The sequence below is a fragment of the Passer montanus genome, unplaced genomic scaffold (genome assembly GCF_014805655.1).
Source record: "Passer montanus isolate IOZ18808 unplaced genomic scaffold, ASM1480565v1 scaffold8, whole genome shotgun sequence".
In the NCBI taxonomy this organism is placed as follows: Eukaryota; Metazoa; Chordata; class Aves; order Passeriformes; family Passeridae; genus Passer; species Passer montanus.
Window position 1 is genome coordinate 11,480,319 of NW_024373256.1, and position 288,358 is coordinate 11,768,676.

A 288,358-nucleotide genomic window follows, 5' to 3' on the forward strand; every position below is an offset into this window, starting at 1 on the left:
AATACATCAAGGAGGATCAAGCAGAGTTGCAGCAGTCAAACCCCACACCAGACACGCAGGCAGGTCCCTGCTATGAAGCCAAGAAAGAGACAAAGAAAAATGAGTTGTCAAGGAGATGATTCTACTGAAGAGACTCCTCCTGGAGCTGGACATCTGGGTGCTTCACATGCCAAGTTTAAATCATCAGTCAGCTGGCTGTGGGGGTTGAGGGGTGCAAAAGGAGTAAATGTTCATTGCCAGAGCTGGGAAGGGGGTGCTGCAGCACAGATTCCAGGCTGCAGCTGCTGCCTCCCCACCTCCAAAGTCTGCTCATCCTGAAGGGATGGGGCCAGAGCAGCTCCCCAGCACCTCACTTGCTCCAAAAGGCTTTCCAGCTGCTTTTTGCAGATCCAAGTTTCACTTTAAGGCTATAACTTTTGAGTGTTTCCCCACCATGACAGCAGGTCTTATTTTCTATTTGAATTGCACAGACCTGAAGCAAAGCTCATTTGTATGGATTACAGGAAAACAAATACAAACTCACACCCTGAGACAGGCAGGCCTCCTAAAGGAGAGCTCCAGCCCAGTTACTTAACCCTATATCCTTCCATTTTCCAAATTATTCTTTCAGAGCATTTTCAGTGCTCTTTAAGGACAGCATATTTCTAGACAATTAAGACAGCCAGCTGTATGTAGAGACTTTGGCAAAGAAACTGTCTTATCAGCCTGCCTTTTTCACCTAAAATATAAATTTTGAGCACCTGGTTACATGTAAAATTGTATGCAAGAAGCTTCTGATCATCACATGGATATCAGCAATGCATGAATTTCTGGAGTCTGGACTGGAGTCCCAGCTTTACACTCTCAAGGCTGGCATTTGAAGGAAGAATAAAACACAGAAAAAGTATAACATTAAAATATTAAGCATGGTTTACGAGGTTCATGGTTTATAAGAATCTGCAAATCTATGCAAGAGTTTAAATATCCTGATAACTGCAAATGGGGAAGAGAAAAAAATCTATAGGAGGGGAAAAATATAATGGTTAGCACTTGAGTTTTAAGTCGAATTTACAGTTCTTTCTAGGATGGCAGAGTATGGATGTCATTTATCTTCAGTTTCAGCAATAAGCCTGAATTTGCTCTGTTTTCAAGCTTTGTTCATCACAGGCACCATGCTCAGGGCTTGTGTTTTTCTTTAGTTTACTGATGGTCTTATTATATCCTTATTCAACAGAAAAACACTGTATTGCCCTGGTATTAAAATTGTCTCCTGCAAAAGGGGAGATGTTCTGAAGTGAGATATAATTTACAATTTCAGAATACTGGAATAACTTTGGGTAAAAATCTGCAGCATTCATGAGTTTTATACCTGAAGTCAGAGAGGCTTACAATCAGCAAAAGAGGAAAGTCCCAGTTAAGCTCTTCACTTCCATCAGGGAAGACTGACAAGCACAGAACAGGGAGAGCACTGCTGGACCTGAAATATGCATTGAAGATGAATTAATGAGAGGGGCTTGGAATGACTGGGCTTGTCTACCTCAATTTCATGTTCCTCTCAAACCCAGCAGTATCAGTTTCCCACCAGGTCTACCTGTTGATCATGACTTAGGTCAAGATTTCTGAATGTTTCTATCTGAGAGGAAGGATGTCTACAAAAATGACATTGGAGTCAAATACATATTGTCTAACTCAATGTCCATCTGACTAATGGAGGAACAAATATGAAGATTTTAAGGTGACCCTTGAAGCCAAGAAATTCATGGGAGCTCCTTAATACTACTACAATATTTAGCATAGTCCCTAGCCAACATTTCCAGTGAAAACAAGGGGATGCTCCCTTTGTTCCACTCCAAGATCAGCAGTTCCTCAGTCCCTGTTATTGAACCACCTTTAGACAGAGTCTGAAGTCTATTAATTTTGTCTGCCAAAACAGAGCCAGTTCCCATTGTGAGGACAGGACACTGAAACCATTGGCTTCTGCCCATAAAGTTATCAGCTGTGTTTCCACAGACTTTGTTTCATGCGTTTTCATAACCTTTAAGTTTCATTTTTGTCTGAACTCAGACCTGTCAGGGTTTTGGTCAGCTCTGTAACCCTTGTAGTTATCAGCACTTCATCCCACTGACAAAAATCTCCTGGAACTTTCAAAAACATATCAGGGAAAAAAAATACCAAAATTGCAGCCCACTGAAAAAATAATTTCTATACCTTTACGAAAAGAGAAAAACACCAGACTCTGATAAAAAAGGTTCAAGGACATAAATCAGACTTAACCCTCACTTGCACCTTCTATTAAGGCTTAAACCTGAAACTATGTGCTATTAGCTTGGGTTTTGGTTTAAAAATGAGCTAGCAATGGCACTAGTAACCAAGCAACAGTAATTGCTTCTCTGAGATTAAACCACAACATGACATTAAAGCTCTGCTACTGAACTTCCCTACAAAGGTGCAAAATTTTTGCAGGCAGAAGTTAATTATGTAGAAGGGCAATTTCAATTTAAGTTGCAAGAGTCTCTGAGCTGTACGGAGGCAGGAAACAATGAGGTCAAGAGTTCAGCCTACCTGAGTTTTAAATCTAGAGCAGGATTATTGTAGCTTCCAATTTATAATTGATGCATCCAGCCTCTCAAAATAATTTCAACTAAATCAAAATAAATGACCTTTAAATAACTGCTATCCAATAATATGATTGGACTCCACAGATTTTACCATGGCTGCAGCTGTTAGAATTCCACTTCTAAAGTGGCAATACTACCATGAATAAGAACTAGAGGGCATTGTATAGCTTATAACCAAACTAGAAAGTTCAAGCTTCTTTTTATGAACATTCAAACCTATTTCCAGATAGCCAGCATGGCTCTTTGTGTTTACAGATATGAAATGACTCATTTGGACTAATTATCTCTACTTGAGAGTACCATCACTTTACAAATTATCTCTATCTTTTCTATCAACACATATGGATCCTTTTATTTATTCTTAAATCTAAACTAATTAAAAATTAAGAGTCAAGCAGCTTTCTTATTTGAGTGTTACACAACTCATGTGATTTTCAGGTGTGAAATATTTAAAGCCATATCTAGGTTCTAGGACAATTTTCTGAGGGTAGCTGGAAAAAGGAGAGTGACATTTTGCAATCCACAATATCTTTTAGTTTGATATAGGGGAATGGGACAGAGCAAATATTATTTAGAACATCGGTTGAGTGTAGAGGAATTGAAAAGAGGAAGGTGAAAGGAAACACTGAAGGCAAACTAGAATCCTGGAATAGGTAACAGCTTATGAACTTGGACCTACTTTGCCATGGTTTTCCTGCATGTGCTCTGATAAGACTATCAGGTCTTTTTATGCTTCTGTTCTCCATCTGAAAAATGAGAATATCACTTCTCATTTCTCCCCCTTAGAGGTCAGGGTGAAGATAAACCTTACAGAAAATGCCATGGCCATGAAATCTAAAGCTCCTGAGACAGGATGAACAGAAAGACAGAAAGGCAAAGCTCAGGAGATCCTGAAGGACAGACATGTCTCAGAAATGAGGGAGTGGCTGATGGTTTCAACACTGCAATACAAACTGACACCACTTTGGCACTTGCAAATCAGTGACACATGCTTGGTGTGGGGTTCTGCTGACTGAGGTTGTGGTGGATGGAGTCCACACCTCTGCCATATCTGAGGTCCTGTTGCTTTCCACTGAGAACACCACAAGTTTCCCCCCTGGTGGCAAATATTCCAGATATTTCTCATAGCTGAGAGTGCAGGAGTGGCTCCTGCAGCACATTGAACCATGCCAAGAGTCTGTTGCTTAAACAGTTTCCTCACACCAGAAGGCACAGAGGCATTTTTGTCACTTGCACAGCAGTTGCCATTAGGAAGTCAATGTTTGCCAACATATCAACCCAGTAGGCTGCAATTGTTCCATATGCTTAGAATATGGAATTTCTGTGGTAACCGTCAAATATCCAAGTGCTAATAGTGACTGTTCTCCAAATATTGTTATTTTAGCTCTTTTCTCAGAGCCAAGGAGGAAATGGACTTCTCATCCAACTCCTTGTCACCCCCCACTGGTTTTCAATAAAAGTTTATTTTTTTTTAACAGGGTTAATGATACAGCAATTCTGTCTTTTCCTGTTGTCACAGTTCCTTTTCAAGTCCACTTTCAACAAGACAATAATCACTTCCTTCTGGAGTACGGGGGAAGAAATCAATATGTGTTTTTTCTGATACTCAAGTGATAGGATGTGATGAGCAGATGAGACCTAAAATGCTTGGCTTTGTCAGGAGAGAGCACATTATGTCAAAAGCAAAGCAAATATCAAAATTTCTCAGCTGAATACAGAAGATTATAATGTTTAGCCTTAAAGAGATGAAACATCTGGAACAGTATCCACTTCATAGCTCCAGATCCCACATACTAAGCTCTGACACTAATATCAGTATTCCAGTATCAAAGCTAATTTGAAGATCACTGTTCTGAGAGAGTTCAACTTAGAAAGAAACCTAACAGCAACAAAATTATGTTGTTGAAGGCAGCACAGCCTTGCAGAGAAGACTGAAGGAAGTCAGTCTCTCAGAGGTGTGTGTTTGCTCACAGATATTTGCTTTTCAAGAGGCTGGAACAGCAGTGAAATCAAAAGGAGCTCAGATGAGTTCCTCACCATTACTCTGCACAGATGTGAACTGCTCCCTCACTGGCAGCCCTGTGGTCAGAAGCTGAACTCACAACATTTTCTTTTCTACAAAATGACCAGAACCTTCTTACTGATATTAAAGCACCACATTTTAATTATGTTTTCTTGTGTGTTTCCCTTATTATCTGTGTATCAGGTTTGTTGAGTTTTGTATTTGCCCTCCTCCTTCCCAGAGGTAAACTGTTCAACTTAAATTTTGAGCACAGATTGCAAAAACATTCCCACTGGACTTACAGACAAGTAATGCTCTTAATTAGAGACAAGAAAACTGATTCAAACTAAATACAAAGCAGCCCAGACTTCAAAACAAAGTTGGAAGGGAATTTCTTTGTTATCAAAGAAAATAATTTTCTGCCCAGACTCTCATTTTTGTTTGTCCTCTCTGACCTCCCAGTTAGTTTTGGAATGCTTTCTCTGTCTGACACACTGTAGACAGAACACCCAACTACTTTGTTCACTAATATCTTTAAAAGGTAATAATTGTGATATAAAGTTAGATGTTTCCTGGGTCACTGGTTAGCACTCACTGTCAAGAGCATTCTGGACATTTAAATTCCTCTGAAGTTATGTTTACTCCATTCATTCTTGCTATTTATCTGAATGTCCAATCTTGTGCTGACTCATGCTCCTGGCCCTATCACAAAGGATTTAAGTGATAAAAATGGGTAAAACAACTCCCTTCTATGAAGGTGTTTGTTTTTAGTATCACATCAAATGCTGAAAAAGCTCCTGACACTGACTCTCCCTGAAGCTTGAGGTCTGCAAGAGAAGATGTAGGATTTAAATACAGGGACTAGTATGTAAAACCATGTAAAACATGCCAGGGCTTTTAGTAATGGAGTGACTGAATGAAGCTATGTTAATAACATACAGAAACCAAAGAAATAAAACATTTTGGATTTGTCTTTCCCTTTCTGGCCAGGTAAAATAATATTAAATGGCTTGGGATGGGGGGCAGACGAAGCTGGAAGAGTGCATCACAACAGAACAGCACAATGGATGCCAAAACCTTGCACACAGTTTCCACCCTCTGCTTGCTGTTTGACCTTGAGACTCTCCCTGCCTCCTTCCCCTGGCAGAAAGACTTTCTTTTTTAAGCCACTTCAAGATCTGCATAGGAAAATTGTTATTATGTCATTCCCATTCATTGAAATATAAGCAAAATCAAAATAACCATCAATGTCGGATTATAGTTTTATAGCATGACAACACAAATAATGTTTGCGCTCTCTGTAACACAAACCCATAAATCCTCAGTGGATTAACCTTTCAGAAACCCTTGCCAACTGTTCCTGCCACTACAGCACAATTCAAAATCTCAAGCTGCCAAAGAGCTCTGTTGCTGTTTTCAGAATGCTGCAATCAATCATGTTAAGGAAGGGAAGATGAGAGAGCAGATTAAGCAGAGACAGAAATGTTAACTTTAGAAGTAAGCTTCTAACTTTAGATTTTACTGGAAAGAACCAAACATAACTCAGAAAACTGAGAAGCTCCCTCAATTTCCCCTGCTTGGGTGGAGGATCATTTCAGCTTCATTGGACTCTTTAGCGCATCACACAAATGTATCTGTCCTACAGCACCACTTGTGCTTTGAAGGACAACCAGCTTGAAACCCAAATGCCACAGATGACAACAGCCCCTGCAAAAGCTTCAGCTCCTGGAAAGAGCAGGAGTATAAATTCCTTGGGAAGAGCTCACAGTCAGAAATGCTGTGATTGGTGCTTGTTGATGTTACATCTGAATCTCGCTCTGTGTTTAAATTAGTGAGCCAGCAATGTAAGTGTGCCCCAAGGAGCTCAGTGTGAGCTGCACAACCTGCCTGCAGCAGTGCTCCACCTAGGCCTCTCATGCCAGAGGGAACTTCCTGCAGGAATTTCCTGCAATCTTGTGGTGTTTCATTTTTATAAATCTACTAATTTTCCTCTGTGTTTCATGGCTCTATAGAGCAAGAAGCATTACAGCCCAAATCTCTGTGTGTGCACGTGTATGCTTTGTATTATTTATGCTATGACAAAATCTGTGCAATGGATGCACACACACACCAGTACTGGAGTTTAGATTTCTAATTTTCATATAGAGAAAATCTACATATACCTGTTAATCTACGCACACAGGCTCGTTAGACAGTGCTCTGTGAACATCAATATAAGTTAATTACTCTTAGGCAATGATATTCCTATAACTGAAGGTATTTTATTTTTCAGATATAAATACAGTATTTTCTTGTTTAAAGCACACATGGGCTCTCATCAATTTTTTATTTTCCTTTTCTCCCTAGGGCAGAATGCATGAATGTCACTGTCATAAAAATTAATGGAAAGGAAAAAGAAAACAAACCAAACCTGATTCCAGCCTGGTCAGACTAATGATGTGCGTGATGTTAAATGAAATCAGAGGAGTGAGCATGCAAAGGTGACCAGCACTAAAATGAAATCCCAGCTCAAACCCCTGGTATAAGGCTTTCACCAGAGATTCACTGCAGAGCCACTCCCAGAGTGGGCTGAGGGGTGGCACCAGAGCTGAGGCTCATGGCAATACAGCCTGAGAGCCACTGATATAAGCTCTTCTGACAACTTTCAATATCTGACTTCTAGGCTGTGTGCAAGGGGGAAATGACATATGTTTGCTTGTCTCATGGAGGGATCACACAGCTAATTTCATTAAAGCTCACCAAAGGTTTCAAAATGAGGAGCCAACACTATATAAAAAATAACAGACCATAGAGGCAGGGAAGTATGATGAAAAGAAGAAAGAATAAAAGACTGAAAGCACCTTCTGAATTTCTAGATATGCTCAGATCACTTGTTCTAATTATAAATGAGCATCCTATAACACCCATTGTGCGAAAAAAAACCCCAAAAAACCCCAACAAAACCACACCATGACAATTACAATCTTAAATTAGCGATGTGAAAACTACAATTCATAATAAACTTTTCACCTCAAGGCATCCAAAGTTTGCAGTCTCTTATTTGCTCCATTTCAATACCAAGAAAATGTCATGGGCTTAAAGGAAGTCACAGGTTCTGTAGGTCCTGCTTTAGCAACCCATTTACACACAGAGCTGATCCCAGTGAACTCGTTCCTGCTGGGATCTCCAGGCACTGAGCCACGGGTGGTGCCTAAACCTGGAGGGCTCAGTCAGTCTGCTCAAGTGTTTCAGCAGGAGCTTGTGCCTGTGCATTCCCAGGTCCCACAGTCCCCTCCCGTACCAGATCTAAGGCATGTTATTCATTGCTGTTACCCTGTGTCACTGCAGAATATACAAGAAATAAACTCAGCTTGCTGTAACCCATAAACAGCCAGCTAACCCTCAAGGTTTATATAAATCATGTGTATCTGCTTTAAAATTCTCCTAAGGTCAACGAAATAGCAGAGATACTATCTAGCAATGTTTTCAATGTCCTAATGACAATCCTTGCATCTGTGGATGCAAGAGTTCTCACAAATTTGTTTCCTTGTATTACCAATACAGGTTTTAGCCTCTGCCTGTGTTTCCCATTTGCTCTGAGAGGATCTGGAGAAGGATGGAGCTGGGGAATGGCTCTGCCTGGTTGTCAGGATGCAAACAGCAGGTTCAAATGCTGCCACAGCAGCACGTAGCACACAGCGAGGAGCAGGGCAGGGGTGACCTGATGCATTAGTAGTCAAGAGGAGTAACCTTTGCATTCCAGTACCCAGCACTTATTGTTGCTGCCAGGCACCTCTGCACTGATTTACAGGCACTCAGCTTTGATGGGAGTGGAGGAATTTGTTTCTCTCTGAGTCAGACTGAGAGTAAGCGTGAGCTTACAAACATTGATCCAAAACACACTCACAAAAAGCACAGGAGAAGGACAAAGTACCAATTCAAGCTACACCCCTTGCTAGGAAATAGTTTTTAAGGCTAAAAAGAAAACAAACCTCCACATTTTTATCAAAAACCATGGTTGCTCACATGGAATTGGAGCTGTGATGCAAACAGTGGGAATTTAATGTTAAACATGGAAACCATCATCATAATTTGTACTTCTGGAATTAAAAAAAAAAGTATGCTTTATTCTTTGATGCTTATGCAGCACACAAAGATTTGCTAACTCAAAAGAAAAAAAAAAGGTATTTCTTAGGTGAAAAACAAAACAGGAGCTAAATCTGCTCACAGCCAAATGGCTGCTCTAGGACTGCAGTGGTTTGGACTGAAGGGCCCAGAGAATCACCTGCAGAAATTCATTGGGAGGCTTGAGGAGGAAATTAGTTTAGGGAAACAACCTTGTATTTGGCAAAAGCAAATAATCTGCAGCTGATTTGAAATATCAAACCTCCCTGCTGGCAGATGGAACAGGAGTGGGGGCTTCAGGGGGAGCACAGAGCTGCCACAGGAAATGGTGAATTCAGGTCATACTCATGGATTACTGTAATCATAAGTTTCAAACAGTCTTTCAGAAGCTTCAGGTGTCATTTCACTGTTTCAGTGGTTCAAGAGGCAGGTAAGGAAGACTCAGGGACAGACTCTGTATCACCCACTCCTCAGTGGTTCTCTCTACTCTTTAAATGCTTATAAGCTAATTTCCACATTTAATTTTTAATTGGTCATATTAAATTACTTTTGAGACTGTCTTTTATGAAGACAGAAGTATGCTATCACTTCTATAAAACTAAACCTGTTATAACAACCCTAAATATATTTATTTAGCAGCTCTGCAGTTGCAGAATCCCTCCATCCAAGATCTTCCTCCCAAAAACCTCTCTTGATTTCCACCACTTACTGCTCACAGAGTAATTTCTGATTACTGGTTCCTTACCTGCCTTATTTTGCAGCCTTACTTACTCCTATGCAATCCTAATATCTGTAAGCATGAACATGAGTTAGAGTCACGTGGATTTACGTGGATGCACGTATGACAAAGCAGGGAAATCTGGAGCTCTTTGAAGGAGACTGTGACCCACCTGTGGAGTTACACAGCCGTGGATCCCCAGGGCGCACACAGGAAGGGCCCTGAGTGCTGCACAGCCAGCTCTGTAAAGTGCTGCAATCCTTTTGGCACACCACAAACACCAGCATGTCTCTCCAGGTATAGCTCCTTTTTATCTCTTTAATTCGGGGCACATTCGTGAGGATTTATTTTCACTGCATGCACTGTTTCATTTGAAAGCTACCCAGGGTAATTTGAGACAGATGCCAAATACAAATTTGGTAAGTAAAACTGGAGCAAAAATTAAAAAAAACCAAACAAAACAAACCCAAAATATCAAAAATCCAAACCCTGAAAGAAAACATCTTGTTGGACAAATAAGCATAAACTATAATAAAGAACAGAATTACTGGATAAATTAATGAATATGACTACTTGGTGGAGAAGTCAACACAGTTTGTGCTATGACCCTCAAAGCTACTGCTGCTCAAAGCTCCTTGCTAAGAGTTCTTTGAAGAAACCAACAAGCACAGGGATAAAGGAGTCTGAGCTGGTATAGTCTATTTGTATTTCCAAAGGATATCTGACAAGGTCCCTCATCAAAGCCTTTTAAAGAAGCTGTGCTGTCATGGGATGTGAGGGCATGCTCTGTCACAGATAAAGGGGTGGTTGAAGGATAGGGGCCAACAGCAGGGCAGATTCCCCCGTGCAGGAGATTACTGGGGGATCCCAGGTGCCCAGACCAAGCCTGCCCAATATGGAGCTTGCAAAGGGCACCAGCAGCGAGCAATTACCTGACAAAGTCTTCCCAGGATGCCAGCTTTTTCCAGGTAAAACTATTTTTCCCAGGGAACTTGAAAGCCACCTGTGGAGAGGTGCAGGAGGCTCTTATGATACTGAAAGGCAAATCAGTTCCTATACTGATACACATAGCACAATGCATATAAGAAAAATTGCTCAGGTTTGAATGCACAGAAATACATTCTGAACTGCTCATCACTGAGAAAGACACCTCAAATTGTGAGAAGCTGGTTTGGTGAAAGTGGCAGCCCACTTCTCAGTCACATCCCAAAAAGAATTTGGTGAAATCAGACAGAGAATGTACTAAATGTTTTCAAAAGTACAGCTTCCACACAGAAAACTGTCACACAGCCTGACTGCCATGATCTTGCAGAAGAGGTGAAGGAAGGGATATGACAGAAGTCTGTAAAATCATGACTAGCACAGAGAAAGAGCTAACAAAGGAAGCCAACAGCTGCTCCATCTCTATTCTGCTACAGGAGAGAGGGACTGCAATAACAAAAAGGCAAGATATAGAGAAGCAAAAGAAGGTATTACTCCCCAGAATATGAAAATCTTCTGGGATAGTGATTATTTATATGAGTTCAAATATCAGCTAGAGAAAGTACTGGAAGAAAAAGTCACAACAGTTTGTAAAAACAAAGCAAATCATTAAACCAGAAGTAAGCAGGAGAATATTCCAGGATGTCTTTGCCTTGTTTCTGACTTTTCCTCTGGCACTGAGCTGGACTGTTGCTGGATTTCCAGCCTGCCCTCCTACAATCTGTTCTATAAGGCTTCAGTGGGGTATGTTTTACTGAGAACTTTAACACTAGAGAAGAACATAAAGTTTTCTGACAGCATTTGCAGTTGTAGGAGGAATGAATCTGACTCCAAGAGTGATGACAGCAAGATCTGACTCCTTTTTCACCCTTACCCCTCTCCCTGTGCTTTTGCTTGGGGTGCTGGTTTTTAGTGCCATGGCTGCAATGGAGCATCAAGTTCCCTCCTTGCTCACACACTGAAATCAGTGGGGTTCTGTGTTTGGAACAGAAGGCTGAATTGGGTGGTCATTGCTCCTCTGAAAAATGATTTGGATAATTTATTACTTTAAGTAGTAGCACGAGGTACAAAACCTACATAGCTCGGCTCCTTAACTTTTGGAGTTGTGATGTTCTGTAATGTTGAGATCAGAACATAAAATGAACACTTAGCAGTTTAATTCACCATAAAGAAAGAACTTTATTGTCATGAAATGTTCTTGTTGGAAATGTTGTTTCTTCTTCATTTCGCAAAAATAACAATACCCCAAGGGGAATGTAGAGTTGTGAGAATATAAGCTTCAGACTTAAATAAATAATCCAAACCAAAAATAGTTCTTTCCACTGATAGTTCAACTCCACAATGTAAAGGTGTTATTGTTAATACTAATTTTATGACCAAATCTGGATGATAATTCAGTGGCTCTTTAGAGTTCACATAAAACCAGATAATTGACATCCACAGGGTATCTGATTGGTCTTTATCCAGTTCTTTCATTTTTTTGGCTGTGCAGTAATGTCTGTTTTCCTTATCTGAAGGAAGTCTGATCAAGACAAAACAGAAATACAGAACTTAAAAGACTGGATTCATACTTGTCTCAACTATGGTTTGATGCTGACAATTTCCCAGCACATGAATTGGGCCAGTAGTTTTATCAGCATTTATCCTAAGGTTCATCTTGGAGTCAAGTCTCTCTTGTGTGAAGCCATGGGCACCAACAGAATCAATAATATAGTGGAAGGACTCAAAATCAGAGTAAGATCTCAGTATGCTCACATCTGGATCTCTCTGCTCAATTATAATGAAAAATATTTCAGTGGTGTTTTTCTAGAATGTACCTGAAAAAATGCACACGGTGTTATTTAAAACTGATTTTTAAAAATTATTGTTCCTCTTGAATTATCAAATGCCTGAAAAAGTCTGTGCTTTGCTAGTGGTTTTTATATCACAGCAGTGTGTTTTTTGCTACTGACCAGCAAAAAAGTTTTTCTCCATATTAAAGCATTTCTTTTCAACAGACAAAGGAAGATGTTGTCTGCTTCTATTATGAGCAAATTAAGAGTAATGGCAAATGCTCAGCTTCATATGCTTATAGAAATTCATTGTTCTCCTCTTATAACTGAGCCTTTTATTTTATAACAAACAAGGACAGTCATTGGTATTCCAGCACTGTGGTTGCCTACCTTCTTAACTTCCACAGCATTCTTCTTAATTTATGTGAAGCCTTCTGATAATCCTTGAAGGCCAAAATTAATTGCTGTCTGTTTTTCCAAACTCTTTTCGGGTCCAGATTCATAGCACTGTGATAAAGATTCCTTGCCCTTCTTCTTGACTGAAATATATCTATATTAGTCTGCAGGTTGACACTTAAGTAAATCATTTATATGCAAGGCTGAATATGCTAATTGTAGAATAATTTTGAGACTCTCCTCTGCAAGATAATTATTTCAGTGTGTTTGAAAATATTTTAAAACAGAATTTCATATGGAATTTCTATCCACCCTCAAAATCGTTTTTTGAAATAGTATATTTTGACAGTTCTTGCATGGATAAGGATGTTGGGGTTTTAGCAGAAGATAAACAGAATTTAATACATTACATCCCAGATAAACAGAATTCAAAAATACTTCTGTGGAGCAGTTTTTATCTTTTGGGTCATCCTGGTCTTTCCATGAAACAAATGCAGTTCTTCAAAGTCAAGAAGGTGAGAGTGTCATGTCCAAGCAGCATGAACCACCTCCCAGATCGATTTCCCCAGTTAAAAGGAATCCTCAAAGAACAAATCAGCTCAGTAAGAGTGGCTTCTTTTAAAAGATATTTCTTTGCAATTTCCATTCTCTTTATTACAAATAATCCCATGGAAGTCACAACTCTTTAGCAGAGAAATCTGTAGATGCTCTAACAGGCATGGGAGGATCTGTCAAGAAAAGAGGAATCTGAAGAGTAAGAAGTGCTATAAGCAACACAAAATGGGCCTTATTGCTACATTTTTGTGATAGCCAGAGCTTGTAGTTTATGGCATGGGAACAGGAGTGGATCCTAAACCTGTGGATTTAAATCAGAGAAGAAAAAAAAGTACTGTAAGCAGCTAATTAAGAAATCCTTTGTTCCCCCAGATGTTCATCATTATAGAGATGTTGAACAAAGCAACATTTTGGGCTATAAAGAATTAGAATTTAAAACTAAAAAAAAAATTCTGACTTCTGGCTCTAGGCAGATGCTGTTGGTTAACAGTGGTACAGAACTTGTTACTACATGGCCATGGTCTTGACTTGAGTCATCAGTGTTAACAGATGTGCACTATATAGATCTTAAATTTCAAGTTATCTTCACTGCATTGCAACAAAACCAGAGAAAGATGTCCCATTCCCATAAAGCTTCACAAAACTCTCATTTCCTATGAGACAGATTTCATTGTTCTCTTCTGCAGTAGCTTAAATTTTTCCGGGTTTCAGCAAGTGAAATGCTTAGTCATCTGTCATGACCACATTTCATTTTAATGCATTTTTCCATGAGTTTTTTTTCCAAATGGCCATGCTGGTCATATTTGTTGTCCTTCAATAGATTAAAATTAGTTTATGACCAGGAGAAAATATGCTCCCAAGGAAATTTTAGGATGCAAAGTTAATGGAGTGTCCCAAAAGCCTCCAAGTGTCCTGTAGAGTATCCATCAAGCAAACCCCAAAGGTTTTGTGCTGTTTTACTTCCAAAATGATAAACAACTCCCTTGTCTCACACCATTCTGCCTTGGAGTTCTAAAACTTGTGCTGATTACAGGTACATTTTTCATCAGCTTCACATTGTCTTTGCAAAGTTCTTCAATAATTTTTTTCCTCCTGTGCTAAGCAATATGAATATTCATCTTGGTACTCAGAGCAAGGCTGGATATCTTTGAAGCAGCAGTCATTTACGACTGGCAGTGACAGGTATTACAACATTAAAATGGAAACACGATCGGTTTGATCTTTGCCAACTTTGTTCTTTCCTTTGTAGGAGTCAGTGTGGACGTGCATCACTCCACTGTACTCAACATTATCTGTTCTTGCCGCTTCCACAGAACAAAATGTCTGTCCTGTCAGTACAGTAACAATAACTTGATTATGTTCATTGTCACTCATTTAATTAACATCAGGTCTTGTTTTAATCTTGAAATTTTCTCTGTGTGCTATTTTTCTTTATATCAAGGCTTGTTACAAGTAGCAGCCACTCTCTGCAAACAGAGTTTTCTTTATTTTCTGTTCTTTTTCCTCCTGTTTTTGCACTGCAGTAGCACAGAGGAAAACTGATCTGTGGCTTGGTTCCAAGATACTCTCATGTTACAAACAATGACCATGTATGGAGAGCTCAAATCTGTCCCTACGCATAGTGATTTTCTTTGAGAGGCACGGCACAAGACTTTGATTTATTTAAATATTTCCTAAGAATGTACAAGGTTGAAATTTCCAGAAACAATCAGTTTGGCTTAACTGCATTCCCATCAAAGATCCCCATCAAATCCAGCAGTGGGTATATTAGATGTAAACCCAGAATAAACTGCTGAAAACATTATTCACTAATGTTATAAAGGAGTGAATTTCCTCACTATTAAAAATTATATCCAATTTCATTCTTCTCAAGATGAGAAAATTATGACCTATCCATGTTGCATACAAAAACCCCTCAGGCCTAACCACCATACATCTCAAACCTGTTTCTCACAGCCAAGTCTCCCAGCTAATTGAGTAAAACTAAAAAGGGAATCCCTACTTTTCAACTTATACTAAATCTTACAATTCTTTTTTTAAGAATGCATATGACACATGTTACATGGCTTAATTTAAGGAACCCTAAAAGGGAAATATCATACAGAACTATGTGAAAATGCATGTCAAAACACTACCCAGTGTGTTTGATCAGACATTCTCACTAAGAAAAAGGTCAGTTAAAAAAAAAGGAAACGTCCATTTGGAGTACTCCTTTTAGCTTTTTCTGGATTCTGCATGCAAGAAAACTTTTCAAACAAGCAATGAAATTTGCTTAGCAAGTTCACAAACCTTATGGAATACTTCAAACTTATCTCCACTACAAAAAATTAAGCACAGTGAGCACTGGAACAAGTTCTTTTTTTCCTTTTCCTATAGTTAGCCAGGACATGGTTAGAATTAATGTTGCCTTAACTCAAGCTGACTTTGGTTTTCCCTAACTTTGAAAAGTAATGAAGATCACCAAAACCCTGAGGAATCCAATACAAATTATTTTGCTACCATTTTAAGAATTTCATATGCAGGATCGAAAAAAACCCAAAAACCATAAATAAAAATTAAGGAAGTCAGTGTCTAAAGTACTTGATTTTTCAAGGTCCTTAAAAAAATTAATGAAGAAAAGTCAGTGCAATAAAAGGAAGATCAAATGGAAAAATTATTAATTTCCACAGACATTAATATTCAGTGCGTATTTATAGAAAATAAGATAAATCCAAAGTACATTTCTAGTAGGACAATGTCTCAGACTCCCTCTGTTCAACACTGGGAAAATAGCAAAAGAGGCAACAAGAGGGGCCAGAAGAAAAGAGACATTAGTTTGACACATTGCAAAAGCAAAGATCTGAACTGTAGCACTGCTTTCAGATTCAAGGAGAGAGCTCTGGATCTTGTCCTCCACATCAACTGCCCATTACCCTGTGAAATCTAAATATAGGCCCCATGTGACAAATACATTTGACTCTAAAGAGAGTCAGGAGAAAATATCTATCAATCAATAAGTTTTAAATGTGGTGCTTATACAGGTTCCAAAGTAATGAATATACACAGGACAGAGATGCTGTCCTGGAAAAATTCACTTTTTTTTTTTTTTTTTTTTTTTCAGAAAAAGTGCAGCATAAATTTTCTTCTGATATTTCATGTCATTCTACTTATTGATTGCATACCAAGTCTCATGAGCAAGCACAAAATTTTAATCAACTTCTGGACTCAATCCCGCCACCACAGACTTCAATGGAAATTGGATCAATCCCATTATCTACCATATGACTCCACAGGGCTTCCACAGGGAGAACCTCATTTCTAGCTCCAGCCCGCAGGGCCCCCAAGGCTACATTTAAAGCAGTGAGCAATGTGAATACCAACTAGCCTAAAATAGCATTAAATGTGTTTAAATAGGCCAAGATAATTTGGACTGCTACAAAAGCATAATCCACACTGAAAGCCCACCAATATTTCCCACACATTTCTTACAGAAAATAAGCTATAAAGTCCAGATGTGTTAAAAATATATCACATGGCCTCCTCCCGGCCAGGAGCATGTCAATGGCTGAAAAAATTTATTGCTGATTTACTCAGGATGAAATTCAGCCTCTCTTTGTCCCAGGAGTACAGACAGCACAAGCTGGAGAACACCTTGTTCAGTGAGGAGAGGTTCTACCTGTCTTGTTCCGCCGTGGTGCCATGACTGGCATTGCTAATCAGAGCAGGGAACCTGCTGCAGCCCACACAGAGCTTGGTTAGCTCCTCAGCTGGAGCAAACTAGCCAAACACCCCCTCTGGCCCAGCTTTCCAGAGGATTTTGGAACGTGGGAAGCCATGGTGTTGAGATGGGCTCAACATAACAAAAATGGGGCTGGCTTCCAGCTTACAGGTGGGCTGGGCTGGAGGGGACACTTGCTGGAACCTTCTCTCCACAGCCCCAAGGGCCTCTGACAACAACTCCACTGCTGGCAGTGGACAGAAGGGGAGCCCCAGCACATGGGCTCCTAAATTCCCAAATGCTTGGAAAGCAGTGTGGTGCTTGGGAAAAGACTTGGAGCTGCATGCAGGAGAATGCAGTGTTTAGTACACAGTCTGTTTGGTAACTACAGAAACATACAAATGAAATTCTCTCAATAAATCCCCCCCAAAACAGCTGATGCCTGGTCAGTAAACATCAAGCTGAGACACAAGGTACCTTGACTGATCATTATATGACAGTGGAAAAAACCATTATGAACAAATCCAAAATCCAATGTTCTGAGTGGTTTTTCACTTAGTGATGGTACCAAAAGAATAATTTACAAGCCTAAGATCCACTGCCAGCTTTAGACCCTTCTGGAAATTAAGTGCTTTTGACAATTTTATTTCTTGTTCCAGTTTTCTGTACGATTAAGTATCCAGTAAAAGAACTGGAAATTTCAACTTCTGGGACTGTATGAACACCCAGAAGTGAAACGTAGTCCATAGGATGATTTTGGAGCAGGTTGCCTCTGCTGTCCTTGAGAGAAAAAGAGAACAGCTGTTTTGGCAGCTCCCAGCTCCCTGGCAGCCAGACATTCCCTACAGAGCTTCTGCTCAATACCTGGGACAGCCAGAACCGCTGCCACAGGGAAAATGTCCCCACCTCAGTGACACCAGGCAGGCCTTAGGAGCTGGACAGAGAAATCCTGCTGGGCCCAGGTACAGCATCCCAAATCCTGCATGATGGGAAAGGGGCGATGCACAGCAGCTACTGCTCATTACTCCAGATAATGGCTAGAATTAACTGAAACATTTTTGTAATACTCTTCAGGAACCTCATTCAATTTACCAATCCCTAGAAATTAATGGTATGAACTTGCATTAAATCAGTCTGTCATTAGCTTGGCTTTCTTTATGGCAACTCATTATGAGGCACTTCCTGCCAGCCAGAAGCCCAGAGAACGTTGCAGACACAAGTTAAAAAGCACCATGGTACATTAGGTCCCTGCAGAGCTCAGCTGCATCCCACAGCACATGACAGTCCCCAGGGATGAACACAGGGTGACAGGCTGGAGACACCATGGCTGCAGACCCAGCAATAGCCAGGATTTGCCCCACTTTGACTAAATCCCTTGGGGCTTTGGAATGGGGTAATGTGGCCTTGTGCTCACTGTTCTTGCAGCTCTGAGTTCCCAGGGACTAGGGAAGCACCTGAAACAGGCATCATCCACTAGGGGTGTTCTCCCTCAGAATGCAGGTCAGTGGGATGGGAATCCCACTAATTCTCAACACTGTAGAGAGGGGGCACAGACCTGATTAAAGCCCTGCATCTGCTGGCAGCCCCAGTGACTTCAGCAGGGATCCAGCTTGCCCTGGTGGCTGAGCCACTCGCAGCATTTGGGGACTGGGGATCAAGGCCCTGGTTATTTGCAGGGAACACTGCTCCAGAGAAGCAGTCCAGCTCCTGGGGAGAGCTCTGCATGGCTTTGTGAGCATCAGGCAAGACAAGATCACGGAGAACAACTGAGCTTCACTGGGCTTGTGTTCCATAGCTGTATGTGTGTATATCTACACAAACAATATTATTGCTCTAAAGAGGTATTTGCATGACATTATAGAAAAAAGAAAGAGTTAAAAAAAAGGAGATTATTTGTAAGATCCATATAGCAGGAGATGTGGGTTCTTCCTCTGCCTTGTATAAGGAGCACAAAGGGAGTTGAACTGATCCGCCAGCCCTCAGTAACCAGCCTGCAACACAATTCAAATTGCTCAGATTTCCTTTTGAGGCTTGTAATTTTATTATTTATTATACACAGTGAAACTTCACTTACACTAATGTCTTATCTAAAAAAACCACACTTGTTTGAAATGAGGTCATGTCCCTTGACATACATTAAGTGATGTGGAAAGCCCCCATTTATCCTAACGCCCATTTATCCATTTTAATACCATTTGAATAAAGAAAGTTTCCCAATATGTCAGGCTTTTCTTTTTTTTTTAACAAAACTCAAAGTTAATTAAACCAAACTCTACAATATTTATGACTTTTTTGGTAGCTCAATGTGGTTTAGAAAGGTGATGTTAATATTGACATTAATTAACGTCAATCTTAATGTACTATTACATTAATAGGCTGGCATATCATTCAGCCTAAGGCAATGTACTGTGCTGCTCAAGCTATTTATAACAAAGTATTTTAAACAGCTTTGCCCCCCACTAAAAAAAAAAAAAAATAAAAAATCAATTTATACTAAATTCAGCACCAGAATCAGATTCATCACCGTAGGGATTAAGAAAAAACGAAAGACCAATTTAATGACAGGATTTAGTTCATTATTTATCTTCTAGCATGTAAATTATAGATTGCCATGAATTTTTCATCCTTTTGGTGCCCACTACCTAATTCATGCGAAAAACATAAGTCTGTGTTACAAAGAGTGAGCTCCCCAGCTCTGTGTACGAGGAACATCTCCTCTGCCTTTTGACAGACGATAATCTGTCAAAATGAAAAATTAATGGAGGCTCCCTTAATTCATCATCTTCTGCCTCTTTTCTATTAATGGATTTTTTTCCCCCCCCTCTATAACTCCGCTTGCACTGAATAGAGCTGGTGGGTGGGGGGGAGAAGATAAACAGGTCAGCTGACTGCTTCAGCTTCTGCAGGGCACTGTAATTCAGCTGATGGATGGATGACGTGGTATTTATTGAATGCATTGAGGAATCCTGTGGTTTCCAACACAGTCTGGGAGCGTGCTGAGATAAAGCTCATACCAAATGTCTCACCACTCTCATCTTGGTCACAAAGACAATTACTTTGTACAAATGATCATAAAGGAGTGGCGTGAACTAAGTGTGCTGTACTGCACACAGCTCAAGGCATCCATGGAGCAGTCAATAGAAAGAATAATTAGGATTCAGTTTGATTATAAAATGCATGTGGAAACAAATCAATGCCTCTCTCAAATTAGCTTTGATGAAATAGTTTATGTTGTTCAACACTCCACTCCTCCCAGGGTCTTAGAGCACAGAAAAGCATTTGTCCAGTGCACAAATATGCCATTCCAAATACTCTTCCTAATTTCCCCTAATCATTGATATCTAAAATCAGAAAGCTGCACCAAAGGTTTTCTGCTTTTCACAACTCATCTGCTTCTGCATGTCTGATGCTTTGCTATGGTTGTGACAGGATAAAGCCCAGGAAAAGCATGTCTCATCACAGCCAGGGCTCTCTGACAGTCCCGTGACGTGATTGCTAAGGACAGAGGAGCTTTATGGAAATGGATCAGCCTACAAGTGAAATGAATATTTGCTAGGAAGAGCAGAGGGAATTATAATAACAGAAAAGCATTTCCTTTTATAAAGCACATGCAGTGCATACCCATACAGGCTTTGATAGAATCATTTTATGCTATGGAAATCCCTCCTCAAACATCCATTTTGAACACTACTGTAGCATTGTGAGTAACTCCAGAGCCGTTTCACAGAAAATAAAAAACCCCTGTAGCCTGTGTCAAGCTGAGCGGTACTTTCAGAATTAATTTCTGAACTAGTAACCTGCAAAGCCCAGAATTAACAACCTCTCACATATTCATTTTAACCTGCAGCCAAACAGGGCCATTTCCATTGAGAACTCTCTGTTCCTCACAGAGCTGTATAAATATTGCAAACAAATTCATTTATCACAATTGGTGGAATATGATCAGGGCACTGCAGCCTGGCCACGTCCCCCGGTGCTGATGGAGAGATGCCCACAGAATGCAGGAGCAAGCCTTGACCCACATTTTTTAGCTTGCTCAAACCAAAACTGCTTCATTTAGGTAGAGCCAGCTTGAAACTAAGGAGTCTTGGCCTGGCATGACAGAGGCCAACCTGACAATCCCTTTTCTGAATCATCTTACTACAGCTACAACTCCATGTTTTAGGCACTGAATATGATGAAATAATACCTTCTTTCCCTGTGATGGGAAAAAAATGGTACTTTACCAGTTTCTTAAAAAAATTCCATTTGTTTGTAAAATGTCTTGGTTGAATATGGTAACTTTTGGAGACATTTCTCACCTCCCAGAATGAAATCATAAAAACTTTGCAAATATTGAAGGAATTCTAATCTCTCTTAAAAAATAAAGAGACTAATTTATCATTAGCAAATAGCTTTGCAAATTAATTGACTCTACATATTCAAAAATGATTTCAAAGCAAGAATCTTCACAAGAGTGGCAAGACAATGGATCTGGTACAAGAAATTTCCAGGATCAAAACTCATTAAGAGTTGAAAGGTGCTCTGGTAGCCTCCATAGGCTCCACAGGTGAGCATCCACACAATGTGTCATGTTGTAGAAACCACCATTAAAAAACCCAAACCAACAATCACCATTCCACTTTCTTTTCAAGACTCAAAAAACATCCAACAGCTTGGAAGCCTGGAATATTACAACATGCTAAAGAAGCTCTCTCTCACCAAGTGCAAGGAGATGAAATTTTTATTGCTGCTCTCCATGCTGTACTTGGCATGGAAACCAAACACCTTTCTCCAAAAAAAGCTTACCTGCTATTCACCTAAGCTGGTGATTATTTCTTAATAAGGCACTTCTGTACAGGTGAGATTGCACCCATGCAGCACAGCTATTTGCCTTTAAATTCTTGATGATGGAGGATAATGCAGAGGGGAACAAGGGAATCATATTCCTACCTGCCACGGGTCATAAAAGGAGCCCCCAACAACTTCTCTCGTGATCAAGTATTAAATCCTTCAGATACCTAAAAATTATTATGCTGATATGGCTGTTAAGGTCAAGGTTTAAAGTATAATGTGGATCTTAGAAGAAATTCTAGTGATTGATGTAACACATCAGACACTTACCTTGAAAAAGGTATTATTCAGCTGCCTCCACAAGAAGATTAAAAGTGGGGGGAAAAGAAGTTGAAGAACTGGTTAAATGACGAGTGGTTGTTCTCAGTGGTCAATGTAGCAATGAAATTACTGTAAAAAATAGCTGCTGATATTGAAACTTGCCTGCAACATCTTCTGATCTCTCTAATACATGTCCTCCAGGCAGCAGTTCTCTCCTCACCTCAGTAACCTTGTTACACCAGCTGGTTTCAAATATTAGCAATTTTCAAAATCATGTCTGAAAGATGTTTTCTGTAAACTCTGCATGTGAAGTTTCTGAAACTTTCTGACAATGAATCAGTCTCTGTTTTCATTTGCTTGGAGCTCAAGTTACTTGCACACAAATTGTTCCTTTCTCTTTTCTGAAATTGTATCTCATTATTTTTAATGGTTGCAGAGAGCTTGTGACCACCAAGCCTTTAGACAGCATTGAGATAATAACACAGAAAAGTGGGCAGAATTTTGAAGAACACACAGAAGTTATAGGGATGTGGGATGAACCATGCTTTGCTGAAGTCTTAGTTCACTACAGGTAACAGTCTGGGGTTTTTCCACAGCCTGTGTTTAGTAACTTATATCAATTTATATCAAAGCTCCACTGCTTTATCAATAGCCAACTTCTACTTAAACAACAATATTATATATGATACACCTTCAACAATATTATGTACAAACACCTTCATCATCCAGTCCATTACAGAACACTGGCATTGCACAGATGCTTTGCCCTAATTCTAGAGTTACATTTCAGAGCATCAGCACTTCCCTGTGGGGCAGAAAAGAATAGACAAGAGAAAGCCATAGAATCTCCACAGCTGGTGCTGCTCTGGTGTGACCCAGGGCTCAGAATGGCAGTAGGAGAACCTGATCCCCCTCCTCAGCCTCCTCTGTCACATTCATGCTCACAGAAGCTGGGGGCACAACAGAAACATCTGCTCCTTGTTGCTTTGTTTACTCCTAGACACAACCAACTGAAACAAAAACCTAGAACAAAAAAAAGAATAAATAAGGGGGGAAAATCTTCAATTCACATGACTGGAAAAGTTCTGTATCAGTTGCATAAATTTAAGTGAATGAGGCACTGAAAATAAGTCCCTAGACAATGTGCTTCTCAGCAGAAAGTTCACCTTTTCCAGGTACTGGATGGAGTTTGAAAGAATGAACTTGAAATTAAGTGGGAGAGGCTGGGGAAAAGCAAGAGCTTTGGTATCCATAGGAAACTTGCCTCAAGGCTGCATCAGTTTAAGTTTTTGCTGCTCTAACACCACAGCATTACCAGACAAAATGTTCCACATTAATATTTAGGGTCCTTTACACCACTTTTGCTACAAAGTGACATAAATGCTAAAGGCCCTTGAGGTCTGTTCCATCCAGGCTACCTTTGTTCATACCTGGCTGTGCCCTCACTGGAGTTAATCCTGGTTTCCAGCTGTGTCAGTGGGAGCAGGATCAGACCCTCTCCAGAATCAGGATACAACCATGTTGTGGCTACAAGATGTGCTTATGACCAAGATTAGCTCCATTAAAACACAACCTCACAGAAATAAAAATATGAGGCACCTGATTTTAGAATAAATTACCTTCATGAAATTATGGTCTTTTCTTCGCACTGCAATATTCACAGGAAATTAATGAGGTTGTCAGATGAATTCTATGAAGATTTATGTGCTGATTAGGTGACATGTCTTAAAACAAAATAAAATAATAAAGAACCTCTTCCATTAAAAAAATCAGCACATTTAATTTGAATCCAATCTTTTATCAGATTACTTCTGTTTAGTGGCAAATAGTTCCTTTGTTTAAAAACCCTTCACAAAGACAAAGCCTCAGGAAAACATTTTGTAAAAGTATTCTGAAAGTCAAAGTCATTTTGACAGAAATCAAACCAGAAATAATTTCTCCCTGAAGGAATCCTGCTTTATTTTAATGATGTCTGGATTGTTTCCATTTAAATAGAGTAATGGGAATTTTGTTAAAAAATTTGATTCAAACTGTCCGTTTTAACAATGATCTTTCTTGTAAGCTTAGCCAGTAATTTGTCATATACATTTTGTTCAAGTGGAGAAAACAAATATTAAAGGAAAACAATTTGACTAAAAACATCTTTCCTTCATTAAGGAGCTTTATGTTCTAATGTCTGAAAGTGAAAGTCTGCTTTAATGGCTGCTGGGAGCTGGGGATCTCTCTGTCAGACACTTACCAAGGCTTGCTTTCTGGGTAATAGAGGCTATTTATGGGGCTTTTCATGACCTTTCTTCTTGGTACTACCAACAGAGGAATACTGAAGGCATCTCTTTTGCATCCACATATCTGCTTGCTCACGGATTATTGTCTTGATTGTTTTCTTCATTTTGAAGAAAAATGTTGCATATAATTAAAACAAGATAACAGCACAGGGCTGTGTGTTCTATCACACATCTCCCCAGTCCCTGCAGTCATTACACACACTAAGGTACATTACACTGTGGAGACAGATAGATTGGAACTAAACTCCTGGCTTTATCGCCCCGCGCAGCTCGCAGCCTGTCCCACATTCTGGAAGGTACTTCTTCAGTGAGAAAAGTGCTTCCTGGCTTTTAATAGTACAAAACAGCCCTTCTTTCACAAGAAAGAAGAGCCCCACCCTGTAATTGTTTACCCAAATCTCAGAGTCTTCCCAAGTGAAATTGAAAGCCTATTTACTTTGAGTAATCCATTTAATTTTGCTTTGTCAAAGCCAGGCATACTCTGATTCAGAAGTGAGTTCCAGAAATCCCCTCCACATAAACACTTCATCCTGAAAACTCCTTGTCTTAGCTTTAAACAGAGCTACTCTGGGTGCAACAGAAGAATAAAAAAAAATTAAAAAATGCTAATTTTGGGGATTTCTAACACAAGAGCAATAAACCTCTGAAGAGCCCCATCCATCAGCTGTATAGACACACACTGTAGTGCTAGCTTCAGACTCCCAAGGAGTCAAATTCCTGCATCTCAGACCAGCACCAGCCAACTTTTTAACATCATTCTCAGCATTATTTCCTTTTACAAAAAGGATTTGTACAATGCTGTGCAGTGATTTACTAAGTTTGGTTTTGGTTTTCAAGTTTAAGAAGAAATGGATAGAATGTGTTCCACTCCAAATCCACTGGGAGCACACTTTAAGTGGAAAAACTCACACATTGCTATTCTGTCACAATTGCTGTTAATTAATAGTCCTTTGTCTAATGATAATATATTTGGACCCAAGTACTGAATGTCTGAACTGGTCCCTGATGCTCAAGTGCTAGAAATGAGCCAGGGGTTCACCAAGTGTCAGCACCAAGCACTTGGATTTGGAAAAGGTGTTTTTGCATAATAGTGCAACCAAAGTTTGGAAAAACAAGCTTCCAAAGCAGCCCCAGGGAGTACAACCTCCACTAGAGCAAGACCTGGTTATCTAAGCTATCAGAGTTGAGCAGCACTGGGGTAATTGCCACTATGTCCTACTGCCCAGGTTTCCCCTATGGTTCCAATTTGATACAAAAGTTGAGAGCTATATGAGGTTCTGAAAAATAAATAATTCAGAAGGTTATTAAGCTTGTACAGTTCAGTATGCAAAACTTTGGAGGCACTAGGTACCTGGTTCCTTTTCCAACCTGAGAGAGTCTGTTTGTGTATACATCTGTAATGAGAAAATAGTCTTGAATTTCAAGAAATAACTGATCACAGAATTCTATCAAGCGAGAAGGACTCCTCAAGCTGCAGTCTCAGAGACCTGGGTACATAGCACAGACTTCTACCTCTGGCTGTGATGAGATGTCTGGCAACAATAAGCAGACTGTTATCATCACAAGGGATCAAGTGCTCCAAGCAGGGAGGGTTTCACTGTCTCCCTGTGCTCTGGTTCAGTGCTTAACACCATAATTGTCTCTGCATTTGCTTCCTCCAGCTGCCAGGCTAAGTCCTGCACAGTCCCTGCAGTCTGGTGATGCAGCAGGCTCAACACAGACCCTTTCTGGACTGAATCCAGAGAGCTTTTATTTTATTTTCAACATTAGAATAAGCAGATGAGCATGGTTAGGCTTAACACCACTGTGAGTGCTTGTCTGCATATCCCTGCTCTGTCCTCTCCAGAGCCTTCTGCAAGTTAATGCCAAGAGACTTCACCCCAACTCAAGATGCTGCTGCCATTTGCTTGCAGAGTGTTGGTCAGGTGTGTCAGAGGTGTAACAGCTAAATATACATGGTTTGGACATTTCTAAAGCAACTTTTTGTTTTTCTCTCTATATAAATAAAATATCAACTGCTGATTTATGCGGTATGACAGTCCTGGCTCCCAGTTTAAGACCAGAGCACACCCTGGCAATCAGCTGAGCTCAGGACCACCTGGAAGCCTGGCAGGAGCACATCTCAGCCCCCTGGGCAGAGCTGGATAAACCACAGTGCTCACTCCCACCTCTGGAACTGTTGGCTGGAGCCAAGAAGGAACAGCTCTGGCCCTGTGGATATCTGTGAGGCAGACAGGGAGCAGATGTGGATGACTGTGGTCACCTTGAGCTGCCCTTGCAAATTAAACAGATGTTGGATGGACATGGCCCTGCACTCCTGCACAGTCCCCCAGAGCTGGAGCTCCCGGGGTTCCTGGGACTGCCCCAAAGCACAGCCAGCTCAAGGCTCTTTGGACACTTGTCTTAGATGGTCAAGGAGCTGAAGAAGACTGATCTCCGATGTTAGAGCAAATCTCTCTGCCAATTTTTAAACAAAGAGAAGACAAACCTTTCTAATAAAATCATTTAAATATTTTGTTTATCATGAGGAAAAGCTAATCTCTTTTCCTCAGATTTCTGTACTCTTAGATGCAGATGAACTATTTTTCCTGAAAGTTCTCTAAAATATTTAGCCTGAAGCAAATATTTGCATAAAAACTTTTAGTTTGAATAATTAAAACCTGGCAAGTGAAAACGCCAAATGCTGGACTACCTTAAGAGTAAGCAGTGTTACCAACTCCATCTGCAACAGACACTTGCATAACATTTCATGAAACCCTTTAGGGCAGGAAAAATTGCACTTTCTCTGCTGACATAATAATAATTTTGTGTATGAAAGTGCTACAAATCTTCTAAGTTAGAGATGTCACTGGTAAAAAGCAAACAAGGACCAGAAAAGATCATAGCTCTACTTTCCAAACATCATGATATAGCTGCTGCACAAAATCTGTGTGTAAAATGCCTCTGAGAAAAGCAAAAGAGCAGCCTGGTTTTCAGACAGCAATCTGCAAAATAGAGACACACTCTTTTTCTTTTATTAAAAAAAAAGAAACCAATTTTGAATTAAAAGTCTTTAACTTAAAGACTTTTTTTTTTATTTGAGCACTGATTTTATTAAATGTGGATGTGACTTGATTTCTAAGTGAACAATTAAATGTTATATGTATGAGATGGATCAGAATGGTACATATACAGACAGCACTTAATACATCAGTGAATGTTGCCAGAATGTTACCACAGATTGCCTAAGTTTATTAATTAAAGAACTCTGAGCCACTGACTAATAATTTATTAGGTTATATAGGAATAAATAACTTATGGGCAATGTATAAAGGTATTCTTTATACATTACTTGCAACAAAACATTTGATGGATGAAATGAGTCAAAAAAAAAAACCCTCCACAAAACAACCAGACTAAAAAGAAGCTGTACAGGAAGACAGGATAAAGGACAGGGTTTATAGCCCAGGCCTCTCCCCAGAATTACAGGTTCTCTTTAAAGATGGCTTAGATAAATATCTTTCATGAAAAGCTTAAATGTCTTGCTGATCCTGCCTTAGGATAGGGGAGGATTAGCCAACCCTCTTGAGGCTGCCTTTCATCAGAACTGTCTATAATGCTATGTTTGTAAAATGTTAGGGATTATCTTGGCAATAAGACTGTCTCCTGTTAGAACAAGACCTTAAAGAGACGAATTAATGACTCTGACTAATTGGATAATAGAGCAAAGGACGGGTCACGTGCTGTGTGGAGGTCGAGCCCTGGTCCTGTTTGGGCTGAACAAGCTGGCCCAGCCCTGCACTACAGCTGGCTCTTGGCTGCACAGATTGAGAAGTTGTGGCCAGCACTGGTGGTGGGGAAGTTGATCCTCCAAAGGTCATTTCCTAACATGATAAATGCTGCAGTGAGGCTGGCCCTGCCTGGTGCGCCGAGCTCTGTTCGGAGATAACGCCGCGAATTCCTGCACGTGTGGGATGGAAATATCAGCTGGCTGTTTGATGTGCTGTGGCAGTGTGGGAGGTGACCTTTCCCCTGGCTTGCTCTTCTCATCATCTGCTCACTGATAGAGCAGCAGCCGGGTGCAGACTGAGAAGGAGGCAGCTCTTGCAGGGGGTGAGAGCAGCTGCTGCAGGAGCCAGCTGTGCTGGTGGTGCCCGGCCACCCCCTCACTGACCACTGAGCACAGCAGTGCCAGAGCAGCCACAGCAGGAGCTCTGCTTTGTTGTCATTCCCTAGGACAGGTGTGTTTTAAGCAGACCTGACCTGTTGTCAGCAAGAGCAGCAGCCTGGCTGCAGCCCAGGATATTCCCCACCTGACACAGGACAGGGCAGTGCCCCTCTCAGGCTGCCTGGCACCAAGGGTGCAATTAGCACCCAAATGACTGCAGGGCAGACTCTCATGCTGCTCTCAAAGTCTCCGTGCAAAACTCCCTGCTCTCTCTTCAAGTCCCAGCCCAACCAGCCTAAGCAGAGCCTGGCCTTGAGCATCCTCGAACAACTGAATATATTTCTCAGTTATTCACAGACAACACCATGGCTCTTAACTCATCACCTCAAGGTCCTTTCCAGAGCAAGGCAGGCTTTTTTTGCAGATACCCATTAACATTTGACAGACTGAGCCTTATAGCAAATGTTCTGCATGGACCTCAGCAGGTGATCCAGTGTTCCTCCCTCCCACTGCAGGCTCTGCTGGCCTCACAAACACCTAAGTAAGGACCCCAAATCTTTGCTTCTGTGCCATTATTTCTCCTGTTTTCAATAAACCAGGGCCTCAGTGGGGCTTTTTATTTCTTCCAGGCACTTGATTGCATTTAGCCTTTTACCGCTTTAGTGAACTAATTTTCAATCAACTTAAAAATGAATTCCAAATGCAGGGTCCATAATTAAAAAGAAACAGTTAATCCTTTGTGACAATCTGAGTCCAAAATTATGCTTCTAAATTATTTGGACAATCATTTCGGGGGGAAAATAAAATCTCTTTCCCAAGGCTGATTACATCAATGCTCTAAAGAAACATTTCTTCCTTAGGTCTGATTTCCCTGGTGGTTGTGATATAAACCCTGAACTTCTTAAATGTCACTTAATTTATATGATTTTTCTGTTTACCCTTTTAAAATGACAAGTTGTTCTCTAGTATTTATGTCTGTTTGAAAATTAGATATCATGGGCAATCCAGTGCTGCAGTTGCATTTCTGTTAGCTTAAGCTTAGTAAGCACTTACCATAAAAAGAGAAAATAAAAATATGCCTACTCTTACTTTTTCAGTCTTTCCCTTTTTTTGCTGCATCGTCCACCAGTTTTAAACAAACTACTCAACTAACTTTTTATGGTTTGATTCCTAACAGGGTAAGAAATTTAAACTGGTTACTACTTTGCCTTTGGTGAATGATCGAAGGAGTTAAGGGCCTGCTTTTAACTCTCCATTGCTGCCAAGGGTTAATTAATTTCACTCCAGCATGTGGTCCCCACTGAACTCTCCTCCTGTGCCATCACCTTGCGGCGGGCAGTGGCTTGCAAACATTATAATCTTTTCAGAAGACCTTTTGACAGTAATGAAATTAAATTGACCTGTGTTGCATCTGGTCTCTGAATTAAGATGGCAAGATTTGTAGACATCAATTTGGGCTGGAGAAGCATAGCCCAACTCCCCAGATCATGCTGAGTTTAAAACAATCTCTTTTTCCCATAATAATTTTACAGTCTTTCTGAAAGGCCATCCCTCTTAACACAGGAAAGGCAAAACAAGTTTATCATACTAAACAGGCACATATGAATTACCTCTGTGTTTATAACCTGTGCTTGTAGTTATTTTATATCAGTGAAAAAAAAAGTGAGTTAACTTTGAAATTAACCTGTATGGCAAAATACTTTTGGAGAATTGTAGAGAATGCCCACATTGTATTTGAGTCTGGGAAGATATATCAACCAGGAAGAGAATTCATTAAAATAAAATGTAAAAAGATCTTTTCATTCTTGCCTAAGGAGACAAGTCTTATGTTGCTGCACTGTCTGTATGCCTCTAATAACTTCTGAGACTAAAAAAGTTCATTTTCTAAGTTTATAGCACGGGGAAGATCTCTGGGATGTGTTTTCCCAAAAATTTGGTAAAGAAGGCACTAAACTCAGTATCAGAAAGATCATGCATATGGTTCTTTCTCTGGTCAGTGATCATCACAATTGAATCTCAGACTAAAAGAAAATAGGTTCTTCCCCATCTCTCCATGCAATTTAAGTCTCAAACTAACAGAAATTCCCACCAGTGTCAACCACTTAATTCTACCTGATTACCTGCTATATTAATATGATGATTTGCTCATTTGAACCCATTGATCTGTTGATTCAGTTTTAATTGCAACCTTGATTTGATCACTGTGTTGCTCCACTCTTAATTACCTCAGAGATACTACCTAAGATTGGCTCAGTTATATGCTGTTTTAATTTCATAGCTCCTTGCTTATTCTAAGTTTTCAATCCAGAAGTGGGACACCAGGCTGCCACACAGCTCATGAAGGCAAACAAAAACTATTTGCAAGGCACTGGTGATACTTCCAAATGAGCAGACAGGACACCCTCATAGCTCTAGAAGCCATTGGAAGCCCCTTCTATTTCATTTTTAAATAAGGAAGGTAAAAAAACTGTCTGAACCTCCCATCCTTAGGAATGTATTTGAAAATTAGATTTCCACTTTGGGATTCAAAGGTAATCCAAATTTTAGGCAAAGATTTCTGAGTTCCATGAACAGTAATCCCAATATTATTATTCCCTAAGAAATAATACATAAATAAAAAAAATTAACTTGATATAATTTTTTACTCATATCAAATTCTTACATAAACTTCCCTTAAGACAAAATTAAAATTTCTGCTGGAACACAGATAAAAAGGAAATGAAGTTTGATAGAGGACACCTGTTGAATAAAAACCTTAGGGTCACTTTTTTTTTGGTGTAGATGCATATAAAGAGCCAAACCCCCCAAAGGGCCTTACAGGAGTCATAATTAACTTTCATTGTCTCAAAGCCCAGGGCAGAAAGAAATTGAACCAAGTGTAAGGAAAGAAAGGTCAGAGATAAAGCGTTGCAGGAAATGTCACACGCTATGCAGGAATGGCACGCCGACATGTTTGCCAGCTTAGTCAAAAGGCATAAATGCTCATTTTTCACCTGTTGATCACAAGGGCAAGGAGCAGGAGAATAGTGCAGGATAAAGCAAAAGGCCTCTGAGAAATCAAGATGCTATCCAGTGTGCTTTCTCACCTGGCATATCTAAAAACCTTAGCTAGTTCTAAGGTGAAACTTTAGAAGTTTGAGACTTGCCACCTTCCATGAACACCAAGCTACTTTGGGAACCACCAAGGAAGAAACTCTGACAAATTTTAAGGCAAGAGCTTCAGCACAGTTATTTTTTCGTGCAGCTGTGGGAGGTCCAGGCAACATACACCTCATTTTGTACTTCCTTCAGTGAATAATTCAATGCCTCAGTCTGCTGGAAAACCAAAGCAACTGGAGTGTCTGAGGCAGTATGCTGACATGTGTGTCAGTCTGGTGGAAAAATGGAATAAACCAATATTTATTTGCTTCACTGAAATTAACTGTGTGGCTTTGCCTTGGTCATATGACTAGAATTCCCTTAATAACTTTAATGTGATTTTTCACTTCTTTAGAATATCTGGTGATTTCTCCTGTGCACTAAAAGAGTAGTGGAGCCCTGGGACCTGGGCTGCACCAAGGCTCCAGGACCATTACTCAGTTACAGGCAGTGAGGGTGAGATCTCAGCTACCAGCAGCTTATACAGGGACCTTACACAACATTTCTCAGCCTTCCTCTGTGGGAGCTGCTTCTGTCTGTTCCAAGATACTCTGTGCTGCAGGAGGCTGAGCTCTGCTCCCCCTGAGCAAGGCAGCACTGGTCCTGCTGCCTGCTGGATCCTGCAGCACTGAGATGTGCCCTGGGCTGCCCTCAGCTACAGAGCAGCCCCCACGTGTACTGGAGATGCTCAGGCTCTTCAAAAGGCACAAAAACTGCCCCCACATTTCCCCTGCCAGGTCTGTCTCTCGCTCTGTTTGTACCTGCCTGGCATAATGGGGTCTCCAGGCACTGCACTGCTAATAATAACTTCAAAGTACCTTTTTAAAGTTTAAGAGTTGAGCTTGAAAACAACTCCTACACATGACATCTTTTAAAGACAGCAGTCAGTGGACTAGAGAATATTGACAATTGCAGTACTAGGATAAGTAAACAAGTCTCTGTGGATTTGATAGCCCAATAAATATCCATTATTGCTTGTTGCCAGGCTATGTGCCTGAAAATGAAAATGAGGATAGAACAGTTCTTAATGGCTGATAGCAAAAATAATCGAGTCTTATCTAAATCAGACTTTATTGGCCTGGATGAATTATTTTTGGCCTCCTGTAATCAAAGCTGAAAATTCACCTGTCAGGCACAGTATGGTAAAACTCATTAGAGCCTCACCATGTGCTGTTATGAAATTGCTCCATATGGCAGTGCATGATTGTTTATTTACTAGATTCAAATATAGGCAGGTTTCAGAAATATAAAAAAAAATAAAATTATTATTTTCAAATTCCTTCAAGGCAAAAGTGTATATGCTGAAGTTCCAGACTTCTATAATGGAAATATTTCACTTGTAGAAGGAATTTTGCCTCGTGCTGCAGTGAAGCTATTGATCAGGCAATTGGCAATCCTCAAGTGTGAGGACTCATTAAAGCAAAGGTATATGAATCATTTTTTAATGACATCTCTTTGCTTTCAGCAGCTTAGCATGTGTCCTGGTTTCAATGGATGCACTGTAATTTAGGCAAGCTGTCTACAGACTTCAGCCATTACTCTTACCATATGTTTTCTTCAAAAATTACCATGCACTGGGGCCTGCTCGCTGCAGTCGTGGAGCGAGGTGCACTCTCTCTGCTGTATCAGCACGTTAACATTACTTGAAAAAGCAAGAGTAATGTGCTTATAAAAAGAAATTCCCAATTAGCAAGTTTAGTGCATGTGTGTTAACTTGGATTAAATACATTCCAATTATGGGTAGCTCATTATTAAAACTACAGCCAGCTGTTTGCCAGAAATGCGAGATCTGGTAAACAAGTCTTTCCCTATTTCCCTGCAAAAGAGCCCAGGTTGTTTCCCCTTCTCATTGGTTCCCAAACAAGGGCAACACTGCAGTACAAGAACTGCAGCTCTGCCACACCATGTATACATTTCAAAGCAGAAAAATGCCAGGAAGTGTGGTGAGTTGGTTAAAATACAAGGAAAGTCAGATTTTAAAGGCCAGCAGAGCTTGCAGGCTCAGGGACAATTTGGGAAACAGGCTATTAGCAGCTTCCCTTACTAAGAACACTTCGGGGGAAAAAAGTACTGAAACAAGGAGATTTTAATTCTTCTAATTCCATATATTTTGATGGCCTCATGTTCAAGTGGCTCATGTGCATGTCTTGGCTTTATTGTGCTGAACAGCTCCACCTTTCAGGTGTCCCAGTTTCTGGGGCCTTTCAGAGTGGGCTGAGATTACAGAGAAATGTGCACTTGTCTTAAATCTTAAATACTAAATGTTTTAATAAGTGGACACAAAGCCAAACAGAAAAAATGAAAGATACAAGGTGTGTTTTCTGTTACACCCTTAACTTTGTGTCACCCAAAATATATCTACTTAAAAATATAAGCCATATTTTCAGCTTATGCTATGATCCAGTTATTTAACAGAAGTTAATTACTGAAGTAGGACTTAAATGCTTCTGAACTGCAAAATATCCTTGGAAGTTTCAAAATATGACCAGTGTAGAACAAGACGATTTTTCTTCATGGCCTTGTTTTTAGGCATATATTTTTGGGACAATGGTTTTATGCCAAGAGGCCACCAGTAACACTGACTTTTGTGCTGTTGTATTTACAGGAAAACAGGAATACAGCTCTCAGAGAGCCCCAGCAGTCGGCGGGGTGGGAGTGTGGAATCTGTTAAATTTGACTTTTATTCTGGCATCAATCAGATTATAATTGATTGATGACAAAATCCGGGATCTGTTCCCCACTGCTGATACAACAGAGGCAGAAAACCAAGGACCCTCTCTCAGCATGGAGATGGAGGAGCTGGTGGCTGCAGGGAAATATCACAAACAGCAGCAAACAACACTTGCTTTTGATACCTGTGCTCACCCAAAGCCCAGCTAAATCCAAACTTTAGTTTCTAGAAAAAGGATTTGTTTCTCAGCCCTCTGCCTGCACAAACAGCCCAGCCAGGGCTGTGCCAAGCTGAGCCATGCCAGGAAACTGCTGCTGTCTGTTTACAGGCCTTTTAGGTCTGTGATATTTCAATTATATTTGTACAGCGCCAAAATCTAACAAAAGAAAGAGAGTGGATGCAATTAAATAGAGAAAAAATTATAAAATTGCTCATATAGCATATTTCATTCAGATAGTGCTTGAAGCAGACTCAGGGACAGAGGACACACATGGCCAGCTCAGGTGGAGGTCTCAGTTTGGTGCTCAGGTGACCTGAAACCATCATACCAGCCCAGAAGACCCAGAAAATAGCAGGAAGATTCTTCCTCACTATTTAAACACAGAAAAAAAAAATTAAGGTTGTATTCCTGGGTCCTATCCTTACCATGCCATAGCTGCTCTGTGTGGCTTCCTTGTCCCTACCTTTGAACTGAGAGTAGCATTGAAAGAGGAATTTCACACGTCAAAGAAGCACATGGAAAATTATGGACCTCTGTGCTGAAATTTTAGGACACAGATAAACATGGGAATTTTTAAATCTTCCATGACGAGGCAGCAACTTCAGCTGTCCCCAGGTGTAATTTTCGTTTGACAAAAATACTCTTATTTCCAACAGTAGATGGTTTAAACAGCGTGTGGGTAAGAGATGCAGAATCCGTCTTGAATTATGGAATACCAATTCCTTGTGTTACTTGAACAAAACAGGCAGCCAGCAGTTTCCCAAAGCAAAAAAAAACCCCAAACAACAACAACAACAACACAAAAAAAACCACCAAAAAAAAACAAACAAAAAACCCCCAAAACAAAACAAACAAACAACCCAAAAAAACCCTCAATCCAAGCTAGTGCTAACTGAAACAAGAGATACATCTGAAGGACACCTCTATGTCTTCTCTCTGTTATTAAGAAAAAACTCTTTTCAAAGCCAGAAGAAAGAGGATAATTAAGAGCCACAAGGAAATACCACTCATGAAATCATAGCACTTGGGAGCTCATAAAAGAGGAGGAAAATACTTGTATCAAATATGGACCAAAGACAGAGTGCTGGAGGGTTATGGAAATGACAATCCCACTGTAGGCTGTCACACACTTTCACACTGTCATTAGAAAATTCTGTTTAGTAGACAAAGAGTTTAGTGGCTCAAGGGACACTGCTATAAAGGTTTTCAGCATTGTTTGTGCATAATCTACGTATAACATTCAACTTGGGAATGAGATATGATGTAGAAAATTGCTTTTGCAGTCCTTGAAGCCAATAATTTAGCTCTGCAACCTTAATTTATAAGGGAAAAAGGAAGGTAGTTGGAACATGAATTTGGATCACCGTCAGATTTAGGAATGAAAGTAATTAATGCTTCTGTGAAACTCCCCTGATAGTTATTTTTGGATTCAAAATCTTTAAAGAAAAGTTTTAATTTAGGGGCAGAAGCTCATTATATTCTCAAAAGAATCCTGCTGTACTAAATCATTCTGTCTCCAATTCATAGCCCCACGTTCCCTCTGTACATACAGCTCCTTCACTGATAAAGCAGCAAATTATTTCCCACCTCAACTACTGAAACTTTGGCTCTCTGAGTTGCTCCAAATTGAAGCTCCTTGCCCTCACATACCAGGCCCTTACTATTACCATGGAGTGAATGATGGTGACCAAAGTCTTTCTTTCCACTTCAGTTCAATATTCTCTGCTGGCTGCCACACCCCCATATTCTGAATTTCCCAACAGCTTTCCAAGCAACTTCCTTGGGAAGATCCTTCTCTACATCATTCCTCTGCTCCCCAAACCACTGCTGACTGTTGTTTGCCTCTGTGGTACTCCCAAAACATCATGGGGTTGTCAAAAAAACTACTGAGGGGACAACTTCATGTGATTGACAGCTGTGAATTACACCTCTCTGCTTTTCCAGCTCCCCCCTGCATCAATTTGTAATTTCACCTGACATTTTTCACTTGGGGACTGTATGTTGCTCCAGACTGTCAAATGTTCAGGCCATGTTTGGTGATATTATGATACATTAGTAATAAAGGACAATGGAATTGTACTCCTGGGGAAGGAAGAGTCAAGGACTTCAGTGATATTTAGGCTGTGGGTTTGTTTTTTTATTTTATGTTGTTCTTTAATGCCCTCTGTGACTAAGTCCTGGGTGATACCAACCAGGCAGAAATTAATATTTAATCCTACTCCAAATTCCTGAGTCCTTCAGCTCTGTTAGTTCTGTAGGAGTCTTCATTTGCACTTAGAGCTACAGTTCCAGGGATCAGCACAGGTTCTGCTAAAGCCAATGGAAAGGTTCTGCTTGGCTACACGTGGCACTGAAAGAGGGGCTCAGACAACTGAACAGAGCAGCGAGTTTAGGAAAGGTTTCATCTATTTACTTATTCCCCCCTTATTCAAAAATCACCTTTCATCTTTGGTTATTTACATTCTCCAAAGCAAGTACTTATGACAGACAGCTGCAAACAAAACCCAAAGGTTTTGGAGCTGAAAAGCAAGCAGCTGTGCTCTGCCACTTCTATTGGCATGGGGACACATTTTCAGATTCTCAGTCAAGCCTACAAGTGCTGTTCAAGGTTCACACAGGGATAACCACAGTTTGAAAACTTCCAAAAGGCCAGCACAAACACTGGGGCCTTATCCTTGTTTTCAAGCCAAGGGGACTATTTATGTGAACAAATTTAAGCACTGAGCAAGCTTTACAGGTTTGTGCACTGATATTATAATCCTACACATGAGCAGAATTGTTAATTGTCCTAATTCCTTGGCTATTTTAGTAAGAATAATGAAAGGAAAATCATATGCATACTTCAGTATTAGCTTAGTCTTTCTCCTGCTGCCACTGATAGCTCTTTTGACTTAGAAATGGTAGCCAATGTTTGCTGAAAAGGATGGCCACACCATTCTCATTGTTAGCCCCTGAAGAATGTATTACTTCAAACAAATTCTATCTCTATGATTTGGGTTTTGTAAAATGTCTCTCTTGGAGAAGTGCCACGAAACATTTTATTCTGCCTTTTTTTTTTTTTCCAAAGTAAGATTTTCCACCCCTGTTTTAATAGGCTGTTATAGCCTTTAACATGCCATGAAATTAAATGTCTCCATTGGGGATCCATAACTTATCATAACAATAGTATTTCTAGCACTTGTTGGAACTATGAGGAAAGTTGGTGGTATAATAATAAGTGTAGCATTTTAAAGGACTACAGAATTGTCACTGTACATTACTGAGCTCCCATAGTTAACACCCATGAATTAAAAGCATATAAAAGTGATAATAGCTGGGTTTCTAAAGAAATGACTGACACTTGGTGAGATTATCTCTTTGCTGGAATTAACCTGTGATCCACTGGGAACCATAAACCCCACCAAAAATGTGGAAGCATATTAATTTGATAACTGACCCTGCTTGAAGCAGGAGGCTGGAGCAGCTGACCTCCTGAGGTTCCTTCCAACCCAAATTATCCTATGAATCTAATCACTTCTACTAATTTTTGCTAGGTACCTGTAATGATACATATATTAGGTACATAGCAAGAACAGATCGCTTTCTTCTTGCTTGCATAACTTTACAAAATCTCCAGTGTGAAATTAATTAAAAATTGAAGGCCAAATTATGCCAGATATAAATGGCCTTTTAAAAGTAGGGAACTGATATGTGCACCCCTCTCTGGCACTGCAGAGATGCACGTTGTCTAATTTATAGAGGTGCCAAGCATTTACAGTCTCCAAGCAAGTTTCTTTTCTTTCAAGAAAGAAGGGAAATTCTTCACCCAAGCAAATTGCATCTCTCAGGAAAGGAAAACTTCTGTAAGAGTACTCACAGCTCTGTGTGCTTCAGTACCTTGCCCAGAACCAAAACTTGACTCAGTATTCAATCCTTCAAGGCTCCAGCAAATAAATGCTCAACAGAGAATCATTTTGGAAAAAAGCTCCAAGACCATCAAGTCCAACATTTAACCCAGAACAGCCAAGTCCACCACTAATCCATGTTCCAAGTGCCACTGTGTCACTTCTACACATCTTTTAAATCCCTCCAGGGATGGTGACTCCACCAGTTCTCCAGGCTGGCTGTTCCAATGCTTGACAATACTTTCATGAGCCACGTCACATCTTTGCCAGGCTGGTTTATTCAGAATCACATCAAACCCTTCTGAGCTGGGTACACCCCTGTATTGTTTGCTGGTTTGAAAGGTCTGAAAAAACAGGCTGCCACTGACAGTCTTTGAACATCTTTCTAGTTTTCAGCACTATGGACATTTTGGACTGTTTGGTTTTTTATAACAATAGAATTTCTCAACTCCTTTTGAAAGAATTAGGAAGATACCTACACCTCCTCAAGGAAGGTGAGAGACACATTGCATAAAACCATTTTCACAATGACCACAGTTTGGCAAAGACAAAATCTGCTAAGCTATAAATTTAAGTAAGGCACTTGCAGGACTGAGATTACTTAAAAAAGGAAATCAGTGATTATTTAGTTAGATTCTGAGAGGGAACAGAACCATCACATAGAGAACTTTAACCAACCTTTAAGTATTCTAAAAAGAACAGGATTTATTTTGACACAAATATCAAAATAAAAAAAAAATAATTGAGGGTAGCCAAAAGAGAGGTCAAAAATCTTCCTAAAGAGTCTAGGGCAAATCTATTTTTATTAGAGGGAAAACTGAATGCTCATTAATTAGCATTGCCAAAGACCTATCAACAGTACTGGAAAAACATTCATTTTCTTGCTCTAAATGATAAAGCCAGGTGCAAAGGAGTTTTTCCTGTAGTGGTGGAAATTTGGATTAGTGCCAGTGATTTAATCTGAGCCTGTCCACATTGGAACCCTGAATATACAGAGATTGAGAGTGCACCTCAAAAAACGTTAGTTTAGGGTATGGGCACTACTTCCACTGATGACTGCAGAGGCAAGAACAGGAAATCACATAAGAAATATTTGCACAGTCAATTGTCACTGAAATCTTGTTTGATATCACATTAGAGGAACATGAGGAGGGTGAAAAAAATCACCAATTCCCCCTCATGCAGGCACCACTCCAGCATAATGCCCAAAGTTTTAGGCCATCTGAGGATTTGCCCATCACCAGGCACAGCTGATGGCTCCACAAAATGATAGCTAGGACTTGTCAGGATGAAAAATAAGTATGGAGTAATAATGAAATATTAATGTACACCCTGTTTAATTAAATGACAATATCATTTTCTTGTAATCCTTCTCTAACTCTGCTGGAAGAGTACAGTGTTGACATGATAATTTTATAAACTTCCTTGACAGTTCACGTTAAACCATCCTTCATTACCACAGATTGATAATTGGCACTTACAAAGGAAATGAAATGTCTGAAAAATTCATTAAACATGCCAAATATCTGAGGAGACCCAGTGCAATGGCAAAGTTATCTAAATCACTGTGTAAGCAGCTAAAGGGCTACTTTCCTTTATAAATTCTCAAAAAAAATTAGGAAAAAGTTATGACTTCCTATTATATTTTTAATGCAATGGAAGTGAAGCAGTTACTTTGAGACAGATTCAAGTCTTCCTTCCATGAGGTGATTTTGGCAGCAATTTCAATTAAGTCAATAAAGTTGTAGTATTTGGCTTTAGATCTTCTCTCCCCTCCTTTCACCTTCCTCCAGAAAATAGAAAAAGGAGATAAATCCTTATTTCTGCAGCTATTCCCCTAATAATCTGCTACAACAGAGTCTTGTGAGAAAGCCTTATTTGGCTATTTCTAAGTGATCTATTTCCACTGTACTGGTCATTTCATTCCTCACAATCTACGCACACCCATCCAATAAACTGCAGACACCCTTCCCTTTAACGTACTTTGGCATTTAAATTCCCCGTGGCTGCTCTATCAGTGCAGCTCAAACTGCTTGCAAAAGCAAGAACATTGTTTAATTACAGGAAGCTGCTAAATACCTGAGAAAAAGAAGTTCTTGAGGATATGCCAAATATCTTGGCCTATCCCTCAACCCAGGCCAGGCTCAGGAAAAAATAAGAAGAAACTAATAAAGAGTAAAATTTCCTTTGTCAAAATTACTCTTGCTTGGCTTTTCACTGCCTAATGGAGATGGAAAAACACTTATAAAAGTAACACTTTTAGCAAGCTACACAGAATCATAATAATTTTCTGAAGTCATATAACAGGGACAGAAGGTAGAGACAGCTGAGCATCAGAACTGCCAGCTTTATTTGAACACTGCCTGACCATTGGAACCCCTGAGACTGGATCATCTCCTGGCCACAACAATTCACTGAAATTCTGGACAAAAGAGTGGACAAGGTATAAGGCAAAGTTGCCAACTGCCTGATACTTTTGGTCCCATTACAATAATTTATTCTAATGAGAAATCACAGCTACTTAAACAAGCAAAACCACCATCTACCTTTACATGCAAACAAAATGGCAGAACCAGACCTTTTTCAACTTTAATATGACTGAAATTTTCAGTTTCTCTTTCTGTAAAATGATAAAAATAATTAAATAAATTAATTATCTTATCTAAAAAGGAATATTATATGAAGCTCACTTGTTTGTGTTGATTGAAGCTGGATACTTGGTGTATCAAACAAATCAGAGATGCATTTCTGCTGTCACTTCCATGTTCCACATCACAGAAGCTTAATATTCTGGATAAGTTGCAAGACCTTTAGCATAACTGACTTTAAAATGGCATCCTGCCCTCTGAAAGCAAAAAAAGAAAAACATTCTTTACATTTCCTAATGTAGTTAGTTATTTTCCCAAACTGTTTAATTTATCTAATGAAGCAGAGGACAAACCATTACTAATATACATTATAGGATGAAGTTTGATTGAATTTTTTTGAGTCTATATAAATAGACTTCTGAAAGTATAGGTGAAAGGAAGATCAGTATGGTAGATACAGATAACAAAAAAAATCTGCCATGATTGTCTTTCCCTTTAATTAACCATCAGCTCTTCTCATTGACAACAGCAATGTGAGGTACAAAACACCTTCCTCAGGAACTGATCTAACTTCCAGAGATTTTTGAAAGTTCCATAAAAGGCTTTATTAGCCCAGGCCTCAAGGTTTATGAGTCAATAATCACAAGGCTTGGCTTAGAGCTGTAGTGCAAGGATGTGGTTTTGGGGACTGAAAATCCTCAGCAGGACCCTCGTGAGTGGGAGCAGCCACCCCCATGCCCAGCTCTCACAGCACCAGGACAAACTCCTGGGAAAAAGGCAGTGAAAGTGGCAGCTCAACACAACACCCATGTGAGGCAGTGTGAATTTATGTTTTAAGGTGTTCTAGGGTCTTGTAAAACCACAGAATAAATTATTTCCATATTTCAGCTCTGACCTTACCGTAAAACTTTTGCTCTATGAATAATCCCATTTCATTATTGCAAGGTTGCATTTCTGAAGGTTGGTTGTAAATTATACCTATAAATAATTTTGCAAGTTACTGTTTGCAAGTTGATTGTAACTTTTATCTTTAGGAAGGTCTGTCCTTAGACCACCTCAATTCTGGTCCTTCACCTCTGCTATTAAGCTGAAAATCCAAAATATATAGTGATGGCTACTTGAGTTTGTATTCATGCTGTGAATTACCATTTAAATTTGTTCCCTAATGACAACAGAACTTGCCCAAACAATCTGAACCATTAAGCTACTGCTCTGGACATCGTATTTTTACTTCAGCCTTTCTTTTCTCACAGTGCATTCTCTGACCATCAAAAACTCAATGGAAAAGGAAAGTTGGAGGTAGGTCAGATAACTGGATTCTAATTTTTTGTCACCCCATAAAAAGATCTAATCAGCTCCTTTGTGACTTGCCCAAATTCCATGGAAATCAATGTAAAGACTCACATTGATTTGACAGAGTATCTTTGCCAGGTCTTTAACGTTTCTAAAGCAAAATTTAATAGGATGCCTAATTAAAGACTTAATTAATGCCTGGATGATGTTTTCTGAAAAAGAACTGAAATTAATGCTCATGGTATTCACAATTCTCCACACCAGCCTACTGATTCTATGCTGATTAAAATCTCCTGAATGTATTATATATTTAGAATTACAGAAATCAATAATTATAAAAAACCTAAACAGAGCTTATTCATTTAAGAGGAGAAAGAAGAGGATTCTTCTCCTTTCTCTACCTTGTAGGTGCTAAGAGCTTACTGTAACCACTAAAGCCCAGAGAAATTTATGCTTTTATTTACAAAAGGCTGAATGCTATCAAAGATGCAGAGTTCTCTTTTTTTTCTTGTTATTTTTTCCCTACCCTTGTAATGAAGCTGATTTTTTTCTTCTTGTTTTAGCCTGAAACAAAATAGCTGATTCTCAGGTGGAAAAATAATTAGTAACATGGGAAGCTGTATGAATTTTGAGATATTGAGGAAAATGTAGTTTGAACTGTCAGGTTTACTCACTTACCCACAGGAACTACAAAGCAGCAAAGAAATAAAACCCTCTTAGAACTTAAAGCTTTCATCGACCTATTCCCTCTGGCTGACATTTTTTTCCCAAAACTCTCTTTTCCCAGTGGTTCCTATTAGAAACACAAATAGTTTGCTTCTCTGCATAGTGAAAAATGTCATACTTACTTCTTTTAAAAAAGACTATTAAATTATTATTACCTTTTAATATGAGGATAGCACTACTGTGCAACCTGTACAGCCAAATACACTTCACAGGAGCCCTTGCACTGCCTGGATTGTCAGAGGAATGGGAGCTGTCAGTAGCTCAGGTATCACTGTTTGTTAGACAAAAGGGAGCTGCCCTCCCTCTGCTTGGCACCCCAACCAACACAGGTGTGGGGCCTGCCAATAATAACAGCAGAAGTTCTTTGTATGGGTTGGCACAGAGGATCCTTGCAGCCTCTGCCATACTCTACTGTGAAAAATTTATGGGTAGAAATTGATTCTTGGTGTTAAAATTATGAAAGAATAAGGAAGATCAGCACCCAGTGCCTCAGCAGGACACTGAGTCTTTTGTTGTTTTGTGATGTTTTGTACCTTTTGTCCATGGTTTTGTTGTTTTGGATATTTTTTTTGGTACCTCATGAAGTCAAGAGCCCCAAGTGTATCAATGACAGGGGTCAAATGGGGGCAGCTGAAGCTCCATGCCTGGTCTGAGATGTGTGCTGTCATAGGGATCTCAGGAACTTGCTAGGAACACTTGAAAGACTGGAAGGCCACAATGGATGGCTAAAAACTCCTTTGTGAACATAGGAAAGGCAGAAGAAGAGGTGAAGCTGCATTTTAAATAACAGAAATATCCAAACGTATGAAGGTGAGCTGAGACCACGAGAACTCCATTGAGTGCCTTTGGGTCAGGATTAGTGGGGTCACCACCGAGGGGGAGTTTAGGTTTGGTGTCTGTTACTGGCCCCCTAATCAGAATGAATGAATGATGAAACCTTCCTTCAGCTGCTGAAGGAGCCCTTAGACCCACAGAACCTGGTCCTCAGGGATGACTTCAATTGCCCAGGCCCTTGTGAGCTCCAGCCATGGCAGGGATCATCCCTCTCAGTGTCTGCTCCTTTGAACTGATGCCTGCACTCTCACCAGCATTTCTGATTTGAGCCTGGTTTGCCCATCCTGGCAGCAGTGGTGCAGTGCCTCCCCCTGCCAGCAGCCTCTGCTCACAGGGGCGTTTGCACCCCTTTGTTGAGTCCTCAGAGCTCGGTGCCCCAAGCCAGAGCAGGTTGTGCTGCTCTCTGTTATGGGCTGCCTCCTCCTCCTCTCCCCACCTCCAGCTGACCTGCACTGCTCTAAGGCACTGCTTGCACCAGGAGCACAGAGAGCCCGTGTGAGGAGCTGCAGGATGTGCTCACACAAACTACACCAGATTCCTTAGCGACAACCACTAACCTGTAAACTCTGAATTCACTCTTAAAGGGAAGGAAGCTGCTGCAAGCCAGGGCACACGAAAAGCACAGGAGATTCTCCAGACTGAGGTATTTGCTATTTATTTTGTAACAACTCCTCTCTCATGCTCCCCCTCGGAAGATTTTAAGTGCCCCAATTCCTTGTTAAGCCATGCCCAGTAGGAGCACCAATTTCTTTGTGCATTTGCACTAGTGACTTGTAGCTGGGCCCCTCTCCTCCTTCACTCCAGCCTTTTTCCAGGGGATGGAAGTGGCTCCGACTGCAAATTGCACTGCACTGTGAGCCCTCAAGGCTCAGTGCCATACCCAGCCCTGCCAGACTGGGCATGGAGGCTCTGAGCAATGCCAGCCTAAAACAGGGGACAAGCACGGTACTGTCACACAAGTCAGAGCTGTCTTTCTAATTTTCTCTTACAAGTCAGTATTTTCTTGGCACTGTTGCTTGTGCCAATTATATTTATGAATTCCCATTCATATGTGTGCTTTTCATTAAACACTAAGGTCATGGTCCTTCAGGAAGATAAAGTCAATTAAAATACTGTGTATTAGAAAGAAGAATAGGGTGATTCCCCTTGCTAAAATTTCACTTGCTTCAGCCAAAGATATTAAAAGCACATAAAAAAAATGTTAGCTAGAACCTTCCACTGAAAGATACTGTTTGTATAGAACATTAGTAAACAGGGGGATGTCTGCATGAATATGGAAAGTCTTCACTGCCCAGTTGCTGAAAAGTAAAGAAATCAAAAACAACAAGCCCCAGAAAAGTAGAAGCCTACAGGAAGGATGACAAGGAAACTTGTCATGGAGAGATTGCAGATAGTATTCCTACCAGAAAAATGTTGGGAAAGTAATTGCAGAGAGATCCAGGTCTTGGCAGATAGCAGAACAGGTAAGGGAAAGTCATGAGGGAAATTGTCAGCACCATGATAAGCACCAATCCTTTCCATGGCACCATGGAAAGTGGAAAGTGTAAATGACACTCCCCAATTAGTCTATACTAAAAGACACTGTTAGAGGCTATGGAAAGCATCAGGACAAACCAGAAGTGATCCAGAGAGCAAACTCAATACTGGGCATGGCAGAGAAGGGGGAAAAACACATTTAAGAACAACTTATTCAAAAGCTATTAAAACAGCCAATCACTATTATATTGTGTAGAGGAGGAAATATGCCCTGGAGGGAGTGCAAGCCACAAGATTGACTTCTGCAAATTCACAGCTGTGGTGGAGCAATCAGAGAGTCCAATGGCAGCTCTCCCCTCAGAGACGAGACAACCTGGGGCCATATGACCTCAACCTTTGATACGCACAAGGAAAATTTAATGAGAGGCTTGCTATAGAATCTGGTGTCTAGAAGTGACAAATTGCAAGCTTTGCTGACCCCTCGTGAAGGCAGAGTTTCACTCTTTCATCAGAAAAATTGAGCAACTGGGATGAGCTTGGAAACTGAGACATGAAAGGAAAGGAAAACTGACTGTAACCAGAAACAGGTTGATAAAAGCAGCTTAATTCCACCTTCTTGCTAGGTAAAAGTGAGATGGCAATAAAGAACACACAACATATCATAAGAGCATCAACACATGATTGAGATGCCATCATTGGCTGGGAATATCAATTTGCTTCTCCCCAGATCAACACTGCTTGAGAAGAGGTACTCTGGTGATTTAGTCATTGCTAAATTCAGGTAGAACCAGGAGGGCCCCAAGTGTTCACAATCACAAGAAAATAAATTAGATTAAACTCTCCCAAGCTGTCACAGCTTCCAAAAAGGCTTACTTTGGATTTTGGCTACAGGATAAAGCACAGGCACAGCACAAAGCAGAAAGCTTATCTTTAGGAGCTTGCATCTTTGTAATTGCCAGAATGTTAACTGTAGGAGATTGCAGCACTGAAAACAAGTCAGTTAATATTTCCAAGTGCCAGAAATTTTACCCAGATTTCTGACACCATATCTCATACAGTTAATAAGTTTCATGCTGATTATTAAACTGAACAATACAGAATATCATGCTGTTGGCAAAAGTCCCCATTATCATTAATAAGATTAGAAATTTGCCTCTAAAAAGGAAGAAACAGCTCTAAGCAATTGATCTGTGCCTCCAGAAGACTAATAATGTGAAAAAGCAAGTGATTTGTCCCATCAGCCTCTGTTCTAGCTCCTATTCTAGCAGCAAAAGAACACTTCTGACAATTAAAAATCTCTACAGATGGAGCAAATGTTAAGTTTGAGAAGCTTTTTTTGGTAGATCAGAGCATGGTATTTGAAACACTGTCCCTTACAGCCATCATCACTGACAGCTTCAGATCAGAAAGTAATAGAGAGTCAAACCCAATGATTTGGGGGGTTCTGCTGGAGGCAGAGATTTTCTAAATAAGCTGAACAGAGCCAAGCACTGAGCCCCTCTGGAATGTCAAGTTAGGTACCTGAAGGCAGAGACACCCAAAGTCAGTAGTAAAGCTTAAAAAGTGTAGGCATAATTCCCAACACCCACACAATCTCTCTCTCTCTTTCAAAAAAACCCACACTGGCAAATTGAGAATAAATCACTCCTCACAGAAAGTCTTAAATGACAGGATTTGGCTGCAGTGCCTACAATTCTTCACTGAAATGTTACATCATGTCACTTTTTATTGTCCTGTGTGCATGCAAATGTGTACAAGATTAGTGCTGCTGCTGCAGATGAGGAGATGAACAACTGCTCTTCCTAAGCCTGAATCCTTTAAAAAAATCATTGATATAATGAAATCTAATTAAGAACAAGCTTAGTGTCCTTTTTTTTTAATTTTAGGAAAAGGGGAAGAAGCAGTACTCAGACAAATAATGTACAAAAAACCAAACAAAAAAACCCCCAAAAAAATCAACCCAAAAAAAAACACCTAGAAAAATAACCCCTTTTCAGTGTCATCACAGCAATAAAGTTTAAGAAAGGAAAACATACCAACAGCAGACTGTTTTAAAAGATCTCACAGTAAAGTCCAGAAACAAAAACCTAGAGGAAAAGCAGATTTAAAGGTTCTGAGTACACTCTCAAACTGAGACCAACCAAACTGAGGGTTAACAATCAATACTCTTTAGGCGTGTTAAAGCTTCACCTTCTAGCTATAAAAAAATCCAATGGTGGCTCCTATATTTGTATGTGGAATTTTGACAGCAGAGCAGATATATCTTCATCAGCACTTTGTGTCTGCCTGCCCCCTCACTTCAGTTCTTATTGTCATTTTGCAATATATTAATGATCCAAATCATCGAGTGATTCCAGTTAGGCTGCAAGAGGTTCTCTGAAGTAGGCAGCACTCCTTATAATGATAGATTGCAGGAATAATGGCCTCTTTACTGAAAGCAAAACATCAGAAAACTGCCTAAAAATGGCAGAAGAGGAGGGACTGAAGATAGCAAGTGCTTCATTAGCAAAAACGGAATCAACTGTTTCAGAGGGCAGCATGACTTTATCCTCATTTCTGCAAGGCTTGCTTGTGTATTAATGATTATGCAGACATTAAACATCACCCACCTAGGAATGTAAAGTGTTAACAAAAGGTTATTAAGGAAGAGATGGACTTAAATGATCTTAAAACTTAACTCTTAAGAGTTTTTCTGTACACCAGAAAAATATGCAGTGTTTTTCTTTCTTATAACTCCTAAACACAAACATGTAAGTTTAATAACTTAATTTTATGGACTCTGGAGATGAGAAAATTGTACAGGTACTGAAAAGATGAGCATGACCTGGACTGGAGCAACCACCTGTCTGAGGCTGTCAATGGAAAAAGTCCATTGGTTTGGCATACCTTAAACAGTCTGAAACTTGAAGTGTTAAATAAAAATAGCATCATTCACAGGTTGATTAAAACAAACCGTGCTTTTCTCCCTTCCTCTCCCATTCTCCCTCCCTTTTATTTCATTGGACTTGCTGCAGAAAGGACCAAATCTCATCCCTTTCAACTGCCCTGAAAAGCTCTTTAATTGCTTTCTGCTACTGCAATTAGTAAATGCAACACGGTGGCCATTATTATATTTCCAGGTGCTCTACAGATTTTCTGACAATAAACTGGAGTGATGAAAACCATGAATGCAAAAACAATCTGTAAAATTTAATGCTTCCATTCATTAGGCTACCCGAGTAAGAAAAATAGCATTAATATGGATAAGTCCTTCAACTTCCCCCATTAATAGCTGGTCTTAACTCACAGGTGCCTTTTTAATCTCTCCTGAATTCCTCTAGAACCTAATGAATACATGTAATAATAACATCAATTCAGAATTTAATCCTGATTCTAGTCTGTCTTAAATTAGACCTCAGTCATTAAGAGATTACAGGATAGTGAATGATAGTTAATCAATGTGTTTAATTTGGCCCTATTATTTATTTTATACACTTTCTCACATAGTGACTATAAATCTTTCCCCCCCCCAAGCTTGGCCACCAGAAGCAATCCTGAAATATTGAGCGAAAAAAATATTAGATTTGATGATCCTCTTAAGTGCAGGTTAAACTATAATTAATCTCTCTGCATGTGCTCAAACCTTTCAGACCAATGCATATATGCACATATGTAATTCATACACAGCAAACACTTCAGGTAAGATTTATTGTGCTTTATTTTTTTTGTCTCTGTTAACTCTTAGCCCTATCAGTCAAGATTTCCCAGCACTTACCACAGCATTAGCCCTAAGCATCAGGAAATCACATTTCTTGGTGCCAAGGGTTTAAAAAGATTCTAATTCAGCTATTAAACTGGAGGCAGTGTGTGCCAGCCCCACAGCGCATTCACCCATTAATTCTGTCCCCTGGAAAAAATGACTACCTCTTGCACCAGGCTGATAAAATGAGGAAACATGCTGATTATGTCTGTGGCAGCTATTCTTGACCCAACCAACAGTGACAGTCATCAAACCGCAGCACCTAGAGCGCTGCAAGCTGTGTGAGCTAACCCAAGACATCATTAATTCTAAACACCAGAGCTCTCGTCCAGATACTGGAGTTCAGAGAAGCTTAAAAACAAATCCCTTTGGTGGGTGGAAATTCTGTGTGCTGCTCATAATCACTTCACTGACGGCATTTGGAAGTTATTTCTCTAGCTGGACAGGTCAAACACGAGAAGCAAAGTGCCAGTGTCTTTCACTGGATTGCTCAAAATTGGGCCTTGGATTCAATTAATAATGTTAGATGGACAGAGAACAAATGGATTGAGAGACTAGCTGGTCTCTAAGGGTTTTTTTATTGCTTTTAGCATGACAGGATGGAGGGAACAAAGTAGCTGTGAATGGTGCAGACTGGGTGACTTGTCCAGGCAGGACCTGAAAGTATATACGTGCTCAGTACAGGAAAAATATAGGGGGAAAACCAACACAGAGCCCTTGCAATCTAATCTTATCAAGTCTTTGGGAAGACACTAACTATTCAGAGGGGTCTTGGGACCTGAATTTCTTGGCAGTTAATGCATGAGATAGGATCAAGGAGGTGTCCCATAGGATTGCTGTACATTAAGCTTCCATTGTAGCTTAATGAAGGATTTGTTCCCCCAAAGAGGTGATGTACTTCATGCTGGCATGTGCACTGTGTAACATACTCTTGGCTGGAAAATTACAGCTTACAACACTGTCATGAGGCTGCAAAAGACACTCTCTAAAGCTTGGAGGTACAGTTCTAATTTCAGGGGCAGGAAAGAATGAAGGAGAACCAGCCCAAAGCCAGTGGCTTTCTTCTTCATCATGTCAGAGAGGTAAGGATTTGGCTCTATCATTATGATATGGTTGATACCAAAGCCTTACCTTGAGGGAAAGAAATGGTTTAGCACATTTTTATATTCTCTTCTCATGTAGGTTCATTATGATTATTGCCACTGTCAGGTTTAATCATAGATCCAAAGCATTCTTAAGACAGAAGATCTCTGTATAGACCTCCCAGAATCCAAGAGTATTTTGGATACAAAATGTGGGGTTTTTTGTTAAATGCTACCCTAAAATTTCTCATTTGCACCTCTATGCTCATCTGCAAACAAAAAATCCCCAGGCAGACACACATGCATTGAAGATCTCTGTATAGACCTCCTAGAATCCAAGAGTATTTTGGATGCAAAATGTGGCTTTTTTGTTAAGTGCTACCCTAAAATTTCTCATTTGCACCTCTATGCTCATCTGCAAACAAAAAATCCCTAGGCAGACACACGTGCATTTTTCAATGGAAGTGAGTATCCAAATGGTATAGGTTATGGACAAAATACCATGGACAAAATACCACGGAAGTGCACTACTCAGTCTTCCAGTTTGTGTGTCTAAAGACAAATGTGCTCAAAGCCAGTGGCTGAGTCCTGTATAGAGGAAAACCACTAAATGTTCCTGAGTATTTTTACATCTTCATCTTTCCTTTCAGGCATAAAGAAAGTGACCAGAACTTCAGTAGAGCTGAGGATATTTAGTTTGACAGACTGTCCTGAAATACTGTTAATAAATATGAGCTAAACAGCACTAAGCTCCTACAGTAACTTTTCAGAACATTCAGGGCCCACTGGGTACCCCACCAGTTTCATCTCTGACTTTTTATTTCAATAAATACATTCTGAACTCCTTCAAAAATATGGCTGATTGGAATGGGAATGGAATCAACAATTCAGTACAGAAACATCTTAGGCAAACAAAAGATTTGAATTTTTAATAATTCAATTGTTCTCCTTTAACCAAGATATTGGGGTGCTGCTTTCTAGTAGCAAGTATTTTAGTTTTGGATAGTCTTGAAATGCTATTCAGATTTTTGCTGATTTTTTTTAAATGGAAGAACTTGTGTTGCCTTAGCAATATAATTCCATGCTGTGTTATTTTCACAATTTCTGCATTCGTGTTTATTTGCCCACAGCAGCAGAGCTAAGAAATTTTTGCTTGCTCATTCTCCTTTTAAGAAATTTTACTAGTTAATAAATAAGGCTCAGCCTTGTTGTAGGGGTCCTTCCCTCAATAGTTACTATTCTCTTTCTGACTCAAAGACCAGCTGCAATGAAAACAATGCCCTCTCATTCCTCCCAGCACTTAAAAAGGTTTATAGATCTCCAGCCTCCTACAACTCAGCAGAAAACTGCTCGCACTTGACAGTCTTCAGAAATCAGCATTGTTTCCACCCTCACTAAACCTGTCAGGCACACAAGGTCAGGAAATGAGGAGAGCTGATGTCACCTGAATCATTACCTACCTCTGCTCAGCCTCTTGCCACACTCCTCTCTTCCAGAGAAAGCCGCTATACCCAAGAGTAAAGACTTTGAAGTCTTTTAAAACTGTCATAAAATAGTTTCTGGAAACTGTTTGGAGGACTACAAAGAACTCGAGCACTTCAAATCCGTAAACTCATGAATACTTTCTTGCCAGAGTTGTCAAACTGCAACAGTGTTTTGCAGGGGGCTCAGGAATATGAGCACCTCTGCAGTAGCCTCTAATAGGTGTTTTTATTTTCTGGATGTGATTCTACAAGGACAGCAATAATGAATTTTTCAAAACTATCTAGACTGTACCTACTAGTCATGCTAATTAAAAATCACTGTGCAAGTCTGTGAGACAGCTCAGAGAAAGAAGTTTGCTCTCTGAATAACATGGTATGTGCTCCTAAAAACGATGTCCACTGGAAAAGAGGAAGATTAATTCCATCATATGCCTTTGAGACAGAAACATTGTTTCTGTTCTGTTTTAAAGATCGTAGAAGCTGTTCATGACAGAATACAAGCAAAAGGCTTTTTGTGAACCAAGGTACTTTCTCTGGTGCCTGTAGGTACTCGAGATGTCCTCATGGACAGTAATCATAGTTCCAAGACAATGAAGCAGTTCTAATTAAACAGGAACATGCTGCATGCCACCGACTGCCACAACTGTATAAAGTGCACTTACAGGTCATATCTATAAAACCAGACACAAATATATGATATATATATTACCCTGATCCCTAAAGGAGAGCAGCATCGTTATTCACCTGAAATCCTGAGCTTTTCCCCACCAAGTTTTCACATCCACAGGTTGTATCACTGGGACATTGTCTTTCACTCCCCAGCAGATGTGGTGTGGCTGCTGGGTGCCCCTGTGCTGTGCAGGGTTAATGTGACAAAGCAAACATATCTCCCTGGGCCCGAGCTGCAAGTCAGCTGGCCACAAGACACCTCTAAACAGGCACTGTTTGGTTGTGGGATTGTGGTGCCAAGCCCAAACTCAGAGAGATGAGCTTTTTCTCTGCAAGGCATGGTGGGTTGAGTCATCATGCTAATGCCCAGAATATGTACCAAACACCAGCTCTGGTCTGGCATCTCTGAAATCTGCTCAAGTTTCCTTTTAACTTGACTTTGCCAGATCAAATCCATATTGATTAAAATTCTCCCTTGGTTCAACAGCAGTTTTTGAGCTGATTTCACCTGTGGTAGCTTTAGAAGCCCCATGAATTTTCTTTGGTCAGCTACAGTCCTCCCCTCCCCACTCTAAGCAGACCACTTTATAATTCTGCATTCACCCTTTTGTTAATGATAACGGTAAAAAAAGAAATCAATGGCTCAATTAACAATCAGGAATGGAGCTTCCAGGCAACAAGCCCCATGATCAATAACTTATGTTCAGTGAAATTAAAGGTACTTGTTAAGTCAAGTGTTAAAAGCTGCACACACTTAATATGGGAATATCAGTCACGAACAGTTTGGCAGTTTAACTTGAGAAAATCAGTAAGTACAAAGTTCCCATACTATGTTCCACACCAATGAGTAACTAATGAAGCATAAATATTCACACAAATTCATTTATGCAATAAATTCTCTAATCCCCCAATACACAGCAGTAGTGCTGAGTTGACATAAGCTTTCACTTTTGTTATGAGTTGAACTTTTAAATATGAATCCAAAATGAAGTTGGCAAAACCAAATTCACAGCTTGCACAAAGGTAGTTCCCAGTGGTTTGAAGTAACATCAGTGCACAATGGCCTGGCTGCTGTGAATGTCAAAATTTTCTATCAGTACAAAGGGACTGATGCTAAGATTTCTCCCAATAAATTTCTCTGATGCTGCCAAAACATGCTAAAATGAAATAAAATGCATTCATATTATGGGACAGATGAAAGCAAGGATTCACACGGCACATGATAAGTGACATGAAAACGTTTGAGCCCTTTGGAAGAGTTATGAACATGTATTACGATATCGAAATCAAGAAACCTGTGCAGATGTAATCTGATTTATCCTGTTACTAAATTCCTACCACATTTTATAAAATGGTGGTTTAGGGGGAGATTTTCCACAGGCATGAAGGACAGTGAAATGCTCAACTCTCAGTAGAAGCCTGGGTAAATCAGATGTCTCATTCTCATCTATGCAATCTAAAACCTCCCGCTTAACTTTTATACATCTGCTCTCAGTAGAGCTTTTCTTTGACAAGAGAACATTTAGAGCAATGTCAAAACTGACTCCTACATCAAGCTTGTGACAAAATTCATCTCATGGTCAATAGCCTTGTTTTTAGAGCTCCACTGATAACAGATGATTTAGCAGCATACTCCTACTCTGGGAATAGCCAAATTGAAGGCTGCTCTTCCGATTACACTGAACTGCTTCTACTCAAAATGGAGAATATTCAGAGGATAATTTATCCTTGTTCAAAACTTTTAAAAATAAATAAAATAAATGAAGAGAAATCTCTGCATGGTTCATTTTGCATATCAAGGACTCTCTCTTACTGCAATGTGCTCTATACTGCACCCTTTTCCAAAGAGCACAGAAGCCTCATGAGGCTTGAATTCCTGAAGCAGTAATAGACAATATGGGAATGGGGCTGTGATGGGGTGGTGGGGTGATTCTCTTCATTTAATGAGTTGCCCCTTTCTTCAGTGTCTTATGAACATATCCTGGGCACTGCTGACTGCACTTTAATGGGTACCTAATCAATGAAAATCAATCACCTGAAATTGCACAGACAGCGTTTCATCTCCATCAAAAATCATCTTCCTACAGAGCTCCATTAATCTCCTCATCATTGTTTAACTCAAGAAGAAACTTCTGTTTTCAGAGATATCAGCCTTTGATTTTAAATTATAATTAAAGCTGTGCAGTGTTCACTTTGCAGGAAGCAGTAAGGCTACGGTAAGTATTTGGTTTTTCAGGACAATTTTCCCATGCAGAATTAACCAATGCACCTTGACTACATGCAGAGGGATGAGCAACTGATAAATTTGAGTGTGAATAACCCTATTGCTAATAGAAAAACACCTTACTCTTTGATCTTGCTCAAGGAGCACATTTTCTGCCCTCATGTGCAAAACTCCTGCCTTAAGGGAATCAGAAGCCCATCCCCAACTGTTCCCAGGCCAGGCTGGGAGGCATATCCATGGCAGATGGGTGGGAAGCTTCTTTTGTACAAGCTACAGATAAATGTTAGGGTAGGAAGCAGACTCCTGTTTCTCAAAGTACAGGTCTTTCATACCTGCCTCCCAGCAGGTCCTTATAGCCCAGCCTCAGCACCCCATAAACTTTTGGCTCAACCTATTTTACAGGAACACTTTGAGCCCTTACTTAGCCTATTCTATTGCCCTGGTCATTTTAATCCAAACCCCAGGTCTCCAATCCTCACCCTCCTCCCCAGAATCAGGAATGCTACAAAAGACATTTCCCAGTGTGGGTGTGGTGTGTTAACCCATAAACAGGGTGACAGAGGCACAGTGGGCACTGAGAAATGCATCTCTGCAGGCTGGTGTGTTGATGGTGCCTGCTCCAGAATGAAGGGTGAGCCTGGTCTGCTCTAACAGAGAAGATGTTTGGGAAGCAGGTAGCAAAATACCCAGAAACTGGCATATCTAGGTCAGTAGAAAAGACTGGGAGAGCAGCAGGAAACCTGCTGGCAGCCAGGGAATAAAACCTCAGCTGATGGTTGTCACAATCCAGCAGGAATCCTTGCTCTGCCCAGTGGCTGCACTGTGGCCTCTCAGCACAGCTGCCCTTCCTTTTCACTGTGCACAAGTTGTCCTGCACAGCAGGGGAATTGCCCAGAGAAAAAAGCATCCTCCAAAAATTAGGATTCCATAACTAACCTAGTGGAGAGAGGTACTTGCTGCTTTTCCAGTCCAGATTAACACACCCCAGAAATGTGCCTGCAGTGAAGATTTACAGTGGTATGGGCTATCACCCACAGGGCCAGTTCTGACTGCAGCAGCTCTGGAAAGACAGTATATCACACAGAAGAAAAAACAGCCCTGTGACACAAAGCCAGCAGTGGGTTCAGCTGTTGTTTGCACTGGGAGCAGCACTGATGCTGCCTCTCATGCCTCCTATGCTAACAAAGAAATGGGACTGCAGCAGGAGTTATTACCTGCCTGCCCTTTTTTTCAGAAGCATGGGACAATCTGTGAGCTGCATAACTCTCCACTGTAAATATTTAAAACAAAGCTAAGCCATTGAATGAACAAACAAAAACACTGTAAAAGAAGTGAAACCTAATTCACAGTTACTGGATCTAAGAGTTTCCTCTGTCCTCAACTCCTTCACAGCACTTTCCTTTTGAACCTGGAACCAATACAGGGATGTTACATATTAATACATGTAAAGTGAGTTGAAGAGACAAAAAAACCACCCAAAAACCAAGGACCATTGCTGTTTTGGGAAACAAAGGACTGTCTTGAGTGAATCCCGCTTTAATCTTCTTTATATCATCCAACCACAACTTGACTGGAAACAGAATTTATTTCAACCAGGTGGACTATATAGGTCAGGATCACTACAACAGCCTTTTCTAAGCTTAAGATATCTAATCAACACAAGACAGAGTTTATAAACACTTGGGAACAAACAACAACCTGCCTTTGTCAATCCTCTACCAGCATGATCAACAAAATTAAGCTCGACACAGTTTTTGTGTACCAAGCTAAGCACAGAATCTGTTTTTCAGAGCTATACACAATACCTTTGACTGGCTTTGACAGCACTTTTCAGTGCTCAGTGTTTGCTGATGTACAATACCTGCTCCAGAATTGTTCATGTCTGATAAACTCCCTGGGAACAAATCTCTCAAGTGTGCCCTTCCATGGACGCAAGGGAGAGGTTATTTCTTACTCAGGTCATTTTAAGCTCCTCCTAATTGTACTTTTGAAAGATTTATCACAATTTTCACTGCTTATCTTTCAAGTTTTTGGGAAACCAGGGTACCCTTCTCTTCCTATCCCTGTGGCCCTAGTGGGAAATATTACTCAGGTGTTTTATGCATTCAGTTCCATGTTTCTCCCAGGAAATCTGAGGGAAGGATACCAGAGGCAACTTGGGCAGTATCTAACCTTTGCATGGTCTGATTTACTGCCTGCCTTTCAAACAGCAAACAGTAGAAGCAATTTCAGTTTTCAAAAATCACAGCTGCTCTTTGGGTTTGTCAACACAAGATGGCATATACTTTACACACATCTGACAAGCGTGATGGATACTGGAAAGCAAGAAGGTTTTCTGTGTGTTGGTTTCACACTGCCCCCTTACAGAACAGCCTTACTGGAGTTGTATAATTTGTGCTCTGTCAGAAACTGGAAAATCAGATTATCAAAATGATTTTAAAACATAGAGAAGCCCCAGACTCAAACAGGTCCTATTCTGTCAGGGCCTTTTCCCAGCCCTTTACAGGACAGTCCCAGGCTGTTGGCATAACAACCTCCTCCAGGTACCTTGAGAGTGAGCAAACATCACTCCTGGCAAACCTCTAATGTCACAGAAACAAATCAGGATGTCAGTGCAGAAAATTGGGACCCAAGTGCAGGAGCCATAAATCTGTCCCATCCTGATTGAATGAGTTGTGCCCTGAAGGATTGCAGAGTGCTGAATGGCTTTTCCCTGTCAGCTCTCCGACGCAGGCTGAGGGGGAGCAGAGTTATGGAGAGAGGGTAGAGGTGAGCCCTCTTAAGGGCCCAGTGGAGAGAGGAGATGAAAACTCTGAGTGTGGACCAGACTAGCTGAGGAGAGGAATCAAACAATTGGACTGACTGGTATATTATTCAATATGATATACTTCGAGTTGGGGTTTTTTTTTTTAAACACTTAAGGATGTAAATGCATTATGGAAAGGCCTGAAGAAGGAAAAGAGAATAATTTACTTCTCAGCAGAGTTAAGGAGAATTGGTTAAACAGTGAAGTCTCCAGAAAGACAATGAGTCAATGCAGCTGTGAGTTAAAACAACAGCTTCATTTTTTACTATGGAAGAGGTATTGCTTATTTTAAGCTACTGTTCAGTAACTGATGGTTCACAGAATGACAAAACTGCTTAATAACAAAGAGCTTCTAGGATATCTCCTGAAATATTTAGTGAGGAAGGCATGTAGAGTGCAGCTATCTGTTCTGGCGTGGGTAGTCAGAGCTGATCATTTATTTATTTAGAGAGAAGAGTGGGAAAAGCAATTTGGATCCGTAAGAGAGAATGAGACTTAGGCTTAAAAATTCTTGAATCACTTTGGAAAATAAGGCTTAAGTATCTATGTCACATAAGGCAAAGCTACACTTGTTCAGCCCTGGTATTTCTACAGCTGATGGCAGCTGCCTGCCTGAACACTCCCAGTGTCTTCCAGGGCAAAACCAGGCATTTTATTTTAAAACTTTTTCTTAACTGGCTCAACCTAATCCAGTCTGACATTCTGTTATAGTGGCATAGCTAATAGGGATTGTAACAAACAGCAGGGGGTTGTAACATCTTAAACAAATGCATCTGTTCCCAACCTGTATTTGCATGTGATATTATTATGTTGAAAAATTGATCTTGCAGTGTTCGTACAGGTTATGAGTTTCAGGGTTGATATTTTGTGCTTCATGCAGTCTGAATGATGCTGGCTCTTTGGATTCTTCTTTTCCAACAAAATTACAGAAAAGAATCCAGGAGATACTATTTTTACAAGTTTAAGAAAGTTATCCCTCCTGCAATTTGAAGCATTAAGTAGAACATGGAAAGTTAGTATTATTTAAAATATTCCAGAGGGAAATACCTCTGGAAGCATCAAAAACTCAAACTGGTTTTCATTCAGGTAACAGAAATTTTGCCATTGACTTCACTAGGAAAAGGAAGCAGATTCTAGTACGGCAAAAGGGATAACTTTTGGTGTCCAGCTGCTGTGTAATAACTTGCATATGTCTAATGGAGAGCAGAACTGGCTGGGGAAATACCTCTGAAAGATCAGAGATGTTATATAGGATTTATTGTCTCTCCAAAAGTGAAACAATTCTTGGGAGCCATTGAATTTTCACCAGTGCCACTGAAGTTCACAGAAGATTTTTCCTACCAGCTCACCCACTGCATGACTCCTCTCCCAGACATCTTCTGTGGAGAATAAATCCAAGCTGGGCACCCTTTTGGGCTCCCAGGAATTGAATTCCTTCAATTTCAGAGAGCCAAGTGCTGAAATTAGCCATAGGTATCTCTGGTATAGCTTCCTGTGTAGAAAAGCACAGGAAAGTGGGATTTTGATCTCTAAGGAGAGCTGAAGGAGTCTGAGGAGCAGACTAAGCAGTCTAAGGAACCTGACAAGTAACTTCACAAAAAGTAACTTGTATGACACATTAATGCCAGGTCAGGATGACTTGAGTAAACAGCACTGTTTAACACTCCTATGACACTGCACACATCCTCAGGCTGCAATATTCTTGTCAGGTTCCTCTTATCAACACCAATCCCTCTTGAGGGCTGAGCACAAACTGCTGAGCTGCAGCCACCACCAGGGATGTCCTGCTGCAGGAGCAGGATGCACAGGAATGGTTCTTTACCAGCATCCCGGGAAAACCTATTGGGCTGCACAAACCCTTTTCCTGGGTTGAAAAGAATTAATTGTCTTGAATCATTCTGCATTAACAAGGTTGATTTACTCAACACAAGCCAATTACTGGGCATAGAAACAACAGCTCTGCAGTCAGCCCAGTGCCTCCTTTTCTGCTCTTGTTTCAGCAATTCTCATCTCCTCATGTACAATAAGATGAAAATTGGAAAGCAAAAACGTGGGTTTTGAAGGGGCAATGTGCAGAAGCATCTTTGTGCAGTTTCTGTCTTGCTCACGGAAGCCAAAGCCTTGCAAAGTACCTGCCAAAGCTTGAACACTGTGAAGGTGGGGCTGGAAAAAGTTCAACAGAGCTGAACACTAAAACACGTGACATGAAAACATGATCTTCCTTACTGTGGCAGCTTTTCTCTTTTTACCTTCTTCTCCACTTTCCTTCTGCCAAAGATGTAGAAATTTGTTTCAGATATGCATTTCTAGTTATTTTATTCTCAAAAAGACACTGAATGCTATGAATTCTTGTTTACTCTCATAAATTTTAAACTTGATATATATACAATTTTCTTGTTTTGAATGGTGGAACAGAAGAAAAGGTCTGAAGTGATGAGTGTGCACACAAGAGAAAAAGAATGGACAGACAGGAAGATCCCTCAAGGCCAAAGGACTCTTCCACTGAGAGATATTATCTTTGAAAAGCAGGTCTTACACCAAGATATTTTTATGTCACTTTGGCAGCAAAAAGGATTCTCAACACAAAGAATTGGACTCCCGAGAACAAATCCTACAAGAAGAGTGTCAGTAATTGATGAAACAATGTCTGAAGCCTCCTCCAGCTTTGCAGCCAATACAGGGGTTGGATTAAAATGAAATCTGAATGTACTGAGCTAATGGCTTTTCTTCTTCCCTGGTAGCAAAATTCCAGCAAAGGGGCAAAAACAGATGACAGGCACTGAGATACCAGAGAAAAGAAAAGCCTTTTTGTTTTTCCATGTGCAAGTTGAAATCACAGCACAGCATTTTGGTTTGCATTTGTTCTTTGGAAACAGCACTGCAGCATTGCTCAGGAACCTGAGAAAGGCCAACCCCCTTCCAGCCCCACTGCAGCTGCAGCTCTGGCCTTGCCCCCTCCATCCAGAGAAACTAAAATTCTGCAATGCCTTGCCTACAGAATGTATTCAACAGTGTAACACAAAGGGATCTCATAAATTCCCCAGAGACTGTCCCTGAATATGGAGCCTGTAGAAGAGTGGAGAAAGAACACAGGAGAGGCAAAAGAAGAACTTGCAGTACCAGCAAAACAATTAAAACTTAGAAGAATATTTCTAGAATTATTTTCTTTAAAAACATCCAGGAAAAACAACAGATGCACATAACAACCTTTAGAGAACTGCATTTTCTCAGTTTTATTATTGCTTATTCCTTTTAAAGAACAACACACATGTTCTACAAAGATCTTTTTTCCCTCTTCTCTAATCACTAGCAAATCAGAATAAACTGCTTCCCTTCAAGTAAGTTTAATTAACCTATTTTTTTATATATATATATATATAGGGAAAGCTGGATTAAAGGATTCTGCCTTGACTTTTGGAAGCTTCATTCACAGCAAGTACCCAGCAAGTCCAAAGTGCTTTTCTGCCTCAACTAACCTCAATTAGTTACTGCTCAATTCTGATATAAATATATGATGAGAGAGGAACTTGAAGGTTAAGGTACATTCACCCCAACCTGGATACAGCCAAGAATCTGAATGAAATAAAAGCTTCCCTCAGTATGGAGGTTACAACTTACACCAACAAAACTGTAAATGTTTCTCTGATCTTTTTCTGTCATGATCTAATTACTAAAATACAGACTCTGATTCCTGTCTTAGTTACACTGACTCATACCAGCAGTAGCACCACTTGTTTTAAATCAAGACCTGAAGAATGTTCTGTAGTTCTTTTCAGAATCATGGCATTTTTGTGTTGGAAGGTGTGCTGGATATTTTCCTGTGACCTATAATTGGAGCAAGGCACCAATTTTTATGATATTGCAGCTTTAAAAGAGATTCTAAGACCCTCAAACACTGACACTGTTTTATCCGTCATTGCATGGAGCTGTGCCTGAGCTGAGCAGTCCAGCATGGAGCAGGAAAAACCCACTGAGGGTTAGTGGCCATGAAAACACAGCTCTCACTTGTAATTTGGTAATTTTTTTCCTCCCTGTCATAGAGGTCCTACAAGATGAAATGTTTTTTGCATTGGTTTTCTTGGTGGGCACCAATAATATATTCTCTTTTTTTGGAGAAGGTGAAGTCTGTAGGGGCTGTACTCTGAATACCAGCACAAAGAAACGTATTCCCTGAAAAATCAGCTCCAAAAATCTCCACAGAGGAACAGAGAGTTGGTTGTAACTTCAGTTTTTGGCTGATTTCAAAGTACATTTGCTGCCTGTGTGTGGTGCCTCTGCCACCTACTCTTGGTCAGCCTCTTTCAAACATGGGACTAAAACAAATGGCCCAGGATGTGCCAAGCCCCATCCCAGCTGCTGTCTCTTTCATGTCAGATGAAAATTTTCAGGGCTATGGCTGGAGTGACCATCTCAGCTCCATTTTCACTGACTTCATCTCAGAACACTTGACCATCTATCTCAGAACTGTTGTTTTCCTGTGCCTTGTTTCCTTACTTTCTCTTTCTCCTGGAAAAACATGGTTTGTGTGTTTGTGGCCAGGTAGAGGCAGTGAGGGACTCCCATAGGTAGTTTGTTTTGCTTTAATTTTTTTTTTAAATTCTAAAGCAGGGCTTTTGCATTTCAAAACAACCTTTTTTGTTAACTTCTGTAAGATGTAAAGGGAGCATTTCAACCACTTCTACAACTTTCCTCTTCCTAAAATGTCTCTGTGTTTCTTCTTCTACATAAGAGTTGCATCAAAACTTTCCCTGAGCCTCTCCAGAGCACTTTACTCAGAAAAGCAGCTATCAGATAAAAAAGGACTTCTGTTTATTAGTTCAATCTCCTTCATTAGATTCCCTGAATCATGTGTTTTCCCACACAAACAGTGATAAAAAAATCTGCTAAAATCCACTGACAGCTGTGGCTGTGATAGACTTTTCCTTAATCCGATTAGCTGCCGCTTCCCTGTTCGCACCAGTTTCTGTGAGCAGTTACCATATTACACTACAATCTGCTGATTTCATCTGCACTGGCATCAGGCAGCATTCAAAGAAAGTCTGGCCTCATAATAACAGGCTTTGAGAGCCAGGAATCTCCTCTCCACACATACGCACAAGCTGCTGTCTCTCAAATTGTAAAAAACTGACTGATCCAGGAATTCAGCTCTGAAGGAACAGGGCATTCCCACAAACAGCCACCTGAAACTGCTGTCACCCAAACAATTCTCTGCTCAGGCTTGTCTTTTTTTCAGCTCTTTCATTGAGATGCTTAAATTTGCTGAGATACTGAAAGAAAAAACTCATCCTCGCTCAGGCTTGAGGCTCATGGTAAAAAAAAAGAAATGTTTCTTCAGATTGGAAGGGAAAAAAGCAGCTCATGTTTGAACACAGAAATCTTGTCTGCTCAGCCCTTCACTTGTGAGTGCTTGCACTCACACTTCTTGCTCCCAGCAGTCCAAAGGGATACACTGAGTGCTCCTTCCCTGCATGAGTGCACCAGAAAGGAAAGACACGTTTTCCAACTCCTTCCTCACTCACAGCCAGATTCTGGGAGAAAAGGCCATGAACACTTGAGAAGAGGGCTTGAGCAGACCTTGACTCTACAAAGACCAGGGGACATCTGAAGAGATCTAAGTTTAAACAGAACTTATAGATTTAAGGTGGATCTTGAAAGAAAATTCTTGTCTTCTGATCATAATGATTTTGTCCTTCCAGCCTTCGGCTAAAGGTCACAGTGGTAGCTCCCAAAAAATGCTACTTAATTTCCTTTCTCCACCTACCAATTTTGCAAGAATTTTTTTTTTTTTTAAATATTTTTTACTTTATTCCTATTACTTAAAGAGAAGAAAATGGCAGAGCACCAAGTCACAGAGGAATTTTTGGAAGAGGTATGTAAATTATGGCTCATAATACGGTACATAAATGTTGCAAGATGCCAATTTAATGGTTAGGAAATAGGCAGCAGACTCATTCCAGGGAAAACACAATGTAGTAATTGCTCCTGAATGGTGTAAGGAAGATTTTTCACCCTGTACATGTCCTTGGTCTCTGAGGAAGTAGTTTTCTTCTGAATCCAAGGAGCATGGTTCTATCAATGATCCTGACATCAGAGCATTTGCCTTTAAACTGTCTGGGATTTTTAATTCAAAACAGCAAAACAACAAAAAGAAAACCAAAAAGAACCAAACGTGTTTAATCTTCAGAACTATCTACTCATAAGTACCTTTGGCTTTGCTAGTTTGAGCTTTTGAATTTTCCCCAAAATTACCAAAGGGAAAGCTCTACTGAGGGTGTTCCACATTGGCCAATTCCAATGTAAGGAACAATGGGATGCATTTATTGCATTTATTGATTTATGCATTTATTGATTCTGGGCAATGCCTCAGCCCTGAGCAGCTGGGCCCCAGCCTGCCCAGGAGTTCAGGTGTGGCAGTGAAGTGATGAAACTCTTTAAAACTTCACTTACAGGAGAAGAATAAGCACTAGAGCAGGAAGGTACAACTGTACTCAGAGGATCATTTAACATTAACAGTTTCTTCTTTGCCATTTCCCACTTCTTCCAAAGCAGTCCATAGCTCTAAAGAGATTACAACCTCAAAATTCAAGTCTAAGTATTACATGCTATCAAACAGGATGGTTTAACACTGTCAGCATTTCCCTTGTCCTAGTTTTTTGCAGATGGAGAATTTCAGCACCTTTGATAACTACCATTTTAGCTCTGCTAGAAAGGTAAACTCCAGCAAAAATGGCACTACCAAAGTGTTTTCTAGCTTGGTCCTAGCTGGCAGTTTAAGAGCCTAAAAATAAATATATAATGAAGCTTAAATTTCTTATGATTATACAATATTATTACATACTATGCATTATTATAATACTATATATAATATACATTAATATAATGTACATTATTATAAGAAGAGAATAGTAAATAATTATTATAATAATGCCTTATTTTCAGTAGGGAAATGCATATAATGTACCACTATAACTTACCAAAAATGTTTAGACTAATAATTAGATTTAGACTTGACACTGAGACTCAAGTATAGAAAACAAAATTGAAAATTTCAGTTACATGATCTGTTGTTCTTGGAAAAGCAACTCTCTTATGAGCTTGTTTTTTGCTCACGATCTAAACAGAGTCATTGAAACAACACCGAACATGTACTGGAGTTATTGTGAGGGCAAAAAGTAGAAAATTGGATACTTATTCCCCATGGGAACATGGGAAACAAATGAGAAACTCAGAAATAAAAAGATATGATTACAAAAACTAAGCACTAAAATGAAATACTCTGACAATGGAAGGTTTCAAAATCATTTGTTACTTCTTTAATTCCATAAAACAAATTTGTATTTGAGAAATGAGATTCTCTGAATAATCCAAACAAGTCTTTCACTGTAGCAATGATTATTATCCTATTTAAATAAAAGACCTATGTTTCTGTAGTAATTATCATACCATATCCCTAATTAATTATTACTCAAAATATCTGTTAAAATTCTTGCCAACCATTTAGAAACAGGCACAAATTATTCCCTTTGATCAGGCTTGCATTGCTAAAGGCACATTAAAAATACAGAGAGAGTCTGGAAAAGCCTTACAAAATTGTCCATAAAGCCAAAATTATGTTAACTACTGCAGCAGCCCTTACTCTGCATATTCACAATTTGATTGCACATGAAGACAATTACTGGTTTTGGACAAGAGGTCAACCCACACCCTCAACATTAACTTATATACAGTTCAAAAGAAAATAATTGCCCTTTAATTTGAATATATGATGAAAGAAATTAAAGAGAAAAAACACCACAAGATTTGTGAGCTTCAAATCGTGCTACAATTAAATGGGCAATAACAACTGCCCAGATTCCGCAAGGCTGAATTCAACCTCTGGATGTTTAGCACACTGCCAAGTACTTAATGAAGAGAAAATCCTGGCCAGAGAATGCGATGCTCTGCTCCTGGTCCTTTGGAAAACTCCACGGATCTTTAATTCCTGTGAACAGAATCTCATTTTTTAAATGATTCCTGTGAAAGACCCATGACAGCGAAGATAGATGCTTTTCACAATTCAAATTTGTGATGCTGCTAGACTCGGTCTTCAAATCTCTGATGTTTCTTTCACTAAACCTCCTCTGGAGTTCCAATTTCTATGTCAGGATCCTCATTTCTAAAAGAAATACAGGAATGCTTGCTGTGCATGTTTCCACTAAAGCTTTGAAACCCGTTTCAGAAGGTACTAAACCCACAGATGAAACAGGTAATGTATGAGAATTCAATGCCATCAGCCTGTCATCAAATTAATACACTTTTTGCAAAATTATTTTTCTAATTTCCATGCAGATGGTCCCAAGTTATTAAATAATTTCTGATACTCTCTTAAATGAGCAAAAGCAGACTAAATTAAAACATGAAGAATGCTAGGGATGCATTATTATAAGTGAGAAGTGTATCTACCACAGTTAAACTCATTTCAGCCAGAACTTACAGAAAAGGTGGAGACATTGGAGATGTTTTCCTGCCTAAGTCAGTTTGCAGGATGTGCTTGGCACTGTCTAAACCAGCCACAGTTGCCTGTGGTGGCACCTTGGGTGTGGGAGGCATGCTCTGGCATGCAGAACCTCAGTAGCCAGCTGGCCACTCAGGGCTACAGGCTTCTGAACACCAATTTCTTCCTTTTCAATGTATGTTTTGAAAACCAAAGAAAATATACTTTAAATCTTATGTCTTTCTCTTGAAAAAATTGAAACGTCTTTTCCCCTTATTTAGCACATTTAATGAAAAATACCCTCAGATTCTCACACCGGCTAGATAACTCTTTTAGACATCCAAATTGTGAAGAATATTGAGCCAGAATTGTGTCCTTCCTTCACATGTTACATATTAGAATCAAAAGTGCCCCGCTAATGAAAATATAACCGATGGGAAATTCCAGTGAGACGCAATCCAAGCAACAAAATACTTTTTTGAAGTTTATTTGCCTAACTTTTGAAGTCAAGAGAAAGTAATCTTTTTTGTATCTAGTTCAACAAAACAAAGCCAGTACACCTCCAAGGTTCTCTGGAGGTCCTGCTTAATTATTCAGATATTTCAGGCTCTGTACTTGAACTGCACAGAAGAGCTGCAATGGACAGATCCCTCTTTTAAACCTTGAAAGAAGGTATTACCACAAAAGAACAATTTAATCAGCTGCTCAAAAAGTGGTTGAGAGCTTGAACTGGAAAAATAACCAAGTACAAATTTTAGAAGGAATATTTTCCTCTAACAACTGTTGCAGTGCAGTAATGAAGCCATGAGATTTGTTTTGATATAGTTACCCATCTGAATCAGTCTAGAAGCAGGTAGGACTGCCCTAAAAAACCCAAACAAAAACTATCAACAAAAAAGCCACCCCAAGCCCAACACAGATTAAGGTGCTTCTCCCTCCACCCCCCAATATATAATCTGTGATGCTAATGGGAGTTTTGTGCACTTTTAGAAAAGCATAAGAAGTAATTCCCATATGCTGCAGTTGCCAAAGGGAATTTGCTGCATTCACTGATTTTAAATTAGGCCATTGTGTATACACTTCAGAAACAGAGGCAGGCCATAAACACTCCTACATGTTATTACTTGATCATTCATTCTTTAGTTTGTCTCCTTGCTGATATTAAAGTCTGAATGTTGTTCATCAGAGATTGGCTGATAATAAAGAAGTGATTGACAAACTTATTACTTGGCTTTAAAAATAAGTTCTCCCAATTCAACAGATTCTTCTCAAGTCGAGGGAGACGTAACTTGTTCTTTGTAGGAGAAGCTGCAATTGGAAAAAAAATACACACAGAGGAAAATAGGCTTGGTTTGTATTTAAACTGTGCAGATAACTGGATAGATGGTTCTTAGTTGAAAGTATCTGGCATGGCTTAGAGAGAGGAGTAGGAGCTGGGGTTGGGAGTTCTGTTCCTTCCTTCAGCATCAGCCTGAGTGAGCAGGGTCAGTCCATGGCACACTGTCAAGGAGCTGCTGCTCCAGTAGAGTCAAATGTGTGCTGCAGCACAATGGGATGCTCCTTACTTGTTATCCAGGACCCTTAACCCCTGTGCACTCCCATTTAAACCCACCATGACAAAAGCAATGATCTCCCTCTTCCCTCCCAGTCCTCTTGCTTGTCCCCAGTTTTTTGCTGCCAGAGGCCAGGGAGCTGGATGGGCTCCCTCTGCTGAGTGAGCACTGCTGAGGGCAAGAAGGGCTGAGCACGAGGGTGTGCTGGGACCAGCCTTTGGCAGCAGCAGTTCAGGCCCATGTCTGAATAATGTGACTCCATCTGTGCCTTGTGGGCACGTCCCAGATTGTGTGTGAAGCCCTAAGGCTTCTCCTGGTCATGATTTCCTGTCTTTGGGTGAGGACAGGACCCTGACAGCAGATAACTCCCTAGTTACACTACACTTATTTACCACCTTTCTAGCTCTCTGACCATCTATTGCAAGGTCAGAGAAGCAACAGTGCTGTCACAAGGAAGTAAGAGGCAACTGCATGAGCTGCAAGGCCAGCCATGCCTGCCTTGGAGCAGCCCCAGGGCTCCGACTGCAAAGGTGCAAATAATCCTTCAGTGCCAAGGGGGCCTGACTGGAGACTGTTTTTCATTCATTGGGCTCCAAATTAAGGTCAGACCCGCTCATTTTTTACTTTCAATGAACTTTTAGCCTCAGGTACCAAGCAGCAAACACTTCAGATGTCAAGAACATAGACTTCAGCAGCTCCTTCTCTCAAGCACGCTTGCAACAAGGTCACTGAGATTCAGGCAGAGGATGGAGAATTCTGGCTGGCAAAATCCACAGCCAGTGCAGCATGTGCATAGGTGTTTGCAAAAGCACAGTCTTCGTGTCTCCTGACCTTGAGATATTTTCCTAGAATATGCCTCTAAAATTGTAGGCACTTAAAAGCAAAACCAGCTGAAAACAAAACCATAATATTACAAGTTGTGTGATGGCATAAAGCCAGCTCATTTCATGAGCGAAGTTCTATGCTTTCATTCAAAATAACTGAGAAAAAAAAAATAAAAATCTTTCTCAAGTCTCTCCCCCACTTCTCTTTTTTTTTAATTCTGGGCCAAACCCAAATCCCCTGTCAGCTGTGTGCAGCTAACCTTCAATTTCTGTCAGCATGGTTTACCATCAGCCTGAAATCCTCAATCATGAACCTACACACCGTTACCTGAAGCAGCTGCTTTTTTTCTAGTTAACCTTTTAAACTATTGAAGCTCATTTTTTAGTCAGGGTCATCTTTCCTCTGCTTCCCTTTCCCTGATCCCTTTTTCTCCCTCACCCAATTACTCACACATGAGCTTAAAAGCATGTTAAATGGATTTATTTGGCTCACCCTCTTTGACTCGCCAGCCTTTAAATAAGAAGTAAATGTTTTGTTATTTAAGATAAACCATTGCCTTTCTGCATCTATTTGTCTACTTATACAGCTGCATTTTATTTTCAGTTTGGATTATAATTTACAATTTGGAACTTGGTTGCATAGCAAGAACTGAATCCATCTTCCTGTTTGCTCAGGGCTCTGAAGGAATGCCAATGGCTTTTCAATAGTGTCCTGCCACATCCATACACAAAAGCACCTTATATTACCTCAGAGTGCAACAATAGAAAAGCTATTTCTAGGAAAGTCTACAACAATGCCTTGCTGTCCAGGACTCCAAAACCACAGCGACATCCCAGCAGCACACTTCAGATTTTATTAATCTGAAGATGTGCAATGACACAGTGCAGCTTTTTGTAACTACAAGGTGTGGTGTGAACAAGGTTTCTGACAAACAGTGAATTAGCCCTGAAAAAGAGTTTAGTTTTGGCTTGAAAATCAGCACAGATGAGTACTGTTCTTTAATATATAGGTTAAATAAAAAATTACATATTTTGAAAGAAGTAGAACCCTTGTCCTGTCTTATTCAGAAAGGAAAAACAGTAGGCAGTGTTTCACTTGAACCTCTGCCCAACCTCTGACTTGTCTTTAGGTGACTTTTATTACTCACAGTAATAAAAAGACCATTACCTTGAAGTTCAGGTACACAACTGAGATATTTCCAGATAGTTCAATGACATTCAAAATAAGTGGAAAAATATGCATATTGATTTTCCATTTTGACAGCATTAAGATTTATTTACTCTTGATGTTGCAGTGACCTCTAGTTTGTCTTGGTCAATACATACCTCAAGGGTTGATAAACCTTAATATTCACCTCCATGAGAGTCAATATCCACTTTATAATATAAAAGCTATCCCATGGGACAAACATTAATATTGTCGAATAGATTCAGTCCCTCACCTCTTTCTTCTCTTAATGTGAAAAATGACCGAGCTTGGATCGTTGGCAAAATTGAGGGGAAGGAAAAAAAATGGCAATGAATTCTGACAAACTAAAGAATGTGCAAAATGTGTCATTAACCTTTATCTAAAAGGACTCTGGATGAAATAATCATCCAGATTATTATCTTTAGAGAAGAGTCAGGCTGGTTTTTACAGGACAACTTTAAACTTGTTCTTGTACAAATTTACCTACAACTGAAAACTCGAGATACAACTTGCTCATTTGTGACTGACTGTCTTCTGGTGATGCTCTCCCCAAAAGGCACCAATAGATGGAGTGGGATGTTGATGTTCTTCCCAGAATAAAACAACAGCTGGATGGGATGTTGTTTTCCTAGTACCACTGTTAACTTCTGGTTGATCGTGCAGCTCCCAAAAATTCATTTTGACTATCATGAATTATAATTACCAGTGCATGTTTGGGAGTTTCCTACAGAGACAACCACGGTCCAGAATAAAATATAGGAATTTTGTAATCTCTCTTTTAACCCTTCAGGTTGGCTGCTTTACCACTGGGGGCATCTTCAGCCCCACAGGCTGTGCTCATTCCTGTCAAGGAACTTAATCAAGAGAATAAATTTCCACATACTACAGAAGAAGAGTGTAAAGCCAGTCTGGACTCACTGGTAATACCATTAAAATATCAGGGTTTTTTTTCAAAGCTTACTATAGTAAACATCTGGGAATTCTTCTATTCAGGTAGCAGATACTGTGAGATGAAATTTTTTTTAGTTTTTTTACAGAACTGCTGTCTGCCTCTGTGAGTGATGAACTGGCACTAGGCCAGGCTAACACACATCTGTGTGTTCATCTTTTAAGTTGAGGAGAGTTACCAATGCAATTCAACTTTCTGGTCATTAATCCCTACTTTTGAATTTTCTAGTGGGAAAAAAAAATACCCTGAAACAGCTTCTTCAGCCCAGAAAGGATCCACTGCTGGAATGTGGGCAAGGGGGAAATGTGTCCTGGTGTCCAACAGACTTGCAGATGCCAGAAGAGCTCTGAAGATTTTAAGAGAATTTATATTCGGATGGTTGTAACTTATACTGGAAACTGGACCAGTGCCCAGGGCTGGGCTAAGTGTCATGAAAAGCTTTGTATGTCCTCCCACACATTTCACTGTATAATCATAAACTGCTACATTCATGTTGAAAAATGCAAGATTTTTAATAAAACACATGGTGTAGAACCATTTTCAGTTCTGCTCCAACACTAAAAATCTTAGGTAGTATATTTTTATCAAATGTTCTTGCAAATTATTTGGGGTATTTCCAGATCTATTTTTATTATACATTTTAAATCAGCTAATTTATTTCCCAGACAAATTAAAGAACTAATGAACTTTTCAAGAGGTCCATTTTACTTGCAATCTTACTCTTAACTTCCATTAATAATACAGTACATGAAAGTATTCAGTTCATCTTTATGCTGATTATGGCATTTTGTATTCAATGGGTAGCTCTTGGTCAGCAATAATGAAGATATAACAATAGAAGTGAAATAAAATTCAGTGAGTATTTTCAGGTATGCATTCTTCACTTGTAATTAAAGCTCCACTAATCTCTTTTAGAAGGAGCATTACCTGCAATATTGCTAGCACCTCACCTAAGTAGAAGGGCTGTAAATCAGATAGTGAAACAAATCTAATTTTAAAACTACTTGATTCTATGTAAAGCTATTCACTAAACTTTAATATTTACATTGATTCTTTGGAGCAAGAAGGAAAAGAATCAAATCTGATCTACACTTTAACAATAAGTCCCACTGGACACAGCTGAAGCAAAATCTGGCTTGTGAAAAATGCCATGTCAATGCACAACACTTTTTTTTGCCAAAAGCTAGAGTTCTGCTCCACTGCTATGGTCCCTGACTGAAAGCTCTTCCAAACCTATCCTTGTGATTAGGAAACCTCTGTTAATCTCCAATCTAAAATTACTGATAGCCAGTTCAGATTTATTGAGTTTTGTTATCATCATTTGGTGAAAATCCCTCTTTCCTTGAATAGGCCCTGAACTGTTCTGCAGGGTTATTTCCCTCATCGCCTTAAATTCTTTACTCTGCATCACATCAGATTCTCTAGTGCCAGAAGGAGAGGCCATTCATCCCTTCTTTCTTGTAACAGCACCGTGGGCACCACCTCCAGTTTCTTTTACTTGAGGCCACAGCTGCTGAGTCACAGGGAGAATTCCTGCTGGATTCTCCGCCTGGACATCAGTTTTTGTCACCAGACTTCCAAAAGTGAGGGTTAATTTCTGTCCCTGTGCCACTGATCAGACACAGACACGGCAGCATCTGAACTCTAACACGAACTTTCATCTATCTGCTCCTCTCCTCTCAAAGCACAACTTGGAATCATCTGTATATTTTCACTACCCAGTGTTAAAGGTGCTGCTACTTTTCAGTTGAAAACCAGGAGTGTTTTTTTGTTGTTTCAATGGTTTGCCATCGGGCTGGGCTTCTTGTGTGAACAAAGTTACAGAAACTAAAGAATCTTCTCCTAAAGTTGAAAATAATTACCTGCTTTTCCTTGGGGAAACCAGCACATTTGCCTCAAATACAGATTTTGATTTTGCGTTACTTTGGAAATCACCAGGTTATGCCATAACAAAGCTTAGAGTTTTCTGTGAAGTTAGGCTTGTCTCTTAAATATCCAGTACCTCAGGAAGAGGAGATATCTGGTGATTTGGCTCCTTTTTGAGACACAGAAAACTGAAGGTCAAGGGTTTACACTAAAACAGAGTGAAAACATTTCAAAAGTATTACATTTTTCACAGCATAAGATGTCATTTCCTGCCCAGATCCATGTCCATATTCTCTTTTTGGCACAAGAGTACAGAAGTCTGAAGAAACACTTGTAGTTTTTTTGTGATGTGTATTTCTGAACACAAGCTGTGACATTAATCTAATCTATGTCTCTCTGCATTAAACAATCAACAAATTCTTGAAATATTGCATTCCAAAAACTGAGTGCTGGAGGTTAGAACATACCTAAAATGTCCACTGATAATTTGTTTCTGCTTTTTTGCTTGGGTGGGCCAAGTCTAAATATTTACACTATTTGGTATATAAATTGTATTGTATTTGGAATCATTCTGAATTTCTGCAGCCCAGATTTGTTCTAGAAAATCATGATATTCAAAAAGGCTTACAGTCAAACATTAAAACAAACACCAGTATATATAGATACACTATAGATTTTGGTTGTTGAAACTATTTTAAATACTGTTGATACAGTATAGATTTGGTTGTCTGGTACTAGTGGCCAAAATATAAGAAAAATAATTGAGATTTTTTGCCCCCAGATCACTTTAACAAAGAGCCTGGAGGAGTACAGAAACCCAGTAGTCCAGAAATCTGCTGCCTGTGTAACTGGTTCCCCTACAAATCTGCTGCAGTCTGCTTGTTCTTTTCTCTCAGAGCAATCTTTAAGGATCCAATAAATCCAAACACCACTGAGAACAGCTTCCAACCTCATACTGAAGTCAGAACTGCTCCAAGGAGAAGGTTAACAGGAGAAGACAAAAGCTGCACAAAACCTTTGCACTGCCATGCAGCATCCCTGTCAGAATGTAAAAATCAGGAAATGGGACAAAACCCCACCAATAAACACAGCAGACATTCTCACTCGCAGTTATCATTTACACTCAATAATTAACAAGATAGGTATTAACCCAGAGCTTTTAGAGCATTCCCATGTGGCTTTCTGTTGTCATACTATTGCAAAAGGTCCGTACTGTTGTCTCCTTACCACAAAAGTTTCATCCCTTCTTGGTGTTTTCTCATGGGCAGCTCCTCAGAGCACTGACTCCTCCTCACAAAGCAGCCAACTGACTCCAATTCCTTCTCAACCAGCCAACCCACTCTTTCACAGCTCTCTTCTTCTCTGGTCACAGCTGTGGCCTGTTAAAGTCAGGCCTGTTCCTTATCTTTGGTAATTGGCCCAGCTGCAACTCCTTAGGGGTGAGATTACTTCCTGCACTATCTTATATTCTATCCCTTCACAGCTTTCCATGGTGTCTCCTTAGAAAGAAAGGTTTTAATGACTTTCCATCCCAGCTGCTCAGTGTCCAGTGCTTTAGAGCACTGGCACTACAGAAGGACAGAGTTTCAGCTTCCCATCACAATGGTGTGGGGTGTGGCTCTTCCAGCAGCTAAATGCCATGGTGGGATAAAGATGGCAATTATTAAATTCTCATCCAGACTTCCAGACTTTGTGCAGTCCCTTCACGGCTAAAGACTCCAGGCAGGTTTTGGAGGATCCATTTCTCCCCAGCAGAGAGTTGGGGGAGTCTTTTTTACAGCAAATCCCCAACCCCCAGGAAGGAAATGCACAGTGGTCTGTAGGGCATGGTGCTATAGGAAACTCAGTCTGCAGCATAACCCACAAGCAGGACAAGAACTGGATTTTTCTTTTTAAGGAAACAGCCAGAAATCTGCATTTATACCATGGACCCAAATGTACAAAGGCGCCTAAAAGATGCTAAACCATTTTTGATTAGTTTCCTGGAGGTGTGATACAGACCAGATTAAAACACCTACAATTTTCTATAGAGGACTTTCTAAGATATCAAACAAAAAAGCAAAGCAGTTGACATTAAAAAAAAAAAAAAAAAAGGCAAGCAAACAGAAAAGCTCCCAAACATCCTTGGGAATAAACCTGGAAGAAAAATATTTAGAATCATATTCAGTATAGCAGGCTGAGTTCATGCTGGCACCATCTCTGCTGCTGAATTATAAACCTCTCAGAAACCAAGGCTATAATTACAGCTGGGTGACACTTGAACTTTCCATGGCCAAACATTTCACAGGACATAATTTCTGCATGAGATTTCATGGCACATTGTAAAGCCTTGAACTTCTTCCATCATAGTGGAATTTTGTGATCCTCTTTTGCCAAGACATAAATGAATAATTATTGGTAAGTAATGATAAAAATTAATTACTTTCCTTTTTAGGAGCAGAATCAGTAAGAAAGCTGAGGCAAAGGCTGGAGAAGAGTGGCCAGCAGTGTTATCTGCAATGTTTTGTTACAGTGAGTGATAGCTCCTGGTTTAGAGGAGAGGGCATTTCACATCTTCTTTTGCTTTCAATCACATCTTTTCATTAGTGGTGACTGAACCTCAAACCCAGCTGGAGATGGTGCAGGTGAGCACTTATAAGCACGGATGGTTATCTGGAGCTTATCTGAGCAACTTTTATAAGCAATATTGCAATGGGAATTTCACAAGAACAGTTTTTCTGGTTCTTCCTTTTCCTCATTAGGTACTGCAGGAGCTTGCCTGCTGCTGCATGCAGGACCCAGCCTGCTGCCTGCCTGCAGTCAGAATAGCAACAAAACCAGTTCATTTCATCTCGTTTCCCAAATGTCTTAGGGGATGCAAAATTAGCATTGAGGTGACATCACAGTAAATATAGCTATTCTTAATTTCCAGGCAAACATCAGATAAAAAGGCTCACAGACTACAATCAGGTTTCTCTATCTCTACTTTCCCCCCTGCTCCCCTTTCCCTTTTTATGTCATGAAACTAGGAAAAAGCAAATTCAGATCAGGTAGAAACAGCTGCTAGGATTTAGCACAACTGGATTGAAAAATAGAAGAAAATGAAAGCCTGGTTATTTGGGTCAGTGGAAATTGGACAAAGCAAATTAGTGGAAAACAGAATATAGAGAGAACAATTTTGAACTGGCTGGAGGGTAAATACAATGACTGATGCAAGCTTCCATTTCCAGTGTGTTGAATTCCCCTGCACAGCAAACAGCTTTTTCCAGCATCAATGGGGACAACTGGAAAATCAGATGCTCGATTAATGGTGGTTTCCCTTCCCGTGGCTCTGCCCACCCAAAGCAACTCCATCCATTCCTGGGTGCTGCCAGCTGGCCCAGGTTTGTCAGAGAAAGGAAGGGGTGAGGCTCTGCAGGTTCCTCCCAGGGACCAGGCTCCTGCCACTGCCACCCCTGGCTCAGACACAGCAGAGCCCCAGGAGCTGCTCTGACCCATTTTTCATCCCACTTCTAAAGTCAGCACAAAGTGGATCATGCCTCTGACAAACAATGGCAATAAAATTGTTTTCTTAAATACTTTTAAACGGGTTTAGGTCACCTAATAGATTTAGAAATTAAACACCTTGCAGTACTTCCCTTCCTTTTTTATTGGATTTTTTTTTTTCCTTCTGTTTTGTTGTGGGTTGTTTTTTTTTCTAGGAAACACATCAATTAACAGATATTGCCAAAGGCAGACTTTTTGCTCAACAGCTGTTCTTTCACTCTAAAAAAGCAGCAGAATACATTGCAGACAGAAAAAGTCTCCCTCACTATAGGCTGGAGTTAGATAACAGAGACCAAAAAGAAGTTCCAAGAGTGATCAGCCTGATACTCATTTTGTAAAAGTTCTTTTCCCTTTACATTGATTTTTCTCCTCTGAAATGTGAAATGTAGTTCAAAATATCCCATGTGGCATGTCAACTTCATTTACCCACTGCATTTCTAATATGTTTTCTCCATACTCTTCTATCCCATCACAGCAATTGCTGTATGCCACAGCATGCTATCATGTTTTATGCAGAATTTCACAGTGAATTCAATGGTGACTAATGCTTAAAAAGAGCTGCCACAACATGGTCCTACCTTTTATTATAAAAGCACCTACCTGGGGTGTGAGATCTGGCTCTTAAAGAGGAACAGTCTCTTAATTTCTGTCATTCATTGCCACGTGTGGGAGGAGACCCACAACAAAACTCAGCTCCAAGTACCTATCAAAGAGTCACATCCAGATCTGAATTCAGATTTAGGATTTAGAGCAACCTTTAAGTTATTTAGAAGCAAAAGGCTGCATCCAGCCCTATATCCACACCTGCAGAACAGGTACAGATTTCCTGGCAGGCAAAACTCGGTGAGGTTCCCACCACGAACCAAAGTCAGTCCCTGTGACATCTTGGATGACAAATCCCACTTCAGTGGGAGAGGTTGAGTTACTCCCCTGTGTAAAGCAGAAGCTGACACTCAGTTTGCTGCTGTTTTTTTCTGCATTCCACTAAAATCTGAGCAATCATAATTAAACCCTATTGACACTGCCCAGCCAATATCAGACGCTGCAAACCACATAATCCCAGTTTATAAAAATATTAAAGCTATTAAGAGAACAAACATTTTCACATTTGTTAATCGCATCCAGCAAGACTTGCAGCAGGGTTTTGCAGTGCAATAATTATTCAGGAGCTGGGAACTGGCCATATAACCAGCTTTGCAAACACTGCTCTTTAGAAAAGTCCTTTCCAGTGGGATGTAGGTGGCAGTGTCTTTTCTTCATCGACTGTGAGGGAGTACAAACAATTAGCTCAGTTGGGGATGAATCATCCTTAATGCTTCCAAACAGGAATTTGCCAAATTATATACAACACTGATTATGTTTCCTAGTGCAAGGAGATACAGTTTTAATTATATGACAATTTTTCATTCTTATTGCACAAAATTGTTGCTCCAGACAAAGAATGTCAACTGCTGTTGTGGCATTCCCTAATTCTTGCCTCTTATCTCATATTAGCAAAGACCCCTGAACAAAAGGGAGAGTGACTACTTTGACTTTTTAGTGCAGCAGTATTTAATAACAGGTAAAATTTAATGCTAGGTGAATTTAAACAGTCTCAGCAGGTTCACAGCAGTCAACTTCTCCTCAGAGTTGTGGGAACACTGATTTTTTTACCTTTCTACAACAAATTTTAATCTACGAATCAAATGTTGTTCCTGCCTTGTCATCTTTATCTCTGTCCCCCTACTCTGACAAAACAGAAACAAAGCTAAAGCTACATTGTGCTACATTTGTCTACATCTGTTCTGGATGTGTGTGGAAAGGCAGGAACAAAACTTTTGGGCTACTCATACATTTTTACGTCTTCAAGATTTTGGAATCAGCTGCTCTGCATGGAAAATAACAGCTCTCAAAATAGTTCACTTTGTTGGCAGGTAAGTTGCATTATTTGAGTTTGTAAGGTCAGGAAAGGCTGATCTTTTGGACATCAGAGAGGGAAAGTGGTGGCCATTATGAGTAACTGCTTGTAGTAAAAAGCAAAAGGAGGCACTGTCTGTGTTCCAAAATGTGGAAGTAGATTACAGGGTAGAGAGCTGCCACTGGCATCTGAAGGTGCAGCTAAAGGAAGCCACAAAGAAATGGAAATTCAGAAAGAATGATATTCAAGGAAGAAGAAATAATGTGGTCAGAGAGAGAGAGGATTGAAAGAACCAAACATGAACAGGAATGTAGGCAGCAGGAAGATGGGATCCAGTTCTAATTTGGGCTGTGTGCTGTCTGCTGTTGCATTCAAACAAAAAGTGAATTTACTGAAATTTTCCTCTGCAGTTGGATCAGAAACAAGCAATTACTATACCAGACATATTCACCCGTTCTTAAACTTTTCAGATGAGCTCAGATTGACCTTCTAGTGTCAAAAGCCACAAGGCACATATTACTGGCATTCCTGTATAGAGGTGGAAAGACATGTAGGTGACATTCATCATGCCTTGTTAACTGCATTTGTAGGCTCCCCATGTGATATCAATGTCTCAACTCCCACAGAGTTGGATGGGAGCAAGATCAGGTCTGCTATCTGTCACATCAGTAATTGCTACATGCATTAAAAATTAATCATCTAATTTGAAGGAGTGGCTTGTGAACAGAAGCTTTATTGGGTTGAAAGCAACACTTCCAGCAAGAAACATGGTTTATCTACTGCTAAATCCACTCTTCCCATTACTGTTCAAATGACATCTTCTCCCATCTGCAACATATAATCTACAAAGACCCTGATCCAATGATATTCTTTTAGAAATGAAAGTTTAAACTGATGTTTTGCTTGAGATATTACAAAGCTTTCTATTCCCATCAGTAGAAATTCATGCCCTGTCAACATAAAATTGACTGTTAATGTACTCAAATAATTTAGTTGAGGGAAAAGACAACTAATGCAATTATCCCTGAATGGTTTAGATATTAATGTCTCTGGAGCATACTAAGTGCCCCAAAAGCCAAGTGCAGCTTCTTAGAAATAAACCTTTAATCCTCTGCACCCCTCTATATGAAAGAAAATCCACCTGGGAGCTTAAAAAGAGAGAAGCAGCCAAATTTTTATCCACATTACTAGAGAAGAGCTTAGTTTACACAGGCTAGTATTGTCTCTTATTTCTCAAACTCAGCAAGACACTCAGAGGTAACAAAATGCACTGACCTTTTCTAAGACATTTTGCACCTTCATGATTATATCATTCATACATGTAGATTACTAGTCTCTAATTAATATTCCCAAACCAAAATCAACATAATCATGACCTAAAACTTTTTATCCCTTTTCTCTGGAACCTCTTTACACTGCTGTATTAGAAACATAATCTTGAGATCAGAGAAGAAGCTAGAGTGAAAAAGGAGGCAAATTAAGGCTTTTATGTTGCTGAGACCCTTAATAATGCATTTTACATATATGTGTGTCCTGTGCACTTGGGCAGCACCAGCAGCTGTGCACAGATATTTGAAATAAAAGCTTCCAGAGAAAGCACCATACCTCTTAATTTGCAGTAGGCAAAACAAGGTGGAACCAGGCTATGAGCAGGTGGTTTGATTGAATCAGCTGCTAAAACTCACAGCCAGTTCCCAAACTGTCTACTTAACACTGCCTCCAACAAGCCCTGCTGTCCCACAGTGCCGTGCCATCTGTGCCTGCTTAGTGTGCAGCTTTTCCTCCTCCTCTCTCACATGTTTAGATTGTACCCCAAAGCCTGGATTTCCTGGCCCTCCTCCCAGGGTAGCTTCTTGTTACAGTGGCAGCACACAGGAACAGGATAAAGGTATGTCAGCCTTGTATCCAAAATACAATTTCTGCAATGAATATGTTTCTTCAGGCAATTCCCTGCTCTTAGCTGCTCTGCTAGATTTTAGGATTACTGTTTTAAGTTGCAGTATATTAAACTGTCACTTAAAAAAAATCCTAATGAAAAATGAAACAGCTGAAATTGATGAGCAGTAATAAGAGCTCATCACCGTGGAGATTAGAAAAAGTCAGTGCTAGCACTGGGCTGCAGAGAACACTCCAGCAATTCTGTGTGTTTGATTCCCAGTGCTGTACATGAGGGGAGAGGAACTCTGGGATTTGATCAGCTCTTGAATTGAAGCAGCCAAAGGAGTGAGGATTTCTTCACCCGCCTTACACAGTCTGCCCCACAAGTGGTGACCTCAGAGTTTTTATCACCCCAGAAACACAGGCTCACCTCCCCACTCCCTGACATGTCATGCAGGATGGTACTGCTCTGTTTCCCAAGGACAGCCATTCATACATCCCTTATGCTTCTAACTTTAAGAATTTTGGAGACCTAGCAGGGAGAACATCTCCACAGTATGTCCATGCTTCACTGACTCTGGAAAAAATCTGCAGCTTCAGGCAGAGCTTACTCCAAACCACAATTCAGCCCCAAGGCAGAATTCCACAGATTTTTGTCACTGTATGGTTTGAGGTTGTGGCCCACTGGAAAACAAGTGGCTCCACTGATCAAGTCTGGCCTCTGAAATTCCCAGAGCACCTCGGTTAGAAAAAAGGAGAAGTCCATAGGATCCAAAAGTATGAAGGTTCAAATTCTATCATATTTTTCAAGTTTAATTTTTCTTTGTGTGTAATGCTGCTGTGGCTTCTTGAAAAATGCTATAGTTGACCATAGATAATAAGGAAATAGTATCTCTGAATTAATCTTGGGTTCTTCCTACCCTTATAGTTTCCCCACTTTCCCACCAGCAATATTCTCCTGATTACTACACACCCTCTAAAAACTCATTATTCAATAGCAGCAGAAAATTTATCATTTTACAGAACGTACACTAAGGAAGTGCAGACTTCTCAATAAGGCTGAACAAAATATCCAAACAGATGAAGGCTAATCTGTGTATGCAGAAAGCCACTGCAATAACTGTGTAATGATTCACATTCCTGAGTAATGCCACATATTAAATTCAGGCAAGCAGAATTCTGAAATGGTCAAGTGAATGCCTGTGGACAGGTTTCATTAAACAAAAATTAAGCATAAGGAGAAAACCACATGCCTGGAAGACATTTGATTATTCTATAAAACTTGTGAGTAAATTTGTCCACGAATTAAACTTTAGTCTGTTTTAGGAGTGGTAACTTGAAACAGATCACTTATTGAGCAGACTGTGTATCCTTAAAATCAGCAGTGGACACTTATCAAAGTCAGTGAAAACAGACTGGGATTAACCCTGAAGATTCCTGGAGTTCTTTGTATGTGGATTATTACATGGCTGAATAAAATAAAAATGTACTAGGCCATTTTTGTTCTAAATATACTGAGAGTTTTGGTGGTTGTATAAACAAAATAATACAGATTTGTTGCCAAGACAGCTGACAATCTTGAAAAGTAAGAGTTTAGGTCTTCAGCTCATGTGTGGGGCAGAGCAAGCAATCTCTTTTATCCCTACCTGCAAAACCAGGGATAATAATGTTCACATCCTCATGTTTTCTGTCTCTCTTGTCTATTTAGACTGTAAAGTTCCAAGATGAGACCTATTTATTTTGGATGGTAGAATGAAACAGATTAAGATCAAACTGTTAGAATAAATATATTTTAAATGCTTTAAGTTGGAGATGCATTTAGAAAGTTCAGCTGTACTAAATCAAACTTGGGTTTCTAAAATTGTTCTGGACACCTTCTGAGAGCAGCTTTACCTCAGAATTAAGTAATTTCTACTTTTGGTCTTGGTGTGCCAAGTTTATAATCTCTACACATAGGAGCCCTAGGATCCCATGTATTTTTAGCCTCTGGAGAAGATCAAGTAGCATTAAAAAGTTAGAACACTTTTCAAAAACTCAATTTCCACACTGTCAAATCTCATAATCTACCCAAGCCCCCATCAAATACTTTCTCTCGAAATTTTTCTTGTTAAAGGAGCTAAAATTTCTTGAGACCTCAATTTCATTGACTTGGGCAAACTTAAATTTAAAAATAATAAAATAAAAAGTCATAGGATACTAAAAGAGAGTATCATATCCCAAGCTCCAAAAAGGGACATAAATTGAACTTTTAATCACAGTCATTAAAAGTAAAACAAATGCTCTAGCTGAGTTGGGGCCAGACAATAATGCTAAAGGGATGAAGCAAAATGTTAAAATTGTGTGAAATAAAGCAGGGGAAGGTACAGATCTGAAATTTACTTTTAGTATAAGTGTAAAGGAAAGCAGAGAAAAACAAACCATGTAGAGCCAAAAAGCTCACTGTATCACACAGCAAGATATCCTGACTTGGCAGGATATCAAAAATACAAGTAATATTCATTCTGTGCACTGCCTTAACATAATCCATGTTATGGTTAACTTTATCTTGCTAAGGTTGCTACTAAGAGAATGCATTAAAGCCTGATGGCATTTCCATGTAACTTCATACACACTTGGCTTGAACAACGTGGAGTTAAGTTATTCTTTAATGCTCTTTGTGGTGTTTTGGAGAAAAAGAAAATTCTTCTCAACTCCTTGGCTAAACCCAAAAAGACAGGGATTCTGTCTGAGACTTTTGCTGCAGTAAGGACAGCAAATATCCCTGCTTGAGGAGGTCACTGTCTGGTTCATTCCCGAGTTCCATTACAAATCAGTTACATGAAGAATGAGGTATTGAAAGCAGATTTTAAATCTAATTGAGCATAAAAGGTTTGCCAATTTCCAAGACTGAGCTGAATTATATGAAATTCAACACCCACTAAATATTATTTCTCTCAACAGGCTGCAGGAAAGAGTTTTAATGATTTTACTTCTTAGACTGAGCCAGCAGATACCCAGAAAAGATCGGTATAATTGCTATTTCTAATTTAACATATTTTAAATTATTTCAAGTATTAAATGTCTTTCACATTGACAACCAGAGGATACAGGGCAAAGGGAAGTTAAAAAACAAGATGCCCTTTGTGAACATGGGTCCTCATTCTCTGCTACTTTGCTCCTGGTTCTGGGATACTAAAAGGAGAAAAGCTCTGGTCAGTACTCCTGAGGCCAGTAACTAAATACTGGTCACCTGAAGACAAGAATCCAGGGATTCTCAGATTCACCTCTACTATCTAATGGTTGGGAAGCTGGTAAGAATAGTGAATTTTCCATCCAGGGCTATTAAGGTCTTAGAAATTCCCTGTTACTGGGAGCCAGCTCTGTGGTTCACCGAGGGCTGCCCGAGGCAGCACAGGATGCATGAAGTCCTTGTCCATAATCTTTTCTGGGAGCCTGGAGCCAAACAGGCTGAATTCCCTTGGAATACAACTTAAGTCCACCAGGTAATCATGCTCGTCGTACTCTTTGTATGAGGGCAGGTTTTAATTAACTGGAAAGTCTAAGATTCTGATTTTTGAGTCACTTCTGCTTGTAACTTAATGCGTCAGCTTGATGACATTAATACTTAATAAGCAATATGCTTATCATCTTGGGCAGAGTGAAAACGGGCAGTATTCCGAATTTCTGCTGCCTATTGTACGTGGGAAATATATGAGAACTCATCTTTTTGCTTATGGCTCTGGAATTGTATACTCTGCTCAGCACTCGGTATTTCACTTAGCAAAGGACAGCACTTTATAACTATTAAATGCACTGCCTTAGGGATGTGGTAACCCATTGACTTGACAAGTCTTTTAAAAAATGCTATAGTCAAACAGCAAGGCAGGATACATAGGATTTATCTGATAAGCTGAAAAGTCCCTAATGACCCCAAACACTTCAGGCAACACTAAGTAAAAAAGTCATTTTGATGAACCTGCAAATCACATATAAATCAGGAGAGAATTTTTGTGTCCAAATATTTTTAAAGGCATATATTTCCACTATGTCTTCTTTTTCTCCCTCTACAATTCCCTTGACATGAAAATATAAGAAATCATTGTGTTAACTGATCTGAATTAAACATTTCTTCCACTTTGGCTCCCTACCTCCTTTTTTTATGGCTTCAATGGGAAAATGGTAGCCTTCACTCATTTTCCATTTTGATGCCTTTCAACAGGACATGTTTTTCTGAGTTAATTTAAATTTACTAAGGGGTAGACACAAATGATGCTTCCCCACATGACCATGTGGATGCTGTGCTAGTCCTGAGGATAATTTTAGCTATATGGTACATGCAGAAGTGACAGAAATAAGTGACACGCTCTGTTCAGGGTGCCAGTGCCTGCCAGTCTGCTATTCCAACAATATTCTGTAATTAATGTTGAGTGAGCAATAAAGAAAGACCCAAGAGAAAGGCAAATCTGCTTGTTTTCTTTTCATTATGGATGACTATGCAAGAGGAAACCAGGAATATTCTGACAGTGCAGCTAAGATCTGGAAACTGTACATCTGTTTTGATCATTTGGATCCCAGCATTCATAAAGATGAGCAGTTTATTATGCTCAGTGCCATTTGTCAATACATCTTTCCCTGTTTGTCCCTGCTGAGATTATGGCTGCTACAAACTTAACAGCTGGCACTAGCACTGACAGCCCAGGGCCAATTTATGGAACTCAGCTGGTAAAATACTGACCACTTGTGACACAAAAGAATGTCCCTGTCCCAGCCATCCAGCTCTCTGCCCTTCTGGTGCCTGCTTTGCTCCTTTTGGCCAGGCTGCTGCAGGGAATGGCTCCTGCCAGCACTCCCAGCCCCAGCAAACCAGCAACACTCCCAGCCCTCCCACCAGCTTCAGGCTCTTTGCCACTCACTCCCCCCAGTTTTCCTTCTGGCAGATGGGCTCAGCTGAGTTTTGTGCCCTGGCTGCACCATCCTGACACCCAAATGCCTGCTTGGAATGCAGTCAGCTGGATTGTGCTGGGAGCAAACATCCTCCTCCTCCCTGCCTTGAGAACTGCATTTAAAGTTCCAGGCTTTTCCTGCTAAAGAAGCCTGGTTTACAGTTGAAAAAGGAATATTTGTGCTTCAGAATGTCTTTTTTTTCTCTGCTGAGCAAACCTAAAACTATTGGCAGGTTCCCTCCTTTTTTCCCTCCCACTGTCCCCATGGGTGGAGTTTCACAGAGACTTTGCATTAAGGGTGAAACATCATCCATTTTACAGCTGGCACTGCTGTGAGGGTCATGCAACTCATTTGTTACCAAGAGGACTGCTTGCTTTAGAGAGCTTTACAGATCTGTGTGCTGGTGGGATTTTATGGTGGCATACAACATATAGAGACCCAGTTGTGCCTGTCCTGCTCCTTCCACCCTTCCCATATAGAAATTGTGACTTGCTATGCTCCACCTTCAGTGTTCTTGTTTTGTACATCACCATCGTGTGCTCTCAGCTCCCCAAACATCCTTTGCTGGCACACAAGACACACCACATGCCCCTGGCTGGCACAGTTCATATTTTCTGTCCCCCTCATTCCAGCTGGAGCTGAGTCTATTAACAAACCAAATCCCAGCATTTGTCAGAGTCTACGGGTTAGATTTTTGTGATTTAAAGTCTACAGCTTTCTTATTGGCTGAAATCTTGGTCCAAGTGAAGTAAACCAGAACAGTTTCAATTAAAACCTAGGAAACATTTGTGGGCCCCATGCCTGGCATGGTGCTACTTCATCTCTCTTTGTGATGGAATGTTTCTTGTTCTTATCACTGCCAAGCAAATAGGACAAAATTAAGTACACATGAATTCACAAGTCAAGCTCTCAGGCCTTTTCTTGCCAGTGCCTTCTCCTTGGTGCACCTTTGAGTAAACAGGGCACAAGGACACACAGCTCCTCCCATCACAAAAAAATGTTTTATATTTGCATTTCACCTCATTAGATAAAACTTTCTGTAAGGCAATAGAAAATGGCATTGCTTTGTGCAGCATGTTTCTGTTACTTGTCTTACTCCTGGAGAAGGAAGTGTTTCCACAAGGCTGATGGGACCCGAGTCCCTGTTTGCTCCTGGAGGATCCCAGCTCTATAAAGAGTTTTCAGTGGAATTGTGCTCATGGCAGCTTTGGAGCGTTTGGGAAGTCTTCACAAGCTCAACTGTTCAATAAATAATCTGTGGGAACCACAACAGTGTTCAGAAAAGCTTTACAAGTTGGCAACTTGTATGAGGTGCAGCCACTCTGAATAGATTTTAGAAGCTAAAGGTCTTGCTTGGACAGATAAAGTGTCATTTTACTGAAAAATGGTGTAAATTACAGAGATAAGATACAGATTTTTCAAATCCACTAGTTTTTAATGTGGTTAAGTCTATCAAATGCTTCAAAGTGGGAACATGCAAGTAAGGCCTTCTGTGCAGGAGAACACAGCTTGGATCTACAAGGGATATTTTGCAGACCTGCAGAGCAGCCCATGGGCTCTCTGTTTATATGGGTGGTTTCAGTTCTCTAGTTTCCTGAGCCCTGTATCAGCAAAGAGGATTTATTTGCCCCAATGAAGTACATTGCAAACAAGATCTCACTACCCTCAGAGAAGAAAATCAAGAAGTAGAGTTAGGCTAATTTGTCGCACTAATAGTTGGAATTTTCCTTTTAAGTTTCTACAGGAAAAAACCCCAAAAAACATAGCAATATCAGACGAATAATCATTAACCCAGGCTCAAAGTTTCAAACCATGTCCAACAAGCATTTATAACTCACAGTTTGTCTCCTACCAAATACTCCTAAAGCTTATTTTACACATTTATTTTCCTATGTCTGAAATTCTATGAAACTTGTGGGAAGTTACGCCTTATGGAACCTTACAACAGACTTCCAAAACTGAGCAATTGAATCGCAGGGTAAATGTGTATGCAAATCTCAGGCAAAATATGACAGCTTTGCTTTCTAGGCTTCACAGAATGATCAGTCCATCAGTGATAATTAGCTGAGGTTAATTCCACTAGCACTTGGATTGTAAGAGAAAGCAAATCACTAATTGAAAGATGAAACTGGATATGGGCATCAGCAGTGCAGTCTTTCTGAATGTCTGCTGAAGAAGAGAATGAAGTAATGTGCTAATCTATATGAAAACAAAAGACACCTTCATTAGTGTTCATTTCAGGAGTCACTGTGTGACACTGCTGTTGCATATAAATGACTGAATAAAGCTGCTAATACAGCAGGACCAGATTCTGCCCCTTAAACTAATTCTAATCTCAAGCCCAACAGCCTAGAGTTGGTTATTTTACACCTTTCATTATTTATTGCAAGTGATGAAAAGTAAACATCTGACATTTTTTACTCCAACATTTTAAAAACTGCTAAAAAAAATATTCAGAGTTCCCCTCACCATTTCTGCTCATCTGCTGCCTTCATTTGGCTTATGAAGTGCCAGCAGAAGGTTTGGCAATGCAAATTTTTAGTGGCATGCAGCTCCACCACAGGTAGCTACAGAAACAAACAGGTAGAGCTCTTTTCACAGCAGCATTTCTGAAATTATTGAGATAAAAATATAGCAACAGAAGGATCCAGGCCCAGAATCCAAACAGCCCATTCCCTCATTATGGCTGTTATTCACATGAGCAGTCCTGCAGACAGCCAGGAAAGCTCTCCAGTACCCTCAGTACCCAGGGCAGGCTTGGATCTCACTGCCCTGCCTGGAATTAGGTCCATGGGACAAAGGGCCACCAAAGAGAGCCCTCACCAAAAAGGAAAAAGAAATCCACTCTGCTCCTGCCTCCCTCAGCAAACACCTGGCAGAGCTGTGCACGTGAAGCATCACACTGGACATGCAATTTTGCTGCTGGGACGGAGAACAAACCCTTTGTGACAGACGGGAGTTGTGCTGCTTAGTGCAGTACTAGGGGACAGCTACACACACTGAGGATACAGTGACAGAAACAGCACGTGCACCTGCATGGAACAGGAGAGGCGTGCAGCTTAAAGCTTGAAGCATTTCCTCTGAAATAGTCTTGTTCTACCAGAAGGTATTAAAGGCAGAAACATGGTCCACACTGAGCCCTAGAAAAGGAGTTGGTAATTTAGGGAGGCGGGGGGGAAAAAAAAGGGAATTCTGACACATACTTCCAAGGCGCAAGTTACAGGCAGCCTTCAGATTTCTCATGCTGCTCTACACTCCTGATACACCTCCTGAGCTATTTTTTAAATGTATGTACATCTTAAGGTCTAAGATCTAACATGAATAATAACTGAAATGATACATAATTAAACATTTTGCACATCAATGTGTGATATTGATGGTTTAAATATTTCATGACTAATATGTTCAGTTAGGTTTAAGCCAAGCTACTGAGTTATTTCTCCCTCACCTCCACTGCCCTACATCAGAGAGTATTGATATTGCTTTCACCACAAGTTGAAAAGATTTCAAATCTACTTCCTGGAAGGGTAGTTAAATAATTACTGTCATGCTAAAAAAAAGGAACCCTCAGACCATAAAGGAGAAGGAAAAGGCATCTTTTTCTACTAACATGGAGCAGAAATCAGCATCTCTCTCATGCTCAATTTTCAGCAGTATGGATGCTGGTGATGGAGCTCTCCATTTTCAGGACTAGTAGCCCAAGGTAGCAGCCCTCAGAGCCCCTGGACCCATATCCTATATGTCATAAAACATGGTGCCTTCTGTAATGCCAGCATTTATTTGAACCCATTTACTGCACTCGGGTTAGTCATGTCAAGATCAAGGCCTCCAGCCGGAATAAATCACGGGTTCAGCGTGTTCCCTCTCTATTGCTCTGCTGCCTGGTGCTGAGTTACTGGAGAGGGAATTGCTCCTTAGGCTCAGGGAGAGAGATCTTTATTTTTAGTGCTGAGGACGAGAGGATCTGTCCTTGCTGATGACTCATGTCTGAAGGTTGTTACATTTGCAGCCTGTCAGAGGATGTGCTACACATGGAGAGCGAGGGAAAAAGGTCCAGTGGCAGCAAAACTCCTCTTCAGATTGCCTGAATGTTTCAGTTCTATTCAATGGAACTTTCCCCAGCATTTCCTTCTAGCTTTTCCCCCTCTCTTGCTGCATTTTCCATTATCTTTACACTTGCAGTGCACTTTGAGGCATCACTCTGAAATGCCTTTTGAATTATCATGTTTATTATACATAATTTTATCCAAAACCCTTTTCTTTAGCTTCCAAATGGAGGCATTTCCCCTTTTTTTTTTTTCTGGCCTTTTCCCAGTTTTCTCCTATAAAAGTGCCAGCCACAAAACATACAAAAGATTTTCTTACACTGTCCTATAAAGTGCAGCAAGATATACAATATAGATACAAGTTACCCCCATGTGGCAACTCCATAACATAAAAAAAAACTTCTCTCCCTAATTAACTAAATAATTTTATATGTTTAAATGTTGTAAAGGAACTAAAATTTTAAGTTTTGTTTCTTCACATTGTCAATTAAAAAAAGTTATAAGAAAAAAGTGTCCTAAAAGTTTGGTTTTAATTCTTATTACTCTTTATTTTAATTACTATTAATAATGCTTTCTTTAAAGTTTTAAACACAGTTTACCTTTCTCCTATGTAATCCTACATCACACCAAAAAATAAGAATAAATTCTAATAAATACACCAATAATTAACCAACACTAAACCAGCCACACTCATCAGTATTTTAGCCAGAACATCTCAAATTAACAAACCAAAACCAGTACACCCCATTATAGCACAGAAGATGCTGAAGGCCAAACCTCAGCATCCCCTGCACCTCTACAGCCCTTCTCAGACCCTCAGTGTAAGGCAGGCTGTTGGGAAGGTAAAAGTTATACCCTGAGAGAGCTGAGAAAGCAACAAAAGCCACAAAGAATACCAACATCGCAGTTCTGCAGAAGTTTATATTCAAGACTTTGAATTCATAGTCAAACTCATCCCAGGGGTTTTGAAGGCATTTGAAGAAGAGAGGTACCTAATTCCTTTGGGCAATAGGATTGAGGAACAAAGTCCCCATGTCAATACTTTTATGTGACCTGAAACACCCACAGGAACAGGCCACTAAACAAGGAAAACCACATCAGACAGCCATTCTCAGCACTAGTTAGGGAGATAGATGTATTCCAAAGGCATTAACAGGTCTGTGATCTGCTGCCAGAGCTGGTATCATACACACTGCACACTGTGCTGAGTCTGCTGTCCATGGTGACCATAAATATCTGTTGTAATAAGGGAGATACACTCAGTTATACAGCTGGGATAGCAACAGAAGGGCACATTCACTGAAAAAAAAAATCAATTTTAATTAGGAAGACAATTATATTTTCTCCCAAAGGTTACCAGGGTCTCAAGATTTATCTTTAAGGTGATGGAGAAGTAATCTTTTGCCATTCTATATCTCCTGGGTAGCACTCAACTGTGGAACTATTTCAGGTCCAAGGAAAGACCACGAGGTCCCTCAAGGTCTTATAAGGAAAGGCAGTAAAAATCACTGGCACATCATTAGCCTGTCCCTGCAACAGCAGCTTATGATTACATCCTTTGGTTTCTCCTAGCAAAGGTTTGTTCAGCTTATTCCCAAACTCTGCAGCAGTGACTGGGCCTACATTGCTGCCCTCATTCCTATGGGAGCTGAGCTTTGTGCAGGTAGGTGGCTCTAGGTCAGAGACCATTTTCCCTAAAACAGGCACAAACTACACAAGCTCTCAGATGGAGACAGCTGCCTGGCCCCTGGGACTTTCTTTAGGATTTTTATTAAGGAAATTTGTTCTAGTAGGTGAGAAAAGAAATTGTCTAGGTATTTCTGAAGAAGCCAATTGCTGCCAAGCCTTTCCAGTGTAATGAAGAAGTTATCTAGATATTTCTGAAGAAGGAGCCAATTGCTGCCAAGCCTTTCCAGTGTAATGAGGAGAAGTCAGCAGTTGAAATGCACAGGAGATACTTGATAAATATTTCTAGATGTCAGTGCTTGCCTTTTCTCCGCTGCATCTTCCTTGCTTTCTCTACTCTATGTTTCCTCTCTGCTCCTCCATGATCCCTCCTTGGCTTCCTGGACAAAATGTCAACAGCCTTGTGCTTCTTCACATCCTTCCCTCAACACTCACCTCTGCCAGAGTAACCCCCTAGAGCTGCTATGTCAGATTGATGACGTAGCCTGCAAATAGCAGCCAGTCTCAATTTCCCTTCTCTGCCTCCACTACTTGCAAGTAAAATACTCTCTATGTAACAACCAAAGCTAGACCCAAAGGCTCAGGGTCACCTGGTGCAGTCTTATCCTTGACCCTTTGCCAGCTAAGGTTTTGCTCTGTGGCATTGCCAGGACAGATCTTCCTCTATTTTTGTGCGTACACAGTACTCCATAGCCCTGGTGCAAGGTACTTTTGAATTATTATCCCCAGATTCCAGGCAAACTACTGAAAAATCATAGTTGGCTACAGACACTTCAGTCTGCTTTGTTGAACGCCACCATTTGTAATAAAAAAAGATGAGTGCTGGATCCTCCCAAGCAGTACTGGAAAAAGATCTGTCAAACTACTGCCAATGTTCACGTCTTCCTCATCTCTCTACAATGGATTTCTATCACAGACTTCAAACATGCTCTGCTCTGAAAACAGCCCCATTGATGTCAAGATGTCTTCAGCATATAAAACAAGTGCAGGGTACATAGGAGAGAGGCACAGCATGGCTCTGGAGTTTTGCATATTCTTGCAGCAGTGTTCTACTTTTTGAGATGTTGGAATTGCCAGTGAGTGGCCCAAAGCTGCAGGACCTTCCAGGGTGATCAATCTGTAATTTCTACGTGTCTTATTTTCTCTCTGAAATATATCCCATTATATATTGCCATGGTGATACTGCTGTGGTTTTGTTTCACATCCTAGTCAAACCAAAGAGGAATGCTTCAGAAACAATAAAATAGTCCCACGGCTTTTTAACACCACAGCAATTTTAAGCTGTGCAAATGCATACTCTTCTATTCACTCATCTCCCAAAACAGTGAAAACCTTCTTGTCCAGCTGTCACAATTTTGATCCTGAATGTGCAATCTATTAGCAGTTCAGGAGGGCTGAAAACTCCTTGCTGACACTGACACAGCAGTAGTGGCTCAACACCCCAGAATGTGTGATTTGTGTTTATCAAAGCCAAAGGTCCAGCCCTGAGCAGCATCACTGTGAACAGCACCTTGGAGCAGCTTCAAACCTAACACTCTTCAGTAAGTGCAGTGCAGCCATTGGAATAAATGCAGAATATTCCTATATTGATAAAACATATACAAGGAATATGCTTCAGGTAGAATATCTGTCTGAATTTTAATAAGTAACAAAATAAAGCTCAGGACCGAGATTGAAAATGCAGGATTTTTTTTCCTCTCCATCTTGGTGATCTTGGAGTGTCCAAAGTGATGTGAAAGCCATGGAAGTAAATCTGTGGAGGGAACTTAGACTTTAGAGAGACATTTGAAGATTAATTTCAGTTGTAAATAAGAAACTTGCTTATTCTTTTCTGTAGAACACTGGAACAAGCCTTTTAAAATAGTGTTTTATCACTATAAATTCTGGAAAGCTTTCTGATTAAATGCAATTGCATTCAGGGAAGTTTTTATTATGCGATTTCAACAAACAAACTTGAGATTAAAACTCAATTTAATTTCAGGAAGCAATGAGACAGGGGAAATTTAATAGGAACATATTGTTCCAGGCATGCTCTATGCCAGCCTGCAGACCTTGAGCAAAGCCAGCCATCTGAGAGCAGCAGGGGAGAGAATGAGAGAGACAGAGGGAGGTAAGGAATGAGAAGGAGGGGGAGGACAGCACAGAGAAAGAGACAGATAAGAGAGGAAAGTTCCTGTCAGACTTTGCTGTGATGAGAGGGAGAGGAGTTGAACACTGTGGGAGAAAAAGATACGAGGGAGACTCTGAGCTGACTGTGTATAAAATAAAAACAGTACACACAGCACAAGCCCAAGACGCTTTTCAACTTTCACAAAGTCAATGGAAAGACTCCTCTAATTCATCTGGTGGCATTGCTCAAGCTGCCAGTAAATAAAAACCAGTGCCTGTCCCTCCTCTCTGTCTTCACAACAGCAAGGGGCTGTGGAGCACAGAATGCCACTGTGTGCTCCTCCCTAACCAAAGCCACCAGGTGACAGGGAGGGAGCTCCCCTGGAATTCAGCAGTTTTCAGCCAGGTGTGCTCCCCATGCCCTGCTGGCACACCCCACAGAAGCAGTGGGGCAGGACTGAGCACACACAACCAAGAATGTTTTCTAAAGCAGGTTGTAAGATTTCAGGGTCTTTGAACATCACATTCTCCATCAAGAGCTTTTCATCAAGTTTTAGTGAAAAGTAGAAAATAAAAGTACCCCTAAGCCCTTTTAGGGGTGATACCAGCTTGTGAAAAGAGCTCCAGTGCATCAGCTGACAAACTTGTTGCTGTTCTTTTGTTCTTCCTCCCTTCAGCTCCTGTCTCCTGATCACTTTGTTTATTGAACCAGATTGTAAGAACTCTGGTACAAACCCTGTAACATTGCATTTAAAAACATGCCATATGAGTGTTTGGTTTGAACAACACTGCTAATGGGAATGTTGAGCATAAAGACTTCACCCTGATGATTCTCAAAATGCAGCTGAAGTCCCTGGGATGCAGGATGTTCAGTCTGATATACAGACATGGGATGCGAATGAACTTTATCAGCTGAGCACCTGTAAATATCAGCTGGTATAGCAATATATACATTGAATTCCTCAGCATGAGGGGGCTCTGTGCTTTGTGGAGGCAGTCTGTGTCTGTGCAGCCACTGCTGGGCTGGCTTGTGGGACAGTTTGGAGTCAGGATCCCCTCACATCAAATCTTAGCTCTCACAACATCTCCATATGTGAACTTAGGCAAATAATTGTTTCTATTCATACTATAATTTATTATTCCAGTTGTCCAAACCAAACACTTAGCCAGGTTATAGAGCCCTCTCTTGCTCAGAAATTGCTTTGGTAAAAGGCTTGTAAGAAAATCCATTTTGTCCTCAGGATGGTGAAGATCAACAAACTTTTATAACTAAAGTAGCACATTTCTAAATAATATAACTTTTTAAAACTTATGTTGATTCAACTGGAAGGACATTTAAAGCAGTTTTAGATTCTTTTGGAAATCTCTTCTTCAAGCAAGGAAACTTTTAATGCAGAGCTGGTTCTCTATGAACACATTCTCAGTTGCTACGTGGTTATCCCACGATGTACAATGATTTATGAACACAGATAGGATTAACTCTGACCTTGTGAAAAACCAGCAACTTCCCTCTTCCTTTTCTCCTCACCTGAATAACTTACTGGACCCCTTAAACAAATTAAAGAAATAAGTAAGAATGACTAGAAACACTGCTGGACTATTTAAGTAAGCCTCAGAGAACTTCACTGGATAATTTATTCTTGTGAGAAACATAATGATCACCCAACAAGTTTGGTTAGGAAGGTGGTTTATCAGGCCACCTTGATATACTAGGGCAAAAAAATACACAGAACACCTCCTGATGATGGATTGCAAGATATATTAATACAGAAAAGGATTGAGATTTACTTTCAATAGTAGATTAAGGTGCTCCAATGCAGCCGAGACTAGTTCTTTTAAAACAACAGGGACTGAATTTCTTCTAGATAAGGACTTAATTTTTATTGAAAACCTACCACCTTCAAACTGCTCGAAAGTTGAGGCACTATAAAACTGTCAAATAACACCATTATTAAAAGCTTTATTTGACAAATCTTCCACTGCTGGAATAACTTGTGTGTTTGCCTTCTCTCTCACATGAAATAAAATCATTCACTTATGCAAACTGCTGACAGGAACGGAAACAAATGGGGTTCTCAGCACAGGGTGAAACACACTATCCCCTTTCTGCAGCTTAATGGAAACCAGAGTTATTCATAAATCATAAGGCACTCAGACCAGAGAGCTGCTCTGCTGCTGGTTGCAGAGTGCTTGGGGAATGTTTGGGGTGGACTCTGGCAGCTCTGTGTGGTGTTCTGGAGTAGCTGGGATTTTTCAGGAGCAGCATCTGCATGGAGCTGTCCAAGAGGAACAAAAGAGACTGAACAATATCTGACAACCAAATGCAGGATTTATTTTAACCTCATAACGAAAAGGTGTGAGTAGCTCTGCTGGATGGTCTGATAGTTAGCCTTTTATCTGTGACCAGTGACCTTTTGCCAGCACTTGCTATCGATTCATAGATTTTTAAGGCCAATAAGGACCTTTACACTTTTCTAGGCTGACCTCCAAATTAGCATAAACTTGTGTGAGCTTTCTCTTGTGAGCACCACCTTAGAGCAGTCTGGTATGGGCAGGTGGTGGATAAAATACCTAACAATATACCTGCCATGCAGGAGGGATTGAGCTGCAACTGGGTCACAAGCATTTGAGAAGATTTACCAGGTTCAAGCACCTGAAAAATAGTCCCAAATATCAGGAAACTTTGCATGTGGAAATGCCGAGGGAGGTGTCTTTCTGCTATTCTTTTTAAATAAAAAACAACTTCAGATTCCTAGCCAAACTTCCAGGAAAACTGCAGGGTGTGTCTTAGTGGGCAAGTAGGCAAATTCCTTCCTTGGGAGTCCCCCCTGAACACCCCATTTTTCAATACACACTTTGCCAACAGAGTTGCCTTCCCCAGGGATTTATTTCATCACACATCTGACTTCTGTATTGGGGCAGCCTTTGTGTGATATGGAAAATCCTAGTGATTCGTGAGTAGTCCTGGCTAAATTGTGGTGCAGAAATCTGGGGCAGTGAGAAACAAGGCACCCCCTGGGCTCTGGGGAGTCTCCAACCTTCCACAGGCAAAGGCAGAGTGAGAGCAGGGGAAATAAAGACTTTCTCAGAACAGGCTGTATTTTAAATGGGATTTAATAGAGAATTTGAACGAGCAAGGTTAGAGAAACTAAACAAAACAAACTAAACAAAATTAATTTTCTCTGTTGCCACAAAGACTAGGAAAAATTACCAATAAAAGGTAGAGGGGAATCTGAGCTCAATCACACTCAGAGGAGTGAGGCTGGAAGTCCAGCTGAGCCATTGCAAGAGCACCAGAACTCTAACACACCTCCTGTAATGAATTCTGTCAATCAGAGCAGAAAGTCCCACTTGAAGTTAATGTTCCCTGAATATTTTCCCCATCTATTTTAAACTATGAAGCTTGGACCACTCCTTGGAGATCTGGGAAACATTCTAACTATTAAAAACATTATTGGGCACAAGTGATAAAACACTGGCAGTAATAAAGTTACATTTTCAGGACCCCATTTCACAAACCTTTGCCATGTTCTACTTGTACATCACATTACTTCCCTTTTAATATTGTTTATTAGGGATGTAGAAGGGCAGGTTAGGGGATGGACTGTCTGATTTGTAAGACTGACCAAAAAATGGGGAACATGACTAAAGTAAAAACTTAGGAGGTCCATTACTCAACCTAATGAAAATACATATAATAATCTGATTTTTAGAATTAAAACAACATTTGGAAGCACCAGATGAAATCAAGCCCCTGTGTCAGGTATTCGAATGTCTCTCAAACAGTGCACAAGTTACAGGAGAAAATACAGAGGGAAAACTGAGTGTGGAAAGGGAGGAAGGAAAGAAAACTGAGATACAAAGGGTTGAAACAACTCAAAGACAAGGATAATAAACCAAAGAGATCACAGATGTCCTGAGCTCCACCACTATGAGTCATCCTTTTTCACACACCACTGAATAAGTTGATGAAATTAATAGAGTTGTAAAAGATACTGAGTTTGTTGGCATAATATTCTCCAAACATTGCTTAGGAGAGAGTATTTTGCCTCAAATTACTAATAATTTTATCTCTCTTCTGGAACGATTATAACCACATTATTTTTCCTTTGAAGCAGAGCTACCTCTTCTTGTCCTCTCTACTCCTTTGCCACATTTTCACCTCAAGGAGCCCCTCAAATATTACTTGTTTATTGGCTGTATTTCACTTTTCATTGCAAGTCTGAAAGGACTTAATTTTTCTGTAAGTCAGCCCAGCCTTCTCTGAAAAACACCAAGAGTGGTTGTCATCTACCCAGTGAATAATTTGAATTGTGGCATCCTCAGGATCCCCACTCTGATGGGTGATCTTGTGCTCTGCATGGATGCTTCTGAAATGTGTGTGAGAGAAGGGAAAGGGAAAGTAGTAATGAAAAACATATCCAAACATTAAACTCCATTAATTTAACAGACCTTTTCAGCTACTTTAAAGTTTCAGATGAAAATAAACAATGATGATGGAGTAAATGAATGTGAGAGGGATGTGCAATGAAATGTTCTTCATAGAAAGTCTTACTGTGGCAACTCAATATTTTGTTTGTTCATTTCCTGCAGACCCATGAGGCCCAAACTCCTGCGGCACTTCAGGTGCTTGATTTTCTACTCCTTGACTTTAATTGAGCTCACCTAGAAGGTTAATGCTTGCTTTATTTCCAAATGTGCCTACACAGGGCTGAGTCCACAGAAAGCTCCTCTCTCCACCCTGGGAACAGCCAGGGACCTCAGCAGGACCTGAGGCTTTTGCCCCAGGATGGGGGCCAGGACTTTGCCCTCAGCCTGGCAGGCTCCTGTCTCTAAGGAGGCAACAGACACTGAAAATGTCCAGCTCTCTCCTGGAGCAGCACAAGGAATGAGCTGGGAGCCCCAGCAGCTCCCTGGGAGATTTTGCCTGTGGTACTCCATTGCTTATTCCTAGTGCTGTCAAGCTTGCAGAGGATATAGATTTTCTCAGCCTGATAACAGAGATGGAATGGTAATAGGTAGCAGGAGATGAGAAAGCATTAGAAGAGTAGCATTTTCAAGAAGTGCAAACTTAGCACGATTTACTGTGATGTTTCATGATGACTGACTGAAAATTTTCACTTAGATATAATGCCATGTAAAAAGAAAAAGCTTGTAACAGCTACAGCATTTCTGGAATCCCTCTGCCAGGTTTTGTCAGGGGTTGAATACTTCAATTGGAAAAACAGGAAGGAAGATTTACAGGTAATCAGTGTTGCCAAAAATAGTGGACTACAACAGCTGAAATATTGGAGCAGAAATTCCAGACAAATCTTTTTCTCCCAAATAACATTACAATTGGTACCTCTAAAGAAACAGACTGAATATTTTTCAATACGTGGAGAGAGGTATGTGTGAAACAATAAATATTTATCGTAAAAAGCAGAAGGAATGGGTGCTTGTCTGCTGGACAGAAATTCAGCACAGTTTCTGAACATCTTTGAAGATTCACTCAACTTCCACTGCAACCCAATGTGCTCTGTGGGTTCTACCAGAATCTGGCACAACATGTCTGTACAATCAGAAATTAATCTACAATGAGTATTTTAGCACTAATAGCATAAAGGACAGCTTGAGTAACAATTCTGAAGGGGCAGCTTCTCACCTGGGTGGGTCTGGCAAAATGCATATCCCTGGCATGTTAAAAACATCTCCACTTCTGCTACACAACTGAGGGTGCCTCTGTACCCAGCTAAAGGTGACAGCTCCCAGCTATCAAAGGCTGATAGCTGCACACCAAGTGAGAGACCTGGCCTTCGGTGGGAAAGGATTATTCTCTGAACAAGGATCTTGCAAAGGCATCCCTGTCATGCTGCTACTGCGTAACACCCTCTGAAGAGGTGGCAAAGCAGGGCCTGATGTTGCAGAAAAAACCCTTCAGCACACTTCCATCTTTTTGGTCCAGACTACAGCACAGCTAACACTGAACTGTGCTCTCTGAGCCAGTCTTGCTCCAGTAGAGAACATAATCCCAATGCAAATTAATAGCAAGCATAACTAAGGGAAAGACAAAAAAATATATATATTGCTCTGAGATTCTTATTTTCTAGGGTGAAGAAGGTAGAACTTTGTTGTCATCTTATTGGAAAAGCTCCATACCCTCTTGGTGATGTCTCGTGGGCAGCTCCTCACAGCACTGACTCCTCCTTCACAGCACAGCCAACAAACTCCATCTAACGTCTCGACTAGCCAACCTACTCTTATACAATATCCATCCTAATTGGATCTAGCTATGGCCTATTAAAAGCAGGCCTGTTCCTAATTCTTGATAATTAGTGCAGCTGTAACTCCTTAGGGGTGAGATTACCTTCATCACTATCTCTATTCTCCTACATTTCATCCGTCCACAGAACTTGTCAGTCATATTCCAATATCTATTTCTGATTGAAAAAAAGACAATGTCTATTGATGCAAATGACTTACAAATATTTCTTTCTGTCAGCAGATAGACAATGTTGGTATTTCCTTTTCCTTATCTGCTAAGTTAATGAATGCTATTTGTCTGTAATTTATCTCTCAGCAGAAAATGAAACCAGCACTTACATACCCAAGAGCTGAAAACACAAACTTGCACTTCTGTGTAAATGTATTTACACAGACATGTGTTTGTACACCCTGAGCATGACAGACATCTCTAGGAATTCCAAAAGATTCTATATTTCATACATTATTTTTCTTCCCTAGGAAACACCAAAATGGAATCTATTTCCTCTGAATCCCACTCTTTCCCCAGTCAGGATTCCATTCTGTTGTTTCCTGGTTTGCAGCATACAGAGGCTAACACCTGGATGATGGGAATGATTCAGATCATTCCTACACCAGCCCAGAGCTTGTTTGGCTCTCCTGCTCTCAGTGACACGGGCAGCTCCACTAGAGAAAAGCACTTCCAGGTGCCACACTTGAATCCCCATGCCACCTACGCTTACTCCCAGCCGGCTGAACTGATGTGGTTCTGCAACACAGCTTCGAGGGCTTCTCTCACTGCTGCTGCCACTGAAACTGCCATACTTTTAACAGGGATAAGGATTGTGAGGGCATGCCCAGAATTTTACCAGCTTGGTAAAATTTTACTGAAGATTTCCAGCTCTTGTGTCCCCCCACATTGGTTTTGAGAGGGAACATCAAAACTGTGTGCGTTCAGTGCTGCACATGAGGATTTGAACCCCAGAACACTCCTGCCTTTGTGCTTGGACTCCTAAACTGCTACCCAAAGAACAAAGAAAATGAATATAATGGAGATACTCAGCAGGTCAGCAATATCTTTGAAGAGAGGGATTTAACTTAGACATTAATCAGTATATAATTGCTTACGTAGCATGCCCTTCTTCACTATTAATGATTTAACATGATGATTTACCAAGGCACAGAGAGAATGCCTGGATGGAGGGAGAAAAAGCACAGAAATATAGCCTGTGGTATTCCCTGCCAGAGAATGAATCTACCCATGCAGGAGTGTCAAATTGATAATGAAAGATAAAATGTATGGGGAGCCCAAGAGGCTACTTTACATATTGCAGTGAATAATGCTGCTGTTCCCTGTGCCCATTACACTGGATCAGCTCCTTGCAGACACAGACAAAAAAAATATGGTGATCCCACTTCATTCACAGGAATTGTTTTCCACTCAGGATAGCATTTCCAATGAGCAATTCCTTATCTAGACATGTGCTAGTGAAAAAAGAAAAAAAGGCAAGCAAAATCAAATAAAATACATGTTGTAAATAAGATGTGAGTATATCAAGATTTCCTTTTTTAATATTAGCATCAGACCTCTAACTATTGGTCTTCTTAGAAATTGCTGTGTTGATGGTTTGGCTGAAAGACTTGCCATTTAAACATGAAATTTTCATCTGTTGAGACTATTTTAGCCTATAACAATGGTTTTCAAGTGGTTTACTCTTGGGCAGTTGAGGATTATTTGTAAGTAATCCATAAAAGCAAGCCAAGAAACTCAAGCCTACTATCAATAGGTTTAAATTTCCTTAGAGGAGTTTGGATCTTCAGACTAGAAAGTTCTTAAAAAGCATATATCAAAAATACTTGAAAAGAAACTTTGATCTAGGAAAATGTTACACACAAAATGTGTTGTTAAATCTGCTGGTAACTTAACAGTGAGATAGTTTGATGTCTTCTGGGTTTAAGGTGCATGAACTAACAATTAGCATCCCAAAATTCTGTGGAAATACTTAAAAATATTGAATGAAAGCTGTGAGAAGAGAAACATTTTCAAGATTTCTCATTTCCATAATGACAAAATTCAAAATCTCTGAAAATTTACCCTCATTTGATGTTAGAGTTATATAGAGTTATATTAGTTATAGAAAATACAACATCCATTCTTCCCCTTTCTAGTGGGGAACAGAAGCAACAATAGCAATGTTGAATAACATTGTAACTGAGTGAAATGGAATTAATTCTATGTTATATTTGCATAGAATCAAATGTAATTGTATTGGTCAAATTCTGTGCTCCCATAATCCACATCAAAATTAATTTTAGGATCAAGAACACACTTTCTGTGATTCACACCCTCAAAAAAAACCCCAAAACAATGCAAAACAAAAACTGTAAACTACCACCTACCATTCAAAACATTCTTCAGCTTTAGCCCCAAGTATAACCATAGAGACTCCTTATATGAAATTATGATTTTACTGTTTATAAAATATTACTCTCTGCTATCATATTAAAACAGTGGCTTGAAAAAAAGTCACTATTTCCAATCTCCTTTGTTTGCAAATTTGCATTCTGTTTGCATTTATGGATTAAGAACTACAAAATTCTAAAGTAAATGGGGCAAAATTGTTTATAATGAACTAAGCTGTTGTAACATCCTCCTGTAGGATGTAACTGTAGGAATTAATAGATCCAAAAATTGTGAGCACGAGGCAGTAGGTGTTTCACACCATCTCAATTATCCATGGTCCAGTTTCTGATCAGTGGAGTGGTACAAACTGTGTGGGTTATTTTCTTCAAAGCCAATTAGCTTTTAGTTCCTAACTGCAGAATGATTCTAAGTGCCCAGCACTGTGTTTATTGGATGCAGTCTGCAATCCCCACTCAAAGCATTCCAGCTGGGGCTGGCCTTGGTGCAGAAGAGCCTGCACAGCTGCGCTGCCAGGGCTGCAAGGTCCTCAGGAGAGCTGTGGAGGCACAAACATCCCACTGGGAGATTCACCAACACCAGGTGTGAGGAGCTCAAGCTGGCACAGTTACCTGGGCAAAGCTGAGCTGAAGGGATCCCTAATGAACCAGTCTAGTCTGGAACCTGTCACCTCAGCAATCCAGCTGTAAAAAAGGTGGATTTTTAAAAAACCCCAGACAAGATTATATGAAATGAACGGGACCTCCTCTTCCGTGACTGTGTGCAACAGAACACAGCAAATACAAGCAGCTAATATTGGGCTCCACAGGTTGCCTGAGCACTGGTGCTAAATCCCTATTTACAGCCAACCCAACCTGCACAAGACCAGCTCTTTAAACCCCTTGCAAACACAGACACAAAGGTATGGCTCGTGTCTGGGTGCTGTGAGTCTCTCCCAAGAGACTAAAGGAAGCCAGCTGCTAAAGGGAACAGATCAGGGATCTCCCGAGGGTCTGCATGGCACCAGGTCCAGCTTGCACAGTTCCTTTACACAGGGATTTGCACTACACAAAATAGAATTCCTGCCTGTGCAAGCATTGGTGCTGATCCTCACTCTACTTTTACTGATAAATGCAGTGAAATTTCACAGTTCAGCCAAAGTCAACCAAACTGGGCTAATAAATGAGATGCCCATGTGAGCTGGGAGAGGTTGTGGGATTACAGGCTTTGCTGACAAGATGGAGCTGATGAGTTTAGCTTTAGCTAAGAAATTACAGCACTGGAAGTCACCCCCCACCACCTGAGAATGCTTGAGCTACAAGAGCATTTGACAGTTAACTCTGGAAAAGACATGACACACTGAATAAAAGCATCTGGCCAAGACATGGCCCCTGGTGGCCTCTTCCTCTGTTAGACTTTCATCTCAGAGATATGGAGGAAATGGAGAGGGAGAGAAAAATGGATATAAAACTGCTGACACTTCAGAGATGATATTTCTAACTTATGAAATCCTAAAGCTCCTTTCTGCTAATACACTCTGCAGTGGTTAGCATTAGATCCACCTGGGACAATGGACAAAAAAGAATTAACATAGCTGATTCTTATTCCATCCACACAATCTGTTTCCATTTTAAAAGCAATTTTGTAAATTTCTTACACTCCTTTTATTTAATCAATTCTGATGTAGAGTATTAATTTCTAAATTGCATGAATCTTAAGTATTTGAATACCCCTGTGGTCCTAAACCCTCTACATCAGTCCTGTGCATTTATCTTTGTTAGTAAATGACATAGTGCATAAAGAGTACAGTTAAAGAGTAGAAAGATCACAGCTGCTGTCGTATTAATATTTAGAGAGCAGATTTAATAAATACCATATCTCACTCTATGTTATTATCTGCATTAGTGCTATCAGGTTTTAAGGGAATTCATGAGATGGTTTCTTATCCATCAGGTTGTCAGAAGCAGACAAGAGGAAAATCAAATGTTCATTTACTCACATCTGGTGTTCCACAGGGATCCGTGTTTAGACCCCTACTGTGTTTATCTGTATAAATGGTTTCTATCTATCATCTAAATCAGAAGAGTTTATGTGTAGAGCAAACAACATCAGATAAATATCCTTATCCACTAACTTGGTATAAAAGTACAAACCAAATGTACACAGCACATTGTAATTTCTGCTATTTACTGAGGTTATAAAACCCTCTTCCACTTTTATTTTTGCTCGAGGTTCATAACTTGATTTGCAACCAATTATTACTTTCCCCTTTTCCTCATGCCTTTTATTATTACACTGATGCATAGCTTCTCTTTCTCTTGTACCATATCAAGGAGCTGGAAAATCGGTTTTAAAAAGTGTTATAAATAGGTAACGCTGAATATAACATGAAAGAAAAGCAGATGTACCCCTGGAAATGAAATATTCAAACCAAGAGATATATTGCATCTTGCTGCAGGGGACCTGCCAGGGAGGACAGAGGCTGTGGCAGAGGCAGGGGATTGTGCAGTGCTCTTTGCTAATGCTGCCATTATTATTCTCCTCTCTCCACCTGATCTTTTTACGATGCCAGTTTCCTTCCCCAAGGAGGAGCTGGGAGATTTTTTTATGGGAAGAAAAGAGCAGAGAGAGACCATAAGCAAAGGGATCTTTGATATCAAGAGCCATTTTGGCTCACAGGTTTTTTTACGCGAGTTACCTAAATTGTTTTACTTTTATGCAAATCTGGGTAATTAATGCATAAATATTGAGACCATGAACACCTGTGATTTCAGTTCCCATCTTAAACAGCTCCATGGAGCTGCTGCTGCTGCTCTCTTCCCTTCAGGCAGCTATATGAGGTGCATATAAGAGCTGTATTCTCCTGCAAAGACAACTGGGTGAAGGACATTTAGGTATCGTCCTGTTTTAAAATACCTCCCCATTGCACAAGGAGTCTTGCCCAGCATTAATGCAAGACCCAGCTCTGTTAGGAAAGAGTTCTAGGTATCCTCTGTCTTCCAACTCTTTAATCAAGACAAATAATAGTCAAAAAGACACTGTTTTTAAAATAAAAAAAAACAACCAAACCCCTCACCTCCAACCCCACCTCACCTCGCTCTCTCTCTGCCCCCTGATTTCTATACATTAGACTCACTGCACGAGCTGCAATAACACAAGACCCTGGATTTGGCTTTAAGCAGCACAGCAGACACTAACCTGCTCTCTAAATAAGAGTTCCCTGCTGATTGTATCATATCAGTTAAAATAATAAATGCATGATTCATTGTTTTCTGCGGTCCTGGAACACAGTTGTACATTTGTTTTAACATTCAATTATTAACAGGAGTGCTATTTGGAATGTCTCATATGCCTTATGTAAACATAAAATAATTATTAATCTCCCCCAATAAAATACATATACACTAATAAGCAGTCTGTGCCTTCCTTGAATCTTATTTTAAAAAGGATGTAGTTTGAAATAATTAAAAAGCAATACATTTTAGGACTGCTATAGATAAGAGCTCCATATATGCACATATTTTACCTGAATAGTTCTGTGCAAATCCAAGTAACTCCTTAACACTGGAGTTATTCTTGTGTTTCCCAAAAAGATGCATAAAATCATTTGACCAACTATGGGCAAAGACCCTTCAATTCATATGCTGTCAGTAACATTTTGCTACACATACTTTTGATTATTATCCCACTGGAAAGCATTACAAAATGAGCAAACAAAATAGACAACACAATCATTAACATGCAGAGGATGCAGAAAGAGAAAACACTGTTAACACAACTTTCTCTGTGCAAAGAGAATGAAGTAGAAAAAAGTGTTTATCTCAGCACTGGATGGGTAAATGGATTTGAAAAACCACCATATGGATGAGGCTACTACCTGTAGCAAATAGAAAGGTGAAGACTCTGTGAAGGATGATGCAAGGGAAACAGAACTCACATCACAGATCTGTGTTAAAGAGAGAATTTTATCTGCTTGTGCTCTAAGATGGCCTTAAGAATTGGAAATGTATTTTGCACACATGCTTTACAGGGTCTCTTGGCCAAGCTAACATGTCAAACCACAAAGTGATGTGCATTGCCATAGGCTTGCATACACATGACTTTGCTGAGAGAACAAAGACAAATTAATTCAATTATTTCAGGGAAAGATATAAATTGCACAATATTTAAGATAGCCCGGCTTTTATTCTACCATTGCACCAAAGTTTAAGACAGAATTTTAAAAATCAAAATTTGAGCTTCATTTATTTTCAAAATCTACACATTTGAAGCCAAGCAATGTTACCAGCTCCTTTAAAGTAAGCAACAGAGGCTCAGGGATATAAACTGCTTGACCAAGAGCCTTACAGGAAAATTCAGTGCAGAAATTAGTCTCCAAGACATCAAACATACAACTGGACTTGACTGCCCTGTCTTTTTGTCCTCCATAGCCAGAAAGCTCCAGTGAACTTTCCAGGGGAGTGTTATGTATGTTGCAACTGCACTCAGGCACCACAGACAGCAAGAACATGCCAAAAAACATCAAGGCTAAAAGCAAGCTTCTTCTTGATGTGTATCCATACAAGCATACACAGGTTCATTCTAAATACACAGAATGCTCAAAACCAACATTATTCCAATGAAATATGCTGTCAGCTGAGACATTTTCTAATTCAAAGTTATACCACACGTTCCACATATTCTTCCTTTCTGACAGAGCTGAATAAACATGATCCTAAAAAGCCAGTTCTTGTTTTAAAACAATGTACAAATGGCTTAAATGTGCAGCCTCAGAAATTACCAAACTTAAAAAAACCCCCAGTCCTCATATAAGAAACATATAACAAGTACTTTCTGTGCACAAGAATTTTTACTATACATTAAAAATACATTTCCCCCACACTACTTAGCTTCTGAGAGTGGGCATCTCTGCTGTACTGGTATCCCTTCTCACTGGTATTTAGCTGGCCACACCTTCTTCTCTTAATGCTCATACAAACTACAATGAAAATGGGTCTGGATTTTCTCATTTACAATATGCTTTCCTCAAAACTCACAAAAATTTCTGTTTTCCTTTCCAATCAGTGGCACCACCAATTTCAAGGATACTGCAACAACAGTTAAAATAAATATGCATAACTGATGAAAAGGATCTGAGATTTAAAAAAAAAAAAATTAAGGCGAAATTACAGTTAGTGTCAAATTAAATACAAAATGTAGTGATGGTTCTTTAAGAATTGAGAAGGATTTTATCACAGCAAAACACACAAATCTAAAGTGTTATTTAAAAGCAGAGCTTAGTAATGACTGCAGTTACAAATGGTTAGCTTTTATGCTATATATTTGATTGAACCTGTGTTTAGTGAGGCATGGATCATTGCTTTTACACAAGTGGCAAACTTCACTTATATTTGGAGTTGCATCTCATTTTTAGGATTCAGGTGCACTTTACTACTGTTTCTCCATGTTAAGAAAAACTGTGCTAAACTTTGCACCTCACAGCTCACACAAGGGGTGTGGGATGAGCCCTGTGTTCAGGTGTGTCTGGCACAATGTCACTGCACACAGAGCTTTTCAGGCAAACGTTTCCACTGTCAATAACGAAATTGATACCTGCATTTCATTCACTTTATACACTTCCAGGTCTATCTGTTGGCAGTATGCAAAGCACATATTAAAAACTCCATGGCAGTTTGCAGAAATGCCAGACTGCAAGCTTCTTTCTAAGGCAGGTGCTTGGCCAGGCATGAAGCAATGACCAGACAAAGTGGGTACAACTTTGCTGAGGGCACAAACCTCCTCATACTTTCACTGCCTGACTAGACAGAGGCAGGTTTAGATATTTGCCACTTAACCAAGAGAAGGTACAGAATTTTTCTGTGCTGTGAGTCAGGTTACACCAATTTCGAGCCTCGGGAGCTTCCCCCAGTGGTGATTGCTCATCTGGAATACTCAGCAGAAGCAACAGCAAAGCACTTTCATTTCCTCCCCCCGATTCACGTGGGATCTGTCACCAAAAGCAATTCTGACAAGTGCTGGGGAGGAGCTGCAGGAGTCAGAGCCAGCAACTCTCACACGGCTTCATTACAGCTCCTGCTTAAATTCACACCCAGGACACCAGCATGAGATGTTGCTCCTGAGGGAGAAACTGCATTCAGGGGAGATTTTTCCAGGGACATTTCATCCACCCCTCCTCAAGAGTTTTAAAATAAAGTTTTCTTCAGAGGCACATCAAATCATACATCAAGGAGGCAAACTGGCTTTGCAGCCTTGCAGTAATCAAAAGTAAGGCTCGATGGTGAGCACCATCTCTCATGCACTGATAAATTGGTTTCTGTCCTGTTTTCATTATGCACTGCTGGAGTTATGTTCATTCAAGTTAATGGGAGTATTTCCATGGACTTTGGTGTGTAGTAGGTCATATAATAAGTTCCTCTGTACGTTGTAGTCTGAGGGCCAGAGCAGCACTTACTCATTTTAAGCACTATTTTAAGATTTGATGGATGACTTAGCTCTGTTTTCCCAGTTTTCCAAGGACGCAAGACAAAAAACAAAGCTAAATACAAAATACTTCATGGCATCCTCTTTTTTTTCTTGGTTGGTTGTGCTGCTGTTGGGGGAAAAATGAGCATTTTGTACAGCCGATAAATCATTTTGTCACCTTAATCTTTTATTGATCTCAATAAAAATTGCATTTTGTTTCTTAACAAAAATTCACCAAGAAGGACATCACATCCAGAGATGTGTATAATGTAGGAAGTGCTCATCATTTAACATTCTTATTTATGGGACAAGATATGGATTTTTGTGGAAAAATCTTCAACTGTTTTTGTAAGGTGATGCATCATATTTTTAAAGACGTGCTTGACTAAAAGGCAGGTTGTTTACCAACTACACTAAGGAGTCATATATTATTGTGAGGTTTTATATAAAGAGATTATAAAAACACTTTTTCTGAAGCAGTAAATGGGAGGGAGTAGAGAGCTTTTCCCCATTAAGTCTGTCCTGTCACTTCAGGTTGGTACATCACAGTCATTTCATCTTGTTTCACATGATCACACTGGGAAATCTTAGGGAAAAACAAGAAAAAAAAGGAAAAGGGAGCCCTGCAGTTCCCCACGAGGATCAGTGTGGCCCCACACTCCCACTGAACACACCAGAGACAGAAAGAAAACACCTTGACTGTATCCCCTGCTGGCACTTTCTTTCTGGCCATCTCTGAGAATCCAAGCCCCGTGCTGGAGCAGCAGTCTGATCTCCCATCAGAAGCATACTGCTGGAGCAGGATTGCCTGTCTCCAGCCCAGCACAGGATGCACTCTAGAAGCCATAGAAAGGGGGACCAGTAACTTTTGCACAATCACACACCAAGTTCCTGACTACAGACACGAGCCCCACCAGTCTGACACTTTCCTATGTCTCACCAGGGAAGAATGTAATTAATTCCAATTATTCTTCACCATAATTGTTTGAAGAATCTTCAGGCCCTTCTCCTTTCTACAGTCTGGCAGCACCTTTAATGAAGGCTTTAGTGCACCATAACTCTAACCAGGATTAATATGTGCTTGCACTAATTGCTTAATAAAGGTTTCACTACAGAGTAAGCTAAAATGAGGGCCAGAATCTTTCCCATTTCATTTTCATAACCTACAGGACTACACCCAAAACTGGCTCCAAGAACTGACTTGCACAGTCAGCAATATATCCAAGGCTGCCCTCCTGCCAAGGCAAAGCACAGGGAAAAGACCTCTGCAATCCCTCTTTGGAATGGAATTAAAAAATGCAGTCTGAAAAGTCGCCAGGACTCTTGGGCCTAAGATTTCTATCCGTCAAATCAAGACAGAGTCTGCACCAAGAGTCCCTTCAGTCTCTTACAGAAGGAAATTGCGTGGTCAGATAAGCATGTCCTTAACATCAAAGATTCATTGCTCATAAAATTATCATCAGAACCATCTCTCACGTGAGACAATCCATTCTGCACAGCAATAGTTACACCTTTGATTTCCTCCAATTATGGATACGGGCTGCTTTGGGAGGGTTTCAAATCCAATATCTCAAACACACCGCAGCACCAGGCTTTCTCAGCACATACTGCTGCATAAAGGATATTTTTTTTCATTTTAATGTTGGTCCCTAAACCATTTTTGTGTCATACTGTGATTGTCAGAAGATTAACCTTAAGCTGAAACAAGGACTATTTCTTTTTAACAGACTCTTGGAATTCTCCAAATATTCATCTAGATTTAGAGATAAAGATAGAAAATCCTCATGTTTTTTATGTTCTGATATTCAGTCTTTGCTTGTTCATAGTCTGAGCACATACTGTTTTTGACTTTAGAGAAAAAGAAAGTTCCACCACTGCCCACAATAAACCAGAAGGCACTTACTCCCTGCTCATTCCTATAAGAAGTGAAGCTGAAGAAACACTTTCTCTGTTCTTTATTTGTTTTTCAGGGTCAGAAATTCAAGGCACATTGCACAGGCTTCTTATACCATGGCTAGAGGTCAAATCTCGTAATACATGACTTGTCAGTATCTTTTAGCACAATTGATAGGAGTGTGCTGCTGACTCTTGCATTCCAGACTGAGGAGAAAATGTCCAGAGCAACTGAGGTTATATGATAGATTTCGTAAAATATCACCAAGTCTCAGCAAGAAAGATGGTGTTGGAGGCTAAGAAAAAGGGCTGCACATCAACCTTACAAAATGCCACAGTTTTGATTGATGTTCAAAACCGGTCATTAACAGCAGTGACTCCTGCTAGCCACAAAAATCTCTACCTACTTCAGGAGGAAGTCATACACACAGCAGAAGCACTGACAGACAGATGCCCCATCCCAACTCAAATTTAAAAAAAAAAGTAAAAAAAAATTAAAATTGCTCCATTATTATAGTTTATGAACATGTAGAATACAAAGGCGAAATTCTGACCATCTTGGAGTAACAGAGAATTCTGTCTGCTTCTGTAGACACACAAACTGCACAAAATGCTATTTATGAGGGGGAGGGAAGAGCCCAGAATGAGTCTATTTATTCATAAGTAAAAGGAACTGATATGCTCTGTGTTAGTAAGGACAATAGGCTTCCAGTAACTTGCAATTGATCTACTCCCTGTTATGCACAGAAATGTTTCCAGCAGATCTTGGGAAAGAGAAGGTAATTGCAACCAGCAGATGTGGCTGCAGTCAGAGACAAGGAGTGGGGAAGGACCCTAGGATTTAGTGCTAGGAAAAATGATAGGCATTGCTTCTTGTTTTGAACTCAGCTTCAATTAGCTAATGATAATAAAATCTTTTTAGGATTCTGAAAGCTTACTAAGGACATAGGAATACCCAAAAGCAGGTGCTCTTCCATTAACTGCTCCATCTATTTCCCTAGCAATCAGTGCTGTAAATAAACCTCACACACACACACATTTGAACAAAATCCTCCCCTCCCGTTTTTTTTTTTCCAGTTCTGTTTAGGTTAGAGCACAAGGGAGGATGGTAAATAATCATCAAGGAAAGATGAATCTACATACACACACCACCAACCCATTTTCTACAGAAAAATAAAGGGTTTAGAAAATGATAAGCAAAACATTAAGTAAACTACACATGGTTATGGAGGATCAAGCTTGTCTCTTTACCCTACTGGAATCCTGGATTACCTTCACTTGCAGGAGGACAGCAAAATACTGATTAATGGGAAAGAAGAGATCAGTCAGCAGGAAATAGCAAGAAATGTTCTTCAATGTATCATGGTTAGTTTCAAAACAAATAATCTTTTGGGTATAAGACAAAGTCTACTATGATATTTGATCACAGATTGGTATTAGCATTTCCTTTGTCTGCATACCTACAAATTCCTGGAGAGGTTAATTTTCATTTCTGCAACTTTCCTTTTACTATAATTCCCATTTCACACAACTTTTCAAGAAATTACTTTTTCAGCCTTCCATTATTCTTCAAGGACTCTAATTTTTTATAGATTATATTATGAAATATTATCAGTGGTATCACTTTCTGTCAGCATGAACAGATGAATATAAGATTTCACTTGATATAGCAACATTTTCTATTAAAAATATTTAAAAAATTCCAGACACACAAAGGAGAACACCTTTCTATTATACATACCGTAGAAAATAAATAGAAAATAATAGATTATAAATAAAAATACGTTTAAAAGTCTACTTAGATTCAAAAAGGAAAGGCCTGCAGAAGTCTTCCTAATTTCAGAAAAGAAGTTATATCACAACTTTTGTCACATGACTCCAATGCAATTTTCAACAAGTTAAACGTGAAATGAGAGCAATGGAAAACAGGGCGAAATCCTACAGCCAGCTCAGATCCCTGTCAAGCAGTCAACAAACTCACACTACATGGCAGAAACTGTTAAAACACCAAACTTAGGAAAATATCAAGGTCCAAAAAGCATCTGTTGTGCCACCTGATTGTGGCGTACATCTACTAGCACCACTTTTACCAAAATTATGGGTACAAAGCTTGCAAAGATCAATCCTTGGGTGGTTCTATATGCTTTGACAAAAATTATATTTCATATTAATTGTTTTATGATAGCCTTCCAAGACCAGAAATGTACACATTTCAGAACAAAGTTCTTGTGCGTAGGCAATTAGGAGGAAATACATATAATGCCTTTTTATAAGAACACAATTAAAGAGTAATCACACTTTTGTCGTGGCTGACAATTAGCAGCCCTCCTCCCCCAGAGACATAATAGAGCTATGTCATTATCATTACCAAAACCTTAAGCCCACTGAGGGAGTATTAGATCTACGTAGAAAAACAGGTTGGGAGAAATCCTGGCTCCACTGAAAACAATGGCAAAACTCCCATTTTCCCAGCTCTAATTAGCTATAGTTAAATTACAGCGAACATATAGTGAACTCCGCTAGAGCTGATGAAAGAAGAAAATCAGATCTTAATAGTCAATGATCCCTCCTGAGTAGTGACTCCAAAGAAAAAGTTCAGAACACTTTTTGAGGCAGCAATCCTAAATCTTCCATTGTCTCCTCCTGGAAGTCTGCTGGCTTCAAGCCCCCCATAAAAACAACAGAATCAAAGGTAATGAGAGGGAAACAGTTACACAATCAGGCAGCACACCAACATATGCTCACAGCATTTTTGTCATGTGCATTTTTAACCCTCTAGTATCATGTATCTTGTATTGCTTCCCTCTTTCACAAGCCAGGCACCCCAAAAGCAGAGCAGCCTCTTCTGCTCAATTCTGACTGATAAAGGAAGTGGCATCAGGCTAGGTTAAAGGGAACAGTTCAGCTTGCTTCAGATTTCATCTTTCCTGTTACTTGATATTGCATGAAAAGCATTAGTCCACTGTTGGTGCACAGAAACAGTGGGACTGCATACCAGCATCATGAACACCTTGATAATGCAGGTATTTAGCACTTCCTGGTGGAAAAACCAGGAAGCAAAATCAGAATACCATCATATCATTGTGCTGCCCATCTCCAGAAGAGGAAAAGACAAAGTTGTTGAGATACGCAGAGGAAATAAACAATATTCACCAGAAGAGGCATTGTTGTGAGAGCACCAGTACACATGGAGGAACCAGAATGGAAACCAGCACTGATTGTCACAGTAACAAAGAAGATCACAGCAAGAGCAGTGAGAGTTCTGACAACTTTCCTTCATGACATGACTCTCAACTCTTCAGTTGAAAAAGATTTTATTGAGTTTACATTTTTATAGTTAATTTTCCACATCCTCAAAATACCAGACTCGAGAGGATTCTCATCTGTAACTGAGATTTGAGCTCCTTGTAGCCTGTAAAAAAAAGATGCTGTGTTCATCCATCTTTTTTTAATAGAGATACATGCTGAGAAGATTTGATTATTCATCTCTCTGTTTTTAAATACATCAGCTAGTTAGCATGGCCCAGTAGTCTATCCAGCTGCAAGTCTAATAGGTTCTGGCACAGAAAGAGAAGTAGATTGGGCCCAGCAGGGCCTCCTAAAGAGTCTGCTGTCTTCTCTGTCCATTGGGGACAGGAGTGACCTGGTCACAAGGCTCAGACTGCACATATAGCACCATACCAAACTGAGAAATGCCAGTTTGTAGAAGCGTGTTAAGCCCGGTCCTCAAATATTCTGTGCTGTGTTGGCCAAGCAGATTTGGATGGTTGCCAAAAGACGAGAGGCGCAAATTTTGGCGAGAAGCCAGAAGACAAGAGGCAATTGACCTAGCACTTTTCTGTTCTTTCCTGGGAATTGCAGAGCTACAACATGCCACAATTGCTTACAAATGTTAGGATTGTTTTCTCTACCTGTGCATTGTGTAAAGAGACTAATGTGTTTTGACCTGCAATTTGCAAAGGGGTTACAACTACCATGGGAGAAGCAAGGCGTAGTGCACAGCTTCAGAAGTGTTCAGGTGGAAGAAATGGAAGCAGCTGAGTTATACTGCTCCCTGCAAGGGATGCGATGCTCCTAAATCTTTCCTTGTACATAGACCCCACCAAGGCTAGCAGTATAAGAAAAATCTTGGACTGATTAATGAACATCCTCACACAAAAACCCTCAGAGTACCCGGCCTCTGCTTCCAAATGGGGCTGTGTTTGCCTGACACCTGAAGGCCTTGGAATTCTCTGAGCAAGTCCTTTTCTTGAGCTGTGACACAAATGTGTAGCCATGATATTTTATGAAAAACCCTCTGCTAGGATTTTTCCTGCCCTGAGGAGCTGAGAGCCTCAGGAAAGAAATCTAAACTGTAACTCTCTGCTGCTGTGGAATGCAACAGGTGCATCTGCCATTGGTCCACATGGATTGTTTTCACTTGATGACAATCACAGCCACCTGTGCCGAGGCTGTGAGCAGTCACAGGATTTTGTTATGCATTCTATTCTGTTCTTGTTCTTTGTAGCCTTCTGATCATCTTCTCTCTCTGTTCTTTTAGTATAGTTTTAATGTTGCATTTTAATATAATATATAAGATAAAAAATCAGCTTCTGAGAAAAATGGAGCCAAGCCTCGTGTCCCCACACTTGGAGCATCCACCGCAACACAAATGGACTTAGAAAAAAGGGGTGCCCAAACCCCCTGCTCTGAAAAAAGGAATTTAGGTGGGTTGCACCACACAGCCGTGGGCACACAGGCAGCTCAGGCTGCTGGTGAAAGGCGCAGAGAACACCGGAGCAGTGTAAGCAGCCCTGCAGCTGCACAGACAAAATGCTGGCCCCAGCTATTTACCTTCAGGGATTTTTATTAACTTCATTCTGTCCTCAGCTGTGTCAATATGTGGCTGCAGCTCCATTGCCACTTGTCCCAGCACTGTGCTCTGGAAGGGCTGTCAGCAAGCAGCATTTGGGATGCCTCCTGCACCTGGTGAAGAGCTCACACACACAGTGCAGGGCAAGGATGTCTCACACAGAGTTAACACCGAGCACAAGGCTTTCTCAAACCATTTGATTTTGTTGCCCTTTTATAAAATGCAAATTAAAAAAATTATGAAACAGTAGGCAATAAAACCTGAATTTTTAATACCAAGCAATCACTGAACCTTTGCACGTGAGTTTGAAGGACTAAATAATCCCATTCTTTCTCACAGCACAGACCCAGGAGAATTTCTTTTTCTATATTGCTTTTATAACAGCTATCTATCTTAGTCTGGTCTTGTTGATATATTTTAAGGCTTTTAATTTGGAGGCTGTTATTTGCTCAGATGTTATCTTCAGCATATTAAATACAGTAAGCTTCTACCAAGACATACACTGGGTGTGTGAGCTGGGGCAGAATTTCTGACTTAAATACCCGTGTACAATGGCAGAATAAATAAATAAAGAACACCTTCAAGGCCTCCAAGCACCTAGTAACAAAATCACTGTAACCTTACAATAATGCTCTGCTTACAGTCCTCCCAAAATGCAAGTCATTTGCTGGATCCCAAATGATATTTGGTTGATGGATTGCTGGTGATTTCTACATCAGAGCACCTTGGAGCCCTAGTGCTAAACCCCTGACAGCGTTAGCATAAAAGATTTACATTTATGTTATGAGGGCCACACAAGAATAATAATTTTAAAATACATTGCCTTGGCTGCTGGTGCACCATGGGAAATCTAAGAGCAGCAGGCAGCATTCCTGCGCTGTAATTACAAAATGGCAGCACGGGAGAGGCTTTGGAGACAAGGAACCAGAGACTGCAGCCATCTGCATGCCTTGGCGAATTGAAATTACAGTAATATATGAAGACATTACCTGAAAAGCCCAGCACCATTTAAATGATTTACTATTACGCCCCAGCAAGCTTTAATTTAAGGATAAAGTCATTCAGCAAGCTAATCTGATATAGGAAGCATTATTTCACACAGTTAAGTTAATTTACACTAGCTGATTGTTGTTGTTGCAGTTGGCATTATTATCTGCACAAACAGCTGATCGGCCCTGACAGAAGCAATATACTGTTTAATACAGTGTCTTAATTCAGCAGGCCAGCTATCTGTGATAAAGGTTTGTTTATAAGCAATAATGGGGAGGAAAGTCATTTTGAGGCTAAGCTGATAACACTGATGAGAACTATGTGGGGGTTTTTCTGGTAAGAAAACAAGCAGGAACCATCTACTCATTTGTCCACCTGTCTCATAACAGGAACATCCCGACAGATTTCTCTTACATGGGTTTTGCTTTCCCACCCTAACTGCAGAGTGGATCTTTGGCAGTGTTTTCTGCATATATTTCCTTTGACAAGCAGCCACCACCATCCCAGCACTGTGTGATCACCATCACAGCTCCTCTTCCCCAGTGAAATACAGGCTTCAGGAAGACCTCCACAGCTCAACTCTGCGATGTGAGCTGGCTGTAAAAGCTCCTAATACATCACAGGAAAGGCAAAACACACGACACACTTCATAGTTTGGGCTGGCTTACCTCCAACAGCTAATGGTGAGAGGAACTGTGATACTTGTAGCTGAATAAAATAATCCTACATTACAAAACAATCTGATGGAAAGGGCAGCCAGTGCCTGGGTCAGGGTGGCTTTGTGCCTCCTTTTGAGCAGGGCTTGGATCAAGTTGGCCTGATCCTCACGGTATTTATAAGCACATTTATTCACTAAGAGTTGTAAAAGTCCTTACAACATCAGCACGGTTTTCCCAATAGAAAACAAGCAACAAATAAGAAGATGTAAGGAAACTATTTCCTGTAGCTTTCTCTTCCTCACCTGGTGAGGTCATCTACTGAATCACAGACACCAAAAGTTGCTTGAAGGAATTCTTTCAAGTCAGCTGTCCTCTGCCACACAATATTTAAAGCTCCAGGAACATGCTTCTTGAGCTTGCCCCTCTTCCCCAAAAACCTATTACCCAACAAATACATTTATCTGTTCATGAAGTCAGATTAAATGTAACACCAGTATGACCAGAAAAGGAAAAAACAGCCAACCCTACCCTGAATTTGCAATCAGACTTTCTTCATCTTTCAACAGAAATATAATATTCTGTAATACTGGCTCAGGAGCAGTGACAACAAAAGGATGTTTGGAGACTTCAGCATAAAATGCATCTTAAAACCAGATCATCAAAAGCAGTTAGATGACTCTGTACCATTTACAAATCAAACCCCATTGAGTCAGAATCTTAAATACTTCTGAAGCCTCAAGTGTTCAGATGTTTCTGAAAAAACATCTTTTTCACAAAAAAGCTTAAGTTCACACAAGCTGCTCTAATACCACTAAATCCCAAGTCTGTGGTCAGCTTTCCTGCTGGTCTAGCAGCACACTCTGGATGTTTGGGTCCTGTGGGGTATCAGCAGCTTGCACCTCCCCTGAACACGACTGCTGCACCCAAGCAAACCCTTGAGAAGCTGTCCTGGCAGCTGAGGGGGTGGCTGCTCCTTGCTTCAGCTTCTCTGGGGCACAAAAATGACATCCAGCTCTCAGTACAGAGGTGTTCAACTCTGACAGCCCTCCCAGCACTGAGCCCAGCATTGCAGCACCCGAGGCGACCAAACCAGCCCTGCCCAGCTGCAATCTGGAGCACACTCCCCTCTGACCTCTGCACTGCATCCACAGTTGAATTTCTGCTGAGCATCTGCCTCACCAGCCCCTGGATGGAGCCACAAAGCCCAGCTCCAGCTCCCTGGGGAGGCAGCAGCCCCACGCAGCTCCAGGAAGGAACAACTGCACGTCTCACACGGCATCCTTCTCCTGGGGGTTTGTTACTGACAAAGGAACAAGTGTTGTAGAAATTCTTTTTGATTGCCAAGTCTTAGATGCTCCATGTTTTGCAAGATTTTATTAAGGAGGAGTTGCATTATTTAAGAACTTATGGCAGAAGCTCACAGAACCTGCACTCAATTAGGTCTAATCAGAAATTGGTGGAAGACAGCATGAGAGCACACAAAAATAATACATAGCACAGAACAGTTCAAGGGATTTTTCTCCCCATGTTTTATAGTAATAACATGATTTTAATGACATACTTTTTAATATTTGATTTCTTAATTTTTATTTTTTCACATGTATTTGTTTATGAAAGTATGTAAATAGTGCAAAATAATAATGAATACAAGATGCTTAAAAACATTCAGTTAGAGCTAAGTTGTTACTATGCTATAGTCCTTTCTAATTATATCTTAAAAAGTCTAAGGTAGAGCCTTAGCTGGTGTAAATAAAGAATAATACCTAAAGATTACTTCCCATTTCAACAGAATAAAGGCAGCTGAGTGTGTGTGAGCCATTAGAGCACCTTAACCAAGGAATAAGATTTGACTCCTGTGTAGTTTTATGTTTGAGCATCAGGGTTCTAATGCAGAAGTCTTTAAGAAAGGGAATATAATGGAAAAAAAAAAGAATAAAAAAATCCCATTTCTGGGGTTTTATTTTGAACAGCACAAATACATTGAGACATGCAGAAAATAAAGAGGAATAATGCAAATTATTTTGAAATTATTTGGATGAATTAGGCTTATGATTTGATAGCTGAATTATGCAGTTACATATGCATATGCCCAGTGTAAGGGAACCTAAGGTAATGAGACTAAAAGGCAAAACATAATCAGATATTAAAAAATAAAACGGAGGCAAATGCACTTTCACAGATCATTTGGGGTAAATTCAGGATAAAATGAAAAAACAGCTGAAATGTTGCAAAAGGAAAACATATCAAGAATACAGGCTGAACAAATTATTCATAATTAAGTCATATACATGCTTTCCTATTTACAGTAGCCCTTACAGGGGAAAAAAAAAATATCTTCCTTTTGTAATTAATTTGTAATTAATTTAAAACAGGGACTACTTTTATAAGTCATTGCAATTCTATGACAAAAACATGGCTCCAGCCTTGCAAAGCTAGAGAGAGCTCATGTCCTAAGTACTTTATTCTATGACTTGACTCTCTCTACTCATTTTTACTCCACTGGGATTGGGTAAGTTGCTCAATATCTTTACTCCTAAAATGAATAGCCTGTCAAGGATGAATTTCATTGACATGAAGGCTGAATCTAAGAAAATATTTTGGGGCTCTTGCTTGTCTCATGCAATTTCTATTTAAATATTAAAATACAAATACAGAGAGACTACATGAAGACACTATGCATACACACAGACAACTGGGAGTATTTTTAATTTCATAACTTGTTCTATGGTCAGGGAGGTATGTCATTAAACTATTTTACTCCACCTAATAAAATTAGTAACATTTATTAACTGGGGGAAAGCCACTAATTGGTTTTGTCTCCTGGACACCCATACCTCCTAGCCATGTTTAACTGCCTGGGTAATTGTATAAAAATGTAGTGTACAGTTAGATAATGCATGCAATATGAAATTAATGGTTGAATTTCTCATGCTTGATCCACATTTAGAAGGAACCATCAACTCAGCCCCTGCTTCCTTTAATTCCAAACTGGAGTTCTGTTAGTGGATGGCAAGAGATGTCACAAGTCACAGGTTCTGTCCTTTCTGGAACACATCTGGGGCTGGCTGTGCCCAGCACAGGGCAGCCCCAGGCTCCCCTCACAGCCACTCAGCCTCAGGCCTGGTTTTAGGGTTTTTCTTCTCCCTTTTGATCAGTCTTTTTATTGTTAATGTCATTGCTTAAAAAAAAAACAAAAACAAAACAACAAACAACCAACAAAACTTGCATCTCTTGTACCATCTCACCTTCTTCCATTTTGTATTTAAGGAATTGTTCTACAACAACTTTTAAGAAGAAAAATCACTAAGAAGGAAACACAAAATTATGTGCTATATTATTAGATTAAGACATTCTTAGTCATATACAAGATCTCATTAAAATGCTGCAAATTACACATATTTTTCTATCAATCACGCAGGACACTCAGCTGTGTTACTTCTATGAGAGGAAACACAGGAAAAACCCTTAGAGAAACTGCCAGATAGTCTGAGCATAATGAACAAAAGATAGAAAAGACCTATATTCACTGCAAAAAGCAGACATATGTTAGACTAAAAGTAACTGTATGACATTTCTCCCACAGGTTTGGGAGTTTTGTTAAACAAAAAATGAAGAGGACATTCCTATTAAAAGTATACAAAGAAGTGTCTCCAAAGCAAGCCTCAGCAGGATAAAAATATTCGTGCCATGAAAGATGAGTTTGTACTTAGATCAAGGACTTTAAACAATGCAGAAAAATCTGCAACATATTAGTAGACATGGATCTGTTAATAAATTTTTCTTTTTTTTTTTTTTGAGGGGGAGGAGGAGGTGCAAAGTTCTGTAAAGGCTTGGACCAGAGTCATGGCTAATGCTGAAGCAGTCTGCATTAAACTAAACAAGAACAGAAAACATTTTGCCACGGGATTGGAGTGGATTGGCTGCAAAGAGCCTTAGGTGATGGCAACTTGTAGGTGCAGCCATAAGGGTACCAGGCCATCCTCCATCAGCACAGGACAAAGGTTTGTCAGCTCTCCAGAACTCGAGGTGAAGCACTTCATGCATTTTGTCCATGCAAAACCGGCACATTCAGCTCTGAGCCACACAGTCCTCCCCAGCAGGTCACGGGTAAATTGGCACTAAAGGGTTAGTCAGGGTTTTACAAGCAGAAAAAATAATCAATTTACTCAAATTTATGCCTTCAGTGAGAGGACAAATTAGACTTTGGAAGATTGTTTCTGCAAACACCACCTGCAGACAGGCAAAGAACAGGCAGGCAAGGAAGCAGAGCACCCAGACAGCTCAGAGTAGTGTGGCTGTAGAAGATAAGTTCTGCCAATTAAAAAACGAGTTCAGTACATTGCTGCTGATCACCCCAGCCATTTCCTTGGGGGTGTAATACAGAATAACTGGGAAGCAGCAGCACTTCATAAAGAATCATCAATATGAGGAAGAATTTCTGCTATTGTCATTCCTGTCACTGTCTTGCAATGATTTTTAATGCAAAATTCTGTGAAATAATGTAAAATTATTAGTTTTCAGTTGAATGCTTAAGAATTGCATTCATTTTTGTTAACATTTTTTTTCATTTTGCTAATAAAGAATACACAGAAATGAGCCTCCTTCACCTCTGGGCATGGATAAGAGCGAGGCAGGGTTTGTAGGTAATATTACTTATTAGATCAATGAAAATAGCAAGGAAAGGACAGACATGCCGTCAGGTGTATAGGCAAGTCACATCAGTCAGTCTAATAAAAGATACTGCCTTCCCCCACAAACTCCATCTCACATTCTTAAACCTCTTTGTTTACAAGAACAATATGGTACACATAAAAGAGCAGTGCTGCTTGGATCAATCAGATAAGAACCTTGCCAACAAAATAACTTTTTCATTAAAACAGCACACATTTAAAATTGGATTCTGATCTTATATGTTTCTTTAGGGCCTCTCTGACTGTATCACCAAGTAATGAATTCTAATTGGAAATATGGATTGGTGCCTCTAATTTGTGGCACATTAGAGGTGTGATTCTGCTCTCACAGAATCTTTGTACAATGGCAAATCATCTTCAAACTATACAGATATTTCTGGTTCATAAAGATCAGAATTGAATAAATATGTTTTTTGTTGGATAGTCAATATACATTGGAGATAGCCAACGTGGGATATTAAGGGCCTTGCCTCTGCTCCTGCATCATTTCAACTCTTTAACACATTACCTAGCACACTGATATAAATATTTTGATTAAATCACACACACACTGTGCAGACCCCTCTTTATACTCAACTTTCTTGTCTTTCTGTATTCTAAATCACATGCATCAAATCTTCACTCCTTCTCACATTTAATATGCAGCTCTGGAACTGCAGTTATACATCATTTTCATTTGTTGAAGAGTGATATATAATCTGGACTGAAATTAAATAATGTCATCCTGTGTTTAGTATTTATTGATACAAATTTAACCTGCTCATATTTCAACCTCCAATCTTCCACCGAATAATCTGTATTTAATTATGCATTCCACCTCTCTATTGACCTTTGAAAATATCCCTCATGACTACCAATCAAAAGTGATATAAATTAGAAATTATTTTGAGTCTTTTTACACTATTTATCATTCCACTCCCCAAATAGGTCAGTACTTCAAGCTCATTCTCAAAACCTGCCCCCCCTAATCCTAAAAACTCCAAACCACTAAGCCCTTCAACTCCAGTTAATTATTAACATATCCCTATCTATTTGACAAAGAGAAGATTAATGGACACATGAAGCTATCCCAAGTTATGTAATGGCTAAAACACAAGGAACATTTTGGTCATACTATTCTAATCACTGTCAAATAAGTTTGTCTTAGAAGCAACTAGATCTGTAATTTTTGATATTCAAGTACAACTTGCTAATGTATTATTTAATAGAAAGAATCAGCTAAAGGCACAATGAGGTAATAAAGTCAGCAGAATTCTAGCCTCCCTCTAAAATTTATTTAATCATTCTTACAAGTTGTGAGAACAAGTTGTAAATAAACAGCCATTTGAGCTGCAAAGGGGTGTCTGTTAAAGATGTGTGGCTTCTAATTTACTACACAGCCCATGAGAGTTCAAACTTCAAATCAATTCACAAAACAGCAACTTGAGATATTTTTACCATGTAGAAAGGAGCAACTATTCTGATAACTTTCTATGGTCATACCATGAGATTCACTTTACCCTCCTGAAGCCTAAGTATTCTGGCTGTTCTCAAAGACAAAAGGTCTTGAGGGGGTGAAATCCATCTCCTTTAGACTTTGGCCTAGCACATATCCACAGCATATGAGATACATGGATATCTCATAGCCATCAACTCCAGGATACACAGGACTTTTATTCCTACTCTTCTACATGCCAGCACAAATAAAATATCTTTGCATGACTCAAAGACCTATATTGCAAATAATCAAGAGCTTCAGAACTTCAGTGTGCCACAAACAAAAGAAAAAAAACACAACATGGGTCATATTTTGCCTAAAAAATTCTATGCATGTAAAGCATGCCTAAGGATGTCATTGATTTACACAGTGGTGAAACAACACCAGTGGTCCCAGCAAAACAGGCTGCAGTTACCAGTAATTGGATTAATTCTATTATACAAGCAGAAAACTGGAGGTATGTACCTCAGAAATTCCCCAGAATTGCTTTAAGGCTGAGTCTGACATGCTAACAGCAGACAACTTCGAGTGCTCCAGAGACTACTCCCACTCCAGCTATAATAAGCCAAAGACAAAGGAAATTTTCAGCCTCTAAGAGCAACTTTGCAATAACTCTGCTGTTTGGAATAATAATAGTGTTTGAATGCAGGGCAAATACACTGGAAACATCCATCCATTTTGCATGGACTTTATTAAGTACTGGCCAGGAAAAAGAAAAAAAAAATAGGCTTCTTTCTATGCTGCTTTATGTTCTAGCAGTTCTCAAACTTCATTTTTGGGATTGTTAGCAAAGTTGGTCATTTTAAATACGATATTGTATTGGTATTTCCAGATTGGTACTACCTTTTGTGCTTGTCATGTTCATAAAGGAGAAATCATATTCACATATAGCCCATCTTTGGCTAAGTGAAACAGAGTTCCTTGAGTCTCATCACCCAAAATAACCTGAAGATGTCCCTGCCTGTGGGAGAGGGGCTGAAATAGATAAACTTTAAAGGTCCCTTCCCACATACACAACTTCATGATTCTATCCTATAAATCAGCTTCTCCTTTCCTCTGGTCAGGCTCTAGGCCTTAAAGGCATTCTTTCATTTTAGCCATCATCTTTTCTCAGTACAGGGTACAAGTAGCTGTGCAATATTTTGCCCATCTTCATACCAACATCCTTCTAAGGCTATTAATTCTGCTTCTTCAGTTGACATGCAAAACTGTAAAACTGCATTAACTGCAGCCCATGCCTTCACACTAGCTCAAAGAACTTCTTTCAGCTCAGTCCATAGCCCACTCATGGGGCTGGAAACCTTTCTTTTTGGGCAGATAAAGGCACCTGTCTGTAGACCAGCCCTAACTCTCAAGAAAGATTTCATGCTGTAGATTCCCTTTGCTGGATTCCCATTTGGTTTGGACAAGGATGATTGCTGGGATAAACCACACTATGAAACAGCACATTTTTCTGACCATGTAACCAAACTTTGCACCTTTCCTCCAGACTTTGAGAGTGATTTATGCCACTGCAGTTGAGATCTGCCTATGCCACCCTGGGGTCCTCAGAAGCATAAGATGTTGGTATCAGGATAATGCACATAGTAGCAGCAGTAAATTAATATTGCTAATATACTGAATATGTATCCCCTTGGTGAAAAATGAATACTGAAGGGGGAAAAAAAAAAAGGACAAAGCATAGTAAGAGTTGTATAGGCAAAAGTTTTGATTTGGTTTATCTTTTGAGACAGTTTGATTAGATAGATTAAGTTTCTGTGCATCTCTCTAAAGACCACAGTAATAACCAGTGTCATGACTTTCAAATCCTTTGAACTGCAGAAGGGAATCAAACATGGTTGTCTTTTTATCCCAGCTTTTACTCTTTAGAATTCTAAAAGCTTGCTTTGCTCATCTGTCAAAGGGATGGCATTAAGGGGATCACTGTTGACAAGTGATAGTACAAATTATGCAACACAAATGACATTTCACTACCTCTCCTCTGATCTGCAATTCCCACTCTCAATCATTCCCTATTCTATGAAAATATTAAACCACAGATCCAACTGCAGAAAAAGTGATAGTGTAGGTGTCTCTTGATATCTTGCTACTGAACAAAAATATGTTCTGAAGCCCACACCTATAATTATGTTTGTGAGAGTGGGTTCCATTTAAAGTCCCCTGTTCCTGTGGGGATCTTGAAATATAAGTATATAGATGTCATGACAGGATCAGGGCTATAAGGTCTTTTCTAAGTAAATGTTAACAGTTCTGAAAGGTCTTGCATTAAATTCAATGTAAACCAACAGGCAAAATCATTAGATTGCACTTCATCTGAGGTTTCTCCTTAGGCAAGGAGAAACTGAAAAATTTATGTGTCCTTCCAGTTTGCCCCTTGACAAAGCCTTATCTCAGACCCATTCAGCACCAGCTCCTGAGGAGTGTTCTTATATTCTTCCATGGTTTAGGAGAGGACTTCAGTGACAAGAGGATTCTGAGAAATCAGAATTGCAGCATTCAAACCACTCAGGTCAGAGCAAGAGCAAGCAACCAAAGAGCCAGGAGTGTGCCAGCAGAGTGGAGGGGAGGAGAGGAGCAATTCCAGCAGCAAGGACACAGCCCCAACCAGCACAGCACCAGACAATCCACGCACACTGGCTGCATTGCACTAAATACAAGATAGGTTTTCAAGTTTCAGCACTGCACTCTTATAACTGCAGTGAGACAATTTAGTCCTCAAACATTACAAATCAGACTAACAGAAGGCTGGAGATAAACTAGATTTCAGACTGTCTCAGAGGAGGAGGACTGGAGGTGGGATTTTCCCTGTTAGTGAGATTACTCCTGCCTCATTGACACACATTGATGCTCATGTAAACTGGAGTAATACAGAGGGCAAAATAATTTTAAGAGTCACCTGAAGAGACTGCATGGGTACCACAAATGATATTGCTGCCAAGGAAGCCTCTGCACACAGACTTTGCAACCAGGACTTTCAATTGCTCAGAGTCAGCAGTACTGAGGAGGTTCATCTCAATTGCTTCTCTTTTGGAACAAAAATATTGACTGAAAACAATGCAGAAGTGTTTTCAGAAGTGGACAATTGACTAGTTTGGGCACCTGACCTCAAGACACTGTCAAAACACTGAAGTCTTGAAATGAACAAAAGGGTTGCATCACACAAGAGAAGCAGAAATGCGATTAGTGATAGAAATTTTGTCACAAGTCTGTATTTAGACTGAACAAAAACAAAATAATAAAATTATATTAATCTATTTTTGCCCAAAGCTGTAAAAAGCTCATGTCAAAAGCCATCCCTATAAGTTACACTTGGTATCCATGCTATATATTATATAAACTGCTTTTTATTAGCAGTCTTATTACTCTCAATATGCACAAGAGCAGAGCAGTTTGCAAATGAACAGAATTGGACTGCAAAGAGTACAAACCATGGGAAACTCTACAAGTTATTTACTGGCTTGGTATAAATCTGCATATAGATTGAGGAATTCAGTCATAAAGCACCTCTCCAGGTGAGGCTCAGCAGCCGTGGTTATGAGGGCACCTGGAAGCTTTGTGTGCACACAATGGGCTGCTCCAAACAGAAGGGAGCAGTTCAATTTGTCAAACATGCTTAGGCATCTCTGTTTATTGGGGAATTATGGTATGGTATGTCTTGGAAGAAAAGGAAATAGAGACTTTGGCTAACTGCTACAGAGTAAGCCACTGGAGTTCTTTGTGAAGTAGGATTACACTGAGTTTAAGGATAAAAATCCCATATTCTAATGTGATTTAGGACACGCAACTCCCTGTGCAAGTTTCCCCAACCTTGATCACTTTTTTAAAGCTGATTTTAGTTCTGCTGAGTAAATTATCCAAGAATCAGTCAGATTAGGGGGATAAAATGGAACTAGAGGGAAAGATAGATGCATTAAGAGCATTAGAACTCAAAAATCTTCTGTATAACTCCCAGTTTAGCTGAATGCTACTCCTTTTTAAAATGGATGATTAATGCCTTCTCACCTGCTGATGGAAACTAGAGGTACTCCAAGGGAAATGAAGGGTACTTCTATTTATTGTGTATAGCACAGCCACTTCTTAAACTCTTACAAACATAAAGGAAGAGTTTTCATTCAGCAAAAGGAGAATGGTTGGAGATAAGTTAAATTTATTTGAAACCATAATAAATTATTATGCTTTAAACCAAGTAAATCCTGGGCACTAACAGAACAAACCAGGACCATGATTTTTGAAAGTTAGATTGTTATATAGTAAGATAATTCCTTGCACTCCAGCAAAGATTCCTTAATTAAGACAGGAATGTACTATGGTTATATGAAACAGGACAGTCAGCCCCAATACACTTAATTTTTGCTATCTCTTGTATGATCTACACAAGCTCACTTCTCTTCAATATTTGCATCTCTAATTGAGAAGACAGTATTTCTTAGGGAGATATATTAAAATAAGTTCTCAGCTCCATCTGATCACTGAATTATTATTATTCATGGGAGTTCCACTGTTAGTGTCACACCTAATGTAATCTCAAGCTACGTTAATTAATGTAATTTGAGAGTGGCCTGCCCATATTGCTCCTCTCCTCTCTCCTCATCCTGTCCCTTGTGTCCTTTTGTCACCATGTTCAGCATGGATAAAATTGTCCTGTGGAATATAGTGTTTGACAAAACCAACCTTTTATGTCTTGGACTGTCTCTTAGCTGGGGCACCTTGCCCATGAGGGAATTATTCCTTACCACTGTTGCCATTAAGGATTCTAAATCCTCTACAAGTCCATAGTAGGTGAACTTAGGAAAGTCAATAAGCCTCTGAGGGGACCTTAAGCTGTGATATGAGTATTTAATCCTCTGGTTTTTTTGGAACCTTTACACAAAGTGCTCAGCAGAGGAATTCTGATAAAATGAAAAGGTAAACTCTAATTAGAACAATGTAGTTCAGGCTTTTTACATTAAGGTTGTCACAGCACTTTCAATATGAAAATCAATCTATGAGGGCTTACAGCTCAGACATGAAAAGGTTTCATGAACTTCACTGGGCTGGCAAAGGTCTCTGCCACATTGTAAAGCTCATTTTTAGCCAGGTTCCATACAGAAATAAGTCTCATTAAACAAAAGGGCACAAATGATACTGTATTGGCACGAGAGCTTGCCTAACCTAGCAGATTTGGAGCCCATTGATTATTGTCAACTAAGACACCCAAAAAAAGTGCAATGAGAATTACTTTCCTGTGTTCTCTATGGATGTAGCTGCTAGGTAGAGAAGGTACACACCAAAACACAGAGAAAAGAGCAGTCCAGAAGTCACTCACTGGTCCAACAGCCAGAACCCACTGAGGCTCACACCCTATGGATGTGATTGCCAACCACAGAATGCACAAATGCTGAAAGGCTTTTATCATAGAAGCACTCGTTTCACATAAACTTGTTTGTAGAGAAAAATCCCCACAAAACTGAGGCAGGATTATAGTGGGTCTAGTGGGTTTGACTGTTTGGTGCTAGCTACACAAAATTTCCTTTACCAGGCAGACCACCTGCTTACAGTGAGGAGAGGACTGAACTCTCATTTCCAATCTCTCTTAAACACTTCTATTCTGCTCCTTACTTGTGAATTAAGATTTTGACAAAGTTCATTGCCCTGAAAAACAAAGATAATTTATCTTTTTTTTTTTTTTTGTCAGTTATGGCCATGTGGCTATTAACATTTGAAAGAAACAAACGAAAAAATTAAATACACTAGGACACTTCCTTTAGAGGCAAGGGTCACTTTTGCTCAAGGTATCTGGGAACTCTGAGACAGGACGTGTGTGAAAATGAGACTCCTTTGCGCTGAGTCTATACAAAGATAACATTCCAAAGTGTGAAGCTACTCAATAAAACAAGAGATACATCCACAACAAAGGTAAATTGCTTCCTGGTGATGCTTTTCATCTCAAGCCTAATTAGAACATCCCAAAAATCATCTGATGGAAATAACTGAGTTAATTCCTTCCTAAATCTATTTTCCTTTAGGACTAACTGCAAATATACTTTTCTAGGACTTTCAAAGTTCTATAAGCAAAGAACAGCTTTATCAGCACAAAAAATAGCAAATTAAGATCTAGATCCTTTCTGCTTTTCCATGTAGCTCTAGAGCTCTGACAGTCCCCCTTTTCCTAATGTATAACTTTATATAATACTGTGCCATTACAGTTCTTGTATAATTTAGTCTCGTGGGTAATTTGCTTTTCTTGTTTTGAACATACAGCCAAGAATTAAAGAAATATTGATAATTACCCCTAAGACCTGAGATAAGAGTGATTTGAGGACAAGTATAAAAGAAAACAGGCTTGGTGTAAAACTTTTCAGCAAAGGAATTCTTAAAAGGAAAAAAGATAATTGGAGAATAGCAACATGGATTTGGGCAAAAGAGGAAAGAAAACAGGTTAACTTTAGTACTGTTTTAAATCACATGAAATAAAAGGGAAGCATCACCCTGGAAAAGCTACCCTAGAAACATGAGGCCATTAAATTCTTTCTTGTTTCATCCTGACTCCTCTGTTGTCCTCTGGCTGTTCAACTATGTTAAATAAAATACTTCAAAGGAAAGTTTCAAGTGTTCAACAGCTGATCTTGCTCCCAGAGGTGCTGAACTGGCAAAAGTGGAAACATGTGGAGCAAATATAACTAACCAGAGAGGAAGGATGGGCTGCCAGAGCATTTTAGAGAAGGAAAATAAAATAGTAATGAATAGGCCTGGAAGATGAAGGTGAGCATGAACTAGGCTTCATTAGGGAGGCAAGGAATGGCAGGGATAACAAATCTGCAGCTTCCTAATACACATCTAATTGGGGCAGATAAAATTATATTCTTACGCATAAAAGGAAATAACACCTTCCTTCTGCCTCTGGGTGTGAATTCAGGTCATTCAGAACAGACTTTCCAGGATAATAAAGGCTGGGTAAGGAGTTCTGCACAGTCCTGCACAGCCCAGGCCCTGGTTTCTTGTGGTATTAAGGATCTAGGTACCTGAATATCTGGGATAAATCAGAACTAGAGTCACCCACCATTAATCAGGTGTAATCCACCATTGGTATAATCCACTTCCTGCAGAAAAAGCCAACCCTGCTCCTCAACACAAAAACCCCCCAACCCGGACCAGATCCAATAATTCTGTTAGAGGAAACAGAAGCACAGGTCTTTGGGTGGAATATTGCCCTCAGAAAAGACCAGATCTTCAGGCAGAACTGGTGACACACATTCCCACCATATCAAAAGTTCAAGTGGGAAAAGCAATTTATTCATGCCCCACATGTCAGTGGATGCAGATAAGATCATTACACATTTCTGTTGCAAAACACTGTTGATAGAGTGTCATAGAGGATTAGATTTGCTGTATCTTATTTATTATACATGTCCACATATTGTGATAATTGGGTTGAATAATATTTCATGCAGGCTAATGTGAAAATCACTTTCGCTGAATATAAAATTACTTATTTTGATTCTGCTGGGGTTTGTTTTGTCAAAACTCATGTAGCACTTAGGAAACTAATAATTGTTCAATTGTGGAGCAGAAGTGTAAAATTATCTTAACAGAAGTGCAGAAAATGAAAAGAACAATGGATCTGACCTCATTTGTTTGATTATTAATGGTGTTTCATCTAATTTACAAGGTCTAACCTTGTGTAATGCAAATGTAGAGTGCAAATGTATCTTTTTATCTCACAGTCACTAATTAGTTATGCTATATATCACCCTATTTTTGCTCTAGTTAAGCAATGGGGCAGAAATCTGAAGGAAAAAACCACCAAGACTATAACATTTCGAAAATACCATTAGATTAGAAAGACTGAAAAAAACCTGTGAAGATTATTTAATGTACTTTATAATTTGGTACAGCTCTCACTCCTCAGCTAAGGAAAACCAAATTATTAAATATTAGAGGTGAAACATTTCTGGCAATGCTGTGATTTAGTCAGAAGTCTTCTGTTTCTCTTCCTAAGACCTGACAGAGCTACCAGCCACTGGCAGAAAATGGCCCTGCATTACCTCAGTTACAGGAGCCACTCGGACTCCACACTAACAATGACATTGCTTTTTGCATTTCAGAGAAAATCACCTTTTCTAAAGACCAGGATAATTAGATTTCAGAGATGAGAACAGCGAGAATGGTGAAAGAAGGCAGAATCTGCACCTATTTCCTCTACAACTTCCACAGAAACACACAGATGGATTTGCTGGGAGATTGAACAGGAGCAGCAAGCCCTTCCCTGAGCTATGTGGGTTATGTGCACAGCAAGGAGTCAGGGAGAGGGTGTTGGTTCCTCCCCCTGCCCCAGATTTTGTTGCATCAGACTTCAGATGTCTTTCACAACTTTGGTTTCTCTGGAAGTTTTGTAAAGTAAAAATCCACCCTTACTCAGCTGATGGATTTTGTTGCTCCTGTAGTTAAATTACCATAACAACAGAGGAGGGCACATGCTGGGATCAGGCCAACAGCCTCAGTTTGGGTGGCTTCTGTGAGGCATTGGCATCTCAGCAGAAGAGAAAACGCCTCTCCACAAAACAATTAGGTAAAAATTAGAAGGTGATAAAATGGAAAATTAGTGTACTCAGATAGAATTTAGGACTGAAGCATCTCTCCTTCCCATTAATTTAGTGATGGATTATACCACTGTGTCCTCAATACATTTGTTTTAATTAAACAAAACTGAAGGATGGTCTGTGCTCATTCAATATTTTAGGTCAGCACCACTACAGAATTCTGTGCAAGTATATATCCCACCTATCGCTTCCCTTATACTCTAATGAGGTCATATATCAGTGAAAAGCTCTAAATCTTGAGTTTTCAAACTGTTTTTTTTTTCCTTTTAGAGTTTTCTTCTGAAAAAAATGCCAACCCTTACTCCCATTAACAACAAAGTCATCTCCTCTCTTTTCACTCCTGTCTGACACCACCTAAAGGACCCAACAATGACAAGAGGAGACTAACCAAGATTATTTCTGCTCCTTATCCATTTGATTTTATCTTTCTGTTTGATGCTTCTGAAGTTCCTAGCACAACAGGACACTGGCCCATGACAGCAACTCTTGAGACACAACCATAATACAAATAAGAAATTCTTAAGAATACCTTTTCTTCATGGAAAACTAAAAGGCTCCAAACTAACGTTATTTTAAGATTTACACTTACATATTCTCTAAGTTCATTTTTCCTGTTCTGTGGCAATTAGCCATCTTCTCAGTCCTCAAGTCTGTCTGGGCTACTGAGCTGCTCTTTGTGGCTTCTGTACAAAGGGACATGTCAAGGGCAGCCAAACCCACTAGTGCCACTGAGGAGAAAAATACTCTTAATTGTTGGTTACATACAATAAACCCAAGAACCTGCTTCCAGCACACTGTAGCACCTACTGGGTTTTGCAAACTTGTTTTGGGTAGCTGTCATTGCTCTTATTGCTTTCATTAAGTTTGTGCTACATTTATTTCCCTTTGCACTGTGCCATTACCAGTTATTTACATGATGCCACAGATTCCCACTGCACTCAAAGTGGGGGTTTTGGAGCCACTGAACTAAGCAGGGTTCTCAAGAGCGTATCAGAGGTAGGAGGGTAAGAGGGAATGCAGCATAGTGCAAAGGTGATCCACAGCCTGAAATCCTACACCCAAAACACCAAACTCCAGTTAAAGTATCAGAGCACGGGTTTCTTCACAGGGAATAATGCCAAAAAATGAGAGGCTTTTCAAGAGTAGAACACCAAACTCCAGTTAAAGTATCAGAACACAGGGGTTTCTTCACAGGGAATAATGCCAAAAAATGAGAGGCTTTTCAAGAGTAGAATATCTGTGGAAAAAACCCACAACACACCACCCAGCCTGAAGAAAAAACTCAAACATCCAAACCAAAAAGACTCCAGTAAAAATCAGAAAATGTCCTTTGCATCACGTTCCCTGGCACTGCGTATTTGAGCTCCAGTGCTATTCCCTGGCAAAGGCTTCAATAGCTGCTTAGAATTTTCCTCACTGTACCAAGGACAGCCTTCAGCCTGCAGGGGACTAAAGCTTGCAATATCAGCAGATCAATACTTTGGTATTCAGCAAAATTCTATTTCACTTTTTTGCCTTTTCTCTTCCATCTCTGTTGGCCAGCATGTTCAGGCTCCTGTCTTCCTGACCAGAAATCCACAGAATTCTCTATTCTGAAGCCTGAATTTTTTTCAGACACCCAAGAGCCTCATTCACCTTCACTTTACAAATGCATAGTAGAACATTATTTGTTTTTGATCACTTTGAGCACAGAATCATTTGTCTTGCCAATTATTTCATTTATATCCTGGCAGGCATGCTCTCTCTTGCTGTCTTCTCATCCCAATTCACTCCTTTTAATGAACAACTTATCAGTGCAATTTTTATCTTCTCATCCACAAGGGTGATCCTTTTCCTTTGAAGAAAACAATTCTCTTTTCCTCTCTCAGGGCCCACCAAACACTGACCACACCAACACAACCAAAGATCCCTCAAGCTAAAGAAGAGTGAGGATAACACAGAGCTCCATAACACAGCTCAGCAGGAGCTTGGCTTCCCTTCTGCTTCTGAAATAACCACCTTGCATCTGCCCTTCACAAAAAGATGTCTGTGGATTTGTTTTATTTTACCCATCTGTTCAGATACTCCATGATCCAGACAGAATTTCTTACCATCATACAATATATCTTTGTATGACTGGATGCTATGCAATAATTCTGACTAGAATTTTCTCAATGCTGCTACTCTTGGATGCTTTAGCCACTGAGCTTCATTTTGTTTGCCCTTCACAAAAACAACAGGAATAGAAGAAGGTCAGAAAATAAAAGTGATCAGAGACTCAGAAACAAACACCTACTTATGAGATGGAACTCCCAAAGACATTTACAACAAGCAGCAGCATTGGAAAGGTTAGCAGAATATGCCTACTTGTCTTAGAATATTATGGAAGAGGTTAAAAATTCCACAGGAGCAAAATATTGATAATTAATGAGCAATCTTTTGTTCATACTTGTCTAAATATGTCTAGAAACAAGTTCATACATGTTTCTAGCCTTGTTTTTCATCAAAATTACTTCAATAAATTAAACCACAGGCAAAAAATAAGAGACTTAAGGGAAGGAAATGTTCTGTTAATTCTGACAGGCTGTTTAGTCACCATGGTGTTCATATTCAGAAAGCCCTGCCTATAATGTTGCACACTGTAAACAAGAGCCCCTCACACCTGGGTATTTCAGAGCACTCTGCTGTGGTATCCTGGCTCACCATTAGTTCTTCATTTTAAAGTTTAGATCAAGGCTCTGTTTTTTTGTTTGTTTTTTTTTTTTAATTTCAAGGTCTTTGCTAAAACATCTGTGCAACACTGTTGCTCAGTCACATTTATTTGTGCTTATTATCTTAATTATTTTTGCCAGAAAGCCTGACAATTATGCATTTGCAGATGTAGTAGATCAAAACCCCCTGAACACTCTGGTGTTTGCACTGAGCTTATTACTCCCTGATACTTCTGCTATCAGTAGAATTTGCTTGTTTACCATTACTATCTCTATTTAGATCATTTATTTAGATGAGAAACAGCAAGGACTTGCACTGCTGACTCCTGGGAGGCCTCATTTGTTATCTTGTCCTAAATGAACAGTGGCTACTTCACTACTGTTTGCTATTTCAAGCCAAAGCTCCACTCACACCTCTGTTCTCACTCATACTTCACACAGATCTGAGTTTAAAAGAGATTAAGCTATGCTGGCTCCAAATTCAACAAAGGAGTACAAGGTTTCTAGAGGAAACAGAAATGTTAAATTCTGGGCCAGTGAGAAGGAGAAGTATTTGGCTTTTACAAGATGGAAGAGGGGTCATTGTATTGCTAGAAAAGAAGGATGGAGAGGGCAGGAAGGAAAAAAAAAATCAGCTTAGGAATTCTGCTGTGAAGCTTCTGTGGCAGAGAAGACTAGTCACCCTCAGCAGAGACAAATATAAAGCACAAAAGTAATTTTATTTGGAGTCCAGGTACAGTTTCAGGGAAATGAATATTCCTTTCCTCCAATGCTTCAATATCTTTTTAGAGTTGTCTTTGTTTCTCTTTAGTGGAAGTAGTTGAGTGCACAGGAGAGTTAATAAAGTTGGATTCACAGAGATTTCTATTTTGTGATGGGATTTGACTGAAATTTATTGCAGTATAAAACCAGAAACTTTTGGAAATCTTGCTGTGGGGAAGGGAAGAAGGGGAACTCATTCTTAATTCTAGCTGCTATTTTCAAGTAAGCATGTTTAAACTATTAATTCTCCATCAGACTTGGCTGAAATAGGCTGATGCACTCAGAACAGAATATTATCATAATAGATAGAACTCATTATTAGATGAGACAGTTCCTAAAGAAACAAACTCTTTGAAATTAAAAGAATTAAGCAGCAATGCCACAAAGCACTGTGAAATCAAAAGGTACAGCTTTGGTCATGAGTCAACCCACCCTCTCAAGCAGCTTAAGGTTTGTTTTTTCATGCTAACTGGATTAACTCGCCTCAACTGAGGACATCCCACCCAGAGCTAACTTGAAAATTCCAGCTGAAGCCCCAAAGCTGCAGACTGGACTCTGGACTCTTGGCATTTTCTCATGATGTGCATAATTCTACCCATCCATCAACTGATTTTAAACTCAAACTTACCATCTTGTGTTGATCAGGCTTATAGGAATTACATTCACCTTGTCTTTAGAAAAGCACATTATCTGGACTACTCTTTTCAAAGTATATGCTACCATCAATATGAGGATTTCATGGTGGATCAGTAAAAATAATTTACTTTTTACTCTCTTTTGTACTTTGCTATCCCAGATCAACCCTGCTTAGTATGGCCAGGTATAAAGGGGGTTTTGTTTGTTTGGTTATTTTTTTTAGCAACAAAAATTCCTAATATTGGATTTCCCTCTTCTAAATTTATGATTTCAGAGAACTAAGACAAAAAACCTGTGTGCAGAGGACTGGACTTACTACACTCTGCATTGAAACAGCTTCAGGAAAATTATTGAGGTAATTAATAATTAAGTACTGCACTTCTTTGACTGTCACATGGCATTCAGGTGTGGAGTGAGCTGGCAAGCACAGCAGTCTCCAGAACAGCTTAAGCGAAGCAAGGAGATTCCCACAATTAATGTTCAGTATTTTTCAGCCACACCCCCAAGGGTCTCTGCCAAAGAGGCAGATCCTGGCTCACATGGCCTCTGTTGTGCCTGTGAACGTGGTCAATTTTTGCCTTCATTACAATAAGAGAAATAGCACAAAAGACTGGCACAAATGGCTGAGAAGAAAGCACTCATGGCCAACTTGGCCTCCACCTTCAGGCCAAGGAAGCAATTTGCTTTTCTGCTCCCAAATATATTAACTTGACCCAACTCCCATTACAAGAACTCTTTTTTGCCATTGTGGAAAACATATTACAGTATTAAATGTTCCTTTCCATTTGGGATGATTCTGTAGGAAAGTATAAATCTCAGCACTAGCACTAATACTACACAGAATTTTCTGCATCCAAAAATGTTGCTTTTTCCTTTGCACAGTGCTTATCAGCCTTTATATTTTTCATATCAAGGATTATCTCAGCCATTTGTATTTTTATGAAACAACATTACATTGAAACAAGCATAGTGTACTTCTACAACATTCTCTTCTGTGCCACTGCTTCATTGTACCAAATACCTGCACAAAGTTCTAGACCTTTCAAAAAGTATTTCAGCATCCTAAACAACTGGAGTTTTTTTTACAAGACAAATTAAGTAGCTGAAGATAGTCCCCAAGACTTTTTAAAGCACACTGAATGGGACCTTAAGAGACTCAATATCTCCTGCACACCTAAAGCACTGTAAATATTATAAATCACTAAATGGTGCTTGGGCTACACAAAGTGTAAAATTTAAATCCTCAGGCCACAGGCCCCTGGTGCTCCTCAGAGATGTTTTCCAACTTTGTTACTGTTTAGAAAAGTGGAGCTCAACTGTAGGGCATAAACATACATCCAGATTATTTTCTCCTCAATCTTTGTTTAAAGACTGTATGACCTCCACAGAGTAACATGCATTACGTCAAGGACTACATTTGAACCCAAATGTGGAAACTCTCTTTTCCAAAAAACTTCAAAATATTGTAGGAAAATACAGTAGGGTTGCCCTGAGGGCAGCAATTGTCCTTAAGCAAGGGGTTGACAAATCTCTACAGTGAGAGGCAAAATGAAACAGATAAGTTCTATCCAAAGAGGCACATGTACTGTGGTTAAGACTTTTCTTTTTCTTTTTTTCCTCTGTGGATAAAGTAGACAAAGGGATGCATGGCCCACATTGGCAGGCTGCAAAGCTTTCAGGCAGCAAGTCACTGGAACAAGGAGAAAAGGCTCTGCCTCAAACTTCTTAGAGCAAAAAGAGCACTCCAAGCTGACTGCAGTGCTTTCCACAGCATATCACGACTGACTTGAAATCATTACTGAGAGCCAGGCCACAGCTATTGACTTTGCAATTACTCCGTGTCTCAGCGTGGGCGCGGTGGCAGCCGGCATCGACAGAGAGTAGCTAAAACTGGCTCTGGGCTTTTGTATCTATTGGTCTTTGTTAATTGCATTTCTACTTTCTTTATCACATTTGCTTCCAAACACTCAGCAGTGCAGAGGATGCTGACAGGGCAAGTAAGTTTTGTCCTAAGTTCACAGAGAAGCCTCTCCAAATTAGGCTCCGTGCTCGGTGCCGCATTATGCGGCTCCTCTGCCGTGGAGGCAGGAAAAGAAAGCAGAGCAACTCTTGGCAACCATCCTAAGTATGCAGGAAGGAGAACAACAAATGCCTCCAGGGACACACTGATACATGGAGTTAAGCAGCACCTGAAAAGCCCCCCCTGTGATCCTGCCACTGCTGCAAACAGCGCTGTGTTGACTCAGTGCATTACTCAGCCACACGGGGATTCATCTCACCTAATCTGAGGGGCTCACAAAGTAGACACTGACACCTCAGTTAGTTATCCTTGTACAACCAGTGGAAGACAACTGACACTTTTACTACATCATGGATCATCTTGTGCAAAGAGGCACATCTAAAATAGGTCAGAGGAATCACAGCCTGGAAGCAATGAATTCTCTGTTTTTTGTAAAGAACTCTGGAAGAGAAGATGCCTTGAGAGGTGTAAGGGCTTTTCAGACAATGGAGTTGAAAATGAAACTCAAGATGTCAAGCTTATTTATGTCAATAAATAAATTAGTCTATTTTCCATTCAGCACAGGGTATGGAACAGCAAAATTCATATATGATTTTCTTTATCAAGTTATCTCAGCTTGTCATCCTGCAATTTCTTTGTGATACACAAACACTGCAGCCCAGAACATACCTGTCACAGAGCAGAGCACAGCTCCCTGGCTTCACACTGTTAGCTCAGGAAAAAAAGAAAAAAAGCTCCATTCCATATCTCTCTCCTTTTTCACACTCCTGTTCATACATAGCTACAATAACTACCCATGTGTAAAAGAATATGGGAAAGCTGCTCTTACAGATCACAAAGCCTGACTGCCAAGAATAGAGTACATCTGTGACTACTTTGAGGTGGACGCATGCTTCTATTTCTCAACATTTCTATCAAATATAAAGTGTTTTACAAAAGCACAGCTCCTGTCTTTTAGCAGAAATTCCAAGTTTGAACCTCTCCTGCCCTACCCTTGGTGTGGTTGTTCCCACTTGTGCTGACCATGAGGCATCTTCTCACCTGCACAGCTGGACACAAGCACCTGAGCTGGCAGAGGCGGTGTCCCTGGGGAGCTCTGAAAGGGCTCTGAAATTGTATTTCAGTGTATATTGTTTCCTCTAAATTGGATGAAATTTGTTTCTACTGAACAGTGCATCACTTCCTAACTAGCCTGACATCTGAAAAGACTGTCCAATAAAGTCTCTTAGGGGGAGAATTCTATTGCTATATCTTACACCACCAAGAGCATTACTGGGTATGCAGAGGATGTTCTTTGATGCTGTCAGTTAAAGAAGAGAATAAGGGGAAGAATGATATTTCTAACAGTGCAGCAGGCCCCAGAACCATACTGGAATATTATAGACAGGACTGACTCAGATGCTGATTCTGCTTTTCCCTCTGCATCTGATTGGTCAGTTTTATAGTGCTGAGCCAGGGCTATTGTAATTTTGGTGGATTTTTCTGTCATTTGGAAAGGGTTACATGTAGTAATAATGTTTTATGAGATACAAATTTTTGCAAGTAGATATGGGGGAAATCAGGCTACAAGATAATTTGGGCTTTTGTTTAAAGAAGGAAGGCTGTACTCCGGGAAAGAGGAAATGTTGCTCTTATCCACTGGGACCCAAGGGTCCTGTGCTATCACCTCTGCCTCTCTTAGACCTGTTGATCATGTACCATGAGTATAATGTACATAAATGCATGTGGCACTACAGGGACAAGCAACACTTCCACTGGCTTACATGCAGTGACATGTAGATTTTGATAAAGCTTTGGTTTAGAGAGGGGAAACTGACTCTCCACACCAACCTTCTGTCATGATTCATCCAGACATCCTCTTACTCCTAAACCCATTAGTCCTCAGAAGATTAAGCAGCACAGCACAGGCAGAAAGACTAAAGGATTGGGATGCATTATTTAGCTACAATTCAGTGCCTGAGCTCTGCTGTTCTCATATTCCTTGCCTGCAGCAGAAAACACCTCTAAATGCATTAGCTGAAGTGAATGGGTTGAACTTAAGTTGTTCCTCCTCATGTTTGTGAAACAGGAAAAGTACCAGAGCTTAGCTGCTGTGGAATAACCAACAGGGGTTTGGGTATGTGGGCACACAGATACACAGTGAGTAGCTGAGCTATACAGACAGATACTCTCTACTGCCTAAGGTGGTGTGGCAGCTTTAACCTGTCTTAGCTCCCAAAACAGGACCAGTTTCAATCAGCTAGAACTTGAATATTAATCAGTGTGTTCTGTTCAGGTGCTCATTTATTAAGCTTCTACTGAAACCTAAAAGACACACATATTAACATATCTGTTTAGATACGCTTCTTTACTACATTCAGGCCTTTTTCTGTGCCAGCACACTTTGATTGTATTCCTTGTGTCAAGGCTTTTGGAATGCCTTCCACCCAGCACAGGTGCCCTGAGCACTGTACCAGTGCACCCCTCACAGAATCAGTCCCTCCTTTTGGAGGAACTCATTGCTCTTTAGCTCACCACTTTCATAAGAGTCACATAAAAGTTAACACTTAATCTCTTAATAAAGCTGCCAGAGGTAAACAGTGCTTTACTACTTTCTTCTTAAGGACACTAGAGACACCCTCTGAGGGAGACATATAGATTTAAACGAAGTCATCTTTTAAACTACTCTCCACCTTCCATGAGAATAAATCTCCTTCAAAGAGCTCTGATAATATGACTGGTTTGGGGATTGGGGCAGGAGGGAGGATGAGAAGGGGAGAACAAAACAAGATCCCCCCAAAACAAACAAGCTTTCATTTCTGACCTCAGACACTGAGAATACAAGATTCTCTGTATTGTTTCCAACCCTATCTGCTGTTCTGTTCCCAACCATGGCTGATTTTTTTTGCTTCAGAATAAGACAGAAAAACAAACAGGATACAGCCAAGCACATGCTGGAGGGAAAAAAATATCCTTTTAATGCAGTAGGAGACTAAGATACAAAGAATTGAGTACAGAATCTCAGCCTGAGTCTCAACAGCTCTGTGTAAGGTATTCTACAAATAAAAAATGAGTTTAAAACAGTCCTGCTATTTTGGTCAGATACAACAGTTTACAGGTCAGGGCACTGGTAATTATTCTGGTGCACAAGACACAGGTGATTCAAAATCTGGCTAGTCCAACACGTTTCCTTTTCAAACCTGGATCAATTATTTATTACTGTGACAATTTCTAATGCTTCAGCTTTTTAACATTCGCCTATGAAGCCATCAGCTGCCTCTCCCTGATACTCATTTGCTAAGCCATGAAATTCTCCTGAGCAAATGCCCAAACTGCACCTCCACCAATGCAGCAGAGAACACACCCAGGCTGACAGACGTGTGCAGGGCACTCAGGACACACCCAGGCTGACAGATGTGTGCAGGGCACTCAGAACACACCCAGGCTCAGCCAGATGTGTGCAGGGCACTCAGGACACAGCCAGGCTGACAGATGTGTGCAGGGCACTCAGAACACACCCAGGCTGACAGACAGATGTGTGCAGGACACCCAGGACACACCCAGACTGACAGATGTGTGCAGGGCACTCAGAACACACCCAGGCTCACAGACAGACGTGTGCAGGACACCCAGAACACACCCAGGCTGACAGGTGTGTGCAGGACACCCAGGACACACCCAGGCTGACAGCTGTGTGCAGGACACCCAGAACACAGCCAGGCTGACAGACAGATGTGTGCGGGGCACAGAGAACATGACAGTGCCATCAGGGGCCAGCAGGGAAAGTGCATAGCAGCTCCTGTCTGCACACATTAACATCCAAGTCACCCAGGCACTTCTCCTGTGCCTCCAAGTCACCTCGATTGCTATGGATTACCATTCCTCAGGAGACTCAGGATGGCATTCCCATTATCCACTTAGGGACATGCTTTTACTGTATCATCTACTTAACTTCAGCTGATCCTACCCACTGCCATTACTCTGTGTTGTGAATGCTAGAGTTGATAGACATCAACCTGCCATTGCTCTCTCTGCCAGGCCATGTGAAATCAGGAAGTGTGGCCACACTTAGCTCAGGGCTTATGAAACACCCTGAGATGCCAAAACCTACTCTTTGCAACTAGTTAGCTATAAATTTGGTTCTTTGGCTATTAGAGGTGAGCATTACTTGTTTCAGTAGTGAAATGTCAAAATTCTCCACAAAAGAAACATTTGCTGTAAATCTAAACCAGACAGAGAACCAGACAGTTCCTGCCACTCCAGTATTTTGTCCAGTGATGACAGGACTCAGGATCCACAGCTTTCCCACCCACGTGTGCAATGTGTCACTTAGTGCAACAAAATTATAAAAGGAGTCACAACAACAGTAGTTCGCATTTAAACAAATGGCAGGTGGAATACCTACATTATTATCAAAATATATTTTGTTAGAGACAGATCAAATGATTAACAGAGTACACAGAGTCAAAAACCATGAGCCACAGTGCAAGACATTTTGCACTCAATTCTATAATGTTATTCCAGTTTCAAGACAAGCCTAGTATTAAAATGACCTACTAAGTGACACTACTCCGTTAGATTTTTCATAAAAATCACCTTATTACCTTCAAGTGCTGTTCACTTCCTAATGTCGTAACTCCTAGACTGAATATCTCTCATGAAAAGACAAAGTTATTCACTATTTCAAAATTTTCTCTATTACTATTACCTTCATGGAAAATTTGACAAAGTTGATAAAGTCTTCATCAAATGTATTAGAATGTCCTGAGGAGTTACAAAATAACAGCCAAACTGTTCCAGGCACTGTTTGACAGGCAGAAGGACCACAGCCTGAAAAATTTTAATTTAGAGAGAGGAAAAAAAAACACTTGGAGAGACACCTGCAACACATAAACAGAATGAAAAAAATATTCATCATTCAACAGCTTTTGGAAGCAAAAAGGTATTTGGGAGAGCACAAGGTTCTGGGGTAGGCATGGGAGATGAGAGCATGGCAGGAAAAACTGGGGAGGATACGGTAAAGACCAATGAAGCTGTGGGAACACATGTGCTGAGCAGTGCCAAGGATGTACAAAACCCTCTGTATAATTAGGTATTTACTGAGAGGGAGGAGCAGTTTTATCTTGGGGGGAACACACCCCTGCCTCCTCATTCCCTTTGGCTGTTACTGTCACACACAGTGTCCAGTGTGATGGAATATCCCTGTGGTCAGTTGGGGCCAGCTGTTCCAGCTGTGTCTCCTCTCAACTTCTCATGCACCTGCAGCCTCCTCACTGCTGGGACAGTGTGAGAATCAGAAAAGGCTTTGGGGCTGTAAAAGCACTGCTCAGGTTTTACTAAACTAAAATGTGTCTGTTAACATTGCTTTCATCACTGATTCAAAACTCAGCACCATGCAAGCCACTGTGAAGAAAACCATCTATACCCCAGCCAAAACCAGAGCAAATGTCTCTGCAAGGCAGCAGTGTCCATGCTGATCCCACAAACAAACACTGAAAGAAGGAACTGGCATGCTCAGGACTATTGTCTTGTCATAGCCCAGCACTGCATGCCAGTCCTACAGCCTGTTTGATATAATTAATAGGAAGAGGATGCAATCCCTCTTGTCCTCAGGGGTTTGCTCTGAAATCACAGACACTGCCACCAGCAAGGCTGGAAGCTGCAGGCTATTTAACAGGATGGTTCTTGGGTTCTCTGTATGTATTTATCTGTCTGTAGTACTACTAGTCATTAAAAAGTCTGTCCCCTTTTCAAGTGAAAAAATATTTAGTTTCTCTGGCTTATGACAGTCTTTGTAAAGAGTAGTGCTGTATTGATTCTTTCCTCAGTGTGTATACAAACTCATTTATAATGTTGTGACCCGAACTGTAGAGCACAAATTTAGAATGACCTGTACATATTACTTGGTAACATTTGGATTGCAAGTTAAATACTCCCTGATTAAACATGAATGCTTTTCCCTGGGAGTACGAGATATCTTATCAGAAAAGACTTCTTATCAAATTCACCATCCTGGAGGCAGACACATTCTCTTGCAGTGCTGGGAGTTTATAATGATAAAATTAACAATGTTGTATTTCCCAGTGAAGTCAGCAGTAGTGCACTGCATCCTACCATTAATCATTAGAGCCAGTTCTCATAACAGAGCCACTTGCTGGCCCTCAGGCACCTGCATCACTCCCCAAGCAATTCCAGTCCCCAGCAATAACTTATCGCAGAAGCCAGGGATCAAGATTAAAAACCCAGTGAATAATGGGAGACTGTGTGCACCTCTATTCCTCTGGTAGATACAAGCAAGCTAATAACCTCCTTAAAGGGGAAGCAAATCATTCCATATTTTTCACTTTATAGACAAGCCAGGAAAGACCTGTATCTACGTCCCAGTAAAATTTATTGTACTGTTTAAGTTACTTGTTTCTGCCTTGTGCAAGGCATCAGCATGCATAAAACATTGGTGGGGGAGGGCCCTCTGTGCAGCACTGCTCCAAGTACACTGCATTCTGTTCACAATGAAAAACTGCAGGGAAAGGAAATTTTCATCTAAATCAGGAAATCAGAAATATTACCCATTTTGTTAAACATTTGGGCAAGCAGTATAATCAGAGGCCAGATTTCCAGAAGGCAAAAAATGGCTTGAATTGACATTTGTGCCATAGAGGTGATGGAAGAGTCCCTGAAATGCATTTCAGCCATGGCTTCTCCCCCTCTCTCCTTCCCAGTCACAGGGCACAGCACAGAAATACTGAGTGTTCTGCTGCTGAGATCAGTGCCATTCTCTGGGAAAAGAGTCTGCTGAGTTGATGCAGCTCACAGCTTGCTAAGCATGCAAGAGAAACAGGCAGGTCTGGAAATACAAAACCAACCTTCCTGGGGACCTCACTGCAATGTCCCTGCTGGGAGGACAAAATGCATGCATACACACACCTGTGTATGGATGGAGGTAGGTACAGCTGTTTACAGAGGGGTTTTTGTCTCCTTCAACTCAGCATCAAATATGATTCCATTACTGAAATCTTGCTCAGATGTTATTCCAGATATTCCTATTTTTACCTATAAACCATATGAAACTTTTAAATAACTGTTATTGTATTGTTTATTCAAAAGTTAATCTGGAAAGTTAGTGCTACAGTACTTGGAAGGGAAGTAGGCTCTGATCAAAGACTGAGACGCTGTGCTGCTCTTTAGTGTTCTCAGGAATTTCATACCAATTTTTCACTTTTTTGGAGGTTCCTACAAAGGGAGTGCTTGAATTCCTGAGATAAAAACAATAATTACTATACTTAGAATAATTAATACTTGCTACAGATTTTGTGTGAGGTGAGCAAAGAATTTCAAGTGTGGCATTGGAGAGAAGGAGAATACAAAGACTTTAAGCAAAGTAAATGTAGAACTATTGTTTTAAAAGTATGCCGTTTATACAGACAGCTCTTTGGCACACCTTTATATAATGCCTCAGTCAACAGCAATTTCAGACAGCACACTGAGTTGAACCAGCCCAACCTAGCACTGCATGCTGGAGAATAATGTGTGAAGGAAACATAACTGAGGCACAGTTGGGCTGATTTCATCATGAAAACCACAGGGACACAGAGGAGAATTCTCTGTCACTGTGGCTCCAATCTGCCATTTAGACTACATGAAACGTTAAGAAACTGCAAATTAATCTTTAGAAGCTGAAACATAGTACTACAATTCTGGGAGAGAAAGGAATGCATATCAAACACGACCAAAAAAATTTGTCAAGTGAGATTAATCATTGAGCCTGTTATAAATTCTTAGTGTTCCACTGTTTTCCCAAGAGTTTTCATGAAACATTTATTTTTGATTGTCAGAACTCAGGAATTCTGCCTGATTTTCCCATCTGCTAAGAATATAAGTTCATCACGGTTATAAAAGCTTGATGCCCCACAAAAGCTTCCCAAGCATACAGTCAAACAAGATAAAGTCATTACAACTCACTGATATAGCTGTAAACCTATATAAAAATCACATTATGCTTAATGATTAAGAAATAAATAACAATGTATTAACGTAATGGATGCATTTCTGAATGGCTGCATCTCTGAATACCATGTGACATAGTGGAGTGGCAAATGATTCAAACCAAGTGCTGCTAACATCACTTCAAGAGGTTATTGTAATCAGAGACAATGTTGGACTCTGATATGTGTTGAGATCAGCCCAAAATATGAAGCAAACAAAAATAATAAAATACAGACAGATATTTCCACACAAAAATCACGTAAGATTTCATTATTCTGTTTCAGTTTGTGCCCAGGGTGGGAAACCCCTGGAAGAATTCTGATTAATCATTTTTCCTGATTAACTCTGACAATAACTCATTTTCCATAAAGAAAACCCAGTTCGTCCTCATTTGATCTTTATTTTGATAAAACAATTAAATTCCTAGTATTCAAAATCAAGTTTCAGCAAAATATCTCTACTAACTCTACATTTGAATCCTGTAATTCTTATTCCTATTACAGAAATCTGTTGTAGAGGGAAGAATAGAGAATACTGCAAGGCATAAAATTGCTGGGATTTTAAAATACACCCATGAATGCATGTCAATCACTTTACAAACATCAGAACTGGTGTCAACTGGAGGCTTTAGAGACATCACGCTGTTAAGCAGCTTCTCCTCCAGTTTTTGAAGGTGGGAGGATCAATGAGAGGATGCTTCAAAAGCTGGGTACAGGTGATGTACACACTACTGATGGGAACAACAGAGGAGCTTTGGGCATGTCTTAAGGAAGAAAAGTGACAGTCTCATGAAAGAAATTCTACAGGATTATGCTTCAGAGAACACAGTCCACACATGGATGAAGAAAGCAGCATAGCAAGCCATTTTTACAAGTTTGTGGGTTAGTCTGGTAGCAAAGGGTTTTATTTAATGTAAAGAATTGGTTTCCTAACCATGCCCCCTGGGGCCATAGAGGTTTGTAACGCAAACCTGTGCATCTGGCCAAATAATTCATAGGGACATAGGCACACAGTGGGATCTGTTTTCCATTCCTGAGCTAATCTTCACCATGCAGAACTCAAGCTTTTGTACCTTTCGTTTCAGTGTTTATTTTGCATTATTTTAGTTGGCCTCTGCCTAATTATCGGCTTGAAGATCTGCCCTTTTGCTGACTTTAATGATAAATAATCAATAGGCACTACCCTCATTCACATACAGCAAGGACTAAGCCCGCAGAACTCAAGCTCTTGTACCTTTTGTTTCAGTGTTTATTTTGCATTACTTTAGTTGGCCTCTGCCTAATTATCAGCTTGAAGATCTGCCCTTTTGCTGACTTTAATGATAAATAATCAATAGGCACTACCCTCATTCACATACAGCAAGGACTAAGCCAGGTGGAAGTTGCTGCTGTCCTGTGCAAGAGCAAGAGATGGCAAGCACAAACCAAAATAAAAGATAACCTATTTAAACATCCCAAAAAGCTTTTTTTCTCCGTGGTGGTTGAACACTGGAACATGTTGCCCAGACAGTCTGAGGTTTTTTCCCCCATTCTTGAAGCTATTCAACACTCATTTGGACAGTGCACTACACAACCTGCCCTGTCTGACCCTGCTTTGAGCAGGAGGGTTGGACTCAAGGGTTTCCAGACATTGCTTCCAACCTGGACCATTGTGTCATTTTGGGATTCTATAAAAAGGCTTTGTTAATTGACACCCTGTGACTCACTCTGGTCCCATGCCTTTGGCTGCAAATTTAAGAGATACCTGTGATTACAATCAAAACGTACAGATCGACATTCCCTAGAGCGCTCCTCAGCCAGCAGCTTCCAGCACACACCCCTCTCTCGCATCCACATGAGCCTTCCTGCCTGCCTGCAGAGCTCCACAGAGGCACACCTGTGATCCTGGGACCAGGTGCTGGGGGCTGGCACAGCTGAACAGCAGTTCTCCAAAGGAGCTCCATGTGTGGGACGGTGGGCAGCCAAAGCCAGGCTTAGGCAGGGATCCACTTACAAAGTGTGGGAGACATTCATGACACATCACTGCTGCTGGGGACAAAAATGCGCAGCCTGCCCTGGCCACAGAACAGACACATTTATGAGCTCCAGGAACAGGGATGATAAAATGAAGTTGATTTAAAGATACAGGACAAGTATCACCTAGATCAGGAAAAGTAGTATCAAGCTAAGGACGAGTATCAGATAAAACTTGAAAAACCTAAATTTTGGATTAGGAAAACAACTGCAAATAAGCCAAGCTCAATTCTCTCTCTACAAACATACAAGAAAGGAGTCAAATTTAAGGCCTTGCTCAAGGTGTTGCTATAATTGTGTTCTACAACAGATTGTAAGCTAGACCTGGAAAAGTAGTATCAGCTAAGGACAAGTATCAGTTAAACTGGAAAAACCTAAATTTTGGATTAGGAAAACAACTGAAAATATGCCAAGCTCAATTCTCTCTCTACAAACATATAAGAAGGGAGTAAAATTTAAGGCCTTGCTCAAGGTGCTGCTATAATTGTGCTCTACAACAGAGATTGTAAATGAGCATTGCAGGAAGAGACAAAAAGCACAGGGGAGCAAGAAAGGAGTCAAATTTAAGGCCTTGCTCAAGGTGTTGCTATAATTGTGTTCTACAACAGATTGTAAATGAGCATTGCAGGAAGAGACAAAAAGCACAGGGGAGACAAGGAGACACAGTCAAAACTTCTAACACTTCTGAAATTCAAAGGAAGAGAGGAAGAGGCAGGCTGTGTCTTAAATTGTGGAAGGAATATTGGATCTGAGGAGCTGAACAACAGACTAGAGGAAATCTGATTGTACTACTCTTAAAAAAGACGTAACATTGGAGAACTTTTTCCCTCCTTTCTAAGCCAAAATACTCAATGCCATAGCTTCTAGTTCAAAAAAATTCATTTTAACTCCCTTGTTTCTATGAAAACCATAATTTTGTTAAGACCGGGCATCGGATGATTGTATTTATGAACTAAAATTTGCATTCCTTAGACTGTTAGAAAAGTTTCCCTAATTGTGAGATTTTCTTCTGCAGATTGGTCTAAACATATCAAAAATATTTAGCACTGTTGTGGCAGTGCTCATAGAGATTTAAATAAAACAAAAGTAAATAAAATGCTGCAGTAAAGTAAACCAAAATGAAGAAATACATAACATTTGATTTTTCATGAGGAAGCAGAAAGTTGGAATTATTTTACTAGGCTTGACTGTGTGCAAAAACCCCAATAAAACCCCAAACCAATATAGGCACTATAAGAATGAAAGCAATGGTTTAATCCCAAAAATGCTTTTGCACATGAATAATTAAAATAGAGTAGAATTATTCCTGCTCTGGAGTTCATGCACAAGTTTCAGGATGCAAAAAACCATAAGTTGCCATCTCATACTGAAGATTACTGTGTTATTCTGTCTATTTAAGCTTCCTAAAACTCCTGCTGATTGCAACGAGGAGTTTGCAGGAGAAGTTGATCAGTATATGATGATGCCATTCAAATCCTGCCTGTTTTGGTTATGGAATCCATTATTTGTGAGAATACCTGCATCTGCTTTAGTCCCACCTTGTATTTAGCTACAGCCAAACCCAAGACACTTAGCCCTCAGTGCTAAAAGACTGTTAATGATTTCATTGAAACTGCTTAGATTTGAAACACCTCTAAAGGTAACAGAATATGACATTTCAATAAAGCTATATTTTTTGCCATAGTCCCTAAGCAATGCATGCAAAAGATCAAACTGCTGAGCACAAGCATCTCTTTGTGCAGGCCCTCAAATGTGTGAGCAGTTCTTATGAAAGGAAAACCACAGACATCAGAGGAACACAACCAGCCCTTAGCCTAGAATAAAAATACTTTCATTCTACCAGAATTGCTAAGGTACAAAATGTCATTCAATTCTTTTCCTCTTTCAGGTGGCTTAATTTTATACAAACTTTTTCTTCGATGTAGAATGTGATGTGACTTTAGAGAGAAGAGGGATTTGGGATTTTTTAGTGTGTTATTAAGCCATGAAGAGTCAAACATTTTGCTGAGTTAAGGTGATTCACTACACTACCCTGCTTAAGCTCAATATCTATTTCTGTGTTGCCTATTTTAATCTTAGTTGCAAGTTAAACTGACATTGCTGAAGCTCTTTCCTAAAGGTTTCCAACACATAAGCTAAATTGCAGTGCCTTGTAAATGGGGTTTTGTCTGTTCAGCAGATGGATAGTGATTGATTAAGCTTCAGTGACTTGTCTATGGATATGAATTCTTAAAGACACTGATCTGTAAAATCAGAAACCCAGTGGCAGGTTAAATTGGTAAATACTCCAGCAGTGTTCCTGAAATTAGTAAAAGTTGTGCGTGAGACAGAAGGGCTGATCCAGCTCTCTGTGTTCATGTAGGCCAACAATTTAATGCTCTTTAATATTCCACCATTTGGAAGCATGGGAATACATCTACTACTCTGGTTTCTAACATTTAAAGGACTTAAATCTCCAAAAAGGCAGATACTTTAGCAAAGTATTTGTAACTTTAACAAATTGTAGAGCTAATGACAAAGAACTCTTCTGAAAGGACTCCAGGAACTGAGGAATGAGTTCACTGAACCCCACAACCTGAAGGCTGATGAAAGAGGATGGCAGAGAAAGGTGTGCTAGGAATTGCTTTGCATGGCTCAGGAGATGTGATTCCACTCAATATTTTGAAGAGAGAGGTGTATTTCAGAGCTGAGCCAATTTTTAATGTAAATTCAGACTCCATCCTTCCAAGACTATTATCCTTATGAATACACCCCGGAGAACATTAGTTTTGTTTTCTCTTCTGAGCAGCAAACTTTGATACAAACAGGTTGTGAATCAATAAGCAACTTGTTTTGTGGCCTCCCTGTGCATTGATTCACAAACCATTTGTCTCCTTGTAAACACTATAATAAAACAATTATCACTTAATAATGCACCATTACATCATCAGTAGCCAATCAGAATGCTGAGGAATTACAATTCCCTTCTCCCTGTATATTACCTATACATTGTAGTTCATTCAATTTCATAATAAATCAATTTATTTTTTTTTCCATGGCTTCAGTGTTTTGGGAGCACTTATATAATTTTTTTCTACAAAAACAAAAGATAATCTGAAAAAATGAGGTAAATCTAGAATTCAATAATCTGTAAAAAAGTATGAAAAATATTGAGGAGTTAAACATAAAATTTCTATTGCACCTGGTATTCTAATTTTTAGATAGAAACCTGCCCTGAATTAATTTAAGGAGCCAACCTTGGGAGCTGTTCACTGAAGTCCCCCAGTTTATGAGGGCCTGTGTTGTGAGACCTAAATGCAAATGCAGTGTTACAGACACAGCCTGATGTCTGCTGTAAGTAGAGGGCAATAATTTCTTCTGCTGATCTCATGGCCATGCTCTGATACCCCAGCCCATGCACCATCAGCCCCCCTGACTGCCCAGGCACTGCTGCCTTCTGCTCAGTTTGGGGCCACCAAGGCATCCTGACCCTTTCCTGCTGTGTTTTTCTCAGGGCTTTTTCCTTGATGTGCAATGGTTATGGTTATCCCTGCTGGATTTTGGGAGGCTTTGGTCAGCTCATGTGGCATTCACATTTTCTGAAAAATCCCTTCAACCAGGATTTTTCTCCTGGGAAGCTGAGGAGCCTTGGAGAAAAAGGAAAAGAATTATCTCATTTGCTTCTCCTGTGTTTTGCTGCTTTGCAATGAGGTATTGCTTTGACTCATTGGCCAATCAGTGCCAAGCTGTGTCAGGATTCTGGAGATAGTTACCAGTTTCATTATTATTTTATCATTCTGTAAGTATCCTTTCTGTATTCTTTAGTATAGTTTATTATAGTATTCTTTAATATAATACCATAAAATAATAAATTAGCCTTCTGAGAACACGCAGTCAGATTAATCGTTCCTTCCTTCCCTGGGGCACCCTGCAAATACAATAACCTCACCTTCCAGTCTTTTTATCATTCTGTAAGTATCCTTTCTGTATTCTTTAGTATAGTTTATTATAGTATTCTTTAATATAAAATAATAAATTTGCCTTCTGAGAACACGGAGTCAGATTCGTCATTCCTTCCTTTGCTAGGACACCCTGAAAATACAGTAAGCTCACCCCTCCAGCCCATCCAGGTCTCTCAGGATGGCTGCCCTGCCCTTGCTCTCTCAGCTGGTGCCTCAATCGTTCCTTCCTTCCCTGGGGCACCCTGCAAATACAATAACCTCACCTTCCAGCCCAGCCAGGTCTCTCAGGATGTCTGCCCTGCCCTTGCTCTCTCAGCTGGTGCCTCCATTTCCCTGTCCCCTCTGAGGCTGATCTGGACAACCCTTCACCTGCAACACTGCTAATACAAATGTTAAATGTGTTTTACACACACACCCTGCAGTGCTCCCCTTGTGAGCAGCTCCAGGCAGTGCATCATCCCTGACCTCTATCCTGTGACCACAGCTGGCTGTCCATCCATCCAGACTGGAAGATCCTAACTTGAATACAAGACTGCCATGAAAAGCAGTGTCAAATGCCTTGCTGATGTCAAGACAAATGATCTCTCTGCTCTCCCCTCATCCTTAACGCAGTCATTTTTCACGGGGATCAATCAGGGTGGCCAGGAATGCTTCACCTGGCAAATTCACATGACTGCTCCCACTCATTATGGTTTCTCTCATGTGTATCAGAAAGACCAAAGAGGAGCTGACTGACCTGTAGCTCCCAAAATTGTAATTTTGGCTGATTTAAACACGGGTGCCAAGCACATCTAAAAAATATTATAACCCAGGATATTCGGAATATAAACTCTCATGTTTCTTAATCACCTTCTGCAAATAATCTCCTCTCAAATTTACACATATAGGTGACACCTATGGCTTGCATCTAAAATGTCTTTTGGCTTTCTGTTCCAGAAACAACTGTGATTTATGTACCAATGATTTTTTTTTCCCTCCAAAAGAGAAACTGTTTCTTTCTTGTAAAGAGATAGTCCTAAGTATTGAACATTCCAATTTTTCTTTTTTTTTAACAAATTGCCAATTTGGTCACTTGTGTTCCTATTTTTTAATAGTAATGTAAAGTTAAGAGACTATGACAAAAATTAAATGTGACATTTAAAACTGTTTATTTATGGAAAAAACCCCTGTATGTTTCATCCTCTCCAATGAACCCAATATTTGGTAGGACTGTGGCATAAAAATACCTGCCACTATGTATCAGTAATATCTTTCTCAAGAGTTATTGATAAATCCTCCTAGTCTAGAATAAACTCACTGCATGTTGTAGAAATCCACATGTGTACTATGTTGACAGTAAAAATCACTCATTTGGTTATTTTTAGAGTAGATTTTCAGAAATGACTGAAACATCTCCAAAAGGGACATTCTGAGGTCATTAAATAAAACCTCCCACTGATGTTTGCAAACCTTACCTAGGAAAATTCTCATAATTTACTTTAAAAAGAGTAGATGTTACACTAAGAAATTAAAAACCCAAAAATACCCACTTGCCGGTCTCTCATCCCTTTACCTAAACCAGGTGAAAATCTGTCTCTCTTTTATCACCTTTATTCTGATTATCCATGGCTTTTTGGAGGCATTTAATCCTCCCTCCCTTGATCCTTCAGAAGAAGCAATGCGGTAGACAGGCAGATAAATGGAAAAAGGTTATAAAGGGAACTCCCTGACACAGAAAAGTCAATAAAGGTCAACAAGCAGATGTTAGCCTGACACAGCATCAAGAGCTGTGTCTTTATATACATACATGTAATGGATCGTCCCCTGCAGTTTTTGGATTGTGCTGGTACCACAGATTACAGCATTTTTTGGTTGATACTCCAACTAGTACACAAGCCTTTGGACAGAATATTGTACCCTGGGAAGACAGGCTAAAAAACCTTTGCAAAAAGAAGCGTACCTAGGGTATTGGAAAGCACATACTTCCCATATCTTTGAGTATAACTTTAACAGTTCTTTACAGCATATGTTTCAGAAATATTTCTTCATGTTATTATTGCATTGGTCAATTACCCTCCCTTTTGTTATCTTTAAGTAATTAACTTAAATTCAGTGACCAAGGAAGCACCTTCTGTAGTGATACAGACTCAGACTGCACAGTCCCTCTTCTGAGCATAATCCCTCCCAAAGAAAAATAAAGCCCCCTCTCAGCCTTGGTCTGACAAAATCCTGCTGTAGCTGCATCCATTTGGGGAATTGCACTGCCTGCTTTCACTGCTGCAGCACAGGAAATTTCTGTTTCCACCTCCAGTCACAGCAGCTGCTGCCTCAGAAATCCAAGTTTAACTCCTTGCAGAGACAAGCGTGCAGTCAGAAGAACAAAGCAGGGCACCAACCACAGACTCATCCCAAGAACTCTGATACAAAAATTGCACAACAGTTCTTGGTTTTCAAATATCTGAAAGGTTCCAGCACCATCAAAGCGACAGGATGGCTTAGCTGGTGCCAACAGTGCAATGAATCCGAATATTCCTAAAGAACAATGGTCCCTGGAGGCTACAGGAGTGCTACAGCAAAGCCACCGCAGACCTTCACATCCTGCGTGACCACACAGCATTCTGCTGTAATTGCAACCTTTCTGTTACACCTGATGACATTTCCAGGCCACTTCTTTCCTTAGACAGTGATTCCTGCAGCACTGGGAAGTGATCACAGACCCACATTTCTGAGAATGCACAGGATGTTAGACAAGAGTAGTCTGTCCTGGGTTCAGCACCACACTGTGCTGCATTCACCAACAGCATCACTGCAGGTCTGAGCAGCCTGAGACCCACCTGCTGTTTCTGCTGCCTCCACCCTGGCGATGAGGCCACAGCACTGGCTTTTTTTGTGGTATGGTCTTGGTTTTTTGTTGATTTTGTTTTGGTTTTTACTTTTTTTTTTTTACTTCTTGGGGAGAATATTTTGGAAAACAAATTTTCCCTAAGCTAACAAGGCCCAGCTCTTTGATGGCAGGGACACAGGAGCTCCTCACCACTGAGGTTTTCCATGTTTCCTGTAACAATTACTTGGATTATAGTCACTGTACTTTTTCCAAGTTAATAAATATTATTCTCTTAAACTGCACTATCTGCTAATTGCTGTATGGCTGTTGAATTGCATAAGCTTTTAAAATCCTCTATCACACTGAGAAAAGGCTGTGCTTGTGAAGCCAGAATTAACAGTGCATGGTAAAAGCAAAATGAGATTAATTTTGGCTATTAGAAACCTGACTCTCAGGGGAGGCTCACCCCATTCCAGGAACTTCTGGGGACTGCACAGGGTACACCAGTGATCTGAGGCAGGGGAATTCAAACAGTTTTACATGGCTTGGACCCTCTGCTCACTTATGGGAGAAATCAAGCCCCATGTATAAATCCTGGCTTGAAATAAAGTCACAGAACTCTTTGCTAATCATATACATCTAAGCACACAGACACAGTAGATGCTGACCACCAACACTTATGTTCAAAAGACAACAGTAAATTCAGACTTTAAAATGCCACACAAAAATCTGTTTGCATAGAAACTGTCCCGAAAATTGTGAGTTACAGAGGCACAACAGCAGCAGTTCAGATGCAACTTTGCAACAATGTGCTTTTATGTTTCTAATACTGTATTTTTCTCTGTTTGGACTAGTGAATGATTATTATTTTGGTTGGCACTATGGTTGACTTTTGTGAATCTGACAAAATAACCTCCCTAAATACATAGCAATGAGTGTTAAATTCAGCTGGCCCAGAAAAAATGGCATCTGCTTCAGCTTTGATACTTGGCTTACAGGGTGTTTCCCACTCCTCATATCAAACATAGGATTGTATCTTCACTTTTTATTTTTACCAATGCCAGTATCAAAACAATTAAAATATCTTTGAAGATGTGACATGGGAAATGTCAAGATAATTCCTTTAATTCTTTATAGAAGTTGTGCAAACCTAGTGCAAAGAACCAAGCTCAGTTAGAATCCCAAGTACTTGGAATTGCCTAATGTATCTTGCCACCTCTGTCATCTTTATTTGCTCTGATTTAGCCATGGAACCTAAATTCCCATCTCCCCCCCACCCTGCAAAGAAATTCCTTAAAAAATAAATTTCCCAGTTAATTAAAGATATTTTTAGGAACTGTAAGAACCCTGAGATGTCAAAAAGGGAAAGTTTTATCAAGATGATGGTTTCTCCAGAAGAACCAAAGACTGCTGCAGTTCGAGTTGACAGAGCACATGGGCAAGACACAAGGAGCGAGCCTGAACCTGGCCCTAGGTGAAAATGAGACATGGCACAGAACAGCAGGACAGGTTAATGAAAGTTCATCCACATTATTTGTGAGGAAGGGATGAACTTGCCTCCACTTCCACAATGCCTCGTAATTCTGATTTATGATTTTAGATTTTTTTATTCCTCCTCCCTGCCTTTTGTTGAGGAAAGAGCTCACTGGTGAATCTGCATACCCTTGCAAAGGAAGAGGGAGGGCTCTTTATGGCACTCTCTCACACGATCAAACCTAATTTCCTTCTCAATTTGCTGAGCCACTATCTCCAGTAATTGCAATTGGTCTGTCAAAACAGTTGGCATCTTGAAATAATGGAATACTACCTAGTATCAATCTCATTTCACATTGCTGACAGAAAGCATGATTTCCCTTTGTCTCTCCCATTTGCAGTAACAAACTGCATGATTTCCATTTGCACTAATAATTTCAACACACACACTTGGCTGGCCAGCATTTCAGATCTATTCCTTCATTCTTACATTGATGTAAATGTTACTTAATATCTGAAAAAGTACTTAAGGCCTCCAAAACTCTTATTTTGCTTTTAAAATAAAAGACTGGAATTTATTTCATTGGCCTGGATCAATATAGAAAAAATAATTGCTGAAAGCTTGAGGAATCAAATTTTATCTTATGTTGGGCAAAACCCAAATGAGACAAATCTGAGAATAACAAATTCTTTCATTTTAGTCATAAATAGTGTTGGTTCCAAAGAGACAAGAATTCTTTCCTGTGTACTTGAGATGGAAATATCTTTTCAGTCTTTTCACATATTATCTCAGATACACATTTTGGAGCTATTTCCCTACTGCCCACATGCAAAAACTTTTGGCCTTTCACATTTAAATCTCATAGCTTCAAAAAGGGAGGCTTCACATTTCAAATGAGAAAATGTTAGGTCATATCAATCAATGTAATATTTGGAAAGAATATTTTTTAAAGTAGGTTATGACTGATTTATAGAAGAAGAAAACTCCAGAGAAGGGCTATAAATGTAAAGTCACCTTTAAATGATCTCAGTGGAGCCTCTTTCCCTTGGCTTCTGTCCCTTCCAGCCCCTGGACTATTTGGAGCCCATCTCAGCTTGGATCCAGTCTATCAACACCTTTTACTGGAGGTCCAAAACTGTACACAGCTTCACAAATCTGAGTTTAAAGTGCCAGATAAGGGAAATGTTTGTATCTCATAGTCTACTCCCTTCTAACCACATGATCTAGTCCACTTCTGTACACCAGAAAACACTTTTTCCTTCCACTGAAGAAATCCTTATATTGTTTTAAAATTGTCTTTGGAAAAAGATATGTATTTCAAGCACTACTTTATGCACCTTTACTCATCATCTCCTTGAAGCTGAATTTTTCCAGTTAGCTGATTTACTACAGCACATAGACTATCAACAGGTAGTCTATGATGATCAACAAATAGAACTTTTGAAGCATAAATGCAGTGTTAGGTTCTTTTTCATCTACTTTTTGTATACAATTAAAGAATTTATTAAGATGACATTTCCCTGCTTCCAGTTTTGTCAAAAAAACAATCAGGAATTCCTATCTGACAGCAATTTCTACTTTGACTGATCAACTGTTGGTTTTAAATATATTAATGCATATATTAAAACATAAGTACACAGTCTGTAATTGTGGAAAAAAGAAATCTGGAACAATTTATGAGACCCTTGTGTTAGCATTAGGACCATTTCCTCCTGAAAGGAGCCTGTTTCTACTACACCATGTTTTTCCCCTTTGCTACAATCACTGTCACAGGAGGCTCCCAGGCCTGACTTTCACAAGATTTACAGACAACACCCCCGGACTGTTTACTGAGCTAAAAAACTGCGTGTGATCAAAACCACCTATTCAGGCTGCTACTCTGACTCAGCTGACCCTGGCTGCTCCTGTCAGAAAGGCCAGGGCTGCTGCAGCGTGTCACACAGCAGAGCTGAGCAACACGCAGGCCCTGTTGCACTCCTTGAATCATCACACAGCGCCTCATGGACTGGAGCTCAGCCTCAGAGACCCTGCCACTGCACAATGCCCACCAGCGTTACAAGAAGTTGTTGGCATCCCCACATTTGAAAGTACTGTGGGTATGAGAGTACCCTGTTACTTTGCATTTTAATGGCTGCATAAATTAATATGAACAGTCTTGGCACTGGTTCTGCTCCTTGTCTGAGTACTAAACACTGCTCAAGAGTGATTGCCAAGCCATATTTTCCCATTACTTCCAATGGACAAAATTATCCTTCTCCAAATGCCAAGCTTCAGAGAATTTTCACTGGACCTCATATTTCCCCCATTTTCTGTTTGGCCAGCACATTTCTGCAGTAGGAGATCCACCACCCCCACTGAACACTATTTTCCCTTTTTCACATCTGATGGCTGAAACAGCACAGAGCAGCATGTCTTGGGAGGAAAGCCATGGCATATTTGGGCATATTGAGCTGTCCCTGAAGAGCCCCTGCACTAGAGTTCTGTTTTCCTCAGAAGAGGAAAGGTTTTTGGCCTTGCCCTGCATGCTGAGTGCTGTAGCTGCCCCATATCTCAGTAGCCCTCACTGGCCCTCTCAGTGGGTCAGGGCCTGTCTCATCCCAAAGCCCCACACAAGATGTGCTCCCTGAGGGTCTGGCAGAGGGCAGGACCACTGGCTGCACTCTTGCTAACCCAGCCCAACGTGTCCCTGGCACTGCTGGTGTCTGACTCGGTTTCAGGGCTGCTAAAATTCAATCTGATAAAAAAGCCCAAAATCCTCTCCCAGCACAGTAAGGATGTCAGCACGTGTCCAGTTTGACCCGAATTCATCCCAGCTTTTGAGTTTAAGAACCCAGTTTTTGAGGGGGCCCTGTCGATCTGGCAATGCTTTAACATTTCCTAGGTCAGACTCTCAAGTACAGTGGCAAAACAGTTTTAATTTGTTTTTCCTTCCCCCTATATACACACAGTACTTCCACTGTCTGTGCTAAGCAGCAGGATGAAATGAAAGCAGACACTCCAGAACCAAACAGTGAAAATCTGCATACCAGATCTTCACATCTCTAAGTCTGATCTCTATTACAGGCCTCAGAGAAAATATTCTATTTCTCTATTTCTCTGTGTTCAGTTTCCCACCTGCAGAATTAATATTACAGTATCTTCTTATTTCTTAATTTTTGTCTCACGTATTTAAATTATAAAACTCAGTCTTGAAATTATTTCTAACCTGTGATTTTACAAGTCATATGACATATGAGAATTAGAACAATACCTACTCGAGGCAAGCAATACAAAGAAGGGAATTAGCCCTATACTGACATTTATAAAGTTTTAGCAGATACCACAATGTGGTGACTCTGGTTTTGCATACTTGCTTGTGTTCCTTTTGACAAATCTTTGCTGAAGCAAACACATACATTTTCTCCCAAAGTATTTCCATTGCCTTGTGTGCAATTTTGGTGGAATGTCCTTTCTCAGAAAGGTGGAATTCACATCCATTCATCTACAATTCATCAAGAATTCAACATGGGAAATTTCCATAAGTGCAAAATGAATCTGTTTGACCTCAAAGTCCCTTGCACGATAAGTTTTGAGTCTGAAGATATAAGATTAGGAGAACAAGAAAAGCAAAACTCACTCCATTTCACTTCCTGACACGTTAAAATGCAGATAGATCTTTTGAGTATGTTTCTGTAATAATTGTTCATATTTCTATACACACACACAATATAGCAAGTGAATTTTTGGTAGGGAAACAATTTTCATTTTGATGACTAATCTCACAAGGAACCTTGAAAAATATCTTCTGTCAAAAAATCAAAAGTCCAATCCAGACATCCAACAATAGCATCAGAAAAACTTTGGTCATACTTTACCAGTCATCCCAAACCATTGTAAATGAATCATGGAATAAGGCTGACCTACCTGCTGCATCACTTGTGGGTAGGACCAAGGTCAAAAGTGTTCAGAGTTTGCCTGCGCCAGGGTAAATGTCTGTGTGATTTGGACAGTTCACCTGATCTTTGTCTTACTTTCCTCACTGAAAAAGAAAAATGAAAAGGCTTCCTCAGCAAAAGTAGTTAAGTACTACAGTTCAGCAAGACATTACATGAAAAACAGGTGCACAAACCCAGCAAAGGAAGGTGTTGATGATCCTAATAATTATGGGCAAATAATAACATACTTGATCCAACAATCTACAAGCTAACTCAAAATGTTTGATATTGACTGCGAGTTCAATAATTATCTTAGCAGTTATGATACTACACAGAACAAGATCTGCATCTCTTACAATAAAAGTAATTTGCCTTTTCTTGGCATGCAAAAGATGTTGCCCTTACAGCAGTGGAAGGGCACCCCTGGAGTGGACACAGTGTCCAGCAGTGCATCCCCTGCTGCTGGAGCTGCCAGCTTGAGTGTTTGAGCACAACACCGCATGCCACAAATACCATTTCACATGTCACAAATACCATTTTAGTTATGCCTATATTAAATAGAATTTAGTTACACCTGCAAGCATGGAACTATGAAAGATTATTTATAACCCTGGCTTTATGACCAGGTGACAATGAACACAAAAATCTGTGTCCAAGAGCTTTGTGTGCTCCTGGCCAAGAAGGGTTGTGTGCCTCCTTGCCAGGTGCTGCACAGGGAAGTCCATGGACTTAAAGCCAAACACCTAATGAGACAATTATGCCCTCACAGGGTCTTTGCCTTTCATCTCATTCAATGAGAGGTGGGGATGCATTTTTTGCTGTAACAGAGTGAAATGTTCTCTCCTGCTTTCCCTTCTTTCTTGCATGACAGCACCATCTGTTTATAAATACATCACTGGAATGACAGTGCTCTGATGATGTACTAATATAATACATCATCAAAGTGCCATCAGTGATGATCTAATGATGTATTAGAAAGCTGTTTATCAAAACCCTGTTGCTCTGATGATGTATAGGTGCAATACATCACTGGAATGTCTTGCACCGGTGGCACTGCACTGATATAGACCTTGTGGGGAAAAATGGGTCCTGCAAGGATTCAGCAAGGCAATGAAATGCAGACAGGTAAAAAAGGACAATGAAGGAAATGCACAGTCAAATGTGTAAATGAATTAGATTCAGGAAGAGTCAAAGGTGAACAGAAAGAGACAGAGGTTTTGAACAACTGAGTTTCTAATGAAATTGGATTCATCAGCTGCAGAAACAGACACTTGGTCACATAAGTGGAACAATAAAAAAAGAAAGCCAGGAAAGACCCAGATTATTTATAATCTGTTTCAGAGCTCAAATCCCAGTTCTCTTTCACTCTTTCCTCTAATTCTATTCTACAAGGAGGCTCAGAAAATAAACAACTGGGTTTAAGGTATGAGGTAGAACAGGAGTAATTGACCCAGAATGCCCCATGTGCCCCACAAATTGAGTTTTAGAACACTTAAGTTAAAAGACTTTTCATTGTTGAATTTTTTTGTTCTTATTGTTTCATTGGTTTTGGGTTTTTTTTTTTCCCCTCTTTCTCCCACTTGACCCTGCACTTCCAATTGCATCCTTCTAGTGCAGCACATTGCCTTTGTGACTAAAAGAGTGTGGATAAGACATGAACAGATGAAATAGAGAAGCTGAGGATGGCACCATAAAGTTCCAGTCAAAGCTCACTGCCTTCCCTCCAGTTTATTGCTGACCATGAGGTTAAATGAATCACAGGATACATGGTTCATAATTCTTTAATTCAAAACAATTCTCTTCAGCCTCCACCTCTCCTTTAAATGAGCGGATGGATTCTGCTTGATTTTTTTAATGGGCCCCCTTAAAAAGATGACCCCTATCAGAAATAACTTTTTAAGGCTGAGAAAGAAAGAAGACTGAAACATGAAGGATGCAATGGCTGCTCCAGCTGAGAAGTTCCCACACCTTTGCACTTAAAGAATGCAAAATTTCTTGAGGTTGTTTTGTTTGGGCTTTTTTGTTGTTGTTGTTTATAAAGGACATTTTTCTTACAGACAGGCAGGAGGCAGCTGGGTTTGTTTTGCTGGTACAAAGTGGGTCTCATAAATTTTCAACAGCCATCATAGTAACAAGCTCATTGTATTTTTTTCCTAACCTCATCATTATGCATTTCAGAGGTTCTTCACAGGCTCACAAAGCATTTTTCAACCAGTGGAGAAAAAATGTCTTTAAGTGACCTCCAATGAAAAAGTGACCAGGAAAGGGTAACTCAGCATCCCCTCTTGACAAGTCCAAGCCACATCTGGGTGAGGCTTGGAGGTGCAGGAGACAGTTGTGCCCCTTCCACAGAACAGTCATGGGCCATTTCTGTGCTGGGGTGTTACAAAATTTAAGGCCAGGTGTATGCACACAAACCTCAGTGTCATATTTTCAGTGTGTTCCTAGGAGAGGAACATACACATGCTAAAAATTAAGAACCCTAAAAAAGTCTAAATTTGCAACATGATAAACTAATGCCTTATTTTCTCTGCTTTTTACTATTTTCAGACTTCTAAGCCTTTGAGGAACATGTCAAAGGTACAAAGCTATCAGAAATCAGTTTGGTAAGTTTACCAGTTCAGGACAACCAACACTTTTTCCTATTAAACAAAAGCAAAAGACATTTTTCAACAGATCTTGTAATTTTCTGTTCATGAACACTCTTGCAAAAGCCTTTCCTAACATTGTCACTCAAAATTACCTGCTCTTTCTCCAAAGCAAATTATTCTCTTTCCATGGACTGCTTAGTTACAAAGTGCAAGTAAATCACACAATTCTCTCTGCAATGTATTTGAATAGAATATATCATTTAGCATGTGCATATTTGAAGTTCTTTGTGTGACAGCAAAGCACAGAGATCATGCAATCAGGAAAAGAAAACTGCCAAGTCTTATGTACCCAACATACATATTTACATCAAAGTACACAATGCTAACTCACAGATTACTCTGTTTCAGGCTTAAGTTTTTCAGAGTGTTGCAGATATTTAAGAGAACCTGATTTTCTGAGGCAAAGACAATTGTCTTCCACAACTTGGGACCTGAGAATTTGGACATCAAAACCAGAATATTGAATACTCAGGCCTTGATGCTCAGAGAAAGAGAACACAAATACATCATGAGCTTTGGAAAAAATGAAATGTAAGCATACAGCCACAAATATAAAAATTAAGTCATTGAAATACTTATCAAGTGTTTAATCAAGCCTGTTTCCAATAGCTTGATGTATTGACAGAGCAACCCTTAGTGCTAAAGAGCCTAGAGAAAGGTAATATCTTCTCTTACATCAGTTGATTTAAGGAAAAAAAAGAAGAAAAACTTTGAGGTTCTGAGCCTCTCCATGATGCTGAGGTTTATCAGGTAGTTGCTACTTCAAATGTGAATTTTTCCACCCTACAGGCTGCACTGTTGCTCAGACTGACCCAGCTACAGAAGCTACTTGGAGAGGCCTGGACTACTGGAGTTGGGTGGTAGAAAGAGGGTTTGGTTTGCATGACTGATGCCCATGAAAAATGTTCCCAAGACTGACAGGAGCATTTGTTTCAGTTTCACTTACAGGTACCAGTTTGAGACTTTGGGGCTGTCACAATTCATAGGAATGCTCCCATTCCTGTGGCTGCAGACCCTGAAGAAGTCTTAAAATGTCATGAAAGTGAGAATTGTACAGAACTGTTGTGTCTTTATTCTAAGGGCAGCAAAAGAGCAATTACCAGGATGGAATGATTTGTGTGATCTGTTGGAGGCCACTGAGCAGCTCTGAGCTAAACTGGAGGACAGAGAACTAAGCCAGATGCAATAACAATCTTGTTAGGATTCACACTTTTCTCACAATTATTTTCACCTGGGGCCACTGCAAAGATGAAGAGCATGATCACTTTTCAGGGAGGAAGTAGGTGTTTCTTGATTTAACTTCTTGGTCCTTTGACAGAATGTTTGATTTAAGAGACACTTTGAAGACATGGATTCCAGCAACACATACAGATTTGAAGGTTGGAGGGGAACTCCTAAAGAGTTATGGCAACTTGCCCAGAGAAACTATCAGTCACCCAAAGAGATGTCATACTGCCTTTTCCTGTCAGGGCCACCTGCTGTAACAGGATCCTGTACATTATCTCTCAAGTGCTGAAACTGAAGTATTTAACAGCAGGTATCTGAAGAAATAGGTACAGAGACAGTTATTAAGCCTGGACCTTAGCCTGTAGAAGAATTTTCTTCTACAATGCTATGAATCACCAGAAATTCTGATCACCACTCAGCCTAAAGGTTTCAATACAACAACTATAAATAGAATTGTGTGGATTTTCCATTTTAGTGCTGTTCCTGAATAGACACAGCATGAGCAAGGCCACAGACACTTCTTGACACCAGCCCCATGCCACTGTGCCCTTAAAGCCCTAAAGAACTCAACACTACAACACCCAGTTTGCAGGGAGGCCCTGAGGCTGGGATGTTTTGAGAACCAGCCCTGGCAGGGAAAGGGGCAGCCTGAAAACAGGGGCCAAACTGCCAGTGCTGCTCAGCAATGCCAGCTGCCAGCATCAGCCAGGATTTCTGCAAAGGCAACAACACACTGATGGGCTAATTACAAACCAGCATCTGCCTAATACTGTAAAATTGAAATTCTGATAGTTCGAAAGCAGCCACAATCCTTGGAAAAGTGGGGGCAGTTATATGGCAAACTAGAAGAGATTTCTGGAATGCCAGCAAGTGCCAGCATTAACAAAGCCACCAGACAAGCAATGCTCCAGCAGTTTGAGCTGCCTGACCACTGAACTAAACCCTGCTGAGAGTGCCTAACTTTTTGTCATTAATTACCAAGAGAGCAGAATTTAAGGAAGGATTGAGGCTTTAGTTAAATAAATGGAAAATAGCTAAGCAGAAGTCAACACTTGTAGAACAGCTTTGTAAGGGTTTTTTTCCCCTTTTAGAAAAATCCAGAGGCATACGACAACTTCACATACAACAGAATCAATGATTTACCACCTCATTTCATTTTTAATTTAATGGTTCTGTTCATTCATAAAATAGAAATACTACAAGGTGAAACATGGACTGAAATTTAAACACCTCATTAGAGTTACATATTATTTTGTCTAGCAAATATATTGCTTTGTCAATGAAACATGCTGGTTTATGCGAGATCTCTACCAGGCTGTTACTTTACAGTTATTTGTTTGGGTTTGTTATTACTCTGCAGTTCCCTGATCTACATGTATATAATTTGGTTTATGTGTAGCACACTCAATGATATTATAATGATTTGTAAGGTATTTGTATTGATTTCACTTTACAAAAAAAGTCAAAATGCAATTAATCATAACACAAAGAGACCTAATGCAATCTTTAGAGTTTCCTCCATAGAAAAACTTATTGAAAAGAGATGGGATCCAGAAAAACATTTTGGTTTTCACATTTCAGTTTGGTTTGAAAAAAATCTGATTGTTGAAAATATTTGATCAATACTTGTCACTTCTGATTTGTCATTTCATAATAGCTGCAGATAAAACTCATTGTAACACAGAACTGAAAGCTACCAAGATAATTAAGTGGATGTATCTAATCCATAAAAGTTCTATAAACAAAATTAATTCTTGTGTTTCTAACCCTTTGAAGATAGAAATTACAGTATCAAAACAAATCTGAATCTAATGAATGCAGAAAACAATTTGACTTCTATGAAATTGCTCCTCTTTTGTTCAAACTACTTTTCCTTCAGAACTTTTCAGCAACTTCCCACTTAAGCCAAACACCTGACTGAACTCAAAAGATCATGGCAAACTGGAATTTTACATACAGGAAGAAACCCTAATGAATGTGCCAATAAGCCTCCATTTAATAATAAATGAGATCTCTAATAAGTCTGCTAAATAACCACCTGGTTTCTATAGCTCTGTGCACTGGCAGTTATTACAGTGCTGGGGCAGATGCAAGCACTGCAGACAGAGCAGGAAGCCAAAGGATTCATCAAAAATCACAAAAATAAAAATGGTAAAATCACCACAAATCATACATGTTGCCCTTCTATTTAGCAAATCAGTGCTCAAGAATTCACATTTGGCAACAACTCCCCTGCCTCATCTGCCTGGGTGAGTTTTTCTTCAGGTAACAGGAGCTGTTGTCAGACAGCTTCTTGTTCTTTTGGGCTGCATTTGCAAAGGATGTAGGGGAACAAACTTGTCACCAGAGCAGCACATGTGCTGGGAGAGAATACAGTGTAAACATGGCAAGTAAAGCTTAAGGGAGCTTTTGCTAGCAAGAGATGACAGACGAAATTTTAGTGAAATAATATTGGTCAGCATCCCAGCAAAACCCAAACCCATAAATGAAGGAACAGCAAACAGAAGCCAGGTCTTTTCCCAGGATTTACATGGCTCTGGCTGGCATCATAACAAAGTCAAATGCATCAATTGAAATAGCTGGTTATCAGCTCACAGGAGTTTCAAGTCGTGCCAGGGAGTGAGCCAAACGACCTGTTTGGCATGTATGCCTTTCTCCCCAAAATTCCTGTGCTCTCAGCTGCTCCCAGCATTCTCCAAAACCACCTCTGCAGGGTCATCAGCACCTCAGACCAGCCCAAGGGCTGTGTCTCCTGTGCCAGGTTCATAAATGGGAGCCAGGGCAGGAGCTGCACTTCCCTCTGTCCTTAGCCTGGCCTCTCCTCCAGGCTTGCCCTGTCCCTAGGGAAAAACCTTCAATAGCTTGAAGCCACACCATCAGCAGAGTCAGACAGTTAATTCATATTATAACAGCACCCCACTATCTCCATAAAAGATACATATAACTGAACAAGAACTGAGGGATGTTTTCAAAAATTACATGTAAACTGCCTTTCTAAAGCTCAATTTTACCTTATTTTTCTGTTTAATGGAGAATTGCCAAGCTTTTCAACAGCTTTCTCTAGGCTGCCAGGAAACTGAAATATCAGTAGTTGAAACCCCAAAATACGTTTAGCTGGTTAGGACTGTGCAATAACAAGGTCATGTTAAATTGGTTTTGCTAGGAGCATTTATTCTACTGCAAAATAATAAAGACAGTATTTGCAACTATAATAAAAGCAATAATAATGGTGACAAGTTCCACCTGTTCCACTTCTTATAAATTAGAGCTTGTGTAAGCCTACCAGAATAAGATTGGATTGTATATTGTGGCTCTCATAAAAGCAATAGAATTAACAGCTCAATCAGTAAATTAGAAATAATCAACTATTTTCTTTTTTAATGCAAAACCCAATGTAAACCAGTATTACTGGCATGCACTATGGAACAACACTTTTTGGCACATAAAAATCAACATAAATCTAAAGTGCACTGCAAATTAATCTACGTATTTATGCAGAATGAGTAACCTTCACAGAAAATATATTTAACAGAAATCAATAGAACTGTCTGACACAACGGTATTTTACACTTGTAAATCAACATACCTTCTATCCAGAATTTAATAACATCAAAAAATGAGATTTTGAAGCAGACCCCAATTTTTCTCTTAAGTTGATCTATTACAAGCAAACATTGATCTCTCCAGGACACCATCAGGTACTAACATGGACAGCACTGAACACAGGTTAAAATCTGTACAGAAGAAGAAATGGAGCCCTGCACACAGTAGGTGCATGATTCCTGATCACCTTTGGTACCTTCCTGCAGCCCTACACATTGGGATTCAGATGCCCTTTGGGTTAGGCATCCCCTGGTAGTTGACTTTACATTCTGCTGGAAATGATGCAGCTACAAAAGTGCTGCAGCTAAAGTCACCACACAAAGCAGCCCCAAATTTAAAAATAAAAAGAACATTTCTCACAGCTAAAAACCTTTAGCAACAGAGGCCCTTCCAAGGAGAATAATTGCAAGCAGAAATTTTTCAAATGGATAAATTGAGACATGGGAAACTAAATTAACCTTCCCAAGATCTCAATGAGCCCATGTGAGATTTGTGTTTTCCCCAAACCAAAAACTAAACCAGTTTTCATGAACTTCAGGGCAAGAACAACAATGAAAACACATTTTAAGAAGTCTGTTTAAAACTTAACCAATAATAAAGGACCTCATCCTCCTGTAAATTTGGGATTACCCCTGATATTTTCTAAACCAATTCATAGACTTCAACTTATCATCCTTGATTTACGGTTTCAAAATTGTTAACCTAACTAATGAAGCAGTGAAATAATAATAACTTATTATCATCAGAGCAAACATCTAAGCCTAATTATTAATATTAGTTTTTAGTGACATCAAAATGATATTCTGATTTCTAGCAGCAATCTAGTGGGTGAGTGGTGGGGACAATTTATCATGGAAGAAGGAAAAATGGTACATGCTGTCACATCATGTATCATAGAAGTATCAAAATTGCTATGGAAACTGTGCACTTTTTATAGAGTAGGCACATAAAATTCACATAATATGTCAGAGAATAAGTTATCACTGTCCTGAGGCTGTAATAAGATCTACACCCTTATTAGTGAAAAGTTTTGACAGATTTTGTTTATAATGAATACTTGTAGCCAATGAGTTTGAGTCAAAGTCACCCTTTTTTGACCCATCCACTTGCTTTCAGGTTTCTGTCTCCCTTAGATACAGTGAGAGTGCAGAGTAATATAATTTCCAATGGTTATTAGATTCCATTATAGTCACTTGTGATATGACAGGGAAATCGTCCATATTCAAAATTATTAGGAGGAAATACCATCTTAGTCTTGGATTTTATTCTCGTATTATACAGAGCTATTCTTAGCATTTATTTGTGTTGTTTGCCATTTGTTGTAGAAGAGAGAACATAATTTAGGATTCATTTGAGAAGACTGCAAATAGAAAAATCTAGCTTTTAGCACAAAATGGTTTAAAGCATTTCCTGTGAAGAACCTAAACACTGGAGCCCTTTGCCACCCTGATCTCTGTGTGACAGGTTTCTCATTGATTGACAGCATCTCTGATGGGTTAGGTTGGAGAAAAATGAGCTTGTTTAGGAGAGCAGAAGATACTACAATTAGGTTTTTGCAGTCCAGCGAAACAGTGACTGCTGAAAGAAAGGAAAGTGGAGAAAAATGGTTGCACGTGTAACATCCTGGGGTGCACGGGTACATTTATCACCTTGTTTTATATGACACACTGGATGAATGTTGATGAAGATTGTCAGCATCAATGTCAGGGAAAGCAATTCCATGAATAAAAGAGTGTGTGTTAAAAGACTCTCCACCAGGAGGAAATTCACATTATTACTTTATCTGCTTTGCTCCATTTTGTAGGTTGTTTATTTATTAAAGATAATTGTTTTATATTTTATTTTAAACATGGGCTCCTGTTTACTGAAGACATTGGTCTTATGGTAAGCACAGAGCAGCAGACTGAAACCTTGGAAAATAAGAAAGGTTTTAAAAAAGCCACTGAGCACACTACAGCAACACTGAAAAGTGCAGAACTGCAGTACACGCAAATGTTTACATTGCTTACATGTTCTGTTGATGTGTAACATATACATTACAGTGTTCTACAGTAGTCCATTGTCATTAAACCTCATTTGATCAACTAACAAGAATTTTAATTCATATGTATCATCTTCAAATTATATAGGAAACACCTCCTAGAAATGTGAATTTTTGCAATCATTACTGTGTCCTATAAATAGCCCATCACTGTCCATTAAAACAACAAAAAAGTTACACTCAGCAATTAAAAAATCCCAGATAATAGAAAATCCAAAGCAACTATCATCTTCAAATGATATAGGAAACATCTCCTAGAAACCTGAATTTTTGCAATCATTACTGTGTCCTACAAATAACCCATCACTGTCCATTAAAACAATAAAAACAAACTACACTCAGCAATTAAAAAATCCCAGATAATAGAAAATCCAAAGCAAACCAGAAGAAAACAAACCAAAAAAAACCACCCAAACGTACAAAAGAGCGCTTGATGTACTCCCAAATTTCTTCAGTAGAAAAAACACTTAAACACCAAGATTTTGAATATATTCTGGGGTGAAGGTGGACCCACCCAACCACAGCCATGCTCTGTCTCACACTCATCTTTGTCAGGAACCCCAGGGACCTCCCTTGGGCAAGAGATCCTTCCCTCTCCTCCCCACGTTGCCATGGTCTGCTGCACCTTCACCTCCTCCTGGACACCTCCCCTACAGGGCATGAGGAGGATTGGTGTTCTGCCCGAAAGCTCCTCCACAGTGTGACAAAATCAAATTAAATGCTCAGAACTGTTTCTCCCAAAGTTACAGCATGACCCGAAGAAGGGCCCAGCTCTGCCTCAGTTGACCCCTCCACCTCCCAATCCCAAAACATCCGCCATACTGTGGGAATTTCCATGGGTTCCTGTGATCCCAGGGACAGTGTCTGACATGTACCTACAAGATTCCAAGTTTTCAGCACTCGGAGCTTCCCCTCCAACCTGCACCTTGAAGGGATTACCACTGAGGAAGCGCTGCATTAACAAGGATGGTTTGTTTTGACCATGCAATCATTGAAATTTCCATTAGGGTGACAATACCAGCAGGAGGAAACCAGGGATTTAATTTTGCAACAAACTTCTGCTATTAAATTCTGGAAACTTAGCCTATTTTTGACTAGCTGTGGAAAGACAAACTTTTGAGACAAATTGCTTCACTGAAATTTCATTTTAAGGATTATAATTTTTATGGATGTCTTACTTGCATGTATCTATACCCTCTATTAAATGCACAGCATACAGATTTCAACATATTTAAGGATGTTTAATGAGTTTAATAAACTTAAAGGGATGTTATATCTGTTCACTCTGTAAAGATTGTTTATTTCAGGAAATAAACCATTTTGAAATGAGTAATATGACTTTTAGAGTTATGACTATCTCATTCAATTAGTTTCTGTAATTACTGTCATTCCACACAGTATATGCAGTATTAAAGGAGAGAATACATTTTGAGGAATTACAGTGTAGGTGTACAACAGTTATTGTTAATGAGCCATAAACTTTAGTCTCCTGCTCTGTAAATTCATGCCAGTGTAAAGTAATTTGGCAAAATAAGTCAACAGTTACAGTTGGACAAATACTGTTGTATTTTAATGTTCTCTGAGATTATTATCCTCTAGCACATTTCATACCATTTATTTTTCCTCTATATTTTAAAAACATCATCCTACTTCTAAAAAATACATTGTGAGAGATGCAAGCAAGAGCTGAACAGTACTGAATTCTCCCTGCTCAGTTGCATGTTACCTGGACTAAAACAGAATTTATCAGACACTTTCACCTCCACCCAGTTTTGCCTTAACTCAATTTCAGACATACTAAAGGACTCATTAAACACATTCCTACTTTTTCACAACTCATGGATTTAGACTTTGTTTACATGAGCAAGTAGCACAGGTCAGCAGGAGCAGAGCTGGGAAGGAAGTAGTGCTGAGGCCCGAACAAAAATTACTTGAAAACTGATAATTCTGAAGAATGATTTTTCACTTCATGCTAACCAGTGCCCTTCAACTGGGAATACTTCCCACACCACAAGATAAAGTTAATTGTATTTTTTCTGACAGACCTCTTAGGAAATATGAGTGTCTGCCAGGTTGGGAAGGAGAATGTCATACCAAGAAATAGAAAAAAAAATATCATTGTAAGTATTATCATTTGCATTCTGCCCATAAAATAGGTAAATAATAATTAATTTTATTTCTACAGCAGAAGTTTGGAATTGTCTGGGATCTCCAGAACATGGTACTAAACAACCAGACTCAATACACTGATGACTGTTAACAGAGATCATTCTGTTATACACAGACCATAAAATATTCATCATCTTAAAAACAAAAAATAAATCAGGGTCTTGCCATGTCATTCAAAGAGTTCAGAGAATCGCTACTAACAGATTAAAATTAGTAAAGAATAACAACCATATTCTCTACATTGATATACAACTTCAAGTTGTATTTTTCCTTTACTGTCATTCTACATGTAGGATACCCAAGGCTTAAACTTAACAAAAAAACACTTTTTAGTGGATATTTTACCCTGTGCTACATAGCACAGCAGTGCAGGAGAGATGCTTTCAGTCAATTATCCATACAGACATTGTCCAGGAGAAGCCAACTACCTCAGAGTTCACTCAGCTGCCAGTAAAAGTTTAGTATCACAGTTAGTATCCCAGATCAATCTTAAAAAAAATCCGGGTGTCACTCAAAGAGTTCAGAGAATCACTACTAACAGATTAAAATTAGCAAAGAATAACAACCATATTCTCTGCATTGATATACAGATTCAAGTCATATTTTTCCTTTACTGTCACTCTACGTGTAGGATACCTGAGGCTCAAACTTAACAAAGAAAACCACTTTTTAGTGGATATTTTACCCTGTACTACATAGTGCAGCACTACAGGAGAGATGCTTTTAGTCAATTATCTATACAGACATTGTCCAGGAGAAGCCAACTACCTCAGAGTTCACTCAGCTGCCAGTACAAGTTTAGTATCACAGTTGGTATCCCAGATCACCACACACCATGCAAGAGAAACAAGAGAAAAATCCAGAAAGGGTGGCAGATGTTCTTCTGAACCACAGGCTGAAGTGGCAGCTGCTGAGGGGCTCTGCTACACCCAGGGGGCAAAGACTTCTCTCCAAGTCTCTTTTCTGCCTTGCTTTCATGCCCCTCTCATGGAAAAAAAAAATGTGAGCAGCAGTTGAAAGCAAGCTTCATCAGCTTTGGAGGAAGCAAAAGGAACAAAGACCTGGCATATTGTATCTATAACACAGTTTGGGTAAAAATTCCCAGTTTGTAATTTGTCCTTTCATTAAACTATAATTCAATAAATCAATTAAAGTACAATTCAGTAAACAGTGGAACTGAAATGCACCAGTACTGCTTTTCAGTGCACAGCTGCTGTTCTTTATGGATTCAGAGCTGGAACACCACTATTTGCATCAAACAGAGCAAAAATGGGAGCTCCCCTCTCCGACATGTCAGAAATCTTCAATTGTAATCATTTTTGTTATTTGCTGAAGATGAGTTTTCAGTCCCTCACTCTGGCAGTAGGGAAACTGCAGAGAGGGCAGTGAATTAATGCAAACACATGGATCATGCTCTGCGTGCCTCAAGGACTGAGCTCCTAAAACCAACTTTTCTTCCATGTAACAAAGATAATTCCTGATATTTTACCGTAACACCATGCCCCCTCCAACCTCTACCACCTTATGCTTTATCTTCTGCTATTATAGATCTCTTACAAGTTCTGCACTAAATCTCTACTGTACATTTATACAAAAGAATGAATAAACCACGTTAATACAAGTGCCTCAACAAACAGAAGCTCTTGTCAGATAAAGCTGCATCTATACATAAATATATTCACAAAGGAATTTTGAAGCATCTGGGAACCTAGATGAAAATAGAGAGATTATAAAAATTGGCCCCATTGAATCATAAGGAACAGAGAAAATGCACTGAAGTCCTCCTTCACACACAGCTGGCTTTTGAGAGATTTTGGGTGAGCTCAGGTACAATTTTGGAGCAGAGTGCTGGGCTGGCTGAGAGTTTTGTGCATACCCAGGGAGTTCCAGGCAGCAGCATGCCAATACACAGAATTATCAGCACATCAAAGGCATTATATTTATCAAACCCTGCCACAGCACATTTACTAGCTGTATGATGGATGTTGTTGTAGCAAGCAAGGAACACTTTGATGTACATGGCCTTCTTTGATTAATGAGGGCTCTTGCTGAGAAGCTGCATATGGAGTAAATTACTCTTTTCAAAAATGGCTGATTTGCACTATTGTACTAATTATGTCACAAGCTCAGAGTCGGTTCCAGACTCAGTCACCCAAAATAAAGAAATAAAAATTCACATATACAGGTCATGATTTTGTCACACACATGCATCAGCTCAAAATTCTCAAGTCCTAATTAAATTAACTTAGAGTTTCTTTTTTCTGCAGAGAGTACCAGTAAGCATTTCCTTCCTCCACTGAAAGCTTCTACAATCTAGTATACTGGTAAATAATTTCTTTTTCAGAAATGAATGCAATTTTACAGTAAATTCCACTGCACTTATAAGAACATTATAAGAACTCTGAAAACATTTCCATTTTCCACAAAACATCCAGCCCAAAAAGCAAACCCAAAAACCCCCAAAGCTGAGGGAACCACAATACACAAAGCAAGCCTCTTAAGAGCTTTTTCTAAATTAATTCTACCAGCTAGGGAAACACTACAAAACTGAAGTTATTCCATTAGCCTTGAGTCTCTAAGCATGTGGTGCCTTAAGCAATTTATCCACTTAGTTGCAACAACAAAAGTATTTCTTTGAGAGCATTAAAACAATGTTAATGTCCTTAAAATTTTGAACAGTAAATATTTTATCATGTTAAGTATATTTGCAGTCTCCAATTTGTTATTATAGGTGGCAGAACCCTTACTTTGCCACAATCACAGGGAGTGTACAGATCAAAATTATCTTTGGACATATAAGCAGGATGAAAGGAAGCACCAAATCAGCATTCAAGCCCGTGGGGTGACACTCCACTGAGGACAAAAAGGTTCCTTAAGTGCACTTTCTGTTAGTTCAGATTTTTATCCAGCTTGGGCTTCATAATTCAACAGTTTTACACAACACTTTTTGCTGCAATTGCATGACAGCACATGAACTACCAAAAAAAAAAAAACCAAAAAAAAGGAGTAGCCCATCTTAACCCTATAGCTTGGGCAATAAGATATCATAAGACACCCTGAAAGGCCACAAAAGGAAAGGTTTAAAAAGCCTTGTCAGATCTGCACAGAATGAAGGCATGTTGAAGATGGCTTTGTTCCACCCCCTTCCATGAGCAGGGACAGCTTCCAGCATCCCAGGCTGCTCCAAGCCCTGTCCAACCTGGCCTTGGGCACTTCCAGGGATGCAGGGGCAGCCACAGCTGCTCTGTGCCAGGCCCTGCCTGCCCTCACAGTAAAGAATTTCTTCCCCACATCCCCTCTAACCCTGCCCCTGTCACATTACAGCCATTACCCCTTGTCCTGGCAATCTGTAATATTCAGGTTAGGGATTGTTTCATGTCAATTGAACAAAAATTTGCATCTGACTTTTTTACTTTCACATTTCTGGAGCACCTATGAGGTTTCCATGGATTCCGTCAGCCAGTTCACACAGATCTGAACCAGACTGGATGGGTGCAAGGTGTTTTCTCTAGAGATTTCTACACCTATTTCTGAATTACTGTAAGGAAGAGAAAGAAAACAGATTCTGTGAAAGGTATGGTGTCCATACCAACAAAATCACTCTATTTTTTCCACAGCAGTCTTTCCAGGAAAGCAGTTCTCCAAGTATATAAATTTATATTGGGTCTCTTGAAAACATAATTCAGAATACCTGCACTGTCAATAAAATATCCAGTTAGGTGTTTCCAAGTTGTTTAGAGGGTAGCAACTCACAATTATCAAATTGCTGAAGGGACTTTGCTCTTGTCATAGAGCAGAAGCTGGAAAAGACTTTTTCCAAAGCCATACTGGCTTTGATAGAAGTAGCCACAAAGGGAAATTATGAGGGGAAGCAGCTGAGGAAGAAGGGCACTCAGATCTTTGACAGGTCTCCCTGGACATGCACCTGGAAGGTCAGGAGCTCACTGTGGGGAACTGCACCCACAGCAAAACACAGCACAGCCACCAGGCAGCCCCTGAGGGTTCCACAGCCTTGCTTAAAACTTGTGTGAAATATCACCTACTAACACCAAGATAATCCTAGGCATATTTGCAAAGCATATCAAGCAGGTGGAACTGTATGAGCCATGCCACATTAGAATGGAAGAGAATGGTCTGCCTGGAGCTGCTGGCTGAGCAGCAAACAGCAGGAAGCCCTTTGGTACTGTTAGTACAGAAGGGAAACATTAAAAACAATAACTTTGTATTATGCAAAACTGTTCTTGGCTCTCGTTTTGGTGTAATTTCACTATCTTCTTATTCTACCCCTGAATGTCTTTAAGAACATGTTAATTTTTCATGGATTTAAAACATCAGGGGTTAACTAGCATATGCAGAGCATATTATATCTTATCTATTAATGTAAAAACAACATAGTATATCTAGGTATGCCGATGATTCTTTGGAAAACTCTGAGGTTTATTCAATTCCCTCTCCAAGTGCAAGTACAGCTCCCCAAAACAGCTGACACAACTCAGGCTCCAGCTTTTAGGACAGCTCACAGTCTGGCTGTTGCAAGCTCTCCAGGAGAGAGAACAATTCAATTTATTAAAAATAATCATATTATAATGTGTTCTTAGGTTTGGTTTAGAAAAGCATTTGGAATGTTTAAAAGTTTGGTTTAAATCCAGAAACAGAACTAAGTCAGAAACCTTCAATATGCCATTATATTATAAAGACCTTTACTTCTGGTCAGTCACACTGAGACATTCTGTGTTAAGTAGTTAAAGCTTGGGAAATAGATTAAAAGGTTCTATTAAATCCTGCTTAAATTTGAAAAGATGAGAATATATCTTACTGACCATAACAGATATTTTCATCCCTGATTTTCTCTGACTGCCTGCCAGCCATAGGCAATGCAGATGACAATTCCACCCCCCAAGAATATTCCAGACAAAACATTTTTGCCCAAAAATTCTTCCAAAGTCAAAGTTTAATCTCATCTGTTTCTTATTCCTGAGCCAAGAACATCTGCCTGTCAAAACTTTCCTATTACTTTATATAATGAAACTACATGATGCCAATCCTTTTGCTGTTTCCCAAGAACCCCCACCATTAATTTCCCACACTAGGCAAACTAGGAAATTAGTTTCCAACTCAAAATTGGAAATACTACAGAGGTGTATGCTCAGATGATAATATTCTGTCGTAGAGAGATGTCCAACCTGATTCTTGTATCACAAACACTGTAAAATCATTTATTTTAAATGAAACTATAAAGAGTACAAGTTCTGCTGGAAGACAGTGAGCCAAAAAAAACCTGAGACTACATCAAATGCAGTAGACAAAAAGATCTAACGCTGACCTCATATTAGTTGCAAACTGCTGGATCAGCCTGCTCCCTCCAAAGTCACTCATTTGGCTTCAGGGCATTTTAAATAAGCTTTTAATGCTGGAATTTCTACTGTATAGCTGGAGAACAGCAAATGTTGACTTTAAAAAGCAAAAAATAAAAGCAAGTTGGGCAATTGCAAGCTGGCAAATCCAACAATGGAACGAGTTCTGAAGGGAGAAAAATTAATGATTTAGAGGATGATCCCTAAACTGGGACAAGAAAATTGAAAAAAACTGAGGAGGGAAAATCTGACACATGAAAACACTTAGAGCAGAACAAGTATGTATAGATTAGGTAGAAATTTATGCCAATTATTAAAAAGGGATTTTACCAATTAGAATTGTAACAGCCTGAAATAGCTTTATGATTGGCAAGGTGAAAATGACAAAAAACCCCACAAAAACCCCCATTAACAAACTCCTGCCATCCTGCTGGGACAGCGTGCACTACCCAGGAGGCCTCTCCAACCACATGCTCCAGGTTATCTGTAATTTGTCTGAGAACCAGGATTCATGTCTGTGGCTGTCTACCCAAGCAGCAAGGAATGAAATCAAGCTTTGACAAGGAGTGCAGCTTTTTGAGGACAAAAATGATATTTTGTAGTTGTTCTGTATTTGGTTCTGGGGAGTAATAAATATGACGGGGGCATAGATGTTAATTTATTGTTAGTAAGACAGAATTTTAGCAATCATAGTCAGTGTATTTATGGAGATCTGAGCTGAATACAGGGAAGGGAGGTGGGAGGTATCAAGAAGTAGGAAATTAAGCACCTCACCCAATGTTCTTTTGAGATCCTAGAGCTAAACTGCCAAGTGCCAGCACCTGACCCAGGAATGAGTCTGGGCACTGTTTATTTTGTCCTGGACCTCCCAATGAATCTGTGTGAATCTGTGGCTGCAGAACTGGAATGAGCAAAGCAGAGGGGCTTTGAGCCCCTCAGCCAAAGGCAGGGCAGGGCACAGGGCTGCCCTTTGTGTTCTCACTGGCACCAAGCCCAGCCAAGCACAGCAGTGTATCCAGAGTGCAACCACCTGGTTTTACCAGAAAAACTGACACCAGGCTGCCTCTGACCGTGATAAACGGATAAGCCAAAGGTTGAAACCCTGATTAACTAACACATTTTCCAATTATTCCCATCTTTCATCACTCTGCTGTGCCAGGAGAGGCTCAGCAGCACCACACATCCCCACAGTCTGGTTTGCAGGGATGAGAAGCGTAAAGGGGCTCCTGCTTCAGCTCCTGGGACTGAGCCTAGCACAGACTTGGACATCATTTCAGTACTGCAAGAAAGTTAATAAGGCCACTTACAGTTTACAAACTACCTCCACTTGCATTGACCATTGTAAGCCTCAAGCAAAGCTGTCATGAGGCTTTTGTAGGGGAAACCTTAAGGGCTTTGGCTAAGGCTTGCTGTCAGAAAACTGCTTGAAATGAATTCAAATCACCAGGCTCCCTTACTGAAGGTCAAACACAACATTTGCAGCTGGAATTGCCAACACAATAGCAACATGAGGGGAAAAATAAAGACTACCTGAGAGGAAGATTCTCTGTTAGTGCTTTACTGGCTTTTTGGGAAGAGGAAAAAGGGAGGGGGCAGGCAGAGCCACAAAGCCTATCAGAAAGATGCAACTGTAAAATTTCCTGCAAAGCAACAGCTAGCCCAAATACCTGAATTCACTTTAAAGGCTGAGTCAGCCCATGCCAGGGCTGCAGGAGGAACCAGGCGTGACCAGCTCCCTGTCCTGTGCCCCACAATGGGCAGGTGTCTCCCAGGGAAGGGAAATCTCCCCATCCAGCAGGAGGAAGGAGCTCTGAGAGCTCCTGGCAGGCAGCCCCACGGCACTTCCATAGCCCCCACCAGCCTTCCCTCAGCAGAAAGTGAAACCCACCCAAAATGTAGCTGTGGGTGTCCTGAAGAGCCAGGACATCCCAGGGGAAGTGCTGTATGGCAAAAGGGTCAAATTGAGGGGATGGCAGGCTTTCCCTCTTGGCTTGTCCCATGGCTCACTGCTTGGCACAGGAGTGACTTCTGTGTCACCAGAAGGTTCTGGTTCCCTTATGTTACATCTCTTCTCCTTACAGAGACTGGCAGCAGTGAGAAAGCTTCAGCACCCAGCAAACATTTGCTGTGAGGATGTTCCTTTGTAAGCAAAGCTCAGCTCACACAGAGCTCAGCTGGAACAAGAGGGTGACCCCTGGTGCTCTGCTCTCCCCAAACCCACCAGAGAGCTCTGCTCTGCCTGTGCAGGAGCAGCAAGAGCAGAGGAGCCACATCGTGGCCCCAGAGCCCCAGGCAGGGCTGGCCACAGGTTCCTCACTCCATTGCCCAGCCTGAGCATCACTGGGGCTCCTGGGCAGAAGCAAAGGGTGCTTACAGCCCAGGGAGGCTGTTCTGGGCCATCCAGACCCATCAGAGCAGGCAGCTCATCACTCTGACACTGTTCTTTAGCTTCAGTATGAGAGTGCAGAATTAAAAAAAAAAAAAAAAAATCAACCGCTTTAGTGGAATCAATCACCTCACTCTGTTTCTTAAATAATTCATCTTTTAGGCTCAGCCCTAGCTAAAGGCCCAGATTCAGATAATTTTTCCATTTTCCTGATCCAAATAATACAGTTATAAAGAAAAGCATTAAGAAAGATATAGCCAATTTCGTCCACTCAAAAGTTCAGCCCTAGCGCATACATTTTTGAGCATCTTTCTAGAAAAGCTGTCTTGAGCATTTATCTGAATTTGTATTAAAAAGAAAAGTCAGATTCTTGTTTGCAGTGAGCCAAGCTTCAAATCTTGCAGGGAACCAGATGTGTGGAAGGCAGAGCCAGAGCAGCAAGTCCAGCACCTGTGTGTGCTGAGTCAGCAAGCTGCTCACACCCCCACCAGTGAACAAGAATAATAAGATTGGCCCCTGGGACCAGAATCCATCTATTAACCAATATGATCTGGAGACCTTGGGTCCTCTCTCATATTTTCTACAAATTGTATTGCTTCTTGGTGAAAGCAAAATCCTTATGGTACTGCTATCTCAGGATCACAGCAGCATTTTTCATACTATCATGCTGCATGATAAGAAACTAAAAATATTAAAATGGAAACCAGATATCTGTTCATAGAGGGGGAGAAGAGGAAGAAAAGCCTATGATCCAATTTAAAAAATGAAGAAGAAATGTATTTTGGCAGAAAATTGTCTTTTAAAAAAATCCTAGAATCTTATTAGAATGTGTTTTAAAAAGACAAGGAAAAGGTATGTAGGCATCAGTAGTTACACTGAGGATTCCACATGTTTCAGAGAAGTTATAGGGCAATACACGAAATTTATACAGCTGACTCAGATCCAGCTCAGAACATTGTTATCTCACAAGCACTGCATAATTCAGCTGGCAAACCCACCCACATGGGTTGGGGTAGTTGCCAACCACCCCAGAACACAAGCAGCTCCTGTTCAGAATGCAGTATTTAAAGGGGCTAGAAAGATGGAGAGAAGAGTCAGTTTTAAAAGTCTAGAGTTAGTTTTGAGCTTCAAAAGCTTAGAGGAAAAATCCTGAAAAATCTTACATGAATGGTTAATTCTGCCCTTCCAGTAAAGGATGCCAACTGATTGTGCCCCTGAACAAAAGCACTTAAGATGCTCAGAGTAATAGAAAATTCCACAAAGCCAACACTTTTGGTGAGAAAAGATGGTTCTATGGCCACCATGGCCCTTTAGCATGAAATAGCTGTTTAGAAATATCCAGCTGCAGCTAAACCTCTGGTGACTGTCCGTCTCAGAATAACTTCCAAAATAAAACAGTGTTTTGCCCTCATGATGAAATCTGCTTCCCTAACTCCTCATTTTTTTCAAAGAAAGGTTTAACCCAGTTAAAATGTTTTGGAAACATAATACTGAAAATGTTTGACCTCTTGAATAATCCTCTTTACCCATTTGAGAACTGACCATTATTATTAACAATATTGATACTGCTGTCATCATATTGCAAACGTTCCCTACTGTTGTCTCCTTACCACAGAAGTTTCATCCCTTCTGGGTGTTTTCTCATGGGCAGCTCCTCAGAGCACTGACTCTTTCTCCCTCTCAAGTCAGCCAACTGACCCCAGTTCCTTCTCAACCAGCCAACCCACTCTTTCACAGCTCTCTTCTTCTCTGGTCACAGCTGTGGCCTGTTCAAGTCAGGCCTGTTCCTAATCTTTGGTAATTGGCCCAGCTGCAACTCCTTAGGGGTGAGATTACTTTCTGCCCTATCTTTATTTTCTTACAGTCTACCCCCTACATGATACAAGCAATAAAACATTAAAGGATAAAATTAACATATTCTCCTATAACAGTTTTAATCTCCCATTATTCTACTATGTTTCATTTTTTTCAGAAAATACCACAGCACTCATTCAATTGAAAAAATGACCTGCATGTCTTCCTTTTTGGTAGGTGTGTAAGAAATAGGAATCAAGAACACGGACCTGACCCATGAATGGGTTGAATTGAGGAAACCATACAAAAAAAGGAATGGGGAACTGAGTCCACAGCAGCTGAGTCAAATGGGAATTTTGAAAGATTGCAGCTTAAAGAGAAGATTGGGGTTAGCCCACTCCCAGGGCAGAGCACAGAGCTTCAAGTGGTCCAAATTCACCTGAGCACTAGCAAGAGCAGAATTAGCTGTCATCATTCCTGGGAACAAGAAGGGTTGATCAAGTAGGCAAAGCCAGGATTTTGGAAAATGATCATTTAGTTGAACCTGGCAGCCACTTCACTGTCCAGAAATCACTGGCTTTTATTGTTGATTCTCAGGAACTGCAAGATTATCCAGGAAAGCATTTACTTTTATCTTCTCTCTCTGCAGCTCCTGACTAAAATCTGAAAACCAGTAAAGTGACTTTTTTTTTTTTTTTTTACTTGTTAAAGTAGCCACAGGTTGCCTTGAAGCCAGTGAGCCTTGCTGTAGCACTGCATTTGTTTTCTTTTAATAGGAACCAAAGCCTAAATATCACATTTGGCTATGCTGCCCTTTTGCAAATAAACCCTGAAGGAATATGAGGAACAGATACTGCAGTTAAGGGCTCTGCAATGCCTGCAGTAACACCAGTCTATGCATCTCACTGAACCATGCCATTTAGCAAAGGGCAGGGAGAGGAACAGACACAGAGGAAAAAAACCCAACAAACTCATGCTACATCCAAGCTTAATTTAAAATAATAACTTTTAAAAAAAATTAAATATTCAAGACACACAACTGACCACTTTCTCCTTCTTGTTTCTTTATTTTTAGTACCCTTTTAGCCATTGTGTGGTCTCTGTCAGCTTAGTTGTTCAACTCAATTTTTAAATCTCATGAATAAAACACAAATCATGTTCAAGGAACATTTTAGGAAGTAAAAAAGTATATTTCATTTATTAAGTCCCACAATCCTTTTTCCCTCACAGGTGGCCTGAAAGCAGCTTGAAAGCACATCTCCCTGTCCCACCAGACTCAGTTTCTCATGCCAGCTGTGTGGTTGGTCCCACTGGGGAGAATTTGTCCTAAGAGGCATCACAGTCCCTGCTCTGACACCTTCATTGTTGCAGAGAGTGCATCACACCAGCAGCAGCTCACTGGGAAGGGCAAAACTACTGAAAAATCACAAAGGACTAAAAAGAGCATCCAGACCAAACTCCAGGATGGAAAGCACCGCCCAGCTTGAGCTGTGCTGGGTCCTGGGCATGGAACATGCTTGCAAATGATGCCATTTCTAGCACTTCAGATAGCAGCTGATTTGTAAGGAAAGAAAAGGCTGGGGAGCAAAGAAAAAACTGCATTGTTGGTGTGTTCTCCTCATAGTACCAAACATTCAATTTTTGTAATAAAATACTTTTAAACTTTCTGAGGAAGTAAAACAATAACTACTCACATTAACAATTATTTTAAATTAAAGGAACATACAGCTCTAAGGTTAGTATTAGAGACCAGAAGTCTCACACATCCCTTTGTGGTCACACAGAACTCTGCAACAGAGACTCACTTCAGTGAATCTCAACCTTTTAATCCGCACAACCACCCCAATTATTAAGCCTATAATTTCAAACTGAATTTACAGAATGACTAGGCTGGAAGAGACTTGAAAGATCTCAGGGAGCTCTGTTTTATTGCCAATATTATGAAATAGTTTTACTTTGGGCTATAATTTTCCTAGAATTTTGCATCATTCTGGTATATTTTGTGGCACCGATTCTGTGGCTTAGCTTCCAGTTTCAGGAGGAAAAAAGAAAAAAAAAAATAAAAAGATAAACCAAAAAAACCCCAAAAGTCATAATTGGCATGTGGTGTCTGCTAGTTACTCCTCCTGGAGCTTCAGGTGATCTCAGCTGTGGGATTTCAAAGGGGCAGAACCACCCACAGCTCCTGGGTGAGCCAGGTCAGCCGCCTCCTGTAACAGCACTCTAATTAACCCTAGCTCTCTAATCTAATTTAAAACATCCAGCCCAAAGCCTGCAGCACCGTGTGGCCCTGGCTGGCAGCTGTGTTCCTTGTCCCCAGGAGCAGCCCAGGTCCCTCTGCAGAGGCCACAGCCTGTGACCGACAGGGGAGCAGCCACACACGCGCTGCCCCTCTGCTCCCAGGAGACAGCCAATCCCAAAAAACGCCTCGCCACGTTTTCCCAGCCTGCAGCCAGGTCAGTGCAGTGAAAATAAAACCATCTGGCTCTGTGTGATCCTGTGGCTTCTCCCAGTCAAACCTCTGCTGTCTATTTTGGGAGGTGTCGCTTCAGATGAGCGTACAGCTGTTCTGAAGACATTGCACCACAGCTCCTCCCTCCACCAGATCTGGCTCTGCTGTTTGTTCCCCTCCTTCTTTGCACGAGTTACCTTAGGTGCCAGGAGAGCTCCCTCACAGAATTTATTGTAGCGATCTTAATTAAATTAATATTCCTGAGTGCAAGGCTGCTGGGATCTGAGGCTGGTATGAGGTTCATCGACTTTCACTTAGAGGGTAAAGTTTCCAGTTTTCACTCTCACGAGGCAATATGAAAAATTTATGACAGAAGCAGGAGAACTCTTGCTAGAGGCAATGACATCCCTGTGCAATTAAAACACTTTCAAGTGTCTTTTTTTCCTCCATTCTCCTTCCACTCATCTTAGAAAACAATATACAGAGCAACTTTATTCTGCACTGTACATTTTTAAGTTAAAGATCTGTAGGCAGTTGACAAATTATAACCTGATCATAAAAATTGTCTTACAGTTTGAAATGTAACATATTGTACAAGGTTATGGCCAGATGGTAAGGAACTTTTTTTTTCCTCCGTTTTGTTTTTTGTCTTTTTTTTCCCCCTTTTGGTAAGAAAAACAGTTTAAAGCTTTCAAGCAACAGAAGAAACTCCCTCCACAAATAGCAACAGAGACCCTGTCTGCACTCCTTGGAGATGACAGATTTTACTGAACCCCTCAACGAGCAGCTGTGGCAAAGGGCAGGGCTGGCTTTGAGGGCTCCCAGCACATCCCGAGGCCAGGCTGTGCTGGGCACCCACAGCACACAGCTCCAGCCTGCTGCAGGTCCTGCTAAACCCTCTCAGAGGGGCAAACATTCAGAGCATCAGGGAGAGAGAGCCCTTGGACAAGCCCCACCAGATCTGAAAGCCACAAGTTTGACTCTGACCAGCCCTGGGATGGGTTGCCTTTGAAATAAACCCACTTTATTCTCATTTTGCAGAGCTGAGCAAGTGAGAGCTTTGGGGCAGTCAGCTTCTTTGTAAGCTAACATTCAACTATTGCTGTGACTGCAAACTATGGGGAATAAAGCAACAATAAATACTTAATAACCAACACAATGCAATGGTTCTTTCTTACCTCACCAGAGGACATAATTTTTTGCACAGTGCATTGCAGAGCACACTGCAGTAACCAGAGCTAACTCTGAAACTTGGGAACAACAGAGAATATTCTTTCCATGACCATGGAAAATTCCCCTTAACAGCATGTGCCCTGAGAGAAAAATTTACTTGAATATCCCATGCTTAATTCTGAACATGCTAATCCTTGTTACCTCTGGATAGTCAACAGCACTGCAATGCAGTGATCTATAAAAGAAAATACTGTCCATGATTGCTGAAATCAGGAATAATGGAAAAGAAAATTTATAACTTCTTAAATTCACTTCAGAATTTAGACCTGAGTGGTACAAAGAACGTAAATATTAAAAATATCCACCAGCTGATCTAAGCAGCAGAGCTATATTGTGTGAAATGTTGTCTTACTCTGATCATAATAGCAGTAATATAAATAGGGTGTGGATTATAGTTGCAGAAAGTTGCACATGGTGAAAGATTAGGAGCATAAATTTCCTTTCATTTTAGGATAAACCTACTGTTTTGTCTTTGTAAAGCTTTAAAAAACTCTTATTCCCTTACATTGAGTTTATTTGTCTCTGCCCTGCCACCACTACCCTCCTCCTCCCTTTGTAAATTTAGTTTCCCTTTAGACAACATTTCAGGAATGGGATGGTGCACACAGCCACCTCAGGGACCCAAAGCAATAAACAACCCAAAGGAACCAACAACCCAGGTCTCCATTCTCAGTCACAAGTCTCATGGACCCAAGGGGGGACACAACAAAGCTCCTCTGGAGCCAGCTGACACTGAGCAGGGGCAGGTTCTGCATCGCCAGGTGCAGGAGAGCTGGAACAACTCCTGTCCCCAGACCTACACCCAGGCTCAGAGCAAGCACACTCCATGCTGGGGCAGCACTGAAGGCTAAGCTAACCCTCCTGTGAGCCAGGGAGTTTGGGCAGCTCCTGAAACAGGACAGCACATCTTTGGTATGAGCTAGATGAACAGCACCACAGAGGCAAGATGTTGTTTATCACACCAAACAGAAGGGTCTCCCTGTTGCCTCTCACTGCTGCCAGGGACTGGCACCCATCTGTCACCTCTCACCAGACATTCTGATCATCTGCTCTTGCAGCAATGGTCTTCCATAATTTTCTCTGCCACACAGGCCCCTTTTATCATTCCAACTGTGTACTTAAGCTCAGGCACTCTGGAAATAATAAAGCACAACAGCAAGCAGAGTTTTCTTACCTTACAGAGGCTTATTGCAGTGTTTGCAGCACGCATGCAGCCCAGCTCAGCACCCATGCTAACAACTACCCCTGCCTAAGGCAGAAGCTCCTCCTTAAGAGACCTTCTTGCTAATTGCCCACAGCTGCATTAAATAAAACAGCTTCAGGTGTGCAAGGCTTTCAGGTGTTACACGGGACTCTAATGAGGGCAGTCGTTTTTAAGTGAGACATGTAAGAGGACATAAAGGTAGCCCTTCAAGCTAGAGCTAAAGGAAAATAAAGTGTATTTCATTATCAGTAGGTACACCTTGTGAGAGAAACATGGGCTCCAAAACCAGATAGAGGCTGGATCCCTCACAAAATGTGGATATTTCTGAATCACTGCTTAAGGCAGCAGGAAAATGGCCTCAAACAGAGCTTGTAGCTCCTGGGAGAGAGGAGAGGAAACACAGCTTTTTGAATGCCATTTTAACAGCTGGAGCAGAGTGAAACACCACACAACCACAAATCTGTGACAAAGAGGAAAGCAAGAAAGCTGCTGTCATAGGGCAGAGCTCTGAGAAGGACTGACCCCACATCATGTACAATGCTCCTCAGAGCTAGAGTTTAAACATATGCAAAAGAAGTGATGTTTGATATATTGATAAGGCAGCTGAAATGTCACTTCACTGGACAAGGAAGAGAATACCATGATATTGCCTTTTTGAATGCACCAAAGTATTAAACTTCCCATCTGAAGTAACCTTGAACGTGTTCTAACTAAACTGCAAAGAGACTCCTACAACAGAAACACGAAGATAAACAGAGATATCAGCTCAAAGCTGAATTTGGAAGAAAAGGATAACCACTGGATACAGTAGCTTATTAATGTGTAAGTGGAGATGACAACACAAAATACAAAGAAGGAACTCCTTTGCTGTCTCCAAAACATTCCTGCTAACACTTTGTGCTCCTGAGTAGTGAGGACTGTTTTGCTTAGCACAAAATCAGGAAAACTGTGTGTCATTTCTTTCCCCCAAAAAGAGTTCTTACAACCAAACTGTGAATGCTTTAACATCTTCCTCTCTCTTGTAAGAATAAAGATGGGGTTTAAAACACACACAAACCCTGCTCCTCTATGCAATCCCCTCATCTGGAAGTTGTCATCCCCACAGCCTGAGGCAATCAAGGCTGTCACCTTCAGCAGCAAAGGGGTAAATTGGGATCTATTCAACAAGGTGTGTATTAACTGCAGCTGAACGCAGGCACAGAGCAGAAATGTCCTGGAGTCTTTCAGCTGCTTTTACAGTGAATTCATATTCCTGTCCCAAATTAGAAAAATAAGAGAGTAGAGCACCAGATTGGTTAGAAGGTCTGAGCTCTCATACCTCTGTCATAAATGTCATGGAAAATCTATCAAACTTGACCATGCTTCAGTGTTTCTGTGTAAATGGAGAATACAGGACAGCTTCACATGGGAAGGGATTTGTGAGGGTAACAGCTTAGAGCACACAAGCACCTCAAATAACACTGCAGTCAGGACCTACACCAAATAAATAAAGGATAAATTGGACAAAACCTGAGACAGGCATCTTCACTTCTTCTGACACTCTCTCCCCAGTCAGTGGACAGATTAGCTTCAACAGTTGCTGCAGCCTAGTTAACGAAGGCAGGAATTCAGGGCACCAAGGGCAATTGATACTGCATTATATATTTTGCCAATTTAGCCTCAGTGAAGAAATCTATACTCCCCATCTGCACAGGGTTTTGCTAACACAGCACAAGACAAATAGTAACCACCAGCTGTAATAAGTGAAGTGAGGGATGAAGGAATTCGTGGAGTTCAGGATAGTTTCCCAAAGGTCAGAAGCTCACATCACCAACACAGTACTGGGGGAGATGTGGGACTGCCCTGAGAGAGCAAATACAAGCCCAAATGGAAGAATTCTGTGTGAGTGACTGTATCGTAATTGGTGTCATGGAAAAAACCCTCTCTTTACAAGGCAGAGGAAACAGACAAGATGATGGAGGTTATAAAAAGCATCTTGCACTGTAACTGACCTTGAAACCCTTCTTTTCTCTCAGCCTGATTAAGGGAAAAATACTTAGTTAGACACCCTCTTTGTCCTCCACATGGATAAGCACAAGAAATGGGAAGAAAAAAAAAAAGAAAAAAAAAGGAGGAGGAGAAGAGGAAGAGAAAATCAATACAAGCTGTCTTCAGTTTAACCAGAATGTTACAGTGAATAGGTTTATGAAACCTCCAGTAAAGAGGAGCACAATTGCTCCCACAACAGCAGAAGTTGCTAAATTTTAGTGTAGTGTAACTTTCTAAGGTGTCATATAACAAAAAGAAAATGCAGGTGTTCTTACTGTCCAAGGACAGTACTTGTATTCGAGTGTATAAATTACTAACCTGGAATTAACTCATCTGATCTAATGCAGGGGTTGTGACAGCAATCACTACTCTGTGCTGCACAAGAAAATAAAAGACCTGCCTCACACATGGGATGAATAAATAGAGATAATGGGAAGTAGCTCTTCCCATCTCTCTCAGCAAAAAGATTTATGCTCTGAAAGAATAGTTTACACCTCATCAAGCCTTTTTGGTTTAAGTATATGGATTTAAACTACACAAAACCATAATTGTCTACATTTTCTTGATAAACAGCCCAGTCAGCTTAATGAGCACTGGTGAATTCCTGTCCTTGCTGGTGTCTTGTAGCTGTCAGTCCCACAGGAACACTCTGAGTTGTATGAAAACAGAATCCTGCTCCTGATTTCTCTCTCTTTTCTCTTTCTTCCTTACATAGATACATATATATTCTCATTGAACCAGCTCCATGATCCTGCCTGACAAAAACCAGACAGATACCGAGGTGGAGAAATAGTGGCTATGGAAAATAAGCAGATGGTCTTTCTTTACTATGCAGGTGCTGTTCAGCAATTTTTCCCACCAGTGAAGCTGCTGTATTTTGCACAATGTTTTCCCAATTCACCAGACAATCAGGAGCAGAACAACATGAATGCTCTGTTCTGCTGCGATGTGCTGAGACAGCAGGTTATCAGTGGTGACTCTGAAGCTTGCTGACATCTGACATGAATTCCTGGCATGCTGACTTTTTAAAAATCGATGGGGACAGACCTCAGAGTAACAGAAATAGCTGTGAAGTTTAACACTGCTGAAACTGTTCAGGCTTGATTGGCTGGTGAACATGGAAGGTCAGAAAGAGGAGCACTGGATCCTCATCAGTAGGAACAGAAGCAGATTATTATAGAAAAAAAATCACCCTGAAGTTTCATAGCTTACTGTTCCTGTGAAATAGCCGAGATCAGGAGGTGCATAATGTGCAGCAGACCTCTTCTTTATTAATACAACCTTAAGCTAAGGATGAAAAATGTATATTGGCATACAGAAAGGCTCAATGGAGTGTTATAAAGCCATTGCTTGACCTCCATTTTTGATAATTTTAAAGCAGTTCTTAAAAACTTTTTTTTTTAAAGGAAACACTTTAGCCATAGAAAGATTGTTGATGTTAATTAGACCTCACTCTTTGGAGTGGAAGTGGGGAGGGAACTGTTAAAACTCCAGGAGAAAAGTACTTATAAATTTAAGTTTTACTTTAAACATGGATGTAGCTTCTTTGCCTTCTTGATAAAGCAAGTATCTCTTCAATCTAGACCAAATTACACCCTCAAAACTGTAAACCACCTGCCTGCAGAACTGACGAAGCACAATTCTCATTAATCTTGCTCATTTATACATGTTAAGAAGGCTCACATAGAGAGAAACACCCGTTGAGTCAATGGAAATATAAAAGAAAGTCAGCAAACCTCTTTATAAGGCTTTGAGAAAATTAAAAAAAAATAAATAAAATTACACTGTAATTTTCCTTTCTAAACACAAATAGGAATGGAAACTGGATGACAGAAATTGCTGACAGAGAGGGTGAAAACATTTCCATTACTATTTTTCAAAAGGATCTTGCACTTAGAGGTCAAAAAAAGGCCTCATGCTTTAGAACATGAGTAGTATAGTAATCATATTAATACATTTTATTGAAACTTAGTAAAAGGACATTGTCAAGTGCTTTTATGCAGTTTCTAATGTAGGTGTTTCACTCTCCATTGGTTGTATAATAACCTCTCAACAGTTTGAAAATAACATCTCTCTCTCTGTTCCCCTCGTTGATAAACACAGTTTCTGCAGTTATGGACCATGAGCGAGCATGGTAATGGACTTCTAAATTCAGGAGCACTCAAAGGTATATCAGTGGTAACAAATAAAGTAACAAATCCTCAGCTTGTGTTCCTTGAACTTCAGCCTCTGCACTCACATGTTTCTGCTGGTGCACTAACATTATTTATTTCACTTCTCTCCTCAGTTAAGCAATATTTTTTCATACACTGCATAGTGTGCCATGCCTTCAAGCAGAATTCTGCATTGATTACTGGCACCATGGCCTGAAAGGTGCCCATTTTGGCAGAGAATGCGGGTTCAGAGTGTCACCATCCACCTCGTCCTTATGTTTGAGCAGCCAAGAAGAGAAAGACCCTCCAAGAGCCACGTGCTTAGAAGCTTCCCAGCAGCTCTTTCATGAGAAGCAGACCCGTTGCCAGCTGTTGGGTGCACATTTTTCTCCTTCATAAGAGAGGGACTTTCCCTCAGTGTGGACTCCCTCCTTTACCTGGCTCACTGCCTTCCAGCTGCTGAAGGGTTCTGCTGATGTGTAGGGGAACAATCTGCTGCCCTTCCCCAAAGTGTGTCAGAAAACAAGGCACCACATACACCCCGTTAGGGGAGAGACTCTGGAGAGGCCTTTCTGATCTCTTTGCAGGGTGAGGCCTCATATTATGGAGACCAATGTTCTGCTCAGACCTTGAGATAACATCTCTACGCTCCTTGCCATGTGAACCTGCATGGCCACCATGGAACACCTGCACAATGGCACTGCCAGCTGCACCCAAAGGGCTTATTCCACTCTCACAGTAAATTCTCTTCATCCATTCCATGCATTTGCTATTTAAATACCTGATGATTGGAGATTCAGTCTGCTGAAATTACCTTATCTAAAAATATCCCTAGTAGGGATGTGCCCCATTTGTTTACTCTCAGATTTTTCTTTTGAACATCATTTTGTTCAATATCATTAAGCCAAAGCATTTAAAAGTGAAAGCAACGAAAGCATATAGAACAGAATGCTAATGATTTGCCCCACAGAAGAGAGGTCTTTGAGTGATTTCCAAACTTGTAGGAAAGCAACTTTCCCCTTTAAAGTATAAAAAGTTTTCAGGTCAACCCATCTAACTCAGGTTTGCACAAAATCACTCCTGCTGCAGTTTACCTCTTACTCAGCTGCCTTCTGGACCAGTGATTCCCCAGAGCTGTGGGAGGAAAGTAAATTTTTCTGTAGATCCTAAAACTAAAGTTTTCAAAAGCCTGAAGCTCTTCAGTGGACACACTACACACTATTAATTGCCAACTGACCACTTGGTGATAACCATTTTTCAAGGTAGATGTGCATGACTTAGTTCAGGGTTTATTTTCAGACTACCAGACTCTAGAAAGTTTTGAATACAATTGATCAAGAATATGAAACCAATCCCAGACAGCAAAAACAAAAATCAAAGCAAATGTTACTGAGCACAGCAATACTAATGATTGCATGGTGTATTGCATGGTGAAGGGTCAGAACATACAGTACCCTGGGCAAGGTCTTCCTAGATTTTTTTAGAAGAACAAGCCATATCTTTTGAATAGAACATTCAGTACATTCCCTGCAAAATTTGTGGGATTCGTGGGATATGTCGTGCATCTCCAATGTGTCTGCAGAGCCTCTTGATTCCTCCTTGGCTGTTCTTTATGGTTAAATCCCTAGTGCCAGACTCTTCAACTAATCAGAGCACCACTTCCTAGTGTGCCTATTTCTGGAAATCAGAACAATTCTCTGTCTCTGAAATGCCAAGCTCCTCTCTCAGATGTTATGCCTCCTACTAAAACAAACAGAGATACTTATGGCAGACATCACTGAAATACAGCACACACAACAAAACCCAGAAAGATTTAAAAAAACATTATTTGAAACTAAAATCTATTTTGGGAAGACAAAGCCACACAGTGTAAGTGTCCTTTTCTTATTTCTGCTTTTTTAAGACAGTAGATGACATGCATGATAGAGATTTTTGGTTATGTGCTGTTGATGGCATTTAAGAAAACAAAAATCTCAGAAAACCAAGAAATTCTTTAGATTTGAAATTCTGGGAAACTCACCAGATGGATGCCTTAGTGTGTGAGAGAAATACTCTGACTACAAATTCGTCATTTGAGAGTTGCCTCAAATTGAAAGTTTAGAAGCAATTGAATCCTTCTGCTTCTCTTTCCCAATCTATGCTTCCAAAAAATAATCAAGGACTTATCAGTCCCCGTGGTTCCAAGGACAGTGGATTATTTCAAGAGTGGTGAATGCCTAGAGGCATAAACTCTTTTATTGTCAAGAGATTTATAATACATGGGCAAAGAATAAATCCAGCGAAGATATGGATTGAGCAGGAACAGATTCCCTTAGACAATAAAGACCAATATTGACTAAAAATGTGAGAGAGTAAGATTCTCAGTTAGCAACAATGAATTTGAAAGTGAGAAAAGTGTAAGAGCAGTCTTAAATGCAGGATCACAGGCATGGCTTGGTCCCTGTGTAACCTTAGGCTGGTGTTTTGGAAGTGTGCATGGCAAAGGATGCAACATTCCTTGCCCTGACAAAGGTGCAAAACTTTAAATTCTTCTGCTCAGCTCCCAGAAGGTTTCTCCAAAATCAGTCAGAGCAGCCAATGCTCAAGTTTCAGGACAGGCTGGATGATGATAACAGCTCCAGAGGTACTGCAAGGAGCACAGGGCCACCAGGGAGAGCGAATGTGCCTCTAACAGGACATCAGGAACATCCAGGATAGTGCTGGAGGCCTTCCCAGTCCCCAGAGCACTTTGCAATCAGGACTGAGACGAGGCAGTTTAAAGATACATAACCTTCTCTTCCACTGGGCTTTCAGTCTTTCCAGCACAGGACAGAGCCAAGCCTGTTCAGCTCAAAATCCAGTGTTTAATTCATGTCTCCCTCCAGACAAACTGTTACTTTAGCAAGTCATTCTTGCAACTTTTAAATAGATTTAAAGGCACCTCAACCATAAAGTCTGAAAATTAATAAGTGAGTTCAGGCAAAATCCCTTTTCTTAGTAGTTAAACCTGAGCAAGGAGGCAAAATTAAATGTGTTTCATGTACTTATTATTTTAAAACTTCATTGGCCTACTGTATTGAAATATCCCTCACTCTCTTTGATTTGGTTACATAATAATCATTCCACTGTTACCTAATACAAATAGGGAATGAGTTCATCTTTATAATCCAGGCCCTTTCTCCAGGTATTCTGTAAAGTGAACAGTGCCACAACACCTCAGAGCACAGTAAAACCCTTGATTTTCATTTCAGAGAGTCAAAGTTCTATATTTGGCCTTAATAATAGTTAATTATTACCGATAACAATGTAGCTTTTTAACAGTCATGAATTAATTTACTTTAATAGGCAAAAAAAAAAAAAAATTCAATTACCCAGAAAATTACTATTGAGGTGGTGGCAGGCTGTCATGGTTTAACCTGACTGAAACTACTTTTAAGCTCAGCATCCATCACGGATTTGATACATCACATCCACCAGCCCAGCCCAGCCAGATGCCAGCACTGAGGCTGTGTCAGAGAGCAGGATGAGAGCCTGAGACTCTGCTCCTACTCCCTGCTTCCTGAAGGCTCTGTGCTGCAGCTCCCCACCTCTCAGGAGGGATAATACAGTGAGCAGATCTGGGGAGTGCAGTTACCGTGGAAAACATGAGAACAGAAACATCAGTGGCACTGAGGACAACCTCTGATCTCTGCAACCCGGGGAGCTGCTGTCCACGAGCGCCGAGGATCCTGTTAAGAGAAACCACTCTAAAAGAGAGCAGGAAAGCACTGTCCTTTACTGGCCCCTTTGATTTTATCACCTGTCACAGCATCAAGTGCTCCTTTCAAAATTTGTGAGACTTGAAATATTATGGCCACACAACACTAGACTAAGAAAATGACCTTTTACCTTTTTTTTCCCCCAGGTAAGCAGGATATCAGGAGCAAAAAGTATCACATTTGTGAAATCCTTATCAACATTAGTTCTGAGGACAGAGATACTACAAGGAAAAGGTATTTGTCTCTGCTGATTTGCTATGTTTTTGCTTCATTTTCTTTGAAGCTGATTTTAGGTATTAAATACACAAAATGTCAGCCTGCTGTCTTTTCAGGACTCTGATTTTTGCCATTGACTTGGAAAAAAAATTGAGTTCCCATTAGTTTCTATTAAGAGCCCAGACTCGAAGGAACAAAGATTAAGAATTAAAGCAATGATAATATTAGGTTTTGCTTTATGACTTTTCACTTATCAGCACTAGGCTTTTCATGAGACCATTCAAGGGTATGTAAGAACAATTTTTATTTTTTTTTTTAAGTCTGTCTAATAGAATATCTCTCTACAGAAATGCAATGTGAATTATGTGAAAAAGTTACTGAACCTGGGGTTGTGCAGTCAGCCTTCTTCAGGATTATCAAAAAGCAGTGACATTTCTCTATGGACATTTCTGAAGACTGCTCATTTGCAGAGAAAACTTCCTTGTGGATCAGAATTCTGCAGTGCCAAGCCAAGAACAAAAGAGAGTCACCCTCCCACTGCCCCAAAAACAGGCTGTGCTCCTCCCGGGCCTGAGCTGCTTGTCCTGAAACATATTTCAAATAAAGGACTGGCTGTTTGGAACTGCAGGAATGGGAGAAAGAAAACAGTCGCAGTAAAACAAACAAAAGAAAAAATGCAGTGGAAGAAGCCCAGACAGAGATGAAGAGTTTGTTGTGAGAATGTGAAAGAACTGGACAGGAGTTTTGGACAAAGCACTGCCTGGAAAGGTGTCAGCAGTGGATACAAGACATAAAGCTCTGAGCAGTTTTCATCAATAATCAGGTTAGCTAGTCCTGTGCAATAAACAAATGAGGTGCAACCTGGGTGGTTTTCAGTGTTTCCACCAAGGGAAAAGGAACTCAGAAGACTTCATGTTTCATCTTAAATTTGAGGACAAAAGGTTTGTTGACAGAGCAAAACACATCTGAACAAAAGCACACTCAGTCCATCTCAAGACTGCATAAAGCAGAGCTACTGCCTTCTAAGAAACTGATTTCCATTCAATATCGAGACAAATATATATTTAGCTATATTTATAAATATGGTGACAGCAAAAACTACTGGCAATCCAGAAGTATCAGTATGTTCATGAGGGATGCTACTTCCAAGGAGCTGGTCCCCATAAGCACAGTGCTTCTTATTTTATTAACATTTTGAAGACTTAAAGGCACACCACAAGAGCATATACTCACACTGGAAAGATGCTTCTGCTTCTAACTTAAAATCAAATGATCCACCTGATAGATCTCCAGGCCTTTTACAGCACTGAAATTCAGTTCTCTTAATGAGGATCAGTAATTGTAGATTCAAAGACTGCCCAAACCAGTCAGCAGGAGATAATATGTAATATGTAACCACAGGAAAAGCAAACTGGAAAAAGAAAGACCACTGGCTTTCATAAATCATTTTTTGACAGGAAGGTTATTTATCATGGGAAATAAGCTTAATCAATAATAGAGTGAAACAACCTTAATAAAAAAGGGAATCAAGCTCTGTTCTGTTAGAGCATTATAATTAATGTGGGTAGGGGGAGCGAGAAGAGGCAGAAAGAATTGTTACAGAGAATTGTTATTATCCTGACAAATGGATTCTGGATTGTTTCTAAAAGTTCATTTTCATCTAGCAGCTTTGAAAGAGAAAGGATCAAAGATTGCGTTTTGTTTTCCTAGAAATAATGAGAAATTTTGAGGGAGGTGCCCAATGAAGGAAGAGTTATTCAAAGGATAAATATATTTTTATTTGATCTCAAGGGAATGATGTAACCAATTGTGACTTTATTAAAAATCAGCTTTCTTAAAAGATGTGGAGAGACCATGTTTTTTTCAATTTATTTTTGTATACAAACCAAGTGTTAGTTCTTCCAAAAGTCATCTTTTTTTTTCTGGGTTGATTAATTTTACAAATATGAGAGGAAAGGAAAAGCACTCTAGAGAAATTTCACAAGCTTGATGAAAAGAAATTATTTCATCTACATTAAAACACAAACACTTGTGTATTTTAGTTATTGTTTTGTTCAGTCACTTTTCATTTATCTTTCCAATTATTTTTACAGATAGATTATAATTCCATCAGATTTTGAAAACATTTAGCAAATTTTCTGAAAAATATTGCACAGCTTCCTCTGCAAAGAGAGAAACCTACATTTAAGTTCTGTGGTCACAGGCATCCCAGAGGGAATATATCTCCCAGCCATAAAACATTTCTCTCAATCCACATCATCAACATAAAGGAACAGTGTTGTTAATGCTTAATTAAAAAATTAACACAAAATTTCTATTCAAAGCAAAATCAAAAATTGAAAGAACTACCAGTCCCTAAGGGAAGCTAACAAAGAAGCTGCATTTTTTTGTGGAGGACAGACAGTTAAATTAATTCCAAAAATACATTCATAGGTAGAAAGTAAGTATGTGTAAAGGTAAAAATGATGAAAATGGGAATGAAGTAATGAACAACAAATTTGCTGGGCTGACTCAGATTCTGTATTTCAGTTAAGATGTCCAAAATTCCCAAAACCTGGAGGTGTCTACCAAAAAAAAAAACCACAACCCCCAAAAAACCCCAAAACCCCAACACTGCAAAGGTTTTAATAATCAATGTAATGATTAGCCTAAACTTCTGAATTTCAGGAGAGTGGCTCTTTTGTCTCTAAAGCAGACATTTTGTTGCTGTTCCCAAAGCCCTTCCGAGCTCCACTCAGTATTCCACTGACTATTCACACACAATCTACAGACAAGCCACAGGTCAGGAAAAGCAGAGTAGCAAAATAATTCTTATCCAGGAGATCATTTGAAAGTCTCTTAAAGTGTTCCCAGACAATTTGTGAAGGGAGAGAAAAAGATTGTGAGGTATTCTACCTGTTACAAATTATTCAGCAGCTCAGAAAGTCACTCATTTTTAGAAGACAGTCTTCTAAAACAACAGAATTTTTGATGATTTATTGTGAAGTTCTTAACTTATTAGTTTCTCTCAGGATCAAAAAAAATATTTTCAGGTAACTTTTTACACAAGCCCCACTCTATACTAATTTCAGCTTTTATTCTGCTTGATCCTATCAGGATAAAACTGGAAATGTTCCTAAGAACATGGAACAAGCTGGATCAGGATCCCTATTCTCTCAGGAATTACTTTTTTCCCCCATTTTATGTAAAAAAGGTATCTCAAAACTGGAGTAACTTAGACATAAAGTGGCAGGAAGGAAGTATAAATATAAGTTTTCAAAGTATTGTACCCTAGGCTAAATTCTTCTTCAGTTCAACTGGGAAGAGTTTCAATAACGCAGTGTATGAAACCAGCCCAGAGCTCAGCCTGCTCCTGCTCCCCCATCCAGCACTGCCACCCAGCCACAGCTTCTCACCTGAAATTAAACACTCAGCATTCCTCCCTTCATATTCTGTTCTTGTGCACAGCATCCGTGAGGTAGAGCTGGGCCACTGTTAATTTAATTAAGTGGGAGAATGGAAGAGGGAACACATCACTCCAGTGTTAGTGATAGTCAGCAGCAGCACCTTCTGGTCCCTCATCCATTCCCTCTGGAGAATGTACCACTTTAATCATCCTCACTGTGAATGTGCTCCCTGCTCTTTTTACAGCACCACATTCAGGTGTGTTCTCTCTATCTCTTCCAGAAATGAACGGATTGCTCTCCTCATTGTAAACATGGACCACACAGAAGTGGAACCCAGTTCTGTATTGTTATGTACTTTTCTACAGAAATCTTTAGAGCTGCAGAAGAGGAATCCTTTTTCTGCTGGGAAAGACATGGCAATAGTGATTGACCATTCTTTTTCCTGGCTTGCTTGCAATAAAACATTTATTCATAATACATATTTAGTGCTGCAGGTGGCATTGTTACTGTTCAAAGAGCCCTACTCAGCACATAATGTGGTCGGCACTTCATCTTCCTGAAAATGAATCTTGAAAACTTCTTGAATTATATATCTCCTCCTGCTTTTCAGTAGATCCATAATTTCCTTCAGAAGATGGATGGCAGATAGCAGCACTGATGAGAATTAAACTAGCAAGGTTCATGTTAAGAACATAGTCAGTAAATCAAAAACTGAAAGTAATGTCAGAGATTCAAAATTGTAGACTGACAATATCCTGAGATGCTGCTTATGATGGAGTCTGGTAATGAAGTTGTGGGGTTAAACATCAGCCTTTCATAGACACCCACCTGTTCAAGTACCAGAAACCTGCACTCCCTTCCTAGGAACTGTGAAATCACCCTTGCTGATTATTTGGAGGAGAAAGATGCCTCAGTCAACTAATTCTAAAAGAAAGACCCCGTATGCAGCAAAAGCCATAGAGCTTCTCCCTCCAAATGCCAATAAACAATGGCAATAAGCACAAAGAGCTTTAGGAAGTTACCACTGGGGATGTTCTCTAGAATCACAAACCTATGCATTCAACCAGTGGAAAAAAGCTCTAGATTTTTTTTTTTAAATATCCCTAAAAACTGTCATTCCAAAGCCATCATATTCACCTTTAAGAGTAATTGTATTGATCCTGAAAATTTAATTGAAGCTTAACTGATATTATTTGTTAGTGGTACTTGGCGCCCATATTAATGTATTGGATAAACCTGTTCCTAAGCCCTTCTGTTTTGCTGGTGAATAACCCTGCCAAAATACATTTCATACCAATCCCTCCAGCTATGGATGTGAAGCACATATTCTGCTCCAGTGCTTGTTTCCTTATCATATCTGTAGGATAGTAAAGACCTCCAACAAAGGTAGAAAAGAGGATTCATGTGCCATACATTTTATATTTCTGACATGAATTACATGCCCACTCCCTTCCTTGTGTCACAAACTGTTCTACTTCTCTGCTCACAAATAATTTGCTGAGGAGAACCACACCAGGGTTAAATACTTGTTTCAATAATCAGGGATTTGGCTGTTAATGTTAGTGGGAGCCTTGCAGCTCTGTGCATGCACAGACTCTTCACCTCTGTGCAGGGCTTTAGGCTTTCAGGAGTGTCAGGCTCAGGAAATTGATGGCTGTATTCCCATCCTCAGTGCATCCACATCTCTCTCTAAGGGATTGATTGCAGAAACCAACATGTGGCAGGATAACACACTATCCTTAGTTTATGGAGGCAACCATGTTAGCTCATGAAATGCTCAGCATTAGAATGCTCACATCTATATGCAGCAATTTTCCTTTTTTAGAAATGAGGTGTTTGTATTTTCACATGAATTTAGTCCTTGTGGAAACAGCTCTAAACATCCCATTTTTGTTTACCTACAGAAGTGACACAGGACAAATGGAAGCACTGTGACTGTCCTCCACAGAGTTCACCAAAACCTCTCAACCTTGGCCAGGATAAGAGGGTAATTCAAACTTTGTGTCAATAAAATCATCACAGGCTCACTGAAGTTTCCCAGTGCAATGGTGAATTCTGGGGCATATCAAATAGGGGCTAAATCAAATCCAGCAATTTTCCACTGCTCTGATACATGCTTCCAAAAGAGGAAGAATTTAACAAACCAGAGCTTCAGTTGATATAAATCAGCACCATTCCACTGAAGCTAATGCAGCTGCATTGATTCACAGCCACTGAAGTCTTGGACTCTGGTCTCAGAAATATGATAGAGAGTTCCATTTGCTAATGTAAATGTATATTGATGGTTTATCACGTAAATTTGTTCAGGAAAATGCATGAATCAGTGCTGCTTTTTTAGTAATAAATCGCTATAACAGGTAGGAATAAGTTTTGAGCTTTTAAAGAACCCGATATATGTACTTCAGTCACGCAGTAATTCTGCAAGTACGCTCTTGCTTTGTAAAACACCTTTTTCCTTAGTGCCCCTCTCTTGATGCAAGACCAGAAATTGCACCACCACTCCTATGACTGTAGACAACAAATTTAAAATACCCTTAATTGGAAGCTGAAAAAACTAAGCGTGCTGCACAATGGCTGAGACACAAGACTTATGGTTGTTTACTGTAACACTAAGACAGTCCCATTAACAAGAATGATGGGAAACTGCATCCTGGCATTATTCTTAGCAAAAGACTTGACAAATATGTTTTGTAAATGAAGGAACTACAACAGAGAAAACATATAATACACTTTTCCCCCCTTTTTCCCAGTGAAATGGTTGCATGTTTAATGCTTTATACATTATTCAAGGCTCCATTTTCCAGGGTTCATCAATACCCTAGTCTGCAGCAGCTAGAAGCTTGTAACAACTGACAAATGTAGACAAACATGCTGCTTAACCCAAGAACAGTGGGTCAGAGAACAAACAGGAAAATTTATTGTCTTTGCTATATTACTGTTGGAATGGAGAAGTAAATGAATACCATACGTTATAGCTTATCACTTACAGTATGAGTGTATCATGAACAGCCCAGCATGTCCTACTTAAATAATACTGATGGATAACATGCAGGCAGCTTTTGTTCACTGCTGAGGTTTTGTCTTGTCTACATGTTGTTTATACTTATTTAGGGCGAGAGGAAGAGACAAAAGAAGAGCAGGAGCCATGCTAGAGGCTCATACAATCCCCTTCCTCCACGTAGCCATAATGAATCCAGGCTGTGCTTACCATGGAAAGCATTTGCAGAGAAATATAGAAGTCTTCTTGGGGTAAAAAGCAGATTCCACAATATATCCTTAGACCAGACATTATATTATTTCCCAGCTGCACTTGTAAGCAGCTCTGCAGAGGACAAAGGAGAAAAAGGAGGGGAAAGAAGGTGGTGGCAGGGAGGAATATCAACCTGAGTTTTATTGCCTCTGCCTGCTGGAGAACTGTAGGGAGATTAGCAATAATTTTTATATTCAGCACTGTACCTCTGAAGGTGACTCAAGAACTTGTGTGAACTAGAATTCACAAGTGGAGTATAAGCAAAACCCCAAACCTGTGCTGCTGTTTCTCTCCTGCCCTCAGACTGTTTTTGGCCAGACCATTCCAGCTGTGCAAGGCAGGCCTGGTGCACCTCTGGATTTCTGCATTAACATCTGTAGCACAATTTCTCAGGTGTCTGGTGTGAGGGGATCACTGCCTGAGGATCTCATCCCACATTGCCATCACACTTTTTCAGACTTTATGTCGGTGCTGTGTGAATGGCAAATGGGGAGGAAAAAGCACAGCACACTTGAAAAATGGAATTCAGAGCCATTTGATATTCATCCTGCTACTGTGCCACAGAAACTGCAGGGCAATGTAGAATCAAGCCCCACATGAAGGAAATAATTTAACAACATCAGGGATCCTTTTTAATTATGATTAATCTTTTTGCTATTCAATGGAAAAAATAGATATCGAGCACACCCCCATTCCTCCAACCCCCACTCCCAAAAAATCCCAGTAATTTTTCCTAAATAACTGAAGGTAGTTGTGACTGAAGGGTTAGATTTATAATTTTTGGTAATTTAAGTCACTTATATTAACCACAGGAATTAATTTGGTCTGACACCTTTGTAAGCAGGTTTTTACCAATAGAAAAAAGATATTCCCAGCACAACATGAATTAAGGAGTGCTTGTCTACTCACAAAACTGTATCATTTTAATTAAGATTTTGCAGTCACCACTTATTAATTTAAACCTGACCTATATCTCAGTAAGGGAATTTAAACTAACAAGTCAGGTTCCAATAGATTGGAGCTCCTTACACAAATCACAGGGATTTTAATGAAGCAGCTCGATATTCCATCTGTATTTACTCTGGCATGATTTTGTGATGCACGACAAGCCTCCCATGAAAAGGATTTTAAAAAGGAACCCGGCTTCAAAAAGGAAAAAAGATGGGATGAGCTCCAAACGGGACTCAGGTCTCCAGTTCTCAGTGGTCCAAATCTCATATTGGTCAAGATGAGCCTAGTCAGCAAAATATCACATGGTAGTGACTTCTGTGTGTAAGTAAATCTGTTCTTTAATACCTACTGCTCATTTTAATTGGTTGATTTATGCTTCACATAAATGAAGAATGCAGGTATTTACTCAGATACAGAAAAAAAACAAACAAACAAACAAACCAAAGAACCCCCACCAAAACCAAAACAAATCAGTCCTTGCAGCTTGTTTAGGTAAAGAGATTTTTCTTTCCCACTACTGCTTCCCAGCATTAATTTTCATGCCAGTATCCCAGAAATCTGTGGTTCTTTAAGGCTGCCATTTTCTTATGCAGACCATGGTAAAATCCAGCAGCTATTCTGGGATGTACTCAACCTGGCTGAACATGGTTTCCCTTTTCAGTATAAAAACTGAATTAGCAGGACTGGCTAACAGGGCTCTGTGGAATGACATGAGGAAACTGAGGCTATTTGATGACCATGATGGAGAGCTGGTAGTGATGCTAAAAATCTTGGTTTACTCTGCTGTAAACTGAGAATAGAACCACCAAAGCTGTTTCCTAATCTTGGGCTGAGGATCCAACCACCACTGAATGAAAATCTTCAAAAGAGACTCTTAATCCAAAACCTCTTTCCCAAATTTTGGCAGATTTGTTTGGGTATCTTAAATATACTTCTACATGAGATTTGTGGCATTTCTTTGCCTCCACTGCAGCCCTCTCAGTGTCTGTGATTAGGCTGACTATGACAAAACTCTTAACACCAGCTCTGCATTCCAGAAAGTCACCAGACAGCAATGCTGGGATATGACTGCTAATCAAGAGGCTGGTGACATCTGTAGCAGAGCAGATGGTGACGTTCCACAGGTCCTGCTGCAGGGGCTCTCAGTTTTCAAGGCAGTTCTTGTAAATTTAGAAACTTTGATCTATAGTCTTTGCCATCCTCTAGCACTTAGGAAGATGACACATACAACTGAGAACAGAAAAGGGCCTTCAAGCACAAAGGGCATGGAATAATCCCTGCAAAATAACAGTGATAAACCCCACACCTTGCTCTAACACGTGACCATTGCCCCTGGCTGGTCAAGCTGGTAATGCTGAGTTTGGCCCTGCTGTGTTTGTTTGCCTCTAGTTAAAGGTTATCAGATTTATCCCATCTCTGCTGTACTAAACCCACTCTTGTCCCCCATCCTGCATACACAACTCATGCACCAAGCCCTCACTCAGCTGGATAACCCTCCTCAGGACCCTGTCCAGTCTCTCAGCATCCCCCTAGATTCCCAGATTCTCCTTAGTGGCAATTCAATCACACTCTGGGTAGGGAGACCAGCACCACCAAGAAGGCTGGGACAACTTTCCTGAACCTGTTTGCCACACTCCAGATGTGTCAATAATGTGTTGGAAGCCAAATATGACTCTCCAACTGGCAATGTCAGACCTTACAGGTTTACATGCATACATTATTTTCTGCTATTAAATACTGCTCATGTTTCCCCCATGATGTGCAGCCACTGTCAGTGCACCTCATTTCTTTCCAAGTTCCATCTAACTCAGCACTAAGAGCACCAAAATAGCAGCTTGAAAATAAACCAGCATCAATTTGGTTCAAAGAGCTGGCAAGCTTGACAGTGACCCGGGTAAATTCCCTTCTGCCCCTTATGACATTCTGATACTACCGCTGGCTTCTGCAATTCATTTGCCTCCTACTTGGAAGCATTTACTGAGAAATAACCTTGATCTTGACTTCCCACCATTCCCCAGGCAAATTATTATGTTTTCTTACTGTTCCTTCACCCCATGGTATTTAACAATTTTGGTTTCTTGCCTGGTTTCATTCAAAGCTTCAAAGTGCAAAACAAAAATAATCCCAGAAAAGTGCAAGTAATGTAAAAATGTTTTGAAGATGTCCTATGTGGAACCCAGCTGGAGCAGGGTAGAGGAGGGAAAATTGAGAATGACATAAAACAGACAATGCTAAATGTAAAATAATAAGGGTACAGCTTTACTTTACACAATAATTCCTGGTTGTTGAAAAACATGATTGATATACAGGGTTAAACACGTCTTCAATTTAAAGGTTCTGAGGCTCAGAAATATCTTCAACACATAACCTTGCACAGAGAAAGAACCAGGAGACTGCGAGCACAGGGGGTTCTGCTTTCTTGCTGAAATTCCTTTCTAAAGGGAAGTTCCTGCTCAGGATTGGGAGTCTGTTCTGCATGGTGTTTGTGCCAGACAAAAGCCATTCTTTTGTTCATTAGATCTCCAAAAGAGAGACAGAAAACTTTTGACTGTATCATACACAACTGGACAGCAGGAAATCTCAAACAATTTTTGTGAAAAGGATGGCTATGTGAAAAAGAGGGTGGGGAAATGACAGGTGGGTGATGGACACCAAAACCCCACCCAATATCTGCTCACCAGCCAAGAGGAAAGTAATGGCCAATCTCCTGCAGAACTGTAACACTTCCTGTGATCCAGAACTGTAACAGATCCTGTGATCTTTGATAAATCCTGATGATTTATCAAAGACAAGGGATATAAGAGGGGCAAAAGTCCTTAAAATAAAACTGCTTGTTGGCTGAGAACCACAGCCAGATTCAGGCAATTGCTGCTATGGAGACGTTTAATAAAACACCTATTTTGCATTAATTGCTATTTTAAAGTTAATTTATTTAATTATTTTAGATATTACTAATTTATTTGCCATGGTGTATATCTAGACAGTTTCAGAAGTGGGGAAAAAACTAGAAGTATAACCTTAAGTTGCCTGAAGTTATGATTCACTATATTTTGCCTCACTCTTTTATTGCACATAAGTGCAGCCTTACTGTTGCTCATAAACAGGTGTGAATCTGTCCCTACTATCACACCTAACTATTCCAGGGAAAATAATAGAAGCTCTGTAACAGCAGCTGCAGTGATACACCATTTTTTCAGCCTACCTAGTCCTGAATCAGTTCAAGGGCTGCTATAAACAGAGTTAAACCACTGAATTTTGCAACACAGGATACTCTAGCCAGGTAACCACTTGAATCCATGTTTATTTACCCCTCCAGTTACGTATTAAGAGAAGTGTTGTTTCAAAAAGCAACACTGTCTTCTCCTGCTTTTTCTTACATGATCCAAAAGCCCACCAGATGTTTTGCCTGTTTCCTCTGGCTCTCCAGTACTTCTACAACCCCTCAGTGCTGTCACAGTCCCTCAAAACCACACCTGTGGACCTGCAGCTTGTGACTTCCTTTACCTCTTACGTAATTCTGAAACCTTAACAGTCACACCAAGTACCCAAGGCTTGGGTCCTGCTAAGACACCATCACCCAGCTACAACAGGTTCTTTGTGTCCTGAGGTGAAGAAAGCACTGAGACATTGCCCTGCTGCTCACCTCACCCCCAGGAAGCTCTCAGGTGATGACTGAATGCAAGCCTTTGACCAATATTCACTTAATAAAAATAAAAAATAAAGAGTATAAGCCACTAATTAATTTTTCAGTAGAAGGCATTCTCTTGCCTTCATTCAATTCTCTCATTCAAATCAAATGAAAATATTAAAACCAGAAAACAGTAGCTTAATTTTCCAGTTTTTCTGCCCTCATGGCCTCTCCGGGCAGTGCCCACTGGAGGTGCTTTATGAACACATTGTGATTGCCTGGTTTCTCCGTGATGAACCTTAGGCTGCTGCTGTCTCCAGATCTTGTTCAGAGGAAATCCAACAGGAGATCTGGTTTAAATATGTGAACATCAATAATCAGAGGTCTGAGGGACCTCTCCGGGCAGTGCCCACTGGAGGTGATGGAAAGCCAACAGGAGATCTGGTTTAAATATGTGAACATCAATAATCAGAGGTCTGAGGGTTGAAAAACACTCATTACCCTTTTGGTCACGAGACTGCCAGCTTGATACCTGAAATTAATTTTTCTGGGACCTTATCATACCTTTGCCAGGGCTCCAGATGACATTATGCACTGATGAAAATAAACTTACCTTCTGCTAAGGATGCTAGAAACAACACAGGGCCTTTGGCTGTACACAGTGTTGTTTGGCACTTACTTTAGTGCTTTAACAACCTCAACCTACCTGACTTTGTTGGTCCCAAAGCAACAACCATCTTTCATTCCCAAATATTCTGCTGCCTATGTGCATACACACATGTGCACAGGCTGTCTGGCAAACTCCAAGGATCCAGATTTCAGTAATAACAGGGTAAATGAAGAAGGAACTCTGTGGAATTATTGCATGGCCTGTTTGGGATTATCCTAAGTATCTCTAGAATAATTCAGCTAAAAAATGGTTTATTAAACACCAAAAGATGCCACAAAAAACATCAATAATCAGAGGTCTGAGGGTTGAAAAACACTCATTACCCTTTTGGTCACGAGACTGCCAGCTTGATACCTGAAATTAATTTTTCTGGGACCTTATCATACCTTTGCCAGGGCTCCAGATGACATTATGCACTGATGAAAATAAACTTACCTTCTGCTAAGGATGCTAGAAACAACACAGGGCCTTTGGCTGTACACAGTGTTGTTTGGCACTTACTTTAGTGCTTTAACAACCTCAACCTACCTGACTTTGTTGGTCCCAAAGCAACAACCATCTTTCATTCCCAAATATTCTGCTGCCTATGTGCATACACACATGTGCACAGGCTGTCTGGCAAACTCCAAGGATCCAGATTTCAGTAATAACAGGGTAAATGAAGAAGGAACTCTGTGGAATTATTGCATGGCCTGTTTGGGATTATCCTAAGTATCTCTAGAATAATTCAGCTAAAAAATGGTTTATTAAACACCAAAAGATGCCACAAAAAAAGGAAAGATGATATGAGATGACTTGGAAGATGTGCAGAGCTAGCTGTGGTCTTAGCACTGTGTACACATGGCACACAGAAGTGTTTACCTTCATTAGCAAGAATCCCATCCCCAGCTTTGATTACTTTTGTTATTCTCTAAATGAAACATTCATTTTCCAAATTAATCTTCTGCAAAGACAAGGGGCAGAACAGAAGAATTATTGGTCTGAGAGCTCCACTGAAGGATATATGAAGGAACAAAATGATACATATATTATTAGAAAAAAGAAAAAGGAAAATAAAATTGAATCAGAAAAAAAAGGCCACCTTCAAAATCACAGCGTAAACTCTTCATATCATGAGCTAAAATTCTACTCTGGCTTTTGACGGCTGCTGTTTTCATTATTAAAGCTTTTGTTGTGAGTCTACATTTTGATGTTAACATATGAAAATACGATGACTGGCACAGAAAAACAAACTCATAAATTTCAACTTTAAGTATCTGTTTTAATGTATTATTGTACTTTATTGGTAATATTCCTCTAGCAAATGCTTTTTTATTATTGTATCCCCTCTTTGCAATAAAGAGGAATGTTGTAGACTGGCTTCCATTTTGGGAAATATGAAATCATTGTTTCTTGCCTAGCTGTGGGCAAGAAGTAGTTTTCAAACCATGCTAAAGTTGCAAAAGTGTGCTCACAACAAATATATAGCAAGAAATATGTTAGTACCTTTCATAAATTTTCAATACAGGGATATAGCAAGATCATTTCCAAGCATAAACAGATCCAGCAAAGAAAATATATTATCTTAAATCAGGTATCATTCCCTGGCACAACAAAAGATGGGCTGTTTAACAACATAAAACAAGCAGACTTCAGCCTAGTACAATATGATAGCTGAGAAAGTTTTAGTATTTTACATAAGTAGCCAACCATCTCTGGCTAAATCTTTTATCCCTAACAGAAACAAAAGGCACACTGGCTTCTGAGAAATATTTGTCTGTCTGCAGGGGAGGTTGTTGAATTAATCAAAACTTTTTCAGCAGCTGGCAAAAAATGTTGAAGGGGGAATTGATGCATTTATCCTAAACTGCATAAATAGGACATAGCTGTGAAGCCTACAGACTTTGTGGGAGAAAGGAAGAAGGAAGGGCCAGCATGGCCCCAGAAACTCGTGTCACCCACACAGGTGGCAGCAGAGCTTGGGGCACATAAGGAGCTCACCCAGAAGCCAAGTGCCCTTGCTTTCCTTTCTGTCCTTTCTCCAGTTAATAATGCACAGCACTACCTTGTATTTCACCAAGCCAACCAATAAATGAAAAAAGCTCATCAGAGAAATTCTGTTGTGCTGGGCAATAACACCATTAACACAGGTGAGCAAACTCACTGGACAAAACCTATTGTCACTCTGGGGTTTGTGAGTCAGTCCCTTGCACCAGCACATCACACCTGCCCCATGTCCTTCTGCCTGGCCAGAGTTTCTGGTGCTCCACAACCTGCAGAAACCCACCTTTGAGCAAAGCAAAGCAAAGCCAAGGACTGAATTCTTACACAAAACCAGCCTATAAGCAAAGCAATAATCCAGGGCCCCCTGGTAAACAAGTTTTACCTGGTGAGGTGCAGTCCTGCAGTCAGTCCGCATCCACGTCCTCGAACTCAGACATTTTCCTTGGAAGCTGAAAAATACAACATGAGGCTGCAATCGATGAGCTAGCAGTCCTACTGCTACAGATAGTCAGTAAACAGGTGGTTGGAACACAGCAGTTTCAGATATTTGTGCCCTCTTCCAGCTGGTACTAAGGTCCATAGTGGAATTCTATTAATATTTCAGATACAGGTCTAAGTTAAAGCCTAGAATCCTTTATAAGTAATATTTGCATCATTTTTGAGGTAGTCTCTTTAATTTTTCATATGCAGTGGTTGGTATGAATAATTTAATTACATCCAAAGATCCACTATAAAACTCAGTGATTTAATGACATATTGAAAATTGATTGTAGAAGGTGGCACTGTCCCACTCTTAGCAACAATTGATGGTTTCAGTCTGTTCCCAGTGGATTTGGGTCAATTGTGCCATAAAGATCTTTGACACCTCCTGGTGAGCCTCAAGGTTTGCTTACAACAGGCACCTATGAGGGAATTTGTTTTTTCTGGTGTTATTCTTGCTCTGTGGTCAGATAAAAACCTACATTTTGGAGGCTTGTAAATCAATGAAAGTTGAAATTCATAGACTTGAAGTACAAGCCTAAATTAAGAGATGTGGCTGTAGAGATGAACTAATGGGAATGAGCTGTATTTATTCCTGCAGCATTCTTTGGGGGTTTTGAGTACAAAACTTTGCCTGCTGCTCAGGTCCTGATCCAAGGTCTGTGAAAGTAAGTGGAGACATCCAACTGACATGAGCAGATATAGGTATTGCTGTTAGAAACCACATGCCATATTACTTTTTTGACACCTGTTTTGGAAATAGTTTCTCTTAACTCTCCAGTGACACTATAATCATGAATAATAGAATAAGACAGTTGTATCAAAAACAATAATGAACTTCATATTTAAATTTTTTACAGGCAGGTATGTGTGCTAACACACATATAACATACACGTATATACATATAACAGTCAGTAATAAATTTGTGTGCATACATGTGTGTGTGCACATATAAATTCTTAGCAAATACAATTTTACTGCAGAAGAGCTCCTTGTTTCCCAAGAACTGGGAATCAACAAGGAATTAAAGTCTAAAAAGACAGTATTTTCAAAATCTGAGAGCAACAAGAAAATTCTGAGCCAGTCTTAATATATATGTCTTAATTTCAGCCATTTCAGATACTAATCCTGTAATTCTAAGGAAATACAGACACAACATTCAATTTTGCAACACACATTTTTGGCACATTTGTAAAGTTTCAATTTTATCTACAATCTCAATAATAAGTGTCTTTATAATGCCAGCTGAAATCAAGAGAGAGCACTGGGGAGCTTTCACTGTGGTCATTTATTACCTACTTTACACAAGCACCTCATCCCATGGTCTGGGATTTCTAACAAGCAGTGTGACAGTACCTACAGGAGATGCAATATTTGACAAATTGGTAAAATGGTAATTTTGATGTTGTCTCAGGGAGTAGAGGAAGAGTAAAAAAAAATCTCTACTTATAGCAGCCACTGGCAGGCATTGAGAATGAAGTGGAATCACAAATATAAACATTGAGGACGAAGGAGAAGAATATTTGTTTAGGCACTGGGTGAGTGTGATAAGTACTCCACTCATATTGCCCTTTCCAATTAGCAGGTCCTGTCCCAGGTTGTGATCCTGAAAAAAAAACAAACCCTGTAATTCCATTCTGGGATCTCCCTTCTCTCCCTAGTCCAACATCTCATTATACACTAGGAAAGAATCAATACATCCACACAACATTTTTGTCCATCTCCTGTTCTTACTGACTGACTTTTCTTGCTGACTTTCTGAGGAGCACTCCTCCAGTTTGCCTTAGCAATATGTGTTATTCATTAGCAAGAAGTAAAAAAGCCTTGTTATTCTTCTATTTCCATTCAATGTGAACATCAATATCACTGCTAAGAGCTATCATAATTTTTTTTTAACTCTAGTCTATAATAAAAATCTAATTACAGTACTACCATGCAAACACGTAAAAAAAAGCCCTCACATAGTCTTTATTCCCTAAAACCTCACAGTCCAAACATGGGACTGTAATGAAGCATAAATAACCAAGTCTTGATCAGAAGCAGCTCTGAATTGTAGCTTCAGTGGGAATAGATAATAATAAACACATGGTAAGTACCTCAAGAAAATTTACATCTCCACCAGACATTAGCATAAGAGGCACAGTTGAAAAGACATGGCTAAAGTCACAACTCCTTGCATTTGCTTGTAAATCTGGAATTGGAAAAATTGCAGGGATTTGCGCTGACTTCTGAGGCACCCTTTCTTTCTAAATGGAAAGTCCCATCAGTTAACACTCTATCTGAAAGACCTGAAATCCCTGCTCCCCACTCTCACACTCAGTTACACCCATCACTCCCACCACTGCAGAAGTGTTCTGAATCCAAATCCAATCCTGATGGCTCCAGATCAATCACGGTATTCCCTGCTATTCATTTTCCCAGTATTTCCAACACTGCAAGAGTCCCCATGTGACCACTGGGGGAAAAAGCAGCTGCTTGTTTGCTTGAGACCCATTTGGAAACGTGGTTGTGCTCAGCAGCAAGAAGTGATCCACTTGTTACAGGCTGGAACTGTGAATAGGCTTAGCTTGCCTGGTGGTCTTCTCTTCCTGGCATTAATGAGAGCATCCTCCAGGCAAACCTCTTCTCCTCACAAAGAAAGTAAAAATACCGTGTCCTTCTTGGCTGGAATGTGTTATTTTCTCTCTGTGAGGGCTGAATGCACAATGACCTGCCTACATGGTAAAAAGACTCAGACAAGTTTGCTCAAGTCTGTTCACTCAAAAGGCTTCACCTTGAGCTAACATTGTCCACAGGAATTGAGATTACAGAATTTTCTTCCATTCTATGTCCTTGTTACCAAGGAGGAAGACAAGGTCACATTAAGGAATAAATAAGTGAAAAACCACACAAAAATCCCACACAAAGATTTGCAAAAAGCTAAATTTTCACGTGAACAGTTGCTGAAAAGACAAGCAGTTTATCCTTTAGAAACTTTTAGTTTCAATAAAATTACTTTTACAGTAAGGACTGAGGTGGGGGCAATCCTAAACCCTGAACAACATTCAGACTGCTTCCTTTCTGATCCAGCACATTCCACTGACACGCACATAAAGGAACAATTTTGATGAAACTCTTTGCATGGTTAGATTCTGTGTTTGTCTGTTCTCTCCAACATTTTGGTTTTGAACAGACAGATGAATGGGATGACTTTACTTGATTCATTGGCACTGTAAAGCACTGACTTCTTTAACAGCAATCATAAGTGGTTTCGAGATATGAAACAAGTGTTGCATCATGGTCCATTGAGCAGAATGGAGAGCAGTGCTGCGCATGATATATTTAATGATTGCTACCCTATGTTTGGATCAAAAGTGCTTTTAGACATGGGATTCCATCTTGTTTATACTTTTTGAAAAAGCTACAAAGACAGTCGTAATTTGATTTTTCCATATTCAAAATTCTGAAATGCCTTTTTATACATCAAGTCTTAGCTTCTTTAATTTTCCTTTTAATATATCTGTACAAATATATGATAATAATAAAGAGAAATGCTTAAGCATTAAAAGAAATGTTAATTATTGGCTGGAAAAGAACATAGAGTCTGCAACAATTTAAGTTTACTATAGCTATAAATGCATTACACCACCATTCTGCTTGCAGCTGTTCACAAAAGCCACAATATTCTACTGTCGTTCTCAATATCTTGAAACATTTTTCAGCAAGCAGCATTTAGAGCTGATAAAGAAAAATGGACTTTTGTTTACCAGAACATTTCAAAATTTTGGTTTCATTTGTTCAGAGATGAAAGCCAATATTTTTAAATTCCTAGAAAAATAGTTTTAATAAATTTTTACTTGTTTGGAGTGTTGAATTTGACTATGTGGTAACATTTTTAAAGAATATAATCCATTCTGAAAATGTTAAGTACTTCAATACTGTATCAAGCAGATATTTATCTAAATAAATAAATTGATCTGTGGAGGTGTCACAATATCATGTTGTTTTCCTTGAGCAAATTGTTAGACCTTTTTTCCTTTAATATCTTTATTGGGCTAATGTTGCTGAACCAAAGCTGAACCCCAAGATTTAAAGTAGCAGTGAGATTTTAAATGTAATCTTTGCCCACTAAGGAATATTAGGATAATTTCTCATCTGCAGGAAATAGTACGTTGCTCAATACTCTGAGGGCTTCTTTGAAGAAATTCAGTGAGTAATTGATAGGATGAGAGGCCAAGAGAAAACAACCTTAGTTGCATCAGGGGAGGTTTAGATTGGATATTCAGAAAAAATTCTTTACAAAAGGACTGTCCAGCAGTGGCACAGCTGCCCAGGGACGTGGCAGAGTCCCCATTCCTAGAGAGATGTAAAAGTGTAGAAGTGGCATTTGGGAACATGGTTTAGTGCTGGATTCATGGTTGGACTCCGTGGTCTTAGAGGGCTTTTTCCACCTAGATTATTCTATGACTTGATTGAAAAGTGACCAACAGGCAACGGTGTGAGGTAAAGATGTCTCACAGTGACAAAACCTGACCAAGGGCTCTCCCCGTGCTGTCCATATCCTGCATCCCTGTTCCCAAATCTTACTGAGTTCTGTCTGCTGCTGTTCCTGCACACCTGAGGCACAGCCACAGAAACCATTCAGCCATCTCCCTCCTCTGTTTCCATGCTCCTGGACTGTGCCTTGCAGCCTTGAAGGGCTGCCAGAATCATCTACCAAACCATTTGGAGTCCAAAGCATAAAAACAACCCTAACCAGCCTCACCACTGGGTGACAGAAGGTGCCTTTCTGAACCCCTGGGGAGATGTTAAAAATAGGTTGACTTTACAATTGCTCACAGAAATTGGGAACAGCTTTAACAAAGCCACTTTACATCCCAGACTGCTTGGATTCCAAATCAAGCACCATTCTCAGAGTTCTGTGTTCAATACAGAGTATAATCCACAGTCTTTTTTGAAACAGATCACGATCCAGTTTAAGTCCCCTCCTCTGAGCAGCCATTTCCAGACTATTTCATAACTTTTAGAAAAAGCTTCCTCATTCTAAGTGAAGCAGATCACTTATTCCTGAATGATGGTTTCTGTCCCCAGATTATGTACTGTACCCTTAATTGTGCAGTTTGATAAAGGTAGTTGATATCCTCAGGATTTCTCTAACCTTTATTTTAGCACACTCCAGGATAGTAACACTCTAATCAATTATAGCATGCTGATGGCACATGGGGAGCCCTAAATCTCCTATTGACAGCTCATCAGGGAAGTCAGCACTTTTTTGTAATTTTCCATTTAAACAATTCCTTGGTACAAAGCCATCTCAAAGAGTCTACACTGTTTGTTCACTGTCCCATGATCCTGACATGGAGGATACAGAATTTCATATAATTTTATGCCTTATTTATATATCTTTAGCTTGCTTGGTTCAGAAATTTTAGGTGTTTTGACTTCACAGAGATACACAGGCTCATTTTTAGACAAGAAAAACACTCGAATAAAAGATAAAGGGGAATAGTACTCATTTTTTATTCTGCTCTTCGGTTTTGTACTATATTCTTCATGTTCAGGGAACTGATGGGAAACACAATTTACTCCTTTAAAAGAATTTCATTTCACGGGATGCAACCTATAGCAGCAATTCATACACAGATATACTGCATGAATTCAGCCAACAATCCATTTCAGTGACCAAATTAATTATATTTAAGCTTTCCAAATCATTAGATAGTACCTGCGAAACCGGTTAGACAACTTCCTCTTGATCAATGCTAAGTTATAGTGAATGTCAAATGAATTAGTTGAAGAAAAAAAAAAAATCAGCAAAATTTAAATTATCAAAACCGCAAGCAAGGCACATTAACATAAGAAAAATAGCTGTGAGAGCTCATTCCAAATGCTGAACAGCATCATGCAGAACACAGATTTTCCCCTATGAGGAAAGCCCATCTCTGTGTATCAGATATACTTGGAAATAACAAATGCTGTTGTATTGGATATTTATTACAAAGTACTGTATAGAGAAAGAAAAGAAAGGTGAAGCCTTTTATTAGCTAAGATTCACTTTCCATGCAACTGTAGAGCTGTGACATTTGCAACAAAGCATAAGAACACAATAAATGTGATATACTGAGAGAGCTTTCAGACATACCTTTTCTATCCTTGAACTCTAAACAAGGATTTCTGCCTCCCTTGCTCCCATTATAGAAACCCTCTAAGTATTAAAATACAGCAATTTCAGATGGATTTAGATCATTGTCCAACTATGAATTGGTATTCTTTGGAAATAGCTATACTTATTTCAGAGTGAGGAATGGGAACTATCAATCCAGAGCATCTGCTGAACCTTCTGTAAAGGTCAGTCAGTCCTGTTGTAAATGCAAACATTCTACATGGTGCCCGCCCAAGCTTCCCTCTCACGACTGAAAATAACACGTTGGGAAGACAAGGAGGTTTCATTAAGTGAGAAAGGGAAGAAACCATTACAAAGAGAACTGATATAGTAAGAAAAAGTAATTAAAAAAAAAAATCATACAAATGCTGAATTGTTTCTTCTGGTCTCCTTATGTCTAATGAACCCTATAAACAGTCTGAGGTCAAAATGGTAGCTTCTTAAAATAGCTCCTCCACATTTGATTTTTAATATAGAGAGGCTTCAAATGAATAAGATCTTGGTTGCAGAATAGCCAATAGTTATGAATAAAGGAATTAAGGCGCAAATTGTACCAAGAGAGAAAAATTGACCCAAATAAAAAATCATCTGACATCCCTAAGGCTTTCTCAGTTGAGTATTTTGGCACAGATTGGCTCTGTTTTTTCTACATCCAAATCTACAAATTGCAGCCACTTCTGTAAAATTGGTTGTTTGAAACATCTCTTATGTCCTTCTGGTGCATTTACAGCACTTTTAACTGCTTCTGGTGCACAAAGAGGTAAAAGAAGTAAGAGGCCATTTACAGACTGGGGCTAGTTCAGTTCATCTCATTAATTCACTGTTGTCCATAATTCTGATTAGTGAGGATATATCCCAGGTTAATTTTGGGCAATTTAATTCACAGCAGACTCCAGGGTGATCATGTCTGAGTTTTTACTCAACAACTCTGCTGTTGCTGTGGGTAAAGCACCCTGTAGAAAGAGCAGTCCCAGTGATCCCATACAGTCAGGATGTAAACCCTGTAGATACAGAACTGCCACATCAGCACTGCCACAGCTGCTGCCAACACCACTCTATAAACTTTATTTTAAATCTTTAAAATATTCCCAAACTGTTCCAAATGTCTTTTGTACTCAGATATCAAAAAATACCTTTTCTGAGAGCTCTGAACATAATTTAAAGAGTTTGCCCAACTCTTAATCTTAATTGCCATATAGTATTTTCTGCCTGAAAACAGCTGTGTCAAATCTCTTGATCAAAACACACAAATCCTTACTGACTTCTTCACTATCAGGTATTTATGTTTTACCTTAAAAATGTTGCCTACAATTATTTACACAGCACTATCTGACACAAACAAGATGCTATCTGTGGAGCATACATTTTACCATGTGAAAATCCATTATAGCAATTTTTCAGTTTAAATATACTGTTCCCAAGGTAAACTTCTTTACTGTAACATAAATATGAGTTTGTAAAAGCTCCTAGGCAATGATTTACTACCTTGCAAGGTTGGCCTGGTACACAGTTGTGCAGTACTTGTAGCTGAAACACATTTAACTCCAAACCTACATGATGACATTATCAATAAGTTTTGTCCTTAACTCACGGCCTCAACTTCTGAAGACAAGCTTGCCAAATTCCTCCTACATATTCAGCTGACTGGAAAGAAAAGTAACATGGAAAAAAGAAATATCTAGGCATATATACTGACAAGGTACTAACAAAAGATACAAGGGTTTTTGGGGTTCTGAACTGAGGGATCTACAAGCTGTTCATCAGTTATGAGCAGGAAATTCTCTACCAGCTTCTGGTGGTGTTTTGGAAAACAAATGGGGGAGGAAGGGCCATAAGGAAGCACATGTTACAAAGCAGAGGCAAAAAAAATTGTGGGTTTTTTTTTTTAATGCTGTGGACTTTAACTCATGATTTCTCAGTTTCTGAAGCTCAACAGTATGGGTTGCTTTGCCAGGAGAGGGAGAAGGAGCAGAGCAAACCTCTCCAAGCCCTGTCTCAAGAGGGTCAGCACAGACAACCTGCACACACTGCTCCACAGGGAAGACAACAGCTCTCTCAGCTCCTTGATTCATTCCCCAGGCTCCTCCCTGCAGCACATCAGGAGCCCTCTCAGTCCCCAGTGGTCATTGAGCCCTGCTTTGTAAAGTAAAGTACATGTTTTCATGTTTTCACCATGTTTTGTTTAGCAAAAGGAGGAAACAGTGTTCACAAAGATGTCTGTTGTAGATTAGTGCCATAAATAAGAACAAAAGCTTGTTCCTTTTCTTTCTGGTCTGCAGGAAGCTGAACTGATAGAATACATTTGGTGAGTTTCTCTGCAGAAATCACAACATGAGCAAACGCACCAGTTCTTTGAAAACTGCAACCACCTTTGATGGTGCAAGCAGTAAATAACAAAGAATTCCCAGTCTCCTAATTAACATGAGAAATGTTTGCCTTTCTTCAGATATGCTGTTGCAACGTGACTCACAAAATCAGGAGATGAAGACTGAATGGTTTAATATTCTGACAGTTTAATAGGAATTTATTACGAGAAAGTACTGCTGCATCATCCAGAGAATTCATCACAGACTGAAAACATGAAAGTACCCAAGTTCTAAGTCTATTCTGAGATCAGTTAATTTTTCTATTTCTTTTCTTCCTGCAAATAAAAGTAATACTTATAGCAGCTACTTTCAACACAGATTAATCTGTATATTTGTCTATCAATTTTGCAGCACTGTGTTCACCCAAACAATAACACTTCTTATGTACCCAGGGGTTCCTTATCATCATCAGGTAAGTTTTGCACAACACTTTTATGTGAATACATTTTGTTAAAGACTGACCACTGTAAGTGACTAATATCTTTACAACAACAAAAAAAAAATCCATATAATCTATTTAATAATATAACCTCATAGGGATAGAGAAATTTTATCTTGAGCCAAAAACACAGGTTTAGTTGTTGGGTTTTTTTTAATTATAAGAAACTTTATTCCTAGACCAATTCTGAGATTGAAACCTTCAGTCTTTTAGATCACTGGAAATAATAGTCTTAGCAACAGTATCAGATGAACAAAAATACACTAAATTTTAACAACATTCTTATTTGCAGATTATTTAAAAATTCTAACCAACTACACCTAGAGGAAGGACAGTCTATGCAGCAGTGCCTCTCTGTATTTTTTGCCACTGTAGTAATAGCTTAACAGAACAAATTAATTCCCCTGAAATGTATCTTAAAACCCTACTATAAAACACAAGTAAGGGTGATGACAGAGGAATATTACTGACTCAGGAGGAGATAACCTTCAAATCTGCAGGATGTTGAACTTGGGCTCCACATCCAAATCAAGCTTCAGAGATCAGGCCACAAGTCAATTAAACTTGTCCCCATCAACATGTTAAAAAGGCCCAAACAAACAACCCAAACTGTTCTCTTTTATACCAATGTTTTGATCCTTAATTATTTTAATCTGCCTGATATTTCCCCCCTTTTTTATGAGGGATGGGATGGCAAAAACTTCTCCTTTCAGGAATTGCAGACAGTAGTCTTTCCCACAGGCAGAACTGAGCATGAAGCAGTTTTAGACTCTGAAGAATATTAAGGATGTCCAAACAGGGTCACTCAACTCATCGGTCACTCGGGCCCAAACAGCATTAGGGAAGTGCATTCTGTTAATTTGGTTAAGCACCTTGAGCTGCAGGACACAGAATTCACAATATTGAGCCACTGGCATTAATGTGATAAAAGAGTTAAAGGCTAGCATGGTAGAAAGAAGAGAAAGCAAAGCTTATAAACCTCATTTAATGGATAAAAGAAAACCATCTTTAACATTCCAGTTGTCTTTGCTTCATTGTATTGATTAAAAAAAAGACAAGATTTTGACTTAAGGTCTCTGATATAATGCTGAATAAATGCTGAGCTCTCAAAACATTTTCAGGAAAAAGCTTCTATGTGAGAGGGAGGTAACACATCCTAAGTTTGACAACAGCTTTGTCATTAAGTACAAATTAGTGAAATTTTTCATTTGAATAGGCTTCTTCATTGTTTTTACCAGCTGATTTGCAATGAGGATAAAATGCTAGGCTAGCTTCTATGAAAATTTCAAATTATTAAAAATCCCCAAAAACCCAAACACTACTTTTTTTTTTTCCCCCGCCTGGGTTATGCAGGAGTTCTCACACTTCTTTAAATTTCATAAAGACCACAGACATAATTCTCAGTCAAACTGCAGTTATATCTCCTTCCTCATTGTAAACACAGAGGATCACTGCTGCCACACCACTGCCTTTGTACTTCAATTTTTAAGTACCTCCATGTAGTATTTATTTTTAAATCTTTTCTTATTTTTCTCTCTTTCACCTACACATTAACTCACATCCCATTAAAATAAATGTGTTTAGGAAGTTCAGCCACCAAAGGCAGGACCATCAGGCTTCAGCAGGGTCAAATTTTTACCCAGTGTGCTTGTTAAGTGAATTTCCAACAGGAATGGACTTATGCAGGTTAAATGAGTATTTAAAGATTTTGTTGAAGAGGGACTATTAAACAGGAAAGGAAGGAGTAAAGACTACAATAAGCTTTCCAAATTATAGTCTATCATGGTCTTCTCTCCTAATGATGTACATAAAATGACACAAAATAATAAAATATTTAAAAAATATAGGCCACCCTGAGAAACACCTCAGAATTAATTTGTATGATATTCAACAATTTTTTTTAAGCAGATGAGAAAAGGAGTTTGACTTAAAGATGAAGGGCCCCTTGTGCACATCAGCTCCCCAAAGCAGTTGACAAGTGATGCTGCATCCTGGAAGGGCTGAGACAACAAACACCAGCACAGCAAAGGAGCAACAGGGCTGAAGGAAAATCCATCCAAGATGCCCCAGCCCTGGGGGTGAAGCACCCAGGGGAAACACTAAGGAAAAGGATTTTGTCTGGGTGTTATGAGTTACAAAACACTTTTTTGAGGAGGAACTATCACCTTTGTAGAGAGGAATCTATTTTTCTCATCACACAGAGCAGGGGCCAGCATCCAACTGCTATCTCAGTGAAATCAATCCCATTTATGAGGTGGACCACCCCTCAGTATTTCAGCTTAGAAGCTTTTTAGTACTATGAACTTAAGAGGTTTCTCACAACACTAAAAACATAAGTTTATCTCTACTGTGTGGTTAAAAGTGCATTCATAAACAGATTTTAACTCATCCTTGAATATATAATAGTATAAGGTGATTAAGGATTAGCTTGCTAGATACTGTCCAAGTGTGAGGGATTGCTGTTGATGACCATTATCACATTTAAAATGATTCACAATTTAAAATTACCTACATGAATCTTCCCTTAAGCACTTCAGCAGCAAGCTAGCCTAGTTTAAAGCTGTTCGCTAAATAAGAACAATCTTCCTATTTTAAAATTAGGCCTAGGAACTGGAATATTGTTTTTCCTGGTCAGAAAGGCAAGGACTTCTGCATTTCTCACTTTCCCAAGCTTGCCTAGCTACATTTCCACACTTTATTGCTATGTAAGATTCTTCTAGGAGGAAATGCTCAGATTGCTTAAAGGCTTTGAACTTAGTACACTTTCTTCCCTCTTTAGGGATAAATAAATACATACCAGGGTGGCAGCTGTTAAAGGAGGTGCCAGGTACATAAATCAAACAGACAGAGCCTAGAGGGGAAAAAGTCTCAAATGATAAATAATTACCAATTCTACAGAGCTTGATTACTGCAGAAGTAATGGCAGAGTGAAAAAGACCAGGACTAAGGCAGAGACCTGAGCCAAGTGCCTGAGTGCCACTGGGACTGAAGAATTCACCCTTCTGCTCAGTGGAGACACAAACCAGGCCCCTGAACTGCCCTGGGAACCCTTTGCCATCAGAGACCCACTTGGATCAGCTGGGTGCTTCAGCAAAGGTCTGGAATGTTAAAGTTTCAGAGTGTCAATTATTTCATGGATTTTTCACACCCCCTTTATTGCTCTGGTTTCCAAATTGTCTCCACTGATATGCTGAGAGGCCCAACACTGAACATCTTGTAGCTCAGTCTCTGTGGGACTATACCAACTCTTAAAATTTGCTTTTGTGAGGTGTGTTAGTTAGCAGCTGTTTTGTAGGGATTTTTTCCTTTTTTCTTTTCCCTGTTAAAAGAAGTAATTTCACAATAAATACTGATATAGGTAAAATTGTTTTCTACTCTATGATTTAATGGGAACACATTTTCTTGCAAGTTTTTCAGCATTTTAAACTTATCCAAGTGGTAATTTATTGTACTTGCTTAGAGTCAAATCACAGGATGTATTTCCAAATTCAACATTTTTATAACTGTCAGAAGCTTAGTATTTTAGTTTTTAAGAAATGAATCTGTAGCATTCAACTTCATTTGGCTTTTCCAATACTGAACCATAAAGCAAAATTATGATACCGTGATATTTTTGGTCAGAAAGGTCTCTGAATAACTCAAACGTGTTTTAGGATAGCAAAGAGTTAGCTGAAAGGATGAATGGGATTGCTGATCTTAAAAAGAAAGACAGATACCACAATTCAAGGATTTGATCTAGAAGCTTTGGCTACTAAATCAGATTTTCAACAACAATTAGTACTAAAAAAGCAAATAGTCAAAAGCTACTCTGTGATCAACTCTTTCACTGCAGACTACTAATTGAGATTCTTTAAACCAAGCTTCAGTTATTATGGTCTTGAACAAAACTCCAGGGAAAAATGGTGAGGGACAGCTGATGAAGCTAGACATATCAATTCACATAAGGATGCATAATTAACCCAAATTAATGTTACTGAAGGTAATAATACAGACAGTAGATCATGAACTTTATGTCAATGTTTAGAAAAAATAGTGTGTTGGTTTTCATGCCCATGTTGCCACAGCTGTAGGAGTGAGACAGAATCACATATTTTGAACTTGAAAAAGTCATACAAAACCTCCCAAGCCTGCAGGTAAATTTGAACTATGCTTAATCAAACAAGAGATTGTAGTTCAGCACAATATTTCAAGCAGGGATCTGGGGGAAAAAAATACCCCAAAGCAGCAAATTATGGAAGGGCTCATGAGCTGCCATGAGCAAATGAATGGATTGTTACAAGAGCTGTGTCCAAGAGTCTGATACCCTCAGTCTGCTGTCATGAAAGACTAGACAGTTCTACAGAAGGAAAAGAAAAATGCTGAAAGCCAAATAAATATTTAATGAGAATACCTCCCTCTACATTTGAAATTTTCACCCCATTTATTTGCAGAGCTCCTGGCCTTAAGAAATCTAGTATGGAGGTTATTGGGGAAGGCTGCCTAGAGCCTGACCCAAACATTGTGCTCTCAAGCTGGAATAAATCTATTTGCTGGAACATTTTGGTTGCATCTCTCTGCTCCTAAATCCATGCCCAATACCAATACAGGAGCATTACAGACATCCCAGCAGCACTCTTTGTGTTACGTTGTAAATGCAGACTTCTTTACTAGTGGCTTTATAGATATTTGAGTATCCAACATAAAATATTCCATTACAAAGGGGAAGGCTAATAAGAAGCTATAACACAGCACAGCAAGGGCAGTGATCGGGCAAACGGAGAGAATTATGAAAGATATATAAATAAATTTGCTTTTTCACTCTGAAAGGTTACAGCACATACATGCAGACGATCTATAATTCTCCCATTTGCAGCACTGACTGCAACGTTTACTGATCTGTGTTACTGCTGCACTCATTTTGGGAAAGATGAGCTAAACTCATCCCTATTACAGGTAAAGCATAGTCTGTGTGCCAAAGATCCAGAGACTTGTCATCTATTTTGATACTGTTATGTTAATGCTGGACTGGCAGAGTTTTTACTTCACAGGAATGGGTTCCAGAGAAGCTCTTTCCTGTGATGCTTTGCCTGGAGTCTCAGCAGAATGGAAATCTTTATAACCCCATAAGGATTTTATGACAGATGCCTACAGGAATATGCACACATATATGGTGTGAGCTAAAGCAAAGCAGCCTCACGGTACCTTCAAATTCTGATCAGGTTTAAATGCTAACATATTCTTGTCTGGTAAAAAAGCAGACAGAAAACATATCTCCACAGAATTAGCTAATATATTTCTAAAATTTTTAACAACAAAATTAGATACCTTTAGGTAGCTGAAGCATTCTTTGTCATTAGCCTTCCATGGTAGGAAAAATTTTTAAAAAAAGCCCAGCATTGATAAAGAATCATAGAGTAGTTGGGAAAAGACCTTTAATTATCATCTGCAATTTGGAGCCTCAGAGTACAGAAGCCCAGGAGGAACAATGTGTGCCATGGAATAGGTTTTGCAACCCCTGCTTCCAGCGTGCACCCTTATGTTGGAATTTATCATGGGAACATTACTGGGTTGGTAAAGCTATCTCCACTTTCGAGGGGTACCAAAAAAATATTGCCTTCAGCTGTTTTGCCAACTAGACTGACCTGAACAAAAGGACACATGGGACAAAACTTCTTCTGCACTATAGTGAGGCAAACAGTTGCAATGGTTCCATAAAACAGAGGGTAAAACAACAGGAAAGGGAGCACCAAATTCTCCAGCGGTGCAGAAATCCAAATCCTTCCAGAGTTACACCCAAAGGTAATTTGGTCAAAATCAGCATTCTGAGGTTCAGTAGTAATTCCCACTGTATCTTTAATTAAAATGAAACCCAAGCAAGCACAATCTGTGAGCACAAAGTGAAATGAATCTATTAATTTACAACACAACTAAACTCAGTAGCCACATTATCCTGAAGGCAGGCTGCCGACTCAGGAAGGGTCGGAAGTAAATAAATCATCTCTGACTGTGATAAATGATCAGTGCAGGATGTGTCAGAGAAATTCTGATCAGGTTTAAATGCTAACATATTCTTGTCTGGTAAAAAAGCAGACAGAAAACATATCTCCACAGAATTAGCTAATATATTTCTAAAATTTTTAACAACAAAATTAGATACCTTTAGGTAGCTGAAGCATTCTTTGTCATTAGCCTTCCATGGTAGGAAAATTTTTAAAAAAAAGCCCAGCATTGATAAAGAATCATAGAGTAGTTGGGAAAAGACCTTTAATTATCATCTGCAATTTGGAGCCTCAGAGTACAGAAGCCCAGGAGGAACAATGTGTGCCATGGAATAGGTTTTGCAACCCCTGCTTCCAGCGTGCACCCTTATGTTGGAATTTATCATGGGAACATTACTGGGTTGGTAAAGCTATCTCCACTTTCGAGGGGTACCAAAAAAATATTGCCTTCAGCTGTTTTGTACATTTTCATCCCAAATGCCACCAGACTGACTTGAACAAAAGGACACATGGGACAAAACTTCTTCTGCACTATAGTGAGGCAAACAGTTGCAATGGTTCCATAAAACAGAGGGTAAAACAACAGGAAAGGGAGCACCAAATTCTCCAGCGGTGCAGAAATCCAAATCCTTCCAGAGTTACACCCAAAGGTAATTTGGTCAAAATCAGCATTCTGAGGTTCAGTAGTAATTCCCACTGTATCTTTAATTAAAATGAAACCCAAGCAAGCACAATCTGTGAGCACAAAGTGAAATGAATCTATTAATTTACAACACAACTAAACTCAGTAGCCACATTATCCTGAAGGCAGGCTGCCGACTCAGGAAGGGTCGGAAGTAAATAAATCATCTCTGACTGTGATAAATGATCAGTGCAGGATGTGTCAGAGTGCAGGCCTGATCAGCCATCGTGCTGAAATGCTCTCAGCTACCACGGGAGGTTTGGGGGCCTGCAAATATGAAATAGGCTCTTGTTAGTGTCAGAACTGGGCAAATGATTTGCCATGAATTAATACAAAAGCAGAGCTCAGCCCTGTTCACATTTCTGAACAGTGAAAAAAGCAGGTAGTGTTTTTTAATAATGTGCTTGCAGAGGTTGTTCCACTTTCTTTCCTCAGAATTGTAAATTCCAGTATTTTTTTTCCCATGGTTATCTATTAACAATATGTCATGAATGGTTTAACTCAAGACACATCATTTATCCTCAAAATCCCAATGCTTCATGCCAGTGTTAACAAAAATTCATGCTGAAAATGTTCTCAATCCAAAATAAAACATCATTAAGATGCCTATATGTCACAAAGAGCTATTAAGCAGGGGAACAGATCCCATTCCTTTTACATTCCCAAGCTCAGTAATGATTGTGTCACATTTTGGTTCTTTGTCACCTATTGTGTAGCCCTGACAGGTGCAGAGACATATGACACTCAGTTCCATGCTTGGAGGCATGTGCTGAAAACCATTTTGCTTTGTTTTGTTTTTTAATTAAAAAGAGATTAACAAGAAAAACTGTCAAACCAGATAAAAAACGTACCATCAATATGAATGCTGAAAAACCCCAAACAGGTGACATTTCACAAAAATCCCATAAACATCAATAACAGAAGTGGGTTGCAGAAGTGCACTGCATTTATCTCAGCAAACACCAGGACAGCAGCACTGGCACACTGACACTGGGGAGAGCTCAGCAGCCTGAGGGCCATGGGAAGTCACAGCAGTCACCCAGGGCTGTGCTGCTGCAGGAACTGCTCTGTCCCCCCTCTCAGGTGTGTGACAGCACCTGCTGCAGGTGACATGAGATTCAGAGACTGTGAGAGGCGTCTGAGTTTCTGAGGGGGTCAGACTTCCCAGGACAATGTTCCCAAGGCTGTGCAGAGAACACAACAGCAGCTCTCATGGAACCTTGGCAAGGTCAGTCTCTCCCTAAGGTTCTCTTTTCTCCCTCTCTGAAGCCTCCATGAAAGCCAAACCTACTGACAATGCCAATGCCAGACAGAAAACCCTACACAGGCACTGACTGCTACTCCTGTGGGGTTTGCACTGATCCTTTTCAGAACCCTAATTTTAAGAAAGATCACATATTCAGGGGGACAGACCCAAACCTCTAACACACAGAGGGTCAAACCAGTTATGGTTTGTGGCTTTTCTTCACCTGTAGTTATGCAGTTATGTGATGTCCAAGGCTAAGATTGCACAGTGGTTATTTCTAGGAGTAGCTCATACTTGGCTATTCAAAACATCTGTGAAGCTCCTTTCTTTCTACAGGGGTTCTCTGAGCCTTCATCCCAGCTGGGCTCTGACCTGCAGCCAGCCAGCCCTGCAGTGTCCTCAGTGAGGGATCACACAGGCAGCCACTTGTCAGCTCCTCTCTGCCTGTATGACTCTGTTTCCTCCTCAAACATCACATCTCCCTCTAGGACAAGACAACAGCCATGGGACTTCCCAGAGCCTGAAGTTAATTGTTTCACAGAGTGGCCTGGCTGCACTCCTGCTCCTCTGCTGCAGCATCTCCTGTTCCCTGCTCTCAGTGTGTACCTGAGATTTATTGTCCCCAGAAGCCTCACTCCAGTCTCGTCCCTGAGCACAGCCTGAGCCCCAGGCCAGCAGCAGGAGCTGTTCCAGCAGCTCTGAGTGCACAGCTCCACTGACAGCTGGCACATGGCCCTGCCAGCCCTTCCCAGCCCCACTGGATCTCTGCTTCTCAGCTCCTCCACTGGCTTTGTTCCTCTGCTGTTCTCTTTACCTGACACCTCCTGACTCAGGAAAAACCAGCTCTGGATTGGATTTAAATACATCCATAACGCCTTACTCTGAGATAGCAGTTAGAGGATGTCATGTTTTTATTTTTAATGATGTGAAAATACAAAAATTCTGTTAAAATTCCTCCTCCAATCATCCTTTTTCAGGGTACCAGACAAAAAACCCACAAATAGATCTGTCAAGATCTCTTCTTGACTAATAATAATTAGACTAAAGGTTTCTTAACAGTTTGTCAAAATTATTGTTATCATTTGATTGTAAATTTCTCCCTTCTCTTTGATATTATTGGCACAATTAAAAAGTTAGGACCACAAAATTAATTAAAATCTCAATTATGTGGAGTCTTCCTTGCATTTTGCAATTATATAAAGCAGCAAGTTTTCATAATTCCATAAAAAAAGAAAAGAAGCAAGACCAAGAAAGAAACACCAAGAAAATGATGGGAAAAGATAAAGGATTTGATTTTTATGTTAGATATGTGGGCATGCAGAGCTGTATATCTTGTAGAATCAGCTAATGTAAATCCATTACCAATTTGACAAGATATGGCATAAAAAAAGGTATGAATCCATTTGTCTTAGATGCCATCACTGATCCTGGGCTGTTTTTATGTATCCCTGAAGTTCCAAATTATTTAGACCTGGGGTACTGAAATGTATGAAATGTATCAGTGAAACAACATCCCCAACCTTTCCTTCTAAGTTAATATGAAAGAAGTTTTTCTAATCCTTTTGGGAACAGAGCAGACAGTCAAAACACATCAGAATATTTTTTCTACTTCTCACCTGGGCAAAAAATTGAAAATGCTACAACAAATAGTTTTGCCATCTCTTGTGGCCAAACTGAAAGTCTCATTACTCTTGTTGCTGTCTAAAACTATCATTTTCAGATGCTAGTGATAACATGAGAACCTCAGTTTTCATTATTAGAAAATAAAAACTTTCCCAGCTATCACATCGAATACAGATCCATGATAACACAATCAATGGTTAAAATATAATGAGAAAAATAATTATTTAAAATAAAATTGTGACTTGGATGAAGAATATTAATATTAAATGGTTATTAAGTATTGCTTAAGAACACTGAACTAAATTCTCAATGCACTATCCACTATTCAAGAAATAGCATCAGAATAGTAAAAATTGCATAGAAATCATAAAATATCAAAGGGTGGAGGTAGGAGCAAAGCTACCCCCAGGGTTTTAGGTTCCTGTAACAGCAGGGGATTTGTTAGGCAAAACTTCCAGATCATGTCCTATTCCACACTGTTTCTGTAGAAGAATGGAAAAAACCTGCAGCAAGTGCAGCTGCTCTGAGGGAGGGAAAATTCCTGTGCACCTCACGTGCAGGTGTAAGCTTGAGCTCATCATCCACACCCTGCAAATGGAGAGCACATCACACCATTTTCCTTGACTAATTTGGCTTTTGCTACAGTGTTTGGCCTTTCAGAGTTAGATGGAGAGGGACAAAAAACTCAACCCAAGAACTCTGAGAGTCAAAACAGTTTGTTACTCATTTATTCAAGTGTAAACTGCAAACCTCAAAAGCTTAGTGCAATATATGTGGTGCAGACAAATGGAATTTTATATAAACCCCATGGGAGACACCAGCATGCTGAGTGCCCAAAGATTCCTATCCCACCTTCAATTTTCTCCCTTCAAAAGCATACATTTTGTGCTATATAATCCTTTCTATACACTTGCCAAAATGACTGTGGGATGAAACGCCACAGTACATTGCCAAGGCAGTGGCAAGGTGAGATGCTGTTTGTTTGTTTTTCTGTTGCATTAAATTGACAATGAAAAGAATGAGAAAAGTGACAAAATTAAAATTAAAGGGAACAGCTTACTGTTACAATTAAGAACAATTAAGAAAACATGTTCAGCTGTCATTTTGAGCAACATTAATACACAAACAGATCTTGGGGACTGCAAGGCAGCACTAAACTGAGCCCCAGTCACCTGCTAACAACTCACCCTGCTCTGAACCTCAGTGGGTTCACAGGCCACTAACTAATATTCAGCTAAGAGGCTTTAGTAATGTAGATTAATGTTTCATGCTCTAGGGAACAAGCTTATCACAAACTGTGTTGAGAAACTCTCTTTCCCTCTCCAGAGAATGGAATTACATAATCTGTTAAGTACATTATGGCTCCTGAGCTCGTTCTAAGCCTTGGTCCAGCAAAAACTTCTGCTGGGGTAGGTGGGCAAAGGGTCTCTGTTCCAATGCCCATTACCCACCAGAATGACAAAATAAATATATTAGCAGCATTCCAGCCACACTGCTCTCATTCTGTTTAATTCCACCCATTAAAACACAGCCCCTATTTTTTATTTGTGCTCCTTGACAATTGGTAAATGACCATGAAAGAGCCCATGTTTGCAATCACACAGCCCAGTGCTCCCCCAACCAACCAACAAACCCAGGAACAAAGGCATATTTGTGGACTCCTACCAGCACCTTCCCTTTCTCATACAGGGATGGAAAACAGAAAGAGAATTAGGTTCCAAAGCAACATTCATTATTAAGGTCATATCTTACAGCAGGCATGGCTACTGCAGCCAATTCTTGTTGCAACTTAAACTGAACGTGCAGCCATGTGATAAGAGATATAATGAGATTTTTAACACAGGGCTGCATCTGAGTGTTTGACAAAAAAGATTCAGCTGGGGTACAATGAACTGTTATTTATTCCCATTTGAGTTTAGCAAAGGTTGCCCTACACAACTGTGAAACAATTTTACACTTTTAAAATGTATTAGCTTTGAACTAAAACAGTAAATAAACTATTTATTTGGATTTTTTTTAGTATCTCAAAATGGATTAAGAAGGGTGTGTAGAGAGTATAACCACCACAGAGAACAATTTTTTGATGGCAGGCTAATGGGATTGCAAAGGGTTATTTTGCTGGAGAGGACATTTTCAGATGCTTTCTCTCTAATGAAGGTTTTGTTCCTCACTTACAAAGTGTTTTTTGCCTTTCTTTTTCACCCTTTTTCTTCTTCTTTTAAACAAGTCAGGGAAAGGTGAATTGCCTTGGAGAACCGTGTTGTCATTGGACTAAATTAAACCTTAAAAGATCAAAGCTTTCAAAATCATGCTGAGATCAAACTGGGATCTTTGGAAGATTCAGAGGGAAGGAAAAAACACTGATCTTTATGGTTTGTCTGAAAACATATTGCTCTTCAGCTTCTCAAATATGCAGGAGGAACTTTCCCATGTAAAAAACTCCCAATCTTCAGAGACAGAAGTGCAGCTTTTAGATAAATCAGTCTCTCCTGGGAACAGGTGAAATTCACAATTCACCGCTATCCCAAGAGTCCACAGGTCCTTTCCTGGCCATGTTCCTTTAACTCTCTAATGGCTCAGTGATTTTGCCATATATTTTCTCTCATGTGGCCTTCCAAATCTCATCCTCCCGCCAAAGACAGCTGAAGATAAAATAATGTTTAAATAAATTTTAAAAAATATATAAATCTTTCACAGCAACAGAGAAAAACATTTTTAAGTCAAATACATGCTTTCTTCAGAAAGCTCTAGGGACTAAAATGGCCTTTAATGTCCATGGGGACTGATATAATTTTTCTCTAGTTGAAAAGGACCTGTACCTGCTGCTCCTGGTAGTGGTGCATCTGTCAGCAGGGGCTGCCCCAGCCAGCACCAGGGCTGTGCTCAGGGAGCAGGGGAGAGGGGGCACACTCCTGCTGGGCACCCCCATGGAAAAGAAGCAATTGCAGAGGTCACATGTTTGGGATTTTGCTCACAGGGCTGTTTTGATTTTTGATCTTTTCCCTAGTGCCAGAGAAGGACACTGACACACTGTCAGAGGCTGGTCTTGCCTGCAGTGAGAGCTGGTTGCACCTGCAGCCATTTCTCACAGACAGCCTCAGAACTGCTGTGTGCAGTCTGTGGCACAGCTGTGATGGTGAAACCCACTTTTTAAAGCTCATTCCCTCTCACCAAGGTCTCAAGGACCCCACCTGCCACATGGTTGTCTCAAACTTGCAGCCAGCCAAGCCCAACCCACAGACACCAACCCCAGCCAGTCCGAGCCCATTCCTGCTTTGGATGGTGGGCAGCAGTCCTTGAGGAAACTGGGACACTGGTCACAGCCCTGCTCTTCACACAACCTCAGTATTTCCAAACATTGCTGAGAAAATGCCTGGGAAAACTGCTGCAACATGTAAAGGCAATAGACATAGGTAAGGGTAAAGCTGTGTTTAGTTTTCCAAATGAATCAGATTTCAATATTGTACAGATGCACAAATAGCATTGAGCCAAATTTAAATGTTTGCCATCACCATATCCATCAGAATTTTCCCTCAAAAAAACTCCCTCCCTTTATTAATAGAATTAATGTTTCTGTGTGAACATTCAAACATAATTTTCTCTGGGATTTTCTTTAAAGAACTGATGATTGCACACATTCCTGGTAAAAGTCAATTCTGAGGAGAAAGAAGTGGAACAAGAAATATATTAAGTCCTCAATTTTTGACTATTAGTACTCACAAATCACTTTAAACTATTTACAAATGATTATTTAGACTTTAAGATAACAAAGAGCAATCTGACAGTTTATACTGCAAAAAATATCTACATCAAATTATTTCAGCAATATCCTCAGTGGATTTAAACTGCCATGAAATTCGATACAGTGTGGAAGGATCACATTTTACAACACTGCAGCATATATTCTAAAAGGAATTCAGAGTTCTAGCAGTATCAATAAAGAATTAAAAGTATACATGGTATTTTATAGAGCAATTCACTTATCTATGTTAAGAATAGGACAGCAGTTAAAAATCTATGCTATTTCAAAAGGCATAATCTGTAATATTAACTAGATTGAATCACAGCTTAATTCTAACTAATTGTGTCAGATGGGGTTCCACCACACAGTCACACTGAATTTGTTTCATTTCCAGAATGTTTTTATGTCACTTATAGAAAATTTTACCTCAGTACCCTCCATAAGCAAAATGGAAATCCACATTATTTCTGGCAGATTATGAGGGGGCAGAGCAGGGGACAACTGGATGAACTGAGTATTTCTGAGATTTCAGCAGCCAGATCTTCTGTTTCCCAATGAATCAAAACTGTATTATGCTTTATTACAATGAATTCACAAATGAGTCCAACAGAAAGATAAATCCAAGTATCACTCATGCATGAGCACTACTACAAAACAGGATGAGAAATTATTTGGCCTTCAAAATATAAAGATGGAGCATATAAAAAAGCAGGTTTACTTCGTAATTTTCTCAAAGTCCCTCTGAACAATGGTGCAGGCAGCAAGGCAAAAATGACCAAACAAAAACGTCCTAGAAGCTGCTAAGAAATATTCAGCTTGTTCTTTTGTATACACAGAGATGCAATATTGTTAATACCAAAGAAAGCACAGCTTACACTCCCAAATGCTGATTTATCAAACTAGAAAAGTAGAAGAGACAATTTTCCTCACTCTGATTTTCAAGAAAATTTGCTTTGCTTCAAAACGTACACCTCGTTCAGAGTTTCCATCCATCTCGTGAAGGATCCAACAGATCATGTTTTTCTTCCACCACCTTTAACAAAATGGCCCAATTGTTGCAGCAAAACATGCAACAGAGTTCTCTTGTGCAGTATCACTTCCTTCCTAGGACGTGTTGTCAAATTCAAGTGAGAAATGAGAATCATGCTGTATTTTACCCAAGGTTTCTGAACCCCCAGAGAAACTTTCATTTACGTTCAGAAGTGTGACTTGAAACGCTTGCACAAGACTTCAGCAACCCACTTTGGGAAAAGTCCAACTAAGCTGTTAAACACATGCGACATGCATTTTATGTGAACATGAACATCTCCACCAATGCCATCAACTCTTCAGCAGCCTTAAAATTAAATATGGCTTAAAGCGTTTTCCGGATTAGGCCTTCTCTCCTTACTTTATTAAAATGGGACAGTGGCTATAAGCCAGCAGGAACTCTAGTGATAAAGTAGAAGACATAAAGTTGGAGAGAGATGTGATAAAATTCACTTCTATACATGAGGAAATGACTCCCATAACTCATTTCAGGCTTTACTTCTTGTAAATAGCCTGGCCCTGTAAAAAAGGAGCCTCCGTATCGTTTCTGGATGCACACCACACTGATTGCTGACTAGCTCTAATTCCACAGAGCAGGGACCATCCTAAGGGCTTTTTGCCTTTTTTTTTTCATTATCTTTCCTGGATTTGTTTGTTCTTCTTTAGATTTAACAAGTGAATATAGAAAAGCAAAAAACAAACAAACAAAAAAACCCCAACAAACAAAAAAAAAACCCAAACAAAACAAACAAAAATTCCCCCAACAAACAAACAAACAAAAAGAAAAAATAAACAAGGAGAAAAATTCAGAAGGAAGACAGATCTACTGAGGAGGCAAAATTCACATTGCAGTTTCTCTTCTGTTCCACAGGCTGGATGGATGATCTACCTTTCTTTCAACTTGCCTTTGCTGGAGGCAAGAATAGTGACAGTATGTTATAGGACTAGCCAAGGTGCAGAGCAGCTGGATTCCCCAGCCTTCTATAAAAAGCCCAACAGGATGAATTTTGGTAAGGTCTAAAACTATCAATTACCTTTACACAGCTCCTGCAACATTGACTGCTGAGATATATAATCTGGAGAAAGTTCTGCTGGCCAAACACACGTTCTCCATCTTACTGTATTGTGTAGCTGTCAAAGAAGTATCTATCCAAATCTTTGAAATACATAACTGTGAATGGATTTTTATAGGGTGCACAAAATCCCAAGGCCACAGTGACTTCTGTTAGTTTGGTGTCATTAATTATCTGTCATCTCCTCATATCAGACACTGCTAAAACAGAGAAAAAACAACTCCTACTTTAAGGGATCAAGTTTTTAGTGACAAAAGAGGCACAGAAGATAACTGGAACAAATTTATTTCTTCAATAAAAGACATTAGGGACCTTACTCACATTTAAAAGTGTGGTGCTCTGAAAATAAAGCTTTAAAAATTAAGAACACAAAACAGCAACAAAGTATTGTGTTTCCAGAAAAGTCTCCTAAGATCACATTTTACATTGTTGAACAATAGGAATGCACCCAGTACAGCACTATAATGTACTTTCAGTCTTGGTCATTTGTTAGGAGTATAAAATTTATATTCCCTGTGCTGAAATAGATAAGAAAGGTAAGCAAATCAGACACTACACAACACTCTGGTTTGAGCTTGGCTCTTGCAATTATTGCAACTCAGTAGAAACTTCCTCACCTTATTACAAGTCTATCCCTTAAAGACTCAGGATAGAGGAGCTTGCTGTGCATCCAGCTTTACAGAGAAAATACGAAGATACAGTGAGATACAAAACATTCCCGTGTGTCCTTGGGGGATCTTATAATGTCACAAAGCCTGAAGATTGTCCCAGGAGAGGCCTCCACATTTGCTGGGGAGGGCAGGTCTGAGAGAGGCTGTGGTGTGAGTGCTCCTGGCAGGATGTGCCTGCCCCATGAAGTGCAGCACTGTGGGACAAACAATCCCAGCCAGAGAGAGCCTCTACATCAGGAGCCAGAGAGCAGCTCAAAATGAGCAGGACTGAGGATCACTTAAATTATTAGAATGCTCTGCTAGTCAGCATGCAAATTCTCAGTTGGTACTTTAGTAAGATCTTCTGCAGGAAGCAGTGCCTGAACAGCAAGGAGAGACAGAAATCACAGCCCAGGGCTGAGGACCAGCTGCCACTGCCTTTTACACACCCACACTTTGCTATTTGGGTAATGTACTGGGCAAATTTACCTGAATTTATAACAGCACTGGATTGATAATAGATTGGGTACAGATCTTTTTGTCAGTTTAATGTTAGTACAGGATTATAGATGTAAAGACCCTTGATGTTTTAAATTTATTTTTTTTACTAATTTTTTCAGTAATTTTCTTTTAAACGTTGTAGTCTATGCATAGAGTCATGTTAACAAAACCTAACAGGATCTAGGAAATGTCGAAGCTTTGAATGGAAGAGGCTTTTCCAATCAAATCTTCTTGAATTTGTTAAGTCTACTAATATATAATCAGTACTATCACACTTCTTTTAGTGTCAGAATTCACTTATAAATTTTTTAAGAGAGATATTCCCAGCTAATCGCAGCTCCCTTCCTTCTAGGCACCATTATTAAACTAAAAGAGAAACATGATGAGAAAGAATATGCATCTTCAGAACTGAATCATCAACATGAAAAGTTTTCTATTTTCAGGTTATTACCCAGTGGAATACACTGACTTGAATTCAAGTAAAATTTTTCTTGTTGATTTTTGTTTTTAAATTTCATTAATTTCCTTTTTAAACTGTCTTGTCCTGATATCAGACATGAGAGGCTGTTCTCTCATTCTACAGAATGCTGGTGGATCTGATGGGTTCAATACATGCTTCTGTTAACCCACCTGAAAAGACAAATAAATACCTGTTCCACAATGAAGATTCACCCTAGGAGACCAACACTTGTCATGAAGGATGCCTCCTAAGACAGTATTTAGTCTTGGAGTGTCTTATAAGGGCTAGTGAACATACTGCTACTTAAGCAAAGACCCAGAAAATCTTTCTGTGTTAACCAATAAATAATTGCTTTAAATATTGTACTTTTATTGTACATTTGCCTTGCTAAAGGTGATCCCACAGTATGAACCAGCTGAGGAATCACAGCAGCCACAGTCTCAGATACTGCTTCTTAAGAAAGAGAAAAGGAGAAATTTAGATAGAGAAATCTACCTTGTTGATAGATGGCAAAGCTGTTCTTTGATAGCCAGAATTTACTTTGAAAAGAGATGGACTGAATCCATGTTCACTACCAAAGAGCAGCCCTTTGCCAAACAGCTGAAGTCACAGCCTGATGGAGTGGCTGTGCCTCTGCAGGAATGCAAAAATATTATGGATAATGTGAAACTTCTGAGAGGAAAGAGATGAAGAGAGGATTCTATTGTAGACATGTTACAATTATTAACAGTAACAGGAAAACATTCAGCCCTGACCTCCAAACTAGCACAGCCCTTCAGAGCGTGACACTGCAGACACAAACCTAACCCTTGTTCAGTCAGACCAAAACCCCAGCTGGAAATGAGACACAGCAGCACCTGCTGCTATCCATCCCGTGCCTCACCACTAACAAGTCTGGGAAGAAAAGTTCCTTCCTGGATGCACACAAATCACCAAAAATGCACACAATGGAAATGAAATCCAGACATAACAGCCCATTTTCTGTTAATGAAAATTTCATGTATAATTACTTGCATAATCAAAATCCCATTGATTTTAATGGGAGTCTCTGAATAAGCAAATGCCCTCTAATCACCTTCATAGTATGCAGGTAGGTATAAGAAAACACACATTATCAGAATTTCGATGTGAGTATAAAGCCAGTGTTCAACATCAGTTGTTGTTTTTGTGTGTTTAGCTGGCTGTCAGATAGTGGTATTATTATTATAATCCAGACTAGTTACCCCACAACAATGTCAATATAAACCATTTCTTCCTGTGAGCCATGAAAGTGAAGAGTTAGGTCAATGCACCTGGGAAGAATTGATTGCCTGAAACCTTTGCCATGTTTGTGAGAACATGGAAGTTGATGTTCATCAAAGTATCTTTTAAATGAGCCTATATTTTAAGAATTTGTTTTTAAAAAAGTATCTTTTCAGCCTTGGCCTTGATATTTCATTGCAGTCTGTATCAGCTCTAACAAGAGTGTGATTTTCTTTTTCCATCATCTGGCAGTCTTTACTATTCATCTTAAGAACTCCTTTTGGCATTTGGTGGAGCCAGTTGTGCCTGCCAGAGCGTTTCTAATTCAATAATAAAACCATGTGCTAAGGCAGTCAATTGACAATTGTTAATATTCAGTTCTTGCTCTTGATTTCTGCATTCTTAAATGACTCTGAAATATCAGTGCAGCTCTGAGGGGGCAGGTCCTGGCTACCTCACCTGCAGCCATTAGAAGCAACTTTCTATTAAAGTATTAATTGAAGAAAGTTTAACTATGAGGTCCTTGCTTGGACTGAAATGACAACTTCTCAAGCCATGCCACACCAGCCCATTCACTTTGATCTCCAGCACCAGGTGGAAAAATCACCTCAGCTGGACCCTGGGAGGGCTGGGCAGTGCTCCAGAGGAGGATGCTGCTGTGAAGGAGGGGGCTCAGGGAGCGAGGCTTCCACCATCAACAGACCTCAAGAACAGTAGTTTAATCTCCAATTTTAAATCCCAAATGTATCATTAGATAATTTTAGCACTCAACAAGTTTTAGTCACTTTTCTCTATAGCAAGACTTAGAATTAAGTCCAAATGCTTTAGGATTAGAAATTAACTTAAGCATTTCCTCAGATTTTTGAATAAATGAAAACCTTGACACAGATGTATATGAATATACATATATAGACAGAGATATAGATATGTATAAAGTAATTGGCAATATATATTAGTTTTTCATCGCAGCCTCACAATAGATTTCAGAATAAAGGACTTAAGCATGTCCTCAGATTTTTGAATAAATGAAAGCCTCGACACAGATGTATATGAATATACATATATAGACAGAGATATAGAAATATATGTATAAAGTAATTGGCTCTATATATTAGTTTTTCATCGCAGCCTCACAATAGATTTCAGAATAAACTTGAGAATTCTTCTCCTTTCATATTTGTTGTCATAAGTCTGGTCACACTGCAGAAAGAGTGATTTTAAAGGTAATCAACACACTGAAGCTCCCATTCCAACATCAAAAATAACAACTGCTAACATCTTTTTGGTTTTCTCCGTGCCACTTTGGAAGCACTCAGTAGTTGCAGTAAAGATTTTTTTGAATCTGACTGAAAGATTTTTTTGCATCTGACTGAAGTTTCCAGATTGCTTCTGACTAAGTCTGGAGCAGTAACCCTGTCACTCACCAGAGCAGCACAGGGACATGAGCCAGCTGAATTCTCTAGACTTGCTTTACACTGTCCATTATGAGAATATCCTCTTCAGACACAAGGAAATGTTTATTTATCAGAAGGAAATGAGGCTTGCACCACAGTGTTGTGGAAAGGTGAGTTTAGGCCCAGAGCTGCCAGAGACTGCCAGAGGTAAAGGGGGACCACTCATAAAGCTTCTGCCTGGAAAAATATCCAAGAAGAGGTCTCCTGTATTGGAGAACCCTCACACAGATGAGAAATTTGAACATGACTGAGTATCCAGAACACACAACCAAATTCCCACATTTGTGGTAATTTATATGATACTGCATTAATGAAACAGTCTCCAGAACACACAGCCACTGGTGCAACACATGGGGAAATGCTGTCTCCTCCCTGGATCCCAGGCAATTTCTTTGCCTTTTCTTGTCTCAGTCTACCATGCTGGGATTCCCTTTCCCACCGGCTGCTGTTGACAGGAGCTGAGGTGAGCTGCTGGCCCTCTGCAATGAGGTGGTAACTTTCAGAATTATCCCCCATGTCTCTGGCTCTCTGGCATAAAGAGCCACTAGAATAAATAACTTTATTAATGTCTCCTGAAGTTCCAACTTGACCTGCCTTTTTTTATCAGTTCAACCTCCTCTGTTACAGAAAAGAATTGGCCTGAATAATTAGATAAAAGACTGCCAAGCAATGATAATGCATAGTGATTTTTCTATTTAAATTACAGGGCCAGTGAATAACAGAAACATTTGTGGTTCTCTTTAAATCCCAGCAGGAAATGAATGAAGCCCTCAACTTATACCTAGGGGATACAAAGGAGCCAGAAATTGCTTTCATGACAATAAATATCTGCATTGCCTTGTAGTTCTACTGCGTTTGGAATTGATTCTCAGTCATCTCTTAGGTGCACTTTAAAAAGGCTGAATTTGAATCAATTTACATACTCCCTAATAGAGTGCAGATGAGCATAATTTCATTAAAAATAAAAGTGACTGTAGCAGTCCTCAGTCTTTGCCTGACATTCTCAACTGTTCTACCCACCACATAGATATGTACAATCTAAATGTTATTACATTTGTAGACCTTCACTCAGGGGCCTCTGAAGACATATGGTATTTTGGAATTTTTTTTTTTTTTCGGGGGTGGGAGGGCTGTGTGGAGTAGGGGAGATATTTGGGGGATTTTTTCCCTTTCTTTTTCAATAACAGATATACATTAAGAGAAGTAATACTTAAGGAAATTATGAGTTTCATTTTAAAACAGAATAGCTAGTGCAAACCTGACAGAACTTCACTTGAGACAATGAATACCATGGGTTCTGTAGGACCTAGAATGTCTCCTCCTATTTCAAAAAATAATTAAAGCACATTTGTAGAACAGAGAACAACCAACCCCCCAAGTCTCCAGACATGCCCAAATACATTGCAATTTGCATTTCATTGGTAGAATCACTTGATTCCTCAGTATTCCTGTGCCTGCCCCTACTTAGAGGCTCTTGAGATTTTTTTGATGGCTCCTGGCAGAGCCCAAGGAGTAGATCTGCCCCAGGAAAGCCCAGGGCTGCAGAGTCTCTGTGCAGTGAAAACCCCTCAAGGTCTGCAGGCAACACCAGCAGATGCCTTGCCCATGGCAAGTGGGACAGGAATGTTTTCTTCTTGCATTTTCTCATCCATCCCATCCTCTGATTGCTACCAAATCTTTTTAGCCACACAAGCAAAGGAGCAATTTGTCCTTCCCCTGTCATTTTGCCACGTGGCTGACAACAACATCAGCACGTTGAGAACCTCAACACGTGCAATGAAAGGGGCTCACAGCCCTCTAGTCTTGCCCAATTTATTTTCTCTTTCCAAACTGAAGGAGAGTTTTGGAAGCTTAACAAAATACTCTAGCAGAGCTGGCGGGTAAGGTTTTTGTCCCATATTTCGGATAAATAATTAAATGCTTTTACTGACAGGACTAAATCTAAACCAGACCACCTAATTAACAGAATAATACAAGAGTTCTGGAGTATCATGACTGTATATTTTGGAAACAAGTTAGAGTTTCTTATCTGAAAGCTTGATGCAAATTTCAGCCCCAATCCAGCAAAAAATGTGTTTATTTTAATAGCCTGGAAACCAGGTAGATATTTCATGCAGCATATTTCAATAAGAAAAACTGTTACTTTCATAATGCCTTTTTTGCTGATATTTCAGAATACTCAGAAACTAATAACAAGCTTTGGGCTGTCAGGCAGATCCAGAGATAATTCAATGAGAAGTACTGTTAATCCAGAAGAAAACTTAACAGTTACGTAGATCTGGCATTCATTATTAGTTTATTAATATTTGATTAATTTTGTAACGGGAAGTAATCAGTAGTGCAGGAGCTTATGTCTAGAGCAGCACAAATTCCATTTTGGTAATATTAGAGCTGGGGTGTTTTTGTGGGATTTTTCCCAGAAAGAAAAGCCAAAAAATGTTAACTTGGGAAAGAATGTACAAGACTTTTATGGTCCAAAGCCTTAGCAAAAGGAAAGAGTACTGATTACAATCAGAGAATCTATTGAATAAATTTTAGCATTCACTAACAATGTGTGTAACAAAGTGTGCACCTTTATCACATCAAATATCCACACAGTGCTGGCAGCAATCCTAAAACATATTAAGTGCCCACACTTTTCTAATTATTATCAACATTAGGGTCTAAATGATCTGTAAAACCTGAGACACAAAAAAGAAAAAAAAAATATATAGTTTGTGACTTCAAAGCATCAAAACCAAAATGCTGTGTTATGAAATTTTCATGTTTCCCTGACTCACAGGTCTGCGCTTTCCTCACAAGCCTTAAGAAGCTTTTTACAATATTTAGCTGCCTCGAGGTGAAGCTCCACCTTTCTGATACTTCCACATAATTAATACTAAAATCACAAGAATCTCAGAAATGGTGCAGAAAAGCTGTCTAACTTATACAGGAGGCCCAATGTTTCCTGCAATGTTTTATTACAAAGCCTTGCATTCTCTCCCAAGGCATTTTATAGGAAGCACTGCAGGTGAAGAAACAAATTGAAAGACAATATACTATTAATTAAATAAATAAATAATATGATCAGTTTGGCAACAAACTAATGCTGTGCCTGAAACGATCAAGGACAAGAAGCATCTGTTAATAGCAGCAGGGTTTAAATGAAAACCAGGAGAACATGAGAGTATATGATGGAGAAGAAAAAGCCTCTCTCTAAATGACTGTATTTCCAATTTATTATGAAGGATACAAAGGGCAAACAGAGCCTTTTAGATGAGATTTTCAAAGCTTTCTTGGAAATCACACATTCATAGATTTTCAGGGCTGACAGAGGCCACCACGACCATAACTTCCTGTTCAACAAGCCAAAACTCATGCTCCACATTCACACACCCCACAAATCTTTTGGCACTCCTGAAAGTTCTTCAGTCTTCCTTTTTACTTCCCAATCCACTTCAATAAAACCTTGCAAATGCATAAATGGTGAGCCAGCTCTGCTGCCTGTACCTGCACCCTCTGTGTCTAACATCTGGTTTGACAATCTCCTTCAGTGTACCATTTGCCTGTGCCTTAATTGTTTTTTGGGGGCTCCCCATTTATACAAGCGTGTTTCCCCTTTCCCTCAGGGTTTCCTCTCTCCTGCCACTGCTCTCACCAATCCCTGTATCATGGAAATTGCACATGACTTTCAGAAGTCTCCTATTCCATTCCTCTTATTCCAAGCCAGGGTAATCTGTGCCTTTAACACCTCAACTTAGAGAGATGCCATAACCTTCATGTACCTGCTGGCAACCTGCTGTGTCAAAGTAAACCTCTGTAAGTGCATTTTCAAATCCTTTGTCTTGCTTGTTTTGTATGGATGGCTGTGCTTTCTTTCCTAGCTCTCTGATTCTTCTCATTACTCTGCTCCAACCTCTCCACAAAAAGCCAGTTCGCCTTTCACCTGATCACACCAGGAAAGCCTGGTGACATTCAGAGTCTCTTTCCCACCAGACCCACTGGGGTGTCGTGCTGATCTTCCACCACTTTAACTGATTAGTGATAATTCCACACCACAGAACCCAACCCCACAGATGGATCTCCATCAGCGATGTCGGTCTGTATCAATGACATTTAGAATTCTTCAAAAGCCCATCACACACTCTGACAATCTATTTATCATAAAGCTGCACTGGCCCACTTTACCACCTTCAATTCCATATTTATTAGGCTTTGTATAATTCATACCATTATTAACTTTGGAGTCAGTGTTCAAGACAACTGTGTGCTGTTACAGGCTGTGTTCTGGCCACCACTGCTGTAAAGCCTGGCTGGTACAGCCCAGGGCAGGCCAGCTCCAGCACAGTGACCTTCCCAGCAACAGAGCAAAGGACAAGCAGGATCTGAAATATCCTGAGCAAGAAGGGGACAGCAGCCAGGGAGGCTGCCCCACACATCCCGTGCTCTTTGAGAATTCACTTGAAACAAGTACATGACAAACAGTGGCCTCTGAATTAATTTCTCTGGGTAGTTTCTTGAACAGCATCTCATAAATCTTTCAATGAGCAACTTATTTTGCTATGCTGATCATGGGTAGTATTTTATTAAATTTTGGTATAGATTTTTATATGATTTAGTCCATTTAGATCAAATTTGAGCTTTCTCCTTGCAAGAACAGAATTAAAACTCTGGCTGAAGCTGCCTCTGGCTTTCACAGCAATTTTTTAATGTGCAGATGCAAAGTGCCCAAGAAAAGTGGCATATTGAACTGTTTTCTATTATTCTGTCAATGAGTGTGACTATATCCCCCATGGAATTATTCCATAGCCAACTAGAGTTCCTTTTCATGCAGCAATAAAAATGAAAAGTTTCTAAAGCTGGACACGCAAGAACCTTTTTCTGTCATGTTGGCAATTTACATTTCAATTCAAAATAAGAATTCCTTGGGAGCTTTTCCCCTCCCCCTGCCCCGGATACTGTACTCTAAGATACAATGCTAAATTCCACTGATTCATTATTCCTATTAAAACAAACAATAACCTCCAATTGTTTAGCAAACCAAAAAATTGCAAACAGTAAATTTAAACAGTAAAACAGGGAGCACGTTGGGTAAATGTTATTTCCCTGAACAAGGAAAGCTTTCGGCAAAATGCTTAACTTGAGTACAACAAAAGGCAATTTAATTTAGTAATACAGCTGGATGAAAAATGGAAACCTCAGGTTTAATAAGAAGGGGAAAAAAGACAAGCATATATCATCCAAAAGGATAATTATGAGAAACTATTTTGTATGATCCAGCTAAATCAAAGCTTTTAATGCTTTCTTACTCCTGTCAAAGGAGGGAGATTTAGTGCTTTAAAAATGGGGATTTTGCAGACTCCACTGCCCAGAAAAAATGATTTGTCCCTTGATAAATTACTATTGGGTTTTCTACTTGAAAAAAAAAATACACTTACATTGAAATAAATGCCAAGGAATGGCTAGAGAATTTATATTATTCACTCGTATCTGTCACTGGATTGGTTGAAAAGCGACAGTGCTATTAAAAATGTCTTCTTGCCTCTCGACAGAATGGCACAGAGGGGCCACGCCAGCATTCCCTGAATGGGAAGGAAATGTATACTCTAGGAAGACTAAGCAAATCTTTATTCCCCTCCACCATCCTGACACACCAGACGCCAAAGAGTGACTCTGGGTGTCCCTGTGTGTATTTTATGTTTAGAATCTGCCAAGTCCAATGAAAACCCCCCTCCCACTGGGATGGAAATCACTCATTCATTTTCCTAAGGATTTTCAAGGGCTCTTCAATGAATCCTAGAAAATTTTTATCTCTTCTGACAGAGGAGAAGAACATACATGCAATAGGGTGATAGTTGAAGAGCGGCAATGCAGGAAAAGCAATTTTTTCCCCAAAGAAACCCCTCTGAAGGTCTGTCCCTTTCTCCTCAGTCCTTGGACAAGGACTGTAGGTGACACCAAGAAACAGAAACACTGGGCAGTCACAGCCACTGGGAAGGGAGTGGGACACTCCCTGGGGAGCAGATGTCTTTGGTGGGACAAGCCAAAGGAATTGTTCCTGTGATGCATTTTGGTACTACTCAACCAAAAACAGAGGCCAGACAAAAGGGAATAAAAAGCAGTTCTTCAGGTACATTTTGGGCAGATGAAGCCCCCCTAGGGCCTTCACCCAAAAATGAACAATGGAGTCAAATATATTCACAGTCTTATAAGTTTGGTCCATTGGCATATTGGAGGTTAATTCCAATTATAGCTTCAGGTAATGAAGTCATTTACCCCAAGTTTGCTCCCTCCAAGTCCCTTTTGTTCCATCTCTCAGGGCCTGAGGCAGTGAGGTGTCCTTGACTGCCAGACCTGGAGAGGAATTGTTGTGTCTGCCCAAAATGGGAAAGCAGCAGCTCACACTGTGTGTGGAGTTTAGAGTTGTACATTAAATCTGCAGGATTACAAATATATGGGAAATATAAAAGCTAAAACCCTAAGGCTTCAGCTGCAGGAATCAGTGCCTGGTAGTGGCTCAAGGTGCCCCACCAGAAACATCTCTGCCCTGCAGGGCATGGCTGGGGATGTTCCTGAAGGCACCTGAGCTCTTAGACTTCAAGAGCTGAAGTCCCTGTCACCAAACTACCTGTGTGCCAACAGAGGCAAAGGCAGAAGTAAGAGAAGATGGAACTGGGGTGCCATTGGCAAGGCTCACACAGGTTTGCAGGGCAGACTTTAGCTGGACTGAGCACTCAGATGCTCATTGATTAGCGCTAATTTTACACAGACTTTTCATTACAGTCTGAGAAGCTCCTAAAAATTCATTCATTTCTGAGTTTTATGTGATCTCCATACACTTTCTGTTATTCTGCTCTATCTATAAGATTTCCTCTTTTTTTCATTAATTGTAACATCAAGTTTCTAGCACATGCAAGAAATCTTTTGCATATTTAATCACTGACTGACATTGACATTTATCTGTCTCCTGAGAGCAGTAACAGCTACATGTTTTAACGTTTCTTTGGGCCCTGGACAACTTTTATGCCTACTAATGAAATGAGTATCAGTGGGAGAGCTCTGAATGCACAAAAACAATCAAAAAGCAAGAATAAAAGCTTTCCCATACATGCAAAAAGTTGTATTTCTTTGCAATCATTCAATGCGAAAATGCAGAACAGAGAAAAAGCTGGAGAGAAATAAGAGAGGAATTTGACTTAAATGCCACTGTTTTTCATTCAGAGTGCTTGGTCTATAAAATCTTTGCAACAGAAACAAAGTTCTTTCTCCTTCACTCCCAGGAACCTGCCATCCCTGGCCCTGACTCGTGATCCCACCATTTAGAAACTGCCAGAATATGAAGACAACAGCAAAAAAGGAAATTCTAACTTTAAAAGACAGTTTAGAAAATTTCCATCTGAACAAGGAAATCAGACTCTAGAAACCACCACCACAAATTAGCCAAAGTTAGAGGGATTTTATGCAGTAATTTCAAAACCATCTGGCTTACAGTCTTAAAGTGTCTACTGTTTAAAACCATATGGGGCAATGCCACCAAACCTGACCTCCAGATCTTTAAGTGTATTTTACATAGGTGTGCATCATTATCCCAGGTACTAGGGTACTAGAATTTTCATTTTTACCTTTTTCTATCAAAATCCGAAGATGATTTCACTGGAAACCTGCCATTTGCTCCAGGGTTGTCTTACTTTTAAATGCAGGAAGAACCATTTTATTTTATTTTGTTTTTACTTCAGAAAATGTAGTTCAATTTTGCAGTTCAGCAAATGCAGCATTTGTTAAAATCTAGTGAATTATAAAGAATTTCCAAGCCTCTCTTGGGAAGAAAATAAAAAAAAAAAACCAAAAAACAAACCATAATCAAATCATTAAAAGTCACAGAAAGTATGAATCATTGTCATTCTGATGTCTCAATTCTTTTTTTCATATGGATTATGCTAACAAAGCAAAAAAAAAATTAATCTATATCTTTCTTCTGACAAGGTCTTCTCACAGAATTCATAATTATATCATCTCTAGCCATTTATCTTAAGTTAATAATTCCACTGCCCTTCTAGAACTGGCATTTTGCAAATACACTACAGAAGCTACTTGAGGCAGTAATTTATTTTCAAATAACATCTTTATGTTATCCTCTGGTATGTAGGCTTAAGTAGATTGCCTATCTATAAAAAATGAATGTAATAGAAAGTGTACTTCCCAAAATAAGTTTCGTGAGAAAAACAAATTTCTTCCTAAAAAATTCAGTTCTAATCACCAATTAGCATGCAAACACTAATATTACATGGAGAAACAAAAGAATAAATAGGATTATAACAGCATAATCCTGCCAGTTTTTTTTTCCCCTAACCTACTGTTTTCATGTTCTTAAATCTTTGAAGAATTAAAGAATAAAGCAAGTCATTGTGTCTTTGTCTTTTTCAGGTGCTCCCTTACAGCAGTTATTCCTTAGAACTGCTTCCAAAGAAACATCCATCACTACTGGAGCCCAGGACTCCTTTCAGCCTGGCAGTTACAGCTTTGGTGGAGGGCACTTTAACAGGATACCTCAAATTGAGATTCAGTTGGTGAAAGCTGATGAGCAAAACATAAACATTTTTCAATTTTTAGGATTATTAACCTCTGGAAATTCTTTAAGATGAAATAGAGCCTCCATCCTTCAGTGTTTTCAACAAGCAAAGATGAAAGAGCAGAGAAAAAGGCCTCAGTAGGAATTATCAGCTGTGTTTCTTTGGTCCCTGTCACTGCAGATCATGGAACCACGGAAAGTTGGGGAAGGGACCTTTAAGATCCTTTAAGTCCCTCAAAGACCCTTCAGTCCCTCAAAGAGTCTGTGGTCCTTCAAAGACCCTCCCGTCCCTCAAAGACCCTTTGGTCCCAGCTGTCCTGTCAGGGACACCTGCCCCTAGACCAGGTTGCTTAAGGGTTAATTCTGCTGAGTCTCATTCATTTGCTCTCCTGGCTACATCCACAAATAGATCCATGCCATTAGCACCCCCTGATCCGGGCACAGGGATGAGATCAGTGTCACCACCAGACTCCTGTGAGGAGTCGTGGTGACAGATCCCAGAGCTCTGTGCCACTGGGATCCCTGCAGCTGAAAGCACGTCCTGTGCAGCCAGTGCTGCTCGTGCACAGCACCACGAGCGGCCTCTGCAAGGCTGGTCCAGGCACTCCAGGAGCCCTGCGTGGGATCCCTGACAAAGCTCCATCACTTTTGGTAGAGGGACAGAGCTCACAGCACTTTGAAGGTTTCGATCAGTGCATCATTAATACAAATCAGCTGATGATTGCACTCTCGATTTAGTGATCTCTGCTGGAATTTATGGGGCTGCAGGACATTTTCAGTTCAAAGATGTTTAATCTTCAAATCTCTTCCCCTTTGATCTTAAACTGCTATGTCTTCTGACAGCCAGGACAAAGGATAAATCCACAAAATCAAAATGGTTTTCTAAAGCTATCTTTGTCAAAGGAGTTAAGAACAGAGGACATCATCAGGGTTTCTCTCTTACAATCCAAGATCAATTCTGCAGGCCAAATCCTCAGCCAGCATAAATCAGTGCAACTTCATTCAGATAAAGTTGACAGGAGTTTTTACTACCTGTGGAACTGGTATTGAGAGTTCCACAATTTTGTGAGCCTCTTTAATGTCTGCAAAGGCCCTTAATGAAAAATAGCCAATAAACAAATGCTAATAATCTAGCCTGATATGCATGCAAACAAAGTAATCAGGTAAAGCAGGCTAGAATTACACTTTTACAAGGTACTGTAAGTCCAAGAAGAAATAGAAGATAGAAGATGCATTCACGAGTCTACCACTTGCCTGATTTCTGTTTAAATTATAGCCCTGTAAATTTTTCTGGACTGTTTATTCAACATGCAAAAAAGGCAGCCTGTGCTTGGAGTAGCCATTGTGAATCTCCTCATTTCTATACCCATTAGCTGAAAGTATACAGCCAATTCTCAGCCTTGTATTTTAGGTCATAAATCTGCTCCCTCTGTTCCATGGGCAAATTAAAAGCTATATATCTTTTGTCAAAGTCTTTCTGACACAGAGCTCCTACCTTCACAGCCTAAGGCTAGCTGTGTGTCTGGGAAAATTATATACAATAGGCACTGACAGCCATGGAGTCCAGCATTTAGGCACTAGTCAACATATTTTTATACATGTAAAAATCATTCTACCTTATAACCTGAGCACAATCTGTACATATTTAAAAGGATTATGGGGGTATGAAATAAGAAAAATGCTTTCAAAAGGATAGGAAGGTGGTCTGAATTCAATACCCCAGCGATCTTTAAAACTGTTCTGCATTAAGCATATGCATTAGCCCCTGCACTGCACTGACACAGGCTGCACTGTCACAGCCATAAACCTATTTCCTTGTGCTCTAACCATGCTTCATTTTCTGATCAATGTGTGGGCACCTCTTTTGATTTCAGCCCAATGTGTAAACAGAATATGTATTTTAATTAAATGCATACTAAATTATGCTGTTTGGGAATGCCACTTTGTCATGTGTCACAGCAATGGCTTGTCTAGTTATACTGGAGTTTTATGGCCTTGACATGAAGCATTGCAAAACAGCAATAGTTAAGAAGCCCCACATGAATTTTGGCATTGTGGAAAATTTTCTAAACAATGAGCTCCTGCACATCTTTTAAAAGCTGCAAGAAGCTCACAAAGAAGTCATTTTAACTGTAAGTCAGACATATTGATAAGAAACCAAGGGTTTCATCTACTTATGTATTCAACAGCTCTGCCCCTCTACCCAAGGCAGCAGCTCTTCAGTGTCATTCTCCTTACACTGCAAGTAACCCTTGTTTCACACTTTTATCTGAAACACTGCTTGCCCTCCTTAGACCTCTTTGGTTTATAGCTGCCATTTTCTCAATGTCATCTCTCTTACACTGTGATCAGAGATGTTCATCTTTATCCTTTCCTAAGTGATATTGTTGTCACATAATTTACTTCCTCAGTTATTCTTTCTGGCAAACCTGGAAGGCCTGTCTTCCTTCCATTTAACACACAGCCACAATGTCAATAGAGCTGGTAGATTTGATCTGCACTTTCCACGTATTGCTCATTCTGAAACAAACACAAAGTAGTGCTACTATACAAAAATACCTCTTACTCCTATTTTCCTTAGGAGAACAGTTCCAACTGTCATCTTTTGTCCTATAGCAACCAGCTTTAGGATGCTTTTATGGGCCATGCAATTTTTCCTTCTCAGTGCTGATGATGGTAGTTAAATTTGAGGATGTGATGCTGCTGTCATCTCATTTCATGCAGCACTACAGGAAGGGAAGTCATATCTCACTTCAGAACAAAAGTCATTTACAGAATAAAAAGGGCTAGAGAACAGCATTAGAACTGTTTGCAGAGAGTCTTGTAGTCAGGTTCCTCTGACTTCCCATGCTAGTTAAATGCATGCCCAGCCCTTGCCAGTCTTCAACTACTTACAAACCTTTATTGTATTTCACACCAACTGAATTTCAAATCCCCAAGTCTGATTTAATTAGAAAGGCAACAAAATCTGGGAAAGCAACCAGGCATCTAAAACTTCTGCACTCTGTAAGTGAAGTAGATGATGTTTATTGGGCTCTCAGAACATATAAACTCCTCAGCATTGCTGGCCCTCCCAAACTGACGGTGGCTCCCCTAATGGATCAAACAGCACACTTTTAGTAATCTAAGTCTCCAATAAATGAGGCTTGCCTGGGCCAATCCACAGCTGGCACAGCTGTGCCCAAGTCATTCCCACATCTGCAAGGACGTGGGAGCATCACACAGGCAGAACAGCTCTGAAACAAATCAATGTCTGCAGCGAGGATGGACAAGTCCACAGCTTCCCCCAGGAAAAATTAAAAATCATTGTATTGCCAAGGTTTCATCCTGAAATCCACCTCTGTGTACACAGATGGAAGGCTTTAATTTGCTTTACAAAACCTGGTTATTTTATGCTCTTGCACCTCGTGCTGCACTGGAGGAATTTTATTCATTTCTTGTGAAAGTGGCATTTTACAATAAATGCCTTTCTGATTGCATTGTTTAGTGACCTGACATTGCTAATAAGCCTTTAGTGTGCTGGCCCTGTGACTTCACTTGTCTGACCCACACTTTGTGTCTTCAGTAAGCACATTGATCTGGGCAGGAACATTTAAGTAATAAACTATTGCTCTGTGTGAGGAGGACTATCAGATTGCAATCCCAAGCAAACAGAAATTGTTCTCTTTTTAAGCTGCTTGAAATGAAAAACACCACAACACTGGCATATCTGCTTGCATTGTTATTTTAAATTATATACACACAGCATCTTAATAGAAGAAATTATATGCTCCCTAGATGACACATTTCACAGTTAGAAATAGATGTTAAAATGTTTTCAGATAGCAAATTGACAATCTTAGTCCTGCTTTCTATGTGTGTGCATTCCTTAAAACCACAACCAGAAGGGGGAGTAAAAAATTTGATTTATAATCCACTGCTTACAGAATTTGCAATAGTTGTTTTTTGGGGCTTTTTTAATCATGCAATTGAGAGAAATATTTTTTCCATTTTCCATTTAAACTTCTGTTAAAGGTCACAAAACTGAAGATAGGAAACTACAGACAATACACAGAAGATGTTTATGCATTTTAACTGCATTTTAAAAACCCCCAAACATATTTGTGCTTTTAAATAGCTTCCTAATTTCAAAATGTTTATTTTTTTCCTAAAAGATTGCAATTCACATTCACACACACAGAGTGAAAGTCTGCAGTGTAGCTCCACTAACTTTAAAATGTTCAAGTGGAAAGGCTGTCTGCTATAGTAGTACAAAACACTAAGTCAGGAGCTATCTTTGTAGAATAATTTCAGCTTAACACTGGAAAAGGAGTAAGTAGAGCTCAGAAGAAATGCAGTATACTGAAAATCTTTCAATTGGAGTGAAGAAACCCTTGCAAAGAGTGAGGTGAAGTGGCTGAGGAATCTTGCAATTACAAGACGTGGTCCTACTCATTTTTGTTTTAATCTGTTCATATATGAGACATTCTCCCTCTGTCAGGAATGGAAGGTTTTCTTCTATATTTTTCTCCTTCAGTGTATTTCTATTTTCAGAGAATAGTATTCTCCTTTTTCTATCATAGCCACACTGCACACTCAAATCACCCACAGGAGGGACAGAGCCTCCTCCAACTGCAAATGTTAGTGTTAAAAAATCAACTCCTTTTGCAACACCACGGGAATTATCGCTGTCCTGACACCAACCATTTCCATGAAAACCTGGTATGCTTCAGTGCCATTAAGAATTTTGCTCATATTTAGCAGCTATCAATATCCCTCAGCCAAGGAGTGTCTCATGGCTCCACTAAAACTGTGCCAGCCACCAAGTGTATCACTCAAAACCTATCACAGAGCTGAATTAAACAGAAAAGCTTTGTTAAAACAAGATTAATCTTCCCTTCCTCATAGATCAAATATGTCTCAAATATCAATATATATTGAAATACTGAATAGTTATGATTAATCAGTGAGCAAAACCAGATTCAGGTTGCATAATGTTAGGAACAGAAATGCAGTACTTCCTCGGGTACTCATAGGCACTATCCATTACTCCTGTTAGCCATATTTATATTTGATATAACACCACATACTTGACTATAAAATTATTATTTCCTCTGCAAATTCTGCATAGAAATACTCCAGAAATAAAGCAGCAATGCTTCTGACTCATAATTCTTGTACGAGAGGGAAGGAAGGAATGAAAACAGAACTGGGGTACCTTCTCTTATCTCCAGTCAGAGGAGCTGAGACCTATTCAAAGAACAAATAATAGCAAAATTTCCTCTGTCTTGCAGAAGTCCAGAAAAGAACAGCAGAGAAGGCAATTAGTTTAGGGAGCAATTATCTTCCCTGAATGTCTTTACAGGACGGAACTGTGAGACAAGACTTGGAAGAAATCAGACTTTGATAAAGGTCAGTGGCATATAACCTATTTTGGCAATTACTTGTCAAATATAAGAATGGTTTAAAACACATTGAAGCAACTCAGGAAATCTGGTGACAGGGCTGTTTTAAGCAAGGTACTTGCTATTCTTCAAAGGTAATTCTGAATTTAACACTGGCAATACTGAAATAAAATTGCGTATGAGAGAACAAGGAAAGAAGCACTATGCCATCCCCCTGAGTCTGAGGGGTTTCTGGCACAGCTGAGGTGTGTGATCTAATGCCATTTGGGTTCTTGTGCCAGGCTCTGTCCTTCATCCTTCCCCACTCCCAGACACGAGTCAGGCACCAGTGACCTGCTGGCACATGAAGAGGGCTCGCCCCTCCTGTGCTCCAGGGCACTGGGAAGTTTCAGGAGTTCTGCAGCACACCCAACACCCCACCATCGAGCATCCCTATTGTTTTCTGCATTGAATTACTATTTTATCCCCTGGAGATTCACCCCCCTAGGTCCCCATGAAAGGTGGGGGATGTTTGGGGTCAGATGTGAAATGCTGGACCCACCTGCTGTTCCAAAGCTACACAGGCTGAGTTCCCCCACCAGTTCTGACACTGTGTGATTTCGTCTGTGCCAGTGGTGGAGGCTGATTGAACATCAGGAGGGAGAGAGAACATTCCATAAAACTGCAGGCGGAAAAGGTTTGCCAATTATTTTTCTTCTCATGACTTTTAGGATGCACAGATTCCTTTTGGCAGTTCCCCTTGTTTTGTGCCCATAAAATAAGTTTAATAGCTGAATTTTCCTTAAGATAATCAGAGGCTGTATAATTTATGCATCTGAATAGCATTGTAGCCAGATGTAATTTTGCTTGAAGTTTCAGCATTACAGTTAGTAATGACTCTGCTGGCTGTGTTTTGTAGAATTTGCAATTTATTTAACAGTTGACTGAGCACTGACCCCATTTAATATCGCCATAATCAAAATGTGGCAAAAATTAAAAATTAAAATCTAAAAAGAAATCTGTGCCTTCTGGGAAACAAGCAGCCTACAAGTGGACAGGGTATAGAAGCAATCTCTATAATGACAGGTAACTAACATGTCTTTAAAGTTTATAGCAGAGACAAACTAGCCAATCAAAGATTGAGCTGAATTAAGATTTAAAACATTCTCTAAGTAACAGTTATAGCTTGAGGCATTTGTTTCGTCAGCCTTTCTGCCATTCAAGTCCCTCTCTCTGATTTGCAATAGTTGGTTATTCCGTGATCAGACAAGGGAAATATCAGAGGGTATCCTGTGCTTCCAAAGAGCAGGGGAGCCTGAGGGGGAGGAGAGTTAAATTCCAATTCCTGTCCGTTTCTGCCATGGCTTCCCAAAGAGCGGTGCCAGGTGTGAAGTTGGGACTTTCTGAAGCACACTGCACACAGCAAGGGAACTCCCTTGATTTCCAGAACAACTCCTTCCCACTCTGCTGGGCCTTCCCAGCCTTCCCCATGTGCTGTCCCACCCTGCAAAACCCTTCCTTGCTGCCCCAGGCACTGGCCATGTCCTGCTCACCTTTTCCAGTACCTTCCACACCAGATCTACAAGTCTCTTTGGGTCATTACTTTATTTTGGCCCTGTTTATAATAAGGTTTGCAGTTAATCCACCTTTTAGCCCACCCACCGGGTGACATTTAATAAATTGTATTCTTCATTAACATTTCCTTCTCAAGCATTATAGATGATTAATGGTGATAGAGAAATACAGTGTCATCAGCATAAAACAATGATTTATGGTGATAAAGAAAACAGCATCATCAGCATTTAAAAAAAAAAAAAGTTATTTGAAGAACTAAAGTTAAGATGGGAAGAAGCAGATCCAGAATTTGCTGCGAGTTCAGTCTAGCTCTGCTGCATTCATGTGTGTCCCTGGTTTGTCCTGTGGAAATAAGTGTGGCTGGCACTTTTCTGTGTCCCCAGCCAGGGTGACAGAGCCTGCTGGGAGACACTGCACTGCAGCCACAGCACAATGCACAGGGATGGAGGTTTCCTCTCAGACTCCCCCGCACTGCCTGTGAATCCTCACTGCATTCCTAAGCCAATTTAGATCACAGGCCAATATTACACACAGCTTGCAGCAGGCTGCACTACAATTTGTGTGCCGTGTGGGATACAAAGAGCCATGAAAGATTTCCTTTCAAAGCACTCAAAAGGCTGAAAAGATTTCCCAGCCGGTTGCCATTTACACTAATAATCCAATTGGAGTGAGAGTGTTTCTAACAAAGTTAAAAAATGGCAGCTCAATTGAGGACAGCAGTCCAAGATAGGAACAGCACTTTAAAAATGGGGAAAAAAGTGGGGGAAAAAAAAAAAAAAGCCTTGTGGTTCACAGACACAGGACACTTGATCCAGAGTGGAACATGCACTCAAGACTACGACACTTTAAGCCCCATACTACTTCCCTAAGTTTCTCACATCAGTGATCTTTTTTTCCCAAAGGAAAAAATCCTAATGATGATGAAAAACCCCAACAGAAAATGGTGCTGAAAAGTCATATTAATTTGGTAGTCCATTAGGAATGGACATCCGACACTCCTGCTAAAACATGGATGGGCTACACAGCATGATAGCTAGGCCACAATGAAAAGCTAACACCACAAGTTTCATTAAAAAAAAAAAAATCACCAAAAGTCTTTGGATTCTTCTCTAAGTGTCACTTATTCACAATAAAATAAACAAAACAAAAAAGAATATCAAACACTTTCATAGTTTTGGGGAGGAGGGTGGTTGGGGGAGCTGAATGGAAAGATAATCTCCTATTTTCATTCTATAGTCACATTCACTGCAGCTACAGAATCAGGTATGCCAGTAGTCAAAGCAGTTACCTACTTGATAGCATTGTTCCTAATTATTTGCTGTTCCTTCCCATTAATTTTCAAACTTGATTATCTTGATTTCAACACTACTAAAAGAGTCATTTAGGGAAATAATGGAAAAGAATGGTTCTAGTGCCAATTCATGCTGTCCTTTTCCATAAATCGCTCTTCAACTTTAAACACTTCCATTTATAGCAATGATATTTTTGACCTTTATGATGTTTCCAAGCCTCTTTAACCATCAGCAGCAGACTCACTACTGGGAGATTTTTCCTCCTGCATAGTCTGAGTGTCCATATAGAAGACCCACTGGCAGAGGAAATAAATCTGAAACAATTCTCCTCTCTTGCAAAGTGAAAACCCCATGATTGTGTCTTTAGCATTAAATTGGGATACTTAAAGCTACAGACTAAAGATGCAGTATGTGGCACTGAGACAAAAACACAAATTTGAGGGCATAGAAGCAGAGATCCTGCTTTTCCCTCTGCTCAGGTACCACCCCACAGGGAATAACCTCTCCTGAGAGGAGGAGGAGGACATTGGGAGCAATGACCACCACACACATGAATTCCCTACTTGTAGATGCACCTCTCCAGAGTGTCAGCAAACAGCTTTTAAACAGAAATGTCTCCTAGAGGTTTTCTGTATGTGGTTTTGCATGTCACAAAGACAAGATTTTCTCTCCTGACACAAATTACAAAACTCTCCATTCAAGTCAGGCAGCAGCCAGGATCTTTCTACCAAGATGAGGAAATGCTCCCTGAAGAGACTGGATGAGTTTGAGAGAGTCATCAATAACAAAAGGGGAAGGGTAGTAAGAACTGCCAACTATTTTCTATACATTTGTATTTAAATATTTGAAACAACTTACCTTGACCAAGTTCATAGTGTTTAAACTGGAATATTAATGACAGCAGAGAATTCTAAATGAATTATGGAACGTGTGTGCACACCAAAAGCCATTCACTCCAAGAGTACATGATTGTACAGAGTATACAGACTTGGGGTAAAGAAACATTTCAGGTTGCTTCTGCATAGAACAAAATGAACCAAGTTTCCAGATCAGGAACTACCTTGTAGAATTGCTTTGAACAAAAAATTAAATTCCATTCTCTGCCCCACTGCTGTGTGGACTGTCTTGTGTGATCTGATATTTCTTAACTGTTTTTTTCCTAAGTTGAGTTAAAATACATTGCTCCCAAACCCACAGCTTTTACAGGTGAAGTGGAAAGGAAAAGAACTAGAGGCTGAAAAAACTTATTTGTTATTCAGCTGGGAAAGGCAGAATTGTTTTACTCTGCCTATCTCACTTGCTGGCTGTTTTCTTTTTCACCTGTGAAAGCAGTTTCTGTAATAGCAATTCAGTTCTTGTTCCTCAGACTATGTAGAGATTTGTTTGGGCTTGGATAAGTGCCCAAAACATGCTCCTAACTATTCCAGTTCTATCGAGTCTCTGAAAAAGCACTACATGTATCTTTTCAGAATTTAGGTCTTTTTATTTCAGTCTCAGATGAAAGCACACAATGCTAAACAAGGGGAAAGGGAGGAAAGTGATCTCAACTACACAGAGATAAAGAATGGCTCATTTAGAGCCTGGCTGGAGTTCTGGATGAATGACCATCTTAACTTTTGCCTTATTCCAACAATTCTTCCAACAGTATTTTAACCCTGGGTAACTGAAACTCTAACTTTTGCTAAGTAAAAGTGGATTATGATGATACTACATTTTAAGGTAGATGATGTATGCAAAATTCTTATTTTTTCACTGAAAGTTGACAGCAACATATTAACATCAGTGTCATGAGAGATAGGAGCAGTCAAGTCAAACAGAAAAGTTTTCAACTTGAACTTGGTGTAAAACTTAAGCCATTACAACATAATACAAACTTTTAAAAATAAGCAATCTTTCAACAGCTAGCATTCTAAAATACCAACAAGATTTTTTTTTGTTGTTGTTTTTTTCTTCATGGGGCTCTTGTCACTGGAGATATTTGGTAGGTGGTCTGGGCTATGCCCAGTGCCAAGTTGTCTGTGAATGCAAGGCAAATGTCACAGGAGCCAGCAGCAAGCCAGCAGGTAGAGCAGTACATCATGGTCACAAACAATCACTCCAACATCAATCATCCTTCAAACAGCAGGAAAAAATACCTTGTTCTCATTAATAAACATGAGTTTGTTTTCAGATGAAATCCCCCCCTTATTGCCTCAAAACAGCTTTCTAAGAGCCCCAGACTGCTGTTTGGGTTAGCAGGCATGTCCTGGCTCTGAAACAGAGAGGTCTGCACTGTGATTACTTGCATTTGAAACAGCTGAACAGCAAAAGAGAATAAGCTTCCGGGACCATTCACTTATTGGTAATGTTCATTCATGCTTTAAAAAATTCAGTTTGTTCTTGTACATCTCTCAGATTCTCTTTTCACAAAATATCAGAGTGGTCATTTTTTTCAGGATTTTAAATTATCTACTGCTGAGCAGGAGGCTCATAAAATCCCTCCTCTCCATTTACATGCCTCTACAGTAATGAGGAGGAGAGGCCTACCTCCCCAGGATACCTGCTCAAGCACTTGTGATGGGAATGCAGTAACATATACTGCTGTAGCAAAGGCTGGGCTTGAAAAATGCTCCTTTAACAGCCTCTTCCACTTGAAACAATTAAAGCAAGCCAAGTATAAGTCCCTATGAACCATTTTCCAGAAATAGCAAATCAAACAAAATTTGAATAGTCCTGCATGACACTAGAAATCAGCAAGGGGAATAATAATGCATGTTATGCACCTCATGCACTGTCCAAAAGTCATAGGAGGGAGTCAAGGATTTTAGATTTAAGTTCCACCACGTGCAATCCTCATGCATGAGAACCTCTCAATTATGCTGAGACATCTGAAGCAAACACTTGACCCATGTCATGTTTATGCCATGATAGAGAATGTGTTTGAGCAGGGACCTGGAGCAGTCTGCCCCATTGAAACGTTGGATTTTATAGCTTTGGTCAGCCCAAAGCTGCTTCCTCCAGCCCAAGCCCTCAGCAGCACAGCCATGAGCTACAGGGGCTACCCAGCCCTTGTTTCTTTCTTGCAGAAGGCACAGCTTTGCTATTGCCAAAATTTCAGCACAGCCACGAGCTACCCAGCCCTTGTTTCTTTCTTGCAGAAGGCACAGCTTTGTTATTTCCAAAACTGGCACTTTTAAAAGGCCTGTGAGATGAAATATCCTCTTTTCTCCCTCAATTCTCTGCTATTCTCTCTTTTGAGAGCATCCTAAGGCCATGTTCACTTCTCCAGCCCAAAGTAACCATCAGGTGTTTTGGCTGGGCTCAGGTAACTCTGCTGGACCAGAAAGCCCCAAAATCTCCAATAAGCCCCAAAGTTCACTTCTGCAGCCCAAAGAAACTCAAGTACTACAGCTGTTTTGGCTGGGCTCAGGTAACTCTGCTGGACCAGAAAGCCCCAAAATCTCCAGCTCAGTGACCTGCTGGGGGTGTTTTAGGTTGACACTAAGTTCACGGTGTCCATAAGATGTCCAGGCAATTTTGCCATGCTCAGTCCCCTCTCATGATCTTTTACAGGAGCTCACTCAGGGCTTGGCTTAACAGTTTTATTTGCTTTATATGGAATAGTCCATACATTCAGCTAACACAGACAACCAAGAGTTGTGCCAGCTTCATTTGTGAGGGAACTCAGTATAAAAGAGAGTCAATCAGCTGTAGGAATAGAAGGAAAAACCCAGAGCAGCCCTGACAGTTGCCTTTCTAATAGTTGGGAAATTCAAATGTAACACAATCCTCCAGGTGGTGTTCCAGGAGCTAAATTTGAGAAGTTGCAACCAGAAATGTATTTACTGCTAATTGTGAATCCTGCCAAGGTACCAAAGATTGAGCAGAGACCTCAGGGAAGCAATGTAACCTTTGTTTCAAGTGCTGTGGGTGTATTGCAAGTCACTGAAAGGGTGCCAAGGAGAGGAATGTTTTCAGGCAAAATGGCAGGAAATCCCAACAGTGTTAGGTATTTGGTTGATTTGGAAAATTAGATCATTAAAAACTCATGTGGTTTGAGTGATTTAAATATTAAAAGAAGAGAGGAAGAAATGAAATGCAACAGGAAACAAGAACAATGACAGATACTGGAAAGGAGCAAGGAAAAGCAGATGCAATAGTTCAAAATCACACAAAAAGAGAAACAGGAACAGATGGATTTCCATAAAGAATAGAAAAATCTCTGTTTATTTTCATTTGAAGCCGATGGAAGAAAGAAGTCCTAAAGGCACTGGAATAGTTTAATTTTCAGAGCTGGTCTGGTTGACATTTTCTTTTGAACACCAGATTAAATAACACAACTCAGCTAACAGCATCTTTGCTATAAATGCTATGGGGCTAAAGACCAGATAAGCATTTAAAGCCTTTTCCCCTATGCAAATAAGTGCTGGTAAATACTAACAACATACACATATGTTGATGAAAATAAAAAAAAAATAAAATTGTTGACTGCTCAAGTCCTAATCCTGATGCCAACACTTGACAGACATCTGAGACTTATGAGATGATGATTACAAAGATGTCCTAAAAGAGACAAACAGGAACCTGTAAATACATTTAACTAACTACCTGCCATTAATCATGACTTGCAGTAGTGTTCGAATTTCTCTGTGGTTTTCTCTAGTTTTTTTTTCTATGAAACATGAACACACTGACACAACTATCAGAGTACTTGAATTTCTTCACCCAGACCTTCCATTCTCAAAGGCAGCACATTGATGAGAATATCAGTTCCCATATTAAGGTTATTCTACAGGCCTCAAAGTAATAAACAAAACCTTCAGAAAATACTCCAAAATTCAAGGTTCCTCAAGTCTTCACAGAGAAACATCAACACTGAAAATTTAGATGCACATTTCAGCCTTTATATGTTTTTATCACTATAAATTACTTAAAGTTGCATCATTTTAACTTTTGGAGTTTGCAGTAATATAAAAGTGCATATATTGAACAATATTTTCTGATTCAAAAACAAAATAAAATGTTAAGAAGAAAGGGACCAAAATCAATCCACTAACCGAAAACAGCAAAAAAAGTGAGGCCTGAAAGAGATTTTGGGAATGCCACAGCAGCACTGAGATCACCCCTTTGGGTACACCTGTGCTGTACATTTGCAGCCTGGAACCAGAATATATCCAGCACCACATGTCTGATATAGGCCTGGACACTAATGAAGCCCCGAAGAAGCTGGTGGACATTCCATTGGGAAAACAGGTCCATAAAGAGCCAGTTCCATGGCAAAGGATCTCAATTTTATTACCATTTTTGAGTCCAGACAAGTTTTATACTCTAATATGTCTGCAATAACGTCTGATGTATCTGACTTAAAGGACAGAATTGTAATAAAGTTAGAAGCGTACAAAATTGCAGAAAGGACAATTTAAACTGAAGCTCTCAACATTAACATCCAGGTTTTGAGCATTCAAAAGTGAGCTATGAAACACCAGAAAATTGAGGCCTTTGGTAAATGTCAACCAGGGGAAATGTGACTTAGATTATTAGAGAGTCAAAGAATATAATCCACAGTAGATCACTTCAGCCCTGGCTAATTACTAAAGGCACCAGTTCATTACACTGCTCTAAGTGTATCTAATTCAGTTTGCTCTGCAGTTCATCTGTTATGTCTTTTTTATGTGTTCCTGCCCTGGCTGTTGCCATGTACAACCTGCTCTGAAGGTGCTTCTCAACTCCTGCCATTTCCACTCAGCAAGTCCAGAAACTGTGGCTGAGGTTTGCTCAATTTCAAGCTGGTTTTTAATTAGCAAGAACAAGTAAGAAGAGAGAAGAAAAAAAATAAAAAAAAAATTTAAAAAAACATGGGTGAGGGATAAACTCATGTTTAAAAATCAGGACCACAGCTGAGACATTTTCTGTAATAAGTTAAGGAACTGGAGCTGGTTAATAGGAAACCAGTGTCAGATGCAAATTTGAAATTCAAAAGAACAAAGCTATTTAACCTACGATCAGACCATTTTAAAGATACATTTCATTATAAAGAGCTACTGAAATTTATTCCCATGAGATTCTGTTGGTGTTGAAATTTTACATGGATTCAAGACTTAAGTATATTCATATATTCAGAGAAAAAAAAAAATCTTATTCAGGGTTAACAACTACAAGTATCCAAAAATTTGTAAGTCACAGATGATTGGGGAAGTATCTTAAAAGGTTGTTTGTTTTTTTTTTTTCTCGTGTAATTTTCTTGTTGTGTGCCCTGGACACCTTTTATTGACCAGTGCTTGTTAGCTGAACCTTTGGTATGGCTTCATATGTTCACTCAGGCAAGCTCCTATCCCCTCAATCACTTAGCAAATGCTCTACACACAACACTCAGTTTTTGCACAATTTTTACGTTTTCACAGAGCAAGCACAGGGTAGTAACAGCTGCACACACCTCACAAACCTCTACAGCATTTAAAAATACTTTAAGGACTTCAAAGCAGCAGCAAAACACTTTTTAACAGGAACGAATATTTTAAGTTGGGAAATTTGAAGTGTCAGTTCATGAAAATCTGTACTCCATATCAAAGAATATTTACTATCTATATCTGACTTTCCAGCAGTTAATAATAATAAAAACATTTTTTTAAGTGACCATAACAAATTTCTTTTACACAGTGCATGCCATTCTTGTCACTTTTATGGTTTGGAAATACAGCAACATAATGGATGTTAACACTGACATTCTCCCATATTTTAAGTAGGTCTCATCTGCTCGTATTTTTTGTTTAATAGGGTTCTCAAAAGTCATTCACAGCTAATTGGTATTAGTTTTAATTGAGTTTGTGTAGGTATTAGAAGGAAAATTGAAAAAACAGCTTGCAGTAATTTCCTATACAATGAATCAGAAAATGCATTATGTGTGAAGACAGTGAATAAATTAAAAATGACTGAAAGGCCCAAGAAACTGTCAGACAAATATGATCTGTGAGTGAAACAGGACCTGTTTTCTTCTGTTTGTGCAGGGGGTGGACAGTCCAGCTCTCTAGCACAGATGAACAAGACAATCAAGCAGCTGAAACCCTCCCTTGCAACAAGAAAAGCTCAGGCTGTTCTGGGGTCATGCTGGTCATACTGGGAGGGAGCAGCCTCTGATGACAGCTTCAGAAATTTACCTAAAATCTAAATTACCTGCAGCTGCCTGTTGATTCCTTTCGCCTGCCACTACTCAGTTAACCTTCAGCAGTAAACTGCCATAAATAACATTTCCTAAATCCACAAGTTGTCAATAACACAACCTGTTCCCAGCAGTCGCAAACACATCCACAATTCCCAACATTTTTTTTAATACACTTGGATTATGGAGAGCAGACAGAGCCCTTAATCTCGACAAGCCTTTCCTTCCAAAGCCAGCCCTGTTTGCTTGTTTTGACTCCACAAGAGCTGCCAGGGCACATTTCCAGCAGGATGATTTGTACCTGCTGGCAGGACCTGCTGAGACCTTGTGGTGGCTCCCTGGCTCTGCCCTCCCCAGATCTGCTCATTGCCTGTTGATAAGTGAGGACAGCATTTTCAGGCATGTGATGGCAAATGACTGACCAAGCTGTAACTTGTGCAAGGACATTAAGAGGTTCCCTGAGCTGCTTGCAGCCCTTAGGGGTTGCACAGCTGATGGTCCTGCTCTTGGGTTTTGCCTCCTTTTTAATCTGTATCAGCTAAAGGAGGGCAAGCTGACATGTGCCTGCTTGCTCTTCAGTTGCTCCTTTACCCAACACACCATAGACACATCTCTATGCAGCTGCAAATACATCAAGCCTTCTTGCCTCGGAGCCTCTTAATCCAAAGGAGAGATAAAAAACCTGAAAACCCCACTGCATGATACAGAGCAATACAGCAGAGTATTGGGTGTTATCACTTCCTCTCTCACTAGAGCTGACTTTCATGTCTGTGATCACTTTTCCTCCCTTTAAGCCCCAAACCTTCACACTAAAGAAGATAAGGAACCAAGGAACATGGAAGAAGAAAAAAGAAAAAAAAAAGCATTTTATAGCCTTATTCTAGACCTTCTGCACTACTAGCAAGACAAATGCAATTGCTGCTACCTGTGCTGGGAACCAAACCCCAGCAGCACCAGGCAGTGACTCCATCCCCTCCATCCCCTGCCCCAGCAAAACCTCACAGAGGCACCCACCTGTGTGCCACCAGCACCACGAGTCTGGCTCCAGCAGCCCTCTTTCCTGTCCCTAAGGCAGCTGACAAGCCCCCAGCATTCAGATTGCTTCCTCAGGGTGATGTCCCTGGAAATACCTCTGCAGCTGACACCTGGAAAAAGGCTGCATGGTTCAGGTGTGCCCCTCACGCTTCACTCCAGTAAGTAAAGAACAAATTACCTTATCTTCGTTAATGCTCCCCCAGTACATCATGCAAGAACCACACAGACACCATCACACGCTGACTCCTGTTGTCTCCTTCGCCTTCATAAAGCTGCCCATGTAAGTCTGCAGGTAACTCATGGAGTTATTGATGGCTGTATATTAAATACAGCAGGATCATTTGTCCTCCAGGCCCTCCATTCAACACAGTAGGCAAAGCTCTGTTTTCTGAGGGCAAAACTGTTGAGATGATGAAATAAAGACTTTTCATTAAGGCAAAATACAAAAAACAAACTGACAGCTGAGGGCTGTGCTGCAGAAATAAAGAAATGCTCAGACCCTGGTGTTTGCACCAGACAGTTCTTTTACCTGTCATCTCAGTCCAGATACCACACATTAGAGAAAGTAATCGGTTTGTTGCAGTAATTTCTGATAAAATATTAACTTTCTGAAATAAAAACCTTGAAAAAATTTATGGAGGCTCTATATATTTCAATTCACACAGGGAGAGGGGATATGCTTTCATGTATTTTTTGAGTTTAGTGTCATCTTTACCTTCATTTTTACTTTTAAAACACATGCAATATTTCCTTTTAAAATTGAAAAACCCAATAACTTGCTTTCCAAAGTTTTTGTCTCCTTCAAAACTACTGCAATCTTGCAAAATAGTTTTAGTGAGAAGATGATGGTATTTAGGAGCAAATAATTTAGTTTTATTTTTTGCCCAGTGATGAGCAGTTGCTCAAGGATTTCTGCCTCACAGACTGGCATGTGCTACATCACTTAGTGAGCAGAGGACATGTGAGCTGGTGCATGTCCTGTAAACTATGGAGCAATACTGCCCTTCCCACTTGAGAACTACCCAAATGCTACAAATCCTTGCTTTCCCAGGATGGATATTTACCCACCTATTTTTCTCATGTCCTTCAGCTGCAAGATCACAGCAGCTCCAGTTCTACACTTCTGTGGACTCAGCTGGGAAGCACTGAGTTTCTGAAAATTACTGCAATTACAGGTCAGAATTAGAAACCTACTGAGTACAGGTTGCCCTGGAGCCCGCCATACCTGGATTGGGAACAGTTTTTGACTGATGTCACCTCCCAACAACAATGTTTACTGCTTCAAGGTAAAAGGTGAAGAAAATCTGCTGTCCTTCCATTTAACATTCTAGCAGGTCTAGGGAAAATGCCTTTTGACACATGGCCCTTTACAAAGAAATTGAATAAAGGTGCAATCTGTTAGAGGCATGTTACAGCACACTACTACTTGTAAAGGATAACTTTGTTTCTTTTCTTTTCTGATTTATGTGCTTGAATGAATGATCTCTCAGTGCTCAGAATTTTTATCAGAACTGTAAAACTGGGAAAGGCAGTGGCCTTTGCTTGGCAGCACAGCCCTCGTTCAGGAGCCCCAGTGCAGCTACAGGGCTTGTGACAAAAAACCAAACGTTTCCAGTGACATGTCCTCCCTGCCCATTCCTGAAGATATTGCCCCTGCAGCCTGTGAGAGGTGAGGAACTGCTCAAAAGGAAGCAACTGGCAGGGCAGCTGAAAGACAACAAGGGAGATGGGAATGTGTGCACTGAATTAAATACACTGGAAGGAAGGAGTGCAGGAGAGGCAGAGCCAGGCAGGCAATGCTCAGATGCCCAGCAGGGCAGGGCAGCTCAGAGGCTCCCAGCCTTGGAAGTGACCTAAGGCACAGCCTCACTCAGCACTTCCCTGCTCTCCATAAAAGCACTGTGGGCTGATGGAACCATAGGGATCAAACCCAACAAAAGAAAAATAAAACAGCTCTGAAACAACATTTCCCAAACATAAAAAATCCCACTTTTTCTCAAAGGACTATTTTTCCTCACTTCAGGCATCAAACAGACAGATAAAAGGCAAAGAAAGGGTTGAAAGTAGCCCTGAGGAAATGGGTTTGGACACTGGGGCTTGGAGCAACCTGGGATAGTGAAGGTGTCCCTGCCCATGGCAGGGGTGGGGTGAGGTGAGCTTTAAGATCCCTTCCAACCCAAACCAATCTGTGATCCCATAACAGAGAGAGAAAAAGGACATGGGAGAAAGAATTTTGAAATCAAATTCACACCAAAGAAACTGCAAACTCTCTGACTCTCTCCCATTAACTTTCACATAGCAAGCTTAAAATTGGTCAAGCTGGTGAGCAGGGAAAAACTTAAATACAAAATTAAGAAAGCTTGTTCAAGACGTGATTCACCCAATATCACCCAATCTCTAAGCAGCTCTATTTTAATCTGCAAACGTAATTTGTATACCATCCATCTCTTTCCTCTTCAAGAAAATTTTCTAATTACAGGTAGATGCCACAAGACAATATTTGAATTTAGTTTAATTTATAAATTACCTTCAAGCAGGTTTGTCTCTGGTGAATTCAAAACATTATCTAAAATTTCAGGTTTTATCCACAGCTGTCAAGTAAGCAATTTCCCTGCCTTGAAATATATATAAGGAAAAGTGCTAACCCTGAAGAGAAGGAAAAAAATTAATCAAAATCTCTGTCCTCAAGAAAAAAAGAAACCTGGTGATACTCCCTTCAATCCTATAAAATTGTGTTATATTACTGATCCAAACCACCCAGTGCCAAGAATATGGGGTGGGTAACACTGATGGAACTATTCTGGAATGTGGATATTGCATTTAGCCACCTACACCAAAGTGGCCACGGGATAAAGGATTGTTCCCTTACCACAAAATCTCCCACAAAGTGCAAGTTTGGAAGGAAGATCCAGCTGGAATTAAGCTATTTCTAACTCAACTTTGCTCCCCTTTTTGCCTTAGGAACTGGGGAACACTGCTGCCCTTGGCTCAGGAAGACTTTTTGTTACAGGTGCCTGACCTCAGAAGTGCTGGGGCAGGCAGTGCAAAATGCTCGTGTGGTTTTGGTATAAAAGAACCCAGGAATGATGGAGAGACCGGGGAAATGGGTGGTGCCCAGAGCTTTGGAGTGTGTGAAATGCTCTCTTGGTGAGCACTGTTAAGTTAAAAATTGAGGAAGGCATGAGGATTTTCCAGCTGCCTCCAACAGGAAATATCCCACACAGTTAAAATAACAGAAAAGGTTATTTGTTCTAAGTTTATAGAGATGTGTGGCACTGTAGGAAGCGCAGAGAACAGCAGCTTCTCTCGGAGGGAGCTCAGCCCCCTCCCAGACCATGGGTGAGTGCAGAGGAACTCCATTATCTCAGCTTTGCAGAGGCCCCCAAGCACAGAGCCTGAGCTGCCTGCACTGCCAGAGCTCCTGCCAGGGGAGGAACCAGGCGTCTCAACCCCAGTTTAACACTTTGCTCACAGATCCAGCCTCTCCCATCCTCAGGACTCCTGCCTGCCTATCCAGGCTCTCTGAGCCCAAGTACAGATCTTTATTGCCCCTCCTCTCCACAGCCTTCACACAATTGCTAGTTTTCCTTCTAAATGAAACATTTGAAGCTGTTTTGGGACAAGGGATAAGGTGATGTGCCCGTGCACCTACAAGGGCAGGCAGGCAATCCCAACCTTTGGAACACGTTCCTGGGGAAAGCACAGCTGGGTCCATGCTCCCTGCTGCTACCTCTGTTAATCCCAATAATTTATGCCAGTAGAGTCAAACCCTTGAAAAATCCCAAAAGCAACTCATACAAAAGTTACTGGAGAGCTGCTTTAGGACTCCAACCTCAGCCCTGTGTGCAGTGGTGTTACATAAACATGAGGGTTGACATGAATGATTTAGTGGCTGGCCATGAATGAGACAAGCTGTCTCATCAGCACAGAAGACATAACAGTTTGGGGTTTAATGAAACCTTGAGAAGTAAATAAACATCTCCTGTGGGTGTATCATGAAACATTTACTCCTAATTAAAATAACTTTCAAAAGAAGAAAAAAGAAGTAAAATTCCTTATCAAGAGAAAAAATTAAAAATATTGCTGCAAATGATCATACCACTCTGATCATCTGCAAATTTTACAGTTCCAAAATCTTTAAAAATCCACTAGATCTTCAGGACCACATTTATCAGCCATATTTTATCACAGTAGAAATGAAGACACTGTGCTGACAAAGTCTGACAGAGTGAATCAAAGGCAGAACAAAGTACCAAAATCCCCTGATTCCTACTACAGATATGACTCCACATTATCAACTGCCTTATACACCTACTTTTACTACCAAGTCTTAGTCATAAACTAAGACTTTCATCTCTATAAACTTAGAACAAATAACCTTTTCTGTTATTTTAACTGTGTGGGATATTTCCTGTTGGAGGCAGCTGGAAAATCCTCATGCCTTCCTCAATTTTTAACTTAACAGTGCTCACCAAGAGAGCATTTCACACACTCCAAAGCTCTGGGCACCACCCATTTCCCTGGTCTCTCCATCATTCCTGGGTTCTTTTATACCAAAACCACACAAGCATTTTGCACGCCCCAGCACTTCTGAGGTCAGGCACCTGTAACAAAAAGTCTTCCTGAGCCAAGGGCAGCAGTGTTCCCCAGTTCCTAAGGCAAAAAGGGGAGCAAAGTTGAGTTAGAAATAGCTTAATTCCAGCTGGATCTTCCTTCCAAACTTGCACTTTGTGGGAGATTTTGTGGTAAGGGAACAATCCTTTATCCCATGACTACTTTGGTGTAGGTGGCTGAACACAATATGCATGAAGAAATAATCAACAGTCCTTTTGTTGGCACAAAGACCTGAATCTGGACACCCACACATTTAATCTGAAATTCACTGTGTTTTGGGTGTTTTCTATGTTTGCTTTTTTTTTTTTATTTTTTTTAATAAAACACTCAAAAAAGGAGATATTTGATTTGATGGAGTAGAACCAGAGGCTTTAAAACCCACAATATCTGGTGTTTCTTTTGTAATATGTTCACATACAGTGCTTTACAGTGCTAGAAAACACTTGATGTGCCTCAAGGACTAGAAAACCTCTTTGCTACAAATTCTCTGTATTGGAGATGGCTGGCCTGTGCAATGCATCACATTACAGCTGGTGCACAAGTGAATGGACTGTCACTTTTGAAAGGTTTATCATCTAAGTACTAAAACATTACCATTCCATACAAACTCATTGCAAAAGTTGCAAAATATACAGGTCAAACACAAATAAATATTCTATTCCATCCATGACCATTCACTATTGAGATGAGGAGAACTCTCATATATTCCAACTTCAGTCTGACTGGCCTAAAAAATGCAATATAGAGATGAGACCAGGAGAGTCTCATGTGGGGGAGAAGCAGCATTCCCTGAAATACAAGTTTTGTCATCACACAAGAAATTGGCCACTATTACCTACAGTCAGGTGAGAAAAAAAAGGCGAGAATATTAACTCAAGTAGTATAAGCTTAATCATCTCAAAAGCTCTTGGATAGAACTTGGGACAACCAAGATGATCAAGACTTTGTTCTTGGCAGTGTTTTTAGACAAAGCAAATCCTGGCACCCATTTGCACTGATGGTGCTTTTTGCTCACAATGATTCCCTCTGTGAGAGAGGGGAGCAGTGCCAGCAAGCAGCTCACCCTCCTCACATCCCTGCCAGGGTGTCTGGATCAGAGATGCTTCCCCAGGCTGTGGTGGCCTCTGCTTGGACATTTAGCATTGCCTCAGGCAGTGTTTGCTCCATTGTCTGATGCTCAGCTAAAATGAGAACTGGAGCTCCTCTACCCCACTTGCACATCCCAGCTGTACCACGCCTGCACAGACCCTCAGTTACCACTGCAGTGAAGTGGAAGGGGACAACCATGCACCACCAGGACAATCACACCAACGACTCCTTTCTGACCAGAACAGGTTTGAAAAAGTGGATTATTTCTCCCCTGATTTTCAGTCCTTAGACAAATTTACAAAACACCCCAAAAAAACATTGTAGCAATGAATGCTGCTGCTATGCTCAGTACAGCCACACAAGGTTGGGGGCTTATTTTTCTCTCCAGCCTAAAGGCATAAGCAATAAATTGATAAAGAAAAATGATTGTAATGCTTCCCATAGGCATCAGAGGCAGAGGAATATTTAAAAAATGAAGTGGCCTGTTAGCTCCTTGGTATTCTCTCATTATTTCACTGTCTGTATATATTTCTTAAAATTAGTATTTTCATTAAATACAAATTCCTAGTGCATAGTGTTAACACTGCTGATTTTAGATCTGAGAGCTGATACTTCAATATGTTAGACCCATAAATGCAAATTGAAGCAATCACACAAACATGGGAGCTGTGAGAAAACAGAACTGAAACGTTTTTAATCCAAACAAACCCAGTCACTTGATTAAAGTTCTTGAATAATTTGCCCTATCTGAAGTTTTGGGGAAATCTACTGATAACCAGGATAAAAATTCTCTTTTCTTTGGAGTACCACCTATTTCCATGTTTACAATACAGTGAAATATTTTCAATTACCCTGTAGCTTTGCCGGCTGTACTCAAACTCACCTCATTTTGGGAGCCGTAGAGCCAGATTATCACAGAGCTAAGCCCAGCCTATTTTGGCTGCCTCACAGCAGCCTGCTAAGGGCTGTTATGGCACAGTGTCCTCAGCAGTCACAGCAGCTGCACTTCAGCCCCACACTCGGGGTGAGGAGCAAAGCAGCTGCTGTGTGTGAAGCTAAGCCCAGCCTATTTTGGGTGCCTCACAGCAGCCTGACAAGGGTGCTGCAGGGAGTGTCCCTGCTGTTATGGCACAGTGTCCTCAGCAGTCACAGCAGCTGCACTTCAGCCCCACACTCGGGGTGAGGAGCAAAGCAGCTGCTGTGTGTGTGTTGGGGCATGTGGGACACACAAACTGCTTTCTGTGTGTCTGCATATCCGTGGGCCACAGCCAGTGCAAGCTGAAAGGGCATCCCCATCCAGTGAGGGTTGCTACTGATCCCATCCATGGAACATTCCTACTGATCCCATCCACTGAGCATTGCTACTGGTCCCATCCAGGGAATATTCCTACTGACCCCATCCACAGAGCATTCCTACTGAAACCCAGCCACGGAGCATTCCTACTGGTCCCATCCACTGAGCATTCCTACTGATCAAATCCACCGACACTTGCTGGAGCCCCCACACCTGATGGAACTGTTCCTGTAATTTCTGTCCTGAGAACCTTGGATCTGACACTTCTCACACGTTCCTAGTGATTAGTGCACCTCGCCCTTCCAAAACACTCACCCTGTTAAGAAAATGCAATAAATTCTTCCAAGTCATTTTTCAGTGCAAGGCGCCATTAATTCCAAGTGTATCTTGCAGACACAGGTGTTCACATATTATCATATAAACATGTCACACAATACAATACCATCCTAAATCACTTGGAGTCCTTTATTTTTTTTTTCTCCTTAAAGCAAACACACCAAGAAACACTGTGGGTTTATACTACAGCAGGCTTTGCAAGACCACTAACTACTGACTTATTTTAAGTATTAAGTTTTATTTCAGTAATGACTTAAAATACAGAGAGTTCAGATGTACTGGGGAAAAAAGGCGAAAACAAATTGCAAACAAAGCCACCAAGAGCTTATGATAACCCTACAAGCCAGTCCTTTTCTTAAATCTTTCTTCCTGGAGGCTTCCACTTTCTAAATCAAGCTCTCTTCTGTATTGACAAACCTAGACAACATACACCAATGACTTTCAGGAATAGTTACACAGGTTTTGGAATCAGCAATGCTCATAATTTTGCTTCTCATGGATTTTTTTTGGGGTTTGTTTGGGTTTGGTTTTTCATTGTTTTGGTTTTGGTTTTTTGGTTGTTTTTTTGTTTTGGTTTGGTTTTTTGCTAACATTAATGCTAAAAGATTCTGGTGTTGTCAAGAGTATTTCAAAATTATTTCAAAATGCATTATTATTAAATATTACCTGGAGAACTGGACACCACTTCCTTCTCTGGTTGGCAATAGACAAGGCATTTCGTATTACACTGGGACACTATCAAACCAAAAAGAATCACACAGCAGTGCTTTCATACCACATAGATGCTGCTGCAAATCTATTATTTACTTAGTCTGCTTATTTAAGAAAATTTGGATTAGTTATAGGGGTAGCTACATTGATACTTTGGCTTTTAGTTCTACTTTTCATTAAGAACTTCCCTGTAAAACACAAACAAGACTTGGATTCAAGGTGTAGATGTTAATAAGAAGAAATGAGAACTGGTCTCTTTTCAGTCTTAGGTCAAAGCAAGAGCTCAGTCCCACATTATTGTGGATTTTTGTCCACAGTAAGACCATGTTACGAATTTTTTGCTGCTGCAAATCCTTGTGGAGTAGTAAATAGCAGAGGCAGGTTACTTTTACTCTTGCAGAGAGACGTGAATCACTTGCAACCTAAAAAATGCATTTTAATACAGCCAAATGCAACATCATACAGCTGGGAACACAGTGAGTCTACTAAATCTACAAACAAATCTGCAAAGTAAATCTACAGGCTGAGAAAGCCTGTCCGGGAAAGCAGCAACACAAGAAGATTTAAAGGTCACTCTTTAGGAAAGTTTCACAATTTTTGTGACAAATAGTTTATTTGCTGAAAAATACACCTAACTGCACTTTAGGGAAGGCAAAATTTGTTGGGTAATTAAGGTGAAATTTGCAATAGCTTTCAAAGGTGAAAATTCAGATTTTTGCTCAGTTGCATATTACTTTGGTGCAGTTTAATAGTGAAACGTGTGCATGCCATGTCTGTGGTGATATGCACACATTTCACAACACCTGAATGCCCCTGTACATGCTGCAGTTCCCAGTGAACATTCCCCATGCTTGGAGCTGGGCTCTGAAGGACACCACACTCTCTTCCACAGCGGGAGTCACCAAGACAAGCTCCTTCCTGAGGTTCTTTGGAAAGGGATTTGGGAGTTCTCATACAACTCCTCCTACATTTCAGCAATTCCCAGGCATGCACAGGGTTTTTTTCAGTGGCCTCAAATAATCTGTCTGTTCACATCTGACTTCCCTGGTATCACCCTTATATTGTCCCAAAGGATGAAGTGCAAGATTCACTGCTACACTCTCTGCCCTTTAAAAAGAGACAGTTTCCTACCCACTCCCCAGCTCCAGCAACAGTCAGGAGTTATTAGTGTTTGATGATCTTTTGTTTCAAGACCTCCATTCTTGTACTTTGAAATTGAAATTCCTTTGCCTGTAAGGCCCCCAGAATCTGATAGCTGACTTCTTGAACTTTCCTAAACTGCAACAGCAAAGAAAGTAAATCTATCAGCTCTGCTTCTTACAGTAATAGCATTTGCTAAGGGAGGGATAAAGAAAAAAACAGCAAGCAGTGCTGGCAGTGTCTACTAAAACTACTGTCCTCACCTTTTTTTTTCCCCCTCCATTAGTTGAATTAAATCTTATCTATTTACAGACTTTATTGAACAGATCTCTTGAAGTACTGGTATATCTTGCTTGGATTCAGCAGCTCCAGATGTCAGAAAGATTAGAGAAGGAAAAGTACTTTAGCAGCTGCATCAATTGTGGGAAGGTTTCTTTTTCTCAGAGAAAGAAATTTCTGGCTTTGCTCTGCTTTGTCTTCTTCACACCATCTCTGTGTAGCCCAAGCTGTGCTAATCCACTCCAAGAGAGGGAAAATAACAAACCAAACAAACAAAGAGGAATAATCCAGTAAGGAAAAGTAAATATTGTTAGAATATAGAACCCTGATGCAATCAAGAGCTGTACTACCAGAGATCATTTCCTTCTAGGTTCAAAATTCACCTACTCCTTTCCTTTGGTGGCACAGAATAAGAACAGGTATTTACAGACACCAAACACTTTTTAAAAGTGTCAAATCCTCTTCTCCTGAAAAGTATTTGTCCTCACTGTATCACGAGCCTAAGAGAAGCTCTTCTCTAGGAATTGCAGCTGAGGTAGGTGAGGATTAAAGGGGCCAGTGTTCCCAGAGGTCCTAATGACACATGGCAACATTTCTGTGGCCACATCTAATCAGCAGTACCTTCCTTTTACCCCTTCATTTGAGTGGCAGCATTGCATTCTCACATTAATATTCCCTTAAAAAAGACTCTCTCCTGTGTTTCAGGAATGATCAAATCTCCCTTCATCCAATAAAATAACAGAGTATTAAAGAAATCATATTTTTTCAGCTAAAGAAATCATTAGCTCAAGAGAATAATTGAGACTTTCTAGTGTTTTTCTTTCCCTTAAAGTGTTCTGCTGTATTTTAACTATGGAAGTCCTGATTTAAAAAATAAAGAAAAAAAAAAGCCTAGTGAGTGATACCTTTTGAAATATTTACCTTAAATTAATACTAATTTACCTTAAGCATTGAAATATTTACCTCAAATTAACACTAATTTACCTTAAGCTTTGAAATATTTACCTCAAATTAGAGAGATATGCCTGTATTAAGAGTTGTTAATGAAGGATTCAGGCATCCAAAAAGTTTAGGATTTGATGAAAGGAGAGGAAGGTTTCACTGTTCACAGAAGCATTTATTGAGTTTTCAATACTGAAGTTCAAGAATAGTTAAAGTTCAAGACTAAAAGAGAAGCACATCTTGGAGAGCAGAGAAAAAGTTGGGAAATCCAGAAAGAAAAAAGCATCAAGGAAAAATAAATAGAAAAAGATAAGACTTTATGTAAATCCACAGATTCTATTGTTAGGTCAATTTCAACAATCCTGTCCCATTCCGAGCCTCTCTGAAAAGAGTTACCTTTAGTAACCAGAAAGGAAAGAGGCAACTCTTAAAGTTTAAAGCCCTCTAGACAGCCTTCTTACAGCACAGAGAATGTTAATATCTGACAGGAACACCAGCAGGGAGTTGCACTTCTGTATTTGGGAAAAGTGTGATTGCTTTTGACATAAAACAACAGGTCACCAAAATTTCCAGTACCTACAGTTTGTAAAATACCAATACTTTTCTCTTCCAGATACGAAGCTCATTGCTTGGAATCCATCCAAGCACGGGAAGGATGCTCACACTGCTCTGAACACTGCAGGGTGTGTGGGAGGCAGAGCAGCTCCAGCCCACAGCCAGGAAACTCTGCTGAAGCTCAGAGCAATTCCTTGGCTCTTGCATGTACCTGCTCCATCCCAAGCCTTTCCACAAAAGGATCTGCAGTTGTACAAAGTTTTAGGATATGAATTCTTCAATCCAAATCAAAATTTTCAAGCCTCCCACAAGTGAGAGCCAGGTAGATTTCTGTTCAATTCCAGACCTATTCCTGTATCCGGCACTTACTGTGCTCCTGTTTAGCAAATTCAAGGAGAAGCTGATGCTGTGTAACAGACAGCAACAAATAAGAATATAGGTACTTCTTTTAGACTGGACTTGAGGCCAATCTATTTCAATAAGATGGCTCTTAACAGCCTTCAGCACTAAATACTTTAGGAGAAGCAGCAAAATCTGTATTAGGCAGATAGCAGATAATCCTCCCTCAGAGTGGATCTCTTCTAAATTCTCAACAGAACCAGAGAAAAATCCCCAAACAGTGGAGTTTTAAAATCCTCAGGGTTAAATAAAATGGTTTTCAGGAAGCTCATAGGTTGAAAATAAATAAAAAATATTTACTAAATGTAAACTGTTTTTATTTAAAAAAACAGTTTGTCTTGGGGGAGGGGAAGGAGGGGGAAAATATATCACCTGTCTACTGAGTCATAAGATCTACTGCTGATTTTTTTATTGTACTGATGATGAGATAGAGAAGACTACTGGAAATCCTTTCCTTTAGTGCTAGTGTTTCTGTGTGTTCTGCATTGGTGTGTTGAGCCTATACATATCAAAGATGTTTGAATCATTAATATCATACCCTAAGCCACTAAGAACTGTTGCATGTCAAGCATAGGAGCACAAGTAGCCAACTCATTCATAAGCTGAAAGATTTTTTTCTTCTCTCACAGATAAAATCAAAATCTAGCAAGACAGCTAATTCTAAGTTAATCTTGTCAATTCTATGTGCAAAAGCAATTTTAGGTATGGCTGGAAAATGTGCAGAAGGAATAACAACAGGATATTTCTGGCCCCCTCTGGGATTTAAAAGCCAGATTTGGTGGTATTAAGTACCATAGCCACATTTGCTAAATCAGATAATTGGGCTAATAAGGACATCTGGAAACAGTTGGTATCAAACAACACTCAATTTGTGTTTCATTCATGACCTCAGTGCATGGCCGAAACAGGGGCACTGCTGTTTGCAGCACCGGTGCCAAGTGTTGGACACTCCAGGGCAACTTGGGGAGAAGCTGGGGATAAAACTGGCAAATGTATGTAAGCAATAATAATACCACTGATTCAAGGTTGGCACATTATTTAATGAGAAGAGATAGTTTTGTCTTTATCAGCACATTAAGAACTGAATTTAGCTATATTCTCATATTAGACTTGATGGTTGGTGTTGCTCAGGGTCATTAAAGCCTCTTGTGCTCTCAGGGTCCTGGCAATGTAACCCTTCTGGATGGATTTGCACTGTTGTTTTATTATTTTGGGGGGTGTACTTTTTAAAATTTGGAGACAGACTCAGCTCCCAGGATGTTACTGTTAAAGCAAGCATTGTTCAGTTCAGTTTTGCTGACTGACTTACCATGGCCAAAAACTCTTAAAATTGAACACATCTCTTTGAATTCAGAAGTGCTTTGGTGGAATCTCAACAATTGCCAGATACTGCAAGATTAACCACTGGACTATTAAACAAGGACTCAAAGGACATGGGGTTTAGTGCACAGATCTGTTAATTAAAACCAAAAAAGCTGGATATGTAACAAATATATTTCTCCCTCATCTACTATATAAAAAGCTACTAACTGTTCTTTGGAGTCTGTTTCTGAGGGCCTTTACAAAGGGAATAAAATATCCATGGAAGTAATATCAGCAGAAGTCAGCAGTGCTAATAATAAAACTGGCTTTTATACAATAGGATCTAAGAAGAAATTGATAAACTTTAAAAGCAACTAAATTTAAGACAAATAATTTAGTATACTTTGTTGTTCCTATACTGATTTTTATAATCTGCAACTTATCCCTTTCCCTCACAAGATAAAAAATTGGCACCTGTTAATAGCCTGAATTTTCACAAGTTTCATTCCCCTGGAGTACCAGTCTGCTCCTTGACAACTTCTCCATTAGTGTTCATAGGATTCTCTTCTTTTCTGCACAGAAAGGATCAGAACTCCAGGTGCAAGATCAGACTTGTTTTCTAAAAGAGCTCCCACAGATCACTTAATCCTGTCAGCAGTAACACTCAAGAGCAGAGAGAACATTCTGCATTTTACTTTTACATGATCTCTCACAGCATCCAAACTAAGTTTATGCAAGGGGAGAAAAACTGAAAATCCACAGGCAAAAGGAAAAGTCATGTTCTGCAACACATTGATAGCTCAAGTGCTACTTGAAGATGTTTCAGCCACCTTGAGTTTCGACTTTACATTCTTCAGAGTTGTCAAAGAGACTGCAGTCTACACTGAGACTCATTTCAAAAAATTCAACAGCTGCTTGAGAAAAAAAAAAGATAAAAAATGCAACCAATGTTTCTCTGTTAGTAAAGCAAATCAGTCTTTCATCAGATTACTTTATCCCATATGCTCAGCCTCGTCAGATTCATAATCCTGTCTTTGTTAGGTACAGGATAACATCTGCTTACATTGCCAAATTCCAGGGCAGTGCCACGAGGCTGGGGCTCCTCTCCTGCAGCCCTCAAAGCCTGGTTAAGGGCACAAGCAGGTACAACTCCTATGGCTCTGCTCAGCCATCTCCCCTCCCCTGGGACTGCCACCCACACCTGGGTGTTAACTCCAATATCAGCTGCCTCCAACACATCTGAGGCAGCTGACTTTCAGATCAAATCTATCCGTGGTCTCAGCTTTGTTCAGTCATTCCAATTCTGCCTGCATGGGTTGGTGTTGTCCTTGCAAGCATGTTCTGTGCTTTGATGACGCTCTGGGCTCCAGAGCACTGTTATAAAAGAGAGAGCAAAGGTGAGCATTTCCCCTCTCAGAATGTCAGGGATCCTGCCTGTGGCTGCTCACAGCAACCTGTCCTGCATCCTGGCCCTGAAACCATGGAAAAGTACAGAAGGGAGGAATTCTCATCAAGGCCTGTGTCAAGCAGCTTTCATTAGCAAGATACTGAAGGAGTTTAAGAGATCTAACAATTTTCATAGCGTGTGAATTATACCTGCACACAGTCAATTCACCTTTAAAAGGAGAGACACCATAACTGTGCAGCCCAGAGACACAGGCTGGATCAAACAATGTCAGGGAACATAGTATTGCTTAAGTAAAATTTAATGAAAAATATGAGCCTCAAGCTAAACACAGGAACCTGTTATCTCAAAAAATGGGATGCTAGGAGTTAAAACACAGTGAGGTAGAGATCTTCTGGTTGTTTGTTTTAAACATAAAAAAAATACAGAATGCAAGTTCTAAGTTGCATGAAAAGCAGAAGAAATTAAGAAGAAATCATTTCACTTCTTTCCTGTGGAAGAACAGGCCAGTAAGACAAGTTTTCAGTGAGAGTTGCATGGTGAAATCCTGGGGAAGCAGCCTTTCATTTGGGCTTGGTAGTAAAGATCTGCAGTCTAGACAGCTGACTCCATTACCAAGGCTTCCCCAAAACTGAGCAGCTTGCAAAAACTCTGAGGTTTTTGTCTATATAAGATGACTGGTGATAAAGTATATGACGTGCCAGAGCAAAACTACAAAATGGAACAGTATGAGCCTGGAAAGGCAAATATTGAGACTACTGACAGAAAAAAAAAAAGAGTTAACTTGGGATTATGTCAGCTCTTTTGCTGCCTCATAATATGGAAAGCCAGCCCCTTTGTCCACGTAGCCTTGACTCTGCACACGAGATCTGTTAACTTCAACTCTTTACACTATAAAATGACATTAACTTCAACAGGGCATTTATCTCCACAGATGTATTCTGGCAATAAAGATTGCAATTCAGAGTTCCGGAGTTCTGATGACTCCAATAATGTATGTATTAAGTTTAGGAGTGGTGTAATTCTTTGTAGGATTGGGACCCAATATTAAAATCTCTTTGTGAAAGAGACAGTTCCTTCCTGTGTTTTTATACCAGAGCCACGGTCTTTATTGCAGCTTTTATGAGCTACTATAATTCAAATTTCAACTTCCCTAGATTGCAGCTTTTGCTTTTTCCTATTTCACTTTTGCATTTCATTTCACATGCCCTGCACAATCTACAGTGAATATGAACGACCATGTTTGCCATAACAAAGGAGAACAGAAAAGCACCCTTGTCTGCAGAGGCAACCATTTCTGCCTGGATTGCCATTGATCCAGTGATATTTTCTCGCATCCATCCCTTGAGATTTATTCTTGAAAAAGCGATAACCAGTCAGAAGAGTTATCACCTTGTCTTCTTGTGGAAATGCATTGCCACCCGAGCCACAACTCATACAGCAAATATCAAGGCCAGCAGTGGAATATCTCTGAAACTAAAAGGGAGGAACATTTCACCTAATGACAAAACAAAATCCACAACAAAATCCCATTATATGTTTCTTGCTGAGATAGGTTTTTTCCTAATAATTTTTGGCTCAAGTCAATCGGAGTCCATGTTGCTCACACCTGAATAATGAAACAAATGAGACAAAAATTACTCTTTCCTATGGCTGTTATTCACCCACAACTTGCATTATGGATCACCACGTTTCAGCAATCAGCAATGTGCTCTGTGTTGAACATTTGTTTCAAATGGAAATAGCTAAACCAAAATCAAAGGAAAGTGTTATGTCTTTGATGTAGTTCCATACATTTGTTATGCTGCGAGGGCTAAGGCTGCTAGAACCAGCTGATGTCAAGGATTGGTTAAATCCTCTTTCAGACTTTGTGGAAGGAACAATTAAATCCCTGTAGATACGGCCACAAACGCTTTAGTAATGCCACATTTTTCCAGCTGTTCCATTGCCTGGTTTGTTCCCATTGTGTTTCTGGGAGAAGGCCTAAAGAAAAGAGTTGAGAGCAGGATCCGAAGATGAGACAAAGTGAGAGACCAAGATAGATGGTTAATCACTATGTCAAACTGAGCTACCTGGGCAAGGAGATTTCCTGATTGCTCTTTCCTCCTGTGACCAAAAAAAATCCCCATGACCTGTCTGTGGGAAGAAACCTCACTGTATCTGACTCCTAGACACCAAATTTTGGTGATGACTTCAGTCAAATAACAAGGTTTTTAAACTACTGAACTTGTAACACATCGTCACTCACCGAAAATTTACAAAGACCAAAATCTTTGCCAGCTCATATTTGTCATAGCAAACATGACCATTTTTCTGGGCAGGAGTGTGAAGCTTGGGAACCTGTAAATTCTTCAAAGGCAGACAAGTTCCTGTCAGTCACACTGCATTTTGATGGGGTAGAAAAAACAAAGAAAAAACCCAAACAAACCATCAAAAAAATCCAGCAAGCTGTGTAGGCTTTTCTAGGGGGAAAAAATAATAATTCACACAAGTGGCATAATTGTGTATAATATGTAACCACAGGAAATAACTACTTTACCATGTTCATCCATTCAGAAAGGAGAAAATGGAAGGAAGGAAAAGCTAATCCTTTTCAGGCTTGCACAGGCTGCCTCCTGCTACAGCAGCTCTGGTTTTGTGCTGCCAGCTGTGAGCACTGCTAAAGCACAGCCCTGAAAGCTGGGTTTGACTCAGGCACGTGGGGCCTGTGCACACTGAAAAATGAAAAATGCCTTTCCCACACGGCGCTGCATTCACAGGGCTGGAAATATTCCAGCTCCAATGTGAGAATCACTCATGTTTCCCCAGAAAGGAACTCCATAGGGGTACGTGATATAATGAATGGTTTAGTTCAAGTTGATTAGACTCCCCTGGTCATCCTGGAAAATGATACCAGAATGAAGGGGAAACTCAAGCACATGAGCTGCGCAGCTAAACAGGAAGAAAAGTTAAAGCACAGAAACAAATATGTATTGTGGAGCTTTAAAACCACTGTCAACCCAGACAAATATTTTAAAGAGTTTACAATATATAAATAGGACTTCATTTTTGGTTTGGACCTTTTGTTTTTGTTAAGTGAGTTTATTCTTGGTTTGGGTTTTTTTTTTAATACAACTTCAGGGATATTTTGTACTATTCCAACACAGAAGCAAGCCAATTTTGAAGCATAGAAAAGCATAGAAACCTTTCATATATGGAACTTCCTCTACCACAGAGCTCTTGTCTGGAGTACCACATCACATCACAGTGCTTCGGAGCTTGGGATCTCACTAGAGCATCCAGTAAATGGATTAAATGGATCCATTAAATGGAGTTGGTTTTGGTGCTTCATAATCCTATCTAGACAATCAATACACACTTGCTTCTGACACAACTACTTCATTACAGAGCCTGCAACTGCTTTTGCACTGGGGCAATGTTACCTACAAAGCCTCACTCACTGAAGCATTTCTGCAACTCAGACATAGCTTGTTAGGAGGGTGTTGATCCTGGCCCACGGGCTGCAGAAAATCCTGCCAGTAGTTAAAGCTTTCTCCACGAGATTTAAAGCCAGAAATCACTGAGCAACACTGCCAGGAACTCAGTCAGGATCAGCTTGAAGGTCTAGATTGCCAAGGGTTTTATTTTTTATTTTAATGCAATTTTAAAAGGGGAATTTATTATATAGTATTTTTAAGCCAGTTTGTTTTTTTAAACAACACTAAAAAAAAATCAAAGTATTGCAGAGGAAAATAACTAGCAAAACAAGTTAAAGAAATAATAATTTGAGTTTCTGTGGTACTATGATTTAAAATAAAATTTAAAAAGCGCTCTTGACATGCGAGCAGTTGAGCATGGCATAACAGCCCCAGACTTTCTCAGTTGAGATCAGCATGGTCTGATAAAAACACGCCCTTTACACACAGAATGAGCTCAGGAAAACAGCTAGGCAAAATAATAACCTTTAAGTTATGTACCCACAGGAGAAGTAGGAGGAAAAAAAAAAAACAACCAGACACCATCTCTCAGATAGTTGAGAAACAATTTGATTGTATTGCAGATCATTTGCAATACTTTGAAGAGAAGGTCATTTGGGCAATAGCTCTGTCAATGTATTGAAAGAATTAAGATGAACAAAGAATGCTGTTTTGCTATTCTTGTAATGCACAGTTCTCCATTTGAAACTCCATCTGAAAAACATTCACTTGTAGCTGTTCACAGTTAATGCATCAGCAAAATCCTGCAACAATAAACAACATGGAAGAGAAGATCAACTTCCCTCCCTTGAGAAACATTTTTGGTGGGTGCAGGGGAGGAGTCCCTTCAAAGGTTATTTAATACTCCAGTGCATTTATCACTTTGAAGAGGATTTCATTTCTAATTTTCTAACTGTGGAGGTGCAGCTTTTTTTAAGCTGCGGATATTCTTGCTTAGCTATCTTCTCTGCTACATATTTCATCCAGAAATTTTGACTAGGCTACAACCTCAAGCCCTTTAAACACTGTGACATTCAGGTGCCAATTCCTGTTGCATAATTTAAAGCAAAGCTCATTCCCATAAGAGGAAGTACATCCATGAGAATCTGGATTTTTATGAGCTCCACTAATGCACTCTGGGAAATGCCTGCTGTTCTGGTTTGTGAGGTCTCAGTGTGTGCATAAACACCAAGAAACCTTTTAGTGCTGAGGTACCCTAGATGCTAGAGCAGCCACACCCATCACCCACCTGCTGCTTCATACCTGGAAAAAGGAATATTTCCAGCTTCCCTTTCCAAACCTATTTTTTTTCCCACAGCCAAATCAAAGAAGAAAGAAGCAGTGTCAGGTAGCACAAGGAATCTCTCTCCAAATATGGATTCATTCCATGATGGACATAAACAAGATCCTAGTGGTTATGATGACACATTTTACCTAGCAAGTGGATGACTCGGGATCATGAGGTTGGTTACTGAGGATTACAAAAGTGATTAATGCCTATTACCCTGAAATCTGAATCCAGAAAATAACATCTTGGATTAAGAAGATACTAAAGTTAACCAGAGAATCATAATGTAACTCAGACTGGAGAAGACCCTCAAGATGTCATCATGATCCAATCTCCTGCTCAAAGCAGAAGTAACTTCACTGTTGGATAAAATTGTTCAGCTTTGTTTCACTAAGTTTTAACTCTGCTGAGGATGAAGATAATTTCTAAGTTCACTGCATACCCAAATAAAATACATAAAGTGTATAAACAGCCAAGGGATTTTAACTAGGATTCATAAATCAGAAGTTTTTTCTATGCAGTTCAAAAAGAAAAGCCTTTTTGACTACAAGACTTAACACTATTCCACACTTTGTTTAGGTGTCTATATTGTGTTTTCAGTGATTAACAAAAGAAAAAGAAAATTGCATCCTGTCTTAAGCTTCCACATCTGCACACACCTCTAATAATCTTATTTCATCCGGTTTTCTTTATTTAGCTTTTAAAATTAAAGATTTGCTACCATCACATAAATCAGAGGTATCTATTTTCCTTTCGCAATTAATCAACAGTTGGGTAAATCTGATGGAAATAGGCTTGTCCTGCCATTTTTCTTTATAAAATTATTTTGTAGACAAAGAAGCACAAGTCTTCTGCCATGTCATGAGTCGCTTTCCTAGAAAATGGAAGAACCTCCTATTGAAGCTGCATAGAAATGATCCCATTATATGTGAACCGTTTAGAGCACAGTGGTTTCCTAACAATTAGAGCTTTATGTGTTTTGTTCACAGCTTATATAAAAATTCTCAATAGACTATTTGCCCTCGCCGTCTCCCACAGAAAGTTTGAAAAGACATCAGTAAAGATTCTTTATGGCATCTAATTTATTCTCTTGAAATTACCTGCAATTCCTTAGTAAAAGAGACATTTTCAAATGAATTATCTCTCTGCCAATTACAACCCCTCTCATCATGTTCTGGCTCTGCAAGAGCACCAACATGACAACTTCTCCTAGCTAGGCAAAAAAGGCAATGTGGGGTTTTTTCCTATGGCAGTTTGATTTTGTTTCTAAATTCACAAGTCAGCCTTTGTGAACTGTATTCAGAACTCAGGTAAAAGTGCTTTGTTTTACAGTGCTCTGTAATACACCTTTGAAGACCACAGGAGCGTGGAAATAGGGAGATGGTGGTGATCTCTCTCCCATAAAGCAGCTAATTACATGATCATCTTGAACTCTCTGAAGTCAATTACTGTAATTACTGCAACTGTTGTGTTGTCATATTTCATTTGGAACAAAATTGTAGCTTGAGAGAAAACTGCCAAATGTGGTGCTCCAGACTTTTCCCACTCTACAGAAATGTGTTTAAAGTGCAAGCTGTGTCCGTGAGCTCATGAGGCCCCTGTGACAGTGACCCTGCTGATGGGAGCCCCTGTGAAATGGAGTAAATTCAACACAGGGACACAGCTGCAGCAAGAACAGCTTTGCACATAATCACCTCAGCCATTCCCTTCCACACCCTCCTGCCCAATGCAAACAGGAGACACTCAGCCATCACTGCAGGCACCCACTGATCCCCAAACCAGAAAATCCCTCTGGAAAGAAATTTCTCCATCCTCAAGATGTTTTCAGGACTTTGCTTGGCTTAAAACAGAGCTTGAATAAGAAAAACATTATAATACAAGGTTAAGCTCAGCTTCATCCTGATGGAACTATTTATCTGTCATACAAAGGTAGGTATATTCTCCATGGACTGCTTTTTTTAAGGGCGCATACACAAGCTATTTTCTCACTACACTGAGGATGTCCAAATAAATCTCTTACAAGCAAGTAATAGGAAATATTTCAGCTCCAGATGACTACACTCGACTATTTCCCAACCTTCAGGAAAGCCAGTGAATGTCTAAAAGTATTAGCACTTTGAAAAGAACAGAGAGAGAGAAGTTTACAAAATACAGCAGTAACAACCTCTGCATCAGCCTGTGCTCTGACTTCAAGCACAAACTTCTCTAATACTCATTATCACACAAAATGTGCCACACTCTATTGCAATTCTGAGTTTTGCTTCCTTGAAACAGGATACAGATGGTGATATAAGCAGTAATTTTTCTGTGCTTTAAGGCGCCATAAATATTTAAGCCTCTCTCCTGTAACTGCCTACCTCAGGAAAGGCTGAGCAGATTCTCCAAGGAGCAATACTGAAACAGATAAAACTGTGAGCCCTGCTGAGGGACCTGCAAGCTGCATTTTGATTTTAGCACTGCTGTGGTCACTGGAAGTTTGCTTGGACAATGTACATAGAACCTGGCAAACATTCTTTGAAAAACTATTGCACAGAGCATCCTTTGTGCCCCATCAAGCCTTCTAAGCACTGATCCTTATTCAGGAATAACATAACCTCCCAGGAAAACAGTGTCAGACCAGCACAGGCTAGGCCAGGGCAGACACTTGGGTTTGAAACTGTTCACCTTCATGTCAGAGCTGATCCAGTCAACGTAAAGAGAGAGCAGGGCTGAAACCCTTCTTGTGTCACAGTTCACTCCTTATCCCTGTCTTCGTGTGCAGCAGGTGTGTCAGACAGGCAGGATGAGGCAATAGATGTCAGCAGGGCTTCACTTGCAGATGGCATTGTCCAAGACTAATGAAGAACTTTGTTTTGTAAGGAATTATGTAAGGAAACCTCAAAACAATAAGGTTGTTTGGTTTTTTTTTTGTGCTGACACCAAGTGATTCAGGATTTCATGCTTAAAGTCTCAAAGATAACATAAAATGTTGAGAAAAAAAATCAGAACCATTGCAAATTAACAAATTCTGTCTGTAATATTAAATGAGGTAGGCCACATTGTTACTTTTCCCAAGAAAACTCAGGAACTTCATCTGTTTTTTTCTACTGCTTCCTGACACTGTCCTTTTCCATATCACTCTTTTGACATCACCTAACTGCTAAAGACAGCATGAGAACAGATAAGGACAATGCAGCACTTTTATACTGATATGCATGATAAAATAAATAATTTTCATTCCACAGAGTTAAATGTATTCCATGTTCTCACAATGCCTATTTAATAGTTTTGGGACTGTGTGTGTGTTTCCCTTAAAAGAGAAAAGCAGAATGCACTACACTATTTTTTCTCCTCCTGGATCTAATTATTCTCTAATTTAAATGCAAAGGCCAATCCAGGTTGCTCCTGAGACACTATGGGACTCTATTAGGATCTTTTACATTAAGACTTTTTATGATAACGATTATATGATAAAGAGCATCTGGAGTCTAACACAATATTAACACTATTTCTTAAAGGTATAACCCTATTTTTTCCCAATTTAACATTCACCTTGGCTGCACTTACACAGCCTGGCTTAAAGGAACAGGATTTTTTCTTCCAAGGAGTCTGTATCACTTAGGACAATATCAGAAAAGCCTGGTGCAGGGACAACACCAACTTTAACATCCACTAAACAAAAAGTTCTGCATCTTCAGACCCACTTGAGCTAATTCTCTGCTGTTCCAGTATCTCCTGCACAGAAATGACCTCCTATTTTGCTTATGTAATTTGAAAACTAGTATCACTAAAACCTTGAGGCAGCCCCAAAGAGAATTCCCCAGCACATGTGCTGGAACACAGCATTACATTGCAGCTCTTCCTAAAACCTCCACGCCAAGCAGGGAGATACTGAGGAGAATTGTCCCAGTTTGTAAAATGGACACGGCAGAGCATCCTTTGTGGGAACCTTCCAGCTGTCCTGAGGAGAGCTGAGCATATCCACAACCTCAGAAAGCAGGGAGACAGCTAGAATGTGGGAAAGGTGAGGTCCTGCTTTCATTAAGCAGATTCCCCAGAGTCTGAGACCTGAAACACCACACTTTGTTGCTGACTATCAGCTGGGCTTTCACTCTGCTGTACTGTATTACAATTGAATGGAAATGGATTCTGCTACATTAAGAACAATCTCAATTTTTTATTTATAAGTAGGAAAAACCCCAGAATTATGATAAGGTTATGATCTTCTTCTGCACACAAGTGGCTTACAGATAAAGAAACAAAACATTCAAAGAAGGCAATGAAAGACAAAACCCAGGATTTTCACCTGCAGTGTTCAAAGTCCCAAAGGTTCATTGATTTATACACAATTTTCTTCTTTCTATAATTCTTTCATATATTTTATGCCACTGCCCAGGTATCTATCTATGTACCTACCCAATTAACAGAGATGAGCACTTAGAAGATTAGATTTTGAAAGATCCAACTTCAAAAAGTGCTTGAAACGCACAGTTTTTACTCTAGATAATTGAAAAGGGCTAACCCTTACTCTTTTTTCAAGTGTAGTACAAACTTTTTGTTTCTCTTTTTGATGAAATATTAAACAGATATATGAAAGAAAGTATCAGGATTATGAAAACACTTTAAGAATTTTTCTAATCATTAGATTATACAACTGTAATAATTTTATTACACTACCACACTACTGCAACTGCACCATAGCTGTAAATAAATCAGCAGGCTAAAAGAAAACAAAGCCACCTTGCATTTTCCCATGCTGAGCTATTTGTTAAAATGTTTCATTTGAGTCTTTTAGTTTTACAACTAAATCAGCAATCTACACATCTATACCCTACCTGTTATATCAACATAAACTTATCACAAACAGAACGGTTCCAGTGATTACTAAGTACAGTGTCCATATTGGAAAGCAAAGTGTTTTTCTCATCTCTGGAGCTCTAAGATGAGCTCTATATCCCACAGGCTACACTACAAAGAAAAAAGACACTTTCCAGTCTGAGACAGAGTTTCAATCTATAATTAATGCACACATAAATGCCTCATTATTTCTGGACAGACTTGCAGAAGACACTTTAACTGCCCATTTTTAACCAAGCAGAGCCAACTAGCCGCCAAACTGAAGCACAACAGCAAGAAACTTCTGTCCTCAGTGTTCTGAAAATGCTCACTGAGGCCACCCCAACAAAGGAACCAAGCTGGGTATTTCCTGCCATGAGTCTCTTGTCTCATGGTGCCTTTTCCAATTCTTTTGATGTAAAACTAATTCTCATGGTCTCAGGTTCACGTTCCATATTTGCACTTATGTTCAGTGAGTGAAACCAATAATACCCATTTTGGTTATTGTTCTAATGTTTTGTGAGTCTTTTCATCTCTTCCCAATAAATTACACATAACTGGGGAGGAGCAAGATCAGTAATCTCTTAGGAATGCTTTCAGAGGCTAAAAGCCATCACATGATACCAAAGACTAGAAAAGATGACTAAAATCAAATGTAAACTTCTGGTATCTTTTCTCTTAAATCAGCAGAATAAGAATAAATTTTATTGGTCTAACTTACTTACTCAGAGTATTTCCATAGTCCAAGATTGCGACAGGAAAGAAAAAAAACCAAACAAACCTGAGCATCCTGACAATATCTGACTATCATTTAGATGCAGTCATTCTCTAGAGAAATTAATGTAGCCTCAAGAAAAACAAGAGTGCTCAAATTTATGTCATAGGTATTCTTTGCTTTCCAAAGTGAGAGCAGACCATTAAATGTGACTCTATAAAACCAATATCCAAAGTTGTATTGCTTCTTAAAGAATGAGGATGGAATTTTGCACTGGAAAAGGAAGAAAACCACTTTTATACCTTCCAATTTTTCATTCCACTAGATGTCAAAATGAATATAAGAATCTTTCTGAAGCCAGTTTTAACATATAACTAAATTGAAGCCCTGGGGATAGAAGCAGGCCAAGGACCAGCGTTATTAGTTTTATTTTTAGTTAAATCACATTTTTGATAGGATCTCCTGACACTGAAAATTTGGATTCTTAGATATGCCTTATATGTGACTTGTCTGTTCACTATGATATTTACATAAACCACTTTCTAAAAAAAATGTTTAGAGACACTAGAATAAGTAATTGACCTATGATTTGTATTGTACTATCAGACCAGTCTTTATAAAGATTATAAGAAATATATTGAGAACAATTTCCCATTGTTCTCAATATGTCCATTATAATCCAGGTGATTAAGAATTTACTATTCCACTGCCACCTGTACTTATAGAGAATCCAATTCCCTGCACTCTCTAGGAGCTGGTTGATACCCTCTGACAGAATTCCTACCTTTAGGATTGATGAAACGTCTGACACAAAAAAAACAGGCCTAGTTAATTTAACCAACTGCTTCCTGACTTTGTGATTAGTGTTGTTTTCAGACTGGGCAGTTTCATAAAACAAAACAAACCTATGTTTGTGTGATTTTGGGTCAGGATTTTTGAGTGGAGGAAAACCCAAAGAAATCAGAATGTCAGCTCTGCCATTCAGGATTCAAAATTGCCAGTGCAAAGCACTTGAAATTCTTTATATGGTATAGTGATATTCTCAGGCAGAAAATCTCACAGAATTTTAGAATTCTTTTACTTGAAATGCTCATTATTTTTAATGTTATCTTTTTCAACAATTTGTTCCTTCCTGCATACAATAAACTGCAAGGTCATCTAATTTAAGAATCAATTGCCAATGTTCTTGAAAAATTTTAAGGAGCTTTTTTTATGTCTTCACTTTAATCCTGCCTGCGTAGAGAAGAGTGACAAAACCTGGAGAATCCCTTCCCAAAGGAAAGAAAAGCCCAAACAAGGGGAAGTACTGTGAAAGGCAGAGCCTCTGGCTCAGAGTCTGGTACATCCTTCAGGCAGCCAAGGGAAATCTGCATTCCAGTGCCACGTGTGTGGCTGGGGACAGCCAGGCACAGCCTTGACTTTCTCTGCCAGTCAAGGTAAGAGGCAGCTGAAAGAGAAACCTTTTCCAATTGCACACTGTTAGGAGTGGGGCCAGGGAAGTGCTTCATCTTTGCAATGCCCTACTCAAGGCATTCCCCAGGTTCTGTCATTTCTGACAGTTTCACACCACAAGTGGCACATGGACAGAGTTCTAGGTTGGAAAGAGCCAAGATCAACTCTACTTGAGAGAGCGAAATCCAAATCCATTTTAAGGGGTGATTATACTGTGTTGAAGGCAGAGCCAAAACTATCTCTTTCTTTCTTTTCAGCAAGTTACCAGTTGATTTCACAGGATCACAGGATCAGACCTCAGAATTTCAAGACAATCCCCCTCTTATGTTCCTGTCTCCATGTCCCTCCACAGCCCACAACCTTCTGGTAAAACAATCACAGATTTGTTCAGGTTGAAAAAGCCCTCTGAGGCCACGAGTCCACCTGTTTCCCCAGCACATCACAAACCAGTGTCCCTCAGTGCCACATCTACACTTCTTTCAAAACCCTGCAGGGATGACTCCACCACTTCTCTGGGCAGCCTGTGCAATGACTGATAACCTGTTGGTGAGGAAATATTTCCTAATAGCCAATTTCCTAATAGCAAATCTAAACCTCCCCAAATCTTGAGGCCATTCCCTCTTGTCCTATCACTTGTCGGTACAAAAGACAGACCTACACCTCACTTACCACCTCCTCTCAGGGAGTTTTGGGGAATGAGGTGGTCTCCTCCAGCCTCATTTTCCCCAGGCTAAAGAGCTCCAGCCTGCTCAGCCACTGCTCATTAAACTTGTGCTCCAGACCCTTCACTGGCAGCATTGCCCTTCCATAACAAGAAACTCTGAAAAAAGATACATACTTATCAAACCAAAGGCATCATTACACATTTTAGTCTGACCTTTCATATGCCATGTCAAATATTTTTTCACCAGTTGCTCCTGCACTGGGGCTTAATAGCTTGGTTGTGATTGAAACAGGCCATCTACTAGATACACACATGGAAAAAACTGACCAGCTCTATGAAGTGATAGCAATGCTTGAACAGTTAGTGAACCTTGTTGTTACAGCTATGATTTATTTCTAGTCAGAGTCTTTCCAGTTTTAATGACAACTCCAGTTTCCATGGCTCTGTGCTTCAGTGTAAGTAGAGGTTTCCACAACAAAAATTCATTTAGGACAACAAAGTAAATGCTACTGCTGCAAAATTGAACATCTTTTGGCATGTGGTTAAAAGCACCAGTGGGATGGAGCAGCTTTGGGTAGCAGCAGTCAACTCCTGGCATCTTCACTTCTTACTGCATGGGAGTACTCCTGTGTATGGGAAATGCCTAATGATCCTCAGGACACAAGCTGGGCGTGCATGCATAGCCCTCACGCACAAAGCATGGCTTCTGCTTGTGGACACCATCAGTCTGATACAGATTTAAGCAATTTATGCTGTGGAACCTCTCCAAAGATGCTGGAGAGCATCACACAGACCCATTCCCACTGCCCTATAATCCAATCAGAACTACTTCACACTCTAACAGTACCACAGAAAATCCTGTTGTTGTTTGGTCTTGCCTTTATTAGACCCTAAAATACGAAACCATTTTGTGTATTGAGAAAACTTTGTTCTTTCTATGCTGTTTATTCAATTTTAAAATAAATGAAAACTCGGTTAGAGTAATGTGGTGCACTTCTTTATTTTCTGGTTGGGCAGCTATTTTCACAGCTAAGAGTTTTATTTGACATTAGCACACAGAGAACAGCTCTCATGCTGTCAGTGCTCTGCAAAACCAGGTAACATTTTTTTTTTTTAAGCATGGTCAGGCAAAGTCCAAAGCCCAAGACTGCTGCACATTTTCTACATGAGGGTTTATCACTTGTGTGTGTG

General features: G+C 39.9%; 1 long non-coding RNA gene across 1 annotated transcript; it reads right to left on the bottom strand.

Annotated features, from left to right (window-relative positions):
* Positions 1–66,849: 66,849 nt before the first annotated feature.
* On the bottom strand, positions 66,850–184,708 carry LOC120512883. The gene is made up of 3 exons (XR_005630152.1): positions 184,625–184,708; positions 158,530–158,644; positions 66,850–66,963 (listed from the first exon to the last, which is right to left on the bottom strand). It is a non-coding gene; the product is annotated as an uncharacterized LOC120512883 (long non-coding RNA).
* Positions 184,709–288,358: the final 103,650 nt, after the last annotated feature.